This window comes from Rhodnius prolixus, unplaced genomic scaffold (genome assembly GCF_049639745.1).
Source record: "Rhodnius prolixus isolate KJV_2025 unplaced genomic scaffold, Rpr scaffold_1, whole genome shotgun sequence".
Classification (NCBI taxonomy): Eukaryota; Metazoa; Arthropoda; class Insecta; order Hemiptera; family Reduviidae; genus Rhodnius; species Rhodnius prolixus.
The window spans coordinates 67,390,269-67,678,626 of record NW_027411581.1 but is presented as its reverse complement, the minus strand read 5'-3'; the positions used below and the strand labels follow the sequence as shown (position 1 = coordinate 67,678,626).

Genomic DNA, 288,358 nt, shown 5'->3' with positions numbered 1-288,358 from the left:
AACAGTGACATCGTTAACTTCAATAATCTCGAAAACTGCTCGATAGATTTTGGTTATATTTCACCTGTATATGGAGACATCTATTGTCTATAATTGTATGAAATTTAGTAAAAATCTGTCGAGCAGGAAACGAGATATTTAGAGTTAAACTTTCGTTTCGTTTGAAACAGTGAAATCTTTAACTTCAATTATCACGAAAACTGCTCGATAGATTTTGTTTATATTTCACCTGTATATGGAAACATCTATTGTATATAATTGTATGAAATTTAGTAAAAATCTGTCGTGCAGGAAACGAGACATTTAGAGTTAAAGTATCGTTTCGTTTGAAACAGTGAAATCTTTAACTTCAATTATCTCGAAAACTGCGCGATAGATTTTGTTTATATTTCACCTGTATATGGAGACATCTATTTTATATAATTGTATGAAATTTAGTATAAATCTGTCAAGTAGGAAACGAGATATTTAGAGTTAAAGTATCGTTTCGTTTGAAACAGTGATATCTTTAAATTCAATTATTTCGAAAACTGCTCGATAGATTTTGTTTATATTTCACCTGTATATGGAGACCTCTATTGTCTATAATTGTATGAAATTTAGTAAAAATCTGTCGAGCAGGAAACGAGATATTTAGAGTTAAGCTTTCAATTCGTTTGAAACAGTGAAATCTTTAACTTCAATAATCTCGACAACTGCTCAATAGATTTTGTTTATATTACACCTGTATATGGAGACATCTATTGTCTATAATTGTATGAAATTTAGTAAAAATCTGTCTAGTAGGAAACGAGATATTTAGAGTTAAACTTTCGTTTCGTTTGAAACAGTGAAATCTTTAACTTCAATTATCTCGAAAACTGCTCGATAGATTTTGTTTATATTTCACCTGTATATGGTGACATCTATTGTCTATAATTGTATGAAATTTAGTAAAAATCTGTCTAGTAGGAAACGAGATATTTAGAGTTAAAGTTTCGTTTCGTTTGAAACAGTGAAATCTTTAACTTCAATTATCTCGAAAACTGCTCGATAGATTTTGTTTATATTTCACCTGTATATGGAGACATCTATTGTCTATAATTGTATGAAATTTAGTAAAAATCTGTCAAGTAGGAAACGAGATATTTAGATTTAAAGTATCGTTTCGTTTGAAACAGTGAAATCGTTAACTTCAATAATCTCGAAACCTGCTCGATAGATTTTGTTTATATTTCACCTGTATATGGAGACATCTATTGTCTATAATTGTATGAAATTTAGTAAAAATCTGTCGAGCAAAAAACGAGATATTTACAGTTAAACTTTCGTTTCGTTTGAAACAGTGAAATCTTTAACTTCAATTATCACGAAAACTGCTCGATAGATTTTGTTTATATTTCACCTGTATATGGAAACATCTATTGTATATAATTGTATGAAATTTAGTAAAAATCTGTCGTGCAGGAAACGAGACATTTAGAGTTAAAGTATCGTTTCGTTTGAAACAGTGAAATCTTTAACTTCAATTATCTCGAAAACTGCGCGATAGATTTTGTTTATATTTCACCTGTATATGGAGACATCTATTGTCTATAATTGTATGAAATTTAGTAAAAATCTGTCGAGCAGGAAACAAGATATTTAGAGTTAAACTTTCGTTTCGTTTGAAACAGTGAAATATTTAACTTCAATTATCTCGCAAACTGCTCGATAGATTTTGTTTTTATTTCACCTGTATATGGAGACATCTATTGTCTATAATTGTATGAAATTTAGTAAAAATCTGTCAAGCAGGAAACGAGATATTTAGAGTTAAAGTTTCGTTTCGTTTAAAACAGTGATATCTTTAACTTCAATTATCTCGAAAACTGCTCGATAGATTTTGTTTATATTTCACCTGTATATGGAGACATCTATTCTCTATATTTGTATGAAATTTAGTAAAAATCTGTCGAGCAGGAAACGAGATATTTAGAGTTAAAGTTTCGTTTCGTTTAAAACCGTGATATCTTTAACTTCAATTATCTCGAAAACTGCTCGATAGATTTTGTTTATATTTCACCTGTATATGGAGACATCTATTGTCTATAATTGTATGAAATTTAGTAAAAATCTGTCTAGTAGGAAACGAGATATTTAGAGTTAAAGTTTCGTTTCGTTTGAAACAGTGAAATCTTTAACTTCAATTATCTCGAAAACTGCTCGATAGATTTTGTTTATATTTCACCTGTATATGGAGACATCTATTGTCTATAATTGTATGAAATTTAGTAAAAATCTGTCAAGTAGGAAACGAGATATTTAGATTTAAAGTATCGTTTCGTTTGAAACAGTGAAATCGTTAACTTCAATAATCTCGAAACCTGCTCGATAGATTTTGTTTATATTTCACCTGTATATGGAGACATCTTTTGTCTATAATTGTATGAAATTTAGTAAAAATCTGTCGAGCAAAAAACGAGATATTTAGAGTTAAACTTTCGTTTCGTTTGAAACAGTGAAATCTTTAACTTCAATTATCACGAAAACTGCTCGATAGATTTTGTTTATATTTCACCTGTATAGGGAAACATCTATTGTATATAATTGTATGAAATTTAGTAAAAATCTGTCGTGCAGGAAACGAGACATTTAGAGTTAAAGTATCGTTTCGTTTGAAACAGTGAAATCTTTAACTTCAATTATCTCGAAAACTGCGCGATAGATTTTGTTTATATTTCACCTGTATATGGAGACATCTATTGTATATAATTGTATGAAATTTAGTACAAATCTGTCAAGTAGGAAACGAGATATTTAGAGTTAAAGTATCGTTTCGTTTGAAACAGTGAAATCTTTAACTTCAATAATCTCGAAAACTGCTCGATAGATTTTGTTTATATTTCACCTTTATATGGAGACATCTATTGTCTATAATTGTATGAAATTTAGTAAAAATCTGTCGAGCAGGAAACGAGATATTTAGAGTTAAACTTTCGTTTCGTTTGAAACAGTGATATCTTTAACTTCAATTATCTCGAAAACTGCTCGATAGATTTTGTTTATATTTCACCTGTATATGGAGACATCTATTCTCTATATTTGTATGAAATTTAGTAAAAATCTGTCGAGCAGGAAACGAGATATTTAGAGTTAATGTTTCGTTTCGTTTAAAACCGTGATATCTTTAAATTCAATTATCTCGAAAACTGCTCGATAGATTTTGTTTATATTTCACCTGTATATGGAGACCTCTATTGTCTATAATTGTATGAAATTTAGTAAAAATCTGTCAAGCAGGAAACGAGATATTTAGAGTTAAAGTATCGTTTCGTTTGAAACAGTGAAATCTTTAACTTCAATTATCTCGAAAACTGCTCGATAGATTTTGTTTATATTTCACCTGTATATGGAGACATCTATTGTCTATAATTGTATGAAATTTAGTAAAAATCTGTCTAGTAGGAAACGAGATATTTAGAGTTAAAGTATCGTTTCGTTTAAAACAGTGAAATCTTTAACTTCAATAATCTCGAAAACTGCTCGATAGATTTTGTTTATATTTCACCTGTAAATGGAGACATCTATTGTCTATAATTGTATGAAATTTAGTAAAAATCTGTCGAGCAGGAAACGGGATATTTAGAGTTAAAGTTTCGTTTCGTTTAAAACCGTGATATCTTTAATTTCAATTATCTCGAAAACTGCTCGATAGATTTTGTTTATATTTCACCTGTATATGGAGACCTCTATTGTCTATAATTGTATGAAATTTAGTAAAAATCTGTCAAGCAGGAAACGAGATATTTAGAGTTAAAGTATCGTTTCGTTTGAAACAGTGAAATCTTTAACAATAATTATCTCGAAAACTGCTCGATAGATTTTGTTTATATTTCACCTGTATATGGAGACATCTATTGTCTATAATTGTATGAAATTTAGTAAAAATCTGTCTAGCAGGAAACGAGATATTTAGAGTTAAAGTATCGTTTCGTTTGAAACAGTGAAATCTTTAACTTCAATTATCTCGAAAACTGTTCGATAGATTTTGTTTATATTTCACCTGTATATGGAGACATCTATTGCATATAATTGTATGAAATTTAGTAAAAATCTGTCGTGCAGGAAACGAGACATGTAGAGTTAAAGTATCGTTTCGTTTGAAACAGTGAAATCTTTAACTTCAATAATCTCGAAAACTGCTCGATAGATTTTGTTTATATTTCACCTGTATATGGAGACATCTATTGTCTATAATTGTATGAAATTTAGTAAAAATCTGTCGAGCAGGAAACGAGATATTTAGAGTTAAACTTTCGTTTCGTTTGAAACAGTGAAATCTTTAACTTCAATTATCTCAAAAACTGCTCGATAGATTTTGTTTATATTTCACCTGTATATGGAGACATCTATTGTATATAATTGTATGAAATTTAGTAAAAATCTGTCGTGCAGGAAACGAGATATTTAGAGTTAAAGTTTCATTTCGTTTAAAACAGTGATATCTTTAACTTCAATTATCTCGAAAACTGCTCGATAGATTTTGTTTATATTTCACCTGTATATGAAGACATCTATTGTCTATAATTGTATGAAATTTAGTAAAAATCTGTCGAGCAGGAAACGAGATATTTAGAGTTAAAGTTTCGTTTCGTTTGAAACAGTGAAATCTTTAACTTCAATTATCTCGAAAACTGCTCGATAGATTTTGTTTATATTTCACCTGTATATGGAGACATCTATTGTCTATAATTGTATGAAATTTAGTAAAAATCTGTCGAGCAGGAAACGAGATATTTAGAGTTAAACTTTCAATTCGTTTGAAACAGTGAAATCTTTAACATTAATTATCTCGAAAACTGCTCGATAGATTTTGTTTATATTTCACCTGTATATGGAGACATCTATTGTCTATAATTGTATGAAATTTAGTAAAAATCTGTCTAGCAGGAAACGAGATATTTAGAGTTAAAGTATCGTTTCGTTTGAAACAGTGAAATCTTTAACTTCAATTATCTCGAAAACTGTTCGATAGATTTTGTTTATATTTCACCTGTATATGAAGACATCTATTGTCTATAATTGTATGAAATTTAGTAAAAATCTGTCAAGCAGGAAACGAGATATTTAGAGTTAAACTTTCAATTCGTTTGAAACAGTGAAATCTTTAACTTTAATTATCTCGAAAACTGCTCGATAGATTTTGCTTATATTTCACCTGTATATGGAGACATCTATTGTGTATAATTGTATGAAATTTAGTAAAAATCTGTCGAGCAGGAAACGAGATATTAAGAGTTAAAATTTCGTTTCGTTTAAAACAGTGATATCTTTAACTTAAATTATCTCGAAAACTGCTCGATAGATTTTGTTTGTATTTCACCTGTATATGGAGACATCTATTGTATATAATTGTATGAAATTTAGTAAAAATCTGTCGAGCAGGAAACGAGATATTAAGAGTTAAAGTTTCGTTTCGTTTAAAACAGTGATATCTTTAACTTCAATTATCTCGAAAACTGCTCGATAGATTTTGTTTAAATTTCACCTGTATATGGAGACATCTATTGTCTATAATTGTATGAAATTTAGTAAAAATCTGTCGAGCAGGAAACGAGATATTAAGAGTTAAAGTTTCGTTTCGTTTAAAACAGTGATATCTTTAACTTCAATTATCTCGAAAACTGCTCGATAGATTTTGTTTAAATTTCACCTGTATATGGAGACATCTATTGTCTATAATTGTATGAAATTTAGTAAAAATCTGTCGAGCAGGAAATGAGATATTTTGAGTTAAAGTTTCGTTTCGTTTGAAACAGTGATATCTTTAACTTCAATTATCTCGAAAACTGCTCGATAGATTTTGTTTGTATTTCACCTGTATATGGAAACATCTATTGTATATAATTGTATGAAATTTAGTAAAAATCTGTCAAGCAGGAAACGAGATATTTAGAGTTAAAGTTTCGTTTCGTTTAAAACAGTGATATCTTTAACTTCAATTATCTCGAAAACTGCTCGATAGATTTTGGTTATATTTCACCTGTATATGAAGACATCTATTGTCTATAATTGTATGAAATTTAGTAAAAATCTGTCGAGCAGGAAACGAGATATTTAGAGTTAAATTTACGTTTCGTTTAAAACAGTGATATCTTTAACTTCAATTATCTCGAAAACTGCTCGATAGATTTTGTTTATATTTCACCTGTATATGGAGACATCTATTGTATATAATTGTCTGAAATTTAGTAAAAATCTGTCGAGCAGGAAACGAGATATTTAGAGTTAAAGTATCGTTTCGTTTAAAACAGTGAAATCTTTAACTTCAATAATCTCGAAAACTGCTCGATAGATTTTGTTTATATTTCACCTGTAAATGGAGACATCTATTGTCTATAATTGTATGAAATTTAGTAAAAATCTGTCGAGCAGGAAACGGGATATTTAGAGTTAAAGTTTCGTTTCGTTTAAAACCGTGATATCTTTAATTTCAATTATCTCGAAAACTGCTCGATAGATTTTGTTTATATTTCACCTGTATATGGAGACCTCTATTGTCTATAATTGTATGAAATTTAGTAAAAATCTGTCAAGCAGGAAACGAGATATTTAGAGTTAAAGTATCGTTTCGTTTGAAACAGTGAAATCTTTAACATTAATTATCTCGAAAACTGCTCGATAGATTTTGTTTATATTTCACCTGTATATGGAGACATCTATTGTCTATAATTGTATGAAATTTAGTAAAAATCTGTCTAGCAGGAAACGAGATATTTAGAGCTAAAGTATCGTTTCGTTTGAAACAGTGAAATCTTTAACTTCAATTATCTCGAAAACTGTTCGATAGATTTTGTTTATATTTCACCTGTATATGGAGACATCTATTGCATATAATTGTATGAAATTTAGTAAAAATCTGTCGTGCAGGAAACGAGACATTTAGAGTTAAAGTATCGTTTCGTTTGAAACAGTGAAATCTTTAACTTCAATAATCTCGAAAACTGCTCGATAGATTTTGTTTATATTTCATCTGTATATGGAGACATCTATTGTCTATAATTGTATGAAATTTAGTAAAAATCTGTCTAGCAGGAAACGAGATATTTAGAGTTAAACTTTCGTTTCGTTTGAAACAGTGAAATCTTTAACTTCAATTATCTCAAAAACTGCTCGATAGATTTTGTTTATATTTCACCTGTATATGGAGACATCTATTGTATATAATTGTATGAAATTTAGTAAAAATCTGTCGTGCAGGAAACGAGATATTTAGAGTTAAAGTTTCATTTCGTTTAAAACAGTGATATCTTTAACTTCAATTATCCCGAAAACTGCTCGATAGATTTTGTTTATATTTCACCTGTATATGAAGACATGTATTGTCTATAATTGTATGAAATTTAGTAAAAATCTGTCGAGCAGGAAACGAGATATTTAGAGTTAAAGTTTCGTTTCGTTTGAAACAGTGAAATCTTTAACTTCAATTATCTCGAAAACTGCTCGATAGATTTTGTTTATATTTCACCTGTATATGGAGACATCTATTGTCTATAATTGTATGAAATTTAGTAAAAATCTGTCGAGCAGGAAACGAGATATTTAGAGTTAAACTTTCAATTCGTTTGAAACAGTGAAATCTTTAACATTAATTATCTCGAAAACTGCTCGATAGATTTTGTTTATATTTCACCTGTATATGGAGACCTCTATTGTCTATAATTGTATGAAATTTAGTAAAAATCTGTCAAGCAGGAAACGAGATATTTAGAGTTAAAGTATCGTTTCGTTTGAAACAGTGAAATCTTTAACATTAATTATCTCGAAAACTGCTCGATAGATTTTGTTTATATTTCACCTGTATATGGAGACATCTATTGTCTATAATTGTATGAAATTTAGTAAAAATCTGTCTAGCAGGAAACGAGATATTTAGAGTTAAAGTATCGTTTCGTTTGAAACAGTGAAATCTTTAACTTCAATTATCTCGAAAACTGTTCGATAGATTTTGTTTATATTTCACCTGTATATGGAGACATCTATTGCATATAATTGTATGAAATTTAGTAAAAATCTGTCGTGCAGGAAACGAGACATTTAGAGTTAAAGTATCGTTTCGTTTGAAACAGTGAAATCTTTAACTTCAATAATCTCGAAAACTGCTCGATAGATTTTGTTTATATTTCACCTGTATATGGAGACATCTATTGTCTATAATTGTATGAAATTTAGTAAAAATCTGTCGAGCAGGAAACGAGATATTTAGAGTTAAACTTTCGTTTCGTTTGAAACAGTGAAATCTTTAACTTCAATTATCTCGAAAACTGCTCGATAGATTTTGTTTAAATTTCACCTGTATATGGAGACATCTATTGTCTATAATTGTATGAAATTTAGTAAAAATCTGTCGAGCAGGAAACGAGATATTAAGAGTTAAAGTTTCGTTTCGTTTAAAACAGTGATATCTTTAACTTCAATTATCTCGAAAACTGCTCGATAGATTTTGTTTAAATTTCACTTGTATATGGAGACATCTATTGTCTATAATTGTATGAAATTTAGTAAAAATCTGTCGAGCAGGAAATGAGATATTTTGAGTTAAAGTTTCGTTTCGTTTGAAACAGTGATATCTTTAACTTCAATTATCTCGAAAACTGCTCGATAGATTTTGTTTGTATTTCACCTGTATATGGAAACATCTATTGTATATAATTGTATGAAATTTAGTAAAAATCTGTCAAGCAGGAAACGAGATATTTAGAGTTAAAGTTTCGTTTCGTTTAAAACAGTGATATCTTTAACTTCAATTATCTCGAAAACTGCTCGATAGATTTTGGTTATATTTCACCTGTATATGAAGACATCTATTGTCTATAATTGTATGAAATTTAGTAAAAATCTGTCGAGCAGGAAACGAGATATTTAGAGTTAAATTTACGTTTCGTTTAAAACAGTGATATCTTTAACTTCAATTATCTCGAAAACTGCTCGATAGATTTTGTTTATATTTCACCTGTATATGGAGACATCTATTGTATATAATTGTCTGAAATTTAGTAAAAATCTGTCGAGCAGGAAACGAGATATTTAGAGTTAAAGTTTCGTTTCGTTTAAAACAGTGATATCTTTAACTTCAATTATCTCGAAAACTGCTCGATAGATTTTGTTTATATTTCACCTGTATATGGAGACATCTATTGTGTATAATTGTATGAAATTTAGTAAAAATCTGTCGAGCAGGAAACGAGATATATAGAGTTAAAAATTTCGTTTCGTTTAAAACAGTGTTATCTTTAACTTCAATTATCTCAAAAACTGCTCGATAGATTTTGTTTATATTTCACCTGTATATGGAGACATCTATTGTCTATAATTGTATGAAATTTAGTAAAAATCTGTCGAGCAGGAAACGAGATATTTAGAGTTAAAGTTTCGTTTCGTTTGAAACAGTGAAATCTTTAAGTTCAATTATCTCGAAAACTGCTCGATAGATTTTGTTTATATTTCAACTGTATATGGAGACATCTATTGTGTATAATTGTATAAAAATTTAGTAAAAATCTGTCGAGCAGGAAACGAGATATTAAGAGTTAAAGTTTCGTTTCGTTTAAAACAGTGATATCTTTAACTTCAATTATCTCGAAAACTGCTCGATAGATTTTGTTTATATTTCACCTGTAAATGGAGACATCTATTGTCTATAATTGTATGAAATTTAGTAAAAATCTGTCGAGCAGGAAACGGGATATTTAGAGTTAAAGTTTCGTTTCGTTTAAAACCGTGATATCTTTAATTTCAATTATCTCGAAAACTGCTCGATAGATTTTGTTTATATTTCACCTGTATATGGAGACCTCTATTGTCTATAATTGTATGAAATTTAGTAAAAATCTGTCAAGCAGGAAACGAGATATTTAGAGTTAAAGTATCGTTTCGTTTGAAACAGTGAAATCTTTAACATTAATTATCTCGAAAACTGCTCGATAGATTTTGTTTATATTTCACCTGTATATGGAGACATCTATTGTCTATAATTGTATGAAATTTAGTAAAAATCTGTCTAGCAGGAAACGAGATATTTAGAGTTAAAGTATCGTTTCGTTTGAAACAGTGAAATCTTTAACTTCAATTATCTCGAAAACTGTTCGATAGATTTTGTTTATATTTCACCTGTATATGGAGACATCTATTGTCTATAATTGTATGAAATTTAGTAAAAATCTGTCTAGTAGGAAACGAGATTTTTAGAGTTAAAGTATCGTTTCGTTTGAAACAGTGAAATTTTTAACTTCAATAATCTCGAAAACTGCTCGATAGATTTTGTTTATATTTCACCTGTATATGGAGACATCTATTGTCTATAATTGTATGAAATTTAGTAAAAATCTGTCGAGCAGGAAACGAGATATTTAGATTTAAACTTTCGTTTCGTTTGAAACAGTGAAATCTTTAACTTCAATTATCACGAAAACTGCTCGATAGATTTTGTTTATATTTCACCTGTATATGGAGACATCTATTGTCTATAATTGTATGAAATTTAGTAAAAATCTGTCGAGCAAAAAACGAGATATTTAGAGTTAAACTTTCGTTTCGTTTGAAACAGTGAAATCTTTAACTTCAATAATCTCGAAAACTGCTCGATAGATTTTGTTTATATTTCACCTGTATATGGAGACATCTATTGTCTATAATTGTATGAAATTTAGTAAAAATCTGTCGAGCAGGAAACGAGATATTTAGAGTTAAACTTTCGTTTCGTTTGAAACAGTGAAATCTTTAACTTCAATTATCTCAAAAACTGCTCGATAGATTTTGTTTATATTTCACCTGTATATGGAGACATCTATTGTATATAATTGTATGAAATTTAGTAAAAATCTGTCGTGCAGGAAACGAGATATTTAGAGTTAAAGTTTCATTTCGTTTAAAACAGTGATATCTTTAACTTCAATTATCTCGAAAACTGCTCGATAGATTTTGTTTATATTTCACCTGTATATGAAGACATCTATTGTCTATAATTGTATGAAATTTAGTAAAAATCTGTCGAGCAGGAAACGAGATATTTAGAGTTAAAGTTTCGTTTCGTTTGAAACAGTGAAATCTTTAACTTCAATTATCTCGAAAACTGCTCGATAGATTTTGTTTATATTTCACCTGTATATGGAGACATCTATTGTCTATAATTGTATGAAATTTAGTAAAAATCTGTCGAGCAGGAAACGAGATATTTAGAGTTAAACTTTCAATTCGTTTGAAACAGTGAAATCTTTAACATTAATTATCTCGAAAACTGCTCGATAGATTTTGTTTATATTTCACCTGTATATGGAGACATCTATTGTCTATAATTGTATGAAATTTAGTAAAAATCTGTCTAGCAGGAAACGAGATATTTAGAGTTAAAGTATCGTTTCGTTTGAAACAGTGAAATCTTTAACTTCAATTATCTCGAAAACTGTTCGATAGATTTTGTTTATATTTCACCTGTATATGGAGACATCTATTGTCTATAATTGTATGAAATTTAGTAAAAATCTGTCTAGTAGGAAACGAGATATTTAGAGTTAAAGTATCGTTTCGTTTGAAACAGTGAAATTTTTAACTTCAATAATCTCGAAAACTGCTCGATAGATTTTGTTTATATTTCACCTGTATATGGAGACATCTATTGTCTATAATTGTATGAAATTTAGTAAAAATCTGTCGAGCAGGAAACGAGATATTTAGATTTAAACTTTCGTTTCGTTTGAAACAGTGAAATCTTTAACTTCAATTATCACGAAAACTGCTCGATAGATTTTGTTTATATTTCACCTGTATATGGAAACATCTATTGTATATAATTGTATGAAATTTAGTAAAAATCTGTCGAGCAGGAAACGAGATATTTAGAGTTAAACTTTCGTTTCGTTTGAAACAGTGAAATCTTTAACTTCAATTATCTCAAAAACTGCTCGATAGATTTTGTTTATATTTCACCTGTATATGGAGACATCTATTGTATATAATTGTATGAAATTTAGTAAAAATCTGTCGTGCAGGAAACGAGATATTTAGAGTTTAAGTTTCATTTCGTTTAAAACAGTGATATCTTTAACTTCAATTATCTCGAAAACTGCTCGATAGATTTTGTTTATATTTCACCTGTATATGGAGACATCTATTGTGTATAATTGTATGAAATTTAGTAAAAATCTGTCGAGCAGGAAACGAGATATTAAGAGTTAAAATTTCGTTTCGTTTAAAACAGTGATATCTTTAACTTCAATTATCTCGAAAACTGCTCGATAGATTTTGTTTGTATTTCACCTGTATATGGAGACATCTATTGTATATAATTGTATGAAATTTAGTAAAAATCTGTCGAGCAGGAAACGAGATATTAAGAGTTAAAGTTTCGTTTCGTTTAAAACAGTGATATCTTTAACTTCAATTATCTCGAAAACTGCTCGATAGATTTTGTTTATATTTCAACTGTATATGGAGACATCTATTGTGTATAATTGTATAAAAATTTAGTAAAAATCTGTCGAGCAGGAAACGAGATATTAAGAGTTAAAGTTTCGTTTCGTTTAAAACAGTGATATCTTTAACTTCAATTATCTCGAAAACTGCTCGATAGATTTTGTTTATATTTCACCTGTATATGGAGACATCTATTGTGTATAATTGTATGAAATTTAGTAAAAATCTGTCGAGCAGGAAACGAGATATTAAGAGTTAAAATTTCGTTTCGTTTAAAACAGTGATATCTTTAACTTCAATTATCTCGAAAACTGCTCGATAGATTTTGTTTGTTTTTCACCTGTATATGGAGACATCTATTGTATATAATTGTATGAAATTTAGTAAAAATCTGTCGAGCAGGAAACGAGATATTAAGAGTTAAAGTTTCGTTTCGTTTAAAACAGTGATATCTTTAACTTCAATTATCTCGAAAACTGCTCGATAGATTTTGTTTAAATTTCACCTGTATATGGAGACATCTATTGTCTATAATTGTATGAAATTTAGTAAAAATCTGTCGAGCAGGAAATGAGATATTTTGAGTTAAAGTTTCGTTTCGTTTGAAACAGTGATATCTTTAACTTCAATTATCTCGAAAACTGCTCGATAGATTTTGTTTGTATTTCACCTGTATATGGAGACATCTATTGTATATAATTGTATGAAATTTAGTAAAAATCTGTCGAGCAGGAAACGAGATATTAAGAGTTAAAGTTTCGTTTCGTTTAAAACAGTGATATCTTTAACTTCAATTATCTCAAAAACTGCTCGATAGATTTTGTTTATATTTCACCTGTATTTGGAGACGTCTATTGTCTATAATTGTATGAAATTTAGTAAAAATCTGTCGAGCAGGAAATGAGATATTTAGAGTTAAAGTTTCGTTTCGTTTGAAACAGTGATATCTTTAACTTCAATTATCTCGAAAACTGCTCGATAGATTTTACTTCAAATATCTGGAAAACTACTCTGCTGGTACATAAAATATATATTTAATTGGCAATTTTTTGTTTGATTTTTATATTACATAGTTTATTTACACACACTGGCAGTGAGTCGAAGTGACGTACATATTCATAATAGTTTGAAAAATCTTTTAAATCGAAAATCTTGACAATTTCAAAATCAGAAAAATTTAATTATTTCATCTACCAAACTATTCGATTAGCCAACTTATATTTAAAAATTTATGGATGCAGCAAGACTTTGATTTCTTGCGGTAAAATAAAAGTGTAGTGGGAAAACTCAGGACGATTTTCTCTGACCGCATTAATGATAATTTCAAAATTGAATTAACAAACTTCCTTCTTGCAAAGCTGAAAGTTCTGTGCTCGATTAAATCTCTCTACGGTCCGCCTGAGTGGGGAAGTAATGCCTGGGACCTTATGGTCCTTTCAGCTCGGATTGTTGGCACATGGATTTCCACTTAGCAATAGTAATTACAATTAGTATGTGGTCGTGAGTTTTAGTCTATGCAGACCAGAGATAGTATTCGCTGACCGAGCTGCTTCTTTGTTGGCAACACTGTACACCAGTTTCCAGCAGGACTAAAGTGTGGGGGCCATATTGAATGTCACTCTGCTATATTAAAAAACTGAGCTATATAAACAATTATACTCCTGAGAGAACAATATCCGCGCTACATATTGGAGTCCAGTGCTTATTCCAAGCCATCTCTCTTTTTCTGTCCTGTACTACCTGGGGATTAAATTAAAACTTCCATTAAAAATGATTCTGGAACAAATTAGTGAAATGGAATTGAATTTGCTCTGGAACTCTACGTTTTGACGTTCTCTGGATCAAAGCTATTCCTCATACTGCAGAAATCATCTCCAAATTAATTGGCAACATTTCTTGTCAATTTGGACTTTACTAATCTTTCTGTTACTCGATGGCGTTAGACAGCTGTGCACCATTTTAGGCAAGCACTCAGCTTTTCCCTTATCCATGTACTTCAATTTTCTGAGAATTAGAAAAAAAAAAAATGGTCCTCGAAATTAAGATGTTGGGATGATTCTGGGTAGAGTAAACCAGCCTAAAACTCTAATAACCCGGAGTTTCTAGGGAAATCCTTGGAGAGCAGGAGAATGATAACCCTCTTCCCCTCGCATGTGAGGGAATACTCCTCCAACACGTGGTATCTTCGAGACTTGCTCGGTAAGTTCATCCAATCCCGCCTGTAATCGCTCCTTACTCTGGGAGTTGCGAGTTGTCTCGACATAATCTTTCTCTACTGACTCCATCTATCCTTCGGCACGGATCACGAGACCTACTAGAAGGGTAAATTAATCGCCCCAAGGATCTCAAAAATCTGTTTTTGCTTCCAGTGTGGGGGCTGGAGCTGTGGAGTCCAGCCAAACCAATAAATATACAGGGCCTTCCAATTACTTCGGGCACATAGTTAACGCTCTCTTTTTCTTCATGACTCTTGGCAATGACCTCTACTACATCCTCTCCGGCACAAGAATTCGCCGCCAAGAGGAAGTATCAGAAAATTCCTCTAAACTCAGTCTCCTTCCCCTCTACTTGCTCTAATCCATTTATACAGTCTCTCGCCACTGCAGCCATTCGTGGCAATCCACCTCGCCGCCTGGATCGCCAAAGGCCTCCAGTCTTCTTTGGGGACTGGACATCAACTTTAACATCTTGTATAACAGCGCTGACCGAGGGAGATTTACTCTGCTCCAGCCCCTCAAGTACGGTCAAACCATACTTATTATGAATTGTAAATATATAAATTGTAAAATATTTATGAATTTTGAAAAAGAGTTATTTCCTAATACAAAGAATGTATTATTTATTTAGAGAAGATAAGCACCAAAAACTATGGTTACCTACAAGAATATATTTCAAAAATTGTTATAAATAAAAGTCTGAATTACAATAAATGTATTGATTGCTATGGATTGAATGCGATTACAGCTGGAAGCCATTATTTCAATACCTGTTACAACAGGCAAACAATTTGTTTAAACAGTATGACTCACACCTCTCGGCTGGCAGTGAAAACTGTGGCCGAGATCAGTGTAAATATCGTCCCTTCACCATCCAGGAGGACACCAATAAATCAATCTCCTGGGATCCCGTATATGGTGATCAAGTTAACGCATTGTTAGCAATTGGCAAATTCATTTGCATTGAAATTATCCGACCGAGTGGTTTTATTGAGCTACTTGAATGATTGAACGAGTAATCAATCAAAAAAAATTTTTAAAATAAAAAAAAAGTAATGGTCACTTTTTGATTGAACAAACTAACAAAACTTCAACGTTCGAAAATTACTGAAATTGTCAGGAGAGTTTTTCGGATATCCGAGGGTGTTCTTTAAAATTGTATGTCTCTCCTAAAACTTAATTTAATATCTAAATTTAATTACTATCACATGTTGAAGAAGTACGTATAAGCATGGACACTCAGCGAATGACATTATCAAAAATGTACATAAAAAAGTTAAAAGATAATCAGTAAAATACCAATTTGGGTTCAGGTCAAAGCATTTATCAATAACATCAAGTTAACCGAGTAACTGAACATATCGTGAATAAAATAGTAAACAGAAAGTACACAGCAGCTGTATTTCTAGATTTAGCTGATGTATTCGGCAATTTTTAGAAGCTGGACTGCTTTACAAAATTAGGCTCTTAATTGCATCATTCAAATCGTACGATCTTTTTTACAAGACATAACTTTCTGGGTAAGATCCAATAACATTTACAGTACTCGACGACAATTATCGCGAGCCTGGCTTAAGGAGCAATAAGTCCTATGCTCTATAATTTCTATTCTAAGTACAGACCTGAACCTACATAGTATAACGATGTTAGCTAAGTACGATGAAAATTAAAAGACAACACAGACATAAACAAAACCATCACCGACTTACAGACCATCAACTAATCTTATAACAAACTGGTTCAAAACAAAAGAATGGAAATTGAATTGAAGAAACACACAGTCACGTATTGGATCTCTTGATGCATTGAATAAAATCAGTCTTTTAAGAAAATACTTTTTTTATTTAAAACCACTACACTTGAAAGAAACTGATATAATTTGGTAACTTGGTTAGCACTGATTGACTTGATTGTTATCGGTTAGTAGTTACTTCTTGTAAATGTTTAAGGTGATGCAATTGATATGATTTCATAAGATAAGATTTGTTATATATGATTTTAATAGATCAAAATGGTTTTGAAATCAATTTAAGTACTTTTTGTAATATTCAAAATTAAAGAATTAACCAACACTAAATGTAGTCAAGGCATAGCACTATTAATTTTTGTAAATCAATTAAATGATCCAAATGTTATTTGCATGCCAGAATAATAAAAATATAATTGAAATTCAAAATAAGTAATTGATAAAGTCTTACCTTGTTTAAAGATTATCAATTTCAACAGCATCTCAATAGAACACCAGACCAGTAGCACTTGACACTTGCAATTAATAATTCACAACACCATTTGCACTTAAACTGTATACCATGCACTAAGTATAACTTAAACACAATTTCTAAATTAGAACTTCATTTACTTAAAAAATCACGTTGATAAAGAGACATAATAAACAAGTTAAAGATGACCGCCGGTAACTGGCTAGGCAGATCAGTTTGCAAAATTAAGGTTATCTAAGCAGAGTGACCAACTTTTTTTTCATTAACGTACAAATATAAAATATAATTAGTGAATATGTAATTGGCGAATTAGGTATTTTATTTCATCAATTTGTTGTAAAGTCGACTTTAAAAACAAAGAAGATTTTAATTAAATCAACGCAAATAAAGAAAAATTTGCTGTTAACACTCAGAAGACTTTCTTTCAGATTAAAATTTTAAATTTTTAAAAACACACAACACTGGACCTGATCGATACTTTTCTGTATCTAGAAATAAAAGTTAGTTAAAAATCTAAAAAATAATAATAAAAATACCTTTTTCTTAATAACTTAAGAAAGTCTCCTAGTCTCCTCCCAGTGCTATCCAAAATCCTTGAAAAGCTCCTACTTAAACGCATAATTCCAATTTTTGAATCCCATAGAATTATCCCTAATCACCAATTTGGTTTCCGATCCCAACACTCCACTATACAACAATGTTTCCGAGTAGTGGATAAAATATCCTCTGCTTTAGAAAAAAAAGATTTCTGTCTGGGTGCCTTCCTGGACGTAGCACAGGCTTTTGACAGGGTGTGGCACCCAGGACTGTTGTACAAGCTGAAGCAGTTCCTTCCCACTCCTTATTACCAAATCCTTCAATCCTATTTGACAGGTCGCTACTTCAAGGTTAGATGTGGCATTGAATTCTCTGATGCTAAGCGCATCCAAGCCGGCGTCCCGCAAGGAAGCATCCTTGGCCCAGTCCTATATCTAGTGTACACTGCTGACATCCCCACGCACCCACATACCTTAATTACAACCTATGCAGACGATACCGCAATATTATCCTCAAATCCCAATCCATCTGAAGCCTCCACATATATCCAAGAACACCTTGATCTCATTTCCTCTTGGTGCCAAAAATGGAAAATTAGACTAAACGAAGACAAATGCCAACAAATAACATTCACCTTACGTAGACAAACTTGCCCCCCACTACTCATACACAACAGAGAAATACCGACCTCCACTCAAGTACGCTACCTAGGACTGTATTTAGACAGTCGACTTACATGGAACCCGCACACTAGACTGGAAAGAGAAGAACTCAATAGACAATACGGACAACTGCGAAGACTGCTAGGGCGGAGATCAACCATGAACGTACAGAACAAACTGACTCTATACAAGACACTACTAAGACCCATCTGGACCTACGGAGCTGAGCTGTGGGGCTCTGCGAAACCTTCCAACATTCAAAGAATCCAATCCTTTCAATCTAAAGTCCTTCGGCATATCGTCAACGCTCCTTATTATGTATCCAATTTAACCCTCCACACAGACCTCAATATCCCTTTTGTCAATGACCTAATCCAGTCTCGCTTCCTTAATTTCCATAATAGCCTAACCATACATCCTAATCCCACCGCACAAGCCTTATCCACAGCAACCCATCCCGACAGTCCTCCACGACGCCTGAAACGACGTTGGCCCCGTGACCTTTTACCTATTTCCTAAACTTCCTTCCAACCCCTCGAGAGTTCCAGCATTGGCTGGCCCCTCTCAGCATGCCTTCCCGATTGTGGCGCTGGGTTCTCGGATGCAGCCTACAATCTGTGCCTAACAAAATTATGATCTCATTTACTGGATGTATATGTATACAGGTTGTAAATAAATAAATATATACAATAAAAAAAAAAAAATAACTTAAGCTACTAACTGATTTTATTAGTAATTATTAATTCTACATTTAATATTTTTGTATTGAAATAAAATCATTCTTCCGGAAGTGTATTTTAACTTAATCTGAAGATTAATAAATACAGATTAATTAAAGTAAAAGGAGCTTAAACGAGAAAAATTATGAATCCCTAATTAAGAGAGGAATATAGCATTTCTCTTAAGAGCTATGGAGCTAATAGCTTGGAAGGACCAAACTTTTCTTGGTGCAAAACTTTGAAGTTGCTGAGACCAATTTTTATCCCTTCAAACTTTTGCATTAAGGAGGATCCATCACTAAATTCAGTGAAGCTTAATTTCCGATCACTGGGTATTTTTAGTCACTAAAAAGGTTTTTAGGGCGAGGAATTAGCTGAACAGCTAGCGTATGAGGTGTGGCTATTAAATAACAAGACTATTGCTGTAAAACATTTTGTTTTAAATTTATACATATTTAGTTATTATCACCTTCAATGTACACCCCCTCCCCTATCCCTACAACGCTCCATGCGAATTTACCATTGTTCAGAAACAGTGCTGGAAGTCTTTTTCTGTGAGCTCCTGCATGACGCGTGCCGCTTTTTCTTTCACAGCTTCAACGGACTGAAATCGTGTTCCTTTTAATCCAGATTTCACTTTGGGGAACAGATAAAAGTCACATGGGGCGGCCATGTCAGGTGAATAGGTCAGTTGGCCTAAAACTGGGATGTTGTACATGGCTAGAAACGTCGTCTTGACAGACAATGCAGTGTGAGCCGGCGCGTTGTCTTGATGGAGAACCCCGTGACTTGTTCTTACACAAATCGGGTCGTTTTTTTTCCTTACTCTTCCACGGAGTTGAGCAAGCACCTCACGGTAGTGATGTTGATTAATTATAATCAATATTTTCGTCCGTTTTGGTCGCGGAAGGGCGACCCAGGCGGTCATCATCTCCGACGTCTTCTCCGGCCATCTTGGAAACGCTTGAACCACTCAAAAACTCGCGCACCTAATTAACATTCATTCATCATTCATAGCCATAAACTTCTTTTAATAAAAGATAAGTTTCAGTAGCGGTTTTACCCAAGTTTTGATGTGAAATTTCACGACAATTCGTTGCTCTACTACATGTGTTGTATCATGTTTTCGGCAAAACGAAGCTAACACCTCTTACACAAACACGTCAGGATCCGGACAGACAGATTACTCTACAATTACGCTGAGACGATGTACAATCGAAAGAGAAGGCTTTACGCTGCACAGCTGTCGGTCGTTAGGATTTGGCGCATGCATAGTTCTTCTGTAGCAGCGTCAGTCTCGTTATTTAATAGCCACACCTCGTATCCTGGATTCCGACGTGAGAAACACTAATTCGAATCCAGTGGCTGTTCTCGTCCTAGGAGCTTCTTACAGCTCACTGATTACCATCCGGACGTCGGCATTGCATTGGAAAAAAGCTCCGGTCGCCAATGACATATGTTTTAAATTAATTTAAAAATCAAATCATTGATTTCACTAATGACTTCATTTCAGTAATATTATACTTCCAAGGTATTGTAATCATGCAGATGTATCAAAAGTCTTCTCTGAGGTCCTCAGAGATTGAAACAGTGGTCTCTCATTCAATCACTCTCCCACTGAGTGCGTGTGTGTATGTACCGTAATCGCACTGCAAGTTTAGTAAAAGGAAGAATTTAATTACGTAATCGCGGTAAGCGGAAGTCTTCATGTCATCATACATGTCGTCATACAATACAGGAAAATAATTGACAATGCAACAGTGACAATGTTGTTAACTGTTATTGTAATGCTCTAAAGTTAGGTCTTTAAATTTTACTGTCTAAATTATGGTAACAAGTTCCTAAAAATAATGAGGTTGCAAAAATAATATTGATTTATGTTCAGGGTCAACCGTTAGGGCAGGTTAAGTAACTTTCATAACAGTAACATTGGACGCAATAATTGAATGAAACGAGCACTGGGTATAACATTCACTGGTTCAAGCTAATTGCACGCCATAACCTTTCCTATAATGCTGTGACCTTTTTTCACACAAAATCAGCCAAACAAATTTTGGAGAACATTTACTGATCAGGTTTAATAATTAATAATCAATTAAAAAACTATCCAAACCCACTCAATGCAGTTAAAATAGTAATATTATTTTTTTTATTATTCTTTAGTCGGTGTTGGTCACTTCAAAGGGAGTCAAGGACCAACAGAGTTGTTTAAGTCAAGGAGAATGCTTTCAAGCTGTGAATGGATCAATGCGGCTCGAGCCAAACGTTCATTTTGCTCCTCTACTGGAACTGTTGGGCCCCTCGGTCGTGAACAATAAGAGTAACAGCTTATATCCTTGGACATTGTCCTCGTGACTTTAAGACGTCGACTGGGTCAACTCGTTACACCGAAATCAGATGTGGACTTACAAACCTGATCATAGATCCCACAATATGTAGGCAACGGTCGTTGACTGCTACAAGAACCCTATTTATTGAAGTCTCCCACTAAAGTTTTTTTTTTCTATACGAAATACGTTCAGATGGGAGTTCGTTCGCGGTGTAAAGTCTCGAAGAGCAGCGAAGAGTTCCTGCGCAAGGTCAGTATCGAACAATCGCCCAAAATGGACCAATTAGAGGACATATTGTGGACTATCGATATTTAACGATCATCTCTGATCTCACAGATCAATGATTTAGGCAAAGGTTATCAACAATTTGATTTTAATGCCAAGATTTCGACCTAGCGACAAGGTCTTCTTCAGACCTGTGAAACATATTTTACAACAACAGATTACAACGTACATTGATTTAAAGAAACACCCTAAGGACAAACATAGGACTGTTGACTAGTCTGCAGAACTCATACACCTGTAGGAAAGCGCCAGATATGGTCTCCTGATCTGTGCTTTTTCGCGCAAATTCCCTTCAAATCATTCAGTGGCGCGCCATTAGGGAAGGGATTAGCTATGCGGTTAGCGTACTGGACTCCCACGCGGAGGTCCCGGGTTCGAATCCAGCTGTTGACCCTTAGATTTTCTCTTCCTAGGAGCTTCTTACAGCTCACTGTCTGGTGATGGACAGTGTTGTATCTGTAACGAGAGAACACTGTCCGGAGGCCGGGAGTGCACTGAAGAAAGCTCCGGGCGCCAATAACCTTAGATGTTGACGCGCCTTAAATCATTAAAAAAAAAATCTTAGTGACAAATTCAAATTGTGGCGAGAAATTATTCCTTTATACTGTAAACTGAAAAGCCCAATAATGATTACTAAAATGACAAAGCACTTCTTTAACTTTTCAGTAGAAAATTTAGTGAAAAGAAATTAAAGTTTTTCCTACTTATAAAAAGATCAAAGCAGATCTGTTACGTTATCTGGGAAAGCGCCTAGACCGAGGAGAAAGCTTTTCCAATTAAGGTCGGCAAGAAAAAAGGAAATTTTTAGTTTCTTATTATTTTCCTTTAAAAGAATTTTCAGCGAGGAAATTTATTAAGAAAATGAACAAGAAAATTGAAGTTCTAATGGTAATTTGATTTTCCTCCAATTCATTTTTATTTTTTATAGAGACGTAATTTATAAACGTCAAAAGATTTCTATGACGTCAACAGGATGTGAAAATGTTTAGTAGCTTTCTTATTTTTTACGTCATACACAAATGGTTATTTTAGGCAGTCAGTATCCGGGCTAGGGCGAATAGCTTTGTGACGAACCAATCTTCTTAACTTTATCGGGTCAAGTGGTTGGGCGCTGGACAATTCTGGAAACCCCTCACCCTCTCTCAAAATAAAAATTATTTAAAAATATTAAATTTGTTTACTAAATATTTTCATTAGATTTGGGGGTGCCTTTGTGATGCTGTGAGAGACTTACCCCACCCTACAGTCGGTCAGTCTGGAGAGACACACCTTTGTCGTGGCTGAGTGGGATGATTGGTGGTTATGGGCGTCCGCTGGCTCGAAGATACTCCAGAGCCGTTTCCAGGACCTAAAGGTGTGTTCTCCACCATGATAAGGTTAATGAAAGTTCGCAGGTGGGAAAGCTTTATACTCCCGTCGCTCCGGCGGGATTTAAAGCTGTTCAGGTTGGCCAAGTACCGCAGGACTTAATGAGTTATTCCATAAATACGTTGCAGGCTCTGTTCGCTCGGCCTTCCGTTTGCCACCACTCACTCCACCAGCTCCGTCTCACTTCTGCACTCTACCTTATTTACTCGTTCATTACAATTTGTTTGTCTATAGTTCCGGTGTTCACTATCAATATCTTTTTCCAGCAACTTTAAGCCTTAGAACTGAACGATTTTCTCCAAATCGGCGTTTCTTCCTTTTTCTCACTGATCAGGAAGTTCTGCGACTGCGTTAATTATTTCGACATCGAGTTTTTACTTTCTCTTTCTTTAGTAAGAAGAAGTTTCTGGTATCTGTCTTAAAGGCCCACCCCCAAGTACGAGAACTCAATGTAACAGATTGGTTAGCCTCCACCCTCAGCTGGATTACCCCTAAGGCTAGATAGTTCATGTTCCATAATTTATAACACATGTATGTCTAAAACTATGAGAGTTTCTAGTTATTAATTTAACTAGTTACAACTAATTTCCGTTAGAGTATTTAATACGATAAACAATATAATAATAATAAGAAGTAAAACTAACTCTAATACAACTAGAGCGGTTTTGGTGTTTATTAGAAAAGAGACTTGCTTGAACTTGTTAATTAACGCTGAACGAGACTGTTAACTGATGGACAAACTAGTTTGCACTGTTAGAAATACTTCTTGCACAGATCACTGGATCTACATACTCCTTAAGAGTTCTGGAGGGACTTGTTTGTTGCAATGAAATGCTCTGGTAGTTTCACTGCCCGGAGTCTATACCTTAGCTCCGACTCTATTGACTCGTGGAGATTTGGGTAGGAACTCTTGACCAACGTTTGGGTTTACAGTTGGATGAAGAGTGTATGTTGTTTGTTCCACTGGTGTCGCTGTTTGCGGGATAACTGATGTTATAAATGCAGAGATTGTTCATCTATCACTTCCATTGTCATAAATCCTCTCCCCAAACCTCCTCATGTCAACCTTGCCTTGTACGCTGATGACGTGGCCTTATACACGTCATCTTGGAGAATGGACACTATCATCAACAGACCTACTCTTGCTACCGAACAGACTAACTAAATTCTGCAGTAAATGGAAAATTAAAATTAACCACGACAAGATTAACGCTATACTCTTCACCCAAACGTAGACCCTCCTTTAACCGACATATCAGACATAATAATACTCTCATTCCGTGGTCTACCCACGTTAAGTACTGAGGGCTAACTTTGGACAACAAACTGACTTTCACTACTCCACGTACAGGACAAAGTAAACGCAGGCAAACTGGGCTACAACGACTTTTATTTCCTCTTCTCTCCAAGTGACTCCAAAATGACTGTGGACCAACAAACTTCTCCTCTACAAAGTAGTCATTAGGCCGATGTTGTTCTACGCCTGCTCCGCCTGGAGCCTGGACTTGTAGCAGCAACACCAACAAACTCCACAGGACAACGCAAAACAAATTTCTGAGACTCGCAACAGACTCTCCTCGGACGCACTAAAATCGACTCACTTCACGAGACTGCGTCCATTATCCTCCGGTACACTCCTATATCCAAAATCGTCTGCTCAAACCCCTTTCCATGCTAGACTGCCATCCCAATCCACTATGCCGCGACATAGCCTCCTACAGATCCTTCTATAACATATTCTTCTCTAACTCTCTACACTAGCTGCAGGTTTTTCCTCTCCTTTTTTCCCGGCATTCCAATCCTCCTCACCTAACTTTTCTCTTTCTTCACTAGATTAGAAGGTTGAAATGTATAAAACATTTATACTTCTGTATTTATTTTATGTATATATTTATTGTAATAAATATTTATTCTTCTGCTTCTTCAGCTAGCATTGTTCATCTATCTCTTTTATTAAGGTAGCATTGTTCATCTATCTCTTTTATTAAGGTAGCATTGTTCATCTATCACTTCTATTAAGCTAGCATTCTTTATCTATCACTTCTATTAAGCTAGCATTGTTCATCCATCACTTATATTAGCTAGCATTGTTCATCTATCACTTCTATTAAGCTAGCATTGTTCATCTATCACTTATATTAGCTAGCATTGTTCATCTATCACTTCTATTAAGCTAGCATTGTTCATCTATCACTTCTATTAAGCTAGCATTGTTCATCTATCACTTATATTAGCTAGCATTGTTCATCTATCACTTCTATTAAGCTAGCATTGTTCATCTATCACTTATATTAGCTAGCATTGTTCATCTATCACTTCTATTAAGCTAGCATTGTTTATCTATCACTTCTATTAAGCTAGCATTGTTCATCTATCACTTCTATTAAGCTAGCATTGTTCATCTATCACTTCTATTAAGCTAGCATTGTTCATCTATCTCTTTTATTAAGGTAGCATTGTTCATCTATCTCTTTTATTATGGTAGCATTGTTCATCTATTACTTCTATTAAGCTAGCATTGTTTATCTATCACTTCTATTAAGCTAGCATTGTTCATCTATCACTTCTATCAGCTAGCGTTGTTCATCTATCACTTATATTAGCTAGCATTGTTCATCTATTACTTTTACTAAGCTAGCAGTGTAATTGGTACTAATCTTTCTTCCACTAGGGTTAATCGAATCAGCCACCAAAAATTAAGGATGGCAGAGTACAAATAATTTCGTTAATTTTATCTGTCACAGCGTATTTTTCTTATTTCTGAGAGAAGAAAAGGCGGATGACAAAGAAGAATAAGGAAGTTTGCGGTTGGTCATTCTATTTCCGCCTCTTCTGGATCAGATCAGTATGTCGGAACTGATCACCAATCTGATTAGTTTCAACAACATAACAAGACAGGGGATAGGGGTCAGAAACCAACGGAACTCCCAAGGTGACGTATGTCCGGTTTCTTTAAACCAAAATTAGATATATTTCGGTGTGGCGAACTGACCTGTGGCCGTGGTTTATTGTAGATTTGAATCATATATTCATTTATATATAACCTGAGGCAGCTATATGAATTACATAAATATACTTTGTTCTGAAATATACACTTTATTGTATTTTCAGGAAATTACGTATTAATATTTATGAAACAGAAAAAGACAGTGCTGCTTCTTGACGGCTGAGAAACTAATTATGTTTTACGGCGCCTTTATCTCGGCCATCTTGCAAGATGTCTCCAACCCCTTCTTCCTGTACACGTCTTGTCGCTGGTTACAGTTTTCAATCTTTCGACATGGCTGATTTCTCCTCGGCCCACATTGCACAGAACCCTTCCATAGCTCTTATTAAAAATATGAATGAGCTTTGATAAGTCAGCCATGCTGAGAATATTGCTCAAGCTGCGTTCTGATTTTAATAACGAGAATTTTTAACTAACTTACTATAGACGCTTGATTGGAAGCCGTAGAGTGTCTTCTCTCCTCCAGTTCTTGATCTCTCCAGGTCTTTTTTCTCCAAAAAAAAAATTTTTACGGAAAATTGTTTCAAAACAAAACCAAAATTTATAATCATGTTTGCGACTTATGCTACACGGTAGCCAACATAAGACCCCTTGTGTACTAACTTTCATTAATTGAGTGAACATAGCGTTGATAGTGTAATTTGATCAATTAACATAAGATTGATTACTTGGCATTCAATTTCAAAGTCTTTACAAGTTGATTTAAAAATTATAAACTGAGAGAATTAGATTTCAAAATTCGGTCTATATTGAAGCATTATTTAAACAAATCTAGTGCTTAGGCTTCCTGACTTAGGCTCCCTAACTATCTCTCTAACTTAGGCTCCCTAACTATCTCCCTAACTTAAGCTCCATAATTATCTCCCTAACGTAGGTACCTTAACTGTCTCCCTAACTTAGGCTTCCTAACAATCTCTCTAACTTAAGCTCCATAACTATCTCCCTAACTTAGGTTCCCTAACTATCTCTCTAACTTAGGCTCCCTAACTATCTCTCTAACTTAGGTACCTTAACTATCTCCCTAACTTAGGCTTCCTAACAATCTCTCTAACTTAAGCTCCATAACTATCTCCCTAACTTAGGTTCCCTATCTCTCTAACTTAGGCTCCCTAACTATCTCCCTAACTTAAGCTCCATAACTATCTCCCTAACTTAGGTACCTTAACTATCTCCCTAACTTATGCTTCCCAACAATCTCTCTAACTTAAGCTCCATAACTTTCTCCCTAACCTAGGTACCTTAACAATCTCTCTAACTTAAGCTACATAACTATCTCTCTAACTTAGGCTCCCTAACTATCTCTTTCTTTCTTCCTCATCACTTACTCGAAACCCTAAAACTACTTTTAGGTTGTAGTAAAAATCGTTCCACTGGAAATACCACTTCTTAGTTTTTCACTTATTTATGATTTTCCTGAATTCATCCCTACGATTTTCTTTGCTAATTGCAAAGATGTCGATCTAAAATTTTTACTTGGACCATTTTTCTAAAAGAAATTTCCATTAGAAGTACATCTGAGAAAGGGGATGGCTAGACATCCTTTAGAAGTACCTTTATTGTTCATTGTACCGACTTACCACCAGCATAATATCGATCAGAGCCTCAATTTCCGAATGTGATGGGCCTAAATTTAAAACTTTCTCGCAAAAGTCTCCTGGGATTTTACTTAAACTGAATTCCTCCTTAAGTTATTAAAATTGACTAAGTATGACTTAAATAAATCACCATTTAATAATACAACACTTTCGGAATAAAGGAATCTCAAAATGGAATTTCTCGATAACATAACCAATAACTCGATAGACATAAATCGATTCTGAAAATTTGACAAGGTCACAATGTATTTCACCGACACACCGTGAACTTCTCACCTTGCCTCACTAAATAAATAAATAAACTTCTCTAAATAGATTTTTGTCTTAATAAATTTCGACAGTCTTGGCGTAAATACATTTTTGGGGAAGGGGCGTGCCATAAATTCTGATACATATGTAATAGAGAGGGTGTCTGTCTACTTGACAGCTTTTCCGCTGATGGAAAATTGTGTAAAAAAGGTATTCTGTGAGAAAATTCACCCCTTGGAAGTAGATTTCCGTTCAGTTGCCTAGTAACGGCGCCATGTGCTGCCGTGGTTAGTGTAGTCAAACTTAAAGTAAGTTGACGCGGTGTTTGCCATGCAGAGTGAAGTAATTACTTACCGCTATACCTTTTCAATTGTAAATAATAGGAAGAAATAAATTTTAACGTCGTACTGCCTAGGCAGTGAGGATCTAGGCAACTGGATTTTTGGTGCTTTTCGCAGCGATATATTCCGGAAATAAGAGCTTAGTTGCAATCCATCTCTGGCATAATTATTAAAGCACGGAAGCAGAAGTCCTACTAATTCCGGTCAAACTAGAATAGAATTCCTTATTTTCCCAATAATTTAGGCAATCGTAACACGAAATTCAGGCTACCATTTGTATACATTCCACCTCTAGCTTATTTAATAATCCATTGAAGCAGAAATCTCTCTATTTCTAGACGCGAATTCAGTGTTTTTCTTTGTATATTGCAATCGTAACTTCAAATTCGGAATACCCACTTAATAAAATCGAATTCACGCTTGATAACTTAGCCACGGGCAGACTGTGCAAACTGGGTACCTTGAATTTCAAGTTACGATTGCCGAAATTATTGGGAAAATAATAAATTTTCCTTTCGTTTGCCGTGGAAAATTGAAAATTCTTTCCTCATTCTTTCACAATCGATCTCTTTCTATTGTTCAAAATTAGAAGAGAATTTCTTATTTTTCCATTAATTTTTTCAGACGTAATTTGAAATTCTGGGCTAACCTTTGTATACATTCCACCTCTCGCTTAGTTGGAGCTGGCTGGAAACATACCATACAATAGGCACTTCCAAACAATTGCAGATATCTCAAGTAAAGAAAAGAGTGTTTTCAAATTATAACTAAAAAAATCTGATAACCAATTACCCCTTTATCTCTCAGAACGATATAAGTAAAGTTAGCATTTCTACTAAAAAGGTAGACTTCCGTTTTATGCATGTAAAAGTGCCATCAGAGGGGGCTGCCGTCAACGCTACACAGCCTGAAGGTTAGGTTATAGTCTAGGAAGGATTAGCGTCATTTTAGAGTGTTTACGTTACAGTGTTTCACAGTGTTTAACGACGGTGAAATATAACGTAATTTAATTTGTAAGACGGTTTTCAAAAACTGATTTTATTATTCTGTAAAGAATATAATTTTATAAATAAATTAACAAAAAACATTAATACATACTTACATAAATAATTAAAACAATAAAATACCTGTAAAGAATAATTAAATTACTAGTTATATTTCACCGTCGTTAAACAATATGAAAAACGGTAACGTAAACACTCTAAAATGACGCTAAACCTTCCTAGACTATAACCTAACCTTCAGGCTATGTGGCGTTGTCGGCAGCCCCCTCTGATGGCACTTTTACATGCACTATAATAAAAGGATATGGCGGTGGCCATGGCTCCCTAATAAAGTCAGTTTTCAGGAGAAGAAGTTAGAAGCCTAAGTGAATTATCTACGTAAATTACTGTGCCAGGATGTGCAAGAACTAGCAAGAATTTAGGCCATCATCTAATTGCCCAGCTTCTTCTAACGTTGGTTCAAAATACGACAATGACAAAGACAATACATTTCAAAGCGGTTCTTATGATCGTGAGTAATTATTACTATTAATTTTTCGTAACTTCATGAAATGCTCAAATACGGAGGGGACCATCTTAAAAATAAAGTAATTTAAACTCTCTGGCTGATCAGTTTGAGAGAAATCACCTTTAGACGCGCATTTACGGTGAGAACTGGAAACCCTAATTCCTAAACGAAGACAAGACTCAAAAGGAAAGTGTAATATAACTCTGTTTATATACAAATTTACATAACCTAAAAGTTTGTTTAGATACTCTTCACAGCATCACTAATTAATAGAATTTTCTAATTACCAAACTGAATACTCCGCTGTTTACAATCGTATTAAATTAATTCATGAACTAATTATCTTCATTTTGTGCTTTCACTTTGTTTTGCTAACATGGCGCTTTTTTCCACTCTTCATTGTTTGCGTGTTGAATAAATGATTTGAAAAGGAAATGTAATAACCTAATTAGTGGATTACAAAAAGGAAAACTGTCCAATCTAATAAAGTGACAATCAACCAGACATCACTAAGCTTAGGTGAAATCGCAGGTTAGCGAGGAAGGTTCTGGTGCAGGTTAATTTCGAACAATTGTTTACTTTCTCTTTTTTGTAGTTTTCGAAATTCGCCAAAACTATAGCAACTTTTAAGGTTAAGTGAGTTTCAAAAATCAAATACACAACTGAATGAAGATTCTTGCAAGAGTTAACACCAGCAATGTTATCGTACCATCTATCCATAACGATGAGGTTTTGTTAGGTGCTGGCAGCCGCCAAGCTAAGATGGTATAGTGGGTTCAATTCCCGGTCTCTACGCCTTGGATTTTATTTTAATGGTTAATGTGAGAAATTCATAGTTCAAGTATGTTTCCTAGTTGCCTCCGTCAGCGACACCTAATTCAGTAGTTGGATGTTAAAGCCCGTCAGAAAAAACAGGGATTACTTTACTTTACAGAGGATTTTGTTTACATGCTACGAAAAAACGGGAAACCTTTTGTAACGTAGTGACATTGTCAATGGCGTACAAGTGTCATTGTGAAAAGATGACAGAATATTGATTAAAACGGGAAGGAAGTTTACTTTGAAACGCTTTTTGAACACCTGAGAAAACATTCTGTAACCTCCTGTAGAGTCAAGCTTACAGTCTAGCCAACCATTCCGACGTGAAATTCATTTTAGGGCCATTTCCAGGGAGTTTTTTTTTTTCAGCATTCCGTGAATTAGTAATTGGGCAAGTTACCTGCGGCCATACCCAGTACTTGAGTGCCCCAAGTGGTTCAAATGGAAACTACGGTAAAAATCTGTTTTGAACTTTGGACTTTCCCGTATTGTTATTCTCAACGCTCTAAATCACAAATTTTCTCTAAGTACATTGAGCCATATTTAATACTTACAAAGATTAGATATTTTGTGGCCGTACATAACCCTGAAAGTAACCACACAGCAAAACCTAGCACAAGCCCTCCCCGATAACTGCTCTATAACGAAGTTTCCTGAGTAAATGATGAATGGAAAATTTATAGATCCAAGCGTTCGCGAAGTTTACGGAAATATCTCAAATTAAATTTTGAGGAGAATCTAGAAAAAAATGAACCATTTTGAGAAAAGGAGTACCTACTTCCGTTCTCTGATTTTGCCAATCTTATTTAAAATGTCAAATTGTGTAAAAAATGCTTTCTCATGTTCAGACCGGATGTTACTAAACGGACATTTCCGGCGGAAATTCAAAATCGGCTCGATTACCTTCCTTGACTCAGAGGAAGTAATAAAATTTGGCTGCTAAATTTGGGCATGTTCATTTGTAACGACAGTTGAAGAAGACAGTGTCGTCACAGCTCGCCTAAATGGTTCATTTTAAAATCAAACATACAGATGTTGACCGTTTTTTTGAAATTTTAAAAGGTACGTCAAAAATTCTTTCCCAACAAGATGAGAAATTGAGGTTGAATGAGCATCATCAATGAAATTTAGTGGATGTTGCTGAGAGTGAGGAGTCGAAGAACGATAGGCCCAAAGAATGCTGAACGGAAACAAGAGAACAGACCACAAGAGATGTATTAGGCTCGACAGAACATAAGAGAAGAAATTAAGAAATGACGGGAATTGGGGCCTCCGTGGGTGGGAACTAATAAAAGAGATCCTGGAACAATGCTCGTTATCCAAAGAAGGATTTGATAAGAACCAAAAGGAACAGGCCCTGCTCCGGCCCTGTAACGGAAGGAAGTGCTAACTTGGGAGCACTGTGGTGGTTCCACACACACAGAATCACCACAGGTCTACCAACAGCACTAATGGTTCCTCTAGTTCGGGAGAGAGAGAGTGATTGCCCCCATCAATTACCTCGCCCCTAGCTATTATTCTTCAGAAGTTAACTATATCTCATTCTTGAGCGCAGTTCTTCTGGCTTAAATCAGATCAATTAATCTTCTCAGCCCTGCTTCTACGTCTTAATCATCCTTCTAGTAAGGAGAAGTATTGCAATAGCGGCAACAAGTTCAAAACTAATTTCCCTTTAAACTACGCTATCGCTTCTTAGGGAGGTTTGCGATTTCGATCAAAGAACGAATTAATCCTACCTCTGACAGTGAATGAAAGTCCTAGACCAGTAGGAGATGCTGTAAACCTCTTTAACCTTTATTTCAAACAATTGTCCAGGTAATTTTTTATTAAATTGCACCAATTTAATATAATCCACGGTTCTAACTCCTGTAGAATATTTATGCATATGAAATGTAAATCCATAATGCCGGAGTTGGAAAAATATCAGTCCATTATCTTCCAATTCAGTTGTTCTGGAATTTTCTAAGCTGTCCTTGACCTTGGGCTTCATTTCGTTAGGCCTATCATTTTTTTTGCCAAACTTTTTCACAGAATTTTTTTTTTTAATTTATTTTGTAATTTACAATCTGTATACATTGTATACAATCAGGAAATGAGAAGAGTATGATGAACTGGTGCAGGAGGAGAGAAACTACCCATCGGTAGCACTCTCTATAGGAGAGAGGAGAATGTGAGGAGGAGAATATGAGTGGGAGAGATAGGAGAATGTGGGGCGGAAAATGTGAGGAGAAGAATATGAGTAGGAGAATACGAGGAGAGGGAGGAGAGTAATAATTTAAGTCTTCAGCCTACAAGGAAGTCGCGGGGCCACTGGCGATTCAGTCGGCGAGGAGTATTAGGGATGTCAGAAGAAGTGAGAGACAGTACAAGAGGATTAGAGCTAGTCGAGAGAGTAGTATGGAATTTTTGGTATTTAGTCTTGGCGAGTTGGTCTATGAAGGGAATGTTGAGGTCGTGGTGAAGAGTGAGGTTTTAGTCACCGTAGAAAGGAGCGCCAGCTATCTGTCGGAGGAGTTTTGACTGAAATGTTTGTACTGTCCTAATGTTTGTAGATTTGACTGAACCCTACAGCTCTAGTCCGTAAGTACACATAGGTTTGAAAATAGTACTGTATGTTAAACGTTTAAGTTCTAAGGGCAATTTGGAGCGTCGTCCAAGTAGTCTGTAAAGCAGTTTAGCACGTTTCGTCATTGCTTGTCTTTTAAGTCTAGTGTGTGGGTTCCACGTCACTTGTCTATGTAGAGCCCACCAGATCTGTATAAGGAAGAGGATTGCTGTTGAAGAGGAGAGGTGGACAGGAGCCCCGCCGGAGATTTCACAGAAATATTAATTTTATTGGGACTTGGGTGGGGGTCTTATTGTGGGTCTCGCCTCCTGCAACCTTTTCACTCTAGTTGAATGTTCAATATAATGTTGAAGTCTACTGCGTTTTCAGTATAAATTCCTATTTTCAAGAAAGTTGTAGTCGTAAGTATGATCTACGTCACCAGACAGGCATAATAGTATTCACATTAGATTTTCTTATTAATCAAGAAATTATTCTTGTAGAATAAAGTACATAAATTATTTAGAAACAATTAGTTGTAAATATGGTTTAAATTTAATTTCGTTCCTAAATCCGCTTGAACCACTCAACAAAACTTGCGCACGTGATACAAAATTCATCGCCATAAACTTCTTCTTTTAATAAGTTTCATAAGATAAGTTTCAGTAGCGGTTTTACCCAGTTTCATGTCAAATTTCACGACAATTGGTTGCTGTAAACGAAACTAACACCTCTTACACAAACGACGACGGTTCCCGGCCAGACACAGATTTCTCTACAAACACATGAGACTCTGCAATCGAAAGAGAAGGCTTTACACTGCACAGCGTGTCGGTCGTTAGGATTTGGCATATGCATAGTTTTTCTGTAGCAGCATTCAGTCTCGTTATTTAATAGCCACACTTCGTAGTCAGTTTTCTGAGCATGGTGACATAGTGCGCATGTTAATTCAAGCTTGTTTACTCCTGAACAGCTGTTATCTCTAGCGTAGATGATGACGTTGCCGGAAGAAACAATCATATGCTGTTAGTAATGCGGGTTACATGAAACACGCAGAGCTTTCCTCCCAACAGTTTACTGATCATGCTTAGTATGCGTTAGAGCGTCGTCATAAACTGGATATCTCGCGGGCATCCAACAATAGCTGAACTTGCCGAACAAGAAGAGCGGAATGTTATCATCAACCAACCAACCCATGTATGACCAAAATATTCCCAGTTTTAGTTGGCAAATTCTCACAAAGCTTGCCGCCACATGCCACAGCTTCTAGCAAAAAGTACTTTTCTTAATTAAAACTTCACTTTCAAGTTCATTAGTCGCCATTAATGAAGAGCATCTGTGCTGTAAAGCTGGTAGTAGCGTATTCACAACGGGTAAAGTTGTGTAAACATTCATAGAACTTTGTCAAACATTAGCACAGCTGTAACAACCATATTGTATTGCTAAATAAAACCTTCTTACTAAACATAACCTGCACAAACTTCGCAATGTCACTTTCCATTGGTGGTGGGTGGAAGTATTTTACATAAATATGAAGCTATTCACAACTTTCAAGTCGGCAAACTATACGTACTACTGACGGATTTAGAAGGCAGGGAGGAACTTACTGAAGGAACTTGACGCCAATCTAATGGCGCAACTTCCTCTTGTACATTTATAGGTGAATGATACATCTAGTGATGGTAACATTTTTTTTTTCTTTACAAACGTTTGGTGACCTCACAATAAATGCAGCTGTGGAGGGCTAATCCCTGCAGGTTCCCCACATAGCAGTCGATCACCACGCCCTCTAAACTTTCGAAAAACATGGACTCTTTACAGTCTGATACCCTTTTAAAATCTATTATTGTAAAGGGGGGAGAGAGAGAGAGAGAGAGAGAGAGAGAGAGAGAGGATCATTTCAGTATTGTTGCACTTCCGGTTGAATGGATTTCGGCCGGAAGCTTAACTTCGAAAGCTATTACAGTAAGTAAAACGGAACCTCAAGTTCCTTTTTGGGATATCCTAGTAAAATACTAACAAAGACTTGTTAGTTATTGGTTGCCATAGAAAAAAGCGCATAATTTTTTCAAGAATAGGATTTCCGAAGGAAGGGATTAGCTATGCGGTTAGCTTATTGGATTCCCACGCGGAGGTCCCGGGTTCGAATCCAGCTGCTGACCCTTACGATTTTCTCTTCCTAGGAGCTTCTTACACCTCATTGTCTGGTGATGGACAGTGTTGTATCTGTAACGAGAGAACACTGTTCGGAGGCCGGCAGTGAACTGGAAAAAGCTCCGGGCGCCAATAACCTTAGATGTTGACGCGCCTTAAATCATTTTAAAAAAAAAAGGATTTCCGGTCGGCACAGGTACGTCAGCTTTTTTCACTGTCTACTAGTAAAGTTAGATCATGGTACAGACAATTCAATTTTTTTATTCTTTTAAAAAAACTCTTCAAAAGTTACCCTAATCTGAGTATTTCTAATGTGTTGATATTAAGAATAATATATTCATGGTCGGTAGATAAGACGGGTAATGAAGTCACATTGCAAGGATTTATCTCAAAGGAGAGGAGAAGAGGTCTTTGAGAAACAGAGATTATGCAGGGAGAAGTGGGAACAGTGAAGGTGAACAGAAAGAAGGATAAGGGAGAGGGTGGGAATAAACGGAGAGGGAAGTGGAGGGGAGAAATGAAAAGAGATGGTGGAGAAGAAGGGGAACAATAAGATCAGTTTGTGCGTTTGGTAACGTGACCTTGAAATACCGCGAGATTACAGTAATAAGAGTGTTTACATTTTATTATTTCTTGTTACTTTTAAACGTTAATTTGTGTTAATAAATAAATAAGAATATACTTACAATTACTTTAATATACATGCTACGTAAGTAAATTCTTTTTAGAACTTTAAACAAACAAAATTAACTAACTAGCCGTGCGAAACAGGAAAGCGTGTTTGCAAATAAAATTTTATGACAAAAAACTGTGGGGCACCCTTAAAACCGTAAACAAAAGTAGAGAAGCTTTTAATGGCGGTATTTTTACCAAAATAAAGACTGGTCCTGTAACTTGTTAAACCGCCGGAAAGAGTTTTTACACAAAAAGGAAAAAAGAAAGAAAACAAAAAAAATCTAGTTGGATAAAAAGTAATATCATTTCCGTTTGCTAACAAAAAAAAACAGTCCTTTTATTCATTTGGCCCGATATATCGATCAATTAGTCGATCAGCTATTAGACTGTAACTGTACATATTGGTAATTTGTTGGCAAATGTTCCACTGATCCATCAATCGAGTCCAGTTAGCTGTCGCTATCTCTCTCGCTCACTCTGAGAGAACGTATTGTATTCGTGCAGATTTTTTTATTTTATTCTAATATTTCACCGGAAATAGACCTTTTGAGGTCCCGTGAATACGAAAAAGAGGTTTTTTTAACCGATTAGTTTGTGTGTGTGTGTGTGCCACCGTAACTCAACAACGAAAATCGGCAGGAAGTTGGTAGTACTTGGCTTAGTTTCTAAAACTGCTTAACTTCTTAGCTTGGTGAAGACTTTAGTCATGGATGATGAGGTCCAAACGACAAACAATATCTAGATACCAAATTGGAAGCTGGTTGTCCCACTCACCAAGAGACTCGACTAAAGAGCTCTTCTGGCTCGAAATAAACCGCAACTCATTGTCTCCATTTTGAAACCATCCTCGGTACACCTGAAGTATCATATCAGATGGGTGTGGGGGGGGGACCCCACGTTTATCAGATCTTCCTTGAAGACAACCTCGGCGAGTATGATTCTGTAATAGGTCACATGTTTCTGTTCGAAGAAGGAAAATTAGTTGCATGGAAATTTAGAAGGAGTACACTGTAGGCCTATTGACTGGCCACTGTAGGCTCAGAAAACACATGCATCGCATGGACACCTGGCAGATGACACAGCCTTTGAAGGTTCTGTCAGGAAGAGAAGGAAACGGCCACTGCACTTGTGTCAGTGTGAAGGGCTCGTGTGGCCAAGGATGTTACTTCTCGGGGAGGAAAAACCAAGGCCCGAGGAGCTTTACCCAAGAGTCGCTCTCCAGCATTAAGAGTCTGATTAAAAGTACCGGGTCTGGAGGGTGAGCTTTAGAGTGAGGGGAGCCACAATAGATCCAAAGGGGACAGCAGTGGCGTAGGCCTTGAGGGCGGCCTAGTCTAATCTAATCTAAAAGGAGTACACACTTGAAGATTTTAGTATGGACCAATTCAATACCACTCATCTTACATTATCAAAGCCTATATACCACTTGGCTTAGAGATTTAATGTCCCAGGTTCGAAAAAATCTCCCTACAGTTTTTTTCTATTGCATTTTTCATCGAATATTGCTAGTCGTCCTTAACTCGCAGCTTTTATTGGCCAACTCTGCCAAGTGTGTTTGACATCTATTTCCGGTTCCGTTAACGGCAAGGCAAGGCCTCGTATGGTTTGAAAATCAATCAGAAACACAGTTCGCTTCTGTTCGCGCAACTTCCATTATGTGCCTAACATTCTTTCAATTTCTTTTGAGACACATTTATTTGCACTCAGAAGCTATTAGGAGCTATAGGAGCTATTAGGAACTATAGGAGCTCATAGGGGGGGGAAAAAACAGAAAAATGAATGAATGAAGCAGTTTAGTTTAAAGTTATAAGTTTAGGACAATCACAATTGTCAATAACAGTAAATAAATATGAACCAGTTTGGTTTTTTTCATTTTGCAGTTATATGCAAATGAATTATTAAAATGGCAGATTTGCAAGTAAGCAATATTTACTCATTTACGGTATTCATTTACCTATTTATCAAATAAAATAACCCTACCACCAAACATTTCCATTTCCGCTAAAATAGTGGCATAATACATTGTACTACGCAAGAAAACATTTTATTTTTATTACTTTTATTCCATTTCATTTCTTTTTACAGCATAATAAGCTGAATCATAAAATACCTACGGGGGAAAAATACGTGAAAAACATTAAGTGTGTTTTTCCTGAAAATAATTAGCACTAATTCACCCATATGTGGAATGTAGGCGGCAAGTTTGACCAATCAAATGGTGGAAATTCTTAGTGGGCCACGCCCACGGAAAGTAAATCACACCCACAAAAAGTGGACTAATCCTCTTCATATAAAATTTGTTTTTATTTATAGTAAGCAGTTTTGTTATTTATTTATTTATTTATTTAATGATGATACTCATCAGTGGTCGAAAAAGCACATTCGCAACAAGAAGCTGTGAACTTGTGAATAGCTGCTAGACGATTATTATGATTGAAGGCGTTATCAATGTCGTAGACTTGTTTATCTAAAGATAAAAGTTACATGTGTGTGTGTCTATGTGTATGTGCTGTCATTCTGATTACATAAACAACCCACCAAGATGGTAGAATACACAATGTATAACCCTATAGTACATTGTGTCTAGTAGATATGATAATTTCTTATCCATTCAATTATGTTAATGATTGTTTTCAACTGTAATATTGCTAGACCGACTTAATGTGCACTATACATAGAAACACATTGTGCGATGAGATACACAATGTATTCCTAGAAGACAATGTGTTTATTACTATCACAGTGTCAGTCTCCTTTAAAATGTATTCAGGTTATTTATTACATTATTAGTTACTTTAACAGCTTATTGTCAACACTTATTAGCTTACTCGTATTTATATTTTTACTGATTTTGGATTTAATTGGTTAAAAAAATAAAGAAATCTACTGCGCACACTCGCATTCGGACTTTCTCCCACTACTATTCTCAAGGTCATATTAGACAATTTCTTTTAAGTCACATTTAATTGTTACTCACAGGAGCTATTAGGTGCTATTAAGAGCTATTAGTAGCTATAGGAGCTATTAGGAACTATAGAAGCTATTAGGAACTATAGGAGCTCATAGGAGAAAATCCCCAGAAAAATGAATGAATGAAGCAATTTAGTTTAAACTTATAAGTTTAGGATACTTCCTGTTGAAAATTAGTTCGACTCACACAACAGTGGAAGAGATGGAAAATAAACATTTGACTTGTTTGTTAATCATTTGTACGAACCTAGTTAGCAATGAGTTAGTGTGTTAGTTATGAGTTAGTTTGTTCGAGACAAACCTGGTACTACTATACAGAGGCAATAAATTGTTAAATTGGAGTCAGACAATGGAGTCAGCGATTATTAATAACTGACTTATTCCCATGTAAATACTAAACTTTATACAGTAATTTTTGTTAGGAGCTCCGAGTAATTAGGATGAGATAACTAATACCGCGCCCCACCCCAACTACTCCTGCGTCGATTGACGTCATTGTTGTTAAAATACCAATCAGAAATGGAATTTGAGGCATTTGCAAACTTTACAATCGCCAGATCGACATAACTTCATTAAACCAATAGAAATGTGAAATATTATTGTATTTGCAGAATGGTCAGAAAGCGGAATTAGGGCAGATTTATTTACATGACCGGAAGTCCTCTGAGAACTGGAGGGTTTGGAGCTTCACCTGGAAAATTAAAAAAAATATATCTGCTGTGGTCACTCTCATGACTCTCATTTATTCAAAGGTGTTTTCTGGGAGTTGCGACTTCTAGTCAAATGATTTTTTTTTTGCAAATTTAGATTTTTACAAACACAATTTCATCAACATTGAACCGGAAGTGAAGGAACCAGTATATTCTACTGAAATGGCAGATTTGAAATTAGCTCGCCCTACTTTTCCCCCCAAAAAGGGGCTTGAAATGCATTTTCAAAAGAAAATTTGTTCGAATAGAAGATTTATTGTTTTTCTTAATTGATAACCTACAAGCCTATACAAACTTTTTGGTCAAAAAGTAGGAAATTGAATTAGTAAAATGGGACTTCTAGTCAACAGACTTAGACCTAAACTTAATTATCACATTCCTTTTTCTCACCCATAGCATCTTATTTGAAAATTCTGAGCTTGAGAAATCTGGCGAGCCCCCGTCAAATTTGGAAAAATTGTGTTTAAATATAAAATATATAACTGCAGATTCTCTTGGGCAAATAAAGAACGGAAAGCTGACTCTCTATCACGAAGCTAAGCATAGTTCCAAAAACAGTCTGTCGACTAAATTGTCTTTAATTGGAACCAGAAAAAGTGTCGTATGAGTGTGTGTACCACTCAACAAAGCACTTAGAAAAACCGGAACACGACGATAAAGGATGTAAATTAACTATGTTCCGTCACAGACAGTTCTATAATAGACTTAGCCTGCAGGATGATGTGGTAAAAAGCGGATTATATCCGGGCAAGACCCAAAGGGGTACAGTGTGCGTCCAGGGATTTTAGTTGCCGGAAATTAACTCCTCACTTTGCGTTCTTATTCTAAAGCTTCCGTCACTTTCATTTACATTACTTAGCAAAACTGATGGGTAAGGTACAGCAAAACGAGTCTGACCTTTTTATAGGTAAAGGGACAAAGCTTTGAAGAATGCTCCATCTCACAGCCAACTTGAAGCTCAAAGTATGGTAGGAAAACAGCTTAAGCTTTCCGCTAGCCATTCTGTTCCAACACTTAAATTGCATCTCAATTCTCCAACTGAATTCTGTGGAGAATGTTTTAGCTTTAGCGGTGCAGTCGATGGAGAAAATAGTTTTACAATTCATTCCGGAATAACACGTTCTGGAATTCGCTACTGCAACCGAAAGTCCGAGATAGCGAGTTAAGTTCCTCTTAAACTTTAACCAAACTTTCTAAACGCAGATAGTTTGAAAGTAACACGCCCCCTCCTCATTGGAAATACTTTGAGCAGCCGCAGCATCCAAAGTTACCTGGGTGACCCAAACAAGTCTTACTATTCTTGCGGTAATGAATCCAAAGTTATTCTATTCAATGGTGATTAAGGTGGTAAGGACTGCTAGGTAGTTTCTTGCAGACATTGACTGTTTTAACTTGCCTAAGTAAATCGGTGGATTGGGGCGCCCCAATACTTCCGATACCAACACCAGCACTTACCTTTCGATACATGGTATCGAATACACAAGTGTTTCCCATATACGATACTGTTAACGAATCTTTTAAGTAGATATTGGTATCGATTGGTTTTGTTTAATCGATAGTAAGGATCAGAAATTCCTTTGAAAGTATCGATACTTAGGTATTGCAATACTTAAACCAGTTATGTCATTGTTTTCAATGCAGGGTTGCCAAAAGTTCATTTTGTAAAGAACTGTTTACAAAGTTTTCAAATTCATAATATTTTTTTATTCTTTACTGTAATTAATAATTAAAGGGAAAGAACAGATTCAATTAAGTAAAATATTTGGACGTAGCTATTTTAAAGACAGAGCGATCAATATCAGAATAATTCTTTTAGACATTCTGTTATTGTAGTATTTTACTCGTAATTATAAATTCTGAATAAGAAAAACCAGTAACTTTTGTTTTCTGTTGTATTGATTAGAACATAGACAGATAATAAGATGGCAGATCTTGAGCAGATATATTATCACTAATCTAAAAGTAAAACAAAAATTAAAATTAAATATGACTGTAACTAATTTAATTATATTTACCAATAGAAACATACAATTAGCTTTAGTTACTGTGAAATACATAATAGTTAGTTTATTATAGTTTCCATATTAATCATGTTTAAATCTTTGCTTTTATCAGTATTAGCAAGCGCATGTTTCTTATAATCCAGATCAGTTTTGGATCTTCATCTGACCTTTATCCGACCTTTGTCTGCACTAACGTTATCGTCTTGCACTGTACTTGCTTAGTATCTATTTTTGTCTTTTTAGTAACATCTCTTCATCTTCCCTCCTCTTGACGGTACACAAACACTTAGAAGTATCGATATTTTTCTTTCGAGTCAATTCTGGTATCGATACTCGAAGTATTAATACACGCAAAGTCGCTATCGATGGACGAGCTAAGGGAGCTTTTCCCCTGTAAAGTCTCAAGTTAATTTGTTCGGAAAGCTGGCCTTCATATATGGTGAAATTTGGATCTAGTTTTAGCTCTACACATGGCTTAAATTCTTGAAGTTTTTCTGGGGATAGCGTAAGGGTCAGCCCGTCCCCACAAACGAATAATATGAGCCCTTTCACGGAATTCACACTGTAACAAAAAAAAAAATCAATAACTGCTATATATATTCTATAGATGAGTTTGGATGATGCTATTATTGAATTGAACATGGCTGATAAAACACAGCCGTTATTGGTTCATATCAATTACCAGGTATCCATTCAGTAACTGACAGTGTAATTACACAAACACAGGTAACTGGAAATGGGAACCTTTTATGGGCCAAAAAGTAGCCTGCAATTGCTAACTGGGATGCACTCAACTGGGGGGAAAAAAAAAAATAATTGCCCAACCTGCGCCGTTAACCCCAAAAACTCCCTATTTTAGGGAAAACAGTGTTGCCAGTTTAGCGAATCCTAAAATAATTAAAAATTAGATCGGAGATAAAGGCAATAGATTAACTCGCTCTACCATCGCCCACCTCCCAAAAAAAAAAAAATAAATTAGAATAGATAAGCTGAACGATATTTAGTTGGCGGTGCTTTATTTAATTAATGTTTTTTTGTTTTGTTTTTTCACTGCTTATGGGTTATTGCGGAAGGTTACCCAACACTCGCTTAAAATAACAGTAAGTTTGTACGACCGGAAATACTACTCTTAGCGTTTAGTTAAAGGAAGTAAAAATGCATGTCACGTATTCAGGTCTCCTTTACTACAACGGTTGGACAGGAGCATAAAACAAGCGAAAAAGCTAGAGCTCCGGTTACTTGGGAAGAAGGAAATAGATTGGAGGGGGGAAAAATCTGACGTGAGCCTCAGAAAAGTGGTATTTCCGCTTGTAACATTTCCTTTAATCTCAGAGTTTTTAGCGACTGCATCTCATATAAGGTACAGTACTACCACCACACTATGCTGAAATGGTACTTAAGAGAAAAACGGAGAAGGTATTATCTAGTTAGGTTATAATACTCGTAATGAAAGCAAGAAGCAGGAAAATAGAAAAATTAAATTTTTCAATATTTTGGTTTTTTTTTCCTAGGTAAAGAAAATGTTGCGATCAAGTCGAATTTTCTCTATCAAAACACCAGTTTATCAGAAAAAGTGTTTAAGAAAATTTGATTTGTAATTAGACTGCTAGATTTGTAAGTTAGACTGCTAGATTGTAAATTAAACGGCTAGATTGTAATTAGATAGCTAGATTGTAAGTTAGACTGCTAGATTGTAAGTTAGACTGTTAGATTGTAAGTTAGACTGCTAGATTGAAAGTTAGTCTGCTAGATTGTAAATTAAACTGCTAGATTGTAAGTAGATTGCTAGATTGTAAGTTAGACTGTTAGATTGTAAGTTAGACTGCTAGATTGAAAGTTAGTCTGCTAGATTGTAAATTAAACTGCTAGATTGTAAGTAGATTGCTAGATTGTAAGTTAGACTACTAGATTGTAAGTTAGACTGCTAGATTGTAAGTTAGACTGCTAGATTGTAAGTTAGACTGCTAGATTGTAAGTTAGACTGTTAGATTGTAAGTTAGACTGCTAGATTGAAAGTTAGTCTGCTAGATTGTAAATTAAACTGCTAGATTGTAAGTAGATTGCTAGATTGTAAGTTAGACTACTAGATTGTAAGTTAGACTGCTAGATTGTAAGTTAGACTGTTAGATTGTAAGTTAGACTGCTAGATTGAAAGTTAGTCTGCTAGATTGTAAATTAAACTGCTAGATTGTAAGTAGATTGCTAGATTGTAAGTTAGACTACTAGATTGTAAGTTAGACTGCTAGATTGTAAGTTAGACTGCTAGATTGTAAGTTAGACTGCTAGATTGTAAGTTAGACTGCTAGATTGTAAGTTAGACTGCTAGATTGTAAGTTAGACTGCTAGATTGTAAATTAAACTGCTAGATTGTAAGTTAGACTGCTAGATTGTAAGTTAGACTGCTAGATTGTAAGTTAGACTACTAGATGGTAGGTTTTGCTTTTGTAAAATATGGTAACAATCAATATATCGATTGATTAAATTTTTATGTAAATCTCAGTGCGCTGTTTGATTTGATTTACCATATGTAATGTTTATGTAGTGGTTGGCCAAAATCTACTACCCTGGAGGGTCATTTGGAAAGATAATCCTGTCCTTTATTATTTAATGAGTTCCTTGATCCTGGAAGTAGATGTAGATTAAACTCCTCCCACACACTCTCCTCAAGAGAGAAACCAGAGCACGGAGAGAGAGCAGTTATCTCACCATCACAATAAGTGCGTTTGCAAAAACGATAATCCCCAGAAAGTTAAAACTTAACGTTTTAGATGCTTTCAGAGAATTCGGCCAACATTAGAATTTCTCGATTACCATTTTTCGGATTTTTATTTGGAGTTTCTTTTTCGTTAAACTTCATACATAATCCTTCTTTTTTCCTTAGGGGAAAATTCCTTCTGGTGGAGGCGTGAAAGTGAGTTTCTCGCTAAAAGGTAAGAAAACAAAATCCAGTTTGAGGAACAATCGAATTTTCCGAGTTAGAATGAGAATGCTAATTTTCAGTTTCCTTCGATTTTCTGTTCTTCATTATACTTGTTTTCTTAGCATTTATTTTACTAACTGCTAATTCAGCAGTAAGTTTGATTTTTTTTTTAGCGTGAGAATTTAGATAGCGGGGAAGTGACAGCAGACAGGATAACCGTTGTTTGAGCTGAAATGTTAAGTAAATTTCAGGCTTGAATCTAATTCTTGAATTAATTAGCCACTAGCCGAGAGAAGGTTAAGAAAGCAAGACTAAGGCCTGAACTCCCTCATCTCCCTTATTTATTCTATGATAATAGCCAGCCAGGACCGCTGATTGCTGCTAGCTTCAGATATATGCAAATTAGGAGAAGAAAAAAATTCTGATGGGTAATAATTGACCTAAAATTTCTCGTTTGCCAATTATTTTGGTTATAATTGATTGACAAAGAGTTTTTGGCTTTTAGCCACTCTTATAGCCAACAAGGGGGACGTATTGTGATCGAATCTAATTAGGAAAAATTGAGTTTTGTCCAAAAATACGTCACTAGTTCTCAGCCACGCAATTAGATGGCGTTGCTGTCAATGTAATTTCATTTTTGTTTTGTTAGGTTATGGACGGTTTTGGAAATTCTGAAATTGGTCATTTTTTTGTTTTGTTTACAAACGTGGTCGCTAGAGTGTAGCAGCTCTTAGCGCAGTTAGGACAATGCAGGCAACGAGGTTGGCCAGCAACGTCTCAGTTTTCCTTCAAATCAAGGAAGCAGTGTGTTTCTTGACAGATTTATTTCAGTCAGTCCTAATAAATACAGATCTACAAACAGACAGATTCGATAGTCAAATACTAGTGTTCGCTTTGTAGTTAACGACCATGAACTTTAAAATGGACTAGATTAGTGGGAATCCTAAATACACCAAGCGGTTTGTAGGTCAGCTGGGGATATTGCGAACCCCAGCCAAGGGTTGTTGGATAATAAAGGTTGGACCAGAAGATAAATAAGACCAAATACTGTTAGCACCGGAACCAGGCAACCTGCAGCTGCTACAGTGGTGCTTAACTAACTGTGTGGGGCTTCACTGGAGCCGCCGGGAACAGATGGCTGTAAAGATATTTGACTAGGAAAAAGGGTCTGGACACGAGGTACTCGTTTTGGGTGGACATTCAGCCAAGATAAATCTGTAAAGGTTAAAATGAAAGGGTTGCAATTGGTTTAGCCAACTCCTGCCCCTAGCTCAGTGGTGTTTTTTTAAAAAAAAAACTTTTTCATCTTGCGGAACAAATCATTTTTAAAAACCTGGGGTGTAGACTCACATGACTTCCTCTTACTCCTTTTCTCAAGGTTCTTACTCACAAATTCACTTCTAACTCGGTACATTTACTTAAAAAAATTATTGTAACCTTACATTACACAGAAATGTAACCTTCCTCCTCAGGAACTACCCAAATACGAATTTTCCAATAAATGTGTACACACGAAGTCTATAAACGAACCCAAAGAGTCACTTTTGAGAAAATCCCCAAATTTTTACTCAACTCATTGAGCAAGGATGTACTTTTGGCGTAGGAATTACCATCTAACCCTCCTAAAGCAGTGAACACAAACAAGAGTTAGTAACGTATCACTGATCCAGCTAATCGGCGCTTGCGCATTACTCCTTAGCTTATCAAGTACCGATAGCGGTGCTGAACTCTACAGTTCGCACTAACAAACATTATTCTCTGGTAGCATGTATTCACTATGTAAATGAATCATCTCACTTGCATATTGCCCTAGCCTGATCTACAGACAGTGCGGTTGGCATTACCGCTTACTGTTCTCTGCTGCAACTGTAAACAAAGGGACGGCCACCTTATCCCAGCGGGCCACACCATTTCCGCTTAATATTCACATGACTTCCTCTTACCCTAATTTACTCAATGGAATTTTCTTAAAAAACTGAATTTTGTGAAAAGAAAACACGCTAAGCAATAAAAACTTGTTCAGAAAAGCTGCACTTCCGGACTTCGTATTTCCTTAATATTTGATGTTTAGTGGAATTCCCAAAATTATTGAAAAGACCGTACATTTTGAGGGGGAAAAAAATGGTTGCCGGAAATAGAGCTTTACTTAATAGAATTCCCGAGAGTTTTCGAAAATGTCAGCAACGGTTTTCTTTCGACTTAGGATGTACACAACATAAATTCAGATAAATATCATTTAATAGAAAAAGTTTAGTCGACAATTCGTTTTAGGTAATTCTGAGCAAGGATGGATTTAGCAGCATCACTTCTGTGGGTTGTGCAGTTCGGTAGCGTGAATATGTTAGTAAAAATTCATGTTTTAAAAAATTGCCCAAGTTAGAACTTGAAGAATTGTTGTAAGGGACAGAATTGGTTCGCTCATCGCCACAGAAAGTCGTGAATTGCGTGGCTAAGTTGCTGCATATATATAGCGGTTAAAATGACACCTGAGGGAACATTTACCAGGCGAGATAAAAACGGTGTCCTAGCGTTCAGCAGGACCTACAGGGACAGCAAGAAGTAATAGAAAATAATATTGACGTAAGTACATCGGTCTATGACGTATACTTGACCCTAAAGACATCCTCTATACAGCCCGAAGCACTCCAGGGAATTGACATCGCCTATTTTCCAGCAAATTTGAAAAGGAGGTGTAACTGAGGAAGGAGTAGGCCACTAGAGACGTCTCCTTCCATTACAGTATGGCGGATGTCTGTCGGTGGTGCCCTCCGAATCGAATTTTTCAGTAAAACCTATTTCTTATAAAAGTTAAATCTGAAAATAAGTAGAATCTCCGGTAGACCGAGTTTGATCCAAACCTTTCCGGTCGCATCTTCTGATGACGTTTTAGTGGAATATCCAACTTAGAACTTACTGCAACTTCATTTTTGGGTACATACAATTTTACTAATCGAACGAATGTAGATATGTAACTTTGGTGATGAACATTTTTCCCTTAAAATTCAATTCGAGGGTATCTGAGAGAGAGGAAATGGTTAGGCTCTCTCTAGAATGCTACTTCTATGTCTGATTCAGTGATAACGGAAGTTCAACTTATTGTGCTAAACTTCCGAGTTTGATTTCTCTAATCGGACACACTTTGTGGGGGTTACGACAATGGCTCCTAGAGCGTTCTGCAAACTTACAGACACACAGCCATGAGAAAAATTCATTTCCAGACCAGCTCACGGGCAATAGGATGAAAGCATATTTCCTGTACAAGATTACAGTCACTATAATTGACAGCATTACGAACTGTATAATGTTAAGAATTAAACGAAAGAAAATACATGAGTTAGAACCTTGAAAGTAAAAAAAGGAAGTGCGGTCAGTGTTCACCACCACATTTTCGAAAATTTTCGTACAGCCAACTAGATTCGAACCGGTGACCTACACGTTTGCAGTGCTACTAAACCACTGGGCTAATTAGTTTCTGCTTTTTAGCCAAGTAATGCAGATAAATAATAAACTTCAACCATAATTACTTCCATGCTACATACTGAAGTCTACAATGTTAGGAAGGTAATGTGCAGGTTACTAACAATACTCTGGTCGTATTAATTATTTACGAGAATAGATGTGTGTGTGTGTGTGTGTGTGTATGAAGTCAGTATGTAGGCGCAGATAAAGTAGATGTGGTTAGCTGAAAGGTTATAGTTGATTAGGTTATTAAACTGTCGGCATTCGCTTTTAGGTTACATAGTTTTGGTAATACAGTGTTGCCACTATCTCACTATCGATACGAGAATGTTAATGCACTAGTTGGGGATCATATTGCTAATTTTTAACCTAATTAATCACCAATATTACAAAATTAAAGCATCAATCACTACCAATCACTTCATTTTAAATCAACGCTGTACGTTCAGAGTACACGTAATGCCAAGAGAGCAAGCATAGACTTCTTTTAAAATAAATTGATTCTCTTCAAAATGTCGGTTATGGTTTAGTTTGCTAGGCGGAGAGACGCTCAATATAAACTAAAACTGTTAGCAGAATACGCTGTAAAGTCTTCGCTGACCGTTAATGTAGATAAATCGGCAGTGCTTCCTTTCCACAAAGGTGGTAAATTGGGCAAGATGCCCAATCTCACCTACAATAATTTGACCATACAGGTCACTAACTCATTTACGTACCTGGGCGTACCTTTGTCTGCCTCCGGTAAATTTGCCATTGCCAGTAAGTATTTTTTATCCAAATGCGCAATAGCGAACTCAGTGGTAAGAAAAACTCTAGTCGCGTGTAAATCAGAAGGCTGGGAAACTAAAACTAAATTATTTCAATCAATCTCAGAAAGCACACTGCTGTATTTAGCGGAAATCTGGGCCCCAGACTACTCTGACTTGGTCGAAAAAGGTCAATTATCTTTTTTTAAAACACTTTTGCAACTGCCTGTTAACACGCCGAACTATCTAGTGCGACTTGAATGCGGTTTAACGCACTTACAATTTAAGATTTTCAAAAGAATGATTAACTGGTGGCTCTCTCTTTTAAATATGCCAGATGACAGCTTGACCAAAATCTGCTATCTACGTCTGATGGAACTCGGAGAAATTTGCACTTTACCTTTTAACTGGACCCTATGTCTACGAAGGTATTTAACAATTATTGGGGCGGAGGACATCTGGCTCAGTCAAAGTCCGCAGATTCTCAAAAGCCATTATAATAATTTACTGGAAAAGTTTGAGAATCATCTTTTTTGTAAAGATGTAGACTCGGCAATAAATACCAAATACAGTATATTTATTAGAGATATTTGTTCTCTTGGCCGGGGAGAGTTGTACTTGACCACTAAAGTTGGTATAAAAAAACTTAGAATTATCTCCCAAGGCTTAGCGGCAAGTACCTACCCCGGATCTATAATAAAAATTTCTATATCCGCTTCCAGACTGAGGCTGATTGTCCACTTTGTCACGCGGGTCTAGATACTATTGTTCATGTTTTGCTGCACTGCGAAGTATTTGACTCTTTAAGACATAAATACATTGATAGATACACCAAAGATGTAAAAACCGAGAGAGATAAAATTCAACAGCTTCTTAATATTGAGGATAATGTTCAAAAGCTTAATCACCTTTATTATTTTATTACAAGAAGTCTTCATTTAAGAAAATTATTGCAATAAGTTTGTAATTATCTAGTTTTTTTTTTTTTTTTTTTTTCTCTACTCTACTTATATAAATTACTATTACAAATAACTAATTCTAGAATAACTTTCTCTTACTGATTATAGCTAGAAATGATTCCACTCCGATTTAATTATATAGTTTAGTTCTGTTTTGTTTTCAATTTCAACCCGTACATATATTGTATACAATAATAAAAAACCATTAATTTGTATAATAAGTCTGACAGAATTAACTTTGTAAACTCCTTGTACTGTAAGGCCAACCCTTTGCTATGAGATCTGTACTCTTAAGAGCAAATAAATCATTCATTCATTCATTCATTCATTCATTCATGGTTTTGTTTGCTAGGCGGTCAGCAGATCGCACAAGTAGACGACTGAATTGTGCTGCTATCTTCAGGCACATTATTGCCATACTTAGAAGCATTCCAATTTCCAATTGCATGCATGCACAATGTATTTGCTCAAGCACTTAGCATTCTTTCTTTGATTTTGGGACGAAAAACTAATAATCAAAGGTACACTGAGAAGCAAAATAAATGGCCACCCTTCAGTATGAGTTCTTATTTCCAATCAATTTGTTATAAACGTCTCCACATACTTTTAGAATAAATAGATTTTCAATAGTAACGTACTTAGGAATATTCAAAGTAAATAATAACAGGTGGTATTTAAAAAAAATAGAAAAATTAACAAAATGTTAATTTTCCAATTAAAGGGATGTGTTTCCGCCTCTTACGTTTATTACGGCTTGCATTCGAAGGGGGCATTGACCTAATAGGATTTTGAATTTTCATATTCTTCCGTCAGTGCAACTCTTAACTCCTAAAGCGAATCTCTGCTAATGTTGGACGTCTCTTAATTCGTCTTGACAACTCATCCCACAGATTTTCAATAGGCTTTAGATCTAGACAACATGCTGGGCCCACTCTAAACATCGGATTGAAGCGTTTTCCAGGTAGCGGGAAACAATCTCTGCTGTATGAGACCGTGGTATTATCGTGCATTAACGGAAATTCCTCGCCAACGTATGGTACGAATGGGACAACAGCCTCAGGAAGAATGTCGTCTATGTAGCCAGCAGCTGATAGAGACCCCCTCTATAAAAATTCATTCATTCCGAGCTTCAAATTAATCCTGGCCCAAACCACATCACTGTGAATTTTAAGGATTAGAGATCAAAGTTTACGAAGACAAACGGAACTAGTGATTTCTTTTTGGTTTTTACCATATTTCTTTATTTCCCTACTTTGAATTTCCTTATCATTTCTTTAAGCTACCCTACGTTTATCAACAATGCATGCTAAAAATATTTTATTTTTGCAATGACGAATGGTATTAATACATTTTTTTTAAGGGTGCCACTTTTTTTGCCGCTCAGTGTAGTTGAAAAGTTGAGTTTAGATTGCCAATAATAGATGAGCCCGTCTGAAACCTAGCGGACCATTGCCTATTTATTCAGGCAGGTTTTACGTCCAACTACTAAATTTAGTGTCGTGGACGGAGGCGACTACCAGACATACTTGACTATAAATTCCTCATATTAACAATTAGATAAAATGCAAGACGCTCGACCTCTCAAGGGGTGGTGACAGGAAGTCACGTGAATCACACCAGATTTTGTTTAAATACTCAGATGACCATAAAATATGTATTTCCGTTAAAAATATTATTTTAAAAATTTCTTGCCACTATCACGCAAATTTCCACTGGCTAGAACTAGGAGAGAGTAAATTTATCGTAAAGTACGTCGTTTAAACTGGATCCCGCACGGAAGACGCGTTCAGCTTGGCAACAGAACAGTAATCCCTCTAAGATAACAGGCATAAATTTAAGAAAATGAGCCGTAGGTGCTATCAGTAATAAGCCTCGCCGACGGAAGTACCTTCGGCTTACCGAAGACGGTACCATAGTTAGGATATATATACCATGGACGGAAGGATAGTGGAGAATAAGTGCCATATCATTATCTCCAGACTACGGAGATAACAATTTGAACTGTGCTATGAGAATAAATCAAGCTAATGGATGTGCCGACGGACTGCAATGGGAGCAATCAATTTTACTTTCACTAGAATTTAGAGGTTAGAATTTCAGGAAATATTTTATAGCAAATAAAATGGAACAAATTGAGAATAGTTGAACGCGCAGATATGTGGTCCAGGATATTAGGAGGTCAGGCTGTCCTCCAATACTGAACTGATTTATAGCAAGCCGCCAATGCTGCCAACTTCCTGCCAGTGCCAGTGATATCGCTCATGTATCGGCTGTCATACCAAGAAGGGCCTAACTCTTTTTTTGCTCCTATTAAATAACAGGTCGTTTTACAATCTAACTTGATCTACTCGCCGGAAATATAATACATGATCTGTGAAAACAAAATAATCTGAACTGAACACACACGCGACTAATCTTAAGGTTCTAAGGTTTGAATTCCAAATTTTCGAAACTCTTTCCAACAAGACACTATTCATCAGATGAATGATGGATTAACTCTCAGGCCTACCAACATGGATGTTCTAAAAAACTAAAACAAGACAGCGAAGACGGATTTGGGCGAATCATAGAGTATATTGGAGTTACCATTAGACCTGCAGGTCTTTTCTAGATTCCTCCATTTTGATAGGGCTCCTTCCTATTGTAAGGCATTATTGTGTGGGGCATTTTCACCCCCAGATTTTCGTACTCGAATCCTAAACGACTGCCATATTGAAAGATCAACTAAAAATAGAATTACAGACGAGTTAAGCATCAAAATTACATCATTAAAGTGAAAACAAGAAAGTTATTGACGAATTCAGCAAAACAAGATGAGTAAACGCTTCAGTGCTTCAGATAGTATGGCTTCGCGAGCAAGCTCGGGCTGCCGCACTTCATCTTTCCACTTGGCAGAACAAACAGACTCCCGTCAGCTATTTCTAATTATCATCCACTATAATGCAAACAAGTGGGAGTCTGATTTAATTTAAATGTATTATTTAGCCGTGTGGGGTTTCAGTATGATATCACCAGTGTAGGATGAGCTGGTGGTGCCGAAGGATCGATGAAACTATTATTAGTTTCTTTACAATACCCTCCAGCAGACGCGTAGCTCTTGGTAGTTCACCTTCCTGGGAGTTTTGGCCTTAAAAAAAGGCTGCCTCTAGCTCAGGAGATTTCAAAATATTGTATATTTTTGTTGAAAACTTATTCTCGAAACTTTAACCAAATCACAATTACATTTTTTTAGTTTTTTTTGTTAAGTAAAGTTTTAACATAAAACCATTAAAAAATCTGTATGCGAACTTCTGCTCCTAGCGGCAACTAAATAAACTAGACAGCCATTCCATTATCTCACACCATGTTGGAATTTAAATAATCTGTTATGTAAAGCACTTTTTTTAATGGATGGATTAAAATAATCAATTGCCAAGGAAAGACAGGATAAAAAGAGTGAACTTAAAAATTTGAGTGATTCTATTAAAAATCTTTGGAATATTATGAATTAAGCTACGAACTTTATTAATAAATATCTCCATGAATATGTTTACCTAACCTAACCTCGCTTTTAAATCCACGTACTCATTTTTGGTTTTAGGTATTCAAATATTCATTCACAAAATTAATCATTCAACATTGAATATAAATGTTGATAATTACAGATTCATGTTTAATGAATCCTACCTGTTAAAAGTTGTACATAATAATGACTGTCAAATTGCAGAAAATTGTGCTGCAGATAAACGTATTTCACACCAACTTAGTAATAAATCACAAAAAAAAAACATGAAATGCATTATGATTGCCAAATATTAAGAATAATTAACTGACAGAAATAGCACTCTATTAGCCTCGCTGGCGGTAATGAGGTCAGATCGTCTAGTGTCCGTCCATAAGATGATTTGAGGGGTCCGTTCGCTTGGCGGCACTTTTGTTCAGCTGTTGCGCCAAGCTCTGTATAGCGGCTCAATCGAAAAGTCACAATACTCAAAAGTTTTTTCTTTTTTTACCGCCAAATCAAAATTTGACCGGAAGTACTGTTGATTTCATAGCTACTTATCGCAACATGTCGAGTTTAGCTGGCACCAGAGATTGCGCCACTTTAAAACATTTTCAACTTTAATAAATTAACTGCTAACTTTGAATTTGAAGCCGTTGCAAGCAAATCAAAGGCTCTTCAGTTTAATCATGGTTAAACCAGGGTTGGATCCGGACATCAATAAACAGCGTGGATTCATGAAGGAGACAAAGCGTCTTAGTTGAAATCCTGTTACCGGAATCTTGAGAATTTCCGTTCGGCAGTACCACTTCATTCACATCCACGTTAAGCTGCTTCTTTTATTTGGAGAATAACTGCAGTAAGGGTAGGGCATAGCTGAGTGGTTAGCGAATACTGGACTCCAACGCGGAGATCTTGCGTTCAAATCCAGCTGCTGGCACCTTAGCTTTTCCCTTCCTAGGAGCTTCTTACAGCTTACTGTTCGGACAGCGTTGTCTGTCACAAGAGAACACCGTCCGGAGCCGGCAGTGCACTGAAAAAAGCTCCGGGCGCCAATAACCTCGGATGTTGCCGCGCCTTAAATACAAAAAAATAAATAACTCCAGTTTTTTTTATTATTTATTTATTTTGTATCTTCACAAATGAGCAGGAGCCATGAAGCAAAAATGATTTCATGAGCAAGTAGTGGGCGGAGTGAAAATTATTATTATGATTTTATCTTTCTTTTCCGTTTTCCTGTAATATGTGCTGGAAAACGTTCCTTAAAAACGTTTATTACACTTCCGGTTTATTGGTCGCGTGGTACAATAAATAAATAACCTTTGACTATAAGATGAGGTACTGCATTCTGGCTGAATGTCTTCCTTCATGTGCGCGTCTCTTTATAACATCTCAATATCACACGAACATAACTTCCGCAGCGAACACAAACTCGACTTGCTTCTCTTGATTCCTTTCCCGGAAACTTAGAGAGTATTTAGCCACAAAGAGGAAGTGCACATGTTCACTACGAAGGAACCGGTTTTGAAAAGTAAAAATGTTCCGTAAGCTAGTACTTCCGGGTAGCCAATTTCCTTTTAATTTGGGATTCCGGATACTTATTTAATGATTGTTGATATTTAATAGGTGATAAGTCCAATAATTCACCGGATATAGGATTTTAGGGGGAAGTCCATCCGTCTCTCTATCGCAGGAGATCATCAACTGTTTTTCTAGGAATGTGACCCAAGAGGACATTGTAGGATTACTTAAGGCAATGTTCCCTGATGTTAACGAAAACCCGAGACGCTTTTTTTAGGGAATCTTTAGAAAACTAAATAAACAATTGAGTCAAAAGCCGAATTTGGTTGACTGATTTCATCCAAAATCTAGGATCCAAACAAAAAATCCATTTTTTGCACTTCAGGCACCTCAAAATTAGATTTTTTTTCTTTTTGGTGCATCAACTTCAAGGTAATTAGCGCCCCTTAGCTACTCACAAGTGCCAAAATGGTGCTCGCCTTAATGTTGCTGAAGCCCTAGATCGCCATGGAGCAAAGACAGAGCCTGGACAGTAAGGGTGTATTCTCTCCTCTTCCCTCGGGACCATCGCCGAAGGGCGAAGTAGTGATGGTATATTCCCGTCACACCCCTTGGCCACTTGCACCAAAATGTCTCGGTCAGATGCTCACGCTACTTATACTGTTCTAGCGTCTACTACATGCATATGCAGACTTCATGTATAAATTATTGTATAACAATCGCTATTATCTATACTCCAGCTTACTCAAATCAGTCACTTTAGAAGTAACTACTACTTGATTTAATCACTTAACTTCAAGTTACTGCACTGTTATCGGTTTCCATTGAGGCCTCTACTGTATATTAGGGCTAACTACTTATAATCTATACTTAGCGTTCAAAACAGATGCTGAACTATTTTTTTTTAACTTGGTAAAGTAAGAGAAAATGTAAAAGAAGTTTAAAGTTAGTAGAAATAATGGTATTAGATCTTAGAAGTAATAAACAAACAACTATATAGAGTTAAGGTTATTAAATTAGGTTATATTTACCTTTTAACACAGTTACATTAGACTGTACGAGACTCGTACTATACAACATAAAAATATATATAAATCTTATTAACATAAATACAATAAATAGCTGTAAGCTTACAGATGATTTTTTTTTTTTAAGGGTGGGGCCACTGTTTACTTAAGCACCAATAAATTACTTCAATTTAATATTGTTTAATTAAACTGGTACCAGATTGGCTGGAAATGTTCATAATTAAAGTGGCCAATCTTTCAGAGCTGAACAATTACGTTGACGGAAGAATACGCTAAAGAAAAGCAAACACAAAACAAAAGAACAATATTAAACCAGACAGTTAAAACTTAGTAAGTAGTTAGGTTTCTACACTAATACTCTAGTTAGGATGGTATCTCCTTCTCTCTGTTTTGTATTTAAACTTTAGAAGACTCATCTCTAAATTGTCTTAATAAAAATTTTTTATATCAACCCACTTTCTTGATGAGCCAATGTTACCAACTTTATTATAAGATCACAAAAAAAGTTGCTATTTATGCGTTCGTGGTACTACCTGCTTCGTAGAATCTTAATCTAGAAGGGCTGTAACTTGGTCTTGTTTATGTTTACATAGTTTGGTTTAATCAAATTTAACTTTTGTGTAGTAAATTCAAATTCTTTTTTTTATTAAATATATTCTTTTTACTTTTTCTACCTACTGCTTAGTGGACTTGCAGTGATCATGTTAAAGTTTCGAAACTTTTTATCTCTTGAGAACGACAAGTAAATACTACAAAGAAGCACTTTTGGGAGATGAGAGTACATAGACTTCACTCTAATGTGTAATTTCCTACCATTTACACAGTGTTAAATTCGTCTCTAAAATTACAAGTTAGTAGCATAAATTTTTATTTCGATGCCTGCATTAAAGTTTAAATACCAAAATTGTTTCAGTAGAAAGTATGATGTATTAATATCGTTGAAAGTTGTAGAAGTTCAAAATAAAAGAAAAAAGAATCAAGTCCTTTTTAATTTGTAAGGAGAAGCTTTTTTGCGCTCGACTTCACTTAGCAGACTGTAATCGATTTTTCTAGAGTTTATTTCTTCTTCCATGTTACCAATTAAGAGACAGACCTATGTCAAAACTTCAAAATAGCAAAAGAACATTACCTTCCGTGTAAATCCATTTTCAACATCCTAACAATTACTGTCGCAGACCCGACTAACAGGTATTTCTATCATTCTCTCTTTGCAGCAAACTTTAAATACTTATATTTGAAAAATAAATCAATAATTGCTGTGAGCTAGCCATTGTTGACCAAAATGGACCCAGCTGTCACTGCCAGATATTAAATTTCTTACAATGCCAAGGCCATATTAGTAATTCATACAACATATATAAAATTAATATATATGTAAGTGTATATAAAATTTCTTAACGATTTATGCAAGGTGTACAAGAGATCCTACAAATTCGTGAATCATGTCTCGTTTTCAATTTACAATATTAATTAAAATTAGACAAACTAAAAGTAATTAATTAGAAAGTATACGAACTAATTAAACGACATTTTAAATTTTTCATTATGGGATTTTTGTAAATCTCATCACAAATAAATGAAATAACATCACCTTAAAGTGAGTACTTAATGTTTGTAATAACTAATGAGAAAATAATATTTTCAAGAAGAGACAGGATTATTAGCGTGTACTGCGGAGATCCGCAGGTTCGAACCCAGCTGTTGCGCCTTAAGATTTTCTCTTCCTAGGAGCTTCTTACAGCTCACTGGGCAGCGCTGTCTGGATAAAGCTCTTCCAGGTACAACTACTAACCTGTAAATGACAAATAAATCGATTTAAATAATTAGTCTTTCATTCATTTAATTTAAAACTATCTCTATATCGAAAAACTTCTGAAATCGATCTGGATTTCCGAACTGTGGTACTCCGCGAAAGCCTCAGACATGCAGAGAATCCAAATCTAAAGTCGTAAGTCATATTTCCAACGCTCTCTATGTAACGCGTTCAAGCACTTCATGCCAGAATGTTACACTAATACAACTATTTCTTCTTTCTGGCAATTTATAAGACATTTGGGCATGCCACATACAGCCTAAATCATAACTAACCCTCTTTGCGCGTAGCATCATTTTAGGCACTTTGCTGAATTTAAAAAGGCATTAGAGGTAAAAGTGGCATGATTTCCTACTCTGCTGGCTTACAGTCCCAGTGACGTCATGAGCCGGCTGATCTGGTATTCAGTTGGCAGCGAGAGAATCTCTGGAGTGAATCATTCTTCCCACTTTCTCTTTCGGCGGCGGGGAAGTGAGGTCCCAAGTGCTGGGGCTAAGATTTATGGCGGGTCTTACCGGCAGCGGTGCTCCCAGTCTGCTTCACTTCCCTCAACTTTAAGCATCTACTTAACTCTCGGATTCCTCTCTAGAATCTCATAAATAATTTCTTTACTTCCTCTTAATCCTAGCGGGAGGAAGTAGCGCGATTTCTAACTTGAGTCTTTTCCCCGGAAGTACACGTGGTAAAGGCCTACTCAGTCAGAAAAGGTTTCTTATGGCATGTGTGTGCAGGAGATCACACGTAGTCTATTCAGGAAGTAGTTTTTCCGGTGGCTAATTCCATCAAATTACAATTTCCGGTGATTTTTCTAAATCAGCTGAACCCGCACATTAATTTATAAAAGAAACGCTCGCAAATGCCTTCCTATGGTTTTGTTTATAGTTTGAACAATATTATGAGCCAATCAAAAACTTTTACTGTAAACATTTTTCCCCCAATTTTAATTGAGGATACTTCATGGAGAGGGCAGAATGAGTGGGAAGCTCCCCTCAAAAGTGGTAAGGAATTAAATATATAACTCAAGCGTTTTAAGTCAGAAGAGAATTCGTAAGTTCGAACTCAGAGTAGTTAGAGAAAGTCGTGTGAGTCTTCTCAACAGGAAATAAAAACGAAAATAATTTTCGTTTTCCCTTAAAATTGACGATTCCGGAGCCACCTCCAAATTTGAAAATTTGGCGCGATTTCTCTGAGAAAGTGAATAAGACATCTGATGATGTAATCGTAGCATTTCCGGTTTGCATCTCACAGTGGAAATCTTGCTGCTATCGCTGTGTGAAGAGTTGGGGCTGAAATTATGGCGCTAAAATTCAGCAAAAGAATTGAAAGGTGCAGCTGGTCTGTGCGCCATTCTGCGGGGCCCGTGTGCATGTTTACCCCCTTGCTCGGTTAGTGAATAATGCATGTTAATTTTACTAATTGCGTTAGGGAATTAAAAAATGAGTATGGCTTGCTGGTGACGTAATTCTGTTGGGATGGCAGTGTGGTAGGTTAACTGGGTTAACCCTGATAAATCTGGTGATTATTCCCGGTCTTTTTTTGGGGGAGGGCGGGAGTTCACTCCATGGTACAAACTCATCCCCATCCTCCCTGAATATTCTGAAAAGAAGTCTCCCTGAAGAGTGGACTCTTCTAGGAAGAAACTGCCCTGGATCTCCAGGGTGAACAGGGAGTCTTCTACTCCCTCTCCCTGGTGAAACTCACCAACCTCCCCAAAGCACTTTCTATGCGTGTGGCTTGCCCAAATCAAGGGGACCACGCTTGCAGGGTAGTCCTAGAAGGATTGTGCAGGTGGTCTGGTCGCTAACGGCCGATTTCCTCACCCTCAAGAAGTTTGGAGCTGTACAGGAAGCACATGCATCCTTCATACCCTGGTAACTGTCAAGGAGCTCTAGAGAAGTCTTAGCTACAGCAACTTTGGAAATATAAGTTGTTAACACTCACACAACTTTTCTATAGTTAAGTGATTAATGCAAGTCAGTGCAATCAAAACAATAGAAGTACTTAACGGATTTAAAATGGACCAGAAGAATTGCCACTTAGGCCCTTTACAAAAAAAATGGAGAAAATTTTGCAATTTTAATGATAGATGTTGCAAGATCGAGTGCAGCAGACAATAGCTTTCAGCTGTTTAAGGCCTTGATTAACTAGGTGGAGTTTTGCGTTGAAGGAACAGCTGCAGTGGTTCCCCTTAAACTGTAAATGTTCCTTTTTTACACTTCCCCACCGGATGTGGAAAATCCTCAATTAGTTTCCATAATGGAGCCAATTACTCAGTCAAGATCCAACTGCGCCGTTTTTCCTTTATTAACAGATCGGCGGTCATCAAGAGGGTATGGCTGCAAGTTATGGTACCATTAATATTCTGGAGTGGAGATGGTCCAACGCCGTAGGGTATATCCTGCAAGGGTTGGCAGCTATCTAGGTCGAGTGGGGGGTTTCAGGTCGACCTCACTCTCTGGATTTTGAGCACCTACTAATGCCATTTCTCTTTTATAGTGGAAGAACTATAGGGAAGGTGGATTGAGAGATCGGCCGTGCAGTGAGATGGCGTTGCAGTCAACGAAAGTCTATTATGTCAGATCATAGGTTGCTGTGAAGTTCTTCCATGGCTAACTTGATCTGCCAAATAGATTTATTTATACCCCTTTTTGTTGTAGATTTAATTCGTTGGATTGGACCAACTGGAATTTACAATATGGCAGTACCTTCTCTTGCTAGTGCAGTAAGAGAAGCGGTCAGAGGAAACACGACTTCCGCTAACCTCTAATCTCAAGGATCCGGCTCGCAAATTTTCCAACACCCTCTTTCAGCGGTCTTCCTCAATCGGATTTCCGGGAACAATGTTCCAAACGGAAGATGTTGGCCAGGTTTCAAAAAAATCTTTCCAGCTTTATTTTCAAAAATTCCAAAAAAACTAAAAACTCTCTCCATAAAATAAGTTAGAACTAGCGGTTGATCGATTTTGTTCCAAATTATGGCTTCCACTGTCGGCACAAATCTAGTTTCAACTTCTGGCGATTTTACATTTTGTAATTACAGCTGTACACAACATACAGACCAATTCCTGATGATTGACTGCAGAATCGATAATCTAAACGAATACCATGAGCCGAAATAGAAAGGAAAAACTTGTGCCTTTAAAAACCGACCATCGGCGAGAGAGGAAGTGACGCAAGTTACATTGGTCCAGAACTCTCTCTCTTAAGCTGAGCCTGATGCCTGTAGTTAAGCCGATAAAAACAATGTTTTCAATTTCCATATAATTCACCGCGAACAATAACAGAGAGACCTTATTGTTATAAAATCTTCTTTTAATATTAGTGCTGTTTGCAAACAACAATACGATTACAAACAATATCAGATAATCAGTGATAATTGCCCTCTCTGGGGGGCTTAGCAGCTAACCATTACAGTTGGCAAAACTGCGTGTGAATTATGTGAACTTTGTGTACAGATGTTTAAACGTTTTGGTTGGTAATGCTGTTATGTGTGCGTTCTCTTAAATGCTCTTGAAAATTCTTTGAAAGATTTCCCTTCTTGACGAAAGTTACATATAAGCTCAGTTGGTAGAAGAAAAACATTCAACGTTGAAATGGATCAGCCTTTTGTCGATTGTATTTTCCTTGAATAGTACTTTGTAGCGGTAGATTTGAGAAATACACATTTGGGTTTTCAGAAAACTTTTCAACCAGCAATAATTACTGGTCCTAGGCCTTGGATTTTATTTAATGGTTAACATGAGAATTTTATGGTGAAGTATGTTCGCTAGTCGCCTCCGTCCACGACACCTAGATTGGGAGTTCAGGACGTGAAGCTCCGCCTGAGAAAACAGCTGTTACTTTACTCACTTTTCACTTTATATTTGAGTTTTATTATTTTATTCAAAATTAATTAAAGATAAATTAAAATGACTAATTAACAAAACTTCTGCAAACCATCTTTCATCTTAAAAAAGATATAAATATGTAAGTAGTTCAAACAATTGTGGACAGCGTTATTTCAGCTAGCACCTAACCTTACCATTTAACAATTAAGTTTTAAAGAAACAGAAAAAGGTTACAATTGTGGTTACTATTACTACGTTTTCGCCGACATTAGGTATTAACCAAGAAGGGTTATGTTTTTAATAAAATAATACTGTGAAATCGCAATGGAACAATCAAAACTTAACTTGAACGAAGTAGTTTAATAATGTGCCAGCTAGAACTCGCTACTGTTTCTATTATAACTGTAATAGTTTTCTATTATTGTTCGTTTAGTAGAAAAACTTTTTAATTACTTTTCTTTTTGTTAAAAAACTTGCGCTTTGTAAGTACAATAAAAGTTACCATGTTATCTTATTCACAAAATGTTTACGTACCAATAATATGGTACAATTCAGTTAGGTTGGCAACAATGTGTAATGGTTGGTTTTATTATTCGCTGCGGGCAAGCACACCTGCGTTACCTTGTAACAACCCTGAATACTCCATTGTACCAGCGTACAATATAACATATTTTGTACCTTCCGTACAAATTCTGAAGTTAAATAAATAACTATTTCTTTCACTCTGAGTGGATACCCTCACGTTCTTTACAAGAATATAAATATGGTTCGTTATTTTGTAGTGGTTACTGGAGTGGCTAAATTGGTGATACGGCAGCGTTTTGAATTATATTGATCAATGGAATAGCGTAAACCTTCTAATAACCTTACTGTGTTAAAATCAAGTAGTCATCGGTTTAAGACGTTATACATTGCGCTTTTTCACCGAACAAAACAAATACTGAGGTTCCAAGTACTACTTCCAAGTTGTTTTCAGAAAATGGTCCCTTCAATTGTGAACACTAAATCAAAATCGATCTGATCGTAACTTATCGATCAAAATCTCCCAACAGGAAATAGCGTTCTACTGAGTACTTCCTCTTTTTTGAGTATCCTCGAAAATGGCTCCATACCTGTTTTAAACTTCAAATATTTTACTGCATCCAACCATTACTTTAAAAATCAGCTTAAATTAAATTTGAAAAAGGATAAGACAAAACCTTGGTTAGAAATCGACACGAGACTAATCATAACTCGCAAATATCACTCTAAAATCGAGATAGGCCAACCAAATTCTTAGACAATTCTATCTACCCTCTTATTAGGTGTGCGACACTTCAGATAGAAAAACTAGACTTGAGATGAATGGCGGTAACTCGACTATGTGATCAAGATTTTCTGAGCACCCAGCAGCATCAGTAGTAGAAGAAGTAGAACTGGATGCCAACAAGACCATGGACATGCTTCTATCCAAAACAGACGTTCGCATATAAATTCTCACGAATATTTGTATAAAATTTACATCATCTAGACTGAATATATAATAAGAAAACCGTTTTAATATTCATTAAAATAACAAGATACACCTCTAAATTCAAAGTAAGATCAGAATTTTATTCAGATGGGGGGCGCTTTACTCGTTCTGCGCATGGCTGTTATTAAACCACCAGTGAGAAGCGGCCACTGCCTCTAGTTAACATGGGAGTAATCATTAAAACTGTTTTGCTTTGTGCAGAACCAATAAAATTTGAATAATACATTGCGCGGTTATTGAGTCTAAACATGGCGGGGAGCACAGTATGATTGGCCCAGACTGATTGCTTGAGTTTCCAGTACCTGGTTTTACAGTTCTACCAACTGTGGGCCTACCCTCATCACAGCTTGCAAATAAACTTAGCAAAAGTGATTTGTACCCAGCTGGACGTAACCAAATAGTGGCAATCACTCCGTGCATGAAACAACTCTTTCAAAAATCACATTTTGACAGAAAAATAAAGCTAACAAATCTGAACACTGGCACTTATTTCTTTTACAGATAGGTTAATAAGGCGCTTCTAACTTTTACAATTTCTTAAACTGAAATCAATTTACTTCTTAATATAACATAAAAAAAGTTTGCAGAACGTAGGTTATTGTGTAGGGAACTTTAGGTTATTGTGTAGGAAACTTTTTGAGGTAATGGCAACACTGATATTAGAATAGCCTTAAACAAAAAATCCCTCCCCTAACACAAAAATAATTTTAATAAAATTTTTAGATTTTCTCGTTGGTAAATCCATAAAAGTGATTAGAGAATATTTATGGCATGTTTCGAGGAAGTGAGAAATCAATTGTCACTCATTTTAAAGTTCTTAAAACTAGGAATTTCAGCACTTAATGAAAACAAGTCTCAAAATATCACCTTCACTCTACGGCGCATTACTCTTCCTCCAGTCATCTATAACCTAACACCTCTACCAGTAGTGAACGTTGCCCGCTACCTTGGGCTTTAGCTTATCCCGAAGACTTTCTTGGAACCCCCCACACTAGACTTAAAAGGACAGAAATGAACAGACGATATCGACTACTTAAAAGACTCTTAGACGACAGATTAAAACTTTCTCTAGACAACAAAAGACTAATTTATATTTCTATTTTGAAACCCATCTGGGCCTATGGAATAGAGCTGTGGGGTTCCAACCAAACGCTCCAATCTCCAAAGGATTCAATCTCTACAATCTAAAATACTTCGAACGCTCCTTTTTATGTCTCCAACCTGATTATACACACTGACCTTAACATTCCTTTTGTCACACAAGTTGCTAAAACAAGATACAGAAAACTCCACTTCAACCTGCAATCTCATATAAATCCTCTAGCTAAAAATCTTTCTTCTAGAACTCTTCCTGACAACCCGGACAAGACGTCTTAAAAGACAGTGGCCTCGTGGTCTCCTCTCCAGTGAAGAGAGTGGCTAACCATCTAATATTTGAGAGTGTTACCACTGGGTAACTTCTCCACTCGTTACTTATCATTTGTTATTCGATTATCACTGTTACTTATAGCGCTAACCCATTTGTAACATAAATAAATGCAAAAAAAAAGAAAAAAAAAATTCAGCAACTCATTTAATTCCACTTAAAAGGGCATAATACATAGAAGCATACATAGCACAATAAAGTGGCCATTCAGATTGGCTGAATCTGTATTAAGTTTAGTAGACGTTCCCTCTTCTGGACGAAATCGAAATGTAACGTTTGAAATTGTTATTCTCTGGGTGTGGCCCCTTTGAATTACTTCATAAATATTTTTTGTAACTTTGTTAAACAATAAAATGCCAACTAATACTTTTCAAATTCAAAATAACAAAAGTATTTTAACCTCTACCAATGTTATTGCAATTGAGGGCTTATCTCTCTCTCTCTCTCTCTCAACGGTCCACGGAAATACAAAAGTAAAGATTGATGATTATCAACTGATGCAAACGGCAGAACTATTTAGTGCCGCAGTTTGCGAACGTTACGGCCGACTAGACCATTCTGTAAAATCAGGGGAATTGGGAGAGGGGGCCTGGAGCAAAATGGCCAATTACAACTGTTTGCAATGTTTCATTGCCCTGGCGGACAGTAAACTTGGTTTTAGTCCTGATTGGTTACTGGATTAAACCATATGTATGCTGATTCATTCAACCAACAGATTTTGGTCGCCTAAAATGATTACTTCAATATCGCTTGAACGATTTCAACTTTACTAAATTGGTGCTCAAATTAATCTTTACACACAGAGCTTAAGTTATTAATTTCCCGTTTCACAAATTTAATAGTTTAGAAGAAAAATTCATCGTGCTTAATGACAGGGAAATAGATTTTCTAATTTTTTCTCAATACCAGTATTACAATCGTGAAAATTATTAATTCATTGGTTGAAAATATGGTAGTATGAGAAAAAGATTCAGGAAAATGGAGAAAATTTTGGGAATTATTTTAAAGCTTTGTCGATTTGTGGTTGGTTGGGAATCGTTTTGAATCTGTTTAGAAATACCCCTAAGAAGTAAAAACTCCGAGTCCCTTACTAAACTGGTATTCTTTTCTCGCTATTTAATTTTTCAAATTTTTAATAGATACTGTATTTACTCTGTAAAAAAATAGACATCTAAGTTGAATATCTTGTGAAAGACCCTAAATTTTAAAAGCGTTTGTCCTCTTTGCTGTTCTAGGATGTCTTCCCAACGAATTCCGATGCACCAACACTTGTGTAGACCTGGTGAAGCGCTGTGACCGGAAAGCCGACTGTCCAAATGCTGAGGATGAACTGGATTGCAGTAAGTTGCAGTAGTTTGTTGATTTTCTTCAGAGTTATGGAGCGATTTCTCATTTTTGATGGAAATAAAACAAAACTACTTTGAAAACTAGCCAACCTTACTTGTATTTTACTATAACTTGGAATGGTTGAAATCCGTGCCAGATTTGTAAAGCGCCAAGGCACCGTGTCGCTGGAGATAGATTCTTCTGGGTGGTCTTTGATCGTCAAGTCTTGGGAACATTGACTGTCTGGCAATCAAATTCGTGTGAAACTGTGGCCTGCCCTCTCGGCTATGCAGAATATCCGTTCGCTCTGCCTTCTACTCGGGTAGACACCTTGATTCTTTTAAGCAAACGGATGTTGATTCCTGTTCCAATTCTTGAACTACGACTTAAGTCTCTGGGATGACTATATTCCATGATTTGTGGAACCTTCTTTGGGTAGACATGTTTCAATATTTTTACGTTGATGGCAGTACAGTCAAAGATGAATCGTTTTATTAGAGCTAGAAGAACAAAGGAAGACTTTTCTGTAGAGTTCGTACTGAACGATGTTGAGACGGCAACGTAAACCAAGAACAAACATTTTAGCATGGCGCAATTGGCGTCAACCGGTCTCTTCGTGGCAACATCTTGAAATTAGCATCTCAAATTGGGAGAGTAGTCAGATCTCTGCAGTTGATCAACTTTTTGCGTACCCTCTGAAATCAAGCTTGTATTCTTTATAATTTAAAAGAATTTCGCTAGCAGACTTAGGGGAACACTTGCCAGACAGAGGATCGTATAGGTGCTTTCAGAAAGAAGAGGAACCAGCACGAGAAGTGTTGCGACAGTGCGAATGGCAGGAGCTGAGTGCAGCTCTGAGGGAGACGCTCTTACTTGTCTTACTGGTCCAGGTAGACTAAACACGGAAACACTTTTCTGGAAAATAAGCTTCCGCGAAATTGGTGACTTTGATTTTAAAAGTTTTGGAAGCAAAGCTGCTGTGTGTTAAGCAGACAGAGAATAGACTTCAATCGCAACAGTTTTGCATTTCCTTAGAAGCTAGCTTTACCAACTCTTTGCCAATGAGTTTCCATTAACGTCAATGTTGACTCGTCTCCCGAGAAGAGGGAAGCACTGTTGTGAGAGGCTGTAATGTTAAAGTTTCACCGGGGCGGCCACGTTAGCTTTAGGAATGAACTCCTTGCCATTATCTCTACCCACACAGCAGCAGAAGTGAAATGCGGGTTGACATCCAATTAAGCGGGTCGAATAGTTAGAGTTTTTGTCTCGAGTCTCCGGAATGTGCTGGGAGATCCATCCATGTTCTCCAGAGTTTGTTTACCACAATATAGTGGGAGGACTAAAAGGGAAACACAAGTACTAATACTCTGACAACTGGGTTTGTACGCCCGCCCGCCGCCTGCTGAAAAAACAAACAGTGTTGCCATTCTGGTTTTTGTTTCTTCTTATTTGTTAGAGCTGTGTTGGTAACAGTGCCCGTTTTTGGAGAATGGATACAAAGCAAGTAAATATTCAGCTGTAGAAGTAGAAGAGAGATCAGCTGTGCAGATCTTGTTTGGGAAATGTACTTTGCAGACCGTAGTTTGCAACTACTCCTACTACTTCCGCTTTCCACCACTCTCAACGCACACACTTACAAATTTTTCTAGAGAAAAATAAAGTAAAAGTTACTAATTCGTGTGAAATAATGTATATACGAGATTTACAGAAAAGCGTACAGCAAAATGACCAACCCATCGAATAGTTTCAGTAGAGGAATATTTTTCAATCTCGATTTTGGTGAGTTCAATTGAAAATCTTTCGGATTTTGTGTTGAAAATAAAAGAAAAATCGAAAAGCCGTTCAGTACAGATGTACATACTGTGAAATTCTTCCTAATTTGACTTTTCTTTATTTATCCTCAATATTTTAAGGATCGTATGAGAAACAATAGGGCAAGCTGGCGACCTAGGCTGGAAACATAGTGGAACGGCGAGCAAAGCGGCGAAAACAAACACTCTCTATAGATAGCGTTGATCTATCTTCGCTTTGCTCTTCGCTATCACCGCCGCTTTGCTCGCCGCTCCACTATGTTTTCGCCAAACCTGCAGATTGTTGTCCCTCATTCCCTTCAACTGCACTAATGTTCCTGATTGATTCGTATTCAGAACAACTTTTTTTTTGAACACCTAATAATGGCCCCAAATCTGATATTCATTATCCTTCTCAAGTTGAACGAACTTGAGGTCCAAAATAACTGTTAAAAAAGAGAGTTTCATGAAAGATAAAGGATTAAATTCATACCATTCTCTGCCAAGTTATTAGCAGCTACAACTTGATTCTAGAGCTTAAAAACGAAACCAACCAATTATTTATTTTTATATAATTTCATTTTATTCACTAATAATGTTTATTGATTACCTGTGCTTGATTTCTAGAAACGTACACCTGCCCGACGACGCATTTTAAGTGCAACAATCACTACTGCATTCCCATAGACTTGCTATGCAACTTTGAAGACGACTGTGGGGACAAGTCCGATGAATCTAAAGACTGCAGTCAGTATTAACAATATCTTTCCATTATTTTTCTTTTTTTTTTCTTTTTTTTTTTGCTAGTAATTTAAACTCAGTGCATGGGGGAGGAAGTTAGGCGTTACGTCGATATGTGATGAAGATTAAATAGCCCGGCGACACTCTGCAGCATGTCAATGTTGATGAGTGCAATTCAGATGGCGTGGTGGACTGCCAGGAATGGCAGTGGAGGTCTGGAGTCTAGGGATCAGAGCAAGTAGAGAGCGCTGAATGAATGTGCTTTCTCTCGGCGAGTTCCGGAGCCAAGATGCGGTTATTTTGAGGTTGAGAAAATGGGATTGAGTCAGCTGTAAACATACTCACCACTACTCTCGCCGGTCTAACTCACGAATTCCCTTCTTGTAAAACATTAAACATGAAATCGTCTCCATAGCAATTTAAAGATTGTTTTTCGTGGAAATGGAGGGAAGGCGAACTTCAAATTGAGGAATTCCCTTCAAACTCTTAGTTTTAATAACTAGGATAACCTTCCTTTTCTAACCTGCATGGCTCTCTAAAGGGAACCTATTCGTTGCCGCTCCTAGAGGTACCCTAATCATGTTATCCAGGTAAATATTTCCTGTAAAAGTTTGTACATTTAATGTTTGTAATCTCTATACGATGTTTCAATAAAATTGTAGGAGAGTTGTTATTGAGTAAATCTTAAAATACAGGAAAATGCCCTTAATAGGCTAGGTCACTGGGAAAGGGGTTTTCAATCTCACCCTAGTAAGACCCAGCTTTATTTACATTGGGGGGAAAATCGAATAATCAATATCTTCCAGGATAAACGGTGGATTAAGAACGGATTAGTAGATCGTTAAAGTTTCTTGTTCTAGTCAGCAAATTAGACTTGTCCAAATATCAGCAGGCGTTTTATCTTCTATTGGCAGAGTCTTAGAAACAATGGAGAAAACTTGGGCCATCTTACCAAGATGATGTTATGGATATATTTAATCTATGGTTATGAAACTTTAGGTCTCGCCTCGGTAAATAATGGACAACCGCCTGTCCAGTAGAGTAGTAGCCTGGAGTGAAACATTTTGGAGAATCCAAAGAAAGTATACCATTTTTCAGTATTGTTTTCGTATGTTTTACTTACAGATATGAGTTTGAGACGCCATGGTAGCCGAGCGGTTAAGAGGCGAGACCTGTAAAGCTAGTATGTATTGTGGTACTGGGTTCGATTCCCGGTCTCTAGGCCTTGGATTTTATTTAATGATTAATAAAAGAAATTTACAGTAAAGTATGCTTGATAGTCGCCTCCGTCCACGTCACCTATTTTGTGGCAGTTGGACGTAAAGCCCGTCTGAAAAAATAGGCAGTTTACTTTACTTTACTTTTTATGTGAGAAATTTTTAGTTTTCTAAGTATGTTTCCTAGTTGCCTCCGTCCACGACACCTAATTCGGTTGTTAGATGTTAAAGCCCGTCAGAAAAAGCAGGGATTACTTTACTTTACAGGAGATTTTGTTTGCATGATATGAAAAAACGGGAAACCTTTTGTAGTGACATTGTCAATGGCGTACAAGTGTTATAGTGAAAAGATGACAGAACATTGATTAAAGCGGGAAGGAAGTTTACTTTGACATGCTTTTTGAACACCTGAGAAACCTTGCTGTAACCTCCTGTAGAGTCAAGCTTACAGTCTAGCCAACCATTCCGACGTGAAATTCATTTTAGGGCCATTTCCAGGGAGGTTTTTTTTCAGCATTCCGTGAATTAGTAATTGGGCAAGTTACCTGCGGCCATACCCAGTACTTGAGTGCCCCAAGTGGTTCAAATGGGAACTACGGTGAAAATCTGTTTTGAACTTTGGACTTTCCCTTATTGTTATTCTCATCGCTCTAAATCACAAATTTTCTCCAAGTACATTGAGTCATATTTAATACTTACAAAGATTAGACATTTTGTGGCCTTACATAACCCTGAAAGTAACCACATAGCAAAACCTAGCGCAAGCCCACCCCGACAACTGCTCTGTAAAATGAAGTTTTCTGAGTACGTGATGATAGGAAAAGTTATAGATCCAAGCGTTCACTTTACAGACGTGAGTTTGCAACGTTAGGTGAAATTTGCGACTGTGTAAAGCATGAATAATTCTTATAATTCTTCAATGTTGAAGGCCGAATAATTTAAAGCTCACAACGACTAAAAATGTGCTATCTGAGAAACTTACTAAACAAGAAAAGCTTACGTTCCTAAGTATAACTTACAATACTAAGCAAAGTTTATAATCGGAAGTAAATAAAACACGAAAAATTCGTACAGTTTCGTATAAGTTAAGGGCAGATACGATAATGTAAACAATAATGCATAAAAATGAGTTATCTTTTATTTTTTTGTAAGTATTGATAAAAGATACATATACTATTGTTAAACATTCGATAGTCTAATACTTTGAATAATGCTAATCCTAGTAGAGCTTTGTCGGTTAGAATTGTAACATTTTGGAGGTCGTGTGTAATAATATTTGTATGAATCAGCATGTGGCAGAAAGTTTTCTGCCATGGCTAAAGATTAAAATGGAAGTTGATGAACAGTAGCGAGGCGAGCAGAACAATGTTTTTTACGCAATTCGGCTTAAAACTTGGCAAAAAGACGTTTGCAAAGAGACTTGGTGGAATACATTTTGAGTTAAGGAAACTAATAAAGTTTTAGAAAATTATATGGATTTTATTAAAGTATAATAAGCCGACCCCGAGAAACTGTTGGAAAAGTTTTTGCGAAAGAAAATTAAGTGTAAAGTGCTGACTTTTCTTGGTAGTATACAAGTTTTCTTGATTAAGTTTTTCTTTTTTACTTTTAGATCTTCCCTTAGAGAAGGGAAAGTATTGCTATCGAACATTTTGAATTTTCAGTGGAAATAAAAATGTTTTTGTGCGACCGCTAACTCGAAAAAGTTTCTTATACTATTGATTGTTCTGTCTGTCTGTCACTCTGTATTTTGTTCCAATTCGACCATCACTCGACGTTTTCTCTTGTACTTTGCGCTGTCATTGGCGGATTTCCGCCGCCATGTTTTCTCGTGACCAAAATTGATAAAATCACCTGGGGAAAATATGTACTGAACCATACCATCACCCCCCCATAACACCTAAGTGAATGTGATACTTGGGTGGTGGGGGAAGTCTACAGAAATATCCCTCCAGCTACCCCAGCCTGCAGTAGAGATAAAGTCGCCATCCTCCGCCTCTCGGATTCTATTCTCTTACAAATAGTAGTTCAATAAAAACAAATTTCTACTGAAATAGTTTTTTTACTGCGTTATTTTGCTGGAGAACGTTTACAATATGGAGTTAATCCCATCTATCCAATTCAAGAGCTACTACTGTTTGTAAGTCCTGGTAGGTTGCTTACCAGAAGGCTTGCCTGGCTGAACGGCCGGCTGTTGTGATTTCTCCTGTGCCTGTCCCTCTCGAGAGGAGGTCCTCGACGGATACAATGGGTTGTCCATGAGCTGCTGTGAAGCAGGAGGGTGCCGTTTGAGCTGAAGCTGTTGTTGCTGTAATGATTGGCTCAAAGACTGTGGATTCTTCGCTGCGCCCATTTCAGCTTGTTGTTGTGCAGCTGAAGGCCTCGCCTTTGGCGGCCTTTTTTCGGACCTTTGCGCATCAGCAGAGCCTCCTCTTTTCCGCATCATTGCCGTCACCTAGGTAACAAACAATCGGGTGTACATTTACCAGGAATTTACTTCATTTTTCTGGGGACATTACTTGTTATACTTTTACTAACTACTTATGAGCAAATATTAACAATATCTCCAATTTTACCTGGGGTCTTACTCTATTGCTAAGTAAGAGACGGTGGTATCGTTATCGTGCTGATTTTCGATTTTGAAAGGTTACATTGTACCCGTTTAAATGTAGCTCCATCATTTGGATTTTGAAAAAAATTGATAGAACATTGTAATAAGGAGGAATCGTGTGGGTATCCACACCGGATTTGGTTGATCTTTTTCTAAAGTGGCATCTACAGCTTTCTCTCGCAGTTTGCCTTGATTTGTGTCAAGATGTGGATCCCATTAGATTGGGTCTGGACCCTTGGATGTGGTCATCAGGCCACGTTTCTAGTTCGGCCTGTGGACACTGTGCAAGCACTCGTGTACATACTTACTAACTTACACCCTGGCCATCACATCCCATGAAGGGCCTGAACCTCAACTACCATGGTTTTCCAACCTTCACGGTCCCTCGCAGCCGTTCTCTAACCGTGCAGGGCCGACCGCCTCCACATTCGTCTTCCACGTCCCTCAGCCATACTATTCTCTGAAATTGGATTAAAAACCCCAAGGAAAGGACAAATCCTAACCGGCTACACCATCCAAGGAGATCTTTCACCCAAGCATCATACCTTCCCCCCCAAAAAAACTCGAAGATTCCAAACCTCAGCTACCTACTTGTTCCTTAGTTTTCCTAATCGCTTCCTTCGGCTTGGCCAGCGCTTGCTTTAGTGTTTTCAATGAGGTATGCTCTTCTGGTGATTTCCTAGATTTAAAGAAATCAAAAACTTGTTTCGCCACCTCTGGCGAACTGGTCGGCTTAAAACTGCTAAATCCTTTGGCTCTGAAACCGTCCATATCACTGCTGCCGAATATGTTTCTGTTGTTGGTATCCAGTAATTGGTTTATGTTCACTTCAGCGTCGTATTTCAAGCCGCGAGCATCAGTTTCGTCCAAAACGTTCGACTGACGGCCCAGTCTTCTGATCCATTCCCATATCACCTGCAACACATCAAATGTTTTAAAAATTCCTCTTAACTGCTGGTGAGAGATTCTTTTTCACAATTTAAGATCCTATTAAAGGATTAGGTAATTAATGAGGGATTTGCCTGCGTCAATACTTTGTTTGTCTGTACCCAACTAACCCGCATAGCCACGCCCTGAAGAAGACAAAAAAAATTTGTCAAAAGGTAGTTTTTGTTTTATTTTTGACCGACCGATTCCTCGCTATTCGAATCCTAAAAATAAATAGTTTATGGTTAATAAAAGCTAATACGAATTCCGTCATAATGTTTCGAAACAATGTAGTGTGACTCAAATGTTAAGAGAATTGAAAGAGAATTTGTGGGTTCGAACTTGCGAAGTAGTAAAAGAAAAGTCGTGTGAGTCTGCACACCGGATGTTTCACTTTGAAGGACATAAAGCATACCTTATTGTGTTTGGACAATCTGCAACATTCAAGATGGATTCCATACATTTTTATATTATTTAATTTAATTTTTTTTTTTCCGCCTAAAATATAAGAACTACACAACCATGGCTAAATTTTGTATGCAAAAGTTGTAGTTTGAGAATTAAGGAATTTCTGTTTTGTTTGAACCAAAGGGCGTTTCTATGGAGTCTGGTTATATTTATAACAAATATGCAATGTACATACATATGTTCCAACCGTTATATATAATGAAAGTATTGCTTAGACCAAATGTTAAGAAAATCTGAAAAACCAAATTTACAGAATAGACTTTTGAAGGTTTGGAATTTTCCGGGAAACGGCATTATCGATTATTTTAAAAGTTAGAATCGAATTTCCCGTCAAATCGCTGGGGGAAAAAAAGAAAATTCTATCCAATAGGTACAAAAATCTCCTTAAACCAAAACCTTATTGTTTAAAAAGTTAAGTATAAGGGTTGATTAAACGTTAATAGGTACACAAATCAGCTAGTACCCAACATTTCATCCATACTTCAGCTCGTAATTTCAGCAATCTAGAAACGTTCGAAATTAATTTTACTGCATGAATAATGTTTAGAATTTATTAGTGGTCATTCGTTACACTTGTATCGTTCATTTTCATTTACAAAATATTTGTTCAGTAAAGAGTAGCTCACCATTTAACTTAAAACTAATATCATTAAATCTTTAAAAATCGTTAAATAACAGCCCCTGTGCAAATAAACAATGGCGGAGAACAATAGGCGGACATGAAACATGATCCACAATTTCCTTTTACCCACTTCCCAAGAAAATAACCATTATTCCCAATTTTCTGGTTACCCTTACATTATTAGTACAGAAAACAAGACATTAAGCGAGGAAAATCTTTTATTTTCCAAGTTTTTATTAAGAAATTTTTTTATTGCATATTTAGAAACTTCATTGAATACCTACGGAGGGAAAATTAGTAAAAAAAAAATAAACTTTTATTTTTCATTAAAATAATTACTAATAAAGTATTGGCCAATCTCAGTGAAGAATGGAAGTGTGAAAAGTAGGTTGGTTGAACACAGCCAATCAAGAGTGAGATCTGTTTATTAAGCCACGCCTACCCTCCCATGTATGTCACACCACGCCCTCTTCGGCCCGTAATAAAATGGTAGCTCTGTATTTTTCATTTTTTCTAGTTTCTATTACTTTTGAGAAACGAAAGTATTAGCCAAATTTATTTAAATTAGGAATTTTTGGCTACCGAAGCATACGAGAGAGCACAACTACGAGGTAAACTAGTGTAACCAATTTAATCGAACTATGAACTCAAACTGACGATGTTTACTTCCTACTGCTGCACTAAACTTGCGCTTAAATCGGATGTCAAAGAAAAAAATCGATAAAGCATGTTGGTATATGAATTTTGTTTATTACTTTTTAAAAACCTGTGCATGAATAGTTTGATAGCTCCTAATACAGTCAGTCTAACTTAAATGATGTGCTACTCTTTGCTGATCAAATATTTTGTATTTGTAAATGGCCAGCATAAGGGTCTGTGACATCTCATAAATTCTGAAAAATATTAATGAAAATTTGGGTACTTCCTGATTTGTGTACCACTAGGAACCTATAGTTCCCTGAAATTTTGATATGGACGCATTACTTACTAGATAAAACCTCTTAAGTTCCTCGCTCACTATTGTTGCAGACCATCGGCAGTGTTGGAATCTGGAGTTCCGGTGTGAAAACGGAGAGTGCATCCGTCCTGGTTTCGTGTGCGATGGTCGTAAGGACTGCAAGGACGGTTCGGATGAAGCTCTCTGTGCTGAAGGTATAGCTTATCCTATTTTTTTTAGGGAAATGAATTTTCTGAAAATTAAGAAAACTTATCAAGAATCTTTGCTATGCTCTTCTTTTTTTCCAGATGACTTCGTGATGTGTCGCGATGGATCGCGCGTACATCGCTCGTACTGGTGTGACGGCTGGCCGGATTGTCCTGGCAATCATGCGGACGAGTGGAACTGTAAGCACAATGCTTGTCTACTCATTACCATAATAGATGAAATTCAAGCATGTCCCCTGCACCAATGGTCAGCGTACAGAGATCGCTGCGATCTTCATGGAAATCAGTAAAGGTTCAGGAGTTGAGGACGAAAAACTACATTGCTACCAACATTTGTTTCTTACTAATAAAAAGTATCGACATGAGGGAATCGAACTGGGGACCCCCCACTTACATTCCACGCTTTATGACAAGCACCCGCCCCCCACCAAACCGCAGAGGATAAATAATCCTTTTTGGACTTTAGAAAGCATGCCTTCGAAAAGCCGAAAAACTTAAACAAACATTTTACTGAAGTTAAAGATGTAGCATCTTTTACAGACTTTTGTGACTCCAGCTGAACCCAGAAGGTTCCCATTTAAGAAGTACCTTCGAGTGAAGAAGAATTAAGAGCGTCAGCTCAAGCATTAGACTTTACCAATCCTGTCAGAAAAGCAAGCACTAATTTTGGTGGAGAAATCAAAGCACTCTGTTCACCTTTGGACGCCATTAAATGTAGGCAACTTGTTACCAGAGTTAAAACAGCTATTTAAACAGATCTGCTCTGTCAACTGCGGCGTGTAGAATCTCAGAACGTCCATTTCCGGTGAGCATTAAAAAAATGTAATACCGCAATACTTCCTCTTGGTAAAGGTAAAGGAAGTAATAAAGAATAAATTGGTAGCACAAATATCCAGGCTTTTTGGGTGGTTCCAGAAAGCACTTCATATTGACCTGAATCGGTATTCAAGAGTTGTGAATAATATCTCCATGGCAATGCATTGAAAGCAGGTCGGTCAATTGAATATATACTTCCGGAAGATAGAAATGTTCGGGAGAGATGCCAACACTTCCTGCCTGCCAGTGAAGTAAATAGTACTCTGTCCTTCCTTCTCACAAAACCTTCACCACATTCGCTTCTTGCTAAGTACACCCTCCAAGCATTTCATTTTCTGATTGACAGCCGATATTGCTGATTTCCAATTCCTGGAAGATGGATATATTATATTTTATCTCTCTAATCTGAATAACTGCGTTCCAAGGAGAACATTCCGGTCCAGTCAGACCGCCTAGGACAGGACTTTCTCAATGCTCCAGATTCTCCCTTCATTTCTGCGATTTTTTGGTGCACTGTCGAACAGCTAGCAAGGATTAGTACTTAGAATTTGGTGTTTAGTACGATGCTCTTTTAATCAGGATTGGTTATCCTTCTCATCTTGAAATTATCCTGCATTCATTACTTGATGGTTCCAAAAACCCAAATAGCGTAGGAGGTGTTTTCTTTACGAGTAACCCGACTTTAAACGAGACAAGACCAAACAGACGTTCTAAATATAAAGTTCAAATTATTCCGCAGAATTAATAGCCATTATCATCTATCCCCGTAAATATATTGAGGATCTGCTCTATTTTTGGCAAAACTAGATCTCAAATCGGAGAGATCACCCCTTTTTCTGGCAGGAGTGTCAAACTGGCGACCCTGTTGGAACACGATGTTCTCAAATAAGTGAAAACATAAAAAAATGATAATATAAAATTTCTCTGCTACCTTCTTTTCTGGCCAGGGCTCAGATAAACATAGAGGGTAGCCTTCATTTGGAATTTGGAATTGGTTAAATACAACGGAAAAATACCGTTGAATTCCAGTTCATCTAGGTTTCTACTTTTCAGTATCTATAATCTGCTTTTAAGGCCAGGGATGGCTAAAAATTTTAAATCTGCATGATTACGTTAGCTTCTCTTATTGATAGAGTAAGAGCCAGTAGTTTATTATTGTAACAACTGTATGGTACTGCTATTTCTGTTGCGGAACAGGTGAAGTTTGCGACGGCCCCAACGACTACAAGTGCCCGAACGGCCGCTGCATCAAGAAGGCGAACATCTGCGATTCCCAGTGTGACTGTGCCCCGCACAACGGCAGTCTGGAGTGCGCGGACGAGATGAACTGCTCCAAGTACTACCGATCTGTCCATGGTAAGGTGTGGTGATCTCTAAATAGTATCTAGTCTGGTCACTAAAATCTTTTCCCCCATTTAAGGAAGAATTGCACAGCCTTCGGGAGACCGCTGCAGCATCTGTCCCATTTGTTTTTTTTACTGCCAACACAGAATTCTTTTCAGTTACTGCAAAGTACAACCAGGACGCAGAAGTAAGCCTTAGTTGGGCTTCAGGGCAAAATATAGGGGTAGTCTTTTATGTAGGATCCAGATCCAGCATAATCTTGACTCAAAATGGATTATATTATCCCCTTGCGCTAATTTGGATTTCACAGATGCTACTTAACTACTCAACAATGTAGCCGTAAAGCACATTTGGGACAATACAATCAGCAAGTACCCAACATTTCATTCATACTTCAGATCTTACTTTCAATCATGTACAATAGAAACGTTCGAAAAAGCTTATGTTTTTTATTCAAATCTTAAAACAATATCATTTGAGCAATTTTACTGCATTAAATTTTCATTAATTTAGTTAAGAATTTATTAGATGACACAGATCCTTCGCCATTTTTATTTACAAAATAATTGTTCTGCAAAGTGTGGCACCCATTTAACTTAGAATGAATGTAATGTCAGGTATCAAACTCATTAATGCAGTGTTTTTTAAAAGTGAAAAAGTTATAACCGTAAAGTTTTTCAACATTGCGCTCATTCGTTCTGTATTGTGAACTGGTTGACATTTAGTTGATACATATTTGAAGTTGAAAATTGTAGGAATTGAAAGAAGATTTGCGAACACTAGAAGATTGTTTTAACATTAAACATATACATATCTTCTTTTATTTTATTACAGAATAGTAATCAGGAAGTGATAGTACAAAATTTGTGAGAGTAATCGATAATTAAATTATCGATGGGAATAAATGGCCTAGATATTCTCATCATTCAAACGAGTAAAATACTGCCTTCATTGCAGGTCTAACGAGTTTTATTATTCTGTTACTTAGCCGAATCCACTTTGTACAGAATAAAGAGAAGTAAAAAGATAAAGTGCAGATTAGTATCATGATAAAAGCATAGTTAGTTGACAATGTGGCCGCAGACATCAGCACCAACCAAACCAAGATTCTGTCTCGGCCGGTAAATGTAACCACAGCTGTGTTCAGCTCACAATATCTTTAATGGGAATTCTTTCTTCTTGAACTTTAGTTAATCTATCTTTTCAGTCCAGCCATTCTTGATTCTTTATTCAATTAGTCTTGATTGAAATTTAATTTCCTTTTCCTTCATTTAACCTTCTAAACGTGATTTATTTCTTGATCTATTGACAAAAATCAAAGGCTTTAATGAATTGTATAATTCATTAGGATAAATTAATTGAATATTCTTTTCTTTTGGCTATTATTCGTAAAAGAAAGTATTGCTATTGCGCACATTTTTTATTCTGAATTTTCACAGAATACCCCCCTCCCAAAAACAAGAAAAGCATACGTATAACCTCCCTCTGAAATATTTTAGATAGAAATTTTGCTGAATTTTTAAAATTTCAAAAAACAAGCTGCTTTATTTAATCCCAAATCTTAAAGCCCAAAAATGTCTTTTAGAACTCTACGTTGTCTAAACTAAAAAAAAACTTAAAACTCTTACTTTGCAGGCGTAACGTCTTGTTTGGTCGGCTCCACGCTCACCTGTACTCTGCCTGGACATTCTCGATTGAGCGATCGATGTATCGCCAGCAAATACATCTGTGATGGTTCCAATGATTGCCACAATGGCAAGTACCTCTCAGATGAATATGGATGTCGTAAGTAATTTTTTTTTTTCTTAGTGGATAAATATCTTCGCAGATGCATTTCAGATATATGACGTATAACTTTTACTGCCATCATGTCGAACTAACTGTAGTGTTAATTATTACGTCTAGTGATAGTAAACATGAAACCTAAGTGTTTTTTTTTTTTGTATAAAGTCGCAAGTACGTTTTTTTAATTAGAAGAACGGTAATATCTGTCTTTTTTTATGCACATATAAAATTTGCATTAAAAAAATATCGTGTGAAGCTTGCGCTAAGATCAAAGAGAATACAACTAGTAGCCCTGACGACCATTCCATCAACCCAGCCTCAGCACGTAGGACCTAGCTTTTTTTTTTTGTTAACATCTGTATAAATCTCTAACATGTTTACATCTCATAACTGCGTTACATATTTTTATTCCCAAATATAGAAGCAAGGATAAATTTTGTGAACTTGTAGGATTTTCTATGAAATGGTGCAATTGACACGGAAATAATATTCAAAAAGCTCAATCAGAGTTGGAAAAAGTTTTTAGAAAATACACTCTTGAATGTAAATATAACTCAATAATAGAAAATCGCCGATGGCTCAAACTTTATAATTTTATTTGGGCACCATAGTGTGGCCAACCGTATCTTAGAGGTAAACATTTCTCTATCGGAGGAAACCTTACATTGAGGTTTCTGTTTACTTTTTTGGGATGTTTTCGCGAATTCTCTAACGATTTTTATTGGATGCTTAAGGCACTCACGTTCATCTACAATTTTTATTAATAAAAAGTAAAAGTTGCTGATGATTCATTTAACGAAGGTGGTGAATTCCCTGTAAAGTGCCATTTTGAATGTTCAAGTACAGTCCTACTGCTTACAATCGAGTAAGGAACGGTAGTACTATTTTACCAATTTGTCACAAATCGATTTTGAATGATAACGCGCAAGTTAATAATAGCATTGTAGTCTTAAATTGCAGTTAAAGACAGTAAAATATAGTTTTTGAACGCTTCCAACAAATGAAAAAATGTAATCTTTTCCCTACTATTACGTAAGTGCAGCGTATTAATTCGATTATTATAAAGCATACTCATAATTAGTAAAAGAAAAGTTATCTTCTGAAGAAGCCGATTTATTCTCCTTCAAAATTTAAAAGCTTACAAAGCACTTCCAGCTTACATTTTAAAGTATTTTTCTTCTTATTTCTTTCACATACTACCAGAACCTTCAGAGAACCAATATTCTGAGAGTACGTTTAGATGTTTGGACAATCGCACTTTGCCTGAGTCGTTACTCTGTGACTACAAAAACGACTGCCTGGACGGAGACGATGAGAATCTTTGTAGAGGTAAGCCTTTTATTTTATTTCTGGCAATGCTTGTAATGTGTAATGTTATCTGAACTCTGCCAGTAATTCACGTGCTCCAAAATAATGGAAATTTGTACCCTCTTCCTGGAGGAAGGTTATGCATTGCTACCTTCACTTGTAATTACTTGTTTGCTTATAAGCCTCAAAATAAACTAATAAAAAATGTTTTTAAGGCAAAAATTTAACAGGAAATTTGATTAAGAGAAGCCCTGGAAGATTTTTATAAATGCAAACTACTGCAGGTTTTTCCCTTCTCATCCTGTTCCGGTATATCTTCACCTACAAGTTCTGTGGTTCAACCAGGACCTCATTCCAAAGTCCGCAATCGATAGATGCTAACCGTCTAATACTAATATATCCCGCGTGGAGTCAAACATTAAACTCTTAAAGCAAATATTGTTTCTAAAAGCGAAATTACTAAATGGATAGATTCGCAAATTTGACTCCGACTTTTCCATTTATATAGCAAGCAGGTACCGAACGGTAGTTTTTGGCTGGCGACATTATTTCTATTCAAGAAGAGTATTGGCTGGGCTAAATATTACATTATTATAGAGCGGGTTATGGAGCATTTCTAGCGATCTTCTGACCCAGAATAATCTGTAATGGCGGGCAGCACTTCTCACTGCATGTTGCATCCTGACAGAATGCGCTAATAGGGCCCCTAACTGAATTTTCACTTTATTACTTGCTCCAGTTATTGTTCTACATTTTGCAGCGCTGTACCAATGCGATGAGACTATGTTCACCTGCAATAACAGCCAGTGCATAGACAAGAACGGCCGATGTAATGTCACCTACGAATGTTTGGACAAATCTGATGAACTTGGATGCCGTGAGTGTTATCTCTTAAACAAAGTTGTTCATAATTTTAATAATAATAATAATAAACACAAGGCACTTATGCTTATACACTTCTTGCTGTGTATCTCCCTTGGGTACGAGATTTATCCTTGGACAATCTTCATTCTCTAGCTTTTCTGCTTGTGGAGTGCCAACTTGTCACTTTTTATGAGTAACACTAGCCAATAAGGAATGCGCAGGAGCACATTCAGACAGTGAACTACTTCGGAGCGAAATGTCTAATCCTGTGACCTTTATCTTAGTTTACTTTTCCATTGCCTAATGTAAGAACTTGTAGACACAATGTTATTATAAAAATGGATTTTATAGTGCTTCATTAAGATTTATTGATGTTTCAGTTGATGTACCATGTCCTGAAGGAATGGTGAAATGTACATACGGAGGGCAGTGTATCCCAGAGAAATTGCTCTGTGATTATTTTATCGACTGCCCGGATGAATCCGATGAGAAAAATTGCCGTAAGTACTCTTAATGCACATTCGGAAATTATCCACATCGTGAGGTCTATATCGTAGAATAAGGCCTACATTATTAATTCCTCTGGAGTTAACTATCTTAACTTACGGTTGCTGTTGTTTTCTGATAATTCTGATCTCAATAACAATAATCTCCAACTGTAACAGCAATAACTCAACAATTAAAACCTGTTTGCATATTTAAGCTAATTTACGTCTATAACTTCTGCCTAATTATAACCTTCATTTCCTTGGAAAACCCTGAAGTAGCCTATTTTCTCTATAACCATATGATTACCTTTAGCGTTATAGGTTTTGCCTTGGTTGTCAGCTGTTACAGAATGCAACAAACTGCAGTTTCAGTGTGATAACGGCCAGTGTGTGAGTATCGAACATCATTGTTTTATTTCCGGCAATCAACGTGACGGATGTGCGGATAATTCACATTTGAAAAATTGCAGTAAGTTTATTTGTTTCACCATGATTTGCTGTTGTGTGAGGGTTCCTTTTAAAAAATAATACATTTATCAATAAGAAGCGAAGCTATGATTTAATTTAATAGACGACGAAACAAAACAGTAAAATCCTGAAGGCTTCACTTCTCTTTCTCCTGAAGGCCATTTCTCTTCTGACTCCCTCGAACGTCATCCATCCACCGCCTCTTTGGTCTGTCTCTTTTCTTTCCCATCCCTAAATCGCCTTAGCTAACCGACCATCGTCCATTCTTTTTAAATAACCGCACCATCGCCAGTACATCACTATCCATACCCTACGGTAGTTATCCCATTCCATTTGAACATCCTGAACCAAATCAGTTAGAGGTGTATTGACCACGATGTCCAGACAGGAACAGTAATCTGATGGGTGCATCTACAGGCACCACATATCATCTTACTGTTCTAACCTAACCTAACCTCCAATCTTAGGTTACCGACGACCCACCAAGACAATTAGTTTTGCCAGCACGTTACTTTCAGTGGTGTTATTTCCAAATAAAAGAATTATTTGCATGAGTTAATAAAATTGTTCGTTAATTTTCTTTAATAGTGGCTTTATGTATTCCAGAGAACTTCACTTGTATGAGGGACCATTTCAAATGTCGTCTGGGACCCTGCTTGAATCAATCCCTGCTGTGCAATAAGAAGATAGATTGCCAACACACCTGGGAAGATGAAGACAACTGTAGTAAGTGATCTAAATAAATACTAGTTCATCTAAATAAATAGCAGAGTATTAAATGTTAAACGTACCATTTTCAGCGTTCACCTGTTCTGAAAAGTACCCAGAATGTCCTTGTAAGGATATCTACATAAACTGTACCGCTCTAGGATTGGAAAGTGTACCGCTGGACACAGAAGGAGAAATCACTTGGTTGTAAGTATCCTAGAGCAAGGTGAAACGTGCCCGGTTTCAAAACATGTCTGAAAGATGTTTAAAGACAAATGGAAAGTTGATGGTAGCTTTCGAAGGATATTTTTTATATCTTCCGAAAGCGGAATTCATGACTACTTACTTACAAACTCACAATTTCCTGTCGGGCTTTTGAACGTTTCATCTTGCCTTTGTGTGTGAAGTATTGAAGTTTCGCTGTTTTATGAACTCTAGGTCCTGTTTGAACTGTTAGTTCTGCATTATGTGTGTTTCAGTCACCTTGGCAGCAACAAGCTGAACGCAAGTTTAACCAATGAGACGTTCAGCTCGTTAGATCGTCTTCTCTACCTGTAAGTATCCGTAGATCAGAATTGGTATTTTCTCAGTGACTAGTGTTTTCTAAGTAAGGAAATGTTTGGAAAATTGGATGCTGCAATACAAGAAAATCCTCTTCTGAGAAACTCTATTCTCTTTAAAATTTCAGCAAAGCATTTAATCGGCCCTAAATAATTTTTAAAAAAACTAGATTGTAGCACGAATTAGGGGATAAAATTTAATATTTTTACTTGAATAAGCTCTATTTTTTTTCACCTTAGTATAATAATTGGTTGTGTTAGAAGTGGGGGATAGAATTAGTCAGCTCTTTTACGCTAATGGCCCATGGATTTGCTGCAATGACTCATCATCGAGATTCCGAAGGTCAGTCTTATTGTTGTCCTTATGGTTAGGGCTGCAGTACTGGACTGTAACTTTGATTTTACCCCATCAGAGCACGCCTTGACCAGTTTCGCACTTTTGTCCATCAACAAAAGTAGATTTTACAATTTGAAGTAGAGATTTCGTCTTCACTATGTTCCCGTCTCATACTTCACTCGCTAACTAAGTGAAGGAGGTTATATGATGTGTATCGCGTTACATTATAAGGTCAGCAAAATCAATTGCGGGTCAGATAAAATCAACGATTTGATGAAAACCAGATTTCTGACCCAGAACTCCTTTTCACACGTTAAAAAATTAATTTTTTCAGCGATCTCAGCAATAACAGTATCACCGGACTGCCGCCCATGATGTTCAGCAATCTCTGGCGTCTGACGGTACTCAACTTGCAGAACAATCGAATACACACTCTAGTGAGCAGCAGCTTCTACGGGTTGGCCAGCCTCAAGGGACTGTAAGCTATTGTAAATGGATTATCTTCTTTGTTTATTTTTCATTTGATTCACTTTTTGAATCGATAAAATATTGATTAGCATATTGAATTTTGTCCTCTCCTCGATCTTTCAGTCACCTACAAGGCAATGGTATAAGAGTTGTAAGGATGCTGGCATTTTATGGTCTATCTTCCCTCAGAAATCTGTAAGTACTTCATTACAAAAGGAGAGTTTTATGTGCTTTGTTTGGATATGCCGTACTTAGTTTTATTATTCTCTGTTACCACTCGTCAGAGGAATCGTTCCGATCGAGCGGAATATCGATTTTATGAGTGCACGATTTGACATCCTCTAAAAGATAAAAAGTTTTTTTTTTTATACTTGGGCTGAGTATGAGTGGTCAGTGTAACTCAAAACCGAAAATGCGCTATGTTCAATTTTGTTTAATATTTATTTTTACTTTGAAAACTTCTATATTTAGAATTGGCGACCTGAGAGAGGGCCTTCCGCCATATTTTTGTAAAAAAAAATAAGCGAACCGGAAAAGCCACTTTTATGTATTTGATGTCAATTTATTTTTTTAATAAACCATAAATTCTGCTTTGTGAAGTGTATTTTGTAAACTTTTTATAGATATTTTAAGTTTAAAAAAAAAGCAATTATCACTTAAATTGTAGCAGCGAAAAATCGAAGGAAAGACTCTCTCGATTTGTTTGTTTGTTTTAGAGACTTACATGATCAAAACATCAATCTGATTGAACCTGATGCATTTCTTGGCCTGAGAAGTCTGGTGGGTTTGTAAGTATTAAGTGGCCCTTGTTTCGTTTTATGCCAAATTATCGATTATCGATTACTGTATGCGTGAAATTTTCTTTCCGATGTTCAAAAGTTCTAAAAAAAAATTATTATCGATTACTGTTTGCGATAAATTTTCGATACTTAAATAGAGGTGAACAGTCTGAATAAATAAATAGGTTATGTAGTGATAGTTTCTAAGAGCGCTTTTCGCTTAATGTTTCTTTACCAGCAACTTGATATTAGAATTTTTTCTACATTTTGTTCTCGGGAGAGATGTTACACAAACGAAAAATTTGAGCAAATTTAATTTTCGGGTTTACAATTTGACGTAAAGCACCGAAGTAAGTCCAGCTGACGAATACACGCAACTGAGGCGGTTAGACAATTTTCGCCAAAAAGTCTAAAACCTTTTTAACTGACTTAAAGTGCTAACTTCGCACTCTTTTTGACTGCGAAAAAAAACAGCTTTGAATAAAAAGCAGCATAGGTGATGCGAAAAACTGGTGTCTACTCCAGCACCTGGACTAGGTGGCGAATCTGAGACTTATCTTAAACCGTGCCAGTCTGGTCTTGCTGGCCGCACGTAAGTGATAGGGATAACGGCTTGAAAAGTCATTATAACTTATAAAGCCTCCCTCTCGCGCCGTCCAGCACGCTCGTAACTGGAATCCTTAAGAACCCAGGAAGCAAGGAAACTATATTCAAGCGCTTCAGACAGGATGGCAAACATAAATGGAAACTAGATATTTAATCATCCTTAGGGCCTTAATAAATAATTGCTTGGCGGCCCCAAAACAACCAAATATAGTTTCTGTTGTTAGTCTTAGTTCCGGTTTTTTCAAACACTTTTTTGCCGCGATTGTGTAATACGAAACTGTAACCATTATTAAAATTATTTACTATTAATTATAATTTTCCCACATGTGTATTTATCAAAATATTCTGTTTCGGCAGGGATTTATCGCAGAATAAGATCGAATATATCAGTGACAGCACCTTCAGGGGGATGCCACACCTTCTTTACCTGTTAGTACGTAAAACTGCTTATTTATTTTTCTTGAATAACTTATTTTTTAAAAATTATTTTTCAACTGATAACGCTACCTATGGTAGGTTCCCCGAGCTATGGGTGCCCTCAGAATGAAGGTAAATCAACAAATAACGTCGCATTTTCGTAAAATTGATTAATAGTACGAAAATGAGACTTTATTGGTTGATTTCGTATTTTTGTGCGATTTCCTTAGTAATAAACCAATAGCCAAAATTTACGCCACTTTTTTTGTTGTTAATTATATAAGCGTGGTAAATTATATGATTAGATGTTAATTCGTACGATAGATGCTCTTGTCGAAGTCAATATTAAGTAAATGTTCAATTTATAGGGACATCAGCAACAATTACATCGATGTGATTGATGCAAATGCTTTCAGGATGGCTACCACATTGGAAAAACTGTAAGTCTAGCTTGATCTGTTTTTGGGTGAACATTTAACAGAAAATTGATTTATCTCTTACAAGAAATGATTTTCCAATTGGCAGAGTAACCGATGAGTTTCGTTTCTGCTGTTTGGCCAGACATGTAAAGTCTTGTCTGCCGCCCAGAGATGAATTCTCGTCTTGTGAAGATCTCATGTCGAACATGGTGCTTCGTATTTGTGTATGGGCGTTGGCTGTGATTGCCACAGTTGGCAATATTTTAGTGATCGCCTGCAGAGCTAGATACAAACATTGCAATCAGGTAATTGTGATTGGAATTTTTATAATGATAAGATGGCCCTTACCAGAATCAGTGTTATCTCAATTTGCCGTAGGTGCACTCCTTTCTCATAACCAATCTTGCGCTGGGAGATCTCCTAATGGGTTCCTACCTTTTGCTGATCGCCGTGGTGGACTGGCACTACCGAGGAGTCTACTTCATTCACGATTCTAGTTGGCGTTCCAGTCAGTTGTGTTCATTTGCTGGATTTATTTCGACCTTTTCCAGCGAACTTTCTGTGTTTACTTTAACAGGTAAATTGTTTCTTTGATAAATATACAATTAATTTTAAAAACTCAAAAGCGCCATTCAAAAGTAGTGCACCACTTAATTTTTCAAACAAAAATTCTTTTATATTTAAAACTAATAAACAAGTTTCCCTTGTCATTGTATTCGGCGCAACAAGAAAGGAAATTTATACTCTCGATCGCTAAACCCATAAAATTAACTTTGAGAAATAAGATGCTGGTAAAAAGATAGCAATCAGCTGTGGCGTTGGTTCCAAAAAATGTTTAAACATAAATGTATTCCGCTGTTCCAAGATATCTATCTTATAACCAACGGTAAGTCGCTACTGTTCATCCCACCAAACCTAAAGATCACGCTACTCTATTGGTTGGAGTGGTTTCCCCTGGTTCAGGGTGACGACGACGTCCCCTAAGACCGAGTGATATTCTCCCTCCAACCCAGAATTTACACAGTTTACAGGAATAATCAATTGCTTTGCTTCCATTTGTTCAGTGATAACTCTGGATAGATTTCTGGTGATCATATTTCCGTTCCGAGTAAGGAGACTGGAGATGACCAGAACCAGGCGACTGATGGCATTCGGATGGATTGTGGCCATCTCAATATCCGCTGTACCGCTCATCCATATCGATTATTTTAAGTAAGTAATCATGTATAATTAAATCTTTGATAGATCACTTTAAAACTATACACTACTTGGTTTTTGCTGGTTATTTGATCCTATTTGGCTTTCTTAGAATAATAGACCAGCAACTTTTGGAGTTGTATTTTTAAAAGAATCATATTCACAGTTTTCAACGCCAGTTAAAGTACATCAACTTCTTGTTTTATCGCATCCATAGTTCGCATAACACTCATCATCACACAGTCTTCAAGACAAAACATATTTCACGAGGACAAGATGAGAAATATTCTGCCCCTTGCTTCTTTATCAAATTTATATGAATTTCTGTCGGCGGTAAATCGTTTTTAGCATTATTATCAGTTAATTTTATTTATTCCAGGAATTTCTATGGAAGGTCGGGAGTATGCTTGGCTTTGCACATCACTCCTGACAAGCCGAACGGGTGGGAATATTCTGTGTTCGTCTTTTTATGTAAGTAATACATTAAATGTTTGGAACTTAATCCCCTTGCTCAACCAAAAGAAAGGCTTACTTAAATCTTGTAATAATATGACTTCTAAAAAAGTGATTATTACTAATATAATTTACGTTCTCTTAGTTCTAAATCTAGTGTCGTTCACCATTATCGCCGTAGGCTATCTGTGGATGTTCCTGGTGGCAAGAACAACCCAGCATGCTGTCAATAAAGATCGTCGTACATCAGAGTCAGCAATGGCCTGGCGGATGACTTTGCTTGTAGCAACGGATGCTGCTTGTTGGGTATAATCTATTTTTTGTTGTAAAGACGTCAATTTTTTTTGTAAATGAGCAGTTTCCATTTCATATTTTAGTTCTTTTAATGAAATGTTAATGGCAATTTTACTGGAAACTTTAAGTAAATTAGCATCTTGTGCTAAAAAAAACTATAGATTAATCAATACGCACTGCTTATAGTCAAGAAGTTTGGAAACCCTGGAAACCTTGTGGTAGTTTTCTAGTAGCCTGGGATTACTTTTCTGTGGGTTTTTATGCGCCCACCTTCTTGAATAAAACATAACTTTTATCGAGATAAGAAGTCGTCAGAAACTAATCGATAATCAAATAAAAAAAAAATGCAGGTTGTCTCAAATCTGGAAGTATCCATTTTATTATTATTATTATAATGATTCTTTGGAGTTGAAATATTGATCGAGAATAATAATAAATATTGCACATTAGTTGAAGGGCCAATACTATTGTTTTTAGATGTTTTATCACTTGCTTTCTAATTTAATTATATAAAGTAAATAGCTTAATAAAATTTATCATTTTTCTAAAAATTTGTAATTTTGACATTATTAACTATCTACAAATATGTTGGTCAAATTTGTTTCGTTACGTTGCGTGGAAAGCAAATAACAGCCATAACCTTTACGATATTGTGAAATGAGAACCTTCCTGTTGCATGACGTCATCCATAATTACAAAGTACTTACTCGCCAAGTAAACTAAACTCGATTTCATTTTTAAAAACCTTCATAGAATGGCATTCTTCAATTAGTTGCCAAAACTGTTGCTCTTCATGTGAAAATTCAAAGAATATTAATTAGTGTACCCAAATAGCATTAATCGAGTAAAAATAGTATCTTGTTGTTTTCTTTATGATTATTTTTCGTTCTTAAACTAAGCCGTAGTATCTCTCTCCCTGCCAAATTCTCATTTATCATTCGCCCCCCCCCCCAAACAAAAATAGTTTCAAATCTTCCACTAGTAACACGTTGGCACCACTGCTCTAAATCTTCTGAAAATATTTGACCTACCTCTCTCGATCTCGTTTTTTTTTTTCAGGTTCCAATAATCATACTGGGCATTGTCTCCTTGGCTGGATATACCGTTCCACCACAGGTAAAATTTTAATTAATTTATGTATTGTGCGAGATTAATATGAGCTATGTGAGCTTTCACAACAGATCTGTAGAAAGAAAACTGCGTGTATATAAAAAAAGGCGTTCATGGATTCTGATTTGTTTTTAGTGTAACTTAAAGGTAGAATTTTATTAAATATTGTTTAATTTTAAACTGACTGAAATTTTAAGCTGTACAAGTTCTAGATTGAAGGGTAATATATATTTTACGTACAAAATTAACTAGTAATCAAAATTTACTAAACAATATCAGAAAGTGCCATGTTCAATTTAATTTTAAATAAAATAAAAAAAATCCTAAAATAAATTTTGGAGAAGAATAGCGATATAGCCAGCTGCTCAATAAGAAGACATTGCTGTAGGCCAGGGGTCGGCAACCAGCCGCATGCGGCTTTTAATCCAAATTTTGTGGCTCATAAGCCTGTTCAAAATACATTGTATATTTCAATTTTATTGACAAAAATGAAAATTTCATTTATTAAAGTAAAGATATTTTTTCAAAAAGAATTTTAAATGTGATAGGTTTGTAATTGAATAGAACTTAAATTAAAATACAGTACGTAATATGACTGCCGCCATTTTCATTCAAACACAGGTTTAGCTATTATTTATTTGTTTATTTACTTTGCAATATGTGAAAATAAATATATAAAACATCTAAATGTTATTGAATATCATAAAATAATAATTTATAAATATAAATGATCTACAGAGTTTTTTTACACTACCATCCTTGCGGCTCTTGGTAAGATTTATTAAAATTATTCAAAGAAAAATGGCTCTCTGCCTAAAATAGATTGCCGACCCCTGCTGAAGGCATTGGAAAAGATAAGTTTACAATCAATCAGAATAACAGAAACAAGTAGATGAGCGAGAAAAGCTGAGTAACAGTAAATAAATGCACTCGCTTTTGTGCGCGCAGGTATTTGCCTGGGTAGCGGTCTTCGTATTGCCATTAAATGCGGCCGTCAATCCAGTGTTGTACACCTTGTCCACTGCACCATTCTTGACACCAGCCAGGCATGGTTTTCTCACCTTTAGAAGATCCTGCAAGATGAGTTTATCTCAGGATCAACGTCGTACATACACTTCAGGACTTAATCATTATGCAGGTAAATCATCATTAGTAAACTAATATGCGTTAAAAAATAACTCGTTAAATTGACCATTGGTATTTAAAATTCTAAATGTTTGCTAAATATTTTTTCGTAGGCAGTATGGAATTGTACTCAATGTCTAGGCGATCAATGAGGTGAGCATTCTCCAGTTTTTTCATGTCCATTTTTATTGGTAATTTAAAGAAAGGTAGGGGTACTGGAGATGCTAAACTATTGTACTTTATCTGTCCAGGTATCGAAACAGTTTGGACACCTCCGTGACAGAACATGGAGTCGTTTTGCCCATACTCAAGGATAAATGACAAAAACCGATGGCCTATAAAAGGTCATCGAATGAACTTTACGGATGAATATGGTTGCTCATTATAGCATTTATCGACAGTTATCATCTCACACAGACATTTCTTCTTAAAAAGTATTAATTATAATGATATTAAGTGCTATTTTCTACTGTTTTCAGCCAAGAATGTGTCAAAATTATGTTTTATTAACACTTAGATTAGAATCACTAATTTTGCTGTTGATTTTTTTTTTTTCAATATGAGGGGGGGAATTTTAGAAATTGCGACAATTTTGTTGTTAAAAGCTATTTGTGAAACATAATTTCAATTCAAGAAAACAAAAACTAGATAATTTTATTCTGGAGAGTGATAAGTTTCACTGCCGTTTTTCAAGTAACAAATTTGTGAAGATTTACACCTTAAACTAAGTGTCTGCTTGAGATAGTGTCTATACCTGAGGTGCCGCCTCCATAAGCCCCCAGCTCTCTAGCTGTTGGTTCTCACACACCAAAAAAACCTACAAACAAGAAATGCCTTCATCTCATTGTAGTCTTCGTGCTAATTACACTATTATTCTAATAACCAGTTAACTGTTTCGATCTTATTGGAAAATGTGTCCCCTACGTGCGTCGTACAAAAATAAGCGATGTCGAATATATTCGTCAAACCCAGAGTATGTTTTTAATATGAAATTGGGTTGCAATGAAATGACTTTTATATTTGTTTTTTTGTTCGTTATTTATTTCATGTACATGTATTCATTTATTTTTATTAAACATAAATAGGAACCAAAAACATCAAAATAAATTGACGAATATATTTTAGACTTACTGCCGCTTACTGCATAGTCTAGCCTAACACAATAATGTATGTGTATTCGTTATTGATTCAGTGATGACTAATAAAAGGCAAGGAAACATTTACGAAGACTAGATCATACTATAACTATACTATTAGTTCTTTTTATTTCGAGATGGCTTCAAAATATTCCAAACTTCTTGCAGTTTACGAATATATTTTAATTATAACTAAAATTGCAAAATTAACTACCGATAGTCACTACTGAAAACGCATGACGAATATCTTCGTCATAAACAGTTAACTGGTTAACGGAGGAAATATTTGGAAACCCGTCAAATGTTGGATAACCAGTTTTTCCAGAAAATAGCCGTTTTGTGGTGGCCCTGAACCTGGAAAAGGGAAGTTTTCAGTGAATTATTAAATAGTCTGGCTTAAAAATAGAAGCTGCTCAAAATATAAATTTTGGGTGGAAATCGCTCAACCGCAAGTGGTACAGAAGGGATTTCTTACTTTTGATGAGATTTTTCTGACAAAATAGTCTCGAACTCGTGGAGATTTAAAACATTTTTTTGAGGGAAATTCAATGCAAGGGCACCTCAGAAAAGTGGGAATCAGAGTTCAATATCCGCCACAGTGACTTTTCAAAGTCATTTTTAATCTCTCTTTACCAATTATAAAAGGAACTATTGTAATCGTACCGATTTCAGATTTCGCCGATTCCACCGGAAACAAACCTTTGTGGAAAAGAAACGCCAGAAAAAGTAAAAGTTTTTTCCCCTCCCCAATTCGTATGTAAGTCTGTCTGTCGGTTCTGGAATTGTGTGTCTAGCATAACTCAAAAAGAGGACTCGTACAGAGTGGATATTCAAGCACCTCAGCTTTTTTGGCAAAATAGTCGAAACTGAAGTACTGCGCCATAGGATGTAAGTGTCAGCAACTTGGTCCAGAGCAGACATACGTATTGACAAACTCAGACCCAGCAATCAAGTATTACAGACACAATAATAGTTACCTATTTACGAAATTAATTTAAACCATTATTAAAAACAAACTTTTTGAAACTCTCCAAAATGTTCAACTTTTTTTTTACCATTTAGAGTAAGAAAACAAAAAAACACTGTAAATTTAATGTAAATAATATAAAATTAAGAGTTTTATCTTTTAAAAAATTTTCTCGTCTTTAAGTGAAAAAAAAAAAAGTATATAGGTATATATATACATAAATAATGAATAGATTATACCTGTTGCAATCTTTGACCTTGGAAAGTTCCAGATGATCTTTTGATATCCGGCCACATTCTTCACAATCACCAAGTATTTTTATTTATTGTAAGTAGCTTTGTTCCAATAAACAGTTTCCGTGCAGTTACCAACTGATTTGAGATTCATTTTATGATGATTTTTTTATTGAAATGCACTTTCATTAAAACTAACAGATTTCAAGTAAACATAACAATGGAATTGAGGTTAGGTTCGCAGTACTGGGTATTTATTATTTTGATTTTATACGTTGTTGCACGTGTTTATAGAATCCTTGATCTATACTTGACCGGTGAATAGTAAGTGACGTCCAAACTATATTAAACTGATTAAAATCTAACTCTGATGTTGGACGAAGATCCAGAACCGATCAATAAAAGGGATGCAATACTGCTGGACCGATTAAGTCACAGATAAAACAATTGAACTGACTTTTTTGTATCCATTCTAAATTAATCAATCTCACTCTGAATATATAGTTGCTCAAATTTTCGTGTGATCCGGAAAGGAAAACGTTCAATTGAAATATGATGCGCAAGTCTCAAAGCAGCGCTGAACTACAACCTTGTTTACGAACTTTTGTGTGCAAGAATGTTTTTTGAACGTTGCGATAAAATTATTTTAAAAGATTTCAAAGGTAGTGTGCATTCTTACTACTGTCTGCAATCATGGCTCCAACTGCCGTTTCACCAAGGATATTCCGTTGTACCTTTTTTTCGGCGCCTCTAAGGAAATTCTTGGAATGCCTGGATATCCACCAGTGGGACCACTACCTCTCTAGGTTCACGGTGATTACCTCTTTTTTCCCTGTCACCTTATCGTACAGCTAAAACTATAATTTTTTCCGGACTTTATCATCAATCTTTGATCTAACAGAACGTTCTTAGAAGCTTTGAGCTCCTACTATTGTCCAAACTGATCCACAAACTTATTCAAAGTCTTATTGGAACAAATCTATTGAAATATTTAAAAGAAAATCACAAATTATGGAAACATTTGTATATGTATAATTTATTTATTAGTGTTTCATATAATTTCCATGTATTTTTGTTCACTTTCTCTGTGATATACAAATAGAGAGATAAGAACCGTGATTGATACTATGTATTTGTAATGAATAAAGAAGTAACAACTTTTTTTTAAATTTCCCAGAAGGTTTTCCTCCAAGTACTTTTTTTTATATAGTTTCGTAAATCTGCAAACTTGAAAATTATGAGTATGCCCTCTTAGTTCGAATCCTTGAGGCTTCAGACAGACGTCATGTAAGAAGTATAAAAAAAATAAATTGCAATAAAAGCAAGCCAACTTTGAATTTATTCTCTTATTTACAAAAATTCACTTACATAATTGCTAAATTCACGCTGGTGTTTTTGATTATATCAGCGTATATTTTAAAAAATTACACTAACATTCAAATATTAACGTATAACGTAATACGATGCCAGCGGCCAGCCGTGGCTTAGTAATACGGTGCAAGCAGCGCCATCTTTTAGCGGCGTACAAAACTATATTTCTTTTTTTCTTAAATACTTTTTTTTTAATTAAAATGAATGAATAATAAGTGTCTTTGCATCATAATACTACTTAGATACATGAGTTCCTTAGGATAAAATGAAAAAAGTTTATTTTAAAGAGTGCTTAATTTTCAAAATTCATTAGTAGCGTGCTTATAAATACAAGCTTTTCATTAAATTTTTATTATTTATAAAAACTTATTTCATTTTTACAAACTTAATAATATTATCTTTGATGTTTTAATGGTTTGCTCCATAGTTAACCTCTTCATTTCTATTTTTAATGATTTTTCTGGTTTTCCCTCCCGTTAGACCGGTTAGCTGTTTATTACTTGATATGTGGGCAGTGAACAGTACGAAGTTATCGCTTCTCGGCCTTTTGGCTAAGATCAAAGTGTAGTATCTGTTCTTATCAGCTTAATCTCTGGTACGGCCTCCATAGGGGGCCCAGAAGATTAAACTGATTTTTGGAAAATGACGGAGTGCTAGGGGCTTGCTCCACCTCTGTCGCGGGTTGACCCGGTATTGCAGTACCTCCGGGAACGGCCCACCTAAATATATAACAAGTTCTTCTCTTAATTATTCGTCGTTTCTGATAACCAGGTAAGTGTGAGTGAACTTTAAATGTGATACTGTAAAGTTTTCTTCTGAGAAACACTCTTGCATACCAAGTGCAGGGATGGTTCGAAGAAATGTCAGCTTAAATCCTCGCTCAATATCCCAGAATAAATTAATCTGAGGCCATGCAGTCCCCATCAAAATTACAGTTATCTGAGGGCAGAAGCGACTAATTTCATTTAAATATAGCATCTACCAACACCATTGTGGTAGTTTTGGCCGTTGCAAAAACCTTGTAATCGAATACCTGATAAATTCAGATTGTTATAGAACCATAGTCGAAAATGTGCAGCTTGGATTCTTTCTTCAATTTTTGGAGAAATACTGCAGCTTATAAAACGAATTGAGGTCTCTTTACAAAGTGACCCGTCACTTATCTAGGCATTTACATTTCAAGTGCACTTTTGGAGAGAAGCTTTGGTTGAGAATGCGAGTGTGTAGAAAACAACACATCCAAAAATGCTGTTTTCCTGGATTTTTTTTTTAGTTTTCCACAATTTTCTCGAAAACCATCGAAGCTGTGATCTCTATGTACTAAGCATACTAACTAATACGTACCTTAAAGGCTCATGAGTTTTGATTTTAGGAATGAAAATAACAAAGGGCGAAAGTATTAAAGTTCCATTTCTGGGAATATTACAGCATTACCAACGATACTTGTCACATATATTATATTACATTATGTAGTAATTGCAAATACCTATTTGTTACATTATAAGAACAATTTTTAGTATAATCATAGCATATCTCTGCTGTGTATATTGCAACACTGCTATTGCACGAAGAAGAGGGCCCCTCTCCACCAAAAAGTATAACCTGTGAACAAAATATTTTTGTTCAAAATTTGCACACTATATTAAACATATGCAACTAAATAAATTTTTAAACGCAATAAAAGATGTAGTCTCACAAGAATTTAAGCAGCAAAAATTAAAATATATATATCAAGAGTTTTAGTTTCAGTTATTTAAGTGAAACTTATAAACAAAATATCTTCCTAATTCTTTTTTTTTAATCTGTTTTTAAATATATAAAATGGGAACTGGATTAGGTTTATTTTAAACCTATTTTTTAAAAAAGAAATGAATAAAAGTTATTACGAAGAATACGAAAGAATGAACCCACATGGGCACAACTGCATCTATGTTCAACAACATTTACTCTATTACATGTAGGTTACCTTGTTTTTATTTGGTTATCAAAAAAACACGCTTGTAATTATAAAATGTGTATTTAAAATTTTTTAAATGAATTATCTTGGCCGAATGTAAATTTTCTGGATTTCAAGGGATATCGACAATTTGAGACAAATGATTTCACACGGTGCAGACATGAAACAAAATACTCCTTCCTTAAAAACGAGGAAAATTCGAAGGAAGGAAAACAGAAATGGGAAAATGACCGCACTTTATATGATTAGTAATTTAAATGATGTAGCTAGAAAGGTGAGTAACAAAGTTATTATTTTATTTATTTGTTTGTGAAAAAAAAAGATTAAAGATACTTACAATTTCTGTATTCTTCGTATTCATGTTTTTAGAATTCAAAGTCATTGAATGCAAAGTTTAGTGAAGTTGATAAAAATGAACCTGTTCGAGAAGAAAATAAAAAACCAGCAACAGAATCTAGGAAAAGAAAATATGAAGAAGTATGCATTCATTCTATTAATATTTAGTTTCAAAGTATTTAATGTATTACTACTGTTTCCTGTAAATAGATTTCTCTGGCTAGGAGCTAAAAAAAAAGTGTTAAAAATAATAATTTTCGTGAAACCGACCGGTATGATTTCTGTTTTTTTCTGCTTCTTCTAACTTTATTAGTATTAACTGCAGAAATGTTGAACTTGCATTGCATAGTTTTATACATTTTCTATTCTATTTCTAAATCTATTTGGACTATAGCTTATAGACTACTAGTTTTCTACCTTATTTTCAGATTGATAACGAGAATGTTAGGGGAAATCCAAATATAGTTAAACAAAATCTCTCAGAAACTGATCTAAAAAAGTTAAGAGAGCTCATCTTTAAGCGTATTGCTGCGAAAAAGGTTGTTTTTAAATTAAATAAATTCTCAAAAAAAAACAAAAAAATTCAAACTATTAATTCATTTATTATGTTAAAAGAATTTGCCGAAATTAAAGTTAAAAGAACCAGGCACTCAAGCATTGATTGACCAGCCTAAAGAGAAAAGGATACCTTTATTTCTTAGCGATGTTCAACATCTCCTCCTATATTCTTTGCACGGCCATATGTCTACTGGAAATATTCCCAGGTAGGTATTTGTATAAATTTTCTTTTCATTCTACTTTATTCGTGAGACTTCCTGAGAATGGATGCATGTTTTCTGATTTATTCTAACTTGCAAGATGTTTCTTCATAATTACCGAAATAATACAATGTCTATTACGAAAATATTGTCAGGAACATATTTAGCCAGCCAAGTTTTCTCTCGAATTTGAGTAAAAAATACATTACTGGAGAGAAGGAGTCTTCAAGTATAAATACTTTTGTCCATTAATCTTAAGTAAGCCGATATGATTGACTCTACCAAGATCTGTAACTCCTTAGTATCAAGCAGTCAGTCCTCGGAATTTACTATACTTATGTCTACAGCTACAATGTTATTTTTATTTATTTATTATTTTTGTATCATTATTTCAGGTGGATCAAAATTGAAAAAGGGCCTAGATTAAAGAACATTTTATTTGTAATTGTAGAAGGGATGTCTTTGAATGATTTTACTGAATATAAAGATTCATGTCCGACGTTGAATGAATTTCAACATAAATTCGAAGTTTTAACCCCATTAGCTTATGGCGGATGTCTTATCAGGGAAATAGCTACGTTACCCGTCTCAGAAACGCAACGTTACAAATTGGAAAAGAGTTTAGTAAAGCTTTTTTTTTGCCAATATCTCTTTGTGTGGAGCAGATTGTACTCTGTTTTGTTTACTTACTTTTGTATTAAAATCTTAGATAAAATAAATATATTTATTCGGAATTTTTTTTTTTTTTTTGTAGAATTTGGATCATTGGGCGAAGCGACTTCAAATAACAGGGTGTACAAAGTCTTGAGAACAATGTTTCCAATGGATTTCTTAAAGAAAACTAAAACTAAAGCAGAATCAAGAACGCAGGTATTTTCAAGAACTGATTTGATATTGTCTCCATGGCAAATGCTAGTCGAAGGCTATCCGTTATCAATTGAAGGAGAATTAAAAGCCAAGTAATGGTTTATTTATGAGTAAAAATATTTTTGTTAAACAAATTAATACGGGTGAGCTCTCTTGCGAGATTTTCACATAGTGATATATACATCTATATCGTAAATAAAGTTTAGTTCCTTATAGATCTTAATACAGTCTTCTCGAGGCTGTAGGCTCGCCCAGGGATAATGTGATGTCGAGGGCAAAGTGGGAAAAAAAAAATCCAAATGTGCTGTTGTCCCCCCTTTAAACTATTCTTTTCTATTTCTTTTTCAGATACGCCGATTATGTTTACACAAAAGACATATACAAAGAGGTGTCTTCCAACTCTCCCATGTGGGCGCTGGATTGCGAGATGTGTGTGACACAAATGGGAAATGAACTAACAAGGGTGTCCATAATTAACGAACGATATGAAGTAAGTATTCCATTTTGTAGAAGAAGATAAAACTGTTCTATTTGTCCGGCAATGTTTTTGCCAGCCTTAAAAAATTATTCGGTATGCATTTTTTTTGTATTAGTAGCAGACATAAATTTAAAAGTCAACGCACTAAATTGTACCCAGTGTATTTTTGTATTGTTAATACAATACTTCCAGTGGTAATTTAGGTTTTATTCGTCGCTGGTCAGTTCAAGTTGGTGGTACTGTACAGCTTCAATATTGTGTAAGTTATCTAGAAATGTGTGTAGTGTATTGTTTACGAAGCCTTGAGTGATAATACTTCCAGTCGTTTGTGTATTTCATCATTTTGTATGAATCTCGGTGCTCCAAAGACGATACACAGTACTTTGTATTCATGGCGGACTTATTAGCCGTCATTCGTGCAGGTGAAATGTAAGCTTGTAAAAGTCCTAGTATTGGATGGATGGAGAAATCTGAAACATTCAGTGGTTTTAGTGGAGTTCATCCGGTCTCACACAGTTTGGTCTGCCCTTTTTAGTTCCTGTGTTATGTGCGTGGAGTCTAGGTAAGTTTTGGTACAGCCACCTTTGTGGACATCAAGAACGTGGTTGTTATTGAAGCATTTAACAATCAAATTGCAGCGCATCAATCATAGCTTCTTCATTTATAACTACTTCTTGAGACTAGGAAGGTTTGGCTCAGTGGCTACCGTATATTGGATTTCATTGCAAAGATCCAGCTGCTGGCCCTTAGATTCTCTCTTCCTAGGGAGCTTCTGACAGTTCACTGTCTGGTGATGATATGACAAGAGAACACTGCCTAGAGACTGCAGTGCTACTGAAAAGAAGCTCCAGGCGCCAATGACCAATACTATTACTAATACTAATGACCAGTACTATTTAAAATGAACAATACTATAACAGATTAACAATACCCTAGGACTATCTGCACATTTATTTTAAATTTTTGTTCCCTAGGTGGTGTATGAATCATTAGTGAAACCATACAATCCTATAATTAACTACGTTACTAAGTTCTCCGGGATTACGCCCCAAATTTTAAAAGATGTTGGGACAAGATTAGAAGATGTACAGGCTGCCATCAGAGAAATAATGCCACCGGATGTTATACTAATTGGACATTCACTAAATTTGGATTTACATGCTCTTAAGGTAAGGACTATATATAGCTTAAAATTTTTGACTTTTTTTTCAAACATTAAAACCAGTAATACGCAACGTGTGCAATATCGCCGGGTGATTGTAAACCCCTGGGGGTGATGGCGTAATAGAAAACTTAGGCGAGGCTAATCTGAATACTATAACGGGGAGGAGAGTTCGATGTCATCGATACCAAAATTCGATAAATTAATTGAAAATAACCAGGACGAAATTTGTTTATCATTTAATTGGGTGGAATGGAACGTCGACTGCGCATGCTGCCACTGGTGTTGTCTTTGTTTCGGTGAGCTTGACTGTAGATCACTGCGTGACCTTGCGTAAGGCTTCTCGGAAGATGGACGAGACGCATTTGGCTGTTCTCTTTTATTGAGTCTGTGTCAACAGGCTTTCTCTAATCCTGGGTGGCTACAGCTATTTGAATTAAAGTCGTCTTGTATTAAATTTTGAATCTTTCAATTCCATCCGGTTGATCAACAATGTTCCTACATTTTGAACAAAGAACTCCACTAAGTCACTCGAACAAAATGTTAGGCAACCTATCAATTTTGATTCCTAGAAAAAAAAAGTCAACTTTTAACCAATAATCCAAAATATATGGAAACCTCTGCTTTAAAATCAAAATAAAGTAAAATAATTATAGGTTTTTTCTTTAAATACGTAATTTCCCTTCATTAAAAAAAATTTGCATTACCTCTATTTTCTTCCAGATGTTACATCCGTATATTATAGATACTTCCGTAATATTCAATTTAAGTGGTGAGAGGATGCGGAAAACAAAATTAAAAGTTTTGTCAGCAGAATTTTTAGGTGAACAAATACAGAACAGTGCTAGTGGACATGACAGCGTAGAAGATGCAACAGCTTGTATGAAATTGGTGCAAGCAAAATTAAAACACTGTAAGTAAGTTTATATTATTGTATATAAACTTTTTTATAATTAAGATATTATTAATAAATTCTGAAGTTCAAATAAGAATTTTAAAAAAGGTAACTAAGAATAACAGGTAACTAGAAAGTGTATTTGATTTGTTTTCCGTTGTACGTATCTTACGTCACGTTTCGCGCCACTCTTGCTGACTGAATGGAGGTTACTTGTCTATAATTACGAATGAAGTCAAAATGGAGATACTTTTTGTTTACGATAACTTTAAACAAATTATTCATCTTTATATTTTAGTATTTTCCAAAGAATAGGAATCTAAAAAATTTTAGTTTTATAGAATTATACTGTTTTATCTTTTTATCTATTTTTTTAAAGTCTCTTTTTTTACTGTCTAATCCATTCTATTGCAATCGTCTACGAGTTTAACTTCGTGTTTTCACCAAAAATATGATTTTTGAAATTCCTTGAGTATGTATTTTAGAAAATATATGTGAAAAAAAAACACTGGCTCAAAAACGGGGAAAAAATTGCAAGAATTTAAAATTTTGTTTGTGAGTAACTTAGCGACGCTTATAGCTGAATCGGAAATGAATGGCTCACACTACAGAAAAAATTACTTCTATGAGAAAAAAAAATCCATTATAATTTTTTCTTTTCTTGCTTTTAATTTGTTATAAACTTTTTGTTCATTTAAATTCAATAAATGAAGTAATTTCGGTAATTAAGAGGAAAATCAGTAAACGAGAATGTACGATAATTTAGGTAAAAGAAAGACTAGTAAAAGTTTACCTATTTTTACCGCCCCTTACAGCCATTGAATGGGGTGACGCAGTCGCCTGCGGACGTGAAGGAGTAGCTCAATTATTGGTTGATATCCAGCGTAAACAGCGCCAACCAAGTCAACAAGCCATTGCCAGTACTAAAACAACAACCATCACAAGAAGTGAAGACGATAGGACAGAAGATGGTCGTACCATTCTAACTGAAGTAAGTACAAAACGGCCAACAACTTGATGGCATTAAACATCAATAATATACAAAACTGTATCTATTTTCACCATAATCAAAACATGGGTATGTACTTATCTGAGTGCTTAAAATCCTAAGGTCAAGATGAAAAAAGTATTCAGCTCTAGCGATACTACATTCTGATCTTAGACAAAAGGCTGAGAACCGAAATAGGTGCTATGGTAGCCGAGCAGTTAGAGCCTCAGCCTGCAAAGCTAAAATGTACTGTGGTACTGGGTTCGATTCCCGGTCTATTGTCCTTGAATTTATTTAAAGATTAATGAAAGAAGTTTATAATACCTTTTTTTTATTTCTTTGTATTTTACAGCGCGATGTAGTTCGTACTAGAAATGAACTCCCTCGATATTTGTGCGCAAATCAGGTGGCTCAAGTGCAGGTTTTTACCACAAGCCTGTTCGTCCATTTGGTAACCCGAGAAAAGAACTGTAAGTATGTTTGGGTGTATGTATTTATTATAAATTCTTATTTATCTTTTTATTTGAGTTATCTGTTTAATACATTTCCTCTCAAATTTTGTTTTGGTCAGTAAACGGTCAGTGTGCGTGGTTTGTGAGTGACACCTTGTAAGTGACTCATATTCTATCCGAAAGTAAGTAAACTTATGAATTGTATCACAAACTCATGACAAAACGTTACTTCACCACGAAGACATTCGCTCGCTACCTTGGACTCTTCTTAGACTGACGCCTAACATGGAACAATTGCGTATCGAAAAGTACGTCTCTCTTCAGAAACTTGGACTCAGGGAAATAAATAAACTAAATATCTCAATAAATGCCCTCCTGTTCATAACAAATCAAAACTTGAACATCGCAATCGAAAGAAGGGTAAAAACTATAATTATACTCCGAACTGGACACCACAACATACCCGTCAGAAACATGTTCTGCTTGATCGTTAGTTCCTGGGTAATTCCTTTCGTCATTTGAAATGTCTTTGGCCTAGAGACCACCTGTCTCCAGAGGAAGTGAAGTAAGTTGTCCAGGAAGGTAGCACTAGTCTCTTCCCTTAAACCAATTCGTCTTCAGCACGAATAAATATAAATTTTTAAGTATAAATCTCAACTAATTTGCTGATAGTCAAAATAAATAAAATAGGTGAACGGATCGCATGATGTATAATGTTCCTTTTCCACCCTTGCGCAGTTTAAAAATAATTATAATTTTATCAAATTTTTGTTTTTTTCTCTGTATTTTATAGGTTTGTTGGTGGCAAAAAATGCAGTAGTAGATGAATTTTTCAAATACGTCCCAGAACAACTGCGCCCTTTTGACCCCCAGTCAAGATTACAAGTTTCCAAACAAGAGACGAATAGAGCTATAGTGAAATTTGGTAGGAACAACGCCCCGGAAAATGGTGCCACTCTGATGTATACCAGTGTAAACAGGAAACCAGAAATAAAGGCTTCAAAGGTTTGTTTGTCCTTATTTATACAATTGAGATCTAAATATTGTGAGTTTCACGTAGACAGATTTAAGATGCGGAAAAAAAGTCTCGAGTTTTCGAGTACTAAATTGCCTTATTGTATATGATCACCATAATTAAAGGAAATTGCAGAAAGCATGACGTTCAAGAACCCCTTTTTAAAACCAGTTTTCATTAAAAGATTTCAAAAAATATCTATGGCTACCGTTGATTTTATCCGTTCATAGCAGCTGATGTTTATTTGCATCCCTGTCCGGTTTAATTTAATTAATTGATCAATTTTTGGGGATGGACGGAAGTCCAAACCGGACAGGGTGCAAGAAACAACGTACGGATAAAATAAAGGATGTTATCCAGTACTGCAGACCCCCAGATGTTTGTCTGAGAAGACAGTTTTCTAAAGCTAATGTCACCCGGAAAATACACCTGACATCTAGTCAAGCGATTTACTTTAAACTTGTAATTTCAGTAAAATATTCGATTAATACTTGAGGTTGCACATGTGAGGGTGGTGTACAGTGCAGTGAAATAGCACTTTAGAGGAAATGTAACCGACTCGGCTTTCCAGAAGTGTTCTGAAAAGAAATTTCCTGGAATTAAGTTATGGTTGCATTCCATGCTTCATGATAATTCTTACGGATATTTTCGAGGGCAACTCAAAAGATGTAAAATCCATTACAAAGAAGCTTTATCCCAACAAGGGACTTTTTGATTGAAACATTTGCTTTGAGCACTTTTTTTCAAATTAACGACTTACTATCTACATGTTTGGAACAGGTTGATCGTTTGGTTAAGAAGTTGATGAAAAATCTATCCGGTCATGTACTGATAGCGGTACTGCTAGCCGGCCGGACATCAGGCGATGATGAAGTGGATTCCTCAAATCATGGCCTTCTGTTGTTGCATCTTCATCAAGAACCCGTACCACCCATCCAACTTGACGTAGACATCCCCAAGAGCAACACATCATCAGCAGCTGACATCAGCAGCCAAGAGACAGTGTGTTGAGAGAGAGAAACCCTTCCGCCTTTAAAATTCGGTTTTCCTCGCCATCAGAGTCTACAAGATAAACATTGTTTTTCCTGTTTCCATTTTTTTGTAAAATTAGTTAACAGTTTTTCTTCTTCACTACTTGGTGATCCTTTACGCGAACTTCGCTGGGTCCATCATTCAACATTTGTAATGCTCCATCCAAACTCTCGCAACTCTTTTATGTATTTAGATGTATAAATATGTACATTATATTTGTGCGCCTGTCTTTCTAATTATAGTATTTTTAATAATAAAAAGAAAATGTTTATAACAAAAAAAAAAAGAAAAGAAATGGGGTGTTCAGTCGAATCACTTTTCCTTTCCCAGAAGAAGACTCGACCATGGTTTGATACCATCATTTACAAAAATAAATGCAGTATAATACGTAGTATATAATCCGAGACTAAAATATCACACCGCGTAGCATCCGACGTTCTTTACAAAATAATACTTCTGCATAATTTTAGACTTAACTTATAATTAATATTTAGAGAAAAAACAAAAGAAATTTAAAATAAATTAACAACAGTAATGTTAATTTTAATAAAGTAATTTTTGGCGCTTATGATCGCAGCAGTCGATGTGCTCTATTAATAAATAAATAAACATAAAGTAATTTTAATTGCTTCATTTCATATTAAAAACTAGATGGATGAATGCCGACGGATTATTAGCAGCATCTGTTGGTAGATATTAATTTTTTTACTTTCTCTTCAACTAGAAAGAGAAATGATTGTAATCGCGCAGATTTCGATTGGCAGATTTTATCCCTTTCGTAGTTCCTTTGATATGAAAAGAAAGGTTTTTACGGAAGTCCGAAACAGATCAGGGATACAATTAATATGCTTGCTACGTTGGATACAGCCAACAACAATGAATTGGTGATGGATCTTAAAACGTTTTTACGAGTACAAAACATTTGATAATCTTGATTTCTCTGCTTATTTGAGAAAGAGTCAGAAGTTGATGGGCTCCTAATGCCAACGTAACTGTAGCAAAGGATTGCTAAACGTCTAGCAATTGCTAATCTCATCTTTAAATCCCCTTATGGGATAATTAAACTCGAAATCTGAAGTGAACATCTAAGTTATTGATTTCACTTAATGTAATAATTTAAATAAGACATTGCGTTTTCTTCACACAATTAGTTTATAAATGCATACTCCATCACTGCTGAAATTAGTTTTGTCTTTATATATATCAAAAGCTCGAGAAGTAATGCTGCATGCCATTTAAGAAATCGTGTAAATAGATGATCCAAGTTGCAAGCAAAGCGTCCCCATGTTCTTAGACGCATTCCACCTCTTGTTAGCTGCTAAAGAAACATAAAACTTAAATGTAGACCTTAATGAAGTATTAGTGCAGGAATGACAATGTACAGCTCTAATTGATAAAGAACTGGGTAAAACTTCAGCATCTTCCCCAGATCTCTATTTAAATTATTGCCTTGATCTCAGTACAAGGAAGAATATAGATTAGTATTGTTCACATGAAAAAGATCTCTATTTCCAATTCAGCTTTCAGTTGAAATTCTTTGTATAAGAGCTAGAAATAAGACTGCAAAACTTGAAAAATAAACAATACTTAATAAATCGTAAATCTTTCAAATTTAACGAATTAGTCTCCAGATTACACCTAATGGTTACGTGACTAAATTTTGAAAATGTAAACTATGTGTACATAAAAGAGAGCACTCTAAACAAGTTGCGATGGTGGTGTAATGGTCAGCATAGTTGCCTTCCAAGCAGTTGATCCGGGTTCGATTCCCGGCCATCGCACGTTAATTTTTTTTCTTTTCAGATTTTAAACGTATTTTAACTATATTGATTTTTTAAATTTTCACTACACATGTGACATCAAGAAACTATTTTTTTTCCCAATAATATTAACTGTGATATCAAAAACCAGAAATGTTTCAGTGATATTAATTGTTAATTTCTACTTAATTATTAAGAATTCTATGGATTCACTTTGTGTCTTAGTCTCCCATTTACGGTTTCATTTATTATTTTTTCTTTTGTAAAAGTAAAACCGTTTTTTATTTTATCGGTTTTATGGCTTTTGCAATAACTCTTTAATTAGTATGAATTATAAAAAAATCGATAGTGATGTCTAGAAGTTAATATCGATGGATGTTCTTACTGATCTCATCTCAGGCTTAACATGGCCGATGATGGGATAGGGGATTCGAACGATCACTCAAGAATGGGCCGTACAACAAGTCCAGAGGAAAATGAGGAAGAGGATGAACCAGCGGCAGATGACCAACAGAGATTCAGTAGTCCAGATATTGGTCTGGGTGATTTAGCATCTCAAAAGTTCCAAAGGAATTTAATGGGGGAAAGTTGCCTTGGAGCAGGTTAGGATTTGTTGTTTATATTGTATTAAGTGACAAACATTAAATAGGTTTTCTGTTTTTCAATGTCGTGTATTGCTAAAAAGAATATGTTCATTTTATTTTTAAAAGATTAATCCAACCGTTGAGAATAAAAATCTTTAAATTTAAATTTCGGTAATTCAAAAGCAGTAACGCCTGTTTCTTTCACCTTTCACTATCCTATAGTTCTACTCTTTGACAATCTTTAGTTCTAAGTACCCTATGAAATTACGTAGAATGCTTCAAGTTTAATAAACTTAACATCCAACTAACCGTAGAAGTAAACAGGAATGGCAGTAAAAGAGAAATCTTGGAAACTGTAGATTCTTAGTATCTTATCTTTAAATTCCCTAAATCGCTGAAATTTTGCCCAAATAGAGTATGGCCATAGCTTTATATTTGAACAAAATGTCAACTGTAGAAATTTGAACGCATTGAAATATTAATCCTTGTGACACAATTGAATATTTCAAGTTTGTACTGTTCAGGTCCTTATGAAATTTTTACTAACATTACATTGAAAATAAATAAAAAATACACAATAAAGTAGTAACATATCTTGAGTTTTAGGTAGTTGACATTTGAATATCTTAGCTGAAAGTTTTGATTCTCAATATTTTCATTCGATCTATCCAAACCTAAATGAAGTTTTGCACTAGCAATTAAGGACGAAGTTCTGTAAAGAGTTGCAGTTAATGACTGCCCAGTTTATATTTAGACAGGTGTGGCCATGTTTTAATAGCGTGTTGTCATTTTAAGTGTTTCTGCTACTCCGTCGAGCCATATTTGCAATTTTTCAGGAAATTCGATCAAGGGCATTTCTGTGGATGCTTTTCTTTTATGTACCATTTAAGGGTTGAGTTTGTTCGTATACATTAATCCTCATAATGAAAGAGAATTTCAAGGATTTTTCATTTTTTGATTTTATTTTTTTTAATTAGCCCAGACGAACTTCGTATGTAGGTTACTTATACATAAGTCTACAACTTCTTTTAACTATTTTTCTAGAAAATTATTTGTAAGGCAGTTCTGGGTGGGAGACGCTTCCCTCAACTCGAAACTGGCTTTTCAATATTACGATTTTACTGTTTATTGTAAGTAAGAGTAATATTTTACAGAAATCGGAGATTGGAGATGCCAAAGTTGGAATGTTTGTCAGTGTTCTGTGGAATAGATAGTCGAGTGAATTTTCACTCAAGCATTTTTTTTTAAACTCCTTTACCTCTGATATATCAACATTTTGTTTATTTTATTTAAATTTGAAAAGTTTCGTCATATCAGACGTTCTTACTTGATAAATTAATTGTTTTGTTTTTATTGCAGTAGGTGGACCCTCAGAAGGGTGTAGTACAGGTAGTCGGCGAGATGACGTACCTTTTTCATTGAGGCACTTCCTCAGCGGAAATCGACCGGACAGTTCCAGACCAACCAGTACTAGTAATGTCGGCGGTGGAGCTCGGCCTAAGGTTTATCCAGGCACACCACCTCCTTCGCCTAGGCTGCACCCAGAAATCACTTCCGGGCTTCCGGATTTCGTTCAAGATCATCTTGTAGTAGAACAAGTGTATCTGAATTCAACTGGACCACTATCATCACTTGCTTTAGATAACATACCTCCACAATTGCCCCCGTTAGTATAAACAATACTAATTAACTTTTACATTTTTACCGCTAAAAATAGAAAACAGCCTCAATTTTTTTTTGGCTGTAATTGATGTTAAATTCCAGAAGCCCTGATGGAGCATATTCAAATCGTGTAGACCTTCCTTTTGATTTGACTTCACGATCTGATTCTCACGACACTCCACTAGATTTACCACCTTTAGGAGGCATGGTGGATGTTGGTCCTTCAAAATCGTTACCTGACTTCCTTTCAGATGGCCCAATCAGGAGTGAACGTAGACATGATTCTCAACCTGTCTCTGCGACTAACAGTCCAGACAGGGAAATTGGGCATGCGGTGAGTTATTATTTTTCCAGTCATATATTGTTTCAAGTTTTTCTTTTGTTGTTATTTCCTTTTGTAAGACTTATTATTTTATTCCTAACAGCTTACTTTAGAAAATAGCAGATTAAGACGAGAATTGGAAATACTCAAAACACAATTAAGTATTCAGATGACAAGGTAAGTTGTATCTTATCTTCTTTTTTCAAGTTTTGGGGATAAAGAAATATTGGCTTGCAAAATTATTTTTCCTACTTTCTAGTAGAAAATCTGCGCTTACCACATGTTTATATGTAAGTAAGGGCGGAAAGCCCTTTTCTGTGACCAGAACTTGCTTCCGGAACTGATATTCTACGTGCGAAATGTGGTTACTTATTGATGTCTTGTTTTAAAATTGTTATATTTTACATTTATCTGAGTTCAATGCGGCTTATTTATTTCTGGAGAAATTTACACAAAAATGGGATACATATTAGCTTATTTTGTAGAAAAAGAACTAGTTGATCTTACCTTTACAGTTTGTGTAAATTAATATTGTTAAAATATAATAACGACTCATTTTCTGACTAATTAAGTCTGTTTGCGATGTTTTGTTATTTTAAGTAGAAGAGATACTTCAATTTTAAAATATTGCTTTGTTATTGCAATGGTTGCCATAGCAACTGTTTTTTAGCTTTTTTGATTACAAGTAAAGTGTAGTGTGTAAATAATGCTACATTTCAGACTCGCAAGAAAAGAATTAGCCCTATTTACTCAAATAACTATTGTCAGAATGCAGTTTTTGACGATCAACCCTTATAAAACTGCCGTACCGGGCAGTTTTAAATACATTCTTGACATTTGGTTTTGCGCAATTTTCTAGCAACTTTATGTAGTATGTTTTAATCTAATCGACTTAAGACTGCCCTAGCAGCTGTAGGTCAATTATTCTCACTTAAGCGACCTTCTCGGTTCTGATTTTATGCAGCTTAGTTCTTTCAAATGCAAACAGAAAATATTGGTTAAAATTATAATAATAAAGTATTTATTTATTCTCTTAAACTTACAGGAGTGAAAGCCTTGAAAGAGAAGTGAACCGGTTAAGAAATCGAGACAGAACATCTGCTTCTTTTGATAATATTATTGAACAACTTGAGGAGAACCTAAGCCGGATGACTGTAAGCAATCAGATAGTTACTCATCAACACTAAATTGTATTTTATTTATATTATAATAATATTTATTATTACAGTTTTTCTTTTAGTTTCAACTGGGCTATTTATCTTTTTTAACATAAATTTACACGGCACTATCTGCTAAATATCACTAATTATTAATTCTGTACCTTCATCAGTAGATTCAGTTTAAGACACTTTAAATGGATCTTTGTCACGGTTGTTATTTCTCACTGTTGTATCCTCCTTAATTTATAGAAAACTACGTTGTTGTTTTCTTTTTAGAGGCGAGCTGTGACAGCAGAAAATAAAGTCGTCAGATTGAAGCAAGAAAATCACGCTTTAAAGGTAAACTTTAACATTTATAGTCTTATGTTTAAGAAAGAGCTTTCATGGCTGAAGGACTTTAAGTCAAAATCCACCAAAGGAAAGTGCCACTTAATTATCACTAGAAAGACTGAAACATAGTATATACCTATATTGCCCAAAAGCAGTCAAAATGACTTCTTTGTGAAAGAATATCTATGGCGCAAAGAAATTTATTTAAAATTGATTTTAAATATTATTTTATATTATTTACAGTTATATAACATGTTTTTAGTAAATATTAAATAATAACAAAAATTTACTTCAATTGGAAAAAAAGAAAAGTATTTTATGCATTTTTAGTTGTGCATTTTTTGCAAATAAAAGTGGACATTTTTTCTTGAGTACATTTTACGCAAACATACTTTTTACATTTTTCACAAATATTATTTGTTTCTTTACTGTGGCAAAGTCATATTTGACAAATTCTGCGATTGTTAGGGTGGATTGCAGTTGATGATGTTGCAGCTGGCCTTTGTGGGTCCTCAGGTTCTGGTAAAAAATTTTGCCATGCATTTCTATATACAGTGGAAAGCTGTTCTGCCAAGTGAAACAAGAACACTTTTCGTAGTATTTGTATTTACTTTGTAAAGGATCCAATGTTTTGCCCCCGTAAGCTCCACGAGCATAAAAAATCCCAATAAATACACGCATTTCCGGTAATGATGTGGTCCAATCATGCAACGAAATTCGGTGACCTTCTTCTTCTTTCTTTTTCTTATATGCTTCGTAATATGATTATCTACTACCTACTAAAATGCACTGTTAATGTTATTATCTGCCATAATATTTCTTTTTGAGTAGTTTGTTGGCCCTTACACATCCTTGAAAATACAAATAGATGGTAATCTTTCAGGAATACCTCCTTCTTCAAATTTAGACCACACAGTATCAGATGGTAATCAGCAGCTCTTTCGATCTCCTGAAAGGTGTTTTCAGTTTCTTCATCAGTGTCTGAAATAATTCGCAGGCTACACCTTTTACTGGGCATATTGATGACATTTTCATTTTCATCATTAGTGGTCGATTCTTCATCGCCATCTTCAGTTTCAGATGCTTCACTTTGAATGTAAACCGTTTCATCTTCAGATGATAGTTCAGAACTTATTGCATTTGATTCTGTATCGGAGCACTCTTCTAGAGAGACCAGAATTCACCTATGTTCGTTAGTTTTCTCATAAATAAATCACTTTTATTCGACTTTTCTTTTATGAATTTAGGGCGCAAATGATATAACATAAACAATTGTAGATACCTTGATAGAACAAAAATCACTGCATAGAGATAAGAATAACAACTACTTTTGGCTTACAGAGCAACTGCAACTTATGTAGTGCACGTTGAAATCTACAATTTATCATGTACCTCTATGTTATCATGTAACGGGTATTGAAATGAAAAATATTATTTCAATACAGGGCCAGACTGGTCATATGAGAAATTTACTGAATTTAATAATAAAAGTAATTTAATTATATCAAATTTCCTAAGCAGTCAAAATGACTGCTGTTGGGCAATACAGTGTTAAACCTATAATTCTTCGATTTAGTTCATCGTGAAGTAAAAGAAAATTTTATGGACATGTTTTCTTTGGTTTTACCGCAGAGTGAACTGGAATCTGCTAGAATAAGTTGCAGAATCCGCGATAGTATGACCAGTGCCGCAAGTTCCTCACAGCCGCAGTCCGATAAGGAAAGGCTGGCTAGCCAGTTAAGGAATGCTGCTAATACCGCAGAATTGTCTTTAAGGTGAGGATTAGGGTGTTATATAATGTATATTGTGTTTTGCTAGTATTACGATCACATTTTGCCACTATATAATAAATAAAATGCAATACATTTTTTTATATATCGCGTAAGTTTCAATAATTATATAAAAAAATTATTGTATATTATTTATTTTTTGTATTACGATGTTTCAATTCTCTAAATTGTTTATATTGTTTAATTTGTAATATCCAGGCCCTGAAGAAGGCAATATATTTGTTGAAACGTTGGCAAAAAAGACGAGTTGTTGTTTTTATTTGGACCGATTTCTCGCCAATCTTGAATCCTTAACATTTTTACCAAGCCAGAAAACATTTGATACACCATACGCATGAATAACGGTTACGATATATCGAACGTATTAAAAACGTGATACATGGGTGATAAGCGTGTTTACATCAAACGTAATAAAGGTTTTGCAAGTTGACTTATACATTAGTTGAATAAAATGCGAATGTGATTTTAGAAATGCCTTAAAAAAAAAAAAAAACTACCGAGTATTTCCTCTTTAAAAACTAAAACATTTCACGAAATTTAAAAGAATAGAAAACTATTCTGCTAATTTAAAGCAGAAATGTAATTGAAAATTACAATTGTAATGTAATGTGTCTGTAATATGCTTTCTTTTTTTTCACAGACAACTCTTAATGGGTGTGGAAAATTTGCGGACACTTGCATCCAGTCTTGACAGCGGCCAGGCGACCAGGCTGGAGCATTCCAGTTCGGACAGCGGAGACGATGAAGCTGGCCCGGCACTCTAGTCTCTAAAGGTTAGTTGCCTTAACAGATGTTTTAGTTATTTTAAGTGAATTTCACTTGAATAATGGTTGTAGAATATTTTGCGCACTCTTTTTGCGGGGGGTGTGAAGCCCCTATAAAATCTGCACCTGTTGCACCACTTCATTGTTCCCGGCAACAGCTGTTCTGTTCCTCCACACGATTTAGTTTTTTCCCGCACAGTCTCGCTTTACTTCCTCAAGGCCACAAGCATCACGGTCTATCTCTGTCTCACTACCTCACTAATATGCCACTCTAGCAGCCGTTGTATCGGAGCCCGTCCATACTCGGAATAAGCGTATCCTATTCTATTATTCCCCTGTTGGCTATATCGTTCAAGCTGGAACTTGTGGCATTACAAATCCTAACCGTTCGAAATAAGTGTAGCCTATTCTATTATTCCCCTGCTGGCTATATCGTTCAAGCTTGATCTTATTGTGGCATTACAAATTCTATCCCTTCGGAATAAGCGTATCCTATACTATTATTCCCCTGCTGGCTATATCGTTCAAGCTGGATCTAATTGTGGCATTACAAATCCTATTCCTTCGGAATAAGCGTAGCCTATTCTATTATAGGCCCTGCTGGCTATATCGTTCAAGCTGGATCTTATTGTGGCATTACAAATCCCTTTCCCTTTTTGGTATCCCTCTCAAATACCTCATCCAGGTTACTGCATGTTTTCTAATTACATACTTCCTGCTCATGTCCAGAAACTGCCATGAATAAATTTAGTATGAAAGGAAAATGTCGACCTACAGACTTGACAGCATCGGTTTCCTTTGACACTTCCCTGTTCTTGGAGAACCTCTTTCTAACTGCGTCTATCATTCTACAAGCGAGATCTGTTCTTAGAATAGCCATATTTATGAACGTGATCTCGGCCATTATTAAGAGCTCTTACCACCAAATAAGTCATCCGCAAATACCTCGTATTTACTCACGTATCTTTTTTTTTTATTTGAGGCGCGTCAGCATCTAAGGTCCCGGAGCTTTTTTCAGTGCACTGTCGGCTTCCGGACAGTGTTCTCTCGTTACAGACAACACTGCCCATCAACGTGAACTGTAAGAAGCTCCTAGGAAGAGAAAATCTAAGGGTCAGCAGCTGGATTCAAACCCGGGACCTCCACGTGGGAGTCCAGTACGCTAACCGCATAGCTAATCCCTTCCCTCTCACGTAGCTGTTGTTGCGCCATTTGGGGTTTGAAAGCTATTTTATTTTGGAAGTATTTTATCTACTTTTATCGATGATCCTTGCATTTTTTTTTTTTTTTTTTTTTTATCGCTCCTGAGAGTTAACTGTGAAATTAAGCCTTAAAAAAATGGATTAAATTAAGGTGTTACCACCAAATAAGTCATCCACAAATACCACGTATTTACTCACGTATCTGTTGTTGCGCCTCTTGGGGCTTGAAAGCTATTAATTACCTTACCTGTTAATTTCATTTTAATTTAATTTCCTTAGCAGCTGTTGCATTAATTTCTATTTTTGTTTCCACTTAGGGGTGAAGATAAACAAACACTTGAAGATTAAATTAAAATCAAGGTTACCAAGGTGGCGGTACCATCAACAGACTGATGTACAGACCGAAAAAAAAGTATAATTCAAGAAAATATATATATATATAGAAAAGAAAGTTATAATTTTCAATAAAATATTTGCGTAGTCCTGTTCTCCAATGAATGTGTATAGTTGTAAATTTTTTTATTTAATTTTAATTTTATTTTTATTGTTCTTTGTGGAAAGATAACTCAATGTGGGTTCTCATAATCGGCTGCTGCCCCTGTGTATAGATTTCAAAATAGAATATATTTATACGTGCTATATAAAGATTAATTACATCTATATATATAAATAAATAAATAAAAATGTAATTATTTTAAGTATATAATATTTATAATGATAACAAATAATTTATTAATGTGCAATTCGTTATGTATATTTTGGTTTTTGTTCTACTGTTTTATTTGGATCAAGTTTTTCTTCCATTTTCTTTCGCCAGTAACTTCTACTAATATCAATTGGAGCAAGGTTTTCCCCCCCAGAAAATACGAAAATACTTGAAAAAACATTTTTCAGTAAAATGGAACTTCTGTTTTGCAGAATTTTGTCCCGAAAAAAAGAAGTTTATTTTCGGTTCAATGCTCGTGGCACTTTTTCTGCGATTCCTTATTGTTGTTATTATTGTGCAGACTAAATTTGTAAAATTCATTTTTTTTTTTTTTTCGTGCACTAGAGAGCCCAAAAACGTGAAAATATGAATCTAGCCGATTGCAACACTTGCTGTAACTTGAGAAAGTAAGGCAAATTAATATTGGACCAATTCTACTAAATATGTGTCACCATTGCTAGCTTTGTTTTGAATTTCCTTCCTGTCTTTTTTTTTTTTTTAAATAATAGATTAGCTTTCTATCCCAAAGCTTTCGTAAGAACTAAGATTAGCTTTCTATCCCAAAGCTTTCGTAAGAACTAAGATTAGCTTTCTATCCCAAAGCTTTCGTAAGAACTAAGATTAGCTTTTTATCCCAAAGCTTTCGTAAGAACTAAGATTAGCTTTCTATCCCAAAGCTTTCGTAAGAACTAAGATTAGCTTTCTATCCCAAAGCTTTCGTAAGAACTAAGATTAGCTTTTTATCCCAAAGCTTTCGTAAGAACTAAGATAAGCTTTTTACCCCAAAGCTTTCGTAAGAACTAAGATTAGCTTTTTATCCCAAAGCTTTCGTAAGAACTAAGATTAGCTTTTTATCCCAAATCCTTCGTGAGAATTAGGCTAACTTGGCGCTTTTGGGGAGGAGCCCTCCCTAATGGGTAAACCTTATTAATAAAAAGAACTTCTAATCAAACCTACTGTATTACTTTTTTTTATTTTAAGATGGGGCCCCCAAATTTTATGAACATATGCTCCTGCACTTAACTAATGCCCCCGGCCTTCTATGACTTTACATGCTTTAATAAGATGGCAGCGATATTTATTCTACAAAATATTCCAAACCCAAAACATTTTTTAGCAGAAGGGAAAACTTGTTCCATAATTTTGTTTATATTTTTTGTTGCGCCGTATAATTGATTCTACTTCGGTAAAAGAGAATCCCAATGCAAGAAAGAAAATTAAAATCTGTTATTAAATTGTTATTTTTTCTACTTTAGGATTAGAATAGTTTATTGGTTACAGTTTAAAATCAATATTTTAAATTTTGCATTACTTTTTTTATTGTAGTAGTCTGCACTTTTACTAACTAAATGTGTAAAAAATAAAACACATACAAAAACGGCATTGGGAATATTCCTTTAATTTAATTGATTAAAATAGATAAAAAAAAATGTATCTTTTAACATAATTTTTTTATAACAAAAAAATAATTCTGTATATAATATATCTATTGTAGTACCAATCATACACCAGATACAATAAAGAGTGCTAGAAACTTTTACAATTTTTTGCCCTTATTTATTTTCTCCGGGGATTTCGGCCTTATTGAGCCATGGGGGGGGCCATCAATTGTCTATTTAAAGGAATTTTTGGCAATAATTGATTGATTGATCATTTATTGCTCATAAATCAAGATTTATTTTTATAATAATTTTTTCTTGTCTGGAAAATCTCTGATCCGGAAGAGAAGGAGAAAAAGACCATCCTATTTGATTGTGATGCAGTCGTTAGGAGATCTCGTGACGTTTTAAAAGCCATAGTTGACCATATCACAAAATAAGTGGTGATTAAAATAATAAACAAAGGTAATAAGTCGATTAGATTAAAACATACTACATAAAGTTGCGAGAAAATTGCGCAAAACCAAATGTCAAGAATGTATTTAAAACTATCCGGTAGGACGGTTGTATAAGGGTTAATCGTCAAAAACTGCATTCTGACAATAGTTATTTGAGTAAATAGGGCTAATTCTTTTCTTGCGAGTCTGAAATGTAGTATTATTTACACACTATACTTTACTTGTAATCAAAAAAGAAATAAAGATAGCAAAATGATTTAAAATATTATCGTAACCTCAAAAAAGTAAAAACCAGTTGCTATGGCAACCATTGCAATAGCAAAGCAATATTTTAAAATTGAAGTATCTCTTCTACTTTAAATAACAAAACGCCGCAAATAGTTTTAATTAGTCAGAAAATGAGCCGTTATTAAATTTTAACAGTATTAATTTATCCGGATTTTTGATTTATTAGAAATTATCTGGAAAATTGCTTAAACAATTTTCCTTGAACTGTTTACTCATTGTAACCATGGTGATCTACAGCTTTTATTTGAAACCACGATCCCAGGGAAATTCGATATTCTTCCATTTGCCACCAAAAGAATTTATTATGACCTCTCTTTTCTCTGCAAACTTCTCCATTCTCAAATAGACTGTCCTTACCTTTTTTATCTAATTTCTTTTAATATCTCATACCATACTGCACGACATTCTTCTCCTTCAATGTACCGTACTGCCAACATAATTACGTTTTTTACTCCCCTATCTTTCATATGATGCGGATAGCCAATCATTTTAAATTAGATTTCTTTGGCACAAATATACAAAATTTTCTAAATAAAGTCAGATGTTTGTATTGTATAAATTTGTATAATAACCTCTAAAAAATAAAATAAAATGCTAAAGCCTAATTATAAACCTAAATTATAGACAGAACTGTTTGTATTATTTATGCTATTATTATTATTGTTTCTGTAAATTGGATTATTGATCCGTTTTTTATTTTAAAATAAATTTTATTTAGGACTTTTGAAAGCTTGAGATTTGATAAGTAAAATGAAGTCGTTTAAGTATCCAAAATTGTTTTTGTTCTGATTAGATCGGATCTATCCCTGTAAATAATACCTATTACTACCGCTAGGATGCGCATTTCAATATTTGTGACCTCTAGAAAGGTACATATGTAAATATTAATTACAAAATAATAGACCGTAATTATGCCATTTCTAGGTGAACACAATTAGCCACACTTCTTGGCAATTACTTATTGGTTAATTGTTAATTAATGAGGCCATACGCATCGGTTGTTACTTTCGTACAATCATCGTTATACGGTAGGTTTTACAGCTGTAAACCTACACGGCTGCAACTGATGTTTAGTAGTTTCAAGAGAAATAGAAGAAGAAATAAATAAGATTACTAATAACTGGCGTAAAACTGTTAAATGCTAAATTAATAATAGCTGAGAGCAATCGCTATAATCAACGATCTGATAAAAAGTAGGAATGTGTTTTGTTTGATTAGTTTAAGAGAGACATCTAAATTAAAATATCTAGTAAATAATATATTTCTTCAATGAAGATTTTCTTTATCTTTCTCCTGTTCGTAAATCTAAAGAAATTTTTCTTAAAAAAAAGGCTAGGATAGGTTTTAAGTGAGATGAGAAAGGTGATACAAAAGTTTATTAAATGAAAAAGGACTAGCATTTCTAACCTAAAAAGCTCATCTTAGAACTTTTTACCATGTCATTTATAATGTACAGCATAAAAATTGAAGATTTAAAAAAAGAAAAACGAAATTTTACGTTGCATCAATTTGATAAATTTTATAATTAGTTCATGTATACCTACATAATGAAAGTGAGGCTAATTCTATACTACAGATTTGTTGTCATGGCATTCAAATAAACATAGAGCCAGCACTAACGATGGCCATCTAGATAGTGTACCAGCAGGTATCCTATAGATTCCTTTGCGGCCTACGTGACGCAGCTCATGTGCTCCTTTAATGTGTACTTTAAGCCCTACTCACTCTGCCTTGTGACACATTCATTCATAGAGTACCTACTTGCTAGATTCCACGTGGAATGTTTAGATATTTTATCTACTGCGTGAATACGTGCTTGATTCCACGTGGAATGGTTTGAACAGCATTATTCAGTCTCCAGCATACTCACGTAGTTTGAACTTCAAATTATTCACTACGAATTCACTTGTATTAAATATGTATATGAAAATTCAGTTTTCCAAGTAAATCCTGTTTTTTTTTACGAACACAACCGTCTCTCACTGAAGGCAAAAAAAAGCATACTTAATTTATTTTAAAGTCTTCAATTATCGAGCATTATACCCCATGTAAAAATTTCATTGGGTTTTGCGTTTGAATTTGTGTGAATAGAAAAATTTCAATTTGATATTTCACTTACCCACCACGCAATCAATTTTTGAGTTTTTCTTCAAAACGTTTTCTTTGAACTTAGTTTGCTCATTATGTGTAAACTTGGCGATCCTAAACTTTTATTTTATGTAATGTTTTTCTTTCACGAAAATTCGATTAAGGACAGTTCTAAAAAAGGGAAATTAGGTTTTACTTTGAGATAAGCTTTACTAAACTACACCACACATCCACATCTGCCCAATAAGTACAGGAATCGAGCCTAGGCATAAACTATTCTATTAGATCCAATAAATGTAATTTGAGTAAGTTGTTTGAGTGTTTCTTACCAGAGATCTAAAACATTTTAGTTCAAATATTTAGATAAATATGAAATATATTTCACGCTGTTCCCAGCTGGGCGAATAAAGGTCATCTTAATGAATATTAATTTCTTTTGTACACTTTGTTTTTGACCAATAAAACTACAAACAATGGAGGTTATTGATGGTTACCCATAATAAATTTTCCCAATATTTCCTGGGAATTATTCAACATTTATTCAAAAGAATTGTTCATATATTTTATTGGTTAATTTTCTTAAATTAACGATAACCTTTTAAAAGAGAATCTGGTGTGACTAATCACACGATTTTCTATTACTGCAATTTTCAAGGTCGTACTAAGTTGCATTAGAGTTGTAGTTACGTTCCATAATGGATGCAGCTCTTGTAATTAATTTGCAACATATGTATATTTTAAAAAAAGTTGAAGTAAGAAGCGATCTTTGAATGTTCACATCGTTGTGTATACTTTCTGAGGTTCCCGTAATTCCCCCCAAAAAATTGTTTTTAAAAAGGATCAAAACAGGAACATCCTAGAACTAACTTCCATATTTCGTACGAGTACACAAGGGGAGCCAACCGTAAACCAGCTGTTTCCAACGCTTCAACCATAACTAGCATTTTACAGAAGGTATTTTTTTGTTTCACTTTTTCACTCGAAAATGGCTCGCCAAATATATTTTTATATTTTTACTCATTTTATAGAATTTTTATCAGCAACATCTTTCCAAGAAAATTTTATTTTAGGCACTTCTAGGAGAAAATTATGGTTAGGCATTCCGTGAAGTGCAATTTCAATGTTGTCTAAAAAATCATGGTAGTAATAAAAACTGTTCCGTAGGCCAGTTGTATTATAACTGTTTATCGCTAAAAAACTGCACTGAAAAAGCTGAAACTTTGACAACTTTTTCATCTTTTCCTACAAAAGTGGAAGTTCCTAATTTTCTGTTTCAAATAAAGGACATATTTTCGTCTAAAACTGTATTTTTTTTTATTTTATTTTTGCAAAGCAGATTATTTAGTTTTCGAGAAAAGAGGTTGCCAAAAACGGCTTTTTCAAAAATTGTTCTTCTAAAGTGTAGATTCACTCTAAAGTATTATTTACGCATTAACAACTATAAAATGATAGCTAGAATTAAATGTGTTTCTGTAATTAGGTGTTTGAAGAAAGTTTATAAGTTAGAATGTTGAAAAAATGTTCGCAACAGATGTTTTAATAAAAACGTAAACATAAACAAGCATGACTTTCATTAAATAATATAAAAAGGAAGAAAATATACAAAAAAAAATGGATTAAAAACAAAAGAAAAAGCAATAAAAAATAAAAAAACTGCATTGCAGAAAAGTAAACAACAAACGCTACTTGCTTGGTTTCCGTTTCTCCCACCACAATTTTAAATATTTAAATTTGTTTCAATGTTTACTTTTTATCAATTCAAGGCTAAATAATCAATGGCAATAACTTGACGACCAGCTCTCTGCTCTCCAGAAACGATATTTTAGATAAAACCATACTAATAGAGATATGATAGTCCAGCTCTTCTCTGGCCAGTATATAGCCCATATTACGACTTGAATCCCCTGTAATAGTGTGACCAGTCGAGTAATTGTGTCGTACGTAGTTGTCTGGCTGCAACAGGACAGTCACTAATCGGGGCTTCCAAACTAATTTAAATACCCCTTCAATTGAAACAATAATTACTTGTTAATATTAATTTAGTTTTTTATAAATAGTTTCTTTTTTATTGTTATTGTTTGTTTTTTAATTACTTTGTTAAAGTCGGTGTTTTTTTTTAATTAATAATTTAAAGCAGATTATTTATTTTGGAAAAAGATGATCTTAAAAAGAACCTTCACAGAAGGTAACTCATTTTTTATATCTAATTTTATATTATTTTCTCTTATACACAACAGAAGAGTAACTTTTTTCGCTCTTAAAAAAAACTCTAGAGTAAAACTTACTTTTTTTTGGTAACTCTGAATTAGTATTAATAAGATAAAGCACTTCAGTATTTTACACGTTTGTCGTAATGAAGTGATATTGAGACTTTCTTCAACAAGTGTGAAGTCTCAGATCCTAGGTAAAATCTTCTTTTTTTGGCGTTTATTTGTGCTACAATCAGTGCGTTGGCGCTATAAGTAACAGTGATAACAGAGTAACAAATGAAGCAATCGAGTGGAGAAGTTACCGCAGTGCTAACACTTCAAAACATTAGGCTATTAGTCCACTCTCTTCACTAGAGAAGAGATCACGAAGCCACTTTCTTTGACGGGTTGTCAGGAAGAGTTCTTGAAGAAAGATTTTTGAGCTAGAGGATTTATACAAGATTGTAGGTTGAAGTGGATTTTTCTGTATCTTGTTTACAGCGACTTGTGTGACAAAAGGAATGTTAATGTCAGTGTGTGTAGTCCAGGTTGTTGGAGACATAAAATGAAGCAATAGTTCGAAGTATTTTAGATTGAAGGGACTGAATACTTTGGAGATTTGTGCATTAGATTGGAACCTCACAGCTCTATTCCATACGCCCCGATGGGTTTCAAAATAGAAGTATAAATTAGTCTTTTGTTGTCCAGAGAGAGTTTTGATCTTTTGTCTAAAAGTCTTTTAAGTAGTCGATAGCGTCTGTTTAGTTCTGTTCTTTTTAGTCTAGTGTGGGGGTTCCAAGAAAGTCGGTAAAATCAACATTTTTTTTTTGTGAAAATCTTTCAAATTCAAATGATAAATAAGACTTATCAGAACGATATATCAAAATTAGTTGAAATTCTTTGGCGTCTGTCTAAAATATTACTGAAATAAGAACCATTCTATTCAGCTGCAATTTCAGAGGACTGATATTCTTCCAACATGAAATTTTATGTCAAACTTTCATTCTAATATTACACAATTGTTAGAACCATACATTATACTGAAGTCAACTTAGAGGAGAGCTTTCTTAAGATTCCAGCTTAAAGGTTCCTGAAAAGAACATTCAAAGAAACTTTTTATTTCTGCACAAATGTAGCGTAGAATCTTTAAAAAAAAGTCGTTAAAAAAACGGAAACACTTTTTTCCCAGTAAAGCGGCTTTTCCGGTTTATTGATATCTTAAAGCTTTACAACGAGTCCAATCAAGGCATTTACATCAAAGAAAAAATGTGAACTTACTGCAGTTTCCCGTTTTTTAGTTAGGTTTTAAACCAAAATACGTTAACTCAAAATATTTTTGAGATATTCTCCCGTGGAACATTATAAATTCTGACTTATAAGTGTTTAATACAAGTGATAAGACTTTTAGTTTGTTTTCTGGCTGGGATTTGTTGTTGGATCCTCTTTTGTATCTTACAGAAGCATTTTGTTCTTAAATGCACTTTAGAGGAATGCCAAAAATTGTGGTTTTCTGAATACTATCTCCAAGAAATATCAGTTTTCTGCAGTGAAAAAGTTTAAAGTTATCTGATAAATACATATTTTTAGGAATAAAAATTGTTGAAATTAGAAAAATTGCACTTTCGACGAATTGGTTAGTATAAAAATGGAGTAGGTACCAACCAAGATGGTGGAGCTTTGTTTTGTTTAGTTTTTGAGTTATTCTATTAACACAAATAAACATACGCTTAAATAATTTTTAAGCGCTAAAATGATTTTTTCGAGTTCAAGGAAGTTTAATACGAGCACATGTGAAAAGATCCATTCAGTAAAGGAATTACTGCAGACAGAGGGATTTTCTTTGCAAACCTTGGATTTAGGCCCATGATGTACATCTGGGGACCTCAAGACATGTCTATCCGGCGATGATGATTATTCAATTTCGAAAAACTTTGACTCGATTGCAATTTTTCGTCTTCTACGAACAGCTGATAATGAGTCACATGACACTCAACAGAACACTAAAACAAAGTGGCATTGAACTGAGCTAGGATTTCCAGTTGGCCATTAGCACTGTTTTGAATTTTGTATTGTCTTTTAAAATAACTGTTTTCACTGCTTTCTTCTTTTTTTTTTTGTAAAGAAATTTCAAACTAAAAATTCTGTACTTATATAGAACATAAATTCCATCTTATGATGTCTGACCTTGACACGAAAAATGATTATTGCAAATTGATCTGTAATGCATATGTTTGGGCATCTTATAAAAAAAAAAGAGTCGTTTATAACAACACAGATATGGTAAATACTTAGTTTTTTCACAGACTTTTTGAATATAGCTCCTACAATTTGTTTTAAACATTCTATATTATACACCCACTAAATATCTGCCACTTTTTTTTTAATCCGTTTTTTCGGGAAATTTAGTTTTTCGAGGGGGCCCTCAGACAAGGTTTTTTAGCATCCCTCTGAAGTACTCTTCAGAACAAAACACAGCCATCTGTACAGTATATTAGAGATAGTAAAAGAACCTTAAATAGAAATTTAAAGGTTCAATTGCTACATGTAGAGTTTTGGCAAACAAGTACTTGATTAAATTATTTCTCTTAAGTGATCAAATTTTAACAGTAACTGATAAACAAGTCACTTTTTTTTCATTTTATTTTTGTAAATAACAATCAAATTATATAATTCTTAAATAACATAACCTGCAACCTTGACTATATCAGTCTGTAAAGTACGTAATCAATTGAAATAACCTCTTCAGAAAAATAAATTTAAACTATCAAACTGATAAGGTTATCTTATATCGTAAAAATGAAAGCTGGATTTCCTTTATTTATTATCTTATTTATATATTTCTAATAAATATTCGTAGTATTTTAATTTTTTGTTTAAAAAAAGGTGTAAATAAAATCTTTTTACTAATTCTATTTATCCGATTTAGGACTGACAAAATGTTTGGGCATTCGAAACCATCACTACGCCAAGAAGATCCCACCGCCCGAGATGCCTCCTTGCAGTTTCAAACCCAGTGCCTACAAGGTAATCATTAATTAGTGCAGTGATTAAATAAATAAAAATTCAGCGTTACTCACCCATATAATTAAACTTTTTAGAAATTTAGTTTGTCTGTACTGGTGATTTGATTTCAATATTGTACTTTTATATAACAATAACGAAATTGAACGTTGCCTTACAGAGCCTAATTAAAATAACATTTTGCGAGATAAAGTACCAAAACAAACTGTTGGATTTGTCAAAAGTTAAAGCCGATATTGAATAAAAAAAACTCTTTGAATTACCTTAAAAATTACAGAAAACTTAGAAAAAGCCGTCCTGAACGGAAGCGGATCCGGTGAATTGATATTCTTGGTTTGGCTAGACTTTTTTTGGACTTGATGGACATCAAAACAGATAGTTATGGGGGAAAAGTTCGAAAGTTTGAGGTAATCGCAGTACTTCCTTTTATTCGAGTAATGAATAAATTTGTGATAAAGCATGTAACCATCTTAATAATATAAAACTCGCAGAGTCATACATTGTAATGAAATGGTTCTTTAGACGGAAGAATAGCCACCCTCGAATGTCTTAAATAAAAGTTGTAGTCCATCGTGAAAACGTGTACTCGTAGTTTACAAAAAAAGTTGGAATCATTTTTCGAGTAAATCTCTAAAATTTGATCAATATAGAGTTGTACTTCGGTTAAGAGATTTTGCGATCGTTAAATAGAAGGTAAATATAAATTTTCAGCTTCCAGCTGTTTTTTAGTTTTTGAGTTATTTTGTTCACTCACAGTGAGCGAGTGGGAAAGAGGACGGACATTTCCGGTAAAAATCCGAGATCTAAAATTTAACACTATTGCAATACTTGTCTCATCTAATAGTAAGAGTAAGTAATCAATTACAGATTTAAAAATATATTTAATTTGATTTTTATTGTAAAAATAGAAATAATTATATAATAATAGATTATAGGATCTAAATACGTCTGGTGTTGAGGAGGACGCTTAAGTTGCATGCGAGATACACATGACCAGAGTCAAGGACAAAATAACCTCTTCTTTGTTAGTCACACCAGTGTAAAAAGATTAAAAAAAAATGATCGCATTAAAACTGAATACCTACACATTCGTTTATTCTTTGTTTATTTTCAACACTGCACAGCTGTTTGTATGAACCGAGTGGATTGTCTTAGAATGGATGAATTTCAACCACATTTTTAATTTTATGGTTGGAAGGGGGGGCGGAAAAACCTGTAGACTGAATCCAGACGTTTTCTGGGACGAAGTTTTCTAGATTTCTCCAATTTTATCCATATTAGTACTCAAGTTCATTGTATTCCTGACCGATTTCGGAGTTTAATCCATCATCAGAGAGAAATTTTTTACTTCAGTATTTTTTTTTCCCCCCAAACGGCCATTTTTGCGTAGTGCACGGTTTCACCGCCCACTGTTAGTAGTGTATATTTATACAAAATTCCGAATTTAAAGAAAAGCAAGGTGAACGGAGGTAATTGTTTTCCCCCTAAAATGGTTCTAATGATTTTCTTTTATCTTTGTTTGAACAATACTTTAGCACGTTCATTACTTTTAATTAAAAGATGTTTTCCGTAAAAATTCTAAACGATTGATAAGGTTATGGATTCTCTAAAGCATTGCATTGTAATGAACATGTTAACATTGAGAGCAATATTTTTTTAAGAATAAATTTTAAGTCACAAGAATTGTTTTCTTTTATTAAACTGCAGTACGGGAAATACTTTTTTAGAATTCAGTACAAAGTAACGTTCTAAAATGGCTGAATTACTCAACCAGTAAAATTTCAAAACCAGTAAAAAACAAAACAAGTTCGATTTATATTATTTACAAATCGCATCCACTTATGTACATATATTTGGATCTATATGTTTACCTTTATACATATGTAGGTTATAAACATAGGTAAATATAATTTATCTTGGATTGAACGTATAAATTATTTTTAATTTTATTTACTTCAAATAAACGGGCTAGGATAAGCTTTTGCTACAAAACAAATTAACATAACAAAAAAGCGTCAACAACAAACAGAAACAGTGACGTACACTGGGCCAAAAAAGTCTGTGAACACGAACCTAAATTTTATTACTTTTATTATTATCTTATTAGAAACTTCTTTTATTTTCAAATGAAATATACTATTCGATAGACAGAAACCAGAGTTTTTCATTTTATATTCAATCTTTTATTTTTGTTCAGCAGGAATATCACAATTAAATGTTTAACAAAACAACACCCCAAACGAATGCAAAAAAAGTCTGTGAACAGCTGTATAAATATGTAAAAACATTAAGATAACAAACAGAAAAACGATTTAATAAAGTTTCAAAGTTCTCTATTGTATTGTAGAAACCACTACAGTCAGTTTTGTGAATAAATAATCTAATTAGTACATATTTAACCACTAATATGGAAGTTCCCAGACCAATTCGAGAACTTATTGTGACGTTGCGAAATGAAAGAAAAAGTATTCGAGAAATAGGGAAGATAGTTCAAAAAAACCCTTCAACGGTGCATAATATAATTAAAAAGTACGGAAATGTGATTAGTAGGCCACGCAGTGGACGGCCACCAAAACTTAATTCCTTTCATAAACGGCAAATTCTGAAGTCTGTTCGAGAAGAACCCAGGACAAGCGCTCAAAAAATCAGTCAAGAATTATCAAGTGGTTATGTGTAAGCGTAACACCACAGACAATTAGAAATAAATTACATGAATACGATTATTGCGGTCGAGTCCCGAGGAAAAAACCTTTAATCAATAAAATAAATAGTAACCGCCGATTGGATTTCGCGAAAGAATATGTTTCTAAGCTTTCTAGTTTCTGGGAAACCGTAATCTTTTCAGATGAGTCGAAATTCAATGTATGTGGGTCTGATTGACGACAAAAAGTGTGGCGAAAAAGAAATGAAGCTATGAAAATGAAAAATATGAAGCCTACTTTTAAGCATGGGGGAGGCAACATTCTGGTGTGGGGTGCATGAGTGCTAAAGGAGTGGGCAAGTTAGATCTAATTAATGGTATGATGGACCAATATGTGTATGTGGATATATTAAGACGCAATTTAAAAGAAAATTCAAAAAAATTAGGGTTGGAGGGAACGTTTGTCTTCCAACAAGACAATGACCCGAAACATACCGCACTAAAAACTCGGGAATGGCTTTTAAATAATACACTCTGGCGCCTAAACACCCCTCCACAATTGCCAGACCTTAACCCAATAGAACATTTGTGGGATGAAATCAGCCGCGAAATAAATAAACGAGGAATAAGAAACCGTGAACAACTAAAAAACGCTATTTTAGAAGAGTGGGATAAAATTCCAACATTGACGACCACAAAATTATTAGGATCGATGAAAGCTCGCTTGTTGGAAGTGATTAGGAACATAGGAGGTCCTACAAGTTTTTAAAATTTATAATTCACGTACAATGTGTAAGAATGATTTATTTCTGCAAAGTGTTCACAGACTTTTTTGCATTCGTTTGGGGTGTTGTTTTGTTAAACATTTAATTGTGATATTCCTGTTGAACAAAAATAAAAGATTGAATATAAAATGAAAAACTCTGGTTTCTCTCTATCGAATAGTATATTTCATTTGAAAATAAAAGAAGTTTCTAATAAGATAATAATAAAAGTAATAAAATTTAGGTTAGTGTTCACAGACTTTTTTGGCCCAGTGTACAAAAATTTTTAAAAAAATACGCAGAAATAAGAAATTCCAGTATGGGTACATCGTTGAAATAAGTTGTTGCACAATTCTTATCGAAAATGCTAAATGCCATTAGAAAATATATGTATCTCAAGAAGGTTAAAACTTAATATCATTCGTTTATTATAACAGTTTTTTTTTTTTTTTTTTTAAATGTCCTTCAACTTGAAATGAAAAATATCAAGGGTAAGTGAATTTTAATTGTCCATCCTAGATAAGTCAGCTGTTTTGAAATAATTATATTTAAAAATTGGAGAGTGGAAGGTTATAAGAGTGAAATAAGATCGAAAATTGAAATTTAGGATTGATACTATTTCAGCTATTACACTATTTGGGCAGTTGTAATTGCAAAAATACATTTAATTATTCCATCATCACAATTTACACCAATTAAGTATAAGTTTAATCTCAATAGCGCTGCAATTTTTTTAAAAATGATATCCAACCTTAAATCGGATGATTTTGTGAAACTTAATTGGAATTCTTTTAATTCTTAGTAGTTTATCTGCATGTAAGGATACCATATAAACTACATTTCAATAGGCTTCAAACAAAATTGAAGTGAACATCTTTAATGTAAAGTAACCGCAAGTAAAATTGATACTTGTTTCAATAAACACCTTAGCAGATAAATTTAATTAATACTTTTCGCCTTGTTCTATTATTATATAATTTTTTTTCATTGTTATGAAATTTCAGAATTTTTGAGACGAACAATTTCAAATATAAAATGAAAACTATGCTTCTATCTTGTATACAACTTACTAGTTTTATTATTGCAATGTAAACAAAACCAGATGTGTAAATAACTGCAAGCAAACAAGTTTTTGCAACTACATGAACTGCTTAGAACGTCTTTTTGATCAGATTATTTAATTTTCTTATACTAGAAGTATCATGTTTAGGACTTGTGGAAACTGGTTGGCCCAAACCGGGTTGCCTTGGACGGAACAAGCTGATCAGATGATTTTTATCCGCTGCCTTTAAGCCTTTCATTTCGAGTACTTTTTGGAATTCTTGTACATCGGATTCTGGTAATAGTTTCAAGAATTGTTCAACAAACGCTGTATGCGGTTCTGTATGACTCATCACGACTTTCAATATCATTTCCGCCCTTGTCATACCTTTGACTACGATTTTGGTGAACGAGGTGGGTGCTTCACGATTCACTTTTGAGCCGACAAGTGGCAAGCCGAGTAGAATGGTTTTTAGCATATGAGCGTCTAGTAATAGTTGTTCAGCGCCGGCCGCACTCAGCGGTTTACACTTGAATATACTTTGAATGAACTTCGGTATGAATGAGTTGACAAATTTGATGCAGAATTGGGTAAAATATTTCCTGGAGGAAGCTAAATTGTCCCTAATTAGAGGCACAGTGGTCTTGATATGTCCAGTAATGGCAGACACATAGGGACTTTGGTCACCAACGGTTTCCACACTCTGCCACTGGGTTTTGGACATAGCCGTGAGCGCCGGTTCACAGGCCACTTCTAGATCTTGTACCAGCAACTGGATACAAGTGGATATCACATTATGGAATACATCCTGCTCTTGAGCCAACTTGATTCTTTCCGAAAGTGTTGGATCTATTTTCTCCTTCAACGTTTTCTCCAACTGTTGGGTAGTTTCTAGACAATATTCCGCCGTGGTCAGTATACAACAGATACGAGCTTGTTCTTGTTTGTTGAATCTCGTGGATTCTCCTTCTTTCAAAAAGTTTTGCATAAATCCTGAAGATAGATCTCTTAAATCCCTTGTAATGTTGGTCACACTGGACAGTGTACCTCCGCTAGAGCCTATCTTTGGTAAATTGTTTTGTAACACTTTAAAAGCATACTCTCTTAAATATTTTTGAAATGTGTTCGCTAAAGCTAGCATAGGATTACCATTGCTAAGCTGTGTGCACTGGATAAGACATTTCTTGTAGAAGACAAACAGATCAGCACAAGAAGGTAACACTCCTATGGATGTACTTGGTAAGACTTCACGATTTAGATCGGTTTTTGAATCAGCTATTGATCTTTCCATTAATTCAAACAGATTTCTATCTAAACTTTCAATGTAAATATAAAGGTAAGGTTGGAAGCATTCACTAATTATTCCAGTGAAAGGTGAAGTTTTCTTCTCTTTGCTATCTTCCTCATCCTTATCTTCAGCTAGCGTTGCACCGGAAAATCTTTTCGCCAACAGCGTTTCCAAGTTAACTGTTTTCTGGATAGCAAACAGTAGAAGTTTAACATCGATTTCATTTTTTCTTTTGCTCATAATTTTCGATAGTTCATTCTTGGTAATGTGACAAAACTCAACGGTGATTCTTTCCGAGACTTCCCAGTGAACTGGAAACATGGCTCCAAATTTATCTTCACATTGTAAAAGATGTTTTTTAAACCAGGCGAAACGTCTATCCAATTTGTCCAGCCAAGCTGTATCTTCACTTTCGTGAAACAGTACACTGTATTCACTCAACTGGATCCCAACGAACCATTTCAACAACTCTTTTTTCACTTTAGGATCAAGTATTGACACAACTAGACAAGCTTCAGCAAGCTGTCGGTTCGGTACAAAGGACTTAGCATTTGGTCCGGCAAAGGCTTCGTGAAAATCATTGGTAATCTGTGTAGCCAACGAGGCTTGAATCTCTTTCACCTGATCGGCTAGATCTCTTATCTGTGGAATGTCTGTGAAAGTATCAAAATGTTTCATGACTTCTGTGATCGCCTGCAAAGGCATAACTATTTCACCGTATTGTCGTTTAGAGGTTAGTGTTTTCAATGAATCCACCCCACCGACTAGCATGTGCAAATGGTTCAACGTTGTTATAGCTGAAGTGAGATTTCTTTTAGCACAGTCCAGCTGTTTTATATCTCTAGTGATTTCTCGCACGGTTTCCTCAGATTGTTCAGCTTTACATTTTATCTCAGTAATCTGTGTAAAGAGTTGTCTTATAACTTTCTGAGCATCTTCCAAAGCAACTCTACCATCCATTCTAACATTTGTCTGAACCCTTACAACTGAACGTATTTCATCATCAATTACTCTAATTTTATATTCCATTTTATTGAGTACATCGTCTAAATTTGATAATGATTGTTCAGTTGGAAATAATGAATTAATATATTCAACTGCATTGAAATCTGGTTGATCCAATGGATCATCACTAGGTATTACCTGTTCTATAGCGCTTTGAACTTCAGCTGGAAAATTGATAATTTCGTGAGAAATTTCATCAAAATAATCTTCATCATCAATGGCATTCATTTTATTATTATTTTTTTTAACAGAACTTTTAAACAAACACAAACATGTTCACTCGATAACACTTCAAAATGTAACCTATTCTTACTGTTCAACATAACCTTACTATTCTTATCTCATCATTGTAGTAATTCTTGATTTTGACCATAGATAGCACAAGCTACTACGAAAAATTTTACAATCAAAATTAATAAAACCCCATATTATTCTGTTTTTAAAATTAAGATTGGCAAAAATGTACAATGTTTACCTTCTACTAGAAATATGTACTTATCTTGCAGTTTCTTTATATTAGCACAGATTACATATATGTATAACTTCACTGCCATGATGTAGTTGTAGAGGGTACTTTTCATTAATATCCAACTGACAATATTATATTTTGTAATCATAGTCCACTGAGCTTCCTTCCTTCTCATATATATAATATTTTATGTTTATCTTCAATTTCAGGGTCCAGAATATAAAGATGTGCTTAAAATTAAGGAAGAAAATGTGGTACCATGCATTAAACAATATTATAAGGAACCACTTTTGATACACCAAGGATATATGCAATGGTTATTCGATCAAAATGGAAAACGTTATTTAGACATGTTTGGCGGAATCGTCACCGTCAGCGTGGGCCATTGTCATCCGTAAGTAATCTTGTAAAACTTTATAAAATAAATTTATGTTTATCGAATCTCACGTTTGAATTTATAATATTTATGTTTGATAGAAAATTGACTAAAGCAATGGAAGAGCAACTGCATAAGCTTTGGCATGTAACCAACATCTATTTGCATCCGAATTTATATGAATATGCACAAAAATTAACATCTAAAATGCCCAGAGATTTGAAGGTTTTTTAACTTTTTATTTTAATGCTTAATATGTTAATTTAATTTTGCACATCAACTACCTGTTTAAGGTACCTTGAGTAGGATGCGGTGGCGCACCAAAGAAGTTTAAAGGGTGACTCTCCCCGAAAATATATGAAAACTTTAAGTTTTTCCAATAATAGGCAATAAAAACTTTACTTGACTAATTACTTTATTTAAAAAAATACAGCTGTAATATTAAATTATTTAACTTTTCTATCAAGGGGCCCTTCTGGGCTGGCAGTCTGACTTTTTCGCCTAGATTTCTCAGGCACACTAGACATATGTAACAATACTTATGTCCAGACATTCTGGCGAATAAGTTTTGTAAGACTTTATATTTAGTAGAGTATCCTCATGGATAGCTAAAAAAATTACGATACCATAGTTTCTTCATTCTTCTCTCATGATCTCAATTGCAGCAGCACAAATTATTGCTACTTGCTCTGTCTGAAAGTGGCGTGTTCAGTTATCTTAGGCTTATCGTAGTTTGTAAACAATCCCATCAGGCAGCTGATTGTTATTTTTTTATTTTAATGAAATAAGAAATGCATTTACTTCACAAATAAAGCTCACCTTCCAAAAAATAGTTCTGGGTGCGCCAATATCTGTATGACTGGGGTACGTCAAGGAAGCCTTGATTTCTTTCGGGTTAATTTCTAAACTGTGAAACATATAATAGAGATACTTTCTTGTTGTAGGTTGTCTATTTTGTGAATAGTGGATCTGAAGCTAACGATCTGGCCATGATGTTAAGTCGAGCTTACACTGGCCATTTTGATATTATCTCATTCAGAAATAGCTACCATGGACTCAGTCCTTACACTATGGGGCTGACAGCAATGTCCTTCGCCAAACATGATATTCCATCATCTTTTGGCATTCATCATGTAATGAATCTCTTAGTTTTTTGGTTTTATCAAATAAAATATTGATTTTTTTTTTTAAATTTTTTTGAATTAATTTCAACCTCTTTTAATTATAGGCTATGAATCCAGATGTTTATAAAGGCCTATGGGGAGGTTCTCAGTGCCGAGATAGTCCTGTACAGACGGACAGACATTGTGACTGTACCGAAGGAAATTGCCAGGCTGCTGATCGCTATTATGAACAACTGGAAGAAGTATTTAGATATTCACTGCCTAGGGGCAAAGTAGCTGCACTTTTCGCTGAATCTATTCAGGTAACCTTAGACTTTCTCAGATCTTCTATAAGAGAGAAAAAAATCTCCTGGGACTAGCCCTGAGTACAGACCAAGTGTTAATCCAAGAATCTAAGGACTTGTGGATCGTAATTTAAAACTATTGCAACAGTTCCATTTATTGTAAAACACTTTCTTAATTACATTTTATTAAAGGGCGTAGGAGGTACTGTACAATTTCCAAAAGGATTCCTGAAGAAAGCCTATGAACTTGTACGAAGTAATGGAGGCTTATGTATAGCCGATGAGGTATGTACACCATTGTTATGGATTATTTCATTTTTATGAATTGAAATCAATCAATAAATAAAATAATATTGTGTTTAATTATATATAATATATAAAAAAAGATTTATTCCAATTCAGTTTCTCACTTTTTGAAATGAAACAGGTGCAGACTGGTTTTGGACGCACTGGTGATCATTTCTGGGGTTTTGAATCGCACGAAGTGATACCTGATATTGTTACGATGGCCAAAGGTATTGGCAATGGTTTCCCGCTGGCCGCTGTAGTCACTACACCAAAGATTTCCCAAACCCTAGATCTTGCTTTTCACTTTAATACATTCGGTGGAAATCCAGTGGCCTGTACAGTTGGTATGAAAACCCTAGAAGTAAGTATTTACTTACCAAAATGCCAATTTATTTATGTATTTTAATGAAATCATCTAGAGATTTCTATCTGTCGCAGGTGATAGAAGAGGATCAATTGCAGAAGAATTGCAAAATAGTTGGCACACATTTGTTAACAAAATTGGCCGAGCTAAGAGATGAATTTGAATTTGTTGGCGATGTAAGAGGTAAAGGTTTAATGATAGGCATTGAATTGGTCAGGAAGAAAAAGACTCGAGAACCAATGGCTGCCAAACATATTGCCGATATCTGGGAGGCTTGCAAAGATATGGGCCTTTTGATTGGAAGAGGAGGAATAAACGGCAATGTTAGTTATTGATTTTTATGAATATTCATACAAAAAGTTTTAATTAAAGATAATTCTGGTTATATTTTATATATTTAATTAGTCAAAAATGGGCTTTATTTTACAAAGATTTAATTGCAAGTCAGTATATTTATTAAAAACTCATTTCTTTAGTGTGTAAGTTGGGTCCCACAGTAGGTAGGTCCAACCTCTGTAGAACATAGTAGGGGAGATAAAGAATCGCCTCTAATACTCTCTGTTAGATTGCGTTGCAATCGCTAGTTCGTGATATAAGGTCTCCGATACTTGTAGACCAGGTTAATGCGCGAAAAGCATTGATTGGATCCGGTTTTAATAGGTCTCTTCTCTACTTTAACATAGTTGAGTTGAATAACCTGGAGTCTCAATGTAGACTTGTCAGGATTTAGAGGAAATGGTATCATATTTCTTTGCAATCTTGCGGTTGCGGTAGGAGATCTTCGGCATGTTGAGTTCGGAGACACTTATATAATAAAAAACAAGTAGTGGATAATTCATCCTATTTAAAGGTATACCTGCAAGACATTCCGGGGATTGGTATTACCCGGGATTAGGCTCTAGAACTGCAGTGCCTTAACTGGCCCGATTTTGTGCTCTAAACTAATCTAATTTGAGTATTACGGTGAACTGAACCGTACAATAATGCTAAAACACAATTTGTACAAACTTTTATTTCTGCCGAGCTGAGTAACCAATTCATGCCATTAAAAACATTTAGAAAGAAGAAAAAGAAATAATAATAAACAATAATAATTTTAACATTTTTGACTAAAATAATATTTATGTTAGCATTAGATTTTGTAAATGATAGGTTTTACTTTTTATAGTAATTTAGATAATAATAGTTCTTATTTTTCAGGTATTTAGAATAAAACCGCCCATGTGCATAACAAAAGAAGATGCAGATTTCACAGTAGAAGTTTTAAAGCGTGCGTTCTGTAAACATACGGAAAAATGTGAAAAGTGCCTACCAAATGGCATTTAATAATTCTAAGGTTTCTTTTTTTCCGTTTACTATACGAATGTTGGCATAATTAAGTTGTTTAGTTGTGTCGAGCATACTCCAAGATTCTTGCTATTAAGGAAAGGATAGTCCGTTAAGTTCCTGTGGGATATGCTGGGGATGTTTCATTTCTCTTGTTCTTGGAAGTGCCTGTATCATATTCTGGGGGATATTTAAATGATTATTTGGAGGAGTTCCTTCTCTAATCCCTGTTACCTAATCTTTGTCATCCATCTTTCAGATACTGTCCTCTGGTTCTATCATTGAGCATTCTTTTTGTTCCTGTACCATGCGTGTAAGCTGTCCCTCCTCGTCGTGATCTTTTACTCTGTACTTATAATGATCCTGATCATCAAGGAATCAAGGAAAACAAAATGTTGGTTTTAAAGGTAAGTTCTGAACTCTTCGGAGGCCCAGAGCCTATGGTACTCGTTGGTGACAGCTGTTGAATCGCCAGGATCAAAGAGTGGGAATTAAAATAAATAGACTTAAGATAGTGAAAACTTAATTCTTGTGTTCAATGGAAAAGTCTAAGTATTTCCTTGAGATCATTAAATGGTGTAGGAATGTTTTGAGAAACTTTATGGCTGCCTTGATGAATCTAGAACACTTTAAAAAACTAATTTGACCAGTCTTCCTTCCCGTGGTTGAATTACATTTTCGGCTCCAATTCCACAGCCAAAATTGTTGTAGACTATGCTGTACAGTACGTCACAAGGAGGGCATTACTTTGAGCTAAATTCAAGTATTACCAGTTCTGAAGAAAATTGAAATCGATATGCACTGGAATCCATTTTTAAAAAAACTCGAAAGCCAAGAAGTGAACAGAACTTATTAAGTTTGTTTTGTTTCTTAAAGAAATCTTATCATTTATATCAACCTAAACTTCCTGGTCTACAGAAATGGAAATTGAGATTAACAGCTGAGTGATCTTAAAGTCGATAGTAGTACGCTCGTATTTATACAATTATTTATTTATATAAAATGGAGAAAAGTTAAAAAATATTGTTTTTGACGGAAAAAGACTATTGGAATAAACAATAATCTTAAGTTGTACATCTACATGAACCTGAACTGTGATGGTGATATTCGTTTGTATTACGTGATGAGATTAGTTTAAGAATAATATTGGTAGTTTTACTTTATTATGTCTAGTTTTAGTGGTTATGAAACACAAAGTTGAAGTCTGATGTAAATATAATTTATATAACAAGTTTATTTTTATTTTTTTAACAAATCATCACCGATGTGTAGATTTAAGAAATCTAACAATAAAGTTTAGAAATTATAACTGAACGTTAATGGTTTTGTAATTTGTGATACTTTTTTTTTATAATTATTGGTGAAATATATTTAATTATTTGATTGAATCAAGAGTATATTGTGTTTTACCTGATCCTAAGCCAAATTAGACAAAAGTAAAACGAAATTACTACAAATTAATTAAATAAGCTGAACTGTGCACGATTACTGCTATTGCCCAATTACCACTCCGGCTTTACACATTATCAACGAAGGATTATTGAATTATTATAATTCCAAGTTTCAAGACAAATGGAATTTCCTGATTTTGTTTTTTGAGTTGTTCTTGATTGGTTCAAATTTATAAAAAACAAAAAAACTTTAAATTACGTACAAATTAAGAGAGGTTACTGATCAATGCTTGTATTGTCAAATAAAAACTGATATTTAAATATCTACAAATTATAATTTTAAAAAGTCTATTTAATTTAAATTATGATTTCTACTTCACAAAAATCACAAAAAACTATCATTTGAATTTGAATAATTTTCTTGCCAGAGATTACTTGATCCTTAATACCAACTGACGATTGAATATTTGTATATAATACGTAATATAAACTTCGCTTTTAAAGAGCGTCAAATATTTCCCCAGTTTATTTTTACAATTTTTCCTGTCTACAATAATTGAATGAAATAAAAAGAAGACAGAGCTGTAATGTGTTATCGTTACCTGTTACCTTACTTGCTAGGTTAGTTTTGCTTGATCTTGCTGAGTGTCGTGTAGGTTGGTGTAAGCCGCATCTGTAATTTTATAACAGAAATTCATTAGTGCCTGTAATAGTTACACAGACATTTTTTTAAGATGGCTGCTATAAGCTTATTAAATCCTAAGGCGGAATATGTTAGGACATCTCAAGCCTTGGCTATGAACATATCGGGTGCGAAAGGACTTCAGGATGTTATGAAACCTAATTTAGGACCAAAAGGTACCACAAAAATGTTAGTGTCTGGATCTGGAGATATCAAAATCACCAAAGATGGAAATATATTGCTGCATGAAATGCAAATTCAACATCCTATTGCTTCGCTTATAGCACGTGCTTCTACAGCCATGAACGATGTAACTGGTGATGGTTGTACGACAATGGTTCTTATAATAGCCGAACTGTTAAATGTAGCAGAAACTCTTATTGCGGAAGGTGTTCATCCAAGAGCCCTGTCTGAAGGTTTTTCAGAGGCCAGAAAGGAAGCAATGAAAATTTTAGACACTATTAAGAAACCATTACCAGAAAATCTTGACGATGAAAAGGCTAAATTTATGTTACAATCAGTGGCGAGAACTTCATTAGGAACTAAGATTCCACCAAAACTTGTCAACGTAATGACCGAGGTTTGTTATGATGCTGTAATGTCAATTTATAAAAAAGGTGAAAATTTGGATCTACACATGATTGAAGTGATGACAATGCAAAATAAAACCACATCGGATACTCAGTTGGTCAAAGGACTGGTTTTGGATCATGGTTCAAGACATCCAAATATGCCGAAAAGAGTTACAAACGCATATATATTAACTTGTAACGTTTCTCTTGAATATGAAAAAACTGAAGTGAACTCTTCGATATTTTATTCTACAGCTGAAGAAAGAGAAAAAATGAAGATCGCTGAAAGAGATTTTATTGATCAAAGAGTGAACAAGATTATTGCTTTAAAGAAGCAAGTATGTGATGGAAATGATTGTGGCTTTGTTGTAATCAATCAGAAAGGTATTGATCCTTTGTCATTGGACGCACTGGCCAAGGAAGGAATTATGGCATTGAGGCGAGCTAAGAGGAGAAATATGGAGAGATTGACTTTAGCATGTGGAGGTACCGCCATGAATACAGTCGATGATCTCACACCAGAATGCCTCGGTAAAGCTGGCTTAGTCTATGAGTATGTACTTGGTGAGAATAAATATACCTTTGTCTTGGAATGCCCAAAACCACAAAGTGTAACCGTACTCATACATGGTCCTACAAGTTATGCCATAAATCAAGTGAAGGACGCTCTTCGTGGAGGTCTGAGAGCCGTGAAGAATGCCTTAGAAGATGGTGGAGTGCTGCCGGGCGGAGCTGCTGTGGAACTCAAACTCGGTCAAGAATTAAACAAATATGCGGAAAAAATTAAGGAAAGAAAGAGAGCCGGTATTACAGCGTTTGCAACTGCTTTGCTAATCATACCAAAGACTTTAGCACATAACGCTGGCCACAATATTCAAGATGTTCTCATTCAGTTGAAGTATGAGTTGAGCGAAGGAAGAGATATCGGCCTTGATCTAGATTCTGGTAAACCCATGGATCCTGAAGAACGGGGTATCTTTGAGAATGTGTGCGTGAAAAGGCAATGTCTTGCAGCCAGTGTGGATATTGCTAGCAATTTGCTATTAGTTGACGAAGTAATGAGAGCCGGGCTTTCAAAAGTCTAGTAAGATGAAGAATTATTAACATCTAATTTTCTAATTTATGAACTTTTTTTGTATTATTGATATCATTAACTCACTACTTTATTAATTAATGTTCAAAATAGAGCAAATTCACTGTTATTAAACATCTTGCAAGTGAAGTTGAACTAAATGAGTAATAAAGCTTTAATAAAATTTTTGCAAACAATTGAGTATTTTGTTTCTTTTTTGTTTTTGTTTAATTATCTATTAGTTGATAGATATTTCAGAAATATTTTGTTTTGCACGGCGCATCGACGACTGTGGTCATTAGCGTCCTTTCAGGATTGTTGTTTTTAGTAAAAATATGTTGTTTAGTCTTGTTCTAGGTAAAATTTGCTTCTATATTTATCTATTCGTTCCTTCGTTTACAGTGAAACTTTTCGAACACTCAGAGTTCCTCTTCACTCAGGGCCTATTTTATAACCTTCCCCATTTGTACCACTATTCTTTTATCCAATTGTTTTAAATTACCTTACATTAAAAAAACCATAATTATTCTGTAGTAGCGATCATTTTGAATACATATTATATACTATAGAAAGTAATTTCTTCTTCAAATTATTCTAAATTAAAAATACCAATTGTTTTCACTTTAATAAATTTATAGTTTCTCTTACTGCAAACATTCTTTTTTTCATGCTAATTTATCTCATAATTGTACCTTTAAAACATGTATTATGTGTACGATAAAGATCGCTAAGAGCTGAAAAAGAGGTAAGTTGATCTTCAGTTATCTAATTCAGTGGAAATTACCCAGTAACTATAATTGTCTAAATTAAAGGATTAACAGTCAGAAAAAAAGTATTTAGAGTACAGAAGGTTCAAGAGAATAATAGTTGTGTTGGGTGAATTAAAATCTGTTTTCTAGATGGTTTGTATTTTCTTGAGTATTCTCGGCCCAATGTTTATAGAAAGAACTATCTATCATGTTCTAATAAGTACCAAGCAAGTAAGTACAATATAATCGAAACAAGGAAAGCCATATTTCGCTCTTAGTGAACATTCGAGTAACAAAAATTTCCTCTTGCAAGAAGGCCCTTCGCCCAGATGTTTCCAAATGTTCCTTCCCTCTTTTACTCCTTTTATAATTAACTTGGATGCAGGGCTTTCATGAAGCACAAATAAAAGAACTACAGCGTTTAAATAGATTTATTTTTTAATTAAATTGCTAAATTTTAACAATTACAATTAATATAAATATTTTTAAATATATATATATTTTACATACGTAATTTTCTCTTTTTTTTACAATATAATGTACAACTTGTGATTTTAAACTCTTTAAAGAACAATGTACAAAGCTGAACATTTACAATTTTCTTCTTTTTTTTAAAATCATAAAACGAAGCTTAACAAGCAATAAATAATACGATTATTATTTAAATTTAAGTTTGAAAGAAAGGCACCTATTTTACGTGACAAAAGTTATTAATAAGAACAATTATAAAGAAAATTTTGATAGCACCTTTTTCTTTTATAAAAACAGTTTATTTACAAAGAATTTTGTTTTATTCATTATTTGAATAAATGGTGTGCTTTCCCTGAGTAATAAACATTTAAAGGGAAGTAATTTTTTCAAAATAAGTTTTTGTCCTTTTTTTTAAATAAATGAAACAAGCGTGTATACCTAACCTTTTGTAGGTATATTATAACATTATAAGTAGTTATATATTATTATCTCTATTAAGGTATAACGCCAAGAACAAGTTTTAATTTTTTTGAGCACATTGAGACTAGTCTTGTATGGTATAAAATGTAAGAAATGACCTTTCTTATTTATTACTTAAAAACAGTATCTCACTAATTATTAGTTTTACGTACAGTTTTTTGTTTTATAAATACATAAATAGATTTATCACAATCAGCACAGAAAGCAGGTCTGTCGTCTAAAAGTGCTAATTAAGTTTTAACAATACTTTTTACATTAATTCACATCATGGCGCCTGTGGTGACGGTTCTTTCTTTAAAAGTTCATCAATCTGTAAAAAACATTTTTTTTTTGTTCATCCATAAATGAAATTTGGTGCGAATTCTAATTCGATTTTTTTCCAAAATACAATTCTCAAAATGACATTTATTTGGTTAGTAGGCTTGTTCATCTTTCAATGAAAATTTCATCTGCAAGTTAGAGTGAAACGCGGTTCAAGTGTAATTACAATAGGGTTAGAATGTGTAATTTTTTAACTGTGAACTATTAATGTTAATGTTAGGATTAAAAATTTGATTAAATTTTACGCGATTATTTGATTAAATCAAAATTGCAACATTATTCTATTTAGATTAGACTAGGGCGGCCTCAAGGCCTACGCCAAACTGCGACCCCTTTGGATCTATTGTGGCTCCCCTAACTTTAAAGCTCACCCTCCAGACCCGGTCCTTTTGATCAGACTCTTAATTCTGGAGAGCGACTCTTTGGGTAAAGCTCACCAGGCCTTGGTTTTACCTTCCCGAGAAGTAACATCCTTAGCCACATGAGCCCCTCTTTTTAGATTTAGACTGAAATGTACTTTAAAATGTTCGGAATTTCACTGTCAACTATCTGCTCTTTCGACTGTAGCGAGTTTTTCGACCTTTCAAGAGATGCTTTTCATAGAAGGTTAACTTGTTCATAATTACTGCTACACAGTTTAGAATGCTTATTAAACGTGTAAGTTTTGCGAGATTAGACAGCCTCTCTGAGGTTTTCTGAAATAAATAAAATTAGCTACTCTTCTAAAAATAACCTTTATCACCTTTTCAACACGGTTGAAAGCGAGGATACGAAAAAGTGAGAATGTTTGTGGAGGGCCTCTGATGTGTCCATCTCTAATAGACAAGGCGACAGCAGTCAGCTCATCCAAGCGAATTATTTGAAAAGAAGACGAAATTAGAGCAAAACCATAGCTACCAGTACGCGACCCAGATCCGAACGTCGTAGCACTAGACAGTCTATCTAGCGGCAGGAACCGAACGCGTAGAAGTGTTGACCCAAAAGATAAAATATAGGTATTTTCGTCACGTTATTCGTTGAAAATCCAATCCCTTTAAAATTTGAGTGCTTTTTTTTTTAATGATTTAAGAAGCGTCAACATCTGAGGTAATTGGCGCCCGGAGCTTTTCTCAGTGCACGGCCAGCCTCCGGACAGTGTTCTCTCGTTACAGACAACACTGTCCATCACCGGACAGTGAGCTGTAAGAAGCTTCTAAGAAGAGAAAACCTAAGGGTCAACAGCTGGATTCGAACCCGGGACCTCCGCGTGGGAGTCCAGTACGCTAACCGCATAGCCCTTCCCTAAAATTGAGTGATATTTCATTTAAAGATACGATTCAGAAAATGCAAACTATTAATTGAAAAAAAATTAAAAATACGTGTAGAAAGACTAGTATTTATGAATGGAATCTACCTGAGCTTTATACATATCCTTCACATCTTGTAGATCCATTCGCAGTTCTTGAGATTCTTCCAACTTTTCGCCATACATTTGCAACAGAGCATCGTACTGTGTACGCAACAAAGCTAACGATGATACATCGTTTGATTGTTCATCCAATCTAGCCGTTAAAATACCCACCTCGTCACGTAGGGATGTCCGTTCTGATTCTAGACGAGCCACTTCCCATTGTAATTGTTGTATTTCACCTGGAAGTAAACAAGGAGAAGGTAATGGTGGGAAATTGTTACAAAAGAATCGCATTTCCGGACATTGTTCTCTCGTGGCAGACAATTACAGAGAATAAATTGCAGATATACACATATGATTAGTATACAAATTTTTAAATACATCAGAGTCTGCTTATTAATTTTAGTCTCAAACAATTCTTGTGTTAACATACCTTCACGAAGTTTAAGTTGAGCCTGTAAAGTTTCTAAGAATGAAGTATTATTTGCCGGCCTCAGTACGTCGTACAATCGGCCGGAAGTTGATGATGTTTCCATTGCATCGTCGCCGAACTGTTAAAAAAAGAAAGAAAAAACAAAATCTGATATCAATACTCACACGACTTTTTTCATACTACAAATTTTTGAAGGTCATAACTGACAAATTTTCTTTTAACTCCGAACATTTGCGTCATATTTACTTTTTATCTACATAATACAGTTTTTAATACTGTGTATTACAAAAAAATGGAACCTTAAAGGCTAGCCTCCTGCAACCTCTTTCTCCTTAGAAGTGCCCTAAAATGAATTTTTCTAGAAATCCATCAGGCCATCCGCCACTCACCAAGTTTCAAGACTTTTAAACATCTTGTCCAACTTTCTTTCAATTACTCTCTAGTAAACGTCTTCTAGTAAAAAATTTCGATCCTATTCTTTTCACTTTCATGGTAGTACTGCAGAAAGTGGAGCCTTGACCGTATCAACAAATACGATCTATTATATCCTTCGGAAATGTATTTTACTTCGTAATCATAAGCACTCAAGATCATTGTCTATCTTGTTAATCTATTTGTTACCATTTTTGAACTAGATATTCTTATTGAACTATTGCATTCATGCCAGTAGACACTTATACCATCGACCATAAACACCAATCTTTCCGATTAAATACTTTTACTAATTTGTTCATTTATTTTTTCTTTAGTTGAGCATCATCTGGCTACTCAAGTAAGTAGCCGTACATCGATTTTGTCACCCACTTAGTGTACACAAGAACTTGTTACAATAAGCCTCTTTAAACCGCACGACCCGACTCAAGCTCCAACTTAAATATAAACTAAATTCTTGCATATAAAAATCTTGAATGTAGTTAAATATATAGTTGAACACCAACTTACAGATGGCCAAACTGAACTAGAGAACGATTCACTAATGGAAGCCCGACCAAAACTGAGAGTTGGCGAAGATCTAGGACTCATTTGTGGAGACAGTGCTGATTTGGAAGTTCTGAGTTGTTCCTGCAAAAAAACAAAAAGAAGTGTAGGGTAACAAATCAAAAAAAGAAATCCACACTTCTCTAAAGAAATATTTTTACCAACAACGCAGCTGATTTCCTTTTCTCAGCATCCAGTGCAGTTCTTTCTATACTTAAGACTTCTTTCAAGGAGACAATCTCACGTTTTTTATCTTCTAAATCAGCAACCAGTCGATCCTTGTCCACTTGATATTTCTTTAATTCACTAATTTCAATCAACAAAAAAAAAAAATACAGAAAATACTAAATCAATTCCACGTAGAGCAAACTTTGTGATTAAAATATGAACATTGAAGGCCAGTTTTAGGAAATTTGGGAATTTAAAAAACAATACGCAGGCAACTCCTTCAAAATAAACAAAAATTCATGTTATTTTATTTATTTTTGGGTGGGGGTTGGCATCCCTAGGTGCTTATCACTAGAATATCACTCACTCTCCATTCTTACTTATAAATACATTCGATTCACACATTCATCCCTCTACTATATACAACTATTTAAATAAACCTTACAACTAATGGATGGATCAGTACTCTATATTCCTGCCATCCTTATAGCTTAACCGAAATTAAAATCACGTAATCCTTCTCTAATCATTTTCTTGCATTCATTCTAATCGGCTATAACTTTTAAATACATTCATATTTCTTTGCTAGCTCCTGATAAAGATTTAAGCACATAGTATAGGTGGAGAATATTATGTCTTCGTAGCGAAAGGGTGCATCTAAATACCTGTATAAGTCGTCAAACATTCGTTTCCTTTCTACTACATAACTTATTATTATTTTTATTGATAATAAATGTTACTTTTAGTTCAATACTGGCTGCATGTTTTCAAAATTTAAACTAGTTGTTCCCCAGTTAATTGCCTGACAGTATGCATCTTTGAAGCTGTAGGTTATTGCTAGATAAGGTTCGTTCAGCATGGTTATCCCGACTTAACTCATATGTTTTATCTATTTCTGATCGGTTTGGAGTTTTTCTTCCATCATCAATGGTTAATTCATGAAGTATTTTGACTTCAACAATGTTTCTAACAAACAAAACTCTTGCATACTCAGATTCTCTACACTAAACTGAAGAATCACAATCAATCACTGATACAAGCGCGAAGAGCTAGTATGCCTCTTTGAGGAAGATACACTCTCTGGGAAAGTAGGCTAGCCACTTCTTCTTCCAGGGATCTTGGTGCCACTGCGGGTGTCCCAGCCAAAACACAAAAACTAGCTTCCGCGTTGAGTCCAACAGTGTCACCATTTCGAGTAAGGGTTGTTAAAAGTGAGTCGGGTTTAATTCAGTCATACTTTGCATATGCTAATTTAGAGAGGTTGAAAAAAAAACTAACCTATTTTTGAGAACTTTCAACTTTTCTAATGACTCTCTTCCTAGATTCAGTTCTTCAAGTAAAGATTCATTCTGTTGCATTAGTCCAGACACTTTGTCAGATAGTGAAGAGACTCTAGCCGCAGCCGTTTCATACTGTTCTCGAACACTACGTTCGCTGTTTGCCAGTGAGCTGACTTTAGTTTCTAGCTCGGCTAAATTACAAATAATAACAATTACTTTATAAGATTAAGAAAAAGCAAAAAAAAAGAGGTCAGATTTAGTGAAATAACGCAGTCTAGCGGTCAAAATCTACATAACTTTAGTAAAAGATAATCTACTGCAGCTGTTCCTCAAAATAATAAGCTCATTAAAACTATTTTTAATTTAATTTTTTTTTAAACACAATGTATTGTACTGCAACTAAAACAGATTTATTATGCAAGGTAAAGTCACTTATCCTAGAGAGCTTCATATGATGAAACCTTCATCCATGTCCCGTAGCGAAGTTCTAGAAAAAAGAGCGAAGCCAGCGGCCGTTAAAAATAACCACAAATCTTCTTTCCAATGCCTTCCAAGAAGACTCTCCCAAATTCAAAGAAAAATCTAGGATTCTAGGAAGTTGTATAACATCTATCCTACTCCTTGGGAACAACCCACACTCTCTAGAGAATCTTCAGGAAGTACGAGCAGCCAAAATTTAGGGATAATCATTCCCTAGCGTTAAATACTTACCTTTCCCTTCAAATGGAAATGGCTGTACGATAGAGGATTACCTCAATTCTGACTGTGAGCGAGGTCGTCATATCTTCTGCCTTTGAAGGCTACCTTTTAGTCTGCTTTTACGAAAAATTGTCCGGAGAACACGGTTTTGTTTTTATTTAAAATCAACTAGGTTGTGAAATATTTATACATGCCACTGGTTGATACCTAAAAAAATTATGGAGGGCAGCGAACAAGGTTCCAGGAGGGTAGGTAGACCAAGAACGCGATGGCAGGATTGCGTGACAAGAGATGCTTTGGCAATGTTTGGATTCCGCAACTGGAGGGCAGCTGCGCAGGAAAGAGACGCCTGGCGGGCACGTCTTGAGGAGGCCAAGACTCTTCATGAGTTGTAGCGCCGTTTAAGGAGAAGATAGACTGGTATATTCATTGGCTAATAAGCTAGTACCATTATGCTGTTCTTAACTTAAACATAATTTCGATGTCCACCATCGAGGTGACTTGCATTTTATCAATTTGAGAGGGATAACCCATTAACAAACAGCCTGCTGCACCTAATTTGCTCGTAGATGACGTTTTTATGAAAACTTCGGGGGGATAAAAATGATATCACCTGAAAAATGTTTATAGAAACCGCTGACTTTCACAACTAAGCATTAAAAAGCGCTTCAGATTATATTACCTATAGTTGAATTTAAATGCTGTTGCTGACTAATCCAAGCTGCCTGACTGTTTACCTGTCCTTCAGTGAGTGCTTGAATCTGTCTAGCTAGCGGTTCAGACGCCAGTCTAACTGCTTCTGATTGTTCTTCTAATTTCCTTTCTGCAGTTTCCGCTCTAGCCATACAATCGGAAATTTCACGCCTTAATTGCACTTCTAGTCTAAAAAATAATTAAATCTTAGTAAATCATTGTTCTAATACACTTATTAGAGGCCAATCGTATTTCCAGTCGGCCCCTTAATTGTCCCAATAATAAATTCAAAAGTTCAGGATGGAGGAAGACCTACACAGAATGCTTTTCCTGGGCGGAAACTAACTGTTGTCGCATATCTTCTAGAGCCGACTGAAGAGTGACCACTTGTTGCATGGTAGCCTCCAGTTCTGCAGACATCTCATTCCTAACTTTTGCTTCCAACTGATTTCTTTCTTCTTTAATTTTCATTTCAGACTTTTTATATGATTCTTCTTTCTCTTTGGCTTCTCTTTTGTTGTTTTTTTTTTATTCCGACATAAAAAAAAAGAAGAAAAACAGAGAAATTAATTATTACAGATATAACAGAAACTTTAAAAAACTATACAAATTAACACCAAGTTTACACCAAACGAACCAGAGCTTAGAGCAAGATTAAGTGCTACATTTCATGTTAATTTAGTGTAAATTAAGTAAACACTCTAAGCACGCAAGTTCTTATATCATTTCCGTTAACCGAGCGAGCATTCTAATAGCTCTGAGTAAAGGATGAATTGATAGCTTCGCAATAGTTAGAAAACAAAAATGTTCGTTCGCTACTAGGTGGTGTAAATGCACCGTCGAAGAAAATATTCCTAAAAACACTACTCACTTCTGTACAGAGACCAATGTGTTCGTTAGACTGATCACATTATTTTTAGCATTTGCAAGATCTTTTTCTAGTTGCGTGACCTGCTTCGTCAGATTGTGTACCGCTTCAATGTGCGATCTTTCCATTTCTTCTTTGGCGCTGATCGCTTTCTTGCTCCGCTCAAGGTCTTGATTTGTATTGCTCAATTGTTCTCTGAAGAATAAAATATTCCATTAATATATATATACATATTTAAGAATAACAATAAAGAAATTGTTTTAACAGCATTCAACCAGTGATACTTTAAACATTTAGGGAAGAAATCACTCTTTGCATACTAACATCAGTTTGACTTTAAAGAAATAAAACAAAGCTGGTGAGAACGCTTAATTAGATTCAATTATTATACATTTACTTATGACAAATTTTCTTAAACGATTCCAAACTAATCTGGGAACTCCTCGGGAAGAAGAGAACAACTTAGGATAACTATTGGGCTCATTGTTGTATCGTTCCATAACGCCAGAGGAGAGACAATCGATCAAATATGAATTCTCCAGAATGTCAAATGTGACTCTCTGATCGGCTCCAGAATGTCAAATACGACTCTCTGTTTGGCTCCAGAATGACAAATGCGACTCTCTGTTCGGCTCCAGATTATTGACAGCGAACTGTAAGAATTATTACATCCAAGAAGGTAGAAAGGCGATTTACAAGCTGAGTCAGCAAGTGTAGTGCAAGACGGAATTGAAGTTGGATTCTCTAAATCAAACTGATTAGTCTACCTCCAAAAACCGATCAGGGATACAATAAACATGCGTGCTATTACGGGTGAAATCAAAGATCTTATAAGTAAGTAAAGTAAAGTAATTGCTATTTTTTCAGGCGGGCTTTAAGTCCAACTACCAATTAGGTGTCGTGGACGGAGGCGACCAGCTAACATACTTTACTATAAATTTCTTTTATTAACCTTTAAATAAAATCCAAGGCCTAAGACTGGGAATTGAACCCAGTACCACAATACATCTTAGCTTTACTCTCGCCTCTAACCGCTCAGCTACCGTGGCGCCTAGATCTTATAAGTATTGTTATTTCTTGCTCGGTACGCTATATTTACGAGGTGTGTTCAAAAAGTAACGGGAATTTTCGTTTTTTGAAAAAATATTTATTTATTCATCTACATTAATATTGTCGCCTTCAAAGTAGTCCCCTTCGCATACAATACACTTGTGCCAGCGCTTTTTCCAATCCTCGAAACACTTCTGAAACTCGATCTTTGTGATATCTTTCAGCGATTCGCTTTTAATGTCATCTATGCTTGTAAAACGACGGCCTTTTAATGTTCTCTTTATGTTTGGAAATAGAAAAAAGTCACATGGAGCCATGTCTGGCGAATATGGAGGCTGGGGCATCGTTAAAGTTTTGTTTTTGGCCAAAAATTCACGAACAAGCAATGAAGTGTGAGCAGGTGCATTATCGTGGTGCAAAATCCATGAATTGTTTTGCCACAAATCCGGGCGTTTTTTTCGGATTGCTTCACGCAAACGGCGTTGAACTTGTAGGTAGTACTCCTTATTGATTGTTTGACCTTGTGGCAAGAATTCATGATGCACTATGCCATTAAAATCGAAGAACACAGTGAGCATAACCTTCACATTCGACCGCACTTGTCGAGCCTTTTTCGGTCTTGGCGATCCAGAATGCCTCCACTGGGACGATTGAGCCTTAGTTTCGACAACATATCCGTAAACCCATGTATCGTCACCTGTTATAACACGTTTCAGTAGATCCGCATCGTTGTCGACTTCATTGAGTGACTCTTGAGCAACTTCCATTCTCCGCTGTTTTTGTTCGAAATTCAACAATTTTGGAACAAATTTTGCTGCCACACGTTTCATACCCAAAACATCCGAAAAAATTTCATGGCATGAGCCAATTGATATGGCAACATCATCAGCGACTTCTCTGATTGTGATTCGGCGATCGTTCATAACCATTTCTTTCACTTTTTTCACGTTTTCATCGGTTGTTGATGTGCTTGGACGTCCAGGTCGTTCGTCATCTTCAACGTTTTCGCGGCCATCTTGGAAACGCTTATACCACTCGTAAATCCTTGTTTTACTCATAGCAGACTCACCATAGGCCTTTATTAACACACTTTATTTCATTTTTTACGCAAAATTTAATACAAATTCTTTGATCCATTTTTTTTAACAAACAAAAATCGCCAAGCTCGAAAAACACGTCTAACCTTAACGGCTGCCACTTAAGAAGTAAACAATGAATATTACTGAAAATTTTATCGTACTTCAGGGGCATGTGTACCAACATAATAAAAAAAAAAATTTTACAATCAGACTCTCCAAACCCGCGAAATTTAAAAATTCCCGTTACTTTTTGAACACACCTCGTATATATATTTTTAAAAATACTTTCATTAATATGGAAGTAGAAAAATAAATAAATAATTGTAACGCTTGTTTTAATATTGTAATTTCACGACTAATACAAGTAAATCTCTTTCTTGCGAAAGAAACAATAATGGAAAATTACAACCACAAACTCTGATAACGCATGATTTAGTAAATGATGACGGTAGAAAAAAGTAGTTTGAAAAGTGAAATCTAAAATTTAAATCTAATTAATAGAGAAATTATCTTTGGCTTTTTTTTTCTGTTTACTTACGGGGTAAAGTTGAACCTTTTGTACGCCACTTTTTCTTTAAATTATATCTTCATTCTACGTAAGCGAAAATTGTAAACTACTTTTGAATAATTTCCGATCCAGCTGGCAAACCGTGAAAAATCATGCTTACCCAGGCGATCTGAACAGGAAGAAGGAGAAATAATGAACTACATAGTTTACCTGAGGGAGGTTATCATTTTTTGATTTTCCTTTTCCGCTGCCCGTAATTTTTTAATAGTATTGTTCAAGGTAAGCTGTTGTTTACTCAGTTTTTCGCCTTCGCTTCTCAGTTCGGCAATAATTTGATCTTTTTCCATTTCCTCTTCTCGTTCGGCTGCTATTGCCTTTGCATGCTAGAGAAAAACAATCAAGTCTTCCATTATTATTAAGGGATGTTTTCTTTAAAAAGAATAAATTTCTGCCAGAGACTGAATCATCACCAAGTAATCAGTAACACACCAGTAATCACTCAACAGATACTTAAAGTCTAACTAAAGGACTAGACGGTGAAATTAATTGTCTTAAAAAAAAAAAATTTAACTTACGTCCAACTGTTTTCTAAGCAATTCCTTTTCTCGTATAGCCTGCTGGAACTTTCTTTCCAAAGCTGCCAAACGTTGTGTAAATTCTTCGCTCATATGTTTAATATCCTGTGCTTCATTCTGCCTATCAAGTTGGCTGTAGAATAGAAAATATATTACATCCTCTTTTTCTTTCTTCAGAAAAATTATTCTTAGATGTATCTAAACTTCACACGAACTTAATGCAAATATACACAAACTTAATGCTTTTTAGATTGTACACAAGCTGAATTTAAAGAAAAAACAAATATACAATAAATAAATACCTTTTCAACTCTGCATTTGACTCGTGTAAATCGGCATTTATTCGGCTTAAATCTATAAGTTTTGATTCTCTAGCTTCCAATAACTCTGTCATTTCGCCTATTTTCTAATTTTTTGAAAAAAAGTGAATTAATCAAATTCTCATTAATACGTACTAAGTTTGTTAAGACTAAAGATTAAATAAGTTCAATTAGTGCAATTCTGATGTTAAAGTCTCTGCATCAAGTGTTTTGATAATTAAGTTATTTTTAAGCCAGATCTATTTATATAGATCTTAAGATTTGCAGATTAACACATTTCTTGCTGCGAAAAAAGTAGAATTAAGCTGGATTTTCCGTTTTTGGGAGTGCAATCCACGTTTTACATTTTAAAAAAATATAGGGAAAAGAGATTTTCGGCGTTTTTAATTTTTATTTTATTTTATTTTTTAATGATTTAAGGCGCGTCAACATCTAAGGATATTGGCGCCCGGAGCTTTTTCCAGTGCAACTACCGGCCTCTGGACAGTATTCTCTCATTACAGACAACAGTGTCCCATCACCGGACAGTGAGCTGTAAGAGAAGCTCCTAGGAAGAGAAAATCTAAGGGTCAGCAGCTGGATTCGAACCCGGGACCTCCGCGTGGGAATCCAATAAGGCTAACCTCATAGCTAATCCCTTCCCTATCACAGTTATTATGTTCCAGATCTGTGGATTCCACCAAATATTGCTGAACTACAGTATGTAAGGGCCACAAGAATTAAGGTTAACTTCTTATTTGATCTCGATAAATAAGTAGTATGCTAAATACCAGCAATTGAACCAAGCACCAAAATATACTCCAGCTTTCCGGTGCATGCCTCTAACCGCTTGGTCTAATTAATGCCTAAATTATCACAACAGTTGACGTAATCTTTTGAGAACGAAATTCAAAAATGCAGAGATCCTAAAATAGTTAAGGTAAATTAAATTGACATTTACTTACTTTAAGTAATTTATCTACTTCGGAACATTCATCCGAACCACCGCTTGACGTTTCAGACGGTTCCCTATGATGACCTTTCACTTTGCTGGTTATAATCTTACCAAGATTAACTGATTTATAGGCAGACTTTGATGGACTTTGGCGTGATGCTGTACTGCTTCCGTTTGGGGTAGGACTGGGGGAAATGAAAAGAAAAAGAAATCCAAAGTGAATTTTAAAAATATTATTTTCTTCAAAATTGGTCCCTTAAATCAACAGAATAAAAAAATAAAATAAATAAAACTACCTAGAAATAATTTCAATATCAGATGAAGTTGCGGTCTCAAGTTCATCTCCGGAAGTGTGTTCACTTGAACCTATTTTGACTAAATCGGATCTGAAACCAAAATAAAGAAAATCTGCTGTGAACAATAACTCAATTTTCTTTTAGCGCTAAATACTTTCCAAATACATTATCTTAAAACGGTGACTTTTTTTTTTTCTAAAGTCTTCAACATTATTCATTAACAGTGTAATAAATGGCTACTGTTCAAGAAAGCGCGACGTCTCAAAAAATATTCCTAAAAATCAATAAAATCTGGACAAATCTTTCACTGATTTTTATTGAATACATAGTCTCAGAAAACGTCTTTCTTCTTAGTATGGGGACTAGTTAATTCGAGAGGTACTCGAGGGAGGATTCTGACTCGGAAGAGGAAGAAACTGCCTCTTATATCTTTGATAGTGTTGCGGATATCCAAATGAGGGTTCATCAGGTTCTCTTCCATTGCCAAGGCTAGTGTGATTCGCCTTCTGAATTCTCCATCGAACTTAGAGCTCTAATAATCTTGCAATATCCTAACTAATCACTGTTTCCACAAACAGTGAAATAAATTTCTGCATTAATAATACATTAATTTTACAAAGTTTTAATCAATTTAATTTGGTGTGCAATCTAAATTGATTAAAAACTTTCTCAATTCAACTCTTTTCAATAAATACTTTATTATCTTTGATTTTATCCATCGCACATGCGCATTGTAACTGTGGACTGGTTTCGAACTTCATCAGTATGTAGATTAATCGATTTGGTGCAGAGATAGTATATCACTGAAGGCAAACTCTCTACCCCAATCTGATAATGGATGCAAGTCCAAAAAAACCATGCGTACCATAACGCGGGGATGATATTATCCAACACTGCGGACCAAACACCACATTTTTTCAACAATGTATGTGAATTCATCCGGTGCTTACCTTTCAGAACTGATTGGTGATTGTTCTCTCTGTATGCTTGGATGTTCGGTCATAGCATCCGCTAACATGTTCGTAACGCAAGTTCCTGCCGTTACACGCAAATTAACACCTTCATCACTGCTGCCCATGATTGTACCTGGGAAAAAAAGAAATTATTTGAAATGCATTACGCAAAATAATGGGCTGATAGAATGGAAATGTAGGAGTGTAGAGAAGGAAAATGGAATTTAAGGCAGTACTGCTGGAAAAATGTAGTTATTAAAAAATAAGAATAAAATTAAAACATGGGTTCTTTTACATTCTCTTACCGCAGTGTACGTGTTTTGAAAGTAAATAAGAAATTTTCTATTAAGAAATGGTTGACTTCAATATTACGTGAAGTGTTCACATTAAAGATGACTTTTCGAGAAAAAAAATCGCTAAAAGCTGTTAAAATCTATTCAGTAAACTCTACTTCCGGTCAGTTATTTTTAAAATTTGGAATTTTCATTACGTACTTTACCCTTAATAATAGGTGATATCCTTACAAGGCACTGTATTGGTTCTGTAGAAAAATGCACAACCACCAATCTCGCCTATCTACATTTTTTTGCCCAATGTGTTAAATAAATATTATAGAACTGTGCACTGTATTATATATCAAGTATAAAGAAAATCGTATGAGGTGTTTTTTGAAAAATAACAAAAATCTCAGGAAGCGGAAAATTCTATTTAATAATGTGGAACTTCCGACAGATTGATTTTGGCCAAAAGCTTATTCTGGGAGCTAAGCCAATCTAGACACATAGATAAACCCGTAAAGAGGCTGGGATTACCATAAGATCCAAACACTTTTTTTTCTTTGAGGAAAAACTAACCTTCTTCACAACTACTCGGTGCAGTATCATGATCAGAAGCACTTTCTGACAGCCTTGGTCCAGAAAGTGACAATCTTGGTGGTTCTGTCACTACAGCGTCATCTTTTTTTACATTTCGTTGAAGCAGTATGGTGGAAGCAGGGGCAGTAGTTGATGATGTGGATTCAGTCTCAACTCTTTCTCTTGTGTCTGATTTTGGTGGCGCTTGAGTTATTACTTCAGAAATGACAGCATTCTGTGGTGATTCCAGTGAAGAGGTTGTGGGTAACGTTGGATGAGTTAACACCATTCCGACAACAGGTCGACTAATACTCTGTAATACATTTTTTTTTCTTATTACCACTTGAATTGAAATTATATAAGACATTTTTAGAATGAAGCACCAGAAGTATCTAGAAACAGAGATAGGCTAGCGTACCAATGTGGTTTAAAATATTTATTTCAAATTTTGCTCAACGTGAAGTGTGCAACTGGGACAAAATCTAAGGAAAACGTGAGCAAATAAGATCTGATGGTTAATTATTCTTTCACTGGTAAACAAAGAGTAATTGAAACCATTTCCAAAAATGAGCAAAGGTATCAGCTGTGCGCCATTTTCTTCAATAATAAATAAAAGAACACAGAAATCAATAATGAAAAAGGAATAGTTTAAAATAGTAAAACAGCAACGTTAATATTATATGTATACATAATAATATACGACCAACTTATTTTTGGCGTAATCAATATTATAATTACTCTGTCAATGTTACTCACATCCCTTGGTGACATAGCTTCACTGAATGACGTATCTAAAGAAGAAGTAGACTTAAGCATAAGATTGGAATGTTCTAAAACAGTCAAAGTGAGGGTGTTCTCAGAGGCAGACGTGTAACTGTCTTCTACGCTGACATCATCTTCATCTTCGGGTATTATTTCAACTCCATCACCTTCCGCCACAGGAGATATTGAATCGCTTGAATATCTAAAGAAGAAGAAAAAAAAAATTGGTTCATCAATTACAATTATGATTATTTGAGGTAAAGTAAAACAAGAAGAAACAAACATTAATTATATTACTATGAATTACAACGTACTTCGGGTCACCAGGCGATGTAACAGAAGAATTTGAACCTAAGACATCAACAGAACTTGGTGAAGTTAACACTTCGACTGATTCAAAAGAACCACTCTGCCTTAGTTTAGCTACAGAAGAAGAAGTGGAAATTGACGTAGGATCTGAGTCCGGCGTCGATCCTAATACGTCACAGCTGTCGGAAGATCTGCGATCGCTTTCCGATGAAATGACAGAAAGTCTGAAGAGTAAATAAAATGTGGAATTGAATTATTTTAAAATTTATGGGCCAGCAAGACAAGATCTAGATTTATTCCAGTTTCATAGAAATTAGTACAAAACATAAAATAAAAACAATAAGAACAATTGATACAAATACAAATCTCTAAATATGAAAAAAATCCCTCAGGATTATAAAGCCACACATCGTATGGAAGCAAATCGTATGCAAACAGTGATTAACAATACGCCTGACTAGTATCATAAATTTTTGGATTACTTATCAGCAAAAACTTACTCATTTTCAAATTTTGTTGATTTAAATCCATTTCCAGACTTCATTAAATCCTTAATCCCTTCAGATCAAATGTTATTTGTAGTAAAAAAATAAGTAAAGTTGTTAATGAGCAGTTAATTGCAAACGTATGCAAATAATAAGAAATGGTTATTTTGCTGCTCAGGGTAGAAATAAAAATGTGCACAAATCTATTGTATTTAATCAAAGATTGCATTAAAGAAAAAATTATTACCTTACTTTTAAAAGTTCCCTTAGGGTTCAAAATAACAATGAGTAAGGAAACAGCAAAGTTAAAGGGTTACAAAAAATTCAGGTTCCTAGTATTGCTGCAAATAAAGTAAATCTTAAGCTAATTTATACATAAATGTTTTATGCCAATTCTGATGTTATGAACATCGACACTGTTCAACAGATCCCTGACCATTTTTTTGCTGGAACTAGCTTAAACGTTAAATCTACGATTAATAAAGAACAGGGTACTCCTCTAAAGAGACATTATAATCAAGTTTGAATCTTTGTTCACTTCTTCTTCAGATTTGTAAGCTTATTTTCCCTTTAGAATAAATCCTTTTCCTTCAGAATGCCACCTTATACTAAATTTCACATAAGTACTACTCGAACTAAAAGCTTTAACTATAATTTATTCATAGATTATTTAACTTGAAGAAAAGCAACAGCAATCTTAGCCATAGACTCTTAAGATTTTTTATTTGCTGAGAAAGAAGTGGAATAGTACTGCACAATGAATAATTTGTTTAAGTCAAGTACCATGTTAATTAAAAAGGAAGAAGGTTTTTTTTCACCATTACACTGAGAAATATAAGCCACAGCAATACTCTATCTCTTGCAAAAAAAAAAAAAAAAATTTGATATTGTAAAGAATTTAAACATTTTCTCACCTGTTAGCTACAGAGTTTTTATCTCGCTTTCTCATCACAACCTCAACAGCTGGAAAATTTCTGATTTCCTCCCTTATCTGTTCTCCATCCGGCTCTTCTCCGATTTTTTCAACATTAGAGCCAGCTGGACTCTCGGTATGTGCTAATTCAATGCTGCCGCTTCCTGCTGGACTCTTCTTTAGGTCCAAGGATAAGGATCTCGAAGGAGCTTTTTTTGGCTGGGCAGAGACAAGACCAGTTGGCCGCTTCTGACCATCTATTAAGGACAAGTAAATTTTGTGTAAAAGAAATGTTGAAGGAAACTTAAAGAAGCCAATAAAATAACTAAACTAACCTTGTCCAGTAACTTGATTTTCAAAAAATGAACCAGTAAAGGAACCCCATAAACTAGCACTATTCGTCATTTTGCCAGGTGTAGATGTTACTTCCTTGGTTACTGCTCCAGGTGAACTCTGAGTACTGGCAGCTTGAAGGCCCCAGGAAGAAAAGAAACTATCAGTATTTACATCACTACCCGAAGGAGTTGTCACTGACAAAAATGAAACAAATTTAATGGAATGACAACATTTTAATCAAAATTTGCAATGAAATGGAATTTGGCAGCAGAATGATTTGTTAGACAAAACCCAGGGTATTACGTTAGAGTACACGAAAGTTACAAGATTGTAAACATTGATGGGAAACTAAATTAGGTATTCTAAATTTTCAAGAGTCAATCTACGACTTTTTTAATGTATATACGACACCAGAAACTAAATTACTTCATAAAGAAAACAGTGGAAAATTGGTATCTGTCTTATGAAAATGGTAATTTTTTAGGTTAGACTTTTTGTTAGATAAATGTTGAAATGAATTAATAAAGCTAAAAAATTTTTTTTAAAGATAACTAACGGTTGCTTTGCTTTGCTTTATCTTCATCTTGAATATCCAGCGCTTTATCAATTGTTTTTTGAGCTTCTTTTAACGCAGATTTAGCCAGAGTGGCGAATCCAGTTGGATCAAACCAGCTCATTTTTCAAATTATATTCGTTTGTCCTGTGAGCCCCACATATTCACTAAACATTACGACAACATATTTAAAAACTAATTTTATAAAAACATCAACAAAAACAAAGAAGAAAAACAATACGTTCGATTTTCAACGACAACACAAGTGTAGTAGTACTGCATCATTGTCAGCTGGCATAATATGTAGAACTCACCAAGTCATAGATTACTTTTTAATTTATTGATAAGACTATAGTCGGTAGAGTTACAGAACATTGTATAGCAAACATTGGAAAAAAAAGTACTATTAAAATCTAGTATTTTATCAATAAAATGATTGCATGAAGGTAAGAGCAAGTCTTGCGACATCGATGCATGTCTGCCCCAGTGGCGCAATTGGTTAGCGCACGGTACTTATAGACAGTGTTCGTGAGCAATGCCGGGGTTGTGAGTTCGAGCCTCACCTGGGGCACTTAATTTTTTATTCTTTTTTTAAATTTATTTTTTCTTTTCACTCACACGAATTCAACTTTTTTAAAAAGATCTAAAATAATGTTAAAAAGATCTGTGGAAAATGCTCTCAACGTACTTGAAATAGCATCAGAAAAAAAAATTCTGATAAGTATATAGATAAAAAACTAAATATATATTTGCTGTGCACAAAGCATTCAGCAGTTGAAAACATTTCCAGTCATATTTTGCCATTGCTGGGAGTAAAAGTAATATTAGAGCTTCTGTATTCCAGATAGAAAGCGTTTCAAAGGTTTAACGGGAGCAACCAAGACGTTAAACTAGAGATCGATTTTGAGATTGAGAGAGTTAAGATAGTAGAATGTAGGTACATACTTTAAAAAAACAAAATATGCAAAATTCTAAGAATTTAGGGCTGCATTCTAAAAAGGGGTCAACTGAAGCTCATGAAGGATCCACAGAGAAGTTAGGGATCTGGATGCCTAATTAAAACAGGAAGTCTGAAGATGCTAGGTCATTTAAGAGAGTGAATGATACAAATGAATCATCAAAATAGACCAATGAGACATCTTTACAATAAGATCTCAAACCAGATCCATTTACTCGAGTTGATTCATACAGGAGGAAACCCGTATTCCCCTTAAGTTACTGTTCAAATTGTAAAGAGTGAATTTTTTTTAGGTGAAGCTCAAGAACAGGTTTGAATTTTTGCCTCAAGCGCGATTATTTAGCAGTTCTTTTCCTTTAGAGTTCTCTAATCAAGATTTTTGAAAGAAAGGGCTTTAATTAATCCTACAGACCAATTATTAATTATAATACTGGGCGATAGCCGACAGCTGTCTAGTGTTATGTTATGAAACAGAGGTATTTGTAAGCCTCTAGAAGTTTGGACCTTTAATTCTGATGTTATCCACGTTATTGCATTTTTATGACTGTCTTTCTAATAAAGGTAGTTTGTAGCTAGACCGAACCGTAACTTTATTAAACTAAATATGACTAGTTTCAAGCTTGAACCAATGACCAAAAGTTTGTACATTCCGGTAGTATCTACATTTCTGGCTTAGGGCTCTACGATCTCTGTTGGAAGATCATTTTCCGCATATTGTTTTTGTTAAAGGTTTTCCCTTTCTTAAGTGGTTGTGGGACACATAGGGTTGCCAACTCTATAAAATTCCAAAAAAGGACACCTTAAAAAAATTAGGTACATTCAGGGCCTCGACAGGATTTGGGGGCCCAGGAATACATATCATTCGTTTTCCTTTTTCTTTTTTTAGCTGTACAAGCAGAGACTCCGGCTCCGGGCCCGGCAAAAAGTCCCCTCTCCCCGTCTGTAATCTGGCCTGGGTACATTTATATCTTACATACTTATTCATGAAAAGTTCATCATTACATCAATAACCTGCTGACCTATTCAGTTCAGTTAGAACAGACAAAACAACACGCCAAATGAAGAAGTCTCAGAAGTCAGAACTTAAATAAAAAATACAATAAAATAAATTAGATTTGTGTGAACAATATCTGCAAAAAAGGACAAAAGGCGTCCTTTCCTAATTTAAGAAAGGACAAGGACAACCAGGTGTTAAAAAAAGGACTGTCCTTTCCAAAAAAAAAAGGGGCAGTTGGCAACCCTAGGGACACATAAAGAAGTGGTAATTAGATAGTAGAGGGTCATCGGGGGTTTAAGTCAAATCTTCGCAGCTCCAATATTAACTCAACTTTTTTTACAGCGATGATGTGCAGTAGAGAAATAGCCCCAAACCGATATCGGCTGTTGAGTACGACGTTTTTGCGGCATTCCTAATAAAACAGATTTCTCAGATGGCAATGGCTTTGGATAATTGGAATATAAAAAAAACTATCGTGTGAAAAACCATTTTCTAAGGAAGACCTTCAGGTTAAAAGATTTTCTTAGGTTTCAATCACTGTTTGGTCCCATCAGTGTATTAAGAAACATACAAACAACAAATAATAAAAGAAACATCCTGTAATTTCCTGTCTTCAAATACTTCTATTTCCAATTACAAACTCAAGTTCGAAGATTTAACAGTAAAAGATAGTAAAAAACAGCTGGTAACAATGCACTCGTTAGTAAACGCGCTTAAAAAAAAAATAAATGTAAGAACTAAAATTGGAAATTAAGCATTCGTTACGGTATCGAATTGGAAATTTCGCGAGCACAAAATTTGGAATAACTTGTTTGAACAACCCAGATAATAGTTTTCTTTCTTCTTCAACAAAAGAAACCTTCTCTATAGCAAATACCTAACTCTAGAAGAATCGTAGCCATACATCAGTGTTACAAATATGAATATACAGGTTTCGTGACCGTAAATTGTTAAACTTAGAATTGAGCCGTTTATTTTGAAAGTGGCATAAGGCACTTTTTCAAAAAAATCGAGTTAATGGCAACACTAAATACAATTGAACGGTATCTTTTCATTTTTAAAAAAATTTGCAATTTGAAATATCAGTATCATGAGATAACAAATACAAGTAAATCTTCTCGAAAGTTAGCATCCATATTTTTAAACGTGTTAAAACGCAAACCCTTAAATATCTCGACTTAAAAACAAAGTGACTTATGCCACTTTCAAAATAAACGGCTCAATTATAGGTTAGCGAGGAATCGGTCAAATAAAAAAACAAACTCGTCTTCTTGCCAACGTTACCAACTTTAACAACAACCGCATAGCCAAGTAAGTTTTCAATAATTATAAAGAATTTATTGTATTGTATTTTTTATTTTATTTATTTTTTATTGTATTTTTATTTATATGTATTACTGTTTTTTTTTACTGATTTTCTGTGTTACTGAATTGTTTGTATTTGTATATTTGTAATATCCAGGCCCTGAAGAGGACAATATATTTGTCGAAACGTTGGCAAAGAGACGAGTTTGTTTTTTATTTGACCGATTCCTCGCTAATCTAGAATTCTAAGTCTAGAAGAATCTTTTTTTTTAATCTAATAAAATTGAGATTTAAAAAAACACATATTAAACCACAGAAAATTTTATTTTATACACAGGAATGTTCCTCTTTTTTTTTTTTGACAATTTATAAATACACAATATAATACACATTCAAGCGCTAAGCTGTAAAAATTACAAAAATAATTTAATAAAAATTCTATCCATCGATCAAACAATATTGTGATTTGGATTCATTTGTGGAGTTGATTGTGGTGAAGTGGTTGTGTTCATTAAATTCGTCATCTAGAAAAGAAAAGAAATTTATCAAAATATAATTTAAAATTAAAGAAACTGTAGATTTCTGAAGTCTTACGATTAGTATTAAAGTGTTTTTTACAACTTTAACAAATGAAATACAAGAACTTTTGGGTGGATCGTCCAAAAAAATCTCGCGTTAAAATAAATTTTCATTAAAATATTATGAAACAAATACTTTTATTGAACAAACTGGACTAGTTAGAACAATTTTTCTTTTATATATGATTTATTAAGATATCTACAATCTGTACATACTTAATACAACAAGTAAATCAGGTAGTATTAAGATTAATTGGTACGTGCAGAGCAGGAGGAGCGAAACTACCCAGTGGTAGCACTCTCTATGGGATATAATGATCTTTAGGTCTTCAGACCTCAAGGACTGGCGATTCAGTCTGCGAGGAGTATTGTTAGGAAGATTGTCAGAGGAGGCGAGAGACAGTACAAGAAGATTAGAGCAAGTAGATTAGAGAGCAGTATAAAATTTTTGATATTCAATCTTGGCAAGTTAGTGTACGCAGGGGATGTTGAGGTCGTTGTGAAGAGTGAGGTTAGTCACCGTAGAAATGAGCGTCAGCTATCTGTCGCGAGGAGTTTTGAATGAACTGTCTCTGTATAGTCCGTATGTTTGGCTGAACCCCAGACAGCTCTAAGTCCTGTAAGTCCCAAATAGGTTTGAGGATAGTGTTGTATATTAAGCGTTTGAGTTCAATGGGTAATTTGGAGCGTCGTCCGAGAAGTCTGTAGAGCAGTTTCGCACGTTTTGTCATTGCTTGCCTTTTAAGTCTAGTGTTGTAGGTTCCACGTGAGTCGTTTGTCTATAAAGAGCCCAAGGTAGCGGCACCAGATCGGTACAAGGTTGAAGGCTGTTGAAGAGGACAGTTGGACCAGGTGCTAGAACAAATAGAGCTCCCATTTTGCAAGGAACATTCCCTGATTTGTCCTGTTTTGTTGAAAAATAAATGATACTTTTGTATTGTGATGGTAATTTATGTTTTCAACATTCTAATGGATCATGCACAAGAATATCTTGATTTTATATGTATTGTGTAAAGGATATATTGATTTTTTTTAAGTATTTATTTTTAAATGAGATTTTTATTTTTTAAATTTATTTATAAAATCGAATATAATCGATTGTGTGGTAGTGTAGTTGGTAAGCTTGTCACAAATAATTTTTCTTCTGATCGAGAGTGGTGAGTAGGTTTTTACATCAGGACCTATCAGCTGTTAAATATAACTAATAATTAAATACGAAACAAAATTCCAAATTTGAAAAAAATTAGAAATAAATATTTACATTTTGTAAAACTTGTTGCCTGAAAAAATTAGATGTTACGTTTGTTATGGATGTGCCAATATTTTCATTATTTTTACCAAATCTACACTTTAGATAACCATGCAAATTAGCTCCATTCAGTGTGGCAGCAATGCTGATAAGCAACTGTAAAATGAATATAAAAATATTTAGACATTTCAGAAGAGATTTATCTTAAAAATTAACTAATCTTTTTTTATAAAAACAAGAAAAATGCAAACTTCCTTTTTAAATAAAATTGAACAATAAATTCAAATGCCGTAACTAAATTCAAAAGGATTTTTGCATTAATTCATGTTATTAAGAACTATTTCATATTTCCCTAATTGAAATTCTGCCTTAAAAATGTATTGCTTGCAGTTTAACCAGTTAAGCGGTGGAATTTAGTTAAAAAAAAAAAAAAAAACCCACAGTGTGCGGAATTAAAATCAGACAATGACGTATATTCATGTGTCGAACGCAGGGCAAAACAACCAAAAGTTTACAACGTCATAATAGTCCTGCAATCACTTTTTCTGCAATGTCTCTGGGGCTTGAGATTACAGACAGAGCATTCTGTGCTCATTCAAAATCTTGTACCGTCTTCACGTATGCATTGCCTATAACTATAGGGCAATTATAGTTAACTAACTAGGGACGCCCAAGAGCTTTTACAAGGAAGAAAAAAGAGCTTTTTCAATTCTGTGCAAAATGAAATCATGCTCGTACTGTGAGGTCTGAACCTCATATCTAAAAGGTAAAAACGGCATTGCACAAGGGTTTGAGAGCTTCTACTTGTGTGCGTAATTTCCCAATCTCTAATGCGGAGACCAAACATGTACCAACCACTTATCATTTGGCTGGCTCCCACCACCCCGCTCCGTACAAAATACTTGGTAGTTCTATTGGGTAAGATAAAGGAAACATCCCACCAAACAATATTCTTATTGTATTTTATTAAAATTTCGAATTTTTTTTTTATAGTTAATGGCAATTTTATATTTTTTCACGAGTATACACGTCGAACGCACCGTAATAGAGATTTGGTTTAACGTGTATACACGTTAAACACTCTTAAAAGTTTAAGTCGATAAAAAAAAGTCAAAAATAGTAAATTTATTTTCATAAAAAAAAATTTGCCGCAGTATCTTTCACACGCAAAACATGTACCTTTCTGTACAATTATTCTATGGGACAAGAGAAAAACTTAATACTGACTCATGATGCTTTACTTAAAGAAAATCAAGGGGTGGGAAAGAAATAAAGTGAAATAAACAAAGTAATGTTCAAACTAGTCGAAGATCTTGAAGTGCTGCCAAAGTTGGCTGCCTTTGAAAGAAAGGTAACTGAAAAGAGAGTTTGTGCACTTTTCTTTTTTATAGAGCAGGGAAGTGACATAGCTTTCAAAAGTTAGGGCTGTTAGAATTGTACACTGTTCTATAGAAGCACGATAGAGGAATGTTAATGATGGCCTTTTCCTAAGTAAAATGTTTTAAATGGTCTTTAGGTGTTTACTTAATAATTATAACATTTATTTTAAACTATCGAGAACTATTACATTTATTACATAAAAGCCATTGATACATTATCAATTATGATAGTTTTAGTGCTATCATGGAGTGACCCAGGGCGATCCGAAACGTCTTAGTTGAAACCAAAAAAAGGATTTGAAAATGAATTTGTTGTTTTATTTTTAGTTAAATGAACTTATTTGTTTCCCCACCTCATAATAACTCACTTATATGAAATATAATTGCACTTACCACCCATTTGAGGTCTAAACTAAACAATTTGACAATAAAAATTAAGCCCCATATCGCTGGAAAACTTATTAGTGCTGCCCAGAAGATTTTCAACTCTGTACTATTAATCATATTCTGTGAAGCGCCCTGGAAAAAAGGGGCACATTATAGATTATCATATTATTTAACAATTTTCATATTTAAAGGAAATACTGATGCCGCCATTAATAGATTGATGAATCAAATTACAAACTATACAAAAAATCCTTGCAGACATATTGTGTGGGACGCCTTCAAATACCAATCCCATATTTTAGTAATGACAAAACGGGAAAACTTCAGTAACAGGATTTCCATCTCTTCTGGCTCACGTCGTCAGTTTGTAAGAGAACGTCATTAAACGCCATTCAAGCTCGGACTTTTAGCTTCATCATTTAAACCACGTTAGGTTTTTGAGTCTACACACGCCCACTAAAATAGCGCCTAAGAACAGAGTAGGGTTTTCATGGGCATATTCAATCTTATCAGACCCGCTGCATGAAATGGAACTCAATTTTAGGTTAGAATTCCCAAAATTCTGGTAAAAAAAAAAAGTTGCATTCTGTCCTTGCCAAGAACTTTATCGTTACCAATAAAAATCAAAAAATTTAGGTACAGTCTTAAAAGCAAGTTTTTATGTTTCGAGATAATGCCGTAATTTAAAGAATGTGGGTTACAGCCAACAGATAAGATACCCTGGGTGGGAATCAAACAGATTGAGTAGGTGCTTTTACCTATTAAGGAACGCTGATAACAGGAGACAATAAGGCTTGCTGGAAATTAAAAGAAAGGTGATGCGAACAGTTCAGAAGTTATTTTGGATTAGCCAGCTGAGGAGTACGCTGGTTTCCAAAAATACAGAATATGTTCTCTTCAAGAAATTAACTAGAGCAGTACTTACCTCCGGTCAGAAGGGTGGTCTTCAGGGTGTTAAAAAAAACAGGCTTCAGCCTTTGGAAAGTAAAATACAGCGTCGTATCCTGTGGTCCTAATTAAAGGAGGATACTTACAGGAGAATGCAAGGAAGAATAAGGAAATGGTGCTCTTTTTTTTTCAAGAGGTTGATGTACCAAAGGAAGTAAAACTTGGCAAAATGAGAAGGACGGGCCATGTAGCCCAGTCAGGGACAAAATGTTGTTGGAGCAGAAAGTATACCGAACCAGATGATTCGTGGGAGGAGCCTAATTTCATTTCGTTGATATAGAACATTTATACCACTTTTATCTTTCAAATTGTTTAATTTTAAATGAAAATTAATTTATTTTATTAGATTACAATTTTTAAAGAGGGTACGTCAAAAATTCATAGAAAGTTACTTAATAAACATACCGATGATAAGCATCAGTAATTTTTTTAGACATATTGAGGTCTTTATAATTAAAAAGCTTAGCTTCTTTTCTAAATGTTTTGTTCAGTTCGTAAAAACCACAAAAAAAGTAGTATATCACTAGAGATAACTTTAAATATTTGTTTGTCATCTATCTCTTCATTCTGATAACTCTTTATCTATCTTGCGACAGAATGAATTTGTCCTCTCTTTGTAGAGAATTCTAACTAACCCCTTCCTTCTGTTTTATAGAATATCTAGGAAAATATTTCAGATTTTTTTCAAAGTTGTGTATCAACAAATGTTTAATGAGTCTAACAATTTCAATGAAAAACGTTGGTACCGTTTTAAATGATAGCCTCAAAAGAAAAAGTACTTCTATATCTAAATCGTTAAAGTTTTGTCTTTTTGGATAGAATTTAGAAATTCTGCCAGTTCTTTTTGCAAAGCTTTGTGTTAGAAACCTTCTGTTCTGACCTAGTAAGTAGCGTTAAATTTTACTTTCAAGACTTGAAACCTAAATCTGTTATTAGGACTTTAGTAAATTAACAATAGAATTTGTTGTCACACTCACGTGCCAACAGTACTTCACTTTTAACGTCTCTACAGATGTCTTTAGAGAATGGCTTTCCAGATCGTAATATCCCCGAAAAACAGACTCTGGAGCAGCTGGACAGATTACAAAACCTACTGCTCAACACCCTAAAGTAAGAATATATCTAAACCTCGTCGGACTTTATTAAAAGTAAACAAAACACAAATAAAATCAAAATTTGTTATAATAACAAACACTAAATACAATAACTTTAACCTTTTTCGATTCATAAACCCAATGTGATTTCCCTTCATCGTCAATATAGTTCCACCATCTCAGACCAACCATTAGCCTACCTGAAAATAGTAAACCATTATACTTTTTACATGGAAAAAAACAGATATTTCAAAACTATATCCGTATAGTTCCAACCTGTAACATTTTTAACAGTCCAAAAATCTACGGAAAGTAAAAGTACAATAACTACAAAACTAGTGATAAAGCTATCACTGAATAGGCCACACAGAAAATAGGCCACCAAAGCGGCACTACGAAATCCTACGTGACACATAGTAACATAGGGATGCCTGCAATATTGAACAGAATTAAAAAAAAAAAAAAAGCAAACGTTTAATTTTATTTTAAATAAAATAACTATCGTTTAAACTTACGGTAAACTTTTATTATTTTGATGTTCCATTCCGAATGGAATGGTATCATCTTCGACTAGGGTTGACTGCAAAATAAATCACAATTACTTTTAGAAATTGATCAAGTTTTAACTTATCCAGCATATATTGCAAATATTCACCATCTTATATTAACTTTAAGTTATGCTAAGTCTTAAAACATTATCACTAAATGTTTAAGAATCATGGATTCACAGTTATCAGCACAAATTACTTAAGAAGATTGTAAAACTTATTTCATAAATAAAAGGAATAAAGCGAAAAAAAACATAATGTTTCACAATTAGTAAGTATGGCACTGATAAGTAACAAATTTTTATTCGTCAGCTATCTAAGACGTTTACCCTGTAGTAAGGTTAGGTTAATATGCAGATGACAGTAATCATAATATCAATTCCGCCAACATGTCATCTCTGCTTTATAGATTCGCTTTTTTCTTTTACCCTTTTTAATATTAGTTCAACGTTTTAAAAGAAATATGTCAATAAATTTAAATAAAAAAAAAATTAATTTCGTTAAGCTCTATATTTTTAGCGTTACCTAAACTTCTTAACATGTGTTAATGCTACACTGACTGACTGGCAAAGCAATCTGATATACTGAATATCTTGGTACGCTCGCTCTTACTTACTCTACCAGTCCACAAAAATTAATCTTTTCCTCCCTCATTCAAATTACTAATTCTACCCTATAATCATTTCTACTAAATTCTAATTCATTTCTACTGAATCGAATCTGAAAAGCTGAGAAAACTTAAAAACCTTATTCAAGAGCATATTTTTTCCTGAGAATCAGTAGTTTAATACTCTTAGTTATTTATAATAACAGGTAAGTTTACAGAATCAGAAAATAGTGATTTTTTTTTTATGGAAGCTTTTAAAAACGTTCAACTGGCCTTCAAGAAGCAGAATAGAGCTTTGTTAGTGCGATCTTGGTGCTCATTAACCTCACTAATCACTGAAAGATTCGTCAGCGCTTAATTTTAGAATGTAAATTATTGTCAAGAAGCATTGTTTGAGCGTTACAGTTTATTTCAGCTTTAGCATTAAAACATTCTTTTTTTAAATAAGACTCGAGAGAGATTCACTTAAAGTTTTAATATATCACTTCAATCTAAGTTAATCTACTAGACATACTATGTACATAAATATGTATGTACATCTTTTTGTTTCTTAAAACAAAGAATAAATTGAAGAAATTAAAGAAACATGAACCATATATTATAAACGAAAAGCGTAACAGTGGTTATTATTAAGACTTAATTGTGAATTTTAATTATGTTATTTCCATTCTGGTAATTTATAATGGCCATAATTTAAAAAAAAATACAAAAGAGTTGTTCGCAATAATTTTTACAGAAGGTAAAAAACAATAGTTTTTGCCAACGTTTCGACAAATATATTGCCTTCTTCAGGACGTGGCTATGAGGGTTGGTTAAGTTACAGAATATACATATGTATACGTTATATTATAGGCAATATATTTATATATAACAATAACATGTGTGCAACGATGGATAAAATAAAAGATAACTACAGAAACTTCCGATTTCGTCAACAATCGATTAAAAGGAATAGGTAGCAAAAAATAAGTACATAATCTTAATTAAAAAAAAGAAAACTTTATTTTTTTTCAATTATCACAAGTCATAAATGATTTTTATAATAAGAATTCTAAGAGCATAAAGAAATAACTTTCATATAAAATACAGTTACAATAGTAAACATAACACAATAACGTCGTTGGGAATATATTTTTTTTAACTTGGGTTATCGATTGTCTAAAGTACTTGTACTTAATTTGATTGTTCAAAATATATGATTTTTAATAAAAAGAGGAAAAAATTTGATATGGGCATCACATGAAATTTCCCAAACTGTTCCTTCAAATCAACTTTAATAGGTTAAGTATTTAATAAGGCACGTAATAGCTTAATATCCAAGATAAAAAATAAAATTTAACAAAAAAATCTATCAAGAATCGAAAAAGTGTTCCTAAATAAAGGAGTCATGTGAGAGTGAATGAATGAGAATTCATTTTTAATTATATATTTCGTTTAATACTTGACATGGGGTCTATAAAATAAGCATCTGATGCAGTAAATTAATTAATCGTATCACTTCATCAATATTTTTATCGAAGGTCAAAAACAGTATTGAATTTTTGATTTTTTTATTAAGTCAGATCGATTTTTCTGAATCGATTTTTATCAAAAAGAATTGTTAAATAAATTTGCTGTATTATTATTGTATTTTTGTTGTTCTTCATATGGATCAGTAATGCGCATACGGTGTACCTGTTTCTACTGTTCATTTTTTCCTGTAATTCCTTTTGTGAATATGGTTTACTTTTTTTTTTCAGGATATATAAATTTGAGAGGCTAAATCATACTCGCGTAAACTCCTATTCGGAAAGATTGGCGTAGAAAACAATACTTACTCTCATAAAGATGAAAGAAATTAAAAATGAAATTGAAGATTTAATAATTTAGTGTGTTGAGCATTAATCTATATATAATTTGCGACAAATATCGAAAGTATTTTAATAAATTCGAGTCCCTGCCACCTTCAATGTTACAGGGCATTGTAAAAAACATACATATTATGCAATAACTGGAATAAACCATTTCATTTTTAAAATACCCTCGTCCTAAGAAAGAATACAACGAATTTGCTCCCCAAACACGCTGATGAAGCGTAAATCTTAAAGGAATAGTTTTGAAGAAAATAATCTTTCTCCTTTTTAGCCAAACTATTTACTGGCAGTAGCAGTTCCTGAAGATTCGGAAACTCTATCTCGGCCATGTCTCTTATGAGAACCGTGGTGGCGGTTACGATAGGTGTCAGATCTGGGCGCAGATCTTGGCTCAGCCGCATCTTCTGCACCGCTCATCACATCCGGATCTTCTTCATCCTCTTCAACAATGGAACTGTTCTGGATCCATTGACGTATTCGATCTTTCTTGTTACTACGGTCTACCGTTGTCTCTATACCGTACTCTACCAGTGTTGACAACAGATGGTTCTTCTCTTCCACACTGCTGTGAAAGCTGTACATGGACGGGCACAGTGCTTCATCTTCGCGTTCCTCTTCTGTAAAAAAAAAAAAATATCTGAATAAGTTTAAATATATACTCCAGTTCTCATTGCATGAAAAAAACAAAATGTTTAACCCCCCCTCCGACTTCCCCTTTTCCCAATTATTTTGTTTTCTTTAAAACTTCGACTTTTTACTAAATATTAGGTAAAGAAAATTTTGAAACAAGCGATGGCGTTGTACTTAAAATAAAACGATGGTGAGATTTACTCATCCAAATTGGCAATTTTACCCTGACTTAATTATCAATAAAAGGTGAAGGTTATAGTAATGTTTTATTTACTTATTTTAGCCTGAACATATAAAAATACAAAAGGCACTTCAAAATAATTTAAGTCTTTATAATATAATAATATACCTAATTTAAATGATTGAGATATAATTTAATGAATAAATAAATGAAATATAATTTACAAAGTGAACCAACACTGAACTTTTTAACCTGACAATAATACTTGTTCGCTTCAGTTCAAAATCGCCTGGTCTTTAGTTTATATCAGTGAATTCTCTCACACTATAAAAACTATTAGTTATTAAAAATTTCGTTCAATACAAAAATGCCGTTCAATGATGCCGTATCATGCTGGCCAGCAACTACTGACTGGAAAAGAATTTTTCTTAAAAAACGTTTCAGACGTAAGTTATAGCTTATTCTAAGAATTCTTACTTTCACTTCTGGTCTTATCTTTAACTTAGTAACATTCGTTTTTGAATTAATTTGTTTTTTTTCCCCGTAATTTACGTGTAAAAGGATATGTTTTACTACATCTTTTGGTCATTTTGGAACGAAGTCTCCTCAACCCAATCCAAGAGTTGAATTTGAATTTTTCTGTAAAAATGTTCCCAAATAAAACTTGCACATTAAAAAATGAAAAACTCATATCGGCGGTATTCTCGGCTGACTAATTTTGGGTCACATTAACCACACAACAAATATGACCATCCATCAGGTGATTGCTGATTTTTATTTTTCCACCTATTGCACAGACAAATCTGTGAAAAACCACTTTTCCGTACCAAGAGGATATCAAAACGATTACTATAGCACCTGTTTATTCATAATAGGAAGTAAAAAAAAAAAGAAGAAGCACCTGATCTATCGGCGGATTTGGCCAACCATCTGTCATCCAAATATCTGGACAATTCGTGTACACTGGACGGCCTTCTTTCTGCTTTTGGATCTAAAAATTTCCTAAGCAATCTTTGCGCTTTAGAAGATAATAATTTGAATAATTTAGGCTTTCTGACTGGTTGTAATACTCCGGCAGAACCATGCCAATAAATAAACCTAGAGTATCTTGGATCGTCCAATGCTGCTTTCTGCCAAGGTAGACATCCAGTCAGGCAAACGAACACCACGATGCCAAACTGCCAGACATCGTGGCAGGTTTCACATCTTGAAACAAAAACAAGATATAATTGAAGCAATGTGATTTATTTTGAATTTTGACATCTTTACAAATACTTATCGATAATATAAATTAAAAAAATGCAACAGAAACTACTGGTTCTATGCTTAAAAATAAGCCGGCGATTGTGCTGCGTTAAGTCCGTTCACGAGCCCACCGTTTTCCACTGTTAGGATGGTTAGGTTAGAATCAATGGAAGAAAGGAAATGGATAAACGCATTAAATTGGGCGAATGGCACCCTATGGAACCTAACATAATGAGCCGTATATGTAAGAAAATGCATTTTAATGGAAAGAACCAAATCTACGTCATCTAAAGTTCCTGCGGGCTCGTCTAGCTATCCCAAACGGAGTAACTATAGCAACCTGAACCTTAAGGGGATCTAAGCTCTTCCAATATCGTAAGTGTTCCGATCTTCGGTTTTCTAATCAGCATTTTTAGACTACCGATGTGTGCGATGATCCATTTTCGGATGATTTTTTGCACTAACTTCAAGGTTGATTTAGAATTTTAGTAAAACTTCGGCGCCGCATGACTTGACTACTCCGAACAGACACAAACTCCTTTAGAAACCATGTTTCGGAAAATTCCGCATCCGAAGTACCTCGAAGTATAAGGTTCAGCCCCTGAAAGTCAGTGATAAAACTAAAGATTCTGCTACATATCATCCAGTCTAAATAAAAAAGGAGCACTGCTCCTAACTTTCCGTCCCTTCTTGATCATCCGTATTAACTTATAGACAATCATCTGATAGATTCAACGTTATCCAGAACTCAGACTTACCTAGTAACCGAGCTGACACTTGTAAAAATATTAAAAACAAACTATCAACAACTTGTCATCGTGGCTGAAGCAAATCCATTAATGGCCAATATATCCACTATTGGTGGGATATCCCCATTTCTGGTAGTTTCCAGAGATTTCTCAGCTGTCTAACTTGGAGGGAGTACTGTATAGAATGAGATTTAGTATATGAGATATGACTAGTAGATGTAATGACTAATTAAGCCTGGACTTACTCACTTATAAGTCTCATCCGTAGGAGTGGCCAGAACTTCTGGCGGTGAATATGGAATCCATTCGTTACGACGTAATACTAAAGACCCAGCTCGTCTAGTTTCACCAAAATCACACAACTTAATCCTAGTAAAGTCTGACTTGAATACCAGAATGTTGTCCAGCTTGATGTCACGGTGTACCAGATCATGTAGATGGATGTAGTCCAATGCAGCGGCCAGCTGACAACAAATATGTACAGGTTAATTAAAGGGTGTTTGATCGTAGATAACCTGAACGCGTTATCAAAGCTCGTGGTTCTATCTACTGTCCAGGAAGGATTGGTTAATAGCTTGTAAAACTTTTACTAAATCAATGGTCGTATATCCTTATTGCTACCAAAAGAAAACGAATACATTCTAGAAGTAATGTTTCTCTATAGAATTATGTCTGAAGAAGTGTGAACGAGGGAATGGTAAAATTAAAGGAGCTTTTCGGATATTGCAGAAACGTCCAGAGGATGGTAGCATGAGCAGAGATCCGATGATGGACTACCAAAGAAGATAATGTAGTTCAGGGCAGAAAATGATGTGAGGCGTTGACGATTAGGGGATCAGAGTCTAGAGGATCTTCTAACATCAGAGGATATCGGCTCATGTTGAGTGCAAGGGGGCGAACGTAATGGAAGAACCTTAGACTTCTTCAGCTATAAGACGTTTATTGAACTGCATTAATAAGAAAATAAATATATTTATATATTAACCTGTTTTGCCACTTTTTTGCTGTACATTTCACCGATTCCAGTTTCTGAAACATTGGCCGTCAGATCTCCAAGAGGTGCGTACTCTTGTGAAAACACATAGAAGCCGGCAGTTTCAAATGCTACATCGTAGGTTGTAATAATATTTTTATGATGGGCTAACTGTAGTCCATAATGGAATTCTCTAAAGAAATCTTTGATCGATACATAAGGCTTTGGCAAGGCTTTCAATACCATCTCTGTGTCGGTAACTCGATGCTCTACAAGCAAGATCTTGCCGAACCATCCTTCACCAACTATTTGTAATATATCAAATTCTTCGGCTAAGTTTATCTGAAAATAACAATAAAAAAACAAATCAATGCAATCAATCACATTTCTGTCTTGATTAGTTTCAAACAATGCATTTCCGTCGGAAATGAAAAATAAAAAACGTGCGTGAAACACGCATGAAAGGGAAGGGATTAGCTATGAGGTTAGCGTACTGGACTCCCACGCGGAGGTCCCGGGTTCGAATCCAGCTGCTGACCCTTAGATTTTCTCTTCCTAGGAGCTTCTTACAGCTCACTGTCCGGTGATGGACAGTGTTGTCTGTAACGAGAGAACACTGTCCGGAGGCCGGCAGTGCACTGGAAAAAGTTCCGGGCGCCAATAACCTTAGATGTTGACGCGCCTTAAATCATTAAAATAATAATAATAACACGCATGAATGATTATTACTTACACGTCATTCAAACATCTTACGTCATTAAAATTTTTATTAAAAAGTTAGTTAACTTTAACCAGTTTGCTATAATCAAATTTATTGTCATAGGTAGCTTAGTGTATGGTTTGGATCACGTAAAAATGAAGAAACTGTAAATCATCTCAACACATCTGCATCACACTATCGACGGGCGATTGTTACAAAAATATTTATTAAAAAAAAGAGAAAGTATTAACCGTTTTGGTGTGAATACCAAGACAGTAAAAATGATACTATTATTGGTATAACTATCATGCGAAGTTGGCAAATGAAACAAAAGAACTGTAACGTTTGTTTACGCTTGAAGAATCAAGATATGTATGCGACATAATTTAATGCTGCTGTAAATTCAAGAAATGACAGGCGCACATTCTAAATTAGTGGATAAGTTTAGAAAATCAGAAGCAGTGCAAGCGATCATAATTGGCTCCTCGTCAACAAGCGTTACTTCTCTTCTGACTTACGAACAGCTGCCTCTCTAGGTCATTGTTCCATCTAATTTATAGGTCCTTTTACGTAAAGAAAAAGAAATCAAATCTCAATGAAAACAAAACCAGCAATGTACCGAAAAGTTTACGTTTATCTAAACATGGGGAAAAAATATTATATTTTATTTCTTAAAAACAAATTATTTTAATGAACCTTGTACAAAAATTATTAATGACTATCAACTGGGCTAGATCATTAACTAGCAACACTCTCCTTAAGATAACATCTGCAAATAGATTTGCACATATTTAGGGTAAATCATTGGCTGGGAGCAGCCCCCATCATCATTCGACGACGACGTGCAATGAGGAATGGATGTGGGTATCGATGTTAGCCGGTACCTTCAATCAAAATTTTTGGCTCTTATCCAGCGGCCCCCCCACACGCACAGCCACACATTTTAAGGGAAGTATTGAAAAATTTTCGTGATTGCTGATCGAAATTTATAAACATTTTTAAAAATCCTGGTATTTCATGTTTTAAGGACCCCTTAGTGAAAATAATAATCTAGGAAAAACGCAAGTTTATTCTAGTGAATTTATAAAATATTGAAACTACCTTATCAGGAAAATTTATTTTTATAAACAGTCGTGAGGAACGATCACTAGTCTAACCATTTTAGACTTTGTTTACATGAACGTAATCGTTCCAAGTTTCTTCATCAGCGCAAAAGAAACAAAAAAAAATCGTTGATCGATGATTAACCTAGAAATATTGTATTAGTTTTGTCACTAAATAAATTCACAATTATGGGAGGAATCAGTTTTATAAATAACCCAAGTCCTGAGAGGAGATGGCCGACTCTGCCAATACCCGCACAACGAGTTCCTCTTTGTTGCCATCTCCATTTTTCCGATTTTGTCATACTGCCAGAGACATTCTAGCTGGTAGGAATTCTGTATTCTATTGTTTAAGACTGATTTTTTTTTGTTTATTATTATTTCTAACTTTTTCGTAAATTTATTTAAAGTAATCGAAATATTTAACACAATTTTTTTTTAAACAGTAAAAACAATTATTTGAAATATAAACATAACCTGAATTAAAGTAAACAGCGGTTACCATGGTAACACTCGTAAACAAATGCAATAACCCATATTTTCAAATTAAAATATATCCTTTACTTAAAATAAAACGAACTTTACGATTAGATTTAATAATTCAGGAAATAATTCTGTTCTAAACATTATCGCACAAAATTATTCCAATTGTAATCATATTGTGACGTGCATATACAGGGTGAACCAGTAAGTATTGTCAATAGGCCTACTGCGTATAGTACATCTGAAATGGAGTTCAATGACGTATTGGCCAACTTCATATTTTCCTCTGTTCTGGAGTGACGTCACTTTAAAGTTTTATTCTAAAATCATTACTTTTTTCCAATAAAAATGTTATTACTCAGAAAGTTTTAGTCCGAATTCGATTCTGATGACACGGTTAGAAAGACCATTTTGAAGCATAAATTATACTCCAAACTGCCTTAATCTTCCACCGGAACCTAGGAAAATAAAAGTAATCGAAATTTTTAAGAAAACTCATTAGGCTCTTATGTGATCATTTTCAGACCTAGGTGCTGGCACTTTTTACAAAAGTTTCCTTGTCTAATGGGCTTTCAAACGGTGTATCATTTTCCAGGATTCCTTTTATCTTCGTATGAGAAATTGCGTTTGTTTTGCAAGAAAACGTGTTCACGAGCATACAGCAGTGATATTGTATTGTGTTGTTTAATTCATTGAAAACTCTTTTAGATGGAGCTGTAGTCAATTTTTAAAGTAGTTGTCTTAAAATAAGGTAGTCTAAGGTTATTTATTGCACATAAAAAAAAAAAAATCTAAACTGAAATATTTGACAAAATGTTAGATTTTGAAACTAAGCAAATTAGCCTTCGATTATAAAAATAGCACTTGTTTAAAATATTTTCTAACATTTTGTCAAATATTTCAGTTTAGATTTTTTTTTTTTTATGTGCAATAAATAACCTTAGACTACCTTATTTTAAGACAACTACTTTAAAAATTGACTACAGCTCCATCTAAAAGAGTTTTCAATGAATTAAACAACACAATACAATATCACTGCTGTATGCTCGTGAACACGTTTTCTTGCAAAACAAACGCAATTTCTCATACGAAGATAAAAGGAATCCTGGAAAATGATACACCGTTTGAAAGCCCATTAGACAAGGAAACTTTTGTAAAAAGTGCCAGCACCTAGGTCTGAAAATGATCACATAAGAGCCTAATGAGTTTTCTTAAAAATTTCGATTACTTTTATTTTCCTAGGTTCCGGTGGAAGATTAAGGCAGTTTGGAGTATAATTTATGCTTCAAAATGGTCTTTCTAACCGTGTCATCAGAATCGAATTCGGACTAAAACTTTCTGAGTAATAACATTTTTATTGGAAAAAAGTAATGATTTTAGAATAAAACTTTAAAGTGACGTCACTCCAGAACAGAGGAAAATATGAAGTTGGCCAATACGTCATTGAACTCCATTTCAGATGTACTATACGCAGTAGGCCTATTGACAATACTTACTGGTTCACCCTGTATAACTTCAAAATGTATTTAATTCAAGTAATTTCAATTTTCCCCTTCCATTTTTAGTGCTTTAAATTCATCTGAGTAACATTTCAGTGGAGTGTGGTTTGAACATCTGTAGTATAAATTAAATAGGGAAATGGAATGATGTAAACTTCCAAATTTAAAACAAATCGATTGCCCAGAAATGCATTTTATTGAATCGATTTTACAGTTTTCAAAGATTTTTTTCAAAAATAATTCCAATGATGGTATTTCATGTATGCACTGTGTACAAGAAGATCTATTTATTTTATTTAAAACATTTTTTACTTTAAATCTTGACTGAGGAGTCATCACTGTGAAATGAGAATGAACTGTTTAATCTTAATTACGGATTAGAGGATTTTAAGTCTACCAGATGGAATTTTTCGATATATTCATCCCACAAAGAATTGAACCAATTGAAGTGGTCAACTAGTACGAATATTATTCGTATTTATCCATAATTTTAAGTTCACTACCTAAATGCTACCTGAATTTATAGAATATAATTGTTAAATGCTTAACTTTATTTATTTTCTCTAGTTTTTAGTGTATAAGGTTAATCTGGGAGTCAGGCAAATATCCATTGTCGTTTAGGGTAAGTAAATATTTATATTGTATCTATTTTTATTTCGTAAATAAACACTGTCTATCTATTCTGTGCAAATATGTAGGGGTTAGTTTCACTTACCTCCAACGGTTACAATAACCTTTCATGTAGAGCAGAAGATTTCAATTTGCAATCAAAATAATACGTGGACAGATTTTATTATTCAATATATGGAGTATTTATCTGTATAATTTAAGATTTTTAAGTTGGTCTGCCGCTTTATACTATGTCATATTTGAAAGTATCAAACGTATGGGCAAACATTTTTTATATATCTTGAGCTCGCTTCATTAATGAACCGTTGTAAGTTATTAGATAGAGACTTTAAATTATTCATTTTGAACTCTTAGAGCCATAATTAGTTTACTTTACATTGGCTGTTTGAAATAAGTGGTGAGATTTGATATAAATATCAGAGATTCGAACTTTTCATCTTCGACATTCTTTCTGGCTCAATTCACAGAGTTTTGAATTCTACATATGCCTATGACTTCTTTGATTTTAAATTTCCTTTGACAATTTATGTATATTTTGCAGGCTAATTTTTTACTCACCACATTAATTTTTTTAGTATTTTTAATCATTTTAAAGTTAATTTTGTTTTTCATTTTCGTGATTTTCTTGTAACATCGTGCTCCAACAGATGAGTATCAATACTGTAAAGTACTGTGCTTGACATTTCTATATTTGCATCCCTTTTCTTTCAAAAAAAGTGCTATTATTATTTTTTAACAATACTAGGCTGTAGCCAAGGTTTATTTTTATTATTATGAATATACAAGGCTTCGTGACCGTAAATTATTAAATTAAGGATTCAAGATTGGCGAGGAATCGGTCAAATAAAAAACAACTCGTCTTTTTGCCAACGTTTCGACAATTATATTGTCCTCTTCAGGGCCTGGATGTTACAAATACAAACAATTTAGAGATTCAATTTGTATTTTTCAATGTGTATTTGTAACATCCACGCCCTGAAGAAGGCAATATATTTGTCGAAACGTTGGCAAAAAGACGAGTTGTTTTTTATTTGACCGATTCCTAGGTCAATCTTGAATCCTTAGTTTATTTTTATTTTAAATTTGGACATAGTATATTACAGTAGACCATCTTTTTAGTACAAATTCAATTTTCAAGAAAATTTATATGATTTCCTTTGTTGGGTAAATTAAAAGACGTGTGTGATCAAATATTTTGAACGTTTTCAAAAATTAACTTTTGGAAGATCGAAATCCTCTGCTTTGAAACATTCTTTGATTAAAATATGTACCTAATTTGATTTTTTAGCCGCGCCCCCCAAAAAACATTTTCTACGTAATTTTTGACCCCCAAGAGCTGAGCCCACGTCTTCTTATCCTTTATGGTGTCCACCTTGTCTTTCAGGACAGGAACAGCCCTAGATTGTGTAAGTGTGTGTAATTATTAAAAAATCAAAACAAAACCGATGTCATTACTAACCTTCTCTAATTCGATCTCTCTAATTTTGTGTATATTAACGTTAATTCTCCTTTTATCACTGGAACTTCCCATCTCACAGTTAGTTTACATTGTTCACTGTCGGCCTTTTTTGTATTTTTATAAGTTCACTGCACTCTTTTTTGGCCGTATTTTTCCGCAGAAGAAGACAAACTAATGGAAACTAGGAAGTACTAATAACGGAACTCACACACTAAAACCGGCGGATCACCCTCTACGAAATAGAAAAGAAAAAAGGTTTGGACTAAATTAAATCGAACTCGAACTGCACGCATTAGCGGCAGAATTAAAACTGGGCTGACTAGGAAATCGGTACGCCTTACCAGTATCTGGGTTATTTTTGGTAACGTCTAACTATCTCAGACTGAGTAATGGAGCAGTCTCAGCTTAGTGTTCCATTACCTTGGCAAACTTCGCTCTAACTGTGATCTAATGTGGCATCTTCAGTAGAATTTGATGAATTACCAGAATTGAAAGCGATAAGACTACAAATCAATTTTTAAAAAAACCTTGATACGACTTTTCCTCATCGTCATTTACGAAGTTATATTATATTGAGGAAGTGTTTTTGCTAAAAGACGTAGTTGATTTCAACATTATACATTTTCACAGTAATACGTTACGTATAAGTTGAAAATCTTTTGGCGACTGCCAGAAACATTACAGAAACTTTATAAAGCCATTCGCTGTATTCATACTTCCGGTGGACAGACGTAATTTTAATTCGAAATTTTGATTTATATTTCGTGCTAAAAATATTGCATAGTACGAAATTCTTGAACGGTGCCTATGATCAGAGCGTCACTAAAAACCATATGTACTTTAATTAGGTTACCTGAAAAAATGTTCAAAATTAAAACTACGGCCTGGTAGGTCAGTTGATAAAAGATATATATCAATAAAGTATGTAATAAGGATACAAAGTTTGAAGTTAATCGATAGATCTGTTCTGGAAAAACTCTCGAAAACTTGATAAAGTGGAATTTTCGATCAATCGGTTGACTGAGACTGAACGTTATTATTTTTTGTAATGGTAAGTTTTCGAGAACGGTATGCACTTAAAAGTAAAGTAAAGTAATTGCCTATTTTTTCAGGCGGGGTTTTACGTCCAACTACCAATTAGGTGTTGTGGAAGGAGGCGGCTAGCAAACATACTTTACTGTAGATTTCTTTTATTAACCATTAAATAAAATCCAAGGCCTCTAAGACCGGGAATCGAACCCCAGTACCTCAATGGATATTAGCTTCGCAGGTCTCGTCTCTTAACCGCTCGGCTACCGTGGCGCCACGGTTTTTTTGTTTTTTTTAAGTTTTCACGAAACTGGTTCTGATTTTCTTCAAAATAATTACCCTCGTACAGATCTATAACTGTTATTGGGTAAAATTTATAGAATTCACCTAAAGAGAAATTTCCTTTTTTTTAAATACTATTTTTAATTCTTAATATTGATTGTTAAGAATATGAAAAGGTTAGATTTGGGTTTTTTTTTTTATAGGAGTAGAATTATGGGTTTAGGCTGTTTCCGCCTATTGTTAGATTCGTTCGGCAAGCTGTGATTCTTTTGGTGACTCATGTTTGGGCCCGCCTTTTCATCCTAGGTTGGTTGCTATTGTTTTTCTTTGAGTGTGGGCCCAAAAGTGCTTTGAATAGCGTAGAGATTCCCCTCCATTCTGACGAATAATATCTTATATCAAAATAACTTAAAAGACTTCATTTAATCTTATATTCAAGAAAATTTATGTTAAGGCAATTCGATTAAGGCTTCACAAATTTGATAATGTTCTGCAAATAAGCTAATTTTAGTAACTATTAAATATGTCTCAAAGTTTAAATTTAAACTTTGATATTAGAGTTCAAACTTAATTTTATTAAATAAAGTTTTAATTATTAAAAATAAATTATACGTGATGTTTCGGTTCGGCAAGTTTCTGTAAGAGTGCTCTGTTGTAGCCAGAGCTAGGCTATACTTGTAAACTGTAGTGAGGTTACATTGAAGTTTAATTTAGTTTGATTAACACCAGGATTGTCGTATAGTTTTGTGAGTTTCATTAAATAAATAATTATTGCTATTAACATTCCTACTGAGTTGTGTACACATATTTCTTAATTGGGTTGTGAATATACAAGTCAGACAAAACTGGATTAATGGATACTTGTTACTCTTCAAAAAAAAAAAAAAAACGAAGTTTCAGTTCTAAAAGCTGTTATTAAAATTTATTCACTGTGTACATTTATTTTAATTTTTTTGTATTACAAGTGATATTGTTTTTAATTTAGTATGTCTTTACCAACATAAAAGTTTAATTTAGTACGATGCTAAATGTGTGACGGTGCATAAATCATCTTTTCTTTGAGGTAGATGATTTGATAGTCAAGTTAGTGTGACACTAATGAATTCTGGGATTTCAGCTTTTTATTTCAGTACAAACGTTTGTGACAAAGTGATGGGAAGGTTATCAGTGTCTACTACAACGTCGTCTTTGTGACAACAGGTCTGGAGAGTTTTATGTTTTTAAATTTTAATTTTTTTTTCTGTACACTACAATGGATTGGAATTATAATTTATGTAGTACATAAAAAAATTCAATAGAGATGATCAAGGAATATAGGCCGTTAGTCCAAGCCCTTTTGGGTACTTTCTTCACTTGGGCATTAACGGCAGCCGGTGCCCTCATGGTGATATTTTTCAAAGGAACTCAGGTAAGTCTTTAAAACAAAATAGTTGATTATTTTGATTTAATTCATTGAATTGATGAAGAAAAATTAAATTCAATGGAGGAATTTCTCTTACCTTTTTCTTTCTCTTACTAAAATTTATGTAATTACATTTTCTTAATAGATAGAAGTATGAACCGATAGTACATGAAATTTTACACGTTCACGTGTTTAACTTATTAAAATTATACGTTCATAGAAACGGTGACGTCAAAACTCCCTCCCAAAAACCACCTAAAAATATATCTACCCTTAGAAGTGTTAAAGCCCTTTACGTAAGGTACCTTTGAAGGAAACCTTCTTAGACTTTTTTGAATGGCACAAAGTTCTAAAGGATCGCCCTTGTTCGGCGCACAAGGAAAAATCCACACCATTATACTTTACCCAGATGCCTCCTACCAGACTTCTAAGTAAGTCTAGCCTGACAGAATTTTTAGTGGTGTTCTGATTAAGGGATGCCACAATGAATCCTTCTTCTGGTCACAGTGTCATAGTCCATTCTAATCCCTCATATAATCTAATCTAGTGGGTTTTTACTTTCGGTGTAAAAATTTGTAATTAGACATTCCTTACTCATAAATATTTTACATATATCATAAAATCGTCTTAGAATACAACAAAAGAGAAACTTGGCACCGTGGCTGTCGATGCGCCAAGAAAAAAGAAAAGAAAACTTCATAGAGCAGGGCTTAAATCTACCTAAGCTCTACTTGGAATTAAGTTATCTGTTACTTTTTATTTTTGTCTAAATAAAAAGTAACAGATCCTAGGTTGTACCCAAGTGTAAAACCGGGAAATATATATAAGTGACCCTTACGCTCAAGTCTATATTTTTCCAAATTTAGAATTTAATGTGAATGTTTAATTCTAATTAATTTTTATATAGACGAGTGCAGTTCACTGAAATATGTTGGGCTCTCCTTTCCCATTTGCCAATCTGCCAATTTCTTATACTCTTATATTATTATATTTCTTAGAATTGCATTTAGCCTTTTTTGACATTTTAGTAGCTTCTGAATTATTGACAATAAATCAATTCCTTAGTTCTGAAAATAGAAGAAAACGTTTATTTTTTGTTTTGTTTTCAGTTTCAAGTTTTATTGATAGAATTTCGAATGTTCTAAAAATAATACTAAGGTTATTTAAACAAACTCGATTCTATGATCATACATCTGTATATACTAACTTAGAGGCAGAATTAATTGTGGCCTTAAATTGATTACATGTCAGTCTACATTAGATCTTATTGAAGACTAGTGACGTGGCCAACCAACCATGCATTCTCCTTTATTATTAATTAAGATGAATATTAATGACTTTTGATTGATTTATTATTTTGGTGAACTTAATTTAGATTTTCATTATTATTACAGAAAAATAATTGAAATTTTTTTATGCATTTTTTGTCTTATTTCATTTTATTTTTAATTAAATTACGAATTAAATGGTTAATTATGAATTATAAATTATTTAAAAAAATGAATATGAATAAATGTGAATTCATTCTAATACGAAGAAGTGGAGAGATTCTTGAAAATTACTTGCCATTATTCTACTGTAGTAATAAAGAGAAAGGTACTGTAATCGTGCAGTTAATCGATTTTTTTTTGGGGGGGCAAAAATTCACCGGAAATATCGTTTAGTGGAGCTCTCTGAGACCGGAAACAGTGGTTTTTACGTGTGGGTTGGTGAGTATCCACTGTATAAATGAAAAAACTAAAAACTCGAGATAGTTGAGATTTGATATTTCTCATAAACTTGGTGAACTAATTAGTTCGATAACTTTTATTTGAAACATTTTTCGAGGAAAAAAAAATCGATTAAGGGTATTTGTGAGGAAGGAGTTCGATAGATTTCTTCTTACTTCTTACTTATCCTACAGTTCGATTATGAATTTTGGCCTCCCGTACAATCCTGTTCCAGGTATCCCCCGATCTAACGCCTTCGTCCTCCTTGCAGCCACTCGCAAGTTCTGCTCCTCATCACTCAACCAGCTCGTTCTGGGACGCCCTCTTCTTCTTCTTTTTCCAACAAAACTCCTGGTTTCATTATTTTTTCTTGTCATCAGGTCCCTCTTGGTAATCTCCTCTATATGCCCAAGCCAAACTTAGTCTTCTCGACTTGACAAAACCTAACTAATATTCTCAAGCCCCATGAGTTCATCAAGTTCTCTCTAATCTTCCTAACTCAGCCATGTGCCGTGTACAGCAAACTGGGCCAAATATGCGTCTGAGTATCTTTCTTTCAAAGACCCTAAGACCCAATTGGTCTGCAACTTTTTCAGGGTCCATGTTTCAGCTCCCATAGCCACACTATCGGCCCTAATCAGCGATTTGTACATTTTAAGTTTTGGTTTGTCAGGTTAACCGTCTTGATTTCAAATGTTTTTGCAGGCCCAAAGTAAGCTTGTACTTCCTGCCATGATTCTCCATCTGATCTCCTCACTTCCCTTGTTTTCCACGCAGTTTAATTCTACTCCAAGGTACGTGAAACGATCAACAGCTTCAAAGCAATAGTTTGCCTACAACAACCAAATTATAATGGTCTTCTTCTTGAGCCAGAAGGGGACACCACCATGTATTTAGTCCTTTTTTACTTTCCTTGTCTAATGCGAGGAGTAGCTCTTTTAGGGCATTAGATTCCTTCTTAAGGTGCATTTTTCTTGTAACGTTGGTCTCATGTTTTGGGTACTGATGGAGGGGACTATTGCCAATGTACTATTGAAATCGATTCTAAATAAAATTATTGAACCTTTTTTTTATTCAATTGATAGTTCACTTCCTCTTGTTGGTTGGAAAAGGCATCTGTAAGGAAATATAACCGACATATTTTTCAGGGTAATGTAAAAACTATAATGTTAATAAGGATCAAATATTCCGAGTTGGAACAGCTGGAAGATATATCCTCGCTTTATTAAATCCGCCATGTTGCAATTTTAATAAAAAAAAAAGTGATTAAAATTTACCTAAAAATTGATTCCCATTGACCCACAGCCAAAACTTTTGGATAGCAGTCTTGGATTTGCAGCGGGCGTGATGACAGCCGCTTCATACTGGTCACTGTTAGCTCCAGCCATAGAGATGGCCAAAGAATCGGAGGCTTACGGCGAAGATGGACGATTAGCCTTCATACCTGCCTGTGTTGGCTTTCTATTGGGCGCAGCGTTTACATTTGCGGCCGACATTTTGATCTCCAAAATGGGCATAGAATCGCCAACACTACTATTAGGTATGTTTGAACATAATATATTCTAAATCTGTTCGTAGTAATTTATTGATTTCTGTTGTAGAAAGTTTTGAGTTAACAAGACACCCAAAGAATAGTGAAAAACGTCCATGAAATAACCCATGCATGTAGCGCTTTTAACACTCCAATCATCTTCTAAAGTGTAGCTGTAGATAGTGTGGCAATTAAAACCCCTGCCATTTTTCTTTTTAATTTTTCCAAAATAATCTGTAGTGTGATTGTAGATTTAATACCATTAACGTTGCACTTCTATTCATACTGTGGAAGGTATAAAATTGCTTGTATAAGCAAATAGTTCGTTTTCAATAATTTTATCTAATGACTTATTTTGTGTCAACTAGTTAATTTAAAACGTGCCCACCTTTACCTCACTAGTGGGGAAAAATTCCCATTAGTGTCACTTTCCTCACTAGTGAGTGGAAAAACTTTATTGTGCTTCCTTGATATAAGAAGTTTTGTTATTAACATAAATATTTTCTGTAAAACTTTAATAAGCTTATTTAACGTAACTAAATAATTAAAAAACGAATATTAAAAACTAAAATAAATATTGAAAGGAATATAGAAATAAAAATAATACTTTAATAAATAATTAGTTAATAATTTTTTAGTTAATAACCCTAATGGTTGCAGAAAAAATATAATATTTAACTCGAGTGTAAAGTATTTTCCTCCTCGCTTCGCTCGCTCGTGCGTGCAAACCCTGCCTCGCGTGAGGAAAAGTACTACTTTCCGCACTTGTTAAATAAATAACTATTACTGGAAGTGTGACGTAACAGAATTAGTTTCTAGTGTTTTTTCTAAACATATTTTTTGGAAAATGTCTGTCTCCATGGTTACCAAATAAACCTGGAATGCAATTGGCTTATGTAATGCCTTGGTTAAGTTTCGTAGTAGGTTATATAATTGCAGATTACTCATCTGCTTGTAATTTACGTTAAGGGCTCTATCGATACATCGATAACTAAACACGTCCTGTTAAGTAGAATATTGTTAATACATAGAAATGACGTAATAATTGGCGTAAAGAAAAGTAAAGAATGTTGTTGACAGATTGATTCTTGATTGAATGACATTGCTTTTATGTGTACTGTTAATATCAAAAACAATGAAACGCCTCTTATCTTTCAAGGTGGGATTACTGAAAAAAAAAATAAGAAGTTATCTAACTTTGCCTTGAATTAATGCAATTATCAGTTCAATTAGATAACATATGTTCATGAGTAATTGAGAAAATACGTCAAGTCAGAGGTCGGTAGCCTCTTTTTGTTTACCCCTCCCCAAATTACAAGAGCCATAATTGAAGAAAACAACTTCATTAATTATAATCTATAATCTCGAGTATATTGAGCTCTGAAGAGCCATTTCCAAGCTTTGGAATGATACTATTCTGGTGGGAAACCTTTACGGACAGGATAGTGAGCTGTAAGGAGCTCCTAGGAAGAAAAAAAAAAAATTCTAAGGGTCATCAGCTGGATTCGAACCCATGACCTCCCCGCGTTGGAATCCAGTATTCGCTGACCACTCAGTCAACCCCTTCTCTATTAAAACAATTATTTTCTAAACCTGTACACATTAAATTCACATTACTGGACAATCCATGATCCACTGTTTTGGTTTTGGCTTGTGTTGGTTGGTGTTGGTCTCATCCCTTCTTATTTTTTATAATAACCCAAAGATGTTTCTTAACTTTGGACTTTAACCTTTTTTTTTTCTCTCATATTTCTAGTTTCATTCATGCTGTTCATGCACACACGCACAGGTGCATAAAGAAACCTCTGGTTACGTTCAATCACACGAATTTTCTATTACTGCAACTCTCACAGTTCTGGGTACAAATTTTCTTCAGACTTAGAAATTTTTATTATTGGATTTCTTGCAATAAAATGAAACTGAGGAAGCTGACATCTTAACTTAAATCCTATTACGTCAATGATCTCTCATAGGTGAATCAATTTTATAGGTGAGATCAACAAAGTAAAAGATCAATGCAACTTTTGATGCTTTTCAAGTGAAAATCGCAAAAACAGTAAAAAGGGTCGAGCATTTTATGATTATCCGAGGGAAATTCAGCATAATTATGAAAGGGTGCGAGAAATTTATTTTTCTGCCTTACATTGTAGCACCCTCAGTACCAGAAAGGTTTTAACATGCCCACAGTTGAAAAATAAATTTTTTTGCTGGATAAATAACCCCCCCTCCCCCACCTTAACCAAAAAAAGGATGATGTTTGACTTCATTTACACATTATTTTATTGATTTTTTTTTGAGGCCACGTCAACATCTGAAGTCATTGGCGGCCTGGAACTTTTTCCAGTGCACCCTCGTCTCTGGATAATGTTCTCACGTTACAGACAACATTCTCTTTCACCGGACAGTGAGCTGTAAAGAAGCTCCTAGTAAGAGATAAATCTAAGATCCACCAGCTGCTGGATTCGAACCCGCGCAGCTTCGCATTGGAATCCCCAGTATTCGCTAACCAAATATCATCGAACCCTGACCTCCGCATTGGAATCCCCAGTATTCGCTAACCTCCCAGCGTATTCCCCCCTATTTACACCTCATTAAACCAAAATATCATCATAACAATCAGGGCCGGATTTAGATGAAAAGAGGCCCTAGACCAGTGGTGGGCAAACTTTTTTAATGAGGGGCCACAAAGTTTAAGAAATTCTAGAGGAGGGCCAGAATTATAGAAAAAATGCATTTTGTGTTAAAGCTTTTAATCATAATATTATAAAAACATTACAGCATTACACACTTGTGTAACTACGCGGCTAATTTAGCTTCACCTATAGGTTATGCATCTATTATTCTATAAAGTAGAATCTACTTTATACTTCTCGACCGTCAAAACGTAATTATAGCGGGCCATATACTATCCATGTCGATGGACCCTCGGCGGGCCGGAGTTGGCTCGCGGGCCGTACTTTGCCCATCACTGCCCTAGACTATTCCACTTATGAGGGGCCCTTTCACCGCCCATTTTTAAATTTGTAAATTATATGAGAGATAATAAAATACATCACTACTATGATATATATCAATATGTTAAGTGAAACATGTTGTTATTGGTACTGTTTTTATAATAGTGTAATTTTAATTTTGCTAACATTTTGCCTGGAGGCCCCTCTTGATCCAAGAGGCTCTAGGCTGAAGCCTGAGATAGCCTATAGGAAAAAATCCGGCCCTAATAACAATTCATTCATAAAGAAAATCAATGTAAGGTCAAGTTAGGTAAAGTATTGAATTACAAAAAGTGTACGTAATCAAATTTACGATTATGAATTAGAGTGGGGAGCTAGTATAAGAACAACAATTGCTATAAACAATATGAATGACGCATTTTTTTTGCGAGCTACGATCTGTGAGAAATGCAACGAGAAGAAATCGGTGAGGCTGTCCTGCGCCAGATTTGGGTTTCAATTCTTTTTAAGCAAAATAACTTCTTAAGGAAAATGACTTTTGAAAATGAACACATGGCAAATTGGTCTCATATTAAAAGATTAGTGTGGTTTATTGTCATCACTTGTAGTTGTGTAGTTTTATTGATTTTGATTGATTTTATTGAAATATTTTTTTGTTCTTTTATGAGCACTAAAATTCTTGTTCTTATTGTTTTAGCCATATATGACAAGAACAATAAAAAAAATGATTATTTCCACCGCCATAGATCAGAGAGTTCAATTTTTATTGAACCAATTAGTGAAGGTATTATAATCAATCCAATATTATATATTTTTTTGTTAATATTGTTTATTTTATTTATTTTATTCTATTTTTCCCCGTGAATTTGATTTATTTTATGTTTAAAATGAAATGAATTTTAAAATAAATTGTTATACGTATATTTAGACAGGAAATTTTGGTAGATTCCAATTTGATCGTAGACAGAGAGTGAGCATGAAGCTAATTTTGTGAATTTTGATTGCATGGCCACAATCGTAATTTTCGTAATAAAACTTGTTGTGGTAGTTGTGAGAAAAAAAAATTGAAGTAGATGTGAATGTTGTTAACATACTTAAGTAGCCTTTAAGTATGTAAAAATTGCCATCACAGTGTGCTGACAACAACTCTACACAACCAGAATGTTAGGTTACAGTCTGGGAAGGTTAAGCATTACTTTGGAGTGTTTACATTTACATAGTTCGTTAGAATGTTTTCATAGTGTTCATTGACCCGGAACTTATAAACTAGTAATTTAATTTGTAAGACTTGTTTTTTTTTAAACAGATTTTATTATTCTGTAAAGAATATAATTTTATAAAAAAAATTAATACCTGTGGCTTAGTGCAAGAAGTGCCAATGTCAAAAAAGGGATTACGAGTGTACGTCCTCTTTGGTTTACCTTGAGAGGGGGGGAATATTGATGCTAAATTTTGACATTGGCATTAGTAAGTTTTAGTAACTCAGTTACTACTTTGAAATTGACTTCGGCACTCCTTGCAAGAAAAATTCTGATGGTTAATATATATGAAAACAGATTTTTTACTCATTTTTACCAAAATCTGACATTGGCACTTCTTGCACCAAGCCACAGATACATACATACAATAAAATACCTGTAAAGAAGAATTAAATTACTAGTTTATATATCACTGTCGTTGAAACACTATAAAAACACTATGTAACGTAAACACTCTAAAGTGACGCTAAACCTTCCCAGACTATAACCTAACATTCAGGCTGTGTGGCGTTGTCGTCAGCACACTCTGGTGGCAATTTTACAAGTATTTTTAACTTTGTGTATAGAAGAATGTTAATTGTAAGCAGGTAAATGCAATGACAATGAAGATACTAAGTATAACATAGACAACTTTAAGCCTATAAGTATGTAAAATTGCCACCAGAGTGTGCTGACGACAACGCCACACAGCCTGAATGTTAGGTTATAGTCTGGGAAGGTTTAGCGTCACTTTAGAGTGTGTGTGGGGGGGGGGGGTAATTCACTCCCACAGGCGTTTTAAAGCATTGAGCATTGAGGTCCAGTGAAAGTTGGAGGATCAGATTCAGCTAGGAATTGTACTATGTAATGAGCAGGGTATTGTAAGGGTGGTAAAATGGAAGAGGATGAGGTGGTTGCGTCCCCTGGAGAGGATGGAGAAGAAAGAGAACGTAAGCTGTTCATTGGCTGGATGATGATGACCGAGGAAACTCTGGATTTCGATGATGTTGAGCAGAACCTTGAAATGTTGGGAGTGAAACGGTTAAAAGAAGGATAGCTCAGAAGGTTGGAAAGGAGAGAAATTAAGAAATTCACTCTCACAGGCGTTTTAAAGCCTTGAGCAGTGAGGTCCAGTGAAAGTTGGAGGATCAGATCCAGCCAGGAATTGTACTATGTAATGAGGAGGGTATTGTAAGGGTATTAAAATGTAAAGAGGGTGAGATGGTTACGTCCTCTGGAGAGGATGGAAAAAAAGAGAACGTAGAAGAGGGCTGTTCATTGGCCACCCGTAAGGGCGGCGAAGAAAAAGTGGAAACTCTGATTTCGATGAGCTGAACTTTGAGATGTAGGAAGTGAAACGGTTAAAAGAAGGATAGCTCAGAAGGTTGGAAAGGAAAAATTGTGTGGAGGCGAAGGTCCTTAAAGGGCTTTGATGAAGAAGAAGATCAAAATTGTCCAATGGGGATTAGCTGGAGCTAGAGTTTGCTTGCAGGCCTGAACGCATGAATATCATGCCAGGATAGAAGATAAGATAAGAGTTAATCGGCTGTCGTGGGATCCCAACAACCTATTATGGTCCTGTATCAGCGAATATTCTCTGGCATTTTTTGTGAAATAGAAGTTGAAACTTTGAAGAATAAGGGATGACCGTGGAAGGATGTTTCCTGGTCACAAAGTTATTCTTTTGAAAGGGATCAGGCAGGGTGTAGGATCTGTTAAAAGTATGGGTTAGGTTTGGTGAGTGGACTCGCTCGGGTGACCAGGCACAAGACAGTATTGAGAGTATCCTTGGGTTTAATGTGTCTGGGAGAATGTTTGGAGCTCAGATGGAGCGGCGTACACATCCGGCATTGCTAGATGTTGAAGGACTCCCTTAAATGAACATAATGAGTTTCTTGGTCTGGGGCCAAATTAAACATCTTTTGCAAAATATTTTGTTTTGCTCCAAGTTCTCCATTTTTTTTTTATGTTACTACTTCAATTTTGAATTTGGTTCATTTTATGATTTATTTGCTTGAAAGATTTGTTATGTTCTAATCTACTGAATGTATGTGTATTTTATGTTTCTGTGTATTTCAGTGTATATATTTGGCATTTTTTAATCTATTTTAAGATTTGTTAGCCTTTAGATTGCTCTAAAATTTGTGAACCAATCTTCTAATGGTTTATAATTTGGTTCTAAGAATGGAAGGAAAAGCAGAAAAAAAGGTTACCACCAAGAAAGCAGTTAAGAAAAGAAAAACATTGTTTAAGGGGCGTTTTTGATTAGCCGAGCTTGTGTCACCCTTTATAAGTTGGGTTTTTGTTAAGAGAAAGGATGAAAGGGGATATTGCCATGAAAATGTACTATAGTGGGATAAATGTCAATCATCAACAGTTTTTCATGAAAACATACGTAGTTGCGATTGTGGCTAAAAGTTTGTCTATTTGCAGGATCTGAAGAATGGAATGTCAAGTAAACCTGATGCTCTGGGGTCGACCTCTCCTGAACGAGTTTACCAAGGTCTCCTTAGCCGCAAAGGCTGTTCAACAAATTAGTGCGTATGTGAGGAAGATGTTCTTGGACGGAGAACTACCCGATCACTCAGTTTGGAATCAGTGGCTCTATCGAGAGTGATCCGAGCACAGTTGAACGAATCTTGCAAAGAAAAAGACAGAAAGAAAGTCAGCGTGTTGTCACATATATGGTTTGTTGTTCGTCCAAAAACGGGAACTCTCGCCTACTCTAAACCTTTTTTGCTCTAATTGGGGTTAACAAAAAGTGCCACTGTGAAAATTTCTGGCATAAGAAGCAATTATATAGCCTAAACCCCGAAAGCCATCGCCACGTCCAAGACTCAGAAAATCGTGTTACAACTCTGGTGTAACATAGAACGCATTATTCTATAGGCTGCAGAGAAATCAGCAAGTAACGCAGCTGTGCATTGCTAGCTATTCCGCCTTGAGAAAGATGTAGTAATTCATCTGAAACTCGTAATAATTGAATTAAAGATAGAGATTGAGAGGCCTGGTTTCCCTATGTGGGGTCGAAGGTAACGAGAAGGTCGGCAGATTGGCAGAGCAAGGTGGGTGTAAAGGGCAGCCCAATGTGGTATTACTATTCTACCTACCAATCGAGGCTCGCTTTAAATCGTGGTGAAAAATAGGCACTTCATCCTGGCTGAAAGAAGTACCAGTGTATTCTGATAGATGCTAGCGACTAGGCAATCCACGTAATCTTCCCAGGCTCCACGAAATAGGCCAGGTCTATATCCATCCAGGCTCATCTGCGTCGCATTAGTGGGTAGCCCACTAATGTCGATATGTGCTCTGTGTTGTAGACATAACAGGTGCCCGCCCATATTGAAGAAGTTGAAGCACCAGCGAAGATAGCTACTGCGGCGGAGTAGAGCCTAACAATATTGGGCAGCCCTTCGTCTAATGCTTTGTACGCTAATGACAAAAATATAGTTTTTTTAAATCTGTAGATGTCGACTCCCATCAGTCTATTATCTTTTTCGTTCTCCAATGAACTCTGCGGCAGAGCCTTCAGAAATGAGAATGACCTTGAATTTCCTTGTTGAGTGCTGGCATATCAGCAGATTTTTGTCAAGAAAAACATTGTAGATGTTTGAAATCATTGCGACTCCTTAGTAATGGATGGAGATTGATTAAATCGTATTCTCTTCAGACATTGATGTACTCAGGGGGAAAGAGATTGCTCGAATTAATGCAAGAAGAACCCGTTACATTCGACTAGCATAAAACACGCATAATCTCCGTGCAGCAATTGAGCTTGACATTTGTCTTACTAATATTCTAGCAAAGTTCCCAATTCTGAACATTTTTTTTTTTTAAACGTTGCAAGCGCGTTCTACAACTGTGCTCTGGCCACCCTCCATCATTGTGGCAACTTACCGAGTGGTTTGACGATGAGAACGTTTAGGGGATCAGATATGTTTATGCGGGCCTCACCAAAGTATGCTAGATGACGAGAGCTTTTCAAAAAAAAAAAAAAAAAAATAATAATAACTTCAGCAAACGGTCGAACCGTTTTATCGGGTAGTTCTGCGAAGAGCATACGCAGCCAAAAATTGTCGAACAGCACTAAGCGATGGAAGAAGATCTCTCTTGTTGAACTCGTTCTCGATGTCAGGACAGAAGATTCAGGAGCGTGCAAATAGGCAGACAGTGTGTTGCAGCAATGTGATTCAGTCTTTGGGGGTTCCTTATGGATTTATGTTTGCAATGTTGGCCATCAAAACTTGCTTATTTATTCACCCCCAGCTACCAAATTAGGAGAGTTCATCTATTGTCGTCTTCTTCTTCAGGCGAATGTTATTGTAAAGGGGAAACGAAACTAAGTGTTTTCTAAGAAGAAGGTGTTGAGCATTCTTTCTACTCTAATTACACACTATCAATGGCATAATTAACCAAATATTTTATAAATCTTGGTATTATAAAATAAGCAATGTTTTTTCCTAGCTAATCTCATTTTGAACCTGGAATAAAAGAAGTTCCCATCACTTGTTCTCTAGAAAGAGATCTTCGAAATCATGGACATTGGTCGTAATGAGGGAAATAATAGTTGATTATTGCTAGGAAATGTTTGCTGCTTGCAAATATGTATATCCCAAATCCTTTCAACATTAACGAAACTCTTGTTCATTTTATGCTTTGTATTGTACTCGTATTAATATGAGAACGATTATATGCATATTTACAGTTAAATTTTTAAACTTGTTAATATATATATTTTTTTAAACAATGTTCGCAGTAACGGACAGCGTAGAAGATGGTAATGTGGGTACAACTGTGACAAGACGAAGACCTCATACAACTAATCGTCACCCAAAGCCAGCCATACCGACACACGATGCCCGTTTGCAATGGAAAAGGATATTGCTATTGATTATAGCGATTACTGTGCATAATATTCCGGAAGGACTAGCCGTAGGTGTAGGATTTGGTGCTATCGGTTCTTCCACTTCTGCTACGTTTCATAATGCCAGGTAAGGAAAGCCATATCTGGCTGGATTTTACCAGTTTCTGACTGGTTGAGAATTTTTATCGATTGATCAGTTAAGCACTGAAAATTTAACCTCCACTTATGGTCTTTGTAATTTAGTATCCTTGCAGACTGAGTGAGAGAGGTTACAGGTGTTTTCATGTGATACTTAGTAAATAAATACGAAGTGTGGCTATTAAATAACGAGACCGATGCTGCTACAGAAATCCTAACGACCGACAGCTGTGCAGCGTAAAGCCATCTCTTTCGATTGCAGCGTCTCGGCGTGTTTGTTGAGAAATCTGTGTCTGACCGGAACCGTCGTCGTTTGTGTAATAGGTGTTAGTTTCGTTTTGCCGTGATAACATGATACTACACATGTGTAGTAGAGCAAAGAATTGTCGTGAAATTTCACATCAAAACTTGGGTAAAACCGCTACTTAATAAGTTAAGATAAGTCTTTTATTAAAAGAAGTTTATGGCGATGAATGTTTATCACGTGCGCGAGTTTTTGAGTGGTTCAAGAGTTTCCAAGATGGTTGAGAAGACGTCGGAGATGATGACCGCCCGGGTCGCGCTTCCATATCCAAAATGGATGAAAATATCGATTATAATTAATCAACATTACTACCGCGTGAGGTGCTTGCTCAACTCCGTGAAAGAGTAAGGATAAAAACGACCCGATTTTGCGGAAGAACAAGTCACGGGGTTCTCCATCAAGACCGCACCGTCTCACACTGCATTGTCTGTCAAGGCGACGTTTCTAGCCAAGTACAACATCCCAGTTTATTAGGCCATCCGCCTTATTCGCCTGACCTGGCCGCCCCATGTGACTTTTATCTGTCCCCCAAAGTCAAATCTGCATTAAAAGGAACACGATTTTTCGGTCCGTAGAAGCTGTGAAAGAAAAAGCTGCACGCGTCATGCAGGAGCTCACAGAAAAAGACTTCCAGCACTGTTTCTGAACAATGGTAAATTCGCTGTGGAGCGTTGTAGGGATAGGGGAGGGGGTGTGCATTGAAGGTGATAATAACTAAATATGTATAAATTTAAAATAAAATGTTTTACAGCAATAGTCTCGTTATTTAATAGCCACAACTCGCAGTTCAAAATTGTAAAAATAGTAAAATAAAGTTAATGAAAACGTGTGTGTACTTAAGGATTATGTGGGTTTTCAAATATGTACAACTATAGTTTTGCCACGATCAACTTGCGAGTTGGTGGAGCATAGTGGCAAATCAAAGAGGTTGTGGGTCACGCTGCTTTTCGATGTCATTCGCTGACAGCTGCCAAATCTCACCATATCACGCTATAACACACGATTTAGAACATTTGCCACATTCTCGCAATGAACAAACGAGCCTGTAGCGGTTCTTCACTGTTTAAAATGTTCTTTTTAAGATTTTACTTATTTAAGAAATATTCCTTAAATGGTTATAAACACATGTTCATCAATGTTGTAAGTCAACCATTTCAGTAACAGTGAAGTACATAGTTTAGTGATGCTGATTTAAATTCACCCACCAACTTTATGATTCCCAAAAATTACTTAACAATAAACATATAAGTATTTGTACTTCAATAAGTACTTGTTTTCATTAACTTTATTTTTAATAACTTACAAAAATTTAATCTTGTTTATAAACATTTTATGTAACCTCATTCAACCAAGTGTTGCATTTATTCCAAACATTTGTGGAATTCAAATTCCCTTCGTCGAATTGGTAAATCAGACTCTAAAGATGGATGAAAATGATCCGAAATCGGTTAGAAATAGAAATTACGTTCGTGCTACGTGCGGAGAAAATCAACAGTATTTTAGAGTTGTTTAGGAAAATGTTTACTTTTATTTGTAATAATGGTATAATAATTTAGGCAACATGATCTGTTTCAGCTGTTCATTTCATTAACCAGTTAATACACGTATATACACGTCAAACTAAATCTCTGTTACAGTGCGTTCGACGTGTATACTCGTTGTGAAAAATATAAAATTGCCATTAACTACGAAAAACTCGAAATTTTAATAAAATACAATAAGAATATTATTTGATGGGGATGTTTCCCTTATCTTACCAATAGAACTGCCAAGTATTACATACGGAGGGGGTGGAGGGAGTCAGCCAAATGATAAGTGGTTGGTACATGTTTGGTCTCCGCATTAGAGATTGGGAATTACGCACACAAATAGAAGCTCTCAATCCTTGTGCAATGGCGTTTTTACCTTAGATAGAGGTTCAGACCTCAGTACGAGCAAGATTTCATTTTGCACAGAATTCGAAGCTCTTTTTCTTCCTTGTAAAAAGCTCTTGCGTCCTTAGTTAACTATAGGCAATGCATAGTGAAGCGGTGTAAGGTTTTGAATGAGCGCAGTTTTGAATGCTATGTAATCTCAAGAAGAACTGCTTGCAGTGACTATTATGACGTTGTAAACTTTTGGTTGTTTTGTCCTGCGTTCGACGTGTATACTCACGTCATTGTCTGATTTTAATTCCGCACACTGTGGAGGGTTTTTTTAAAATTAAATTCTATGCTTAACTGGTTAATAATTGATGGTCATTGAAAATAATTGTTACAGTAAATTTCACAGTCCCAGTGCGACCTAGACAAAGAAAGGGTGAGAGTCGGGGTGGAAGTTAGCCTTTGAAAGGTGATCATAGATTTCAGGAAGATCTAGGATGCAGTATTTACTGTCAGCATATAAGAGGAGTGTAGATACCATTAGGTGAGAGAGCAAGGCTATCTAGGTCTTCGATTGGGATTGCCTTCGGCATCCTCATGAGAGAAGGTAGCCTAAAGAAGGTCTTCAGGAAGGGCATTCAGCACTTAGGCTTAATTTGCAGGTGCTCCTCTTGCAGGACTTTGCTGCTGCAAAGCAAAAAAGGTCTTGCTAGAGCGGCCAGCAAATCTTGAGGGAAAGCCTTAGGCCAGAGTCAAAATTGTATTAAGATTCACATTTTGTTCACAAAGACCATGTTCCACTTTTCCGAACTCGGGGCCACCGCAAAACGTAATATTTCTGGACGAAACAGGAAATTTTGGTCATGATCACACAACGCTTTGCCTAAAGCCTAGTGAGTGGAAGGAAGTAAGGCAAGTCCCCAGAGCTTCTAGAGATTCCATTCATGGTGATGAACATGAATGGTGCTAGAATCTTTGTTGTAAATCTAGTTTGTGTACCTCATTCAGTATTCTCTATTTGCACAGCTGTTTTTGCATAGTCATACTCGGTGTTTAATATTCTAGGTTGTATCAATAATTGTTTTGATTTTTGGGCGGTAGCTAGAGAAAAATTTATAATTACGTGTAGTGGTTTAATCATGATCTATTTTAATCAGGTCTGAAATAAAGTTCCTCACAGAAGTTCTTGAGAGGAAGTTCTTGAGGGCGTCGTCGGTAGCAGCAAATGAAAGAACGCTAGAATTTCGGCATCTCTTCAGAAAGCGGTGGATCTTCAGCTGAAATGGTTCAGCTATGTGTGTACAGAGGGGAGAAGGATTAGGAAAATGTGAACTAAAGATAGTCGAACTAAAAGAAGGTTCCACATCATCACAGGCATCTGGGACTACAGGGTAAAGCTCTCAGTCGAAAACAGCTGAACAGCTGAGAGCTCTTTAAGAAATAAAAAAATGCTTTCTGCCGGAAATATTTGTTTTACAATTTTTTCCCTGGTGTTTAAATCGTAAAACCGGAAATTTCTAAGTAAATATTTCGCGAAGTCATAATCTGTCAAAAAAGGGAAATCCTTTAAAGTTATTCTGAAATACACATGTACTTCTTGTTTAGAGCTCACTGGTGTAAATTACGTATTATAGAATTCAATGTAAATATAATAATTTTGTAACTCGTTACCAGACTTCCAATTTACGTTCAAGGTCTTACCAAGGAGGAAGTCGTGTGAGGATGAAAGAAATGATTTGTTTGGCTGTGGATAACGGCCTGATGATAACATTTCCGATGAATCAAATTGCTTAGAGAGATTACAAGTCTTCATTCCAACAAACATGTAACCATTAACATAGAGAGTGCTGATTGTGCAATTTAAATACTGGGTGGGTATTTAATTTGATAGCGCCAAACGTGTGACGTCATTTCCTCTATATTTATACTGTTTATTTAGTTTTTCTTTTTTTTTTTTTGCTTGATATGTTTTTAGTTGGTATAATAATCAATGAACAGAACGTGACATTAAATATAATGGAACTGTTTTCACAAAAGTTGATGTTGATTTCGTGTCGAGTTTTTTTTTTTCAGTTTTGATGTCTCCGGAGATTAAGAAAATAATCCATTTAAAGTCTAAAATATGCCCCAAAAAATGCAGGAACTCGATAACTTTATGGTATATTTAGGTATACAGGAAATCACTAATCCAGTACACAAAATGGTGCTCTTTCACTTTCATTCAATTATCTAGTTTTTACTTTCTTTTACTTCAGGAAAATATTTTTTGGATTCTGCATTACATTAGAAGTATGAAACCAGAAATATAATGTTCAAAACATGTTTATTTTGGACATTTTTACGATATCAATTTTTATTGCATTATTCGATAGTTTATCAAATACCTATGGGGGAAAAATTAGTAAAAAAAATTTAAATAGTATTTTTCCTAGAAATAATTATCAAAAACGATTCGCTAATCTCATTGGCGAACGGGATCTGTGAAGTGGGCGGAGTGTAGTTGATGACGTAGAGGCACCGTAAGCCACTCCCTCACCAATAATAGCACAGTTATCCAGTACACAAAATGGTGATCTCTCACTTTCATTCAATGATCTAGATTTTACTTTCTTTTACTTCAGGAAAATATTTCTTTAATTTTTTGGATTCTGCATTACATTAGAAGTATGATTACGGAAATATAATGTTCAAAACATGTTTATTTTGGACATTTTTACGATATCAATTTTTATTGCATTATTCGATAGTATATCAAATACCTATGGGGGAAAAATTAGTAAAAAAAATTTAAATAGTATTTTTCCTAGAAATAATTATCAAAAACGATTCGCTAATCTCATTGGCGAACGGGATCTGTGAAGTGGGCGGAGTGTAGCTGATGACGTAGTGGCACCGTAAGCCCTCCCTCACCAATAATAGCACAGTTATCCAGTACCCAAAATGGTGATCTCTCACTTTCATTCAATGATCTAGATTTTACTTTCTTTTACTTCAGGAAAATACTTCTTTAATTTTTTGGATTCTGCATTACATTAGAAGTATGAAACCAGAAATATAATGTTCAAAACATGTTTATTTTGGACATTTTTAAGATATCAATTTTTATTGCATTATTCGATAGTATATCAAATACCTATGGGGGAAAAATTAGTAAAAAAAATTTAAATAGTATTTTTCCTAGAAATAATTATCAAAAACGATTCGCTAATCTCATTGGCGAACGGGATTTGTGAAGTGGGCGGAGTGTAGCTGATGACGTAGTGGCACCGTAAGCCACTCCCTCACCAATAATAGCACAGCTATCCAGTACACAAAATGGTGATCTCTCACTTTCATTCAATGATCTAGATTTTACTTTCTTTTACTTCAGGAAAATATTTCTTTAATTTTTTGGATTCCGCATTACATTAGAAGTATGATTACGGAAATATAATGTTCAAAACATGTTTATTTTGGACATTTTTACGATATCAATTTTTATTGCATTATTCGATAGTATATCAAATACCTATGGGGGAAAAATTAGTAAAAAAAATTTAAATAGTATTTTTCCTAGAAATAATTATCAAAAACGATTCGCTAATCTCATTGGCGAACGGGATCTGTGAAGTGGGCGGAGTGTAGCTGATGACGTAGTGGCACCGTAAGCCCTCCCTCACCAATAATAGCACAGTTATCCAGTACCCAAAATGGTGATCTCTCACTTTCATTCAATGATCTAGATTTTACTTTCTTTTACTTCAGGAAAATACTTCTTTAATTTTTTGGATTCTGCATTACATTAGAAGTATGATTACGGAAATATAATGTTCAAAACATGTTTATTTTGGACATTTTTAAGATATCAATTTTTATTGCATTATTCGATAGTATATCAAATACCTATGGGGGAAAAATTAGTAAAAAAAATTTAAATAGTATTTTTCCTAGAAATAATTATCAAAAACGATTCGCTAATCTCATTGGCGAACGGGATTTGTGAAGTGGGCGGAGTGTAGCTGATGACGTAGTGGCACCGTAAGCCACTCCCTCACCAATAATAGCACAGTTATCCAGTACACAAAATGGTGATCTCTCACTTTCATTCAATGATCTAGATTTTACTTTCTTTTACTTCAGGAAAATATTTCTTTAATTTTTTGGATTCTGCATTACATTAGAAGTATGATTACGGAAATATAATGTTCAAAACATGTTTTTTTTGGACATTTTTAAGATATCAATTTTTATTGCATTATTCGATAGTATATCAAATACCTATGGGGGAAAAATTAGTAAAAAAAATTTAAATAGTATTTTTCCTAGAAATAATTATCAAAAACGATTCGCTAATCTCATTGGCGAACGGGATTTGTGAAGTGGGCGGAGTGTAGCTGATGACGTAGTGGCACCGTAAGCCACTCCCTCACCAATAATAGCACAGTTATCCAGTACACAAAATGGTGATCTCTCACTTTCATTCAATGATCTAGATTTTACTTTCTTTTACTTCAGGAAAATATTTCTTTAATTTTTTGGATTCTGCATTACATTAGAAGTATGATTACGGAAATATAATGTTCAAAACATGTTTTTTTTGGACATTTTTAAGATATCAATTTTTATTGCATTATTCGATAGTATATCAAATACCTATGGGTGAAAAGTTAGTAAAAAAAATTTAAATAGTATTTTTCCTAGAAATAATTATCAAAAACGATTCGCTAATCTCATTGGCGAACGGGATCTGTGAAGTGGGCGGAGTGTAGCTGATGACGTAGTGGCACCGTAAGCCACTCCCTCACCAATAATAGCACAGTTATCCAGTACACAAAATGGTGATCTCTCACTTTCATTCAATGATCTAGATTTTACTTTCTTTTACTTCAGGAAAATATTTCTTTAATTTTTTGGATTCTGCATTACATTAGAAGTATGATTACGGAAATATAATGTTCAAAACATGTTTTTTTTGGACATTTTTAAGATATCAATTTTTATTGCATTATTCGATAGTATATCAAATACCTATGGGTGAAAAGTTAGTAAAAAAAATTTAAATAGTATTTTTCCTAGAAATAATTATCAAAAACGATTCGCTAATCTCATTGGCGAACGGGATCTGTGAAGTGGGCGGAGTGTAGCTGATGACGTAGTGGCACCGTAAGCCACTCCCTCACCAATAATAGCACAGTTATCCAGTACACAAAATGGTGATCTCTCACTTTCATTCAATGATCTAGATTTTACTTTCTTTTACTTCAGGAAAATATTTCTTTAATTTTTTGGATTCTGCATTACATTAGAAGTATGATTACGGAAATATAATGTTCAAAACGATGTTTATTTCGGATATTTTAAAACTATTTGTCACACTGTGTGTTTTAGGTGCGAGTTTAGAGAGAGAGAGTGAGAGAAAAAGAGAGAGATGATCAGCTTTTAGACGAGTTCCTGAATGAGCGCTTAGTGCAATGTAGAGTTGTAGGTTAGGTTATGTTAGGTTAGATTAGATTAGAATAGGTTACGTTACGTTGGGTTAGGTTAGGGTACGTTGGGTTAGGTTAGGTTATTAGAGGATTTTAGGGAATGACTGTGGCAGATACAGCTTTTGGAAAACCGCTCTTAGTAAGTGGAATTGGTACTGCCAAAAAACGGGTTTAGATGGTAAATTGCTGTTGAAACGATCTAGGCGACCGTCCAAGGACTCCTTATGCGAACTGGTAGCGAATTCTGGGCTGTAACAAGGTAGAGCTTCAGGTGTGAGCAGGGAATTCCTATTTTCTCCGTTCGTAGCCCAGAGATTTCTCAGTAGACGCTAAAGATGATCTGGCTTGTTGGTAGGGGATAGAACTAGCTAGTGTCCTGTTTAGGTCGAAGTAAGACTTCTGGTCCTTCATGGACCCATATTACCACCAGTAAGCTCCTTTTCGATCCTTTAAATAAATGATTAAATCCAGGATGAAATACGTTGCTAATACCACACAAGTTTGCATTACTCCTTGAGATTTTTCAATTTTCATCGGGGGTGTCCTTATTTTTTGTGGGGGGGTAGGCGACCTCTGTACGCGTGATTAGCGTAATCGAGTTACAAAACGATGTTTCGATACAATGTCGATTTTTTTTGCACATTTAGGTGTTTCCAAGATTCTGGAGATCCCCCCCCCCCATTTTCTCGGAAAAACGTTTACGTAAACATTGAAATGGAGTTATCTTTTATTATTAACTTCAACCAAATAACATTCTTACTAGTTAATACATAATGTCGTTCTTTTTGCACAGAAAAAAAAATACTAACTAAATCAAATTGTAATACAATAGAAGGGACAGAGGGGAGGTTCTATGTGAGGAGGAAGGATGTGGAAATTAAAACATGCTCTGACACTTCCGCTACTGATGGGTAGTTCCGGTGTATTTGAAAAAAAATAAATAAATCGATTTAATAAGGAAATACGGGCCCTGTCAAACAAAGTGCAGCAGCTAGCCAGTCACCACACATACACGGGGCAAAATAAATTGAAAACTGCAAATAGAAACTGATTTAATAGAAACGAATAAAGCAAAAAGAAAAGCTTAGACTGTAATATTTCTCCAAGCTATCTTTAAACTTGGGATTTTTACCGGAAGTTGACTTCACTTGGTGGCAGATTGTTCCATCGTATCGAGAGCGGAGGTGTTCCTCAAAAAAAGGTTGTGATCAGTATATCTCAAAATCGATTGTTTAGATCTCAAATCACGACAATATCGACCGGAAGTTTACACTTCACTGAATCGATTTTCTCCAAAATGGCCGCTAGGAATTTCGTTTTACATTTGAATTCTTAGTATCTGTTTTTATATTATTTTAAGTAAAGAGACTACCCTACCGGAAGTACCGGTTTATTGATGGCGTGTTTGACGCATTTCCGTTACTTAGATTGGAATATTTTATTTAATTTCAGAACAATTTCCGGTTCCGATCAGATTTTTCTAAATTAAATGTGTTTCAAAATGTGTTCCAAGAGTTTTGATGTAGTTAGAACGAAGAGGTGGGCCGAGTAAGAGAGAAAATAGCTGTCAGTGGTTGTCCCTGCCACACTAGTTTGGAAGAATTGAGAAGATGTCCTAGTTCAAAGTTAGGGACTTACCTAGTTAAGGTGGAAAGGAGGCTGGTTGCGGCCAGGTAAAGTCCTGGATTCCAAGAAGGACGAGCAGGTAGTATGGTCTCCTCTCTCACAGAGTACAAAGCCACCGACCTAACACTTCACACGGCTGCCTGCACTCCAGTATTACTGTGAGGAGGGGGCACGGTATTCAATAGCTAAGGAGACCCTGATACGGGTGCGGACACCGGGGCTAAGATTCTAGGGAGTTCCTAGAATCACAAGCTAACTCTCATAGAGAGATAGATTTTTCTACGAACATGGGCAGTGGGCGTGAACCTTAAAGCTTGCTTTAGAGTTTCCCCTGGTTGCTGCCATTTCCTGCAAAACTTGTGCAGGTCCACACCTGCAGATATCTGTGACTTTTTTTATATTTTGGGACATTTTCCCGGGGGGGGGGGAATTAAAGAGGGAAACTTTTCCGGGGGGAAAGAGGGTGGGTAAACTTTTTCATTAACATCCGGTTTTAGTTGGGTGTGAGAGTGTGTCGTGTTCACGCTAACATCTGGAGATGCTAATCCAGGGTAAAATTATAAATACGAAATGAATGATTTTCCATTTGGTCGTTCTAAATAACTGTGCGAAATAAACAGCATCCAGATGTTTGGGTAAGAAAAAAGGGAAAGGGAAGGAATTAGCTGAGTGGTTAGCGTACTGGGTACCAACGGTTTTTTTTTCTGCGGAATTCCCGGGATCAAATCCCCAGCTGCTGGCCCTTAAAAGATTTCCTCTTCCTAGGAGCTCACTGAAGGAAAATTCATTGCGGTCCAGCAGTAGAGGTTTAGATGTTTATCATATTTCCGGTATTATTAAATTTTAGCAACAATATTTAAAAGGCCCCTGAAAATGGAAATTAGTTATTTAATTATTTCCAAGAATGTTTGTTTTTTATTCTGAGTGAACATACGAAAATCTATTACGGCAGTATTACGTGATAGTCTCCGACTAAAACAGCTGTATATCAGCTGATCCAAATTTGAAACCTACCTCTACGTACCAAAAAACATTTTTCCTAAAGTATTTACTAGGGTATTTTTGGTTTGTAGACTCCAGGATGGGCCCCACTTTCTCTTGGTAGCTGTTTTGATAAAATGCAGAATGTCTACACCAGTATTAAGTCGAAGTTGAAGCCCAGTGAGTTCGGTAAAAGACCTGGCATTAAAATATTTAAAAAAAAAAAATGAATTGTAAATAAAACTAGCCAAACTCTAATAGTGAGCAGCACAATGGAGGAGGGAAAAGAAGCTAGGAATGATAAAAATTTGAGTACCGCTAATCCTGAGGGTCATAAGGAACACCAAACTTTCACGGACTACTTACCGGAAGTAGAATGTAACCAGGAATGCCATGACCTGAATACTCTGTGTGTGCCTCCCCTCTTTCTCGCTACTAGCTACCTGCAAATATCTCAGGCATTCTCTAGTTTCAAATCTCGCTCTGTGTGTGTGTGAGAGTGTGTGTATTAGATCGTATTCTCTAACACAGGAGGCTCCTCCAATGTTCCGTTTTTCAAGGTCAGTTCATGGATTTAGAGTGTTATGGTTTATTTGAATAGTTTGAATAGTTACGATATAATAATAGACCAATTATAGATAATGGTTCTAGAATTCGTACACAAATTCCAGCTTAAAGAAAAACTGGTTTTATTAATAAGAAATGCCCATTAAATAAAAAATTAACCATTAAATAAAATCCAAGGCCTAGACTGGAGGAATTGAACCCACTAAACCAACAATACATCTTAGCATTGCGGGTCTAGCCTATAACCGCCTGACATACTTAAATGTAAAGTTCTCATATTAACCAATAAATAAAATCCAAGGCCTAAGACCGGGGGAACCGAACCCACTAAACCAACAATACATCTTAGCATTGCGGGTCTAGTATCTTAACCGCTCGGCTATCGAGGCACTTTTTTCTCTCGTAAGATATTCGCCGAATTCGAGAAACTAGGAACAGGAAATAGTGTTTTCCCCCTAAAAAGTGTCTCAAAAATTAATAACTCTTAAAAAAAAAAAAAAAAATCGATTTAGTGCCAATTCCAGTATGGCCAACTTAACAAATTCCTCATCCGGAAGTACCGCTTTATTGTGTACATTTTCCTCTCTTTATAGATTATGTTGGTTGTGGCTCCAACTTTTTCTCTCTTCCAATTTCCCATTTCACTCTCGCTGGTCCTACGTCTTTGGGAAAAACATCATTCCAGGGAAATTCAATTGAGGAAAAACTTCCGGGGAAAAAGGGGGGTGTAGAATTTTATTTAAGGCCCATCTCAGCATAATGCACGTCTCTGTCTAGTAAATGATTGATGGAATTTGGGTAGGCTTCCTTCTGGAGTAAGATGTACGGCCTTCATGTTCCTTAAATTTCGTGTTTGAAGGTTCTCAAATAAGTTCAGACATTGAGCTGGATTAATTTACTCTCTTACTGCAATCAGAATCCCCTAAAACGACCATCTTATGAGTGCATACTAAATTTAAAGAAAGGCGGAAACATTTTCATGTTTTTCTTTTTTTCCGGAAAATGGTTCCAATGATTATTATAATGAGCCAGCCAGCAGGTATATAGTGGAAAGGTCCAATAGGATTATTCAAGATTGGGGTACGTTCAGAGGAAGATTGAGTGCCATGTGCTCTGCGGAGGGCCTGGTACAGCGAAGAGCTGCTGCAGTGGTCCAGCAGCCTCACACATTCTTCTTGCAGTCCTCTGCTTCGCCTGCTCGCTGTATTCCCCCACTTAACTTCCATCCATTACTGCACATTCTTCATGGACATTCCATCACTAGTTTCGTCCTCTGCTCCATTCTCTTCGGCAGCAGCAGCAGCAGCAGCCAGCCTCCCTCGCTCCATCTGTGTGCCAGACGGCCATCAGGGAAATCTGCTGCTCAAAATTTCTTAGTCAAATTTTCTTGTAAACTAAATCTTTCACTTTTCCCACATGAAAGAAAGTACAGGTAGTCCTCGACTTAGGACGTTGATCCGTTCCTACGCGGCGTCGTAAACCGTTTTTTCGACGTAAGTCGGAACATAAGTAAACTGTACCATATACAATATAGTACTGTATTACCATAATAACAGTACAGTACTGTAAACACTTAGCCTATCCTAACACAGCACCCTACATAATTATCAAAAAACACATATAAAATACTGTAGAGTACGTTTAATGAAATGAAGCAGTAATAAAAAACAGTAGTGTACTGTAATAAAAAAGAGATCAATTCCTTACCTTTATTCCTATGGTTGGCTTGCACACTGCCATCAGAAGAGTCTGCCTTACGTTTAGGAGCCATAATGAAGGGCAAAAAGTGATCGTGACAACGATGTTAATGGCGTACTGGGATGCTGGTGACGCCGTCTTCCTCGGTCCCGAGCCGCTGCACACCAAATCGCGTACAGTAGTTGGCGGGCTTTTCATAGTACATACTGTTCAGTACTATACTGTAAATGGGAGTCGTAACTCGAGACCGCCGTAACCTGAGGACTACCTGTATTGCGATCGATTCTGATTTCCAGAAGCCTGACCTCTCCTGGGAGTGACCTTGATTGCATTTTCCCCAGGAAAAGTGTTTCAACTAAAAGTGGCCGATCTAGATGTGGGTGACCAGACCATCAAGTTCAGAAAGCTCCATTGGGAACACCCACACCACTTCCTGTTCCTGTTATTCCCCATTTTCCAATTGGGGTGTTGCTGATAAGAGTTGTAGTTAGGTTTTTATGTTTGTCGTCATTTAGTCGAAATATTTGGCACCTTTTTTTATTTTTATTGGAAATAAAGTGCCACATTTGATTCTTTATTAATATGATTTAGATGAGAGAAAAGTACCGTTAACAGGATGTGCTTTTTTGAGGCACCTCTAACCCCTCCCCTTCTTTTCCTGAAGTGCCTTTAATCGATTCTGCCTGGAACAATGGTCGAAATAAAAGTTATCGATCTGTGCATAAATACAACCAGTTCCGCCAGCTTACGTATAGCTAGCAAATTGAGTCAGTACAGTGGCACTTCCGGTATGCCAATTTTAACCAAAACCTTATTTGAACTTTACTAGTGAATTCGCACTAAAAGAAAACTTTTTCGCCATCTAGGTGACCTCAAAAATTGGATATTTCCGGTGGAAAACTAAAAAACTAGAAAATCTGGCTGATCGTGTTGTTGGAGTAACAGGAAGTGATGCTAGGGGAAGGGGCTGTGGGCTAAGAAGGGATACAGTAAGAGAAAGTCGTGTGAGTGTGTCTTTGGTGGTCCAGAATGGAGAAGCTGGATGGCAAGAGACGTGAATCGGGAAGAAGGAGGCCCGCCCGCCGATTGCTGCAAGGGAGGGGTAGAGTGGATGAATGATACGGTCTGTGTGGCGCGGGTGGAATGTGGTGCCCCCGTTTGTACGTCACGGCAGCGAGGAGGAGCATGCAGGTCAGTGTCAATGACATCAGATGTCCGGGAGAAAGGAATACCATCTCCTCGAAAAATGCCTTTCTCCTCTCTCTCGCTCGTTGGACGCGGCGACCACAGTCTCTCTCCGTACTGATCTGTCAATCTGCCACACGGACAGCTCTCCAAGCACACTTCCGGCAAGACGATCCTGTCCAGTTTTCCAGCACAAGTTGATTTTTGATGTCCCTCAAGGCCGAAATATTAGAAAGTACTAAGTAACTCAGAAATACTATAGACACAAGTTCACCCAGAATATCTCGATAGGGTTTCCTGTGAGGAACCCGACAGTAACTTAACCATCAAAACACCCCTATTTCCGGAACTACCCCTTCTCTTATTTCACCTTTTTAAAATGTGGCAATTCGCCGCCTGAAACTGCCTTCCCGGTACAGAATTTTTTACCTTATTCTGAAATTTCTCAAAATTGACTCCTATGATTTTATCTTAAAAAAATATGGTCCAGGCTGCTGGATAATAACGCGATTCTATCTCCGCCGCAGTGTCCCAGACCGATTTCTCAGGACTTCCATCCAGGGGTGCATAATTAAGTGTGAGACGGAAACATGATTAAAGCGAATCCTCTCTAAATCAAACTAATTTATCTAGCCGCTGATGATGGAAGAAGATCCGAAACGGTCAGAGTTACAATAAACATGTGCGCTATGACTTATAAAACAAGCGAGCGATATTTTATTTAAATTCTAGTATAGTGACCCCACCGGAAACAAAATTTAAAATTTTGCTTTAAACATTTTCCTTAAAAATTTTCTTTAAATGTACTTCTTCTGCGAGAGGGGGTAGGGTTAAGTAGACAATTTCCAAGAAGGTAAAGAATCAAATGTAACTCAAAATCATTGACGGACGATTTAACACCAAAAACGGGGTTGCAGGTTGCTGGGGAGGAAGCCAATAATAAAGAAGTGCAAGAGAACGAGGTCCTGTCCGGTTTACATGGCCAATGGCGCACAATGTGTTTGAATCAAACGCATTCTAGGACATGTCCATACCTGTTTAAACAGTTACTGACAAAAATTATTGGAATACTTTGCACAAGTGGTTTTTTTTTTTTTTTTAAGTTAGTTTGTTTGTTGTGTTTCTACTTTTCCTGTTAGAGGAACGCGAGGAATTTCCGGATTTTCTACAGGAAATTCATATTTTAGGTGTCCTGAGTTCGAAAGTGGAAGTTAAAAAAAATGGTCATTTTAGGTCAAAATCACTCAAAAAGCAAAAAAAGTCTCGATTAAGTTCCAAATTTAGCGTTTGGGGGCACCATTTTGCGAGCTGAACTAAAACGTTTGAAAGTCCGTCTATTGGAGCACCAGTATACTGAGTATATTTGTGTGCCGGTAAAGTTTCCAGTTTCGCAGAAAACTGCACAACCGGAAATACCAATTCCCAGAATTAGATTCATCTCTTTATTCTTGACATTTTTCTTAAAACCGCTTTAAACGAGTTTTTGTTAACTTGGTATGTTCTACTTGCTCAGAGCTATAATCTATAGTTCCGTTTGAATAATTGCTCCATGAAACTTCGTTCACTCTAAAAGGGATGGAGGTTGGGATGAAAGAGTGCGATCGGGAAATTTCCCCAGTTTTTTACAGCCTGGAAAATGTTATTAAGAATTCAAGAGTTTGAAAAAAAATTTAAAGTTAGTATTTTTCTTTTTACACAATTTAAGGTGGGTTAAGTCTGCCGATACTGAGACTTGTTGTAAGCCATGATGTAGTTTCGAATCTGAAGGAAAATCCTCATTTGAAAGCAAACATATGACGGAAGTTTTCTAAATCCAATATTAGGTTCGTTTCCTGTGAGCTGCAGTTTTAGTTGCTGAAAAAAAAAAAATCTATGGTGCGGATATCATTCAGTAAGTATCATCCAGTCTCCAACAATGGATGGTACTTCTGTCATATATTAGCCACTGACAAGGATGCACATCTTTGGTAGCAAAATCACCTAGCCAAAGTAGTGAGCAAGAAAAAACTTTAATTATCAACTTATGACCTCGGCTTAGGTGGGACTTGAGTAGATCTGGGTTTTGTTGGTGACATACTTTATGGTCTAAACATCTTTCCTGGAGAACACACTACTCCAGACAGAGATCTTTCGCTTTTGTTTCCGATTTTGTTCGTGCGGAACATGCCCTAAGAAAAATAATCCTCTGTGTGATGGGAAACGTTTCTGAGATGACTCTCCCCCCCGCACCATTCATCAATCCACTCCAGTGAAAACAAGACTAGCATTCCGGTTTGTTCCGGAGATATTCCTTTAAAGATTTGGTGTTATGTGTTTCTTGGAATTCAATTCGTGAGAATGGCACTCGAGTCAGATTTTTGATAGTTTGGAGCCCAGAGGGGAGTGGAGAAAGGTTGAATCGTGGAGGAAGAGAACCTGGAGCACAGATGGTTCAGGAATCTGGCTTGGCGATGGTTGGAGTCCATATTGGAAGTGGTTGTTGTGTGTGAGTAAGTAGATCTGGTGTATGGTATAGTTTGCCGCCAGAGGGAGATATGTACATTCTGGGCAGGAGCGGGAGTTTGTGTGGTGGCCACTTCTTAGAAAAGCGTCTATATACCCCTCCTCACCCACTCAGTCTATCTCTCTCTGCCCTCCCTTCACTATCTCTCCAGTAAGTTCGTGTTTATGTGTATGTGTGTAAAACATTCAGTTGAGGTATTTCAGAAGCTGTTATGTTGGTAAAAATAATGTTCAGCTTTTTCTTATTCCCCCGTAGTTTAAGTAAAATCCACCAAACAGGAAGTATGGCTACCTTGTGTTTAAATTTCGAATTTTCAAGTTTTGACCGGAAGTACATGTTCAGCCGTTTCCTAAAAACAAAAAAAGTCTATTGCGAATATTCAGAAGACTTCCCTGAACTACAATTTTCAAGTTTCTAAATGTTTAGAAAAAAAAAAAAATTGTTTAGAGGAAAACATTGTTGCCAATTTTGGAAAATTTCAACAAACTGGGAAATTAGAATGGTTACTCTCTGCAAGAGTCATGGTTTCTCAGCCTGCAAGGGTCATGGTTACTCTCTGCAAGAGTCATGGTTACTCTCTGCAAGAGTCATGGTTTCTCAGCCTGCAAGGGTCATGGTTACTTTCTGCAATGGTCAGAGTTTCTGAACCTGAAAGAGTCCTGGTTACTCTCTGCAAGAGTCATGGTTACTCTCTGCAAGAGTCATGGTTTCTCAGCCTGCAAGGGTCATGGTTACTTTCTGCAATGGTCAGAGTTTCTGAACCTGAAAGAGTCCTGGTTACTCTCTGCAAAAGTCATGGTTACTCTCAGCAAGAGACATGGTTTCTCAGCCTGCAAGGGTCATGGTTACTCTTTGCAAGGGTCAGAGTTTCTCAGCCTAAAAGAGTCATGGTTACTCTCTGCAAAAGTCATGGATATTCTCAGCAAGAGTCATGGTTTCTCAGCCTGCAAGGGTAAGGGTTACTCTCTGCAAAGGCCAGGGTTACTCAGCCAGCAAGAGTCATGGTTACTCTCTGCAACGATCATGGTTACTCTCGGCAAGAGTGATGGTTTCTCAGCCTGCAAGAGACATGGTTTCTCAGCCTGCAAGGGTCATGGTTACTCTCTGCAAAAGTCATGGTTACTCTCAGCAAGAGTCATGAGTCATGGTTTCTCCCTTTCTGCAAGGGTCAGGGTTACTCTCTGCAAGGGTCAGGGTTTCTCAGCCTACAAGTGTCATGGTTACTCTCTGCAAGGGCCCGGGTTTCTCAGCCTGCACATGTCGAAAAAAACTTCTGCGTGGTAACTTGTGTAATACAATGAACAACATACTCGTGTGCTAGAACCAATGTGAAGGTCCGGGAAGAAGAAGACGTTAACCAATTGCAGCAAATTATACTGCGCCACATGAAGCGAGGCGTCAAGTCAAGCACCAGGATGGGCCTCTCAATACAACATTGTTGATGATTTTGGTAAACCACTAACTTTGCTGAAACAAAAATGGAAGATTAGGACGAGTTGCGAACATCTGGGACTGGCGTTCTCTCTCTCTCTCTCTCTCTCTCTCTCTCTCTCTCTCTGAACAGAGTGGACCAACATTTTTCTTTCGACTGGCTACTGACCTCGCCGTGGAGCTTGATCAATGTTCTTCCATTTGAGGACGTTAGTCGACTGTGGCCCGGAAAGAAGTTCTTCCGGATCTTTGCACGTAAAAGACAGGTGGTCGGGAAAAGGATGTGAAATCTTTCATGAAATTCGCGTCAATAATATTGGGGGCTTGACTTCCTTCTTTTAGAAAAGAACTTGATGATGGCGATTTAGAATGGTCATGATTGGGGCTTAGAGTGTGTATGTGTGAGGCGATGAATGCGGAAGGATTGCGCGTGAGTGGCAGACGGCACGACCGAGTTGCTGGACACAATGTGTGAGAACGGCTGCTGCCCTCTGAACTACTCTGAGTAACAACCTGGGGTCGGTCTTCTCACCGACCATTCATAACTACCGCTGTCCTCTTGCTCCCACTTCCTCTGTGCGGACGCGAGGTTTGTAGAATAGCCAGGGAAGCCATTTTAGAGAACGTGAACAGAGGTACTTCCGGTTTTAGGGGATTTTCTTCAAATTCAATGTTCCCCCACCACCACAACATAGCCTGGCCTTGAAGGGAGGCCCTTCCAAAAGAACTCTTGTAGTTCTCTGAAACACTTTTTTGAAAAAAAAAAAATCCCCCCGGGAAAATGAAACTATTTTGGCGGAAATTTAGAAAAATCTCTGCGGCCAAATAGTTTTAGTGTTTTGCACTATTTTAAATTTTTTTATGACTCACAAACAAAGAAAAGCGATATTTTTGTGATCTGTATTTCCGGCAAAAAAAGAAGCGATACAGAAAATTCACCACCACGATAGAGTTATACATCCGCTTCGTCATTACTAAGAGAGGAAGTGACGTGTGAATGAGGGAAGTGAGCAGTTAAAGAGGCGGCAGTTTCGTGGCTGACCATATAAGACGGTGAGACAGAGATTGCGTAACACTGCGCGCGGTGAGAGGGGAGGCGGACCAGCGAGTCTCATATTTGGCCAAACCTAATTCCCTGCAGCAGCCTGCGCGATCAAGGTGGTCTTTAAATTTTAAATCATCTTCGTTCCGCTCTCTTTATTCTGTTACCTTCTCTTACTCTATTCTATTGAGAGGTAATGTTATCGTGCAGATTTTGGCGATTTTTTTTAAAGTCTTCACCAGAAGTATTTATTTTGGGGTCCCCTGAAAGAGAAAAAGTTGTTTTTTTTTTACAAATTGATCTGTGTTTAAGTGTGTGTATATCTACTGTAGCTCAACAACGACAAAATTGCAAGGAAAAAACTACGAATTTGACATTTCGCTTGGGCACTTTCAAAGATGACCATAATAAGGTTTCTGTCTAAATCGAACAACCAAAGGACCACATTAAAAAAAAAAAAATAGTTTTTCCGAAACTTCCTTGAAAAGTTTTTCCCGCAAAAGGAAATCGTCAAAGTTTTCACGAAAATCTGAGAAAATTCTTAAAATTTTATTCATTAAATAATAGCACTTCCGATACGCTGGTTTTTCTTTAATTTGGGAAATTTAATTCCTCATTTGATTTCTTATTTATTGCTGTATCGTCGGCGGCAAGACGTAGAGAGTGCACCACAATTTGCCCTTTTGAAAGGAAGCCTATTCCTATGGAAGGAATTCCACTACTCACTGGGAAGTGTTTTCCGGAAGTGCATTTCTCTTAGTGGGGGGGGGGAACGCTCCATAAGATCAAGATATTAAAATTAAGAGCTACAAGTGGAAAATCTAAGGGAGTTATTTTGGAAAGAATTGAGACCCGCAAAGCTAAGATGTATTGTTGGTTTAGTGGATTCGATCCCCTGGTCTAGGCTTTGGATTTTATTTAATGGTTAATATGAGAAATTTATAGTAAAGTATGTTAGGCGGTTATAGGCTAGACCCGCAATGCTAAGATGTATTGTTGGTTTAGTGGATTCGATCCCCTGGTCTAGGCTTTGGATTTTATTTAATGGTTAATATGAGAAATTTATAGTAAAGTATGTTAGGCGGTTATAGGCTAGACCCGCAATGCTAAGATGTATTGTTGGTTTAGTGGATTCGATCCCCTGGTCTAGGCTTTGGATTTTATTTAATGGTTAATATGAGAAATTTATAGTAAAGTATGTTAGGCGGTTATAGGCTAGACCCGCAATGCTAAGATGTATTGTTGGTTTAGTGGATTCGATCCCCTGGTCTAGGCTTTGGATTTTATTTAATGGTTAATATGAGAAATTTATAGTAAAGTATGTTAGGCGGTTATAGGCTAGACCCGCAATGCTAAGATGTATTGTTGGTTTAGTGGATTCGATCCCCTGGTCTAGGCTTTGGATTTTATTTAATGGTTAATATGAGAAATTTATAGTAAAGTATGTTAGGCGGTTATAGGCTAGACCCGCACTGCTAAGATGTATTGTTGGTTTAGTGGATTCGATCCCCTGGTCTAGGCTTTGGATTTTATTTAATGGTTAATATGAGAAATTTATAGTAAAGTATGTTAGGCGGTTATAGGCTAGACCCGCAATGCTAAGATGTATTGTTGGTTTAGTGGATTCGATCCCCTGGTCTAGGCTTTGGATTTTATTTAATGGTTAATATGAGAAATTTATAGTAAAGTATGTTAGGCGGTTATAGGCTAGACCCGCAAAGCTAAGATGTATTGTTGGTTTAGTGGATTCGATCCCCTGGTCTAGGCTTTGGATTTTATTTAATGGTTAATATGAGAAATTTATAGTAAAGTATGTTAGGCGGTTATAGGCTAGACCCGCAATGCTAAGATGTATTGTTGGTTTAGTGGGTTCGATTCCCGGTCTCTAGGCCTTGGATTTTTATTTAATGGTTAATATGAGAAATTTATAGTAAAGTATGTTAGGCGGTTATAGGCTAGACCCGCAATGCTAAGATGTATTGTTGGTTTAGTGGGTTCGATTCCCGGTCTCTAGGCCTTGGATTTTTATTTAATGGTTAATATGAGAAATTTATAGTAAAGTATGTTAGGCGGTTATAGGCTAGACCCGCAAAGCTAAGATGTATTGTTGGTTTAGTGGATTCGATCCCCTGGTCTAGGCTTTGGATTTTATTTAATGGTTAATATGAGAAATTTATAGTAAAGTATGTTTGGCGGTTATAGGCTAGACCCGCAAAGCTAAGATGTATTGTTGGTTTAGTGGATTCGATCCCCTGGTCTAGGCTTTGGATTTTATTTAATGGTTAATATGAGAAATTTATAGTAAAGTATGTTAGGCGGTTATAGGCTAGACCCGCAATGCTAAGATGTATTGTTGGTTTAGTGGGTTCGATTCCCGGTCTCTAGGCCTTGGATTTTTATTTAATGGTTAATATGAGAAATTTATAGTAAAGTATGTTAGGCGGTTATAGGCTAGACCCGCAAAGCTAAGATGTATTGTTGGTTTAGTGGATTCGATCCCCTGGTCTAGGCTTTGGATTTTATTTAATGGTTAATATGAGAAATTTATAGTAAAGTATGTTTGGCGGTTATAGGCTAGACCCGCAAAGCTAAGATGTATTGTTGGTTTAGTGGATTCGATCCCCTGGTCTAGGCTTTGGATTTTATTTAATGGTTAATATGAGAAATTTATAGTAAAGTATGTTAGGCGGTTATAGGCTAGACCCGCAATGCTAAGATGTATTGTTGGTTTAGTGGGTTCGATTCCCGGGGTCTAGGCTTTGGATTTTATTTAATGGTTAATATGAGAAATTTATAGTAAAGTATGTTTGGCGGTTATAGGCTAGACCCGCAAAGCTAAGATGTATTGTTGGTTTAGTGGATTCGATCCCCTGGTCTAGGCTTTGGATTTTATTTAATGGTTAATATGAGAAATTTATAGTAAAGTATGTTAGGCGGTTATAGGCTAGACCCGCAATGCTAAGATGTATTGTTGGTTTAGTGGGTTCGATTCCCGGTCTCTAGGCCTTGGATTTTTATTTAATGGTTAATATGAGAAATTTATAGTAAAGTATGTTAGGCGGTTATAGGCTAGACCCGCAAAGCTAAGATGTATTGTTGGTTTAGTGGATTCGATCCCCTGGTCTAGGCTTTGGATTTTATTTAATGGTTAATATGAGAAATTTATAGTAAAGTATGTTTGGCGGTTATAGGCTAGACCCGCAAAGCTAAGATGTATTGTTGGTTTAGTGGATTCGATCCCCTGGTCTAGGCTTTGGATTTTATTTAATGGTTAATATGAGAAATTTATAGTAAAGTATGTTAGGCGGTTATAGGCTAGACCCGCAATGCTAAGATGTATTGTTGGTTTAGTGGGTTCGATTCCCGGGGTCTAGGCCTTGGATTTTATTTAATGGTTAATTTGAGAAATTTACAGTAAAGTATGTTTGCTACTCGCCTCCGTCCACGACACCTAATTTGGGTAGTTGGACGTAAGGCCCTCCTAAAAAAATAGGCGATTACTTTACTTTTATTTTCTTTTTTTTTTGGAGAATTTTTTTTTTTATAAATATTCTGTGAAGCAGTAAAGTTTGATTGCCCGATATTTTACCTAACCCCAATTTTTGGTTCCTTGTTGGTACCTAAGCGTGATCGCCAAACTTCCATTATACAGGTGAGAGCTTTCGATTTTAAGTTACGGTGGCTACATATTCACAGACTGACAGAATTTGTGAAAACCACTTTTTTTTTCGCTAACTACTTCCGGTAAAAACGAAAAAAAAAATCGATAATCTGTAGTAACGTGATTCGATTACATCTTCCTGTTACTAGCGTAGGGGAGAGGAAGAGTGAATTCGGTAAAGGGCAGTTCCGGTTGTGGTTTTTCTTTATTTTACTAAAACTTGATTGCCGTCATACACGGTGGTTGCTGAATGGAACATCCGATTTAAACTATCTGCGTGTTTGCAATCTCTAGATCGGACATACAGACAGACACAGTCTTACAGGCGTAAGAACAGTACAGCTACTCGGTGGCGATTGGAATTCCATTGATTGCTGTACAGTTTTTGCAGTCGACTGCTTCAAGGTCCCTCCTCTAACCCTCTCTCTCCAGAAGAATGAATGACCGACTTCGGACTGAGCAAGGTCAATGACCCTTCTTCTCACGCTGGCTGAGTTACAAGCACTCCTCACTAACTAACTCACTCACTTGACGCTCTTGTATTTCCATTTAAATTGGCCGCCGTTCACTTGTTCTAGAAGGTAAAGAAGATTAGTAGATTATCCCAGAATATCTGTCTTGTCAGATAGTCGAAGACCCAAGTCGGCGGAAGCACTTTGTGCTCTCCAAGAACTAATTGTAGTCTGCATACTCCTCACACGACTTCCTCTTCCCCCCCAAAAAAAGCTTTCTAATTTCCATTTTCTCTTACCCACCCCTCTTAAGGAAAAAGAGATCGCGTAGATTTTTTCCTTTATAGTTACAATCAAAGGAAAAACAAGTTTTGGATTTTCCCCTGTGAGCAGGACAAAGTAGTTTAAACAGGAAATAAACGTGATCAAAATTAGGCAGCTGTCGGCAATATATTACGCAGCCTACCGGAAGTGGGCCACTTTGCTCAATCGAGGTTTTCAGTTTTCCTAGTTTTTCCCAAGTGTTTTCTTAAAAAAGGCGGTTTGCAGCCTCTTTAACTGAAAAAATGTTTTTTAAGTGCCTTTTATTGTATTTTCGCAAGAACGTTTTAAACCAGAGGTTGCCAAAATGGTCTATATAGACCCCAGCGGTCTATTTAACAAAATTAGGGGGCGATCTGAGCTGGGGGTCTTATTTATAAAAAAAAGAAGTAAAAGTAAGGTAATTGCCTATTTTTTTAGGCGGGGCTTAACGTCCAACTACCAATTAGGTGTCGTGGAAAGAGGCAGACTAGCAAACATACTTTACTGTAAATTTCTCATATTAACCATTAAATAAAATCCAAGACCTAGAGACCGGGGGAATCGAACCCGCTAAACCAACAATACATCTTAGCATTGCGAGTATCAATTTTCTCCAAAATAACTCCCTTAGATTTTCCACTTGTAGCTCTCTAATTTTAATATCTTGATCTTATGGAGGGTCCCCCCCACCACTAAGAGAAATGCACTTCCGGAAAACACTTCCCAGTGAGCAGTGGGAATGGTTAGGCGCTTCCTTTCAAAAGGGCAAATCTTGGTGCACTCTTTACGTCTTGGCCGCCGACGATACAGCAATAAATAAGAAATCAAATGAGGAATTAAATTTCCCAAATTAAAGGAAAATGCCTGTCACCTTAATGAATAAAATTTTAAGAATTTTCCCAGATTTACGTGAAAACTTTCGACGATTTTTCTTTAAGCATGATTGGTAACTGTATATGTGTGGATGCAGAACTTTGGTTTTGTTAAGTTCGATTTAGGGTGCTTTTGGGAGGGGGTAAGTATTTCCGTTTAAAGCGTGATTTTAGAGCAATTTACGGTTCTAACTGTATATTTATTGGATTAAGAATTGGTGCGAGCTTTGGATGCATTCAGAGCAGAATACTGCACGGCCACAACCAATCCTTGGTGTTCTTTTCTAGGAGGCTTATTTTGGTCTGGAAATGTGTGACTTAGAGGGCTGAGAAGTGCATTTAGAGGAGGCGGAGGTGGTGGAGGAGGAGGAGGAAGTGACGACGGCGGCGGCCCCAGCAGACTTGAGAGAGTAGTGCCCACTCTGGTGGTTGTAGATAGAGGTGGCCGTGTGTGCCTTGCATGCCGGACCGTGGGAACGGCCTTGCCGCGCTGGAATGCAGCCCCAGCACATCGTCCCACCTCCACCACCATACAGAGGCCGACTCCCGCCCAGACTGGGTTCTCCCGCCGCATTCTCCCCGCCAGTCTGCTGCTCTTTGCCGCTCTTTGATTCACCTTTTTTTTTCGGCTCTTTAAATCTCCGCTTCTTTTTTAAAACTCTCGCAATATTTAACTGAACTCCTTTTGTAGTTTCAGCCATCCTCCGACAGATGTAGTCGTTGTACTGAACTGGCGCAACAACAATGCCCCTGACATTGTTTCTGACGATGTTTTCTTGTTGTTTCTCTTATTGGTGCACCCAGCTCGCATGACTTATTTCTCAAGATTATTAATCTAATCAATTTTCGTACATCATTCAGTTTGTGTTTTCCTCACTTAAGAGGAAGGGGAAGCTGAACTTTTATCACTTCCGGATTCTGCCCTAAAACGATAGTTAAGAGAGTTTTTTACACTTTACGACAATTGGACATTTTTTTTGTCCCATCTGCCAAGTTAACTTCCTACAAAACAATATTAAAAATGAATTCTATTTAAAAAAAAATAAAAAATATCACATGCTAAAATGATTATATTCTAGAAATTTGAGAAGCATTTAAAAAAAACGAACTGAAAAATGAGAAATGGGCCCAATTAAAACTATTTAATAGACCATAAATGTAACCATTATATGAATATAAACTTAGGATTCAAGATTGACCGAGGAATTGGTCAAATAAAAAAGACAAACTCGCCTTCTTGACAACCAATTCAGTTTCTGTAACTCAACCAACCCGCATAGCCACGCCCTGAACGAGGACAATATATTTGTCGAAACGTTGGCAAGAAGACCAGAGTTTTGTTTTTTTTATTTGACCAATTCTTCCTCGGTCAATCTTGAATCCTAAGTGTAACCAATTATATTCAGGAATAAGGAGTACCCCTGTTACTGGAAGAGGTTTGTACCAATGAATAAAACGGGTTACCAGGGCGATGCTTTCCATTTTTAGATAGAAAATAATTACTCATAAGTGAACTCAGTCTTGGCAAGCCATCTAATCCAGAACTCGCGGAGAACCAGGAACCTGCGGCTTGCCTACGACTTGAAAGAAGCTGGCCTCTGGCCCGGAACTCCTTCATATGTGAACCGGAACCTTTAAAAGACGAACTTTTTAAAAAAAGAAAAAAATTATTCTGATAAAAACTTATGGATCTGTACGCACATAACGTGCACAAGAAGTTCAATACCAAATATAACCTTCCTCAATGGCGAACAGGTTACAAAGTGCACTTAAGGGAAAAGTCTAACCGCCTCCATCTCCCTTCATCGAATTTCCTTGGAAAAATGTTATTAAAAAGAGAATTTCCATCTTAAACTCATCCGCCAATCAGTTTTTTTATCAGCCATTTTTTTTTAATGATTTCAACCAATCCAGGTGCCCAATGAAGTGCAAAATAACAGCTTCGTCCAGTATAACCTCTAATCAGCTGTTAGGTTAAAATACAGCCATAACAGCTGTAATTTAAAAGGTAGTATACTGGGATATTGATTTATAATTATACTTAGTACTTGCTTCAAAAAAAAAACTAAATAAACAAAATTAAAATGCATAAAGTAAATACTTTCGATAAATTAAAGTATCGATTTGTTAAACCATTAAGAAATTGATAAGTCATTTCCTTTCTTTGAATCATTTGCGTGTTCCTGTAATGATCAAATTAAATATAATTTAATACAATTATCTTTCTTTTGGTAATTTCGAAAAGATTCTTGGTGCATTATTCATGCAATTATCACGAAAGCAAAGGTAAAATGCAATCGTAAAAATATTCAGCACTGGTGGATGATATAAATGCAATGATTATGGCCAGTTAAAGAACATCGATGTTTTTCTGGAAAAGATGAGAAATATGTACATTCAGTGAACGCCACTATAGCCGAGCGGTTAAGAGACTAGACCCGCAATGCTAAGATGTATTGTTGGTTTAGTGGGTTCGATTCCCCCGATCTATGCCTTGGATTTTATTTAATGTTTAATATGAGAAATTTACAGTAAAGTATGTTTGCTAGTCGCCTCCGTCCACGGCACCTAATTGGTAGTTGGACGTTAAGCCAGCCTGAAAAAATAGGCATTACTTCTTTTTTTTACATTCAGTGAACTGATAGGATTTCAAGATCGCTAAGAACCTCCAGGATAAGCTCAAGCTGGAGGAGATGCAATAGATCCATTAAGATCGCCTTTTTTCCTAACATCGCTTTCAAATTGACAATATTAGGCAGCACAGAGGTAATATTCCGGAAATTCACCTCATGGCAAACTGTTCTGGTTTATCCTACCAGATTGGATAAAGCAGACAATCGGGTCGGTGAAGTATCGATTAACGCGGAAAAGTACTCATTGGCGAGAAGGTTTAGATTTAGATACGGACGGAAAGAGATAATTACGAACACTTAGTAATCAAGCTGAAACCATGTTCAGTACGGATATAAAACGGAGCTTAATGACATGAATTTAAGAACTTGGAAGAATGACTAGCGCTTTATATGTACTTGTAAACTTAGAATGTAGAAGGAAAACAGTGGTATCTACAGAGTGTTGTCAGATCCGGAAAATGGTAACAACTTAACATTTAGCATTGCGCTTAGAAAGCGTCATTAAGCTTTTCGTGAAACGGAAGTACCGCGTTACGCCATCAACTTTTCAATCTTAAGAAATTTTCCCACAAAAAAGCAGCCCCACTTCGGCCCTCTTACATAAAAGTAAAGGAGATGAATTGAATAAGTTAGGGTTTTGTACACGGCGTTTAGGATTATATTAAGTACGCATTTCACGTTATTAGGAGTTCATGACCGGATCATGAACAGCTGTATATACGTATACTATCATTGTGAACGCACTACACGCATGTAATGCGGGTCACACTAATCCACACAATAAGTTTCTTGGAAAACTAGAAATAACGTTGTAAATATGGATAGTGTGGGTATGTTTGTAAGTTTGTTTGTACTCCAACAAATGGTTTGTGTCAAATATTGGCATTTTAATGCATCATTGTCGGTACAATCTTCTATAATTCTGCACTTATAAAGAGACCTTGCTGCATCTAAATATAATATTTTTTTACGATTAGTGTCGTTGGATCATCCAATGCCGTGTGCAAATAACCACAATTGCAGTTGCAAATCATCTATAGAATTAGACTGCAGAAAAAGGGAAAGGGAGATTCCTGTAGAAGGCCATCATCATCAATTCAGGATGATCAGGAGTATAAGATGTCGACTACTCCTACCTGAACGTCCTGTAACTTTGTGCAAAGCCGTAGTAATAAATGTCAACAAATATTATTACATTAAAAGAATGAATATTTTTTCCTCATGATTTAAAAACTGACGAGTGTATAAACCAATATTGTCGCCAGTATTGCGGAAGTGTTTGTTATCGAGCAGATGATTTTTTTTGGTTTTCCCGGAAATGTTCGTAATTTAAGATCTTTGGGAATGAAAAAGTGGTTTTTTACTCATTGTCCCGGTGTAAAGTGTCTTGCGAGTGTGTATGTGAAATCAGTGTAATTCGAAAATTTAAAATAGCAAAAATTAATCAGTTCAATTGGAGTTCAACCAAAACCGGAAAGACTACTTAACATCCTCTCTATTTGGGCACTTCTGGGTGCGGGGCTTTACTCTAAAGTACTTTTTAAGCCCAATTTTCAGCTCCTTCAGCTATTTAATGTTAAATAGGTAACCAAAATTTCCAAATTTTTAAGAAAATGACTTACCGGAAGTTGCCACTTTCGACAGTTTTCAAAACCCAGTAATTTGTTAATGGAATTCATTTTTTAGTAAAAATAATAATAATAATAATAGCAATCATACAAAAATGTTCAAAATTCCACAGGAAATATTCCGCCATTTTAAGGTCACCTGAACCTACCGGAAAAATGATTTTTCCCAAATCGTAAAAAAAAAAGTTAGGAATCATTAAAACAATAAATTGGTCAAATGATTGATTTCTCGACATCGATTCGAAAAATCGGCGGAACCATGGTTTACGTTAACTTTATTTTTTGTTGATTTTGATTATTAGAATCTGAAAGGCGTGATGAATTCGGATGAAAATTCGAATGAAATTATTCTTTTAGGGGATGAAAATTTTCATATTTTCGCAGTTAAAACTTTTTTTATATATTTAAATAAAAATATTTTCACGTTTGGGTTGATTTAATAAATACTTCGTGAATGTTGATGTAAATAAAAATCAATCTATTTTGTAGGAAGTTGAAGTAGTTATAGAAGTTGAAAATTGACATAGTTGCACTATACTAGAAGCTGTAGAAAGTGCAATTTTCGGCCTAAGATCTCGATTTTCGGGGAAAAAAATAACTATAAAAATATCTCGGAACTTTGGATTGAAATAATGGCAGCCATGTTGGTGGAGCTTTTCTTCATTTTCACAAACAGTTTTCCGATTTATGCACAACCACCTTACTTTAAGTTTAATAATAAAAAAAAATATCAGTTTAAAGCGGATGCATATCTTTTTCAAAATATTACTAATATCTAGTTTTCCGTTTCACATTCTTCCCTCGAACCAGTTTTTTTTTTTTTTCAAAAAACTAAATTTTCGAAAACTCTGGATAATCTTCGTGAAAAACAACTTTTCCTTAGAAAAAAAAAAAGAAGAAGAAATTATACTAAAATTTGCGTACTTCTACGAGTATTTTTGACGGCTTGAAATTATTATTAAAGAAAAGCGTGGTTGCTAAGTAACCACGCCCTGTGATGTTGCTAATGAAGGCAAAATGGCGGACTAGAGTTGTGATGTCAGCCAGAGCTAAACTCCTCACTCGCCACTATTTGGCAGAGACTCCCCGCTCCTCCCACCCATGTCTCGCTCAGTTCTTCAATAATTCATCACTTATTTCGTCACTTATTCATTATTCAGCTTCTTTTTTTTTTCCTTTTTTTTTTTGAGGGGGCCTTTTATTTTTAAATTTCACACCTTTCCACGGACAATATTATTTAATTTGTCTGAACTTGAGACTTATTTTACTTTTGTAAAGCATCACAAAAGCCGAATCTGAATTTAACATAAAAATGCAAGATAAGGAAATTTAGGTATTAATTTTTTCAAATTATAAAATCAACCAATTAGAAGAATGTGAGGTGTTATGGTATGAAAAAGTTTCAGTCATCCAATCAACATCTTTTACTTTCGGATTTGACCACGCCCAGTCTATATAACAAAATGGCGTTTTATTGTTTTTTATTATATATTTTATTTACTATTTGCACGTAGAATTGAATTTGGAAAAACTGATCTGGAATAAACAAACAAATATTATGTAGAGAGAAGTTATTTTTTTTAACAGATCTAAAATTTTAAATTTTAAGGAAAACGTTGGCTGTCCTGCTTAACATGGCTACTCTAATTTTTATTACTACATAAACGAAAAGAAATATTGAGCTGCATTAATTATAGCGGGGGTTTAATTTTCAAACTTCCAATATTATGGAGTAGTAGTGAGTAATGACTGTTTTTTCCAAGCAGGCTTTACTTCCAATAACCAAATTAGGTGTCACGGACGGAGGCGACTAGCGAACATACTTTAAAATAACTTTCTCATATTAACCATTAAATAGAATCCAAGGCCTAGACCAGGGGAATCGAACCCACTAAACCAACAATACATCTTAGCTTTGCGGGTCTAGTCTATAACCGCCTAACATACTTTACTATAAATTTCTCATATTAACCATTAAATAAAATACAAGACCTAGACCGGGGGAATCGAACCCACTAAACCAACAATACATCTTAGCATTGCGGGTCTAGTATCTTAACCGCTCGGCTATCGTGGCGCCTAAAGTTATGGGAGTATTATTCATGTTTTTTTTGGGGGTCGACTGATTCATTAATGCAAAAAGCAAGAAATATTACCAATTTCAGTTATCATTTAATTTTGCCAAGCTTTCGAACTAGGGACTAAGGCTATCTTCAGGGTTGTGGAACGTATGTTTTACAGACTGAGATTGTTCATGGATTTTGATGTAGTTTACTGAATTTATTCAGCTTATGCAATATTAAAAATTATAATTTGATTTACACTGTTTACATCAAAGATTCATGTGTGATCATTGCTGACTGTTTAGTTACTGAATGGGGTCAATTTTCAGAAAATCGTTGCAAATTCCTGGATTTCCGCCAACTTCCTCCTAGTCGAATGCAGTAAGAGGAAAAGCTATTGTAATCCAGCTGATTTCCGATTCTCAATATTCACCGGAAATGGCCATTTTTAAGGCCACTTGACTCTAACCTATCTTCCTGTGCGTGTGTAATTTTTTTGTTGATGATTTAAGGCGCGTCAACATCTAGGGTTATTGGCGCCCATAGCTTTTTTTCAGTGCACTGCCGGCCTCCGGACAGTGTTCTCTCGTTACAGACAACAGTGAGCTGTAAGAAGCTTCTAGAAAGAGAAAATCTAAGGGTCAGCAGCTGAATTCGAACCCGGGACCTCCGCGTTGGAGTCCAGTACGCTAAACGCATAGCTAATCCCTTCCCTTATAAATAAATACCAGCCTGTTTTAACCAACCAGAAATTGCTGAAAGGTTAACTAAAAATGAAATTTTCCTTTTCAAGCCTTACTGAGCTTAATGCTTAGTACGTGAAGTAAGGAAGTTTATGAACTTACAAACCTTTTTTTTTAGAAAATTCTACCCAGCGAATTCAATGAAAGGTTATTTCTGGACAAAGGGTTCATTAATTTCCCTCTGGCCCTACTTCCTGTGTAATGGTTAATGGATGGGGGGCGTCAAATGTGTTGCCAATATTTCTGAATTTGAAGAAAAACAATAAAAAAATATTTCAAGCGGAAGTACCCTGCATGTACGCTCAATGAATTGTTCACTTCCTGTTCGTCACTTACACGTTCAGGATTTAGTGCAGGTTTAACTTTTCAGTTGTAAGAATTTAAAATGACTCAAATGTTTTGGAGTTTGTATGGAATTTGTGAGCGTAGCAGTTAGCGGAAGTCGTGTGAGTGTGTTCTGGCCAGATTAGTTTTCTTTCTAATTTCATTAATAAGAATTCCTTTGAACAAAATAATAGTGAGATTTGTGAGTATTGCAGTTGATTTGTAACAATTCTTAAATAGATTTAGTGCCCTGTGTGTGTGTGTCCGTGTGTAAGTGAGGAACTGGGCGTGTCCCAGGATGGTGAGAAGGTCGCTGACAACAACACGGACGGACGGACGGACAGACAGACACAAACTATCGCATTTAAAGGGAACTAGGATCGTCCAGGAGTGACTCGTTGAGACTAGCTGACTCACCGCACTCTATAATAAACTCCACCTACTAAATATTATAACCTACTTATAACCTCCTCATTTTCACCACCTACAGTGTTACCACCCTTTGCACACGCACGCATGCACGGCAGTCAAACTGTTACTCTTTCAACATAACTGGGTCATAATATACGATTATATCTAAACTTGTATGAATGTTAGCTTTTCCTCAATTATAACACTTTTCCTTTGTTTTAATTCTGTCTATATAGTAGAAATCGTAACAGGATGTATTTGAGGTCGTCTCAAAGAAAAAGAAAAAATCGAATTTTGACTTTTCACCGGAAACCCCAACTTTTCAGGACTGTCTAAATGCGGAGGGAGGGAAACACATGTAGCGAGGCCACTACATATCTTGATGCTTAGTGGGGAAGCAAGTCTGCCATGAATGGGATCAGCTATGCCGGAAGCAAGCCCAGGAAATGTGTTCACCTCTTAGGCTTATCCATTTAGATTGTTCTTTACTTAAAAAACAGAAATGCCACAGATATCAGTTTCTTTCTATTACGCAATCTTCAACATTTAGACTTAGTATACTACTAAGTATCCTACGCACCACTGTAATTAAAAGGAAACATCGTAGAAGCATGACGTATCTCAGCTTCCTCAGATCCTTGTTAAATCTATTTTCTATAAAGATTTCAAACCGTAGTGGTTTCGATTATACATTATGTCGCAGTAAAAGTAATGCCTTGGGGCGGATGTTGCTCTATGATTTTGTAAGTAGTAGATCACCAGTTCGAACCCGTTTCTAAACTACTTTTTATTTTATGGACAAAAATTTTAATAGTAAATTGGGATTTTACTTACATTTAATGCCTATTTTGACGGGCTTTACGTCCATCTACCGAATCAGTTGTCTGTCGCAGACGGAGGCAACTTTGTAACATAATTTACTACAAAAGTTCTCAATATTAACCATTAAATAAAATCCAAGGCCTAGAGACCGGGGAAATCGAACCCATTAAACCAACAATACATCTTAGCTTTGCAGGTCTAGCCTATAACCGCCTAACTATACTTAACTATAAATTTCTCATATTAACCATTAAATAAAATCCAAGGCCTAGAGACCGGGGAAATCGAACCCATTAAACCAACAATACATCTTAGCTTCGCGGGTCTAGCCTATAACCGCCTAACATACTTAACTATAAATTTCTCATATTAACCATTAAATAAAATCCATGACCTAGAGACCGGGGAATCAATCGAACCCATTAAACCAACAATATATCTTAGCTTCGCGGGTCTAGTATCTTAACCGCTCGGCTATCGTGGTGTATAGTTTGCACTTCAACAAAAGTAAAAATTAACTCAAAACTGGACTTCTGTTCATTTATCTCGAACAATATTGGTATCAAACATATCGGACCCTCTGTCATGTCCCATCAAAACTCTTGCTATTCCCTTAAAAAATTATGTACAATCGATAAAGCTGTGCTATACATTTGCACTTCTGATAGATCGATATCCTTCCAATTTGGATTTTTTTTTTTTTTTGAACATTTTATACTTTAAGTATTGTAGAGAAGCGTACAGTATACTGAAACGGTACTTAATAGTCTAAAATCTGCACAATACAATGCGTTCTTTTACTTGAAAAGTAAATTAAACTGCAAACAAGTTGAAAGAACATCGGCTACAATTTTTAGGAATTTTGAATTAATGTTAAAAAATAAAAAATTAGATGTGCAATAAATATTGAATGATTACACAGAATGCACCTTGAATTCAGCAGCATGACGCCGAGTGCAATATTCAGTCGACCGAATCTCTTTTCAACTGCATCCAACTGTACTAACTACTTACTATACAGGATCGTCTCTTAAGTTTTGTTCTGTTTATTGCAACCATTATGTAGCAGACTCTGGCGCACAAGGCTCAGTGTGCAATGCAACACCATTGAAACTAGATACCTGTGAATGGAATTCATTTACTTCATACTTTCCCATACACATACACATGCAGTGTACATATGTGTGTCGCCATGCTTGTATGTGTAATAATAGGCACCCTGAGATATTTACTAGATAGTCGTAGAATTTTCATTTTCCCATGCTGCCAGAAATAAGGTCGCAACGAATGTTTCGAAACTTGGTATCCCACCGGAAGTGGAACAGCTTTACCCTGAATACGATCTTTACTTCCTGTAACACGTAAGAAGAAGAAGAAAAAACAGTTGGGCCCAATTTCCCATTTTGAATTTTCAAGAAAAATCTCCGTATTCAGATAAGCTGCGTCCGAAAAGCTGGTTTTTACAATACAAATTTGTCTGTCTTTGTATGTGTGTTTCCTCTCCACCCACCGTCACCGTCAGAACTCGATTAACCGGAAACAACACTAAATCAATTTTTCTACTCTTCTCACATCCTGTGGCTTTTTCTCCTTATCAACATGGACCCACTGTTTCATAACCTGCACCTTTATCTTCTCCCTGCTTCCCCCCTAAGGGAGTAAAACTAATTATAGACAGGCAGCGGACTCAAGTAGATAGTGTGAAGGTCAAAGATGTGAAAAGAAAAGTCCTGAAAATCTAAAAATATCCAATATATGTTATTTCAAATGACAAATAATTATAAGTTATAAGAACTGTTCATTATTTTTGGTGACTGAATCATAGTTTCAGTAGGATGAAAAATTATTGCCAGTTTCAGTCATTATAAACTTTATTATGTTAACAATTGAAGAGGGACAAAAAAACTAAATATTCTTTAAGATGTATTCCTTATGTTGTGTCTGCTGTAAGGATTAGTTAATATATTGCGATGGGGTCATTTGGGGCTCAATTTGAACTTTCTAGGGCATTTTTTAAGCTTGCTCTAAGCAAAAGTTATTTTGCAGCTTTTTTGCACCAAAATAATAATTTTCAGTAAAACTTGAGTACATATTAAGTACTTTAGTCAACAGATTTCTTGTTTTTGAGCTTTTAAGTGGCATTTTGTGTCTTGTCGAAGCGAATGTTAGTTATATTATTATGCCTGTCAAAAAGAAAAATAATAATATCTACCTAATATAAACATTAAATAAACCTAATAAAAAAAATTGTGTTTTCCAAGGAATGTAAAGAATGTAAGGAATGTAAAAGAAAGTTATCTGCAGTAGAAAACTCATTTTTGCTCCAAATCTAACCTAAGTTAGAGAATAAGTAATAATAAACAAGTCTGCACCAAAAGATGTAGAATGGAACATACAATATGGGGCGCCACTAAACACATTTTCAGAGAAAAATGTAGATAACTCCTTTTTGCACCAAGCTCTTCAATTGGCAACACTGATTTCCTTAAAACCAAACACAATCACACACACACAGACCGTTCACATTCAGTCCATGAACAGAGACAAGACAGAAGACGCACCAACCCTCTAATGATGTAAAACAGTATATTGTCAATTAGCCCTGAAGATGACCTAGTCCCTTTGGTCGAAAGCTCGGCATAATAAAGTTTGTCATGACTGAAAATGGCATTAATTTTTCATCCTATAAGTTATAAGTTTAAATAAGTTATTTAAAAACCATTATTTCAAGTAACTATTTCGCAAATTCGAAAAAAAATTAAAAAAAAAAAAATCCCATTTTTAAAAATTCAACGCGATTGCAATACTTCCGCTATTTAGCGCTCAGAGAAAGTAACGATTTAGAAACTAAATTAATGAGTTGTAAAATTAATAAAATTTAATTCAAAATAATATAATAACAAAATTTTTAATGAAATTAAATAACCAGAGGTCCTCGCGAACAGCGGACTTTAATTCGGAGATCAAAATGGCTGGTGCAGAGTCTCCTTCCTCTGGACCAGCAGCCAACAAAATGGCCGCCCAGCTTCTTCCTTCTGTCCAGTCTTATATGTTATATATATATTTTGTATTTTAATTATTCTCATTAATAATAATCTTTTAAATTTTTATTTAATTATTTCGTATTTTAGCAATTACCGGATGTCTTCTTGTAACTTACACCTTTTAATGTGGGTGGGGGGGAGGTGATTAAACTAAATATAAGATTTGAACTATTAAGCTAAACTTTGAAGCTGTAAGTAGCAGAGGATAAGCTCTTGGTAGTGAGACTTGATGTAAGTGGTTATTTATTTTTTAATGTTTATAAACTTATCCCTTTTTAAACGAACATGGCCGAGAGCAAAAAGTATTGTAACCAGAGAGAAATCAAATCTTAATATTTTTATTAACTTTAAATGATAAAAAAAAAATAGTAAAGTAATTGCCTATTTTTTCAGGCGGGGCTTAACGTCCAACTCCCAATTAGGTGTCGTGGACGGAGGCGACTAGCGAACATACTTTACTATTAAATTTCTCATATTAACCATTAAATAAAATCCAAGGCCTAGAGACTGGGAATCGAACCCACTAAACCAACAATACATCTTAGCTTTGCGGGTCTAGCCTATAACCGCCTAACATACTTTACTATAAATTTCTCACATTAACCATTAAATAAAATCCAAGGCCTAGATACTGGGAATCGAACCCACTAAACCAACAATACATCTTAGCATTGCGGGTCTAGTATCTTAACCACTCGGCTACCGTGGCGCCTACTTTAAATGATTAAAATTGATTTGATTAAAACCAGACGGAAAGTTCATTCAAAAAGATTGATGGCTGTCGTCCTAAAACATCAACGTGGACGAATTAAAAAGGTGTTTTAGTTCATAAAAGGCGTTCATCTTTCCACGTGGTTTTTCTTTTTTAGGATGTATTCAGTCTCGAATTTGAGAGATATTCCTCTAAAGTGTGTTTACAGTATTATGTACAGTCCCACCACTTACCATTACCATGTATTAGAGGATGAGACTTTCAACGGAAAATCCCAAGTTAAAGGGAAATCTTCTCTCCTAAATGTCGCACTTCACTATTTAGCTTTTCCTCTAAAATTACCTCTTCGATTTTCTTTCAGTACGTTTTGCACATATATTTGAGAAAATTCAATAGAGGCAAGCTTTCTAATAATCATTTGATTAATTTGCCAAGGGAAATTCGGCGGAAAATATGGCGGTGCTGAGGAGAGTTGATGATAGACAATCAATTTTCAGGCGCGGTATGTCCTGCCGTATTTTGGACCGAGATTTCCGGTTATCATCAAAGAATGCAGAGACTTATTTTCATTCACTAATGTAATTGGACAAAATTCCAACTCTGTTTCATTAAAAACAGAAGTTTTGAACCCTTGCTGAAGATTATACCCATCAAAGGTTTTTTGTTTTTGTTTTGTTATTAACGAATTAGGAACTGCGATCGAAGTAGCTCTATGGAGACCTTACATTCTGTAAAGGTGATGAAAACTTTCAGTCGCGATCTTTAGGGAAGTTTTAGGATGAGCGGCGGGAGGCAGCCTCCGGGCTAACATACGCTTCGCCTCCAATACCAAGGTATTGTGAAGGAAAACATTTCCGACGGTATTTCCGAGTTAGGGTATACTGTCTCCAGCATCTGGTAACTCCGTGGTTCTCCAAGGAAACCCCAGAAAGAGCACAGGGAGCCACTCTCTGATGCCAGCTAACCCCCTTTCCCAAACGTTCCCTGGATATCCACAAATTAGCTAAAGGGAATCAGACCACCACCAGAGATTTTTTGGCAGAACGGATCACCACTTCAACAAACCCTTCTACCTGTAATCTCTTCCAAGATATTCTTGAATGGGATTCCTTCAGATTAAATGAAACTAGATTGATTATAGATTGTATTAAAAGGGCGGTTCCAGCAAAAAGGGGAAGGAACGCATGCAATCCAAAATGCCCATTGTTCCCCGTCCACCGCTCATCTCATGAGAGATACCGGGGCGTCAGGTCCAATAAATTCGGCTAAAGATTGCTGGATAGCAGTACAATAAACTAATAAAGTAGTAACAGGTCACTAGGGTGCTTGGCGACTCAATCGCCCAGTGCACTGAATAAACCTAGTAAGTTCGTTAAGATTACCTGATGCTACGGTAGGGGGACATTTGACTGAAGAAACTCGATGGATGCTAATTCAAATCCAGTTGCATCCCTCCTTCCCTCGAGAAAACAGGAAAGGCGGGAAGCTGGCATTGAGGAATCACTCCCTGATCCCAGTACATACTCCGAGACGATGTTCTTTTCAACCCTCTCCAGTTGTGCGGGATTCCCTTCCATCTCTTCAGCGTGACGTGTACGTAATGCGAAGTTCAAAGATTAAACAAAATTTGTAAACTTAAACCCTGAGGAATGCGCGGGAAGAGGAAATCCTGTGAGTGTTCACACCAAATAATTGTTTAAAAACGGATATTGTGTATTGTAAAAGTTGATATCCTGTTGAAAGTTTAATTTCATATCAAAGTGGCCAGTTTTATATTCTATTTATAGCCATAACAGTATTTAGGCAACACTGGACAGGAAATAGACCAAAAATACCAAAATAGTAAATATTTCCTTTTGAAATATTTCCCTCGATAACCAAATTTTAATTACACTAAAATGCTAAACATTTCTGGAATTCACCTTTTTCCCTCCAGTAGATTACTTTGATTTTGGTTTTGTTAAAATATTGTTTTTGGTAAAAGGATTTCCAGGAGGATGGAATGCAAAAGCTATTCCATGTATGTTTTGGGCGATAGTAGAAAGTAGAGGGTCCCGCGGGGAGTGCCACCAAGGTGAATTCCCAAGTCGCTGGTAGCGTTACAGATATCCGCTTTACCTCCGTATCAGCGGAACATCCCCTAGGAACTAACGGGGGTATCTTTTAGAATACCGGGGGGGGGGGAAGCCGTGAAATGTATTTTTTTTTCTGTTTGTCTATTTGTCTAGGAAAAGGGAAGTATTGTGAACGCGCCAAATGAAAACTGTTCCGGTAGGACAGTTGTATAAGGATTGATCGTCAGAAACTGCTCGAAAAATCTTCCCAAATTTTCCTTAAAATATTGGCCAAATTTGGGGTAGGAATATTAAGCGGCTTCCCTCAATCCTTTCATCACGGGAAGTAAGATTCAATTCTGCCTTCCTAATCACTAATTACTGCAACATTCTCTGCATTCCAGGATATCCGTAATGACTCCTTCCTTCCTCCAAACACTTTTCCCAGTTGTTCTAAGGATGACTTTCTTTGTGCTCGTGACTCCTTGTGTAGGAGTTTACATAACGCCGTTGTTTCCTGTGAAAGAGTAGTACTTAAGGAAGTAGAGATTGAATTACTCCCCAACCCCGTCGACTATTATTTCGAGAGAGCGGAAGTAGTAACATTACGTTGCAATTTCCCGGATTGTTACTCCTGATTTCCTATTAATTTGAAACAAAAACAAAAAAAAAATTGTCCTAATCAGTTTGTGTTGATGTGTTGTACAGGAACCTGGCGATTGGCATTGGCATCCAGAACTTTCCGGAAGGATTGGCCGTGAGTTTGCCATTAAAGGCGGCCGGATTTTCCACACTGGCCAGCTTCTGGTAAGAAAAAAAAAATGTTCATTTTTTCTTTTAAGAAAATTTAGAATCTTGCGGGACACCCTTTCCCCAAATAGTTCATACTACAATCTCTCATAGTTTATGTGTCGAGAAAATCTCTTCTAGCGGTGGGGGCAGAGGGACGTCCTAGAGTCTTCTAAAAGCTTCTTGAAGAAACGTAACAAAATTTACGAAAGAGAATATTTGGTGTAGCAAATTCAAAATTACCTGTTTTACGTCCATTAATTGAGGCGCCACGGTAGCCGAGCGATTATAGGCTAGACCCGCAATGCTAAGATGTATTGTTGGTTTAGTGGGTTCAATTCCCGGTGTCTAGTCCTTGGATTTTATTTAATGGTTAATATGAGAAATTTACAGTAAAGTATGTTAGGCGGTTATAGGCTAGACCCGCAATGCTAAGATGTATTGTTGGTTTAGTGGGTTCGATTCCCCCGGTCTAGGTCTTGGATTTTATTTAATGGTTAATATGAGAAATTTACAGTAAAGTATGTTAGGCGGTTATAGGCTAGACCCGCAAAGCTAAGATGTATTGTTGGTTTAGTGGGTTCAATTCCCGGTGTCTAGTCCTTGGATTTTATTTAATGGTTAATATGAGAAATTTACAGTAAAGTATGTTAGGCGGTTATAGGCTAGACCCGCAATGCTAAGATGTATTGTTGGTTTAGTGGGTTCAATTCCCGGTGTCTAGTCCTTGGATTTTATTTAATGGTTAATATGAGAAATTTACAGTAAAGTATGTTAGGCGGTTATAGGCTAGACCCGCAATGCTAAGATGTATTGTTGGTTTAGTGGGTTCAATTCCCGGTGTCTAGTCCTTGGATTTTATTTAATGGTTAATATGAGAAATTTACAGTAAAGTATGTTAGGCGGTTATAGGCTAGACCCGCAATGCTAAGATGTATTGTTGGTTTAGTGGGTTCAATTCCCGGTGTCTAGTCCTTGGATTTTATTTAATGGTTAATATGAGAAATTTACAGTAAAGTATGTTAGGCGGTTATAGGCTAGACCCGCAATGCTAAGATGTATTGTTGGTTTAGTGGGTTCAATTCCCGGTGTCTAGTCCTTGGATTTTATTTAATGGTTAATATGAGAAATTTACAGTAAAGTATGTTAGGCGGTTATAGGCTAGACCCGCAATGCTAAGATGTATTGTTGGTTTAGTGGGTTCAATTCCCGGTGTCTAGTCCTTGGATTTTATTTAATGGTTAATATGAGAAATTTACAGTAAAGTATGTTAGGCGGTTATAGGCTAGACCCGCAATGCTAAGATGTATTGTTGGTTTAGTGGGTTCAATTCCCGGTGTCTAGTCCTTGGATTTTATTTAATGGTTAATATGAGAAATTTACAGTAAAGTATGTTAGGCGGTTATAGGCTAGACCCGCAATGCTAAGATGTATTGTTGGTTTAGTGGGTTCAATTCCCGGTGTCTAGTCCTTGGATTTTATTTAATGGTTAATATGAGAAATTTACAGTAAAGTATGTTAGGCGGTTATAGGCTAGACCCGCAATGCTAAGATGTATTGTTGGTTTAGTGGGTTCAATTCCCGGTGTCTAGTCCTTGGATTTTATTTAATGGTTAATATGAGAAATTTACAGTAAAGTATGTTAGGCGGTTATAGGCTAGACCCGCAATGCTAAGATGTATTGTTGGTTTAGTGGGTTCAATTCCCGGTGTCTAGTCCTTGGATTTTATTTAATGGTTAATATGAGAAATTTACAGTAAAGTATGTTAGGCGGTTATAGGCTAGACCCGCAATGCTAAGATGTATTGTTGGTTTAGTGGGTTCGATTTCCCCTGGTCTAGGCTTTGGATTTTATTTAATGTTTAATATGAGAAATTTACAGTAAAGTATGTTTGCTAGTCGCCTCCGTCCACGTCACAACTAATTGGTAGTTGGACGTAAAGCCCGCCTGAAAAAATTGGCAATTACTTTACTTTTAATTTTTAACTTTACGTCATTAATTTGTGGATATATTTCACATTAATGTTGATCTCCATTTCTCCTCCCCCAAAACTCAAAATCATGAAGTGGCGCTTCTGATTGGCTAATTTTGCCCAAAAGCGAATTATCTTTCTTTGGGTGGACCCTAAACCAAATATAGGGAGATGGAATTTTTAGCGTTCTGTGGCTTACAGGACGTTCAAACCAATTCGTAAAAACCCCTTTTTCCACACTCAAGATGTGAATTTCCTTTGTAAAAAAAACTCAATTCGGAAAATCTGCTCGATTACTGTAATCTACGAGACATAAGCGGAAGTAAACTGAACACGCTACGTGTTTGATTCAGTGATGGCTTCCCATTGTGGTGGCGTGAATTGGTCACGTAATCCAGGGATTTTTATTAACGAGCTGCATTTGTATGTTAACAAGTAGCAGGACAGCTGTCACGATAAATCATACCCTGTTAGTACTACCGGATATCCCTCGCGCGAGATCTTGGAGTTTGGAGTTCAGCCGATTTGTCCTTCTCTGGAACTTAAGACAACTCCAAGTTATGGGCTGTAAAGCGTGCAACCTTTAGCCATTTTTAAATTTAAGTCGACAACTTCCTGTGTGTTGTGGAAATTACCGCAACTTACTGAGGAACTCCCACAGCAATGCTTTAGGAAACCCCTAAAGGTGTCACTTCCGGGAGAGGAAGTGATTTACCTCTAAAGCACTGTTTAAGGGCGATGTACGATTTTATTCCTTATTATCCACTGAGGATGGCTAAATATTTGCTCAAATTTCCACTTGGAATGGAAATTCCATATGCAGAAGTGTCCCCTTTATTTGAATGGTTTTTCCACCCACCATTTTTGAAGTTTTCTCGAAGATGATTTTCCTTAGATTTTCACTCAACTTTCGCTATTTCCAGATCAATTGATTTATTTGGATAATTCCATAATTTTCTTTATTTTTATGCCAGGTACGGACAATTGAGTGGCATGGTGGAACCATTGTTCGGTCTGATAGGAGTTCTGCTGGTGACCGCTGCCCAGCCAGTTCTGCCTTACGCCCTGGCGTTCGCCGCCGGAGCTATGATCTACGTGGTGGTGGACGACATCATTCCCGAAGCTAATACCAAGTGAGTATTTTTTTTTTCTCCCAAAATCCTTTTTGCAAATCAATCATCCACTTCCTCTCATATGCGGGCGATGTTAAAACCGGATGATTTTTCCATAGTATCAGGAAGTGACTATAGTATGGAAACTTATGGCCGACAGTTGGAGTCTGTATGAAACATTTTGACTTTTTAAGTCTAATAAATAATTATACAGTCGACTCTCGATAATACGAACCAACCTCGATAATTCGAAATCCTTTTCCCTTAACAACAGGGGGTGGAGAAGGCTCTACAATTCGAACGAGGCCACCTTCCCCTCTTTATAATTCGAATTTTCCCTAGTAATGTTTACTTCTCATTTTCCGCTCATTGTTCATTTCCTGCGTATTGTTTCCCTCCTTTTCAGCCCTGTTTAACTTCCCAATTCTCTTTCGATGTTTGATTTAGTTTGTCACGATGGGAAGAACGTCTCCCTTACTGTGTCCGACTAAAAAAGAAAAATTATGGCGGCCGTGGAAAGTGGTCCGGAAAAAAGAAAAGATATCGCCAAAACTTTCAATATTCATTTTTACTTTTTTCACTTGATCTGCTATACAGGGTGAACCAGTAAGTATTGTCCATAGGCCTACTGTGTGTAGTACATCTAAAGTGGAGTTCAATGACGTATTGGCCAACTTCATATTTTCCACTGTTCTTGAGTGACGTCACTTTTTTTCCACTAAAAATGTTATTACTCAGAAAGTTTTAGTCCGAAATCGATTCTGATGACACAAGGAACAAGGAAGTCAAAGGTCACAAATTGCACTTAAAAAGTATTTTTAAAAAAAAACTGGAAAATTTGAGAAAATGTTAGGAAATATTTGAAACAAGTGCCATTTTTATAAAAAAAATTCATATAGTTTGCATTTACTCCAAATTATAATTTCACACACCACTTCCTGTTGAAAAAGAAAAGACTGAATAAACCTTAACAACTTTTCTTTTTTTTTTTTAGTGCAATTTGTAACCTTTGACTTCCTTATTTTAAGACAGCCTACTTTAAAATTGACTATTGGTCCATCTAAAAGAGTTTTTCAATGAATTAAACAACTTGATAAACTAACACTGTTGAGTGCTCGTCAACACGTTTTCTTGCATAACAAACGTAATTTCTCATATGAAGATAAAAGGAATCCTGGAAAATGGATATACCGTTAGAAAGCCTACATTAGACAAGGAAACTATTATAAAAAGCGGCCAGCACCTAGGTCGGAGATAATGATCACCTAATGGCCTAATGAGTTTTCTTAAAAGTTTCGGATTACTTTTATTTTTCCAGTATCTCGGAGGAAGATTGAGGCTGTTTGGAGAATAACTTATGCTTCGAAATGGTATCAATTTTTCAGAAAATTTATCTGTCTTTCTAATCGCGTCATCAGAATCGAATTCGGACTAAAACTTTCTGCGTAATAACATTTTTAGTGGAAAAAAAAAAGTGAGGTCTCTCAAGAACAGTGGAAAATATGAAGTTGGCCAATACGTCATTGAACTCCACTTTAGATGTACAGTAGGCCTATGGTCAATACTTACTGGTTCACCCTGTATATGTCTAAAATTTTAGTAAGTTCATACGTATTTTCAGTGTACGAGTATGTATATACGTACATATATCACGGGTTCGCCTAGAACGATTTCGTTCGTAAAGTTCACCAACATCAAACAATTTTCTTTCTCCTTATTATTTGGGTCAAAACTAACCAAAATCCACTGAAAACCAAATCGGTTTACGTTGCGGATTATTTTTTTTTTTTTTAATTTTTCAGGTCAAAAAACGGCTTTTTTTTTTTGCATTGTCAAGCCTAATAAATGCAGTTTTTGCAAGCATTTTGAAGCTGAAGGAATTTCCGACAGATTGATGTATTTTATAAATGATAAAAATGAAATTTCGACATTCAAAATCAATAAAAAAGACATATTTGAGCAAAATAAGGCAAAAACAAGGGTTTTCTCGCATTTCAAACCTTACTTAACAAATAAATCATCTTGTTTCTTTTTCTGTCGGGAATTCCCTCAGCTTCAATGCATTGGTTTTTCAAAAAACTGTATGGTTTTTCCATTTATTAGGCTTAACAATGCAAAAAAAAGCCGTTTTTTGACCTGAAAAATTAAAAAAAAAAAAAATAATCCGCAACGTAAACCGATTTGGTTTTCAGTGGATTTTGGTTAGTTTTGACCCAAATAATAAGGAGAAAGAAAAATTTTTCATGTTGGTGAACTTTTCAATTAAAATCGTTCTAGGCGAACCGTGATATACATAATAAATTCGATTTCCCCCCTTCTTGATAATTCGAAGTCTCGATAATTCGAATTTTTCTTGTAGTCCTTTGGATTTCGATTTATCAAGAGTCGTCTGTATATATGACCGACCAGTTAATTAGAATATATTTTCTAACTTGTAGAAGATAGATTGTGGTAAATGGAGTGCGAATGGTCATATTTATCTATCCCATGTATTGGAATAAATTTAATAATAATAAGGATGAGGAGTGGTGGGGGGCTAGGGCTGCATGCCAGCCGCGCCAGTTGGCGTACCAGCCGGTAGAGCGCAGCACCGCCGAGCTGGCGTAGGTCAATGACCTCTGCACCTTTCTCTTGGAGGAAGAATGCGCGCAATACACAGGCCTCGTCTTCTCCGTTGGAATGTAGGGTGACCCCCATAGCGAACCTTGCCTCGCTTACATACGCCAAACTTCTTCTTCTTCTTCTTCTGTACACTCCGTTTTCCCACTATACAACTTGCTGGAGAACGAACACAAGCTGCAAGAGAAGAGAGATTGGTCGTCATCGTCGCTGGCCGACACGTTCATTCATTCACCAAGTCTAGGTGGCCATACCGCACTATCTTTACTGTATCACACAGTTTTCTAATTTCCATTTTGTTGGGGAGGAAATAGTTTGGGCCTAAGAAAAATTTGTAGAAATTAAAGTTTTCCACTAACGCCCTTTGCTTTTTCCGGGCCCTCTAAATATGAAAATGGAACACATCGACTTTCTCTAGCTTCACCTGTTTCAATTCCAAAGCCATCTACGAGGTGTGCCTAATTAAATGACGGAGACTATTGCTGTAAAACATTTTATTTTCAAATTTAAACATATTTAGTTATTATCACCTTCAATATACACCCCTCCCCTATCCCTACAACGCTCCATGCGAATTTACCATTGTTCCCAAACAGTGCTGGAAGTCTTTTTCTGTGAACTCCTCTGCATGACGCGTGGTGCTTTTTCTTTCAGAGCTTCAACGGACCGATAAATCGTGTTCCTTTTTTTAAAGCAGATTTGACTTTGGGCGAACAGATAAAAAAAAGTCACATGGGGCGGCCAGGTCAAAGCGAATAAGGCGGATGGCCTAATAAACTGGGATGTTGTACTTGGCTAGAAACGTCGTCTTGTGACAGACAATGCAGTGTGAGTCCTTGATGGAGAACACCATGACTTGTTCTTCCGCAAAATCGGGGTCGTTTTTTCCTTACTCTTTCAACGGAGTTAAGCAAAGCACCACACGGTAGTAATGTTGATTAATTATAATCGATATTTTCATCCGTTTTTGGACGCGGGAAGGGCGAGCCCGGGTGGTCACCTTCTCCGTTGTCTTGGAAACGCTTGAACCAGTCAAAAAATTGCGCACGTGATAAAACATTCATCGCCATAAACTTCTTTTAATAAAAGATCAAGTTTCAGTAGAGGTTTTACCTAAGTTTTGATGGGAAATTTCACGACAATTGGTTGCTGTACTACATTTGTAGTATCATGTTTTCGGGCAAAACGAAACTAACACCTCTTACACAAACGACGGTTCCCGGTCAGACACAGATTTCTCTACAAACACGCTGAGACGCTGCACAATCGAAAGAGAAGGCTTTACGCTGCACAGCTGTCGGTCTTTAAGATTTGGCGCATGCATAGTTCTTCTGTAGCAGCATCAGTCTCGTTATTTAATAGCCACACCTCGTATTGTCAGTTACGGCAAACAAGCATGTTGTAGCACGCTCCTAATGTGGGAAAGTTTCCTTTTAAGCCAGTTTTAAGGTGTTAGTATTTCCCCGTATAAGTCAACAATTCCAGAATTGTACTAAGAGAAAATTTTCTCTCGTGATTTTGTTTTTCCAAATTTTTCTCGAAAATGGCTGCTACGCTTTTCTTAGCAACGCTGCTATTTTGAAAAAATGGTTTCGTTTTCCTCTAAAATATATATAATTTTCCCGAAGGAGGTTTTCACCAAGTAGTATAATAACACCACTGATGGGAAGGAAATTGGAAGGGACTTGCCAATTAGTAGACGGAATTGGCCACACTGTGTAGTCGAGGACTACTTCCTCATAAAACAATAATTAAGTTTAATGATATGAATTGAAAGTTAGTAGTGGTAATTAGTAACGTTTCATTTAGTAAAAAACTATCGGAGTAGCCCCAGTCACTATAGTCATTCACAAAAACGTCAGGGACGACTTCTCAAGGAAATATTCCCAGTAGTCAGCTGGGAACAGTGCTGCCACTCTCTCCACTGCTAACTAGATTAATGCAGTTATAGCCACTAGCAACAGTACTTACCACCAAACCACGCTGTGAAACTGTTTTTAATGATGCGAGTCTATAAAAAGAAAATGTCTTTAAAATCTGTTTTTTTTTTTTTTTTGTATACTCCCTACGATTTCCGGTTTACTACAATTCGAACTCATTAATAAATCTCAAACTCGGAACAATTTACCCTAATATTAGTTCTTGCTAAGTCTGTAAAAAAAGATAAATTACACTGAAATATAACTTGATAGAGAAGCTTAGAGGAGGCTATTTTTCAAGGAAGTGAACTTTTTTATTGTGGGTCGCCCTTCCCGCGTCCAAAAACGGATGAAAATATCGATTATAATTAATCAACTTTACTACCGTGTGGTGCTTTGCTTAACTCCGTTGAAAGAGTAAGGAAAAAACGACCCCGATTTTACGGAAGAACAAGTCATGGTTCTCCATCAAGGACTCACACTGCATTGTCTGTCACAAGACGACGTTTCTAGCCAAGTACAACATCCCAGTTTATTAGGCCATCCGCCTTATTCGCTTTGACCTGGCCGCCCCATGTGACTTTTTTTTATCTGTTCGCCCAAAGTCAAATCTGCTTTAAAAAAAGGAACACGATTTATCGGTCCGTTGAAGCTCTGAAAGAAAAAGCGCCACGCGTCATGCAGAGGAGTTCACAGAAAAAGACTTCCAGCACTGTTTCGAACAATGGTAAATTCGCATGGAGCGTTGTAGGGATAGGGGAGGGGTGTATATTGAAAGTGATAATAACTAAATATGTATAAATTTAAAATAAAATGTTTACAATAGGATGAAAAAATAATCGCCATTTCAGTCGTGATACATTTATTCTGCCGAGCTTTCGACCTAGGGACTAGGTCATCTTCAGGGCTGTGGAACATATTTACAGTGTGTTAACAATGATTCTATTAAAATGAATATGTATAATATAACGAAATTTACCAAAATTATTTTCCTAGTTTACAAAGTAATATTTTTACATTTCAGGGTTGGTGTGTCTTCTGTCTTGTCTGTTCATGGAGACTGAGTGTGATCGGTCTGTGTGTGATATGTGTTAGGTTGTGTGGAAGTCAGTGTTGCCAATTGTCAAGTACTTTGTAGTAAGTTTAGCGTATATGTTGCTAATTTTACTACCGGTAAAATTTCGAAATCCTAAATCTGTACGATTAAAAGAATGAATAAAATATAAGTAGAAAAAGAAAGTTGAAGACTCCCTCAGGGCTTTAGGTGTAAGATGTTCTGCCGGTACACTGCTGTAGTGATTAAAAAATAAAAATTGGGATCGTACTGATTTACTAATTACCGATAATATGTTCTACAGAATCGATTTTCTTTCCTTTTAAAATTAACTTGTAGTGAGACTCTACTGTGGGTAAAGGGAGAAGGGGAGAACAGTCATCAATAAATGACTACTAACGTTGGAGGCAGTGCGATGCTGCTGGGGAGAAGACTAGAATAGCGTTCACGCACACCAGACGCCCTGGGTGGATCGCCAGTCCTTCTGTCTGTCACTCTGTCTCTCTCTCTCGGGCTCACCTTGACCCAGATGCCCAGTCGAGCTGTGCGAGACGACTCCCCACCCCACCCGCAAGGTTCGTCGAACTGCGTCCGCCTCCGCCGCAGTATTGAGTTTTCTGTCAGGACAATTCTCCTCCACACACACGCTGCTTTTCCAAACATTTCCGGCCGTAGTAAAATTTTATATTTTTGATCCTCTTCCTCAATTTTTTTTTTTTCGCTTTACGGTTTTTTTCTAGATATCAATAAAAAATATGAGCTTTCTACAAATCTAAATCCAATAAGCTCAAAATTCAGGAGCAACCATTAAAATATTTTCTTCATCAAGCTCAGTCAGTGACTAAATGATCTTCAAATCTAGAATTAAGCTTTTAACCAAAGCCAGAATTACATACAGTGTAGTAAATATAATAAAATAAGCGTCTTGAAAAGAGAGAAAACAATGCAGCATCCATAGCATCTTCCCCAGTAATCATAGCTTCGTCAGGAAGACAACCTACATTAACAATGTAGTTGAAGAAAACTATATTATTTAATAGTAACAAACATTAATTATTACCTATTATTATTAACGATTTAAAGTTTCGTTTCGTTTAAAACAGAGAAATCTTTAACTTCAATTATCTCGAAAACTGTTCGATAGATTTTGTTTATATTTCACCTGTACATGGAGACATCTATTGTCTATAATTGTTTGAAATTTAGTAAAAATCTGTCGAGCAGGAAACGAGATATTTAGAGTTAAAGTTTCGTTTCGTTTAAAACAGAGAAATCTTTAACTTCAATTATCTCGAAAACTATTCGATAGATTTTGTTTATATTTCACCTGTACATGGAAACATCTATTGTCTATAATGGTATGAAATTTAGTAAAAATCTGTCGCGCAGGAAACGACATATTTAGAGTTAAAGTTTCGTTTCGTTTAAAACAGAGAAATCTTTAACTTCAATTATCTCGAAAACTATTCGATAGATTTTGTTTATATTTCACCTGTACATGGAGACATCTATTGTCTATAATTGTATGAAATTTAGTAAAAATCTGTCGCGCAGGAAACGACATATTTAGAGTTAAAGTTTCGTTTCGTTTAAAACAGAGAAATATTTAACTTCAATTATCTCGAAAACTGTTCGATAGATTTTGTTTCTATTTCTCCTGTACATGGAGACATCTATTGTATATAATTGTATGAAATTTAGTAAAAATCTGTCGAGCAGGAAACGAGATATTTAGAGTTAAAGTTTCGTTTCGTTTAAAACAGAGAAATCTTTAACTTCAATTATCTCGAAAACTATTCGATAGATTTTGTTTATATTTCACCTGTACATGGAAACATCTATTGTCTATAATGGTATGAAATATAGTAAAAATCTGTCGAGCAGGAAACGAGATATTTTGAGTTAAAGTTTCGTTTCGTTTAAAACAGAGAAATCTTTAACTTCAATTATCTCGAAAACTGTTCGATAGATTTTGTTTATATTTGACCTGTACATGGAGACATCTATTGTCTATAATTGTATGAAATTTAGTAAAAATCTGTCGAGCAGGAAACGAGATATTTAGAGTTAAAGTTTCGTTTCGTTTAAAACAGAGAAATTTTTAACTTCAATTATCTCGAAAACTGTTCGATAGATTTTGTTTATATTTCTCCTGTACATGGAGACATCTATTGTATATAATTGTATGAAATTTAGTAAAAATCTGTCGAGCAGGAAACGAGATATTTAGAGTTAAAGTTTCGTTTCGTTTAAAACAGAGAAATCTTTAACTTCAATTATCTCGAAAACTATTCGATAGATTTTGTTTATATTTCACCTGTATATGGAGACATCTATTGTCTATAATTGTATGAAATTTAGTAAAAATCTGTCGAACAGGAAACGACATATTTAGAGTTAAAGTTTCGTTTCGTTTAAAACAGAGAAATCTTTAACTTCAATTATCTCGAAAACTGTTCGATAGATTTTGTTTCTATTTCTCCTGTACATGGAGACATCTATTGTCTATAATGGTATGAAATATAGTAAAAATCTGTCGAGCAGGAAACGAGATATTTAGAGTTAAAGTTTCGTTTCGTTTAAAACAGAGAAATCTTTAACTTCAATTATCTCGAAAACTGTTCGATAGATTTTGTTTCTATTTCTCCTGTACATGGAGACATCTATTGTCTATAATGGTATGAAATATAGTAAAAATCTGTCGAGCAGGAAACGAGATATTTAGAGTTAAAGTTTCGTTTCGTTTAAAACAGAGAAATCTTTAACTTCAATTATCTCGAAAACTATTCGATAGATTTTGTTTATATTTCTCCTGTACATGGAGACATCTATTGTATATAATTGTATGAAATTTAGTAAAAATCTGTCGAGCAGGAAACGAGATATTTAGAGTTAAAGTTTCGTTTCGTTTAAAACAGAGAAATCTTTAAGTTCAATTATCTCGAAAACTGCTCGATAGATTTTGTTTCTATTTCTCCTGTACATGGAGACATCTATTGTCTATAATTGTATGAAATTTAGTAAAAATCTGTCGAACAGGAAACGACATATTTAGAGTTAAAGTTTCGTTTCGTTTAAAACAGTGAAATCTTTAAGTTCAATTATCTCGAAAACTGCTCGATAGATTTTGTTTCTATTTCTCCTGTACATGGAGACATCTATTGTCTATAATGGTATGAAATATAGTAAAAATCTGTCGAGCAGGAAACGAGATATTTAGAGTTAAAGTTTCGTTTCGTTTAAAACAGAGAAATCTTTAACTTCAATTATCTCGAAAACTGTTCGATAGATTTTGTTTATATTTCACCTGTACATGGAGACATCTATTGTCTATAATTGTTTGAAATTTAGTAAAAATCTGTCGAGCAGGAAACGAGATATTTAGAGTTAAAGTTTCGTTTCGTTTAAAACAGAGAAATCTTTAACTTCAATTATCTCGAAAACTATTCGATAGATTTTGTTTATATTTCACCTGTACATGGAAACATCTATTGTCTATAATGGTATGAAATATAGTAAAAATCTGTCGAGCAGGAAACGAGATATTTTGAGTTAAAGTTTCGTTTCGTTTAAAACAGAGAAATCTTTAACTTCAATTATCTCGAAAACTGTTCGATAGATTTTGTTTATATTTGACCTGTACATGGAGACATCTATTGTCTATAATTGTATGAAATTTAGTAAAAATCTGTCGAACAGGAAACGAGATATTTAGAGTTAAAGTTTCGTTTCGTTTAAAACAGAGAAATTTTTAACTTCAATTATCTCGAAAACTGTTCGATAGATTTTGTTTATATTTCTCCTGTACATGGAGACATCTATTGTATATAATTGTATGAAATTTAGTAAAAATCTGTCGAGCAGGAAACGAGATATTTAGAGTTAAAGTTTCGTTTCGTTTAAAACAGAGAAATCTTTAACTTCAATTATCTCGAAAACTATTCGATAGATTTTGTTTATATTTCACCTGTATATGGAGACATCTATTGTCTATAATTGTATGAAATTTAGTAAAAATCTGTCGAACAGGAAACGACATATTTAGAGTTAAAGTTTCGTTTCGTTTAAAACAGAGAAATCTTTAACTTCAATTATCTCGAAAACTGTTCGATAGATTTTGTTTCTATTTCTCCTGTACATGGAGACATCTATTGTCTATAATGGTATGAAATATAGTAAAAATCTGTCGAGCAGGAAACGAGATATTTAGAGTTAAAGTTTCGTTTCGTTTAAAACAGAGAAATCTTTAACTTCAATTATCTCGAAAACTGTTCGATAGATTTTGTTTATATTTGACCTGTACATGGAGACATCTATTGTCTATAATTGTATGAAATTTAGTAAAAATCTGTCGAGCAGGAAACGAGATATTTAGAGTTAAAGTTTCGTTTCGTTTAAAACAGAGAAATTTTTAACTTCAATTATCTCGAAAACTGTTCGATAGATTTTGTTTATATTTCTCCTGTACATGGAGACATCTATTGTATATAATTGTATGAAATTTAGTAAAAATCTGTCGAGCAGGAAACGAGATATTTAGAGTTAAAGTTTCGTTTCGTTTAAAACAGAGAAATCTTTAACTTCAATTATCTCGAAAACTGTTCGATAGATTTTGTTTATATTTCACCTGTACATGGAGACATCTATTGTCTATAATTGTTTGAAATTTAGTAAAAATCTGTCGAGCAGGAAACGAGATATTTAGAGTTAAAGTTTCGTTTCGTTTAAAACAGAGAAATCTTTAACTTCAATTATCTCGAAAACTATTCGATAGATTTTGTTTATATTTCACCTGTACATGGAAACATCTATTGTCTATAATGGTATGAAATTTAGTAAAAATCTGTCGCGCAGGAAACGACATATTTAGAGTTAAAGTTTCGTTTCGTTTAAAACAGAGAAATCTTTAACTTCAATTATCTCGAAAACTATTCGATAGATTTTGTTTATATTTCACCTGTACATGGAGACATCTATTGTCTATAATTGTATGAAATTTAGTAAAAATCTGTCGCGCAGGAAACGACATATTTAGAGTTAAAGTTTCGTTTCGTTTAAAACAGAGAAATCTTTAACTTCAATTATCTCGAAAACTGTTCGATAGATTTTGTTTCTATTTCTCCTGTACATGGAGACATCTATTGTATATAATTGTATGAAATTTAGTAAAAATCTGTCGAGCAGGAAACGAGATATTTAGAGTTAAAGTTTCGTTTCGTTTAAAACAGAGAAATCTTTAACTTCAATTATCTCGAAAACTATTCGATAGATTTTGTTTATATTTCACCTGTACATGGAAACATCTATTGTCTATAATGGTATGAAATATAGTAAAAATCTGTCGAGCAGGAAACGAGATATTTTGAGTTAAAGTTTCGTTTCGTTTAAAACAGAGAAATCTTTAACTTCAATTATCTCGAAAACTGTTCGATAGATTTTGTTTATATTTGACCTGTACATGGAGACATCTATTGTCTATAATTGTATGAAATTTAGTAAAAATCTGTCGAGCAGGAAACGAGATATTTAGAGTTAAAGTTTCGTTTCGTTTAAAACAGAGAAATTTTTAACTTCAATTATCTCGAAAACTGTTCGATAGATTTTGTTTATATTTCTCCTGTACATGGAGACATCTATTGTATATAATTGTATGAAATTTAGTAAAAATCTGTCGAGCAGGAAACGAGATATTTAGAGTTAAAGTTTCGTTTCGTTTAAAACAGAGAAATCTTTAACTTCAATTATCTCGAAAACTATTCGATAGATTTTGTTTATATTTCACCTGTATATGGAGACATCTATTGTCTATAATTGTATGAAATTTAGTAAAAATCTGTCGAACAGGAAACGACATATTTAGAGTTAAAGTTTCGTTTCGTTTAAAACAGAGAAATCTTTAACTTCAATTATCTCGAAAACTGTTCGATAGATTTTGTTTCTATTTCTCCTGTACATGGAGACATCTATTGTCTATAATGGTATGAAATATAGTAAAAATCTGTCGAGCAGGAAACGAGATATTTAGAGTTAAAGTTTCGTTTCGTTTAAAACAGAGAAATCTTTAACTTCAATTATCTCGAAAACTGTTCGATAGATTTTGTTTCTATTTCTCCTGTACATGGAGACATCTATTGTATATAATTGTATGAAATTTAGTAAAAATCTGTCGAGCAGGAAACGAGATATTTAGAGTTAAAGTTTCGTTTCGTTTAAAACAGAGAAATCTTTAACTTCAATTATCTCGAAAACTATTCGATAGATTTTGTTTATATTTCACCTGTACATGGAAACATCTATTGTCTATAATGGTATGAAATATAGTAAAAATCTGTCGAGCAGGAAACGAGATATTTAGAGTTAAAGTTTCGTTTCGTTTAAAACAGAGAAATCTTTAACTTCAATTATCTCGAAAACTGTTCGATAAATTTTGTTTATATTTCTCCTGTACATGGAGACATCTATTGTATATAATTGTATGAAATTTAGTAAAAATCTGTCGAGCAGGAAACGAGATATTTAGAGTTAAAGTTTCGTTTCGTTTAAAACAGAGAAATCTTTAACTTCAATTATCTCGAAAACTATTCGATAGATTTTGTTTATATTTCACCTGTATATGGAGACATCTATTGTCTATAATTGTATGAAATATAGTAAAAATCTGTCGAGCAGGAAACGACATATTTAGAGTTAAAGTTTCGTTTCGTTTAAAACAGAGAAATCTTTAACTTCAATTATCTCGAAAACTGTTCGATAGATTTTGTTTCTATTTCTCCTGTACATGGAGACATCTATTGTCTATAATGGTATGAAATATAGTAAAAATCTGTCGAGCAGGAAACGAGATATTTAGAGTTAAAGTTTCGTTTCGTTTAAAACAGAGAAATCTTTAACTTCAATTATCTCGAAAACTGTTCGATAGATTTTGTTTCTATTTCTCCTGTACATGGAGACATCTATTGTATATAATTGTATGAAATTTAGTAAAAATCTGTCGAGCAGGAAACGAGATATTTAGAGTTAAAGTTTCGTTTCGTTTAAAACAGAGAAATCTTTAACTTCAATTATCTCGAAAACTAGTCGATAGATTTTGTTTATATTTCACCTGTACATGGAAACATCTATTGTCTATAATGGTATGAAATATAGTAAAAATCTGTCGAGCAGGAAACGAGATATTTAGAGTTAAAGTTTCGTATCGTTTAAAACAGAGAAATCTTTAACTTCAATTATCTCGAAAACTGTTCGATAGATTTTGTTTCTATTTCTCCTGTACATGTAGACATCTATTGTATATAATTGTATGAAATATAGTAAAAATCTGTCGAGCAGGAAACGAGATATTTAGAGTTAAAGTTTCGTTTCGTTTAAAACAGAGAAATCTTTAACTTCAATTATCTCGAAAACTATTCGATAGATTTTGTTTATATTTCACCTGTACATGGAAACATCTATTGTCTATAATTGTATAAAATTTAGTAAAAATCTGTCGAGCAGGAAACGAGATATTTTGAGTTAAAGTTTCGTTTCGTTTAAAACAGAGAAATCTTTAACTTCAATTATCTCGAAAACTGTTCGATAGATTTTGTTTATATTTCACCTGTACATGGAGACATCTATTGTCTATAATTGTATGAAATTTAGTAAAAATCTGTCGAGCAGGAAACGAGATATTTAGAGTTAAAGTTTCGTTTCGTTTAAAACAGAGAAATCTTTAACTTCAATTATCTCGAAAACTATTCGATAGATTTTGTTTATATTTCACCTGTATATGGAGACATCTATTGTCTATAATTGTATGAAATTTAGTAAAAATCTGTCGAGCAGGAAACGAGATATTTAGAGTTAAAGTTTCGTTTCGTTTAAAACAGAGAAATCTTTAACTTCAATTATCTCGAAAACTATTCGATAGATTTTGTTTATATTTCTCCTGTACATGTAGACATCTATTGTCTATAATTGTATGAAATTTAGTAAAAATCTGTCGAGCAGGAAACGAGATATTTAGAGTTAAAGTTTCGTTTCGTTTAAAACAGAGAAATCTTTAACTTCAATTATCTCGAAAACTGTTCGATAGATTTTGTTTCTATTTCTCCTGTACATGTAGACATCTATTGTCTATAATTGTATGAAATTTAGTAAAAATCTGTCGAGCAGGAAACGAGATATTTAGAGTTAAAGTTTCGTTTCGTTTAAAACAGAGAAATCTTTAACTTCAATTATCTCGAAAACTGTTCGATAGATTTTGTTTCTATTTCTCCTGTACATGTAGACATCTATTGTCTATAATTGTATGAAATTTAGTAAAAATCTGTCGAGCAGGAAACGAGATATTTAGAGTTAAAGTTTCGTTTCGTTTAAAACAGAGAAATCTTTAACTTCAATTATCTCGAAAACTATTCGATAGATTTTGTTTATATTTCACCTGTACATGTAGACATCTATTGTCTATAATTGTATGAAATTTAGTAAAAATCTGTCGCGCAGGAAACGACATATTTAGAGTTAAAGTTTCGTTTCGTTTAAAACAGAGAAATCTTTAACTTCAATTATCTCGAAAACTATTCGATAGATTTTGTTTATATTTCACCTGTACATGGAGACATCTATTGTCTATAATTGTATGAAATTTAGTAAAAATCTGTCGCGCAGGAAACGACATATTTAGAGTTAAAGTTTCGTTTCGTTTAAAACAGAGAAATCTTTAACTTCAATTATCTCGAAAACTGTTCGATAGATTTTGTTTCTATTTCTCCTGTACATGGAGACATCTATTGTATATAATTGTATGAAATTTAGTAAAAATCTGTCGAGCAGGAAACGAGATATTTAGAGTTAAAGTTTCGTTTCGTTTAAAACAGAGAAATCTTTAACTTCAATTATCTCGAAAACTATTCGATAGATTTTGTTTATATTTCACCTGTACATGGAAACATCTATTGTCTATAATGGTATGAAATATAGTAAAAATCTGTCGAGCAGGAAACGAGATATTTTGAGTTAAAGTTTCGTTTCGTTTAAAACAGAGAAATCTTTAACTTCAATTATCTCGAAAACTGTTCGATAGATTTTGTTTATATTTGACCTGTACATGGAGACATCTATTGTCTATAATTGTATGAAATTTAGTAAAAATCTGTCGAGCAGGAAACGAGATATTTAGAGTTAAAGTTTCGTTTCGTTTAAAACAGAGAAATTTTTAACTTCAATTATCTCGAAAACTGTTCGATAGATTTTGTTTATATTTCTCCTGTACATGGAGACATCTATTGTATATAATTGTATGAAATTTAGTAAAAATCTGTCGAGCAGGAAACGAGATATTTAGAGTTAAAGTTTCGTTTCGTTTAAAACAGAGAAATCTTTAACTTCAATTATCTCGAAAACTATTCGATAGATTTTGTTTATATTTCACCTGTATATGGAGACATCTATTGTCTATAATTGTATGAAATTTAGTAAAAATCTGTCGAACAGGAAACGACATATTTAGAGTTAAAGTTTCGTTTCGTTTAAAACAGAGAAATCTTTAACTTCAATTATCTCGAAAACTGTTCGATAGATTTTGTTTCTATTTCTCCTGTACATGGAGACATCTATTGTCTATAATGGTATGAAATATAGTAAAAATCTGTCGAGCAGGAAACGAGATATTTAGAGTTAAAGTTTCGTTTCGTTTAAAACAGAGAAATCTTTAACTTCAATTATCTCGAAAACTGTTCGATAGATTTTGTTTCTATTTCTCCTGTACATGGAGACATCTATTGTATATAATTGTATGAAATTTAGTAAAAATCTGTCGAGCAGGAAACGAGATATTTAGAGTTAAAGTTTCGTTTCGTTTAAAACAGAGAAATCTTTAACTTCAATTATCTCGAAAACTATTCGATAGATTTTGTTTATATTTCACCTGTACATGGAAACATCTATTGTCTATAATGGTATGAAATATAGTAAAAATCTGTCGAGCAGGAAACGAGATATTTAGAGTTAAAGTTTCGTTTCGTTTAAAACAGAGAAATCTTTAACTTCAATTATCTCGAAAACTGTTCGATAAATTTTGTTTATATTTCTCCTGTACATGGAGACATCTATTGTATATAATTGTATGAAATTTAGTAAAAATCTGTCGAGCAGGAAACGAGATATTTAGAGTTAAAGTTTCGTTTCGTTTAAAACAGAGAAATCTTTAACTTCAATTATCTCGAAAACTATTCGATAGATTTTGTTTATATTTCACCTGTATATGGAGACATCTATTGTCTATAATTGTATGAAATATAGTAAAAATCTGTCGAGCAGGAAACGACATATTTAGAGTTAAAGTTTCGTTTCGTTTAAAACAGAGAAATCTTTAACTTCAATTATCTCGAAAACTGTTCGATAGATTTTGTTTCTATTTCTCCTGTACATGGAGACATCTATTGTCTATAATGGTATGAAATATAGTAAAAATCTGTCGAGCAGGAAACGAGATATTTAGAGTTAAAGTTTCGTTTCGTTTAAAACAGAGAAATCTTTAACTTCAATTATCTCGAAAACTGTTCGATAGATTTTGTTTCTATTTCTCCTGTACATGGAGACATCTATTGTATATAATTGTATGAAATTTAGTAAAAATCTGTCGAGCAGGAAACGAGATATTTAGAGTTAAAGTTTCGTTTCGTTTAAAACAGAGAAATCTTTAACTTCAATTATCTCGAAAACTAGTCGATAGATTTTGTTTATATTTCACCTGTACATGGAAACATCTATTGTCTATAATGGTATGAAATATAGTAAAAATCTGTCGAGCAGGAAACGAGATATTTAGAGTTAAAGTTTCGTATCGTTTAAAACAGAGAAATCTTTAACTTCAATTATCTCGAAAACTGTTCGATAGATTTTGTTTCTATTTCTCCTGTACATGTAGACATCTATTGTATATAATTGTATGAAATATAGTAAAAATCTGTCGAGCAGGAAACGAGATATTTAGAGTTAAAGTTTCGTTTCGTTTAAAACAGAGAAATCTTTAACTTCAATTATCTCGAAAACTATTCGATAGATTTTGTTTATATTTCACCTGTACATGGAAACATCTATTGTCTATAATTGTATAAAATTTAGTAAAAATCTGTCGAGCAGGAAACGAGATATTTTGAGTTAAAGTTTCGTTTCGTTTAAAACAGAGAAATCTTTAACTTCAATTATCTCGAAAACTGTTCGATAGATTTTGTTTATATTTCACCTGTACATGGAGACATCTATTGTCTATAATTGTATGAAATTTAGTAAAAATCTGTCGAGCAGGAAACGAGATATTTAGAGTTAAAGTTTCGTTTCGTTTAAAACAGAGAAATCTTTAACTTCAATTATCTCGAAAACTATTCGATAGATTTTGTTTATATTTCACCTGTATATGGAGACATCTATTGTCTATAATTGTATGAAATTTAGTAAAAATCTGTCGAGCAGGAAACGAGATATTTAGAGTTAAAGTTTCGTTTCGTTTAAAACAGAGAAATCTTTAACTTCAATTATCTCGAAAACTATTCGATAGATTTTGTTTATATTTCTCCTGTACATGTAGACATCTATTGTCTATAATTGTATGAAATTTAGTAAAAATCTGTCGAGCAGGAAACGAGATATTTAGAGTTAAAGTTTCGTTTCGTTTAAAACAGAGAAATCTTTAACTTCAATTATCTCGAAAACTGTTCGATAGATTTTGTTTCTATTTCTCCTGTACATGTAGACATCTATTGTCTATAATTGTATGAAATTTAGTAAAAATCTGTCGAGCAGGAAACGAGATATTTAGAGTTAAAGTTTCGTTTCGTTTAAAACAGAGAAATCTTTAACTTCAATTATCTCGAAAACTGTTCGATAGATTTTGTTTCTATTTCTCCTGTACATGTAGACATCTATTGTCTATAATTGTATGAAATTTAGTAAAAATCTGTCGAGCAGGAAACGAGATATTTAGAGTTAAAGTTTCGTTTCGTTTAAAACAGAGAAATCTTTAACTTCAATTATCTCGAAAACTATTCGATAGATTTTGTTTCTATTTCTCCTGTACATGTAGACATCTATTGTCTATAATTGTATGAAATTTAGTAAAAATCTGTCGAGCAGGAAACGAGATATTTAGAGTTAAAGTTTCGTTTCGTTTAAAACAGAGAAATCTTTAACTTCAATTATCTCGAAAACTATTCGATAGATTTTGTTTCTATTTCTCCTGTACATGTAGACATCTATTGTCTATAATTGTATGAAATTTAGTAAAAATCTGTCGAGCAGGAAACGAGATATTTAGAGTTAAAGTTTCGTTTCGTTTAAAACAGAGAAATCTTTAACTTCAATTATCTCGAAAACTATTCGATAGATTTTGTTTATATTTCTCCTGTACATGTAGACATCTATTGTCTATAATTGTATGAAATTTAGTAAAAATCTGTCGAGCAGGAAACGAGATATTTAGAGTTAAAGTTTCGTTTCGTTTAAAACAGAGAAATCTTTAACTTCAATTATCTCGAAAACTATTCGATAGATTTTGTTTATATTTCTCCTGTACATGTAGACATCTATTGTCTATAATTGTATGAAATTTAGTAAAAATCTGTCGAGCAGGAAACGAGATATTTAGAGTTAAAGTTTCGTTTCGTTTAAAACAGAGAAATCTTTAACTTCAATTATCTCGAAAACTGTTCGATAGATTTTGTTTCTATTTCTCCTGTACATGTAGACATCTATTGTCTATAATTGTATGAAATTTAGTAAAAATCTGTCGAGCAGGAAACGAGATATTTAGAGTTAAAGTTTCGTTTCGTTTAAAACAGAGAAATCTTTAACTTCAATTATCTCGAAAACTATTCGATAGATTTTGTTTATGTTTCACCTGTACATGGAAACATCTATTGTCTATAATTGTATAAAATTTAGTAAAAATCTGTCGAGCAGGAAACGAGATATTTTGAGTTAAAGTTTCGTTTCGTTTAAAACAGAGAAATCTTTAACTTCAATTATCTCGAAAACTGTTCGATAGATTTTGTTTATATTTCACCTGTACATGGAGACATCTATTGTCTATAATTGTATGAAATTTAGTAAAAATCTGTCGAGCAGGAAACGAGATATTTAGAGTTAAAGTTTCGTTTCGTTTAAAACAGAGAAATCTTTAACTTCAATTATCTCGAAAACTATTCGATAGATTTTGTTTATATTTCACCTGTATATGGAGACATCTATTGTCTATAATTGTATGAAATTTAGTAAAAATCTGTCGAGCAGGAAACGACATATTTAGAGTTAAAGTTTCGTTTCGTTTAAAACAGAGAAATCTTTAACTTCAATTATCTCGAAAACTGTTCGATAGATTTTGTTTCTATTTCTCCTGTACATGGAGACATCTATTGTATATAATTGTATGAAATTTAGTAAAAATCTGTCGAGCAGGAAACGAGATATTTAGAGTTAAAGTTTCGTTTCGTTTAAAACAGAGAAATCTTTAACTTCAATTATCTCGAAAACTATTCGATAGATTTTGTTTCTATTTCTCCTGTACATGGAGACATCTATTGTATATAATTGTATGAAATTTAGTAAAAATCTGTCGAGCAGGAAACGAGATATTTAGAGTTAAAGTTTCGTTTCGTTTAAAACAGAGAAATCTTTAACTTCAATTATCTCGAAAACTGTTCGATAGATTTTGTTTCTATTTCTCCTGTACATGGAGACATCTATTGTCTATAATGGTATGAAATATAGTAAAAATCTGTCGAGCAGGAAACGAGATATTTAGAGTTAAAGTTTCGTTTCGTTTAAAACAGAGAAATCTTTAACTTCAATTATCTCGAAAACTGTTCGATAGATTTTGTTTCTATTTCTCCTGTACATGGAGACATCTATTGTATATAATTGTATGAAATTTAGTAAAAATCTGTCGAGCAGGAAACGAGATATTTAGAGTTAAAGTTTCGTTTCGTTTAAAACAGAGAAATCTTTAACTTCAATTATCTCGAAAACTATTCGATAGATTTTGTTTATATTTCACCTGTACATGGAAACATCTATTGTCTATAATGGTATGAAATATAGTAAAAATCTGTCGAGCAGGAAACGAGATATTTAGAGTTAAAGTTTCGTTTCGTTTAAAACAGAGAAATCTTTAACTTCAATTATCTCGAAAACTGTTCGATAAATTTTGTTTATATTTCTCCTGTACATGGAGACATCTATTGTATATAATTGTATGAAATTTAGTAAAAATCTGTCGAGCAGGAAACGAGATATTTAGAGTTAAAGTTTCGTTTCGTTTAAAACAGAGAAATCTTTAACTTCAATTATCTCGAAAACTATTCGATAGATTTTGTTTATATTTCACCTGTATATGGAGACATCTATTGTCTATAATTGTATGAAATATAGTAAAAATCTGTCGAGCAGGAAACGACATATTTAGAGTTAAAGTTTCGTTTCGTTTAAAACAGAGAAATCTTTAACTTCAATTATCTCGAAAACTGTTCGATAGATTTTGTTTCTATTTCTCCTGTACATGGAGACATCTATTGTCTATAATTGTATGAAATTTAGTAAAAATCTGTCGAGCAGGAAACGACATATTTAGAGTTAAAGTTTCGTTTCGTTTAAAACAGAGAAATCTTTAACTTCAATTATCTCGAAAACTGTTCGATAGATTTTGTTTCTATTTCTCCTGTACATGGAGACATCTATTGTATATAATTGTATGAAATTTAGTAAAAATCTGTCGAGCAGGAAACGAGATATTTAGAGTTAAAGTTTCGTTTCGTTTAAAACAGAGAAATCTTTAACTTCAATTATCTCGAAAACTATTCGATAGATTTTGTTTCTATTTCTCCTGTACATGGAGACATCTATTGTATATAATTGTATGAAATTTAGTAAAAATCTGTCGAGCAGGAAACGAGATATTTAGAGTTAAAGTTTCGTTTCGTTTAAAACAGAGAAATCTTTAACTTCAATTATCTCGAAAACTGTTCGATAGATTTTGTTTCTATTTCTCCTGTACATGGAGACATCTATTGTCTATAATGGTATGAAATATAGTAAAAATCTGTCGAGCAGGAAACGAGATATTTAGAGTTAAAGTTTCGTTTCGTTTAAAACAGAGAAATCTTTAACTTCAATTATCTCGAAAACTGTTCGATAGATTTTGTTTCTATTTCTCCTGTACATGGAGACATCTATTGTATATAATTGTATGAAATTTAGTAAAAATCTGTCGAGCAGGAAACGAGATATTTAGAGTTAAAGTTTCGTTTCGTTTAAAACAGAGAAATCTTTAACTTCAATTATCTCGAAAACTATTCGATAGATTTTGTTTATATTTCACCTGTACATGGAAACATCTATTGTCTATAATGGTATGAAATATAGTAAAAATCTGTCGAGCAGGAAACGAGATATTTAGAGTTAAAGTTTCGTTTCGTTTAAAACAGAGAAATCTTTAACTTCAATTATCTCGAAAACTGTTCGATAAATTTTGTTTATATTTCTCCTGTACATGGAGACATCTATTGTATATAATTGTATGAAATTTAGTAAAAATCTGTCGAGCAGGAAACGAGATATTTAGAGTTAAAGTTTCGTTTCGTTTAAAACAGAGAAATCTTTAACTTCAATTATCTCGAAAACTATTCGATAGATTTTGTTTATATTTCACCTGTATATGGAGACATCTATTGTCTATAATTGTATGAAATATAGTAAAAATCTGTCGAGCAGGAAACGACATATTTAGAGTTAAAGTTTCGTTTCGTTTAAAACAGAGAAATCTTTAACTTCAATTATCTCGAAAACTGTTCGATAGATTTTGTTTCTATTTCTCCTGTACATGGAGACATCTATTGTAAATAATTGTATGAAATTTAGTAAAAATCTGTCGAGCAGGAAACGAGATATTTAGAGTTAAAGTTTCGTTTCGTTTAAAACAGAGAAATCTTTAACTTCAATTATCTCGAAAACTGTTCGATAGATTTTGTTTCTATTTCTCCTGTACATGGAGACATCTATTGTAAATAATTGTATGAAATTTAGTAAAAATCTGTCGAGCAGGAAACGAGATATTTAGAGTTAAAGTTTCGTTTCGTTTAAAACAGAGAAATCTTTAACTTCAAGTATCTCGAAAACTATTCGATAGATTTTGTTTCTATTTCTCCTGTACATGGAGACATCTATTGTATATAATTGTATGAAATTTAGTAAAAATCTGTCGAGCAGGAAACGAGATATTTAGAGTTAAAGTTTCGTTTCGTTTAAAACAGAGAAATCTTTAACTTCAATTATCTCGAAAACTGTTCGATAGATTTTGTTTCTATTTCTCCTGTACATGGAGACATCTATTGTCTATAATGGTATGAAATATAGTAAAAATCTGTCGAGCAGGAAACGAGATATTTAGAGTTAAAGTTTCGTTCTGTTTAAAACAGAGAAATCTTTAACTTCAATTATCTCGAAAACTGTTCGATAGATTTTGTTTATATTTCACCTGTACATAGTGGAATCTATTGTCTATAATTGTATGAAATTTAGTAAAAATCTGTCGAGCAGGAAACGAGATATTTAGAGTTAAAGTTTCGTTCCGTTTATAACAGTGAATTCTTTAACTTCAATTATCTCGAAAACTGTTCGATAGATTTTGTTTATATTTCACCTGTACATGCAGACATCTATTGTCTATAATTGTATGAAATTTAGTAAAAATCTGTCGAGCAGGAAACGAGATATTTAGAGTTAAAGTTTCGTTTCGTTTAAAACAGAGAAATCTATAACTTCAATTATCTCGAAAACTCTTCGATAGATTTTGTTTATATTTCACCTGTACATGGAGACATCTATTGTCTATAATTGTATGAAATTTAGTAAAAATCTGTCGAGCAGGAAACGAGATATTTAGAGTTAAAGTTTCGTTTCGTTTAAAACAGAGAAATATTTAACTTCAATTATCTCGAAAACTGTTCAAAAGATTTTGTTTATATTTCACCTGTACATGCAGACATCTATTGTCTATAATTGTATGAAATTTAGTAAAAATCTGTCTAGCAGGAAACGAGATATTTAGAGTTAAAGTTTCGTCTCGTTTAAAACAGAGAAATCTTTAACTTCAATTATCTCGAAAACTATTCGATAGATTTTGTTTATATTTCACCTGTACATGGAGACATCTATTGTAAATAATTGTATGAAATTTAGTAAAAATCAGTCGAGCAGGAAACGAGATATTTAGAGTTAAAGTTTCGTTTCGTTTAAAACAGAGAAATCTTTAACTTCAATTATCTCGAAAACTATTCGATAGATTTTGTTTCTATTTCTCCTGTACATGGAGACATCTATTGTATATAATTGTATGAAATTTAGTAAAAATCTGTCGAGCAGGAAACGAGATATTTAGAGTTAAAGTTTCGTTTCGTTTAAAACAGAGAAATCTTTAACTTCAATTATCTCGAAAACTGTTCGATAGATTTTGTTTCTATTTCTCCTGTACATGGAGACATCTATTGTCTATAATGGTATGAAATATAGTAAAAATCTGTCGAGCAGGAAACGAGATATTTAGAGTTAAAGTTTCGTTCTGTTTAAAACGGAGAAATCTTTAACTTCAATTATCTCGAAAACTGTTCGATAGATTTTGTTTACATTTCACCTGTACATAGTGGAATCTATTGTCTATAATTGTATGAAATTTAGTAAAAATCTGTCGAGCAGGAAACGAGATATTTAGAGTTAAAGTTTCGTTTCGTTTAAAACAGAGAAATCTTTAACTTCAATTATCTCGAAAACTGTTCGATAGATTTTGTTTCTATTTCTCCTGTACATGTTGACATCTATTGTCTATAATTGTATGAAATTTAGTAAAAATCTGTCGAGCAGGAAACGAGATATTTAGAGTTAAAGTTTCGTTTCGTTTAAAACAGAGAAATCTTTAACTTCAATTATCTCGAAAACTATTCGATAGATTTTGTTTATATTTCACCTGTACATGGAAACATCTATTGTCTATAATTGTATAAAATTTAGTAAAAATCTGTCGAGCAGGAAACGAGATATTTTGAGTTAAAGTTTCGTTTCGTTTAAAACAGAGAAATCTTTAACTTCAATTATCTCGAAAACTGTTCGATAGATTTTGTTTATATTTCACCTGTACATGGAGACATCTATTGTCTATAATTGTATGAAATTTAGTAAAAATCTGTCGAGCAGGAAACGAGATATTTAGAGTTAAAGTTTCGTTTCGTTTAAAACAGAGAAATCTTTAACTTCAATTATCTCGAAAACTGTTCGATAGATTTTGTTTCTATTTCTCCTGTACATGGAGACATCTATTGTATATAATTGTATGAAATTTAGTAAAAATCTGTCGAGCAGGAAACGAGATATTTAGAGTTAAAGTTTCGTTTCGTTTAAAACAGAGAAATCTTTAACTTCAATTATCTCGAAAACTATTCGATAGATTTTGTTTCTATTTCTCCTGTACATGGAGACATCTATTGTATATAATTGTATGAAATTTAGTAAAAATCTGTCGAGCAGGAAACGAGATATTTAGAGTTAAAGTTTCGTTTCGTTTAAAACAGAGAAATCTTTAACTTCAATTATCTCGAAAACTGTTCGATAGATTTTGTTTCTATTTCTCCTGTACATGGAGACATCTATTGTCTATAATGGTATGAAATATAGTAAAAATCTGTCGAGCAGGAAACGAGATATTTAGAGTTAAAGTTTCGTTTCGTTTAAAACAGAGAAATCTTTAACTTCAATTATCTCGAAAACTGTTCGATAGATTTTGTTTCTATTTCTCCTGTACATGGAGACATCTATTGTATATAATTGTATGAAATTTAGTAAAAATCTGTCGAGCAGGAAACGAGATATTTAGAGTTAAAGTTTCGTTTCGTTTAAAACAGAGAAATCTTTAACTTCAATTATCTCGAAAACTATTCGATAGATTTTGTTTATATTTCACCTGTACATGGAAACATCTATTGTCTATAATGGTATGAAATATAGTAAAAATCTGTCGAGCAGGAAACGAGATATTTAGAGTTAAAGTTTCGTTTCGTTTAAAACAGAGAAATCTTTAACTTCAATTATCTCGAAAACTGTTCGATAGATTTTGTTTATATTTCTCCTGTACATGGAGACATCTATTGTATATAATTGTATGAAATTTAGTAAAAATCTGTCGAGCAGGAAACGAGATATTTAGAGTTAAAGTTTCCTTTCGTTTAAAACAGAGAAATCTTTAACTTCAATTATCTCGAAAACTATTCGATAGATTTTGTTTATATTTCACCTGTATATGGAGACATCTATTGTCTATAATTGTATGAAATTTAGTAAAAATCTGTCGAGCAGGAAACGAGATATTTAGAGTTAAAGTTTCGTTCCGTTTATAACAGTGAATTCTTTAACTTCAATTATCTCGAAAACTGTTCGATAGATTTTGTTTATATTTCACCTGTACATGCAGACATCTATTGTCTATAATTGTATGAAATTTAGTAAAAATCTGTCGAGCAGGAAACGAGATATTTAGAGTTAAAGTTTCGTTTCTTTTAAAACAGAGAAATCTTTAACTTCAATTATCTCGAAAACTGTTCGATAGATTTTGTTTATATTTCACCTGTACATGGAGACATCTATTGTCTATAATTGTAAGAAATTTAGTAAAAATCTGTCGAGCAGGAAACGAGATATTTAGAGTTAAAGTTTCGTTTCGTTTAAAACAGAGAAATCTATAACTTCAATTATCTCGAAAACTCTTCGATAGATTTTGTTTATATTTCACCTGTACATGGAGACATCTATTGTCTATAATTGTATGAAATTTAGTAAAAATCTGTCGAGCAGGAAACGAGATATTTAGAGTTAAAGTTTCGTTTCGTTTAAAACAGAGAAATATTTAACTTCAATTATCTCGAAAACTGTTCAAAAGATTTTGTTTATATTTCACCTGTACATGCAGACATCTATTGTCTATAATTGTATGAAATTTAGTAAAAATCTGTCTAGCAGGAAACGAGATATTTAGAGTTAAAGTTTCGTCTCGTTTAAAACAGAGAAATCTTTAACTTCAATTATCTCGAAAACTATTCGATAGATTTTGTTTATATTTCACCTGTACATGGAGACATCTATTGTCTATAATTATATGAAATTTAGTAAAAATCTGTCGAGCAGGAAACGAGATATTTAGAGTTAAAGTTTCGTTCTGTTTAAAACAGAGAAATCTTTAACTTCAATTATCTCGAAAACTGTTCGATAGATTTTGTTTATATTTCACCTGTACATAGTGGAATCTATTGTCTATAATTGTATGAAATTTAGTAAAAATCTGTCGAGCAGGAAACGAGATATTTAGAGTTAAAGTTTCGTTCCGTTTATAACAGTGAAATCTTTAACTTCAATTATCTCGAAAACTGTTCGATAGATTTTGTTTATATTTCACCTGTACATGCAGACATCTATTGTCTATAATTGTGTGAAATTTAGTAAAAATCTGTCGAGCAGGAAACGAAATATTTAGAGTTAAAGTTTCGTTTCGTTTAAAACAGAGAAATCTTTAACTTCAATTATCTCGAAAACTGTTCGATTGATTTTGTTTATATTTCACCTGTATATGGAGACATCTATTGTATATAATTGTATGAAATTTAGTAAAAATCTGTCGAGGAGGAAACGAGATATTTATAGTTAAAGTTTCGTTTCGTTTAAAACAGAGAAATCTTTAACTTCAATTATCTCGAAAACTGTTCGATAGATTTGGTTTATATTTCACCTGTACATGGAGACATCTATTGTCTATAATTATAAAATTTAGTAAAAATCTGTCGAGCAGGAATCGAGATATTTAGAGTTAAAGTTTCGTTTCGTTTAAAACAGAGAAATCTTTAACTTCAATTATCTCGAAAACTGTTCGATAGATTTTGTTTATATTTCACCTGCACATGGAGACATCTATTGTCTATAATTGTATGAAATATAGTAAAAATCTGTCGAGCAGGAAACGAGATATTTTGAGTTAATGTTTCGTTTCGTTTAAAACAGAGAAATGTTTAACTTCAATTATCTCGAAAACTGTTCGATAGATTTTGTTTATATTTCACCTGTACATGGAGACATCTATTGTCTATAATTGTATGAAATTTAGTTAAAATCTGTCGAGCAGGAAAAGAGATATTTAGAGTTAATGTTTCGTTTCGTTTAAAACAGAGAAATCTTTAACTTCAATTATCTCGAAAACTGTTCGATAGATTTTGTTTATATTTCTCCTGTACATGGAGACATCTATTGTCTATAATTGTATGGAATTTAGTAAAAATCTGTCGAGGAGGAAACGAGATATTTATAGTTAAAGTTTCGTTTCGTTTAAAACAGAGAAATCTTTAACTTCAATTATCTCGAAAACTGTTCGATAGATTTTGTTTATATTTCACCTGTACATGGAGAAATCTATTGTCTATAATTGTATGAAATTTAGTAAAAATCTGTCGAGCAGGAATCGAGATATTTAGAGTTAAAGTTTCGTTTCGTTTAAAACAGAGAAATCTTTAACTTCAATTATCTCGAAAACTGTTTGATAGATTTTGTTTATATTTCACCTGTATATGGAGACATCTATTGTATATAATTGTATGAAATTTAGTAAAAATCTGTCGAGGAGGAAATGAGATATTTATAGTTAAAGTTTTGTTTCGTTTAAAACAGAGAAATCTTTAACTTCAATTATCTCGAAAACTATTCGATAGATTTTGTTTATATTTCACCTGTACATGGAGACATCTATTGTCTATAATTATATGAAATTTAGTAAAAATCTGTCGAGCAGGAAACGAGATATTTAGAGTTAAAGTTTCGTTCTGTTTAAAACAGAGAAATCTTTAACTTCAATTATCTCGAAAACTGTTCGATAGATTTTGTTTATATTTCACCTGTACATAGTGGAATCTATTGTCTATAATTGTATGAAATTTAGTAAAAATCTGTCGAGCAGGAAACGAGATATTTAGAGTTAAAGTTTCGTTCCGTTTATAACAGTGAAATCTTTAACTTCAATTATCTCGAAAACTGTTCGATAGATTTTGTTTATATTTCACCTGTACATGCAGACATCTATTGTCTATAATTGTGTGAAATTTAGTAAAAATCTGTCGAGCAGGAAACGAAATATTTAGAGTTAAAGTTTCGTTTCGTTTAAAACAGAGAAATCTTTAACTTCAATTATCTCGAAAACTGTTCGATTGATTTTGTTTATATTTCACCTGTATATGGAGACATCTATTGTATATAATTGTATGAAATTTAGTAAAAATCTGTCGAGGAGGAAACGAGATATTTATAGTTAAAGTTTCGTTTCGTTTAAAACAGAGAAATCTTTAACTTCAATTATCTCGAAAACTGTTCGATAGATTTGGTTTATATTTCACCTGTACATGGAGACATCTATTGTCTATAATTATGAAATTTAGTAAAAATCTGTCGAGCAGGAATCGAGATATTTAGAGTTAAAGTTTCGTTTCGTTTAAAACAGAGAAATCTTTAACTTCAATTATCTCGAAAACTGTTTGATAGATTTTGTTTATATTTCTCCTGTACATGGAGACATCTATTGTCTATAATTGTATGAAATTTAGTAAAAATCTGTCGAGCAGGAAACGAGATATTTAGAGTTAAAGTTTCGTTTCGTTTAAAACAGAGAAATCTTTAACTTCAATTATCTCGAAAACTGTTCGATAGATTTTGTTTATATTTCACCTGCACATGGAGACATCTATTGTCTATAATTGTATGAAATATAGTAAAAATCTGTCGAGCAGGAAACGAGATATTTTGAGTTAATGTTTCGTTTCGTTTAAAACAGAGAAATGTTTAGCTTCAATTATCTCGAAAACTGTTCGATAGATTTTGTTTATATTTCACCTGTACATGGAGACATCTATTGTCTATAATTGTATGAAATTTAGTTAAAATCTGTCGAGCAGGAAAAGAGATATTTAGAGTTAAAGTTTCGTTTCGTTTAAAACAGAGAAATCTTTAACTTCAATTATCTCGAAAACTGTTCGATAGATTTTGTTTATATTTCTCCTGTACATGGAGACATCTATTGTCTATAATTGTATGGAATTTAGTAAAAATCTGTCGAGCAGGAATCGAGATATTTAGAGTTAAAGTTTCGTTTCGTTTAAAACAGAGAAATCTTTAACTTCAATTATCTCGAAAACTGTTTGATAGATTTTGTTTATATTTCACCTGTATATGGAGACATCTATTGTATATAATTGTATGAAATTTAGTAAAAATCTGTCGAGGAGGAAATGAGATATTTATAGTTAAAGTTTTGTTTCGTTTAAAACAGAGAAATCTTTAACTTCAATTATCTCGAAAACTGTTCGATAGATTTTGTTTATATTTCTCCTGTACATGGAGACATCTATTGTCTATAATTGTATGAAATTTATTAAAAATCTGTCGAGCAGGAAACGAGATATTTAGAGTTAAAGTTTCGTTTCGTTTAAAACAGAGAAATCTTTAACTTCAATTATCTCGAAAACGGTTTGATAGATTTTGTTCATATTTCACCTGTAAATGGAGACATCTATTGTATATAATTGTATGAAATTTAGTAAAAATCTGTCGAGCATGAAACGAGATATTTAGAGTTAAAGCTTCGTTTCGTTTAAAACAGAGAAATCTTTAACTTCAATTATCTCGAAAACTGTTCGATAGATTTGGTTTATATTTCACCGGTACATGCAGACATCTATTGTCTATAATTGTATGAAGATAAGTAAAAATCTGTCGAGGAGGAAACGAGATAATTAGAGTTAAAGTTTCGTTTCGTTTAAAACAGAGAAATCTTTAACTTCAATTATCTCAAAAACTGTTCGATAGATTTTGTTTATATTTCACCTGTACATGGAGACATCTATTGTCTATAATTGTATGAAATTTATTAAAAATCTGTCGAGCAGGAAACGAGATATTTAGAGTTAAATTTTCGTTTCGTTTAAAACAGAGAAATATTTAACTTCAATTATCTCGAAAACTGTTCGATAGATTTGGTTTATATTCCACCTGTACATGCAGACATCTATTGTCTATAATTGTATGAAATTAAGTAAAAATCTGTCGAGCAGGAAACGAGATATTTTGAGTTAATGTTTCGTTTCGTTTAAAACAGAGAAATGTTTAACTTCAATTATCTCGAAAACTATTCGATAGATTTTGTTTATATTTCACCTGTACATGGAGACATCTATTGTCTATAATTGTATGAAATTTAGTTAAAATCTGTCGAGGAGGAAACGAGATATATATAGTTAAAGTTTTGTTTCGTTTAAAACAGAGAAATCTTTAACTTCAATTATCTCGAAAACTGTTCGATAGATTTTGTTTCTATTTCTCCTGTACATGGAGACATCTATTGTATATAATTGTATGAAATTTAGTAAAAATCTGTCGAGCAGGAAACGAGATATTTAGAGTTAAAGTTTCGTTTCGTTTAAAACAGAGAAATCTTTAACTTCAATTATCTCGAAAACTGTTCGATAGATTTTGTTTATATTTCACCTGCACATGGAGACATCTATTGTCTATAATTGTATGAAATATAGTAAAAATCTGTCGAGCAGGAAACGAGATATTTAGAGTTAAAGTTTCGTTTCGTTTAAAACAGAGAAATCTTTAACTTCAATTATCTCGAAAACGGTTTGATAGATTTTGTTCATATTTCACCTGTAAATGGAGACATCTATTGTATATAATTGTATGAAATTTAGTAAAAATCTGTCGAGCATGAAACGAGATATTTAGAGTTAAAGCTTCGTTTCGTTTAAAACAGAGAAATCTTTAACTTCAATTATCTCGAAAACTGTTCGATAGATTTGGTTTATATTTCACCGGTACATGCAGACATCTATTGTCTATAATTGTATGAAGATAAGTAAAAATCTGTCGAGGAGGAAACGAGATAATTAGAGTTAAAGTTTCGTTTCGTTTAAAACAGAGAAATCTTTAACTTCAATTATCTCGAAAACTGTTCGATAGATTTTGTTTATATTCCACCTGTACATGCAGACATCTATTGTCTATAATTGTATGAAATTAAGTAAAAATCTGTCGAGCAGGAAACGAGATATTTTGAGTTAATGTTTCGTTTCGTTTAAAACAGAGAAATGTTTAACTTCAATTATCTCGAAAACTATTCGATAGATTTTGTTTATATTTCACCTGTACATGGAGACATCTATTGTCTATAATTGTATGAAATTTAGTTAAAATCTGTCGAGGAGGAAACGAGATATATATAGTTAAAGTTTTGTTTCGTTTAAAACAGAGAAATCTTTAACTTCAATTATCTCGAAAACTGTTCGATAGATTTTGTTTCTATTTCTCCTGTACATGGAGACATCTATTGTATATAATTGTATGAAATTTAGTAAAAATCTGTCGAGCAGGAAACGAGATATTTAGAGTTAAAGTTTCGTTTCGTTTAAAACAGAGAAATCTTTAACTTCAATTATCTCGAAAACTGTTCGATAGATTTTGTTTATATTTCACCTGCACATGGAGACATCTATTGTCTATAATTGTATGAAATATAGTAAAAATCTGTCGAGCAGGAAACGAGATATTTAGAGTTAAAGTTTCGTTTCGTTTAAAACAGAGAAATCTTTAACTTCAATTATCTCGAAAACGGTTTGATAGATTTTGTTCATATTTCACCTGTAAATGGAGACATCTATTGTATATAATTGTATGAAATTTAGTAAAAATCTGTCGAGCATGAAACGAGATATTTAGAGTTAAAGCTTCGTTTCGTTTAAAACAGAGAAATCTTTAACTTCAATTATCTCGAAAACTGTTCGATAGATTTGGTTTATATTTCACCGGTACATGCAGACATCTATTGTCTATAATTGTATGAAGATAAGTAAAAATCTGTCGAGGAGGAAACGAGATAATTAGAGTTAAAGTTTCGTTTCGTTTAAAACAGAGAAATCTTTAACTTCAATTATCTCGAAAACTGTTCGATAGATTTTGTTTATATTTCACCTGTACATGGAGACATCTATTGTCTATAATTGTATGAAATTTATTAAAAATCTGTCGAGCAGGAAACGAGATATTTAGAGTTAAATTTTCGTTTCGTTTAAAACAGAGAAATATTTAACTTCAATTATCTCGAAAACTGTTCGATAGATTTGGTTTATATTCCACCTGTACATGCAGACATCTATTGTCTATAATTGTATGAAATTAAGTAAAAATCTGTCGAGCAGGAAACGAGATATTTTGAGTTAATGTTTCGTTTCGTTTAAAACAGAGAAATGTTTAACTTCAATTATCTCGAAAACTATTCGATAGATTTTGTTTATATTTCACCTGTACATGGAGACATCTATTGTCTATAATTGTATGAAATTTAGTTAAAATCTGTCGAGGAGGAAACGAGATATTTATAGTTAAAGTTTTGTTTCGTTTAAAACAGAGAAATCTTTAACTTCAATTATCTCGAAAACTGTTCGATAGATTTTGTTTATATTTCTCCTGTACATGGAGACATCTATTGTCTATAATTGTATGAAATTTAGTAAAAATCTGTCGAGCAGGAAACGAGATATTTAGAGTTAAAGTTTCGTTTCGTTTAAAACAGAGAAATCTTTAACTTCAATTATCTCGAAAACTGTTCGATAGATTTTGTTTATATTTCACCTGCACATGGAGACATCTATTGTCTATAATTGTATGAAATATAGTAAAAATCTGTCGAGCAGGAAACGAGATATTTTGAGTTAATGTTTCGTTTCGTTTAAAACAGAGAAATGTTTAACTTCAATTATCTCGAAAACTGTTCGATAGATTTTGTTTATATTTCACCTGTACATGGAGACATCTATTGTCTATAATTGTATGAAATTTAGTTAAAATCTGTCGAGCAGGAAAAGAGATATTTAGAGTTAAAGTTTCGTTTCGTTTAAAACAGAGAAATCTTTAACTTCAATTATCTCGAAAACTGTTCGATAGATTTTGTTTATATTTCTCCTGTACATGGAGACATCTATTGTCTATAATTGTATGGAATTTAGTAAAAATCTGTCGAGGAGGAAACGAGATATTTAGAGTTAAAGCTTCGTTTCGTTTAAAACAGAGAAATCTTTAACTTCAATTATCTCGAAAACTGTTCGATAGATTTGGTTTATATTTCACCTGTACATGCAGACATCTATTGTCTATAATTGTATGAAGATAAGTAAAAATCTGTCGAGCAGGAAACGAGATATTTAGAGTTAAAGTTTCGTTCCGTTTAAAACAGTGAAATCTTTAACTTAAAGTATGTCGAAAACTGTTCGATAGATTTTGTTTATATTTCACCTGTACATGGAGACATCTATTGTCTATAATTGTATGAAATTTAGTTAAAATCTGTCGAGCAGGAAAAGAGATATTTAGAGTTAAAGTTTCGTTTCGTTTAAAACAGAGAAATCTTTAACTTCAATTATCTCGAAAACTGTTCGATAGATTTTGTTTATATTTCACCGGTACATGCAGACATCTATTGTCTATAATTGTATGAAGATAAGTAAAAATCTGTCGAGGAGGAAACGAGATAATTAGAGTTAAAGTTTCGTTTCGTTTAAAACAGAGAAATCTTTAACTTCAATTATCTCGAAAACTGTTCGATAGATTTTGTTTATATTTCACCTGTACATGGAGACATCTATTGTCTATAATTGTATGAAATTTATTAAAAATCTGTCGAGCAGGAAACGAGATATTTAGAGTTAAATTTTCGTTTCGTTTAAAACAGAGAAATATTTAACTTCAATTATCTCGAAAACTGTTCGATAGATTTGGTTTATATTCCACCTGTACATGCAGACATCTATTGTCTATAATTGTATGAAATTAAGTAAAAATCTGTCGAGCAGGAAACGAGATATTTTGAGTTAATGTTTCGTTTCGTTTAAAACAGAGAAATGTTTAACTTCAATTATCTCGAAAACTATTCGATAGATTTTGTTTATATTTCACCTGTACATGGAGACATCTATTGTCTATAATTGTATGAAATTTAGTTAAAATCTGTCGAGGAGGAAACGAGGTATTTATAGTTAAAGTTTTGTTTCGTTTAAAACAGAGAAATCTTTAACTTCAATTATCTCGAAAACTGTTCGATAGATTTTGTTTATATTTCTCCTGTACATGGAGACATCTATTGTCTATAATTGTATGAAATTTAGTAAAAATCTGTCGAGCAGGAAACGAGATATTTAGAGTTAAAGTTTCGTTTCGTTTAAAACAGAGAAATCTTTAACTTCAATTATCTCGAAAACTGTTCGATAGATTTTGTTTATATTTCACCTGCACATGGAGACATCTATTGTCTATAATTGTATGAAATATAGTAAAAATCTGTCGAGCAGGAAACGAGATATTTTGAGTTAATGTTTCGTTTCGTTTAAAACAGAGAAATGTTTAACTTCAATTATCTCGAAAACTGTTCGATAGATTTTGTTTATATTTCACCTGTACATGGAGACATCTATTGTCTATAATTGTATGAAATTTAGTTAAAATCTGTCGAGCAGGAAAAGAGATATTTAGAGTTAAAGTTTCGTTTCGTTTAAAACAGAGAAATCTTTAACTTCAATTATCTCGAAAACTGTTCGATAGATTTTGTTTATATTTCTCCTGTACATGGAGACATCTATTGTCTATAATTGTATGGAATTTAGTAAAAATCTGTCGAGGAGGAAACGAGATATTTAGAGTTAAAGCTTCGTTTCGTTTAAAACAGAGAAATCTTTAACTTCAATTATCTCGAAAACTGTTCGATAGATTTGGTTTATATTTCACCTGTACATGCAGACATCTATTGTCTATAATTGTATGAAGATAAGTAAAAATCTGTCGAGCAGGAAACGAGATATTTAGAGTTAAAGTTTCGTTCCGTTTAAAACAGTGAAATCTTTAACTTAAAGTATGTCGAAAACTGTTCGATAGATTTTGTTTATATTTCACCTGTACATGGAGACATCTATTGTCTATAATTGTATGAAATTTAGTTAAAATCTGTCGAGCAGGAAAAGAGATATTTAGAGTTAAAGTTTCGTTTCGTTTAAAACAGAGAAATCTTTAACTTCAATTATCTCGAAAACTGTTCGATAGATTTTGTTTATATTTCTCCTGTACATGGAGACATCTATTGTCTATAATTGTATGGAATTTAGTAAAAATCTGTCGAGGAGGAAACGAGATATTTATAGTTAAAGTTTCGTTTCGTTTAAAACAGAGAAATCTTTAACTTCAATTATCTCGAAAACTGTTCGATAGATTTTGTTTATATTTCACCTGTACATGGAGACGTCTATTGTCTATAATTGTATGAAATTTATTAAAAATCTGTCGAGCAGGAAACGAGATATTTAGAGTTAAATTTTCGTTTCGTTTAAAACAGAGAAATCTTTAACTTCAATTATCTCGAAAACTGTTCGATAGATTTGGTTTATATTCCACCTGTACATGCAGACATCTATTGTCTATAATTGTATGAAATTAAGTAAAAATCTGTCGAGCAGGAAACGAGATATTTTGAGTTAATGTTTCGTTTCGTTTAAAACAGAGAAATCTTTAACTTCAATTATCTCGAAAACTGTTCGATAGATTTTGTTTATATTTCACCTGCACATGGAGACATCTATTGTCTATAATTGTATGAAATATAGTAAAAATCTGTCGAGCAGGAAACGAGATATTTTGAGTTAATGTTTCGTTTCGTTTAAAACAGAGAAATCTTTAACTTCAATTATCTCGAAAACGGTTTGATAGATTTTGTTCATATTTCACCTGTAAATGGAGACATCTATTGTATATAATTGTATGAAATTTAGTAAAAATCTGTCGAGCATGAAACGAGATATTTAGAGTTAAAGCTTCGTTTCGTTTAAAACAGAGAAATCTTTAACTTCAATTATCTCGAAAACTGTTCGATAGATTTGGTTTATATTTCACCGGTACATGCAGACATCTATTGTCTATAATTGTATGAAGATAAGTAAAAATCTGTCGAGGAGGAAACGAGATAATTAGAGTTAAAGTTTCGTTTCGTTTAAAACAGAGAAATCTTTAACTTCAATTATCTCGAAAACTGTTCGATAGATTTTGTTTATATTTCACCTGTACATGGAGACATCTATTGTCTATAATTGTATGAAATTTATTAAAAATCTGTCGAGCAGGAAACGAGATATTTAGAGTTAAATTTTCTTTTCGTTTAAAACAGAGAAATATTTAACTTCAATTATCTCGAAAACTGTTCGATAGATTTGGTTTATATTCCACCTGTACATGCAGACATCTATTGTCTATAATTGTATGAAATTAAGTAAAAATCTGTCGAGCAGGAAACGAGATATTTTGAGTTAATGTTTCGTTTCGTTTAAAACAGAGAAATGTTTAACTTCAATTATCTCGAAAACTATTCGATAGATTTTGTTTATATTTCACCTGTACATGGAGACATCTATTGTCTATAATTGTATGAAATTTAGTTAAAATCTGTCGAGGAGGAAACGAGATATTTATAGTTAAAGTTTTGTTTCGTTTAAAACAGAGAAATCTTTAACTTCAATTATCTCGAAAACTGTTCGATAGATTTTGTTTATATTTCTCCTGTACATGGAGACATCTATTGTCTATAATTGTATGAAATTTAGTAAAAATCTGTCGAGCAGGAAACGAGATATTTAGAGTTAAAGTTTCGTTTCGTTTAAAACAGAGAAATCTTTAACTTCAATTATCTCGAAAACTGTTCGATAGATTTTGTTTATATTTCACCTGCACATGGAGACATCTATTGTCTATAATTGTATGAAATATAGTAAAAATCTGTCGAGCAGGAAACGAGATATTTTGAGTTAATGTTTCGTTTCGTTTAAAACAGAGAAATGTTTAACTTCAATTATCTCGAAAACTGTTCGATAGATTTTGTTTATATTTCACCTGTACATGGAGACATCTATTGTCTATAATTGTATGGAATTTAGTAAAAATCTGTCGAGGAGGAAACGAGATATTTATAGTTAAAGTTTCGTTTCGTTTAAAACAGAGAAATCTTTAACTTCAATTATCTCGAAAACTGTTCGATAGATTTTGTTTATATTTCACCTGTACATGGAGACGTCTATTGTCTATAATTGTATGAAATTTATTAAAAATCTGTCGAGCAGGAAACGAGATATTTAGAGTTAAATTTTCGTTTCGTTTAAAACAGAGAAATCTTTAACTTCAATTATCTCGAAAACTGTTCGATAGATTTGGTTTATATTCCACCTGTACATGCAGACATCTATTGTCTATAATTGTATGAAATTAAGTAAAAATCTGTCGAGCAGGAAACGAGATATTTTGAGTTAATGTTTCGTTTCGTTTAAAACAGAGAAATGTTTAACTTCAATTATCTCGAAAACTATTCGATAGATTTTGTTTATATTTCACCTGTACATGGAGACATCTATTGTCTATAATTGTATGAAATTTAGTTAAAATCTGTCGAGGAGGAAACGAGATATTTATAGTTAAAGTTTTGTTTCGTTTAAAACAGAGAAATCTTTAACTTCAATTATCTCGAAAACTGTTCGATAGATTTTGTTTATATTTCTCCTGTACATGGAGACATCTATTGTCTATAATTGTATGAAATTTAGTAAAAATCTGTCAAGCAGGAAACGAGATATTTAGAGTTAAAGTTTCGTTTCGTTTAAAACAGAGAAATCTTTAACTTCAATTATCTCGAAAACTGTTCGATAGATTTTGTTTATATTTCACCTGCACATGGAGACATCTATTGTCTATAATTGTATGAAATTTAGTAAAAATCTGTCGAGCAGGAATCGAGATATTTAGAGTTAAAGTTTCGTTTCGTTTAAAACAGAGAAATCTTTAACTTCAATTATCTCGAAAACTGTTTCATAGATTTTGTTTATATTTCACCTGTATATGGAGACATCTATTGTATATAATTGTATGAAATTTAGTAAAAATCTGTCGAGGAGGAAACGAGATATTTATAGTTAAAGTTTTGTTTTGTTTAAAACAGAGAAATCTTTAACTTCAATTATCTCGAAAACTGTTCGATAGATTTTGTTTATATTTCTCCTGTACATGGAGACATCTATTGTCTATAATTGTATGAAATATAGTAAAAATCTGTCGAGCAGGAAACGAGATATTTTGAGTTAATCTTTCGTTTCGTTTAAAACAGAGAAATGTTTAACTTCAATTATCTCGAAAACTGTTCGATAGATTTTGTTTATATTTCACTTGTATTTGGAGACATCTATTGTCTATAATTGTATGAAATATAGTAAAAATCTTTCGAGTAGGAATCGAGATATTTAGAGTTAAAGTATCGTTTCGTTTAAAACAATGAAATCTTTAACTTAAATTATCTCGAAAACTGTTCGATAGATTTTGTTTATATTTCACCTGTATATGGTGACATCTATTGTCTATAATTGTATGAAATTTAGTAAAAATCTGTCGAGCAGGAAACGAGATATTTAGAGTTAAAGTTTCGTATCGTTTAAAACAGAGAAATCTTTAACTTCAATTATCTCGAAAACTGTTCGATAGATTTTGTTTATATTTCACCTGTACATGGAGACATCTATTGTCTATAATTGTATGAAATTTAGTAAAAATCTGTCGAGCAGGAAACGAGATATTTAGAGTTAAATTTTCGTTTCGTTTAAAACAGAGAAATATTTAACTTCAATTATCTCGAAAACTGTTCGATAGATTTGGTTTATATTTCACCTGTAGATGCAGACATCTATTGTCTATAATTGTATGAAATTAAGTAAAAATCTGTCGAGGAGGAAACGAGATATTTAGAGTTAAAGTTTCGTTTCGTTTAAAACAGAGAAATCTTTAACTTCAATTATCTCGAAAACTGTTCAATAGATTTTGTTTATATTTCTCTTGTACATGGAGACATCTATTGTCTATAATTGTATGAAATTTAGTAAAAATCTGTCGAGCAGGAAACGAGATATTTAGAGTTAAAGTTTCGTTTCGTTTAAAACAGAGAAATCTTTAACTTCAATTATCTCGAAAACTGTTCGATAGATTTTGTTTATATTTCACCTGTACATGGAGATATCTATTGTATATAATTGTATGAAATATAGTAAAAATCTGTCGAGCAGGAAACGAGATATTTAGAGTTAAAGTTTCGTTTCGTTTAAAACAGAGAAATCTTTAACTTCAATTATCTCGAAAACTGTTCGATAGATTTTGTTTATATTTCTCCTGTACATGGAGAAATCTATTGTCTATAATTGTATGAAATTTAGTAAAAATCTGTCGAGCAGGAAACGAGATATTTAGAGTTAAAGTTTCGTTTCGTTTAAAACAGAGAAATCTTTAACTTCAATTATCTCGAAAACTGTTCGATAGATTTTGTTTATATTTCACCTGCACATGGAGACATCTATTGTCTATAATTGTATGAAATATAGTAAAAATCTGTCGAGCAGGAAACGAGATATTTTTAGTTAATGTTTCGTTTCGTTTAAAACAGAGAAATGTTTAACTTCAATTATCTCGAAAACTGTTCGATAGATTTTGTTTATATTTCACCTGTACATGGAGACATCTATTGTCTATAATTGTATGAAATTTAGTTAAAATCTGTCGAGCAGGAAAAGAGATATTTAGAGTTAAAGTTTCGTTTCGTTTAAAACAGAGAAATCTTTAACTTCAATTATCTCGAAAACTGTTCGATAGATTTTGTTTATATTTCACCTGTACATGGAGACATCTATTGTCTATAATTGTATGAAATTTAGTAAAAATCTGTCGAGCAGGAATCGAGATATTTAGAGTTAAAGTTTCGTTTCGTTTAAAACAGAGAAATCTTTAACTTCAATTATCTCGAAAACTGTTTGATAGATTTTGTTTATATTTCACCTGTATATGGAGACATCTATTGTCTATAATTGTATGAAATTTAGTAAAAATCTGTCGAGGAGGAAACGAGATATTTATAGTTAAAGTTTTGTTTCGTTTAAAACAGAGAAATCTTTAGCTTCAATTATCTCGAAAACTGTTCGATAGATTTTGTTTATATTTCTCCTGTACATGGAGACATCTATTGTCTATAATTGTATGAAATTTAGTTAAAATCTGTCGAGCAGGAATCGAGATATTTAGAGTTAAAGTTTCGTTTCGTTTAAAACAGAGAAATCTTTAACTTCAATTATCTCGAAAACTGTTTGATAGATTTTGTTTATATTTCACCTGTACATGGAGACATCTATTGTCTATAATTGTATGAAATTTAGTAAAAATCTGTCGAGCAGGAAACGAGATATTTAGAGTTAAAGTTTCGTTTCGTTTAAAACAGAGAAATCTTTAGCTTCAATTATCTCGAAAACTGTTCGATAGATTTTGTTTATATTTCTCCTGTACATGGAGACATCTATTGTATATAATTGTATGAAATTTAGTAAAAATCTGTCGAGGAGGAAACGAGATATTTATAGTTAAAGTTTTGTTTCGTTTAAAACAGAGAAATCTTTAACTGCAATTAACTCGAAAACTGTTCGATAGATTTTGTTTATATTTCTCCTGTACATGGAGACATCTATTGTCTATAATTGTATGAAATTTAGAAAAAACTTTCGAGCAGGAAACGAGATATTTAGAGTTATATTTTCGTTTCGTTTAAAACAGAGAAATATTTAACTTCAATTATCTCGAAAACTGTTCGATAGATTTGGTTTATATTTCACCTGTAGATGCAGACATCTATTGTCTATAATTGTATGAAATTAAGTAAAAATCTGTCGAGGAGGAAACGAGATATTTAGAGTTAAAGTTTCGTTTCGTTTAAAACAGAGAAATCTTTAACTTCAATTATCTCGAAAACTGTTCGATAGATTTTGTTTATATTTCACCTGTACATGGAGACATCTATTGTCTATAATTGTAAGAAATTTAGTAAAAATCTGTCGAGCAGGAAACGAGATATTTAGAGTTAAAGTTTCGTTTCGTTTAAAACAGTGAAATCTTTAACTTAAAGTATGTCGAAAACTGTTCGATAGATTTTGTTTATATTTTACCTGTATTTGGAGACATCTCTTGTTTATAATTGTATGAAATTTAGTAAAAATCTGTCGAGCAGGAAACGAGATATTTAGAGTTAAAGTTTCGTTTCGTTTAAAACAGAGAAATCTTTAACTTCAATTATCTCGAAAACTGTTCGATAGATTTTGTTTATATTTCACCTGTACATGGAGACATCTATTGTCTATAATTGTATGAAATTTAGTAAAAATCTGTCGAGCAGGAAACGAGATATTTAGAGTTAAATTTTCGTTTCGTTTAAAACAGAGAAATCTTTAACTTCAATTATCTCGAAAACTGTTTGATAGATTTTGTTCATATTTCACCGGTAAATGGAGACATATATTGTATATAATTGTATGAAATTTAGTAAAAATCTGTCGAGCTGGAAACGAGATATTTAGAGTTAAAGTTTCGTTCCGTTTAAAACATTGAAATCTTTAACATGAATTATCTCGAGAACTGTTCGATAGATTTTGTTTATATTTCACCTGTATATGGAGACATCTATTGTATATAATTGTATGAAATTTAGTAAAAATCTGTCGAGCAGGAAACGAGATATTTAGAGTTAAAGTTTCTTTTCGTTTAAAACAGTTTAATCTTTAACTTAAATTATCTCGAAAACTGTTCGATAGATTTTGTTTATATTTCACCTGTATATGGAGACATCTATTGTATATTATTGTATGAAATTTAGTTAAAATCTGTCGAGCAGGAAAAGAGATATTTAGAGTTAAAGTTTCGTTTCGTTTAAAACAGAGAAATCTTTAGCTTCAATTATCTCGAAAACTGTTCGATAGATTTTGTTTATATTTCTCCTGTACATGGAGACATCTATTGTCTATAATTGTATGGAATTTAGTAAAAATCTGTCGAGCAGGAAACGAGATATTTAGAGTTAAAGTTTCGTTTCGTTTAAAACAGAGAAATCTTTAACTTCAATTATCTCGAAAACTGTTCGATAGATTTTGTTTATATTTCACCTGTACATGGAGACATCTATTGTCTATAATTGTATGAAATTTAGTAAAAATCTATCGAGCAGGAAACGAGATATTTATAGTTAAAGTTTCGTTTCGTTTAAGACAGAGAAATTTTTAACTTCAATTATCTCGAAAACTGTTAGATAGATTTTGTTTATATTTCACCTGCGCATGGAGACATCTATTGTCTATAATTGTATGAAATATAGTAAAAATCTATCGAGCAGGAAACGAGATATTTAGAGTTAAAGTTTCGTTTCGTTTAAAACAGAGAAATCTTTAACTTCAATTATCTCGAAAACTGTTCGATAGATTTTGTTTATATTTCACCTGTACATGGAGACATCTATTGTCTATAATTGTATGAAATTTAGTAAAAATCTGTCGAGCAGGAAACGAGATATTTAGAGTTAAAGTTTCGTTTCGTTTAAAACAGAGAAATCTTTAACTTCAATTATCTCGAAAACTGTTCGATAGATTTTGGTTATATTTCACCTGTATATGGAGACATCTATTGTCTATAATTGTATGAAATATAGTAAAAATCTGTCGAGCAGGAAACGAGATATTTTGAGTTAATCTTTCGTTTCGTTAAAAACAGAGAAATGTTTAACTTCAATTATCTCGAAAACTGTTCGATAGATTTTGTTTATATTTCACCTGTACATGGAGACATCTATTGTCTATAATTGTATGAAATTTAGTAAAAATCTGTCGAGCAGCAAACGAGATATTTAGAGTTAAAGTTTCGTTCCGTTTAAAACAGTTTAATCTTTAACTTCAATTATCTCGAAAACTGTTCGATAGATTTTGTTTATATTACACCTGTACATGGAGACATCTATTGTCTATAGTTGTATGAAATTTAGTAAAAATCTTTCGAGCAGGAAACGAGATATTTAGAGTTAAAGTTTCGTTCCGTTTAAAACAGACAAATCTTTAACTTCAATTATCTCGAAAACTGTTCGATAGATTTTGTTTATATTTCACCTGTACATGGAGACATCTATTGTCTATAATTGTATGAAATTTAGTAAAAATCTGTCGAGCAGGAAACGAGATATTTAGAGTTAAATTTTCGTTTCGTTTAAAACAGAGAAATCTTTAACTTCAATTATCTCGAAAACTGTTCGATAGATTTTGTTTATATTTCTCCTGTACATGGAGACATCTATTGTCTATAATTGTATGAAATTTAGTAAAAATCTGTCGAGCAGGAAACGAGATATTTAGAGTTAAAGTTTCGTTTCGTTTAAAACAGAGAAATCTTTAACTTCAATTATCTCGAAAACTGTTCGATAGATTTTGTTTATATTTCACCTGTACATGGAGACATCTATTGTCTATAATTGTATGAAATTTAGTAAAAATCTGTCGAGCAGGAAACGAGATATTTAGAGTTAAAGTTTCGTTTCGTTTAAAACAGAGAAATCTTTAACTTCAATTATCTCGAAAACTGTTCGATAGATTTTGGTTATATTTCACCTGTATATGGAGACATCTATTGTCTATAATTGTATGAAATATAGTAAAAATCTGTCGAGCAGGAAACGAGATATTTTGAGTTAATCTTTCGTTTCGTTAAAAACAGAGAAATGTTTAACTTCAATTATCTCGAAAACTGTTCGATAGATTTTGTTTATATTTCACCTGTACATGGAGACATCTATTGTCTATAATTGTATGAAATTTAGTAAAAATCTGTCGAGCAGCAAACGAGATATTTAGAGTTAAAGTTTCGTTCCGTTTAAAACAGTTTAATCTTTAACTTCAATTATCTCGAAAACTGTTCGATAGATTTTGTTTATATTACACCTGTACATGGAGACATCTATTGTCTATAGTTGTATGAAATTTAGTAAAAATCTTTCGAGCAGGAAACGAGATATTTAGAGTTAAAGTTTCGTTCCGTTTAAAACAGACAAATCTTTAACTTCAATTATCTCGAAAACTGTTCGATAGATTTTGTTTATATTTCACCTGTACATGGAGACATCTATTGTCTATAATTGTATGAAATTTAGTAAAAATCTGTCGAGCAGGAAACGAGATATTTAGAGTTAAAGTTTCGTTTCGTTTAAAACAGAGAAATCTTTAACTTCAATTATCTCGAAAACTACTCGATAGATTTTGTTTATATTACACCTGTACATGGAGACATCTATTGTCTATAATTGTATGAAATTTAGTAAAAATCTGTCGAGCAGGAAACGAGATATTTGGAGTTAAAGTTTCGTTTCGTTTAAAACAGACAAATCTTTAACTTCAATTATCTCGAAAACTGTTCGATAGATTTTGTTTATATTTCACCTGTACATGGAGACATCTATTGTCTATAATTGTATGAAATTTAGTAAAAATCTGTCGAGCAGGAAACGAGATATTTAGAGTTAAAGTTTCGTTTCGTTTAAAATTTTATAGTTTTTTTTAGTTGTAGGGTATGCTTTTTGAATGTTTGGTAAATTTAGGTGTTATTTTCGTACTGCTAATTGGAACCGTTAAACAGTTTTGTATAGTTCTAGTAGTTTCCGGTCTGGAATATGGCGGCGGCTTGTTTCCACGGTCCAGCAATGTCATCTGCCTTCTTTTTTTTTATGGGTCGGCTTTTTCCTCAAGTAGTCTTCTAACTTAAAATATTATCTTGATACATTCTCTAACTTTTTTTTAGTTTTAGAGAGAATTTTTTTATAGTTTGGAAATTATTTGGTAAATAGGAACTGGTTTAATTTATTTTAATTAAAACTATTCGGTAGGAAACTATTATATTCATAGAAATGTTACGTTTGGGGGTATCATCTGACATGTCTTCCTGCAGGAAACTTTTTAAAATCAATAAGAAATATCTAATTATAGTATTTAAATAAGTTTTTAGTTTATTTAGTTTAAACAGTTCAGTTCAATTGGTATTAAAAGATGTGCGAAAAAAAAAATCTTGTAATCCCTACTTCCTGTAATGCAATTTTCCGTGAACTCGTACTTGTTTCACGTAATTATTTTTTCTTTATGAAGCAAAAGTAGAAACTCTTATTAAAAGAAGTGAATTAAAAGCGTACAGATTGGGTAAATTTTTGTAATTGGCGTGGTCTACATGTTATGGGTGTGGTTTACGTGTTATGGGCGTGGTCACTACTTATGGGCGTTGTCATTCCTCCAATCACACACTTGCTTATCAGTCAAAACAGGCCGCCCACTCCTACATCTCCCATTTTGTTTATTTTTATTGGCTACATTTAAGATGGAATTATTTTTAGGTAAAATGCAGTGTATTTTTTTTACTAAAATTTTCCTCATAGGTATTTGATATATAATCAAAATATGCAATAAAAGATTTTTTACTAGAAAACACCAAAGATACGAATTTATCTTTGTATTATAGATTGTGTTTAATCTACTGATATTTAAATAAAACTGAAATACAGTAAAACCTCGATTAACCGGGATCATGTTGAATTATCATAAGAACACCTGGATCGGCTCCGAAACAAAAGTTAATTTTTCGGTGGGGACAGGAAAAATGTTTTTCTCTTCCGATGTAACATAATTGTAGGCGTGGCTGCAACTCTTTTATACCTGATTTTCTTGAAGGAGCATTATGTGTGTATGGTAATGTTTGTAAAAATCCCAAAATATGGTGCAATTAGTACTGAATTTCTTGGGATTTACCACGGTCTTACAAAAGACCATGGGACGGTTGATTTTCAACTTCACGGTTATATGTATGTAAAAAATGAAAACAAAGGATTGCCGTCTAAGATAGGAGTTGATCTCTGGGACGAAACAGTCATGTATTACTACGTAATACTTGTGTATTCGGTTTAACAAACAGTATCTTTATTGGTTGTGATACACTCAAACGGTGATTCACTTATCCAATTCTGCCATAGGTTCCCGAGTATCACTTTACAGGAAGAGAACTTTACTCCTTGCAGAACATCCAAACATCTTCCACAGGATGTACACTCACACGACTTTCCTTCCCCCACCCAAATTACGTAATTATTTTTTTCCAAAACTTGGAATTTATACTAATTAAGAAAATACGTGGTGGCCTCCAAACGGAATTTCCGGGGGTTTTCCCGGTTAGTAGTTGTTCAGATTCATTTCAAAGTCATTGGCGGCTTAAGAGATGTTCGAACCGGAAATATCTTGGTGAAAAGCTGGTAATCGGTAATTTGACTGACAGAACGGAAATACATATTTTTGTTGCCTAATAAGGAAAAGTAAAAATAGGAGTAATTGGTTGTCAAGGAGATAAAAATGCTCTTGACAAACATTTAGGACACGCTGGAGAGTATTTTCTGAACCTCAGCCATTTTAAAATTTGTATTTCTTTATTTATTTATTTTACAGAGGTAACGGCTGTTTAGCCAGTTGGGGCGCCATATTCGGTTTCATGGTGATGATGATGCTGGAAGTTGGTCTTCAATAACATCTGCAGTTGGTCTGTCTGTACCAAGTACAGCACATCCGCCAGCAACCTCGTTACCACACAACAACCGCCATCTTTGTCTTCAACTTCCTCGCCAGAAGGAAGTGGCAGGACTTTGAAAGTTGGTGCAGAGCTCATTGTCATTAGTGAATTATTTTAATTTATTTATTGAAGACTTAATTTCCCCATATTTTATAGTGTTTTAAGTTTATAAATATAAATTTAAGGCAAGTGAAGTAGAAATAGTGAATAAGTGTTGATGATTTTTGTATTTTAAAGAATCGTGAAAATCGTAGGAAAAATGAAGTGCGTATTCGACTACATAAATTTATAACAGAGACTATCCGGAAAGGAATTAGCATGTGCGCTGGACTAGATCACCGGAAGTCTCGAGAGTTTCGAGTTCAGGTAGTTGCCCGCCAATGTTTCTTCTCTCTTTTGGCACTCTTAAGCACCCCACTGTCCGGTGTTTTGGGGATAGAATTCTCTTGCAACTAGATACGACAACGTTATTCACGAAGCGGATAACAGAATGACTCCGGAAGTCAATGATTTTATGTGATGTAAATCATAATCGATTTTATTTCTATTGACGTTTTTTCAAATTTTTCTAAAAATACACAAACATAAGCAAAATAATTGGGGTACGAAGTCAGGTAGTTCAGGCTCAGTGGTTAACGCACTGGATTTCTCCATGCGGAGAGCTCAGGTTATAATCTAGCGGCCGGCCTATAGATTTTCTGATCTTAGGAGCTTCTTACAGTATACACACAAATTTTGTTGGTTTAACAAATAACTTGTATCATTGTGAAGGTTAATTTGCTTTATTTTTCGCTCTTAAAATAGTTTTTCATTATTGCAATAAAATGTAAAAAATGTCTATTCTGTTCTCCTGATTTGCAAATCCACGCGCCCAAGTTTTAAAATTTAAAAAACAAAAAAAAACAGCTCCGACAAACGATTTGTTGTTTGGAATTCCTTGTGCGCATGTGCAGCCCCGAACTGGCTTTGCGCATGCTCCAAAAATTTTAGTTTTAATTTTATTTTCTAACCTTTCTGTGATCTCGAGACAAGTACGTAAAGGCGACCTAATGGCGATCGGTGCATGTTCAAACAGTTAGTACTTAATTTTCGTGCTTTTGACTGATCATAAAACCACAGTTTGGAATTTTGGTTTAATTTGAAAATACGTATTTCTCATTGCGCATGCTCCGTACAGTCTCGGAAACTAGTCTAACGTAAAAAAAAAAACCTGTCTAATGGGAAGGTTATGTTAACTGCAGCTGGTATCACCTACATTTCCTGTAAAATGTTTTAATTGAATTTTGTTGTTCCTTAGTTTGGTTTTATTAACTTATTGAAACTGCACAGGGTACGTTAAGAATGTGTATTTTATTCATTTAGAAGTTTTCTTTACACATATCAAAACACGATCGAGTCCGAAGATTAGTTTATTGTAGTTAGAAAGTATATTTGTCAAATCTGGGCAGTGCTTTTTCGTATTTAAGACACATTTTAATCAGGTGATTAAACCAATTGTGTATTACTTATTGGGTATGGTTTATTTTTATTTTTTAGTTGAATTATTAATTGACGATAAGCGCTTCTAGAATTGAGTTTAAATCCTGTGCTACCTTAGGCCCCCTTCAGGATAAGTCACCACAGCAAAATAACCTCATTCCTTATGGAATATAGGCCTAGCCCCAGATTTGACTACGTAAACAGTCCGAACATTCCGGATGAGAAGAAAACAGTCCTTCATTAGAGACAACAAAGTTCCTACCGGAAATGGTTAAATCTTACGACGTTAGTTTAATTAAAATGTTTCCTGTTTGTTCCAATTATGAAATTTAGTATATCCAAGTTTCGGTATCGTATTTTAAAATAATATTACGATCTTCCGTTAAAATTATTTTTATTTATTCAATTTTTTTTTTTTTTTGCTCGTTAGAGAACTCTACAATAACTGATAACAGCTGTGTATTAGACGAAAACTTTTTTTTGTTAAAAAGAATAAATTAAACTTTGAGGTAAATTAATTAATATAATTTTCATTATAGTTTTTTTTAATTAATCGTATTAATTACAAATTCTTGCTTATTTTTATTACCTATTAAAGAAGGGCAGTATCTAGTGGAAAGAATTATTTAGATATTAAAAAAATCTTTTGTACCGGATCCAAGCTAACTAACGGCCTGTAAGTTAATTTTATTTATTTTAATTATATAAATATTTTAATTGCAAATTTTATCGTTCTTAAATAATAAATTTGAAAATAAATGAATTAATTTCGATAGAATTTGGTGGCCTTTTTTGGAACTTATGTATTTATTATGTATTTTATAAATAAAATGTAATATTCGTAATGTATCTTGTGTAAGTAAATTTATTTATTTAAATAGGAATGTATTTAAAATACAACCAATTTAAAGAATTTTTGTGCAAAAGTATTTTTTGCAAAAAAATTAGTACTTATTAGGACTAGTTGGAGCGCTAGTAGTCTCTCGTCAAATATTAGTACTAAAATGGCGTGGACTAAAACACGTTGTTCTCATTCCAAAAATGTTTGAAAAATATAATTTAGAAATTTATTACATTTCTACTTATATTTTATTATCTGTCTATATTTTTATTTAAATTCCCATCCATTTGTTTTTGTTTTTTTTTTTCAGATATTTAAATAATCTATCAATTTTATTTTTGACGTGAATACGTCTTTAAATTTGCTATCATATGGAGGCAATCCAAAAAATCTAATGATAACAAAATCGGGGGATACAGTTTGGTATTTTAGCTTCGAATCTACCGTCTACGTCCAAAATTAAATTAGACCACTGGATAGCTAAAGGATCAAAGAATTCATTACGATAAGCGAGGACTGTGGAGGGGGAAGCGCCACCATTTTGAGATCATTTTGCTGCGTATCGAGATTTGCAATTAGTATAACTTTTGACTCGGAGAAGCTACGATGTTCGTTTAAATTTTAATCGTCAGCTGTCGTCACAATCTATCGATTGTATATAAAACATTAGTGTAAAATAGTGACAGTGAATATAATAAGGTGTTAGAATAAAAAAAATATTATCAAAAATATATAATGTCGGCTTAAACGCGTCGAAAAGGCAAAAAACTAAATACAGAGATCGTATGCGCTTGGAAAGGGCTTCTCAAGAACAATGGAATGGTAATAATAAAACCCCATATGACCGAGTCAAGCTGTGCCGTCGGGACCGTAAAAGAATGAATGCTGCCGAGCGGATCAACGACGGTGTCCAGTACATTTGCAGCTGGGGCCGGTTGAAATAATGCAAGTGGATGATGAAATCGCTTCTACATCGACAACGGACTGAATAGGCGTAGATTGTGTTCGATCGTCGATTATGAAGACAAATTGGGCAGCAGCTAATGCACGTTTCACTACGACGTTTGTCAACAATCCATTCGGACATAAGTGTGATGTATGTGATCGTCTACGGTTTCTGCGCTCATTGAAGCTAACAAAAGAAAAACACTTACCGCTGCTTAATAATATATTATTATTATTATATTATAAAAAATATAACCCGTTACGTAAACGTATTCACGTACAACACACGGCCGTGTCCATGATTCAGCCACAGTTTTTTCTTACACGTTGTAAGATGTAATATGGATAGTGTTGATCCGGTGACGAGTTTTGCACCAATAGAATACCCACAAATCAGCTTGCTGTCAAAAAATTTAGCCAACCAAAAATGTCGTGATTCAAATATTTAACTGATTCTGTTTTAAGGGTTGTCGTTAACAGAACCAAATATTTTTAATTAATTCCCTTTCCTGACTTGTTTCGGATTTACGTCCATTGTCAGAGGTAGATATATTAATCAGTCTGGTGACGTCATCAAAGGTCTACCGGAAGTAGCTTTATATATTTGAGAATTTCTTTAAAATAACTATTACGATTTTTGTTTTAAATTTGGCAAAAACGTGTTTTTTTTCAAACTCATTGCACAGCTGTAGCTACAGTCTACTTTTTAAAACAAAACTGAGTTTTATTTCAAAGAAAATTTTTTTTTATTAATGATTTAAGGCGCTTCAACATCTAAGGTTATTGGCGCCCGGAGCTTTTTTCAGTGCACTGCCGGCCTCCGGACAGTGTTCTCTCGTTACATACAACACTGTCGCATCACCAGACAGTGAGCTGTAAGAAGCTCCTAGGAAGAGAAAATCTAAGGGTCAGCAGCTGGATTCGAACCAGGGACCTCTGCCTGGGAGTCCAGTACGCTAACCGCATAGCTAATCCCTTCCCTTTCACGGTAATTTACGAACTTACAAACTGTGCGTTGTATTCAGTCTGTTTTAGAATCATTTGTAACTTAAAAGAACATGAAAGAGAATCTTCAAATAAAAGTCCTTCAAATTGTCCACACCAGGATTGTCTTTAATTTTTGGCTAATTTCCGCCATTTCGGAGCAGTTGAGATTGCCAATTCCAGAACATGATTCCAGTCGTTTTGTTTTACAGAGTGTGAGCCCCTCTTTATAAGTTCTTATAATTGAAGAAAACTTATTTTTAAGTTGCCTTCTTTCTAGTCGGCATTTATTTATAGTAATGCCTTGGAACGGAAGTATCGTCTCAGTTTAGCGCCGTAACGGAAGCGAGGAAGTTCTCTGAACTTAGTAGGAAGCCTGACTTCCTGTATACGCTTTTTTTTTCTTTTTTTTTTTTACTTCATAATATCCGTACATATAAATAGAAAGTCTGGCCCGTTTTATTAGGCATTTCCGTTGTGATAAGTCGCTGTATGAAGAATGGGATCTTCGTTCATTTTCACGGAAAAATATTTCCTGTTTAATTGAAACACCTAAAGATGTCGGCCATAATCATAACTTTGACAGGAAATCAAACTTTTGGCTACGTAAAGTAACTTTTGCTTTAACAATTTAAAAGTTCTGATGTGAACACACACACACACACACACACACACACACGTAACTTCCTTTCAAAGGATGGGAGTCGTCAAAGCTCTCCTAGAACCTCTCCCCATTAAGAAGAAGCTTACAGGACCAAAGTTACAGGACTACCAATAATTTATGGCCAAGTTCAAATGAAGTCCTTTGACTTAAAGTGCCATCTGGAAAAGCTTCACTTACATCACTTCCGGTGCGAAGTTCGGATAAACCTTCCATAGCTGTAAGTAATATCCGCATAAGGCACTTTAGATCAGAGCTTAGCTTCACCCCTCCCTAAATAGCACTTTTTCGTGTTGGAGCTAGTGCCAATTTGCGTTCGGAATTCCCCTACCGGAAGTCAAGATAACCGTGAAAATAGCGCTTACAATTTGTGAAGTACTTCCTGTACAATTTTATTGGTAAAAATTTTTCCTCGAATATTACTTTAATTGGACTTCTGAAGGACAGAAGAGGGGGAAGATATTCTCCGGAACTTCCTCTGTCATGTAAACATCGAGGTACTATAACTAAGAAGGAGTAACTGTGCCGAGTTCAAAGAATATCCCACGTCCGGTAGTGGCACTTTTCTAAATGAATTTTCCACACTTTTCCGATGGCTGTTACTTCCTCTTTTGCACAATTAGAGAAAGCTGGTGAAGAGACAAAGCTGACAAAGTGGAGAGCGAGGTGCAATAACTTTGTGAAGCACATAGGTTTTTGGCAGGTCTCTGTGCAGGAATTCCAGCTTCAAGGGGTCAGCGTCTTTAGCTCGGCGTGCTGGAATTCTGCATGAGTTGTACTTTCTGCATGCCACCTCACATTCTACACACGCGGCTCGGACGGCCGTTTCAGTGATCTTCAATTCAACTCTGCTGAACTGTAGATATAAGTATTTATTCTCTTTTTTTTTTATTTATGTACTTTTCTTATCAACGCTGTCCATCATTACACTACTAAACATGGTGAACGAGGTTCTGATTCCAATCACCAGTGATTGAACATCGTTCCGACCAATGCTCCCACTACATGGGCTTAATTAGGTAAGTTACTATTTTTTCATTAATTATAAAAAACAAAGGTGAGAGCCAATGACCTTGGATGATGACATACCATATTTTTTTAAAAAAGTTACGTAAAAAGTAAGTAAAGAGACTTACACAATTTTCTCCCACAAAAAGAAGAAAAAGAAGAAGTAGTCGGTGGCTAAGTAACATTTTAATTCATTGTTGAAAATATGGTTAGATTAGCAGTGCTAGAAACGTTTGATTTTATGCGATGTAGTACGCATGTCACTAAACTACAACAACGGCCACCCTCCAAAAAAATATATTTCAAATAAAAGTTGTACTCATACACTAAC

At 34.5% G+C, this 288,358-nt stretch overlaps 12 protein-coding genes, 1 long non-coding RNA gene and 3 other non-coding genes across 27 annotated transcripts in view; 10 read left to right on the top strand and 6 right to left on the bottom strand.

Annotated features, from left to right (window-relative positions):
* LOC141446276 (G-protein coupled receptor GRL101-like) overlaps positions 1-93,960 on the top strand; it is a 153,284-nt gene extending 59,324 nt beyond the window's left edge. The window contains exons 4-31 of one of the 3 annotated variants that reach the window (XR_012453613.1): positions 65,276-65,380; positions 67,784-67,903; positions 74,772-74,894; positions 74,988-75,086; positions 76,920-77,078; positions 78,702-78,851; positions 80,055-80,180; positions 80,920-81,036; positions 81,404-81,523; positions 81,852-81,980; positions 82,586-82,705; positions 82,780-82,894; positions 83,167-83,241; positions 83,919-84,062; positions 84,176-84,247; positions 84,769-84,840; positions 85,795-85,866; positions 86,223-86,294; positions 86,380-86,578; positions 86,652-86,850; positions 87,338-87,485; positions 87,850-87,941; positions 88,069-88,229; positions 89,277-89,333; positions 90,276-90,465; positions 90,566-90,605; positions 90,704-90,886; positions 92,261-93,960. Coding sequence is in view for 2 of the 3 variants with exons in the window: in XM_074112807.1 (XP_073968908.1) it covers positions 65,276-65,380; positions 67,784-67,903; positions 74,772-74,894; positions 74,988-75,086; positions 76,920-77,078; positions 78,702-78,851; positions 80,055-80,180; positions 80,920-81,036; positions 81,404-81,523; positions 81,852-81,980; positions 82,586-82,705; positions 82,780-82,894; positions 83,167-83,241; positions 83,919-84,062; positions 84,176-84,247; positions 84,769-84,840; positions 85,795-85,866; positions 86,223-86,294; positions 86,380-86,578; positions 86,652-86,850; positions 87,338-87,485; positions 87,850-87,941; positions 88,069-88,229; positions 89,277-89,333; positions 90,276-90,465; positions 90,566-90,605; positions 90,704-90,773 (3,146 nt within the window). In the remaining variant the exon portion in view is untranslated. Of the gene's footprint in view, positions 1-55,820; positions 56,313-65,275; positions 65,381-67,783; positions 67,904-74,771; positions 74,895-74,987; positions 75,087-76,919; positions 77,079-78,701; positions 78,852-80,054; positions 80,181-80,919; positions 81,037-81,403; positions 81,524-81,851; positions 81,981-82,585; positions 82,706-82,779; positions 82,895-83,166; positions 83,242-83,918; positions 84,063-84,175; positions 84,248-84,768; positions 84,841-85,794; positions 85,867-86,222; positions 86,295-86,379; positions 86,579-86,651; positions 86,851-87,337; positions 87,486-87,849; positions 87,942-88,068; positions 88,230-89,276; positions 89,334-90,275; positions 90,466-90,565; positions 90,606-90,703 lie in introns of those variants that run through there. The other 2 variants (XM_074112808.1, XM_074112807.1) reach the window with 2 other exon arrangements.
* LOC141446283 (uncharacterized) lies at positions 40,942-56,773 on the bottom strand. Its single transcript, XM_074112817.1, has 2 exons — positions 56,592-56,773; positions 40,942-41,910 (listed from the first exon to the last, which is right to left on the bottom strand). Exons 1-2 carry the CDS (start codon positions 56,615-56,617, stop codon positions 41,574-41,576), a joined length of 363 nt encoding a protein of 120 aa, XP_073968918.1. The 5' UTR covers positions 56,618-56,773; the 3' UTR covers positions 40,942-41,573.
* Positions 71,157-73,257, bottom strand: LOC141446282 (uncharacterized). Its single transcript, XM_074112816.1, has 3 exons — positions 73,068-73,257; positions 72,317-72,640; positions 71,157-71,569 (listed from the first exon to the last, which is right to left on the bottom strand). The coding sequence occupies exons 1-3, from the start codon at positions 73,113-73,115 to the stop codon at positions 71,246-71,248; spliced, it is 696 nt and encodes a 231-aa protein (XP_073968917.1). The 5' UTR covers positions 73,116-73,257; the 3' UTR covers positions 71,157-71,245.
* Positions 93,961-94,690: 730 nt separating the features above from the next.
* On the top strand, positions 94,691-94,883 carry LOC141446406 (U2 spliceosomal RNA). Its single transcript, XR_012453701.1, has one exon. It is a non-coding gene; the product is annotated as a U2 spliceosomal RNA (small nuclear RNA).
* Positions 94,884-95,928: 1,045 nt separating this feature from the next.
* Positions 95,929-104,364, top strand: Rexo5 (RNA exonuclease 5). Its single transcript, XM_074112806.1, has 14 exons — positions 95,929-96,116; positions 96,234-96,390; positions 96,486-96,593; positions 96,881-96,991; positions 97,068-97,216; positions 97,606-97,829; positions 97,965-98,169; positions 98,426-98,567; positions 99,530-99,724; positions 100,441-100,630; positions 101,428-101,603; positions 101,953-102,070; positions 102,846-103,057; positions 103,848-104,364. Exons 1-14 carry the CDS (start codon positions 96,028-96,030, stop codon positions 104,076-104,078), a joined length of 2,307 nt encoding a protein of 768 aa, XP_073968907.1. The 5' UTR covers positions 95,929-96,027; the 3' UTR covers positions 104,079-104,364.
* A 1,444-nt stretch (positions 104,365-105,808) lies between these two features.
* TRNAG-UCC (transfer RNA glycine (anticodon UCC)) lies at positions 105,809-105,880 on the top strand. Its single transcript has one exon. It is a non-coding gene; the product is annotated as a tRNA-Gly (tRNA).
* A 260-nt stretch (positions 105,881-106,140) lies between these two features.
* Positions 106,141-114,132, top strand: l(3)04053 (lethal (3) 04053). The gene is made up of 9 exons (XM_074112805.1): positions 106,141-106,461; positions 107,803-108,109; positions 108,208-108,439; positions 108,531-108,604; positions 109,473-109,581; positions 109,864-109,926; positions 111,550-111,692; positions 112,348-112,480; positions 113,991-114,132. The coding sequence occupies exons 1-8, from the start codon at positions 106,266-106,268 to the stop codon at positions 112,469-112,471; spliced, it is 1,248 nt and encodes a 415-aa protein (XP_073968906.1). The 5' UTR covers positions 106,141-106,265; the 3' UTR covers positions 112,472-112,480; positions 113,991-114,132.
* A 5,284-nt stretch (positions 114,133-119,416) lies between these two features.
* LOC141446273 (alanine--glyoxylate aminotransferase 2, mitochondrial) lies at positions 119,417-135,710 on the top strand. Of its 3 annotated transcripts, XM_074112801.1 has the most exons (11): positions 120,614-120,777; positions 123,708-123,805; positions 131,221-131,405; positions 131,489-131,612; positions 132,332-132,520; positions 132,616-132,813; positions 132,988-133,080; positions 133,223-133,444; positions 133,522-133,770; positions 134,648-134,783; positions 135,033-135,710. In XM_074112801.1, the coding sequence occupies exons 1-10, from the start codon at positions 120,750-120,752 to the stop codon at positions 134,771-134,773; spliced, it is 1,512 nt and encodes a 503-aa protein (XP_073968902.1). In that variant the 5' UTR covers positions 120,614-120,749; the 3' UTR covers positions 134,774-134,783; positions 135,033-135,710. The 3 variants fall into 3 exon arrangements, with proteins under 3 accessions (XP_073968904.1, XP_073968902.1, XP_073968905.1); XM_074112803.1 differs by lacking the exon at positions 120,614-120,777 and adding an exon at positions 119,417-119,546 and having other exon boundaries at positions 134,648-135,606; XM_074112804.1 differs by lacking the exon at positions 120,614-120,777 and adding an exon at positions 123,043-123,061 and having other exon boundaries at positions 134,648-135,606.
* On the bottom strand, positions 128,256-130,873 carry Vps53 (vacuolar protein sorting 53). Its single transcript, XM_074112799.1, has one exon. It carries the CDS (start codon positions 130,768-130,770, stop codon positions 128,359-128,361), a length of 2,412 nt encoding a protein of 803 aa, XP_073968900.1. The 5' UTR covers positions 130,771-130,873; the 3' UTR covers positions 128,256-128,358.
* A 1,049-nt stretch (positions 135,711-136,759) lies between the features above and the next one.
* Positions 136,760-138,687, top strand: CCT6 (chaperonin containing TCP1 subunit 6). Its single transcript, XM_074112800.1, has one exon. It carries the CDS (start codon positions 136,899-136,901, stop codon positions 138,501-138,503), a length of 1,605 nt encoding a protein of 534 aa, XP_073968901.1. The 5' UTR covers positions 136,760-136,898; the 3' UTR covers positions 138,504-138,687.
* Positions 138,688-140,084: 1,397 nt separating this feature from the next.
* On the bottom strand, positions 140,085-157,395 carry LOC141446270 (TATA element modulatory factor-like). 4 transcript variants are annotated; one of them, XM_074112796.1, is made up of 22 exons: positions 157,262-157,395; positions 156,951-157,114; positions 156,394-156,588; positions 156,060-156,315; positions 154,666-154,884; positions 154,346-154,553; positions 153,590-153,902; positions 152,733-152,868; positions 151,783-151,872; positions 151,497-151,671; positions 150,535-150,638; positions 150,233-150,365; positions 149,868-150,040; positions 147,024-147,215; positions 146,469-146,663; positions 146,142-146,341; positions 144,759-144,951; positions 143,474-143,618; positions 143,277-143,396; positions 142,335-142,452; positions 141,905-142,140; positions 140,085-140,500 (listed from the first exon to the last, which is right to left on the bottom strand). In XM_074112796.1, the coding sequence occupies exons 2-22, from the start codon at positions 157,069-157,071 to the stop codon at positions 140,456-140,458; spliced, it is 3,567 nt and encodes a 1,188-aa protein (XP_073968897.1). In that variant the 5' UTR covers positions 157,072-157,114; positions 157,262-157,395; the 3' UTR covers positions 140,085-140,455. The 4 variants fall into 4 exon arrangements, with proteins under 4 accessions (XP_073968897.1, XP_073968898.1, XP_073968896.1 ...); XM_074112797.1 differs by lacking the exon at positions 157,262-157,395 and having other exon boundaries at positions 156,394-156,525; positions 156,951-157,230; XM_074112795.1 differs by lacking the exon at positions 157,262-157,395 and having other exon boundaries at positions 156,951-157,207.
* Positions 157,396-157,427: 32 nt separating this feature from the next.
* On the top strand, positions 157,428-157,518 carry TRNAI-UAU (transfer RNA isoleucine (anticodon UAU)). The gene is given in 2 exon segments: positions 157,428-157,465; positions 157,483-157,518. It is a non-coding gene; the product is annotated as a tRNA-Ile (tRNA).
* A 2,994-nt stretch (positions 157,519-160,512) lies between these two features.
* Positions 160,513-166,761, bottom strand: LOC141446268 (uncharacterized Golgi apparatus membrane protein-like protein CG5021). Of its 2 annotated transcripts, none has more exons than XM_074112792.1 (7): positions 166,498-166,761; positions 166,358-166,422; positions 166,119-166,273; positions 165,963-166,042; positions 163,807-163,932; positions 162,047-162,190; positions 160,513-160,731 (listed from the first exon to the last, which is right to left on the bottom strand). In XM_074112792.1, the coding sequence occupies exons 1-7, from the start codon at positions 166,498-166,500 to the stop codon at positions 160,657-160,659; spliced, it is 648 nt and encodes a 215-aa protein (XP_073968893.1). In that variant the 5' UTR covers positions 166,501-166,761; the 3' UTR covers positions 160,513-160,656. The 2 variants fall into 2 exon arrangements, with proteins under 2 accessions (XP_073968893.1, XP_073968894.1); XM_074112793.1 differs by having other exon boundaries at positions 163,807-163,920.
* A 1,213-nt stretch (positions 166,762-167,974) lies between these two features.
* Positions 167,975-178,876, bottom strand: LOC141446266 (serine/threonine-protein kinase meng-po-like). 2 transcript variants are annotated; one of them, XM_074112787.1, is made up of 5 exons: positions 178,503-178,876; positions 172,641-172,970; positions 171,905-172,119; positions 170,563-170,867; positions 167,975-169,467 (listed from the first exon to the last, which is right to left on the bottom strand). In XM_074112787.1, the coding sequence occupies exons 1-5, from the start codon at positions 178,572-178,574 to the stop codon at positions 169,127-169,129; spliced, it is 1,263 nt and encodes a 420-aa protein (XP_073968888.1). In that variant the 5' UTR covers positions 178,575-178,876; the 3' UTR covers positions 167,975-169,126. The 2 variants fall into 2 exon arrangements, with proteins under 2 accessions (XP_073968888.1, XP_073968889.1); XM_074112788.1 differs by lacking the exon at positions 178,503-178,876 and adding an exon at positions 174,430-174,890.
* LOC141446269 (uncharacterized) lies at positions 169,481-172,643 on the top strand. The gene is made up of 2 exons (XR_012453612.1): positions 169,481-170,107; positions 172,385-172,643. It is a non-coding gene; the product is annotated as an uncharacterized lncRNA (long non-coding RNA).
* Positions 178,877-180,452: 1,576 nt separating the features above from the next.
* Zip48C (Zinc/iron regulated transporter-related protein 48C) lies at positions 180,453-284,681 on the top strand. Of its 3 annotated transcripts, XM_074112789.1 has the most exons (7): positions 180,464-181,221; positions 184,230-184,464; positions 188,107-188,193; positions 193,404-193,638; positions 232,744-232,842; positions 235,772-235,930; positions 281,989-284,681. In XM_074112789.1, the coding sequence occupies exons 1-7, from the start codon at positions 181,114-181,116 to the stop codon at positions 282,065-282,067; spliced, it is 1,002 nt and encodes a 333-aa protein (XP_073968890.1). In that variant the 5' UTR covers positions 180,464-181,113; the 3' UTR covers positions 282,068-284,681. The 3 variants fall into 3 exon arrangements, with proteins under 3 accessions (XP_073968892.1, XP_073968891.1, XP_073968890.1); XM_074112791.1 differs by lacking the exon at positions 232,744-232,842 and having other exon boundaries at positions 180,453-181,221; XM_074112790.1 differs by lacking the exon at positions 188,107-188,193 and having other exon boundaries at positions 180,461-181,221.
* Positions 284,682-288,358: the final 3,677 nt, after the last annotated feature.

Coding starts and splice junctions, on each gene's coding strand:
- LOC141446266 (XM_074112787.1), bottom strand. CDS start 178,574: ATGGGAAGTTCCAGTGATAAAAGGAGAATTAACGTTAATATACACAAA. Junction 172,971..178,502: donor GAGAGATCGAATTAGAGAAG/GTTAGTAATGAC, acceptor TGTTATTTTCAG/ATAAACTTAGCCGAAGAATT. Junction 170,868..171,904: donor CCTACGGATGAGACTTATAA/GTGAGTAAGTCC, acceptor TTTTGTTTCAAG/ATGTGAAACCTGCCACGATG.
- Zip48C (XM_074112789.1), top strand. CDS start 181,114: ATGATCAAGGAATATAGGCCGTTAGTCCAAGCCCTTTTGGGTACTTTC. Junction 188,194..193,403: donor TATTGAACCAATTAGTGAAG/GTATTATAATCA, acceptor CAATGTTCGCAG/TAACGGACAGCGTAGAAGAT. Junction 235,931..281,988: donor ATTCCCGAAGCTAATACCAA/GTGAGTATTTTT, acceptor TTTATTTTACAG/AGGTAACGGCTGTTTAGCCA.
- LOC141446268 (XM_074112792.1), bottom strand. Junction 162,191..163,806: donor GTTTAGACCTCAAATGGGTG/GTAAGTGCAATT, acceptor TTCATTTTACAG/TTGCTTATCAGCATTGCTGC. Junction 160,732..162,046: donor GGCAACAAGTTTTACAAAAT/GTAAATATTTAT, acceptor TTTCTTTTCTAG/ATGACGAATTTAATGAACAC.
- LOC141446282 (XM_074112816.1), bottom strand. CDS start 73,115: ATGTATGGAATCCATCTTGAATGTTGCAGATTGTCCAAACACAATAAG. Junction 72,641..73,067: donor GATTGTCCAAACACAATAAG/GTATGCTTTATG, acceptor GATGTGTTGCAG/GTGATATGGGAATGGATCAG. Junction 71,570..72,316: donor TTAGGAAAACTAAGGAACAA/GTAGGTAGCTGA, acceptor TTTGTTACCTAG/GTGACGGCAATGATGCGGAA.
- LOC141446273 (XM_074112801.1), top strand. CDS start 120,750: ATGATCTTAAAAAGAACCTTCACAGAAG. Junction 133,081..133,222: donor GCTTATGTATAGCCGATGAG/GTATGTACACCA, acceptor GAAATGAAACAG/GTGCAGACTGGTTTTGGACG. Junction 133,445..133,521: donor TTGGTATGAAAACCCTAGAA/GTAAGTATTTAC, acceptor TATCTGTCGCAG/GTGATAGAAGAGGATCAATT.
- CCT6 (XM_074112800.1), top strand. CDS start 136,899: ATGGCTGCTATAAGCTTATTAAATCCTAAGGCGGAATATGTTAGGACA.
- Vps53 (XM_074112799.1), bottom strand. CDS start 130,770: ATGAATGCCATTGATGATGAAGATTATTTTGATGAAATTTCTCACGAA.
- LOC141446270 (XM_074112796.1), bottom strand. CDS start 157,071: ATGAGCTGGTTTGATCCAACTGGATTCGCCACTCTGGCTAAATCTGCG. Junction 150,366..150,534: donor TCAAATGCAGAGTTGAAAAG/GTATTTATTTAT, acceptor TCTATTCTACAG/CCAACTTGATAGGCAGAATG. Junction 142,453..143,276: donor CTAGTTCAGTTTGGCCATCT/GTAAGTTGGTGT, acceptor TTTTTTTAACAG/TTCGGCGACGATGCAATGGA.
- LOC141446283 (XM_074112817.1), bottom strand. CDS start 56,617: ATGTTGAAAATGGATTTACACGGAAG. Junction 41,911..56,591: donor AAAATGGATTTACACGGAAG/GTAATGTTCTTT, acceptor TTTTTGTTACAG/TGTGAATTCCGTGAAAGGGC.
- Rexo5 (XM_074112806.1), top strand. CDS start 96,028: ATGAATAAAAGTTATTACGAAGAATACGAAAGAATGAACCCACATGGG. Junction 97,217..97,605: donor TCTACTGGAAATATTCCCAG/GTAGGTATTTGT, acceptor TCATTATTTCAG/GTGGATCAAAATTGAAAAAG. Junction 100,631..101,427: donor GCAAGCAAAATTAAAACACT/GTAAGTAAGTTT, acceptor CGCCCCTTACAG/CCATTGAATGGGGTGACGCA.